Source organism: Marmota monax, unplaced genomic scaffold, assembly GCF_021218885.2.
Source record: "Marmota monax isolate L192 unplaced genomic scaffold, Marmota_monax_Labrador192_F-V1.1 WCK01_AAM20220418_F8-fsc00164, whole genome shotgun sequence".
Lineage (NCBI taxonomy): Eukaryota > Metazoa > Chordata > Mammalia > Rodentia > Sciuridae > Marmota > Marmota monax.
This window is the reverse complement of record NW_026693313.1, coordinates 137,515-355,628: the sequence shown is the minus strand read 5'-3', so window position 1 is coordinate 355,628 and position 218,114 is coordinate 137,515. Positions and strand designations below refer to the sequence as shown.

Sequence of the window (218,114 nt, the reverse complement as noted above, 5' to 3'; positions counted from 1 at the left end):
AGGAAGTCAGTTCCTAAGCTGACACCATGGGGTGTTGGGCGCACATTTTCTTTCAGTAGGTGCAGGGTGTCTGGTCTAATTCCTAGGTCTTTGATCCACTTTGAATTGAGTTTTGTGCAGGGTGAGAACAGGTGTTAAATTTCATTCAGCTACACATGGACTTCCAGTTTCCTGAGCACTATTTGTTGCAGAGGTTGTCTTTTATCCAATGTATATTTCTGGTGCCTTTGTCGCGTATGAGAAAACTGTGTTAATGTGGGGTTTCTCTGCGTCTTCTGTTCTGTTCCATTGGTCTTCATGTCTGTCTTTATGCCGATACCATGCTGTTTTTATTATTATAGCTCTGTAGTATAATTTAAGGTCTGTTATTGTGATGCCTCCTGCTTCACTTTTCTCACTAAGGATTGCTTTGTCTATTCTGGGCCTCTTATTTTTTCTAAATGAATTTCATGATTGCTATTTCTATGAAGAACATCACTGGAATTTTAATAGGAATTGCATTAAATCAGTATAACAGTTTTGGTAGTATGGCCATCTTCATATTACTCCTGCCCCTTCAAGAGCATGGGAGATCTTTCCATCTTCTAAGGTCTTCTTCAATTTCCTCCTCTACTGTTCTGTAGTTCTTATTATAGAGGACTTTCACCTCTTAGATTTATTCCCAGGTGTTTTTTTTATTTGTTTTGAGGCTTTTGTGAATGGAATAGTTTTCCTAACCTAATTTATCTTTCAACTGATTCATTGTTGGTATATAGGAATGCAATTGATTTATGGGTGTTAATTTTATGTCCTGCTACTTTGCTGAATTTGTTTATGAGTTCTAGAAGTTTTCTGGTGGACTTTTGTGGCATCTTCTAAATATAGGATCATGTCACTGGCAAACAGGGAGAGTTTGAACTCTTCTTTTCCTGTTTGTATCCTTTTAATTTCTTTCTTTTGCCTAATTTCCTCTGGCTACAGTTTCAAGAACTATGTGGAATAGAAGTGGTAACAGAGGGCATTCCTGTCCTATTCCAGTTTTTAGAGGGAATGCTTCAATTTTTCTTCATTTAGAATGATGTTGGCCTGGGGCTTAGCATAGATAGCTTTTACAATGTTGAGGTATGTTCCTATATCCCTAGTTTTTCTAGTGTTTTGAACATGAATGCAAGCTATATTTTGTCAAATGCTTTTTCTGCGTCTATTGAGATAATCATGTGATTCTTGTCAGAAAAAGTCTGTTGATGTGATGAATTATGTTTATTGATTTCCGTATATTGAACTAACATTACATCTCTGGGATGAACCTCACTTGATCATGGTGTACTATCTTTTTAATATATTTCTGTACATAATTTGCCAGTATTTTATTAAAATTTTTTTTGTATCTATGTTCATCAAGGATATTGGTCTGAAGTTTTCTTTCCTTGATGTGTCTTTGTCTGCTTTTAGTATCAGGTGATACTAGCTTCATAGAATGAATTTGGAAGGGATCCTTCCTTTTCTATCTCATGGGATAATTTGAGGACAATTGGTGCTAGTTCTTCTTTGAAGGTCTGGTAGAGCTCAGCTGAGAATCCATCTGGTCCTGGGCTTTTCTTTGTTGGTAGTCTTATGATGGCATCTTCAATTCATTGCTTGAAATTGATCTGTTCAAATTTCCTATGTCCTCCTGATTCAATTTGGGTAGGTCATAAGTCTCTAGAAATTTGTTGATGTCTTCAGGGTTTTTTTTTTATTTTTTTGATATAAATTTTTTAAATACTTTTGGATTATCCTTTTTATTTCCGTAGTTTCTGTGGTGATATTTCATTTTTCTTCATAAATTTTAGTAATTGGAGTTTTTTCCTCTTTCTCTTGGATAGTTTGGCTAAGTGTTCATCAGTTTTATTTATTTTTCTCAAAGAACTAATTTTTTCTTTCATTGATTTTTGTGTAGCAGAATGGCAATGATCAAGAACACAAACAATAATATATTCGGGCAAGAATGTGAGGGAAAAGGTACCCTTGTACATTGTTGTTGGGACCGTGGGTTAGTAAAAGAACTCTGGAAAGAGTAGGGAGATTCCTCAAAAAAGTAGGGATGGAACCACCATATCCCACAGTCTCCCATTCCTTGTTTTTTTCCCAAAAGAACTAAAAATCAGCATACTATAGTGATACAGCCATCTCAATGAAACCAGGTGCCCATCATCAGACGAATGCATTAAGAACTTGCAGTATATAAACACAATGGAGTTCTATTCAGTCATAAAGAAGAATAAAATTATGGCATTTAAATGGATGGAAATAGAGAACATCATGCTTAGTGAAATAAGCCCGACTCAGAAACTCAAAGATCAAATGTTTTCTCTCATATGTGGAAGCTAGAGTAAAATAAAGGGAAGAAGGGGGAAAGAATAGGATATCATAAAGATAAAGGGACAGTCAGTAGTGTTGAAGAAGGAGATCGAGAGGCAGAGTGGAGGGATGGAAGGGAATGAATTCTTTAAAAATCATGTTATATGCATATATAAATATACCAAGCAGACTTTTATCCTTATGTAGAAGTAAACAGAGCCAAACAAATGCAAACAAATAGACAAGTGAAGGGGTTCTAGCAAAGCAGAGGAAGGAGAATGGGTTAAGAGGGGAGGATGGAAAGGAAAGTAGAATCGTGATCTGAATTCGAATTCTGTGAATGTGCCTGTATGATTTTGTCAGGATGAACCTGACTGTTATGTGTGACTATAAACCTCTAATAAAAATAAACTCGACAGGAACATGGCAGGTATACATGCAGACCAGACAGGCCTGTGATATTGGCCACTTAATACCAGAGATGTCAGCAATGTAATTTTCTAAAATGTGGCCAATCTCTGATAAAGTCCTACACAAAACAGCATCTATGATAAAGGTCATTCAAATAGTGCTTACTGTGTGCCTGGCACTATTCCAAGTACCATCTTTCTAAGGTGAGTACCACTGTTACCCCATTTTGCACATGAGGTATTATCCAAAGGTTCTCAGCCAATAGTGGCAGAGCTGGGATGAATATGGGGGCAGGTGGCTCTGGCACCCTTGCATATCATCACTGAGGTACAGGCTTCCTTTTATTTGTAGAATACTCAAATTGCATTCCTGAAAAATCCAAACCCTATTAAAACTGACAAAATTCGGGCTGGGGCTGTAGCTCAGTGGCAGAGCGCATGCCTAGCATGTGTCAGGTACTGGGTTCGATCCTTAGCACCACATAAAAAAATAAATAAATAAAGGCATGCTGTCCATCTATAACTATAAAAACATTTAAAGAAAACTGAGCAAATTTTTTTCATGTGTTTATATATAAAATGAAATTATAGACTCAGGTATTGTAAACTACATTTCCATCTACATGAATATTTAGGGAGCAAATGAAAGTTGTGCTGATGGGGCTTGTTTTTTACTGTCAGGTGTCTAACCTGGAGGTCTTCTGCATTATCCGTTATCCCTCCTAGTAAACCCCAAGCCAGGGCTGCCCATTCCTGGTACCTCCAATGCCGCCTGTTCCCAAAACTGCCTATAGTGGGCAGAACTATACCTTTCAGAACAAGCATTTTGAAAGAAATATAGTAGTCTATATTCAATCTGTTTTCTTTCACTATTTGTCTCTGCTCATTTCTTTTCCCACCACACCTGAAGTTTTAGAATCTGTTTTATGGGGGTTCTTTGTTTTCATTCCCCATCCCCAAAGCAAAGCACTTCTTTTTGCCTCTGGTCCAAAGACCATGGACAGACTCAAGTTTCATTTTGCTGGCCTTCAGAAAACCCTAGGAGGTATTTACAGGTAACTTCATCCCCTAAGGAATTCTAGTAAATATCTTTAATATTTTAATATTACCAGTAGAGAAAAATCTCATGTTGACTTTTTCACCCTGGACGTGAATGGGATGGAGATGGCTAGTTTGGATGTTTTTGCCTATTGTATACATGATTAGTTTTCACAGACCGCTGTTTCACATTAGCTCCTACCCCGTTAACAAGTGCACTGCATCATTTCCTTTGGGATGAGTCTCCCACAGGCTACTTCCTTGGAGGTTATGTGAAAGGTGAGCATCCTAAAAGGAATTCAGCTGTTTGTGGTATAGCCACACCTTGGCTTGGTCAATGATATTTTATTTTACTTATTTTGGGAGTTATTTCTGTGTCTTAGTTGGCTCAGGTTGCTATAATAAAATTCCACAGAGTCAGTGGCCAAAATGACAGAAATTTTTTTCTCACAGTTCTGGAGGCTGAGAAGTTGGGGATCCAGGAGCTGGCAGGTACAGGTCTTAGCAGGGCTCTTGTTCTGGTTTGCAGATGCTGTCTTCTCACTGGAATCTCACTAAGCACAGAGATGAAGCAAGCTCCCTCCTGCCTCGTACAAGGGCACTAATCCCATCACGAGGGCCCCACCCTCATGACCAACCACTCTCAAACCCCCACCTCCTAACTCCCTAATATTGTGGATCAGAATTCTAGCATACAAACTTTGAGGGGGGCACAAACATTCAGTTGACCTCACTCACATATTTATTATTTCATGCTAATTATCTAGAAAAGGAATATTTTTAAAATCTTTTGCTCAAAAACTGCCTTAAAAAGTCCTCCAAAGCTGACCTTTTTAATGTTCCTTCAAACATGTGGGAGTCCTTGCATGACACACCAACCTAGTAGGACCTTGTGCATGTTTGGTGACCTACGGGGACTTAAAAATGTCTTTTGTAACTTGAAGGCTATGGAACTGTAAATTACTCTTACTGTGAAGTTTACCTTGTCATAATTTGGGAAATTCTCAATTGTTATTTCACCCTAGGGCTTCTATTTGTTTCGGGCCAGGATGACTGCTAGAAATCTGCTGAAGACAGAGGGAGCCCTCAGTGTGGAGTTCACTGTCAGTAAAGGAAAAGGGGGGTCACGGCACAGGGAGTGCCATCTGTCGCCAGCTGTGGGGAGAGAGAATGTCCCCACTACAACATCCTCCTGAAACAATGGCCTATGACCTAGTGATTTGGAGAGAGGAGAGAAATGTTGACCATAACTAACCAAGTAATGTCACATATCCAAGAGGCTGCCAGGCAGGGTCTCTCAGAACCTTGGGTCACACACTCCACTCCCTTTACCAAGAAATGCACACAGCGGGTATCACGGTGGAGTTCCTGGTTGTATCCTGGTCATCCCTGGGCACAGTCTAAGATCCTGTGGCACTGTTGAAGTTCATCTTTTAAGCCAAGCATCCGTTGTGCTGCTGATTTACAACAGACCTCAGGGATGAAGACACAAAGGGCCACATATGAAGAAGGTGGGCACTGATCCTGCCTTCTCTTCTGCCCATCACTGGCCCTTTTGGACCTGATGCTCTCTGAGGAAGACAGCTTATAGCCCAAGCTTTTAGGTCAGACTGGCAACCAGCTTGTTATGCGGTTATTCTCTATCAAGCTTCACATTTCTCTGAAAAGTTGTGCAAACTGAAGTTGGAGGGGAAAAATAAGAAATAACCCTCAAAGTTTATTTGAAACAAGAAAAGACGGTCACCACCCTTTGTGTCTAGGGATGCTGATATGCTCATCATTTTCTCTCTCTTTGCTCATATTTTTGTGAAGGAGTGATTACCATGAGAGCAAGTATCAGGAGAAAAATGATTAAAATGAAAGAAATGTCTTCCACTCAGTAGACTTGTTAAAAGGAATTTATAATTTAACTTTATTATTAGAGGGATGAAGATGGGGTTTTATTTTAAGATATCTCTCGATCATTTTGACATTCCTTGGTCAGAACATTTTGATAATTTTAAAGAGTCATGAAAGAGCTTTAAAAATGAAGTTTAATATAAAATAATATTGTCTCAGAAGTAAAAAAAAATGTTCTTTTAATTTAGTGAGCATCAGGTTCTATTTCCATACTTTTATCTACACTGTCCGTCATTCCAACTGAGTCTATACTGGGGTAAGGGAGGAGGGACTTGGGGGATTATAACTATCTCAGAAGTCTTGACTTTTGGAAAATTGGTACCAAGTAGTTAGTAGCTGAAGTCAGATAATCTGGATCTTTCCACTCATGAGCTCTGGGACTTAAAGCAAGTGACTTTGCTATCAGTTTTCTTTTTCTGTGAACTGGGGATAACAATGGAATCCACTTCCTAGGCTCAGGGTGGTTGAATGAGATGTCAGGCCCGTCCTCAGGACCATCCAGGGTGAAGTTCAGCTGCCATCTCAACCTCTGGTGAATAAAGCATTCAGAGCCAGTCTGCAGGGAATGACTCATTCTTTTGTCAATAACCAGCAAAATAATGCCACTGTCACTGTAAGAAGGCCTCTGTGGCCTGGCAACGTGCTTTTTACTGGCGAAAATCCCAATTACTCAGATGTTTTGAATCAACTCAAGAAATGACACAAGTCTGTCCCCAGTGGGACACACTCAGAATGCGTTTTATTTTGATAAATCCACAATGGCTTGATTTATCATCAGTGTGTCTTCTCTCTTTAATGCCCTCAGCTTTTCTTAACAAGAGAACATTGAAGCAAAGGAAATCTGAGCATGTTCCCCTGCTCCTGGTGGGCCAAATGGCTTTTGCCTCCCATCTCCATCTTACAGTGGTACCCCCAGACTCATCCCTGTGTTTTCTATGACTTAAAAAAAAGAATAATGTAGAAGAAATAAGGGGGGGGGCTGGAGAAATAGTTGGTAGAGTGCTTGCCTTGTATGCACAAGGCCCTGCGTTCAATCCCAGCACCACAAAAAAAAAGAAAAAAAAGAAAGAAAGAAAGAAATAAGGAAAGAGCAACTGTGCATGTCAAGAACAAAGGAACTGAAATGTGGTTGTTGGGCTGGGCTCTCGTTTGGTTCTCTGAGCTGGGCACGCCATCCAGCCATCTCAGCAATGTGCAGTGTGTCAGTCACACTGCACACGGAGCATGCAGGTCATTGGCACACAGATGCAGTGGTCCTGAGTGTCGATCTGCAAGGACTGTTGTCAACAGTGGTTGTCCACAGTTGCAGTTTATCAGTGCCACTGTGCTGGGGTGGGGCTCATGGCTACAGGTTTTATGGTGAATTTCCCAGCCCCTTCTGCTTGAGTTCCTGTGCCTGTCTCCTCCATCTGTTAGATGGAACCCTATGACTTTGTGGATATTGGGCCATATTTCACCTGTGTCATCAGCAGTTTATATGACTCAACCTAACGGACTGCAAATGACCCAGGGGCAGAAATTGTATTTTTATTCTATTTTTTTAAAAACAAAACTCAAGTCTGTTCTTGCCCAGTGTCACATGCATTTCATACTAATTATCTGCCTCCCTGGGTCCCTAGACCCAGTGAACATCTCATGATGACCTCTGAGGCTGGGCCTACTCATCTCTTTATTTCCAGACCCACCATTGATAATGACTAGGAAGAAGGAAAGACAATCATGGAAGAATGAATACATTTGCACTTTATGTTATTTGTGTTCGTGGAATGTCAAGCATAAACATGGTCAGCCTTGGGTTTTGAGATCAAATCAAAACTCCTCAGAAGTAGAGCCCTGCTTTTGGAGAAGAAAAGAATTAAGAAAAGAATTAGGAATTAAGAGCCCTGCTTTTGGAGAAGAAAAGAATTAAGCCGAGACTTTTCAAGATTTTGCTTCTGCTTTACTCTCAGAGCATTTAAATAAATGGAAGAACCTTTACAGGAACCTTGTTTGACATACTGTATTTTATGTGGAGGTGGGCCTGCCTTTTTCAGATTTTTTCTCAATGAAGGAATGCCACTGAAGCCCCCGTTAGAGGGTATCTAATAGTTTCGCTGAATTATATGCTTTAGACACATCCAATACAAAGGAGGGTGTAGACTTGCTGTGTGTGTTAGTTTTAACTAGCAACCAGTTATATGGTGCATTTTCTTAAACCCTTCACATTGCTCTCAGTTCTGGATTCTTAATCCTGACAATGATCTCATTCTTCTACACTGAGGTCACCCTGAGAAGCTTGCCCTGACTCTACTCTGGACAGAATTAATTGATCTTGCCTCTCTTTCCAGAGCATTGACTCATCTGTTGGCTAGATGTTTTGCTCTCCATCTTGGATTATGAGCCTTTCTACAGCTCACATGGTAGGCAGAATAAATATTATTGAAATAACGGCATGGTAAAAAATAGGAAAAGACTATTAAAGTATCATAAAATATAAAAATATTTTATGTTAAGGTATTTTGCAGATTGTTATGCATAGAATTTCATTACATTGGCTTTCATTTTAAGGAAAACATACTAGCTGTCAGAACTCAACCTTGGCCATCAGTGACAACTTCTTTGGGTCTGGAATTACAGTGACTGCTGAGAATGGGAGCACTTTCAGAAGTCTGCAAAGAGCTCATTTAAGGTTTTTGCAGGCAGTTTCAAATTATCCATAGAAAAATTAATGGTGGGAGTAAAGCAAAAGAATGATTGTGTAAATTTAGGAAGGTGGATCTGTGCTCATGGTCCTCTTGCCAATTCCAGTTGTGTGATGGTTGATTGAAGGACATGCACTTCAACCTGAGAAAACCCAGTGTAAAAACACTAAGGCTGCTGACCACATGGCGAAGCGTAACTAAGAGCTCTTATCTTGATGGGGTTGAGTGACAGAACCACTGAGACTACTGTTGCATCTGTCTTGGATACAACAGACTCCACTGCTGAAATCAGCTCCGATGTCAAAGCTTAGTTTTAAAATATTGTTGTCCTTTGCTCATTGCTACCATAGGATCGTCTGAGTCTGTGCCTTTGTAGTTCATGGATATAAGAAAATAAGCAGAAAGTCTGCTTCCTCTGGACCCCACACTTCAAAAAAGTGCCGAGGCACAGGAAACATTCAACTGTGATGTAGTTCAACAAAGAAAGAAGTTAAAAGGAAGAGGTACTAGGTCATTAGATGAAGAGACTCCTTTGCAAATAGTGTTTAATGATGATCATATTAGTGGGGCTCTGTATGGTTGCTTTTCCCCAAGTAATACTTAGGAGTACTTTTGTCAAAAGCACTCTTAGGATAAACTGAAAATGCAGAATACTTCTCACTAATTACATGGGAAATGGGATTGAATTCTATTCTTGGCTATGGAAAATACCTGGTGCATGCAAATTAGAAAGCTCTGCTGCCTCCACCTTCTCCCCTCGCATAGGAAATACTGGTTCTGAGCATCCCAGGGAGCCCTGCTCCTCACACTGGGTCCTTTACTCCACTTGGCCCTTTCCACCTGTTTCTCCTGACTTTAGGCCTTTAGGCTTCTTGCTCTGTTCTTTAGTGTGTGTGTGTGTGTGTGTGTGTGTGTGTGTGTGTCTATGAAGCTCAAAGCAGCCATCTGTATTTCCGGGATCTGCTCTCTAACCTCAGACCGTCTACCACCCTTTTCTTAGGTTCCTGTGATGGGAGGAAATTTATTTGGCAACTGGAGGAAGAAGCAATAAACCACCCGCCTATGCTGCTTGCTATGTGCGGGCTGTCAGTGTGCTCTTTGAACAGTGGGGAGATGAAGGCACACTTGGCAAGAGGACGATGAGCACAGCTGGGCATTACCTACGGCTTTCCTAAGGTTCAGGAAGAAACAGTCTTCCCTCTGTTGGGCCTGTTGTTTACTGGCTTTCTATTTCATTGATATCTGCTCTATACTTCCTCCTTTCTTCTTTTTCCTTTATGTTTATTAATTTTAAAAAAAAATTCTTGTATTTAGTTCTTGCCATAACGACCAACCTCAAAATCTCAGTGGCTTTGCACACCAAAATTTTACATTTCCCTTATGCCAAGTCTTCTTTGTATGCCCCGGATTACTAACACTCCATAGAGGATGACTTGACCCTATTTTATGACTTCACCAATTTGGGTTTCAAGGTTACTCTGGAATTTATCTGGTCCATTCCCCTAATCCTTGATGTACCAGGAGGATGGGTGGGATCTGGTAGGCAATGGTTAGTATTAAATATCTAAATACCCTGTGACACAGCAATTTTACTCTTAGGTATATATGCTGGAAAATAAAATGATAACAACATAAGACATGAATGCTAAAATGTAAAGGAATGATCCTTATAACTGGACTCCCCAAATAGGAACCAGACTCCTGCAGAGCTCTTTGGAAACTGACTATGATCCATTACTTAGGATAATCAAATCTGATCAAATGCAAGACTTAGACCCCATTTTGCTGCTGCTGCTGCTGCTGCCAGGGGAGGGAAGAGCTGGTTGTTCCCCAACCACAGATGCTATGGAAGCAAATCACTCAACTGCAAACTTGACCCCTGACCATGCCAGGTGCTTCCTAAATCATGCAGCTTAAAATCTCCAAGAATTTTAGAGACTTCCTGGTTTCTGTGTTTAGGCTCTGTTAGGATTCTACCTGCTGGGGCTGGGGTTGTGGCTCAGAGGTAGGGCACTCACCTAGCCTGTGTGAGGCACTGGGTTCGATCCTCAGCACCACATAAAAATAAAACAAAGATATTGTGTCTACCAATGACTAAAGAATAAATATTTTTTTAAAAAGAATTCTATCTGCTGCTGTAGATGGAATGAACAACAAGGAATTTATACTCTGTCTATTTCTTCTTTTCCAGGGATTATCTGTAACAAATGGTCTTCACAGGGCCTGTGATGTGTGCTGCATGCCATCTGCCTTATTATTATTATTTTTTTGCACATTCTATTGATAAAAGAATGTTTACATTGTGGTATATCCTGATGATGGCATATTCTGCAGCAAGTGAAAATGAAGAGATCATAGCTGTTTACATCAGAGATTATTGATATTAACATAACATTGAGTGGAAAAAATGAATGCCAGAAGATGACATATGACATCATTGTACTCTTTTTAAACATTCAAAACTGAAAAAAATATATATTATTTAGACACACCATATAAGTGAAAGGCCAAGTTCAGGATGTTGGTTACCTATGGTGAGAAACCAAATGCATGAGAAAAGAAGGAACCTGAAGATATGTAATGTGTAGCTGCATTAGCCCCAGATCTCTAAAAACAGAGGCTGTATAAAGAATGAAACTGTTGATGCTTTATTGTGAAGATAAAAATCCAGTGCAACTAGGGTGAGAAAAAAAGATGTAAAACTAAAGAAGAGATGAAGTGATACAAAATATTATGGGATGAATTTTGTGTTGAGGTCTTAAATTTAGTTCAGATGTAAGTGTTTTAAGATTAGGTCTTTTTTAAAATATATATATTTTTTAGTTGTCAATGGACCTTTGTTTTAATTTATATGCACTGCTGAGAATCGAATCCAGTGCTTCACACATGCTAGCCTGGATATTAGGTCTTAAGAAGATAACTAAGTCATTAGAAAGTCCTCAATCCAGTATAACTATCGTTCTTATAAGAAGAGGATATTTGGACATGGAGTGTATACAAAGAAAAATCATGTGAAGACAGAGGGGAAAATGGACAGCTACAAGCCAAGGAGAGTGAGGTTAGAAGAAGTTAACCCTGGAAACATTTTGACCTTGTATTTCTAGCCTCCAGAACCATAATAAAATAAATTTCTTCTGTTCAGCCACCCCATCTGTTGGTACTTTGCATGGATAGCCCTAGTAAATTCATACTGAAGGAAATGCGTAGCCTCGAGTGCTACTACTTCAAAATGAGCCTTGTAGAGCTACAGAGGATGTGTAGGTAATTATGTTCTACTTAGTGGGACTTCTCTGGAAAGGTATAAGGAATGGTCTATATGAGAGAGGAAGAAGACAGGCTTTATCCCCTGGGTGTCCCCCATTTCCTTTCTCACATTGGTGAGTTTGCTCATGGAAAGTTGATACCTTTACATTCTCATGATATATCACTTAGTCTTTGAGGTGGCTGTACAAGATGCCAGAGCTTGTGCCCTTCAGAATGACCTTTCATCCAAATTCATAAATTGCAGGTGGTGTTAGAAACTCTAGATGTACAGATTGTTGGCCAGGCTACATAGTTGACAGACAAGGGGATGGCTCACCAGGGGATGGCTCACCAGGGGCTGGGACAGAGCAAATGGCTTGAGAATCTGAGACATGGGGTATTGAGGTAACTGGAGCAGACACATGGGATTCATGACTAATCAGTAATATTCTTGTTCTTGGGTAGGCTAGGGAATACAGGGGTATTAATTTTATCATTTTCAAAATGAATTAAAATAAAAGAAATGCAAGTATAGATGAATGATGATGATGTATAATTAATTAAAGATTAAATTGTGATTGAGTAGATTCTTTTTTCATGAGTTTGCTTATTTTTCTATAGAAAGAACAGAAATGTTAAGTCTTCTGGTCCATGAATATGGGATATCTTTCTTTAATTTCTTCCGTTAGTGTTTTGTAATTTTCCATTTACACATCTTTCACCTGCTTATCTAAATTTATTCCTAAGTAATCTGTTTTTTTTTGTATTCTTTTGTGTGGAATTATTTTCCAGATTTCCCCTTTAGATAGTTAAGTTGTATACAGAAACACAATGGATTTTTGTAAGTTGATTTCGTATCCTGGAACTTTACTGAATTTACTCATTAGTTTTAACAGTTTTTTAAAATGGAATAGTAGGGTGTTCTACATATATAATCCTGCCTTTTGAAAACAGGAATAATGCAAATCTAATAATGCAATTCTTCAAAGAGTTACAAGAATACATGGTGGGGAAAAGAACATCTTCTTCAACAAGTGCTACTGGTAAAACTGGATATCTACAAGCAAAACAATGAAACTGGACCCTTATCTATATCACACACAGAAAGCAACTCAAAATAGATTAAAGGCTTAAACATAAGATTAAAACCTGTAAAACTCCCAGAAAAAAACATGGAGGAAAAGCTTCCTGACAATGGTCTTGGCAAGGATTTCATGGATTTGAAACTGAAGGTATGGGTAGGAAAAAACAAAAACAAAAACAAAAGACAAGTGCAACTACACCAAACTAAAAAGCTTCTGCACAGAAAAAAAAATCAACAGGCAATCTATTTGAATGGTAGAAAAATATTTGCCAACCATATACTTAATAAAGGGTTAATATCTAATATGAATAAGGAATTCATGCAACTCAATAGTAAAACAAAACAAAACAAGAAACAACAACAACAATGACAACAACAACAACAACAAAAACTGGTTTGAAAATGGGCTAAGAACTGGAACAGATATTTCTCCAAAGAAGACATACAAATAGCCAGTAGTTACATGAAAATGTGCTCGTGGTCACTAATCATCAGGAAAATGCAAATCAAAACCTCAGAAGACATCAGTTCTCACCTGTCATGGCTTTTTTCAAAGAAACAAAAGATGGCAAATGTTGATGAGGATGTGGAGAAACTGGGCCTCTTGCACACTTGGTGCTAGTGCAAAATGGTGCAGCCCCTGTGGAAGATAGTGTGGTGTGGAAGAGCCTCAAAAATTAAAAAATGGAACTATCATACAAATCCCACTTCTGGATATTTATCCCAAAGATTTAAAATCAGGATCCTGAAGAGATATTAGTTCTCCCACATGCATTGCCGCTGATTCACAATAAGTAAAATGTAGAAACAACATCAATGTCCATCAATGGACGACAGAATAGAGAAAAATGTGTGTACACACTATGGAATACCATTCAGCCTCAAGAAAGGAGACTGCAATAGCCAACAGCATGGACCCTGAGGGCATTAGGCTAAGGGTCCTTGAATAAGCCAAACTAGTGATGGAGATTGCCAGAGGCTGAAGGGAGGGGGAAATGGGCAGTTACTGGTAAATGAATAAATTCTAGAGATCTGCCATACAACATGGTGCCTCTGGTCAGTAACATTGCAGTTTACACCAAGACATTTCAGAAGCAGATCTCCTGTTAGGTGTCTGGCCACATCACAACAAGATAAAATAGAATGGAAGAGACTAGTGCAATTGTTACAGTGTTAAATGCATTTTAAGAATCCCTTTTCAACTAGAATGACTTATCTTATCCTCTTTGTTCCACTATTTACTACATTTATTTTGAGGCTTTTTATTGTTTTCCTTTAAAACATTAGGTTATGATGGTTCCATTTCAAAAGGGAAAAGCTCTGTAGGGGACACTCACTTCTGTACTCTGGGGAGGTCTATGGTCATTGGGTTCTAGGGAGAGATCAATGAGGCAGCGGAGGGGGCCTTGTGTGTTTCCTGTGTGGAAAGAGGGATGAAGGATGTCCAAATGCTAATGATTTCGGGCGAATCTTTGTATTTGAAGGACCCCTAAGTGTTTTTAAATTGCTTCTATGTGGAAGGTTTCAGAATTGTTAATCCATAATGTAGAAAGTTTTCTTTAGGAAACTTGAGTGTTGCTCTCTGAAGGAGTAGACTGAACGCTGTGCTTCATAAATCTTGCTGCTTATGTACTGTGTCTTGTTCTTTGTAAAGAATTCTGAGTGACTTGATGACAGGTGAGAGGAGGAGGAGTTCAGGCATCTAAACAGGGTAAAGTGACATATTGAGTCTTTAATTGAATGGGGTAGGATAAGTATTTTTCCTTCCCAAGAAAAGCAGAAAGGCCCCAGAATGGATAAAGAGGCCAAGTGGAAAAACCAAGGCTCTGTCACTTCCTTCCCTGGGAAGGTGGCTGTCTCTGGTTAGCAGGGGAGTCACACTGTCCCTGGCTCTCCAGGTCCTGTGCAGCCCTGGACATGGCCCTGCAGGGCAGATCACGGGTTGCGGGGAGGGTCTGAGATTCACTCCTTGTTGCTGTCTTTTACCCTGAAACTGGAATTGCCAGCAGGAGGAAGGTCTCAGATCTGAGAGTAATATATGGCGGGTTCATAATTCATGTTGATTGGATCTGGGGGAAACAGACAGAATGGGATTCTGAGTAGGATGATTAGAAGGGAGAAACACTCCCAGAGCAGGAGGGTAGAGGGAAAGGAGTGAGGAAGTGGCTGAATGCCTGTCTCACTGGATTTGAAGTCTCCTTGCAGGTTCACAGGGGGACGCAGGTGACAACCCACTGCTCAGCCTAAAAGGTTTTCAACGCTGAGCAGAGCTCTGCCAGCTCCCTGAGGGCAGGATCTTGGCTTTCTTGATATCTCCTAGAAGTCTAAAAACATGTCTGACATATTCTGATGGTAGATTCTCTTGTAGATTTCTCTTGAATTCCATTGTTCATGAGGGACAGAGGGCTAAGGAAATATGACTCAGGCATGTTGATGCACCTTGAGAAAAATCTGCTGATTCTTTAAGGTTTGGCAACTAAAAGAAGATTGATATAAATATCTTAAAACCACTGTTTTGTTGAGCTTTGCCAGGTTTCTGGCTTGCTACCCTCGCAGCAACAAAGGTAACATTCTTTTGTAATTAGACTTATGGCTTTCTACCTCCTTAGAAGATTGAAAGGAAATGCCAGAAATTCTGGGCGCTATCATTTCAGACATTCCAGAAAACAAAGCAAAACAGCACAAGACAAAATGTAGCCTAGCATTATTCTGTGATGATAGTTGTCAGAAGTAGAAGGGCAAGAAAATCTTTCATTGAATGGAGCTTATTGTCCTGTAGAAAATACCAAACCAAAGGACTCTCAAGAGGAATACTTGGGAAACTTTGAGTATCAATTTCTGCCACTTCCCCCTCGTTTCTGCCCACCCTGCTGCTCCTCAGCCTTCAGTCAAGAAATATGATATTATTTTTGGACTTTTAAAAAATATGTGATATGCCCCAAAGCTATGAGATTTCTTGCAAAAATGTGAAATCCATCTTCTGCAGAGGAAGTGTAAAAGTTTTACTTTTTGCTCTTTATGAAGGGCTTTGGGTTCAGTTTGAGGACTATTTGACTTCACACTCTTTCAAATGACGGTATTTGCCACAGTTGGTGATCAGCCTCTAGGAGGACTCCACCACTGCCACACATGTACCATGATGCTGATGCTGTTATCTGGTGCTCATTCCCTCCTGCAGTTTCCTTCCATCTCCCTCTTTGAGTGGAGATGGTTTGTGATAGTAATAGGATGCTGTAGAAGGACAGTGTGACTTTCAAGATGCATCAGAACTTTGCTCTCTCAGATCACTGACTATGGGAAAAACGGCTGCCATGTTGTAAGGACACCCAAGCAGACTTGTGGAGGGGACACCAAAGAGCTGTGGTGCCCTGCCTCACTCAGCATTGACTTGCCAGTCGTGACAGTGAGTCAGCCATGCCTTCTGCATCTTCTCATGGATGAGATCCTTGGCTGCTCACCTCAGTCATTCCTAGAATTCTGACCAACAGAAATTGGGTGAGAAAGGAACTGTTTAATGCTTTTACAACCCCTAAATGTTAGGGGGTTTGCTGCTCAGCAATAGACAACTAGTATACTAGGTGATGATTACTTATCTAGAAATCATAATTTGTCATTGAGAATGATCAGACAGGAGCTGATGTTGGGCACAAGTTCAGACAAGAAAATGTTTTTTCATTGTTTAGTTTTTGCTTGGATTTAGTAAATCAAGGAGATTTAAGGAGGTTGAATTTGAAGGGACTGGTTTATAAGCCGTGTGTGAGATACAGCAAGTCATGTGTTAATGAAGGAGAAAGGGATGGATCCTCAGTGGAGAGGAACGCGAGTGTTCTCCTGGGACCCGGAGACTAAGCCTTACTCCTACAACACAGGCTCCCATGAAGACTTGAAGGAAGCAAAAGTGGCCTGGTGGTCACTGAACTGTCAGCAAATGTGAGCACATGTCCTCTTTGGAAGAGGTTTAGAGGAAAGGAAGGAGATGGGATGATCATGAATGCCAGAGGCTATCATAACATTCTTGCTCTTCAGTTGCAGGGAGGACTGTGTTTGTGTTTGCATCATGACCTGGGTGTGCCATGTTTTTGTTTTAACCAAATATACAAATATAAGTAAATAAAACAACATGGTCTTCTTCCCCTACTGGTTTCCTCACACAAAGAACCTAGAAGATGGTTGAAAGATTTGGGCAGAGGAAAATAGGTGTAGGGAGTAGAGTCACCTGGGTCAAAATGCCAGGCTTTAAAATGACTTACTTGCTACGATGACTACTTCCCTTTCAGTCCCAGGTGTCCAGGGGAGGAGCTGGATGGAGTAAGTAAGACCGGACTCCCCAGTTGAAACTAAGGAATTTGAACACTTCTGTGATGAAGTCTGTAGTTGTGACTTCAATAGAAAAACGGAGCTGGGAGCTGAGGAACCTTGGGTGAGTAATAATGGGTAATGTCCTACTTACCTCCTTCCACTTCCCCTTGCTAGACAGACCGGCTTTCAGTTCCTCACAGCTGTCGGAAGCTGGGCATTAGTTTTTTTCTGTTGTATGACAGACAAAAGTTAATGACAAACTTTTTTCATTTTTCTCAGTTATCCATTTAAATTCAACCTCTACAAGCCTGACTTCCTTAGTGCTTCATATTTTTAACTGTGTTCCTTCTCATGGACACAGATCGAGTACATTTTTTTAAGTGTTATTTGCTCATTTATTTTTTATTAGTGCTTTGTGATTACACATAATAGTGGGTACATTTTGCCATATTTGTACATGCACAGAACATAATTTGACCTATCTGATTCCCCAATACCTTCTTGTTCCTTTTCTCTTTCCTCCCCTTGATCTGTTCACTCTACACCACTGATTTCCCTTCTATTATTATTTTTATTAGTGAAGTATAATTACATGTTTAATTGGGATTCTCTGCGGGATAGCCATATATGGACATGGCATAATTTGGAAGATTTCAGCAAAGTATGTTTTAAAGGTCATGCCTACCATTTTCAACTTCACCTACCTTTGGTGAGTGAATTCTGACTCATTTCTAAGATTTACTATAAACATTGGCCTTTGCAGGGGAAAACTTCTTTCCCACTTGCTAATCATTAGGCCCTCGATTTTGTGATCAAACCACATGGTCCACATGCCTCTGATACATTGTTATGTATCCACATAACAATGGCTGTGTTACTGCCATTGTGTCGTGTTTATCTGTCTGGGTGGGTGTTGGCTGGTCCACTTGCCTAATACTTTGATAATAGGACCCTTGACTTGTTCATAACACGGCCGCTGGTAAATCATGTAATGAAGGAATGAACAAACAAAGGGTGTCAACTAAAGAATAAGAACTGAGGTACTGGGGATCCAGGAGGAGATTTTTATATATTTTTTAAGGAGGGTGATGATAGTACTTGTTTGAAAGATTACAAGGTGTTGATCAGAAGAGGGAGAGGAAGGAGGAGAGAGTGCCTGGTCCGTTGGTGGAGGCAGAGAAGCCGTCTTGACAGAGGTGTGGCTGGAGAGAAGAGTTGAGGATTGATTCATTTATTCAAATTGGAATGTGCTGCCAGGTGCAGGGTGGCATGCCTGTAATCCCAGCAGCTCAGGAGGCTGAGGCAGGAGAATGGTGAGTTCAAGATCAGCCTCAGCAACTTAGTGAGGGCCTAAGCAATTCAGTGAGACCCTGTCTCTAAATAAAATATAAAAAGGGCTGGGGACATAGCTCAGAGGTTAAGTGCCCTAGGTTCAATACCTGGCACCAAAACCAAACCAACCATCCAACCCAATAATCCAGAATGTGCTGGGCACCTTGTATTTGATAGGTGCTGTGGTGGAGACTAAGGATCTAAAGATAAACAGGAAAAAGAGGTCTCCAAGTTAGGCAATCAGGTACTGGGAGCAGGGGAGCCGCTCACGGAGGGGAGATGACCAGATGCAAACACTGGCTGTGAGACAGCAAGGTGCCTGTCTCTTCAGCTTAGAGGTATAGCGGGGCCAGGTGAAGTACGCAGACCACACTGGGTGGGGAGACCCTGCATGTTCCTATTTTAAGGCTGGAAATTGGCATGAAAGACCTGTACTGTTGGTCTCTTCAGCTCGCTCTGGGGCAGGTGCTTACTCTGTAGAGCACTCACGTTTTAGGAATCAGTCTTTGAATTGCAGATAATCATTGTGGAGTGGTTACTGAGGTAATTATCTTACAAGTGAAATAATGATGACTATGAAAAAGAGGTGTTCATTTTCAGTTTAAAAGTAAGTATCTTCACTGGGTGAAGTGGGTATGATACTTATTTATTTATTTTCTTTTGGGTGAGACACATGGCAGTGGGAAGTAGATGGGAGGTGACCCTGCCGTGTGCTGTGGTTTGGATATGGTCTGAGTGTACCCCACAAGCAGGAAGGGTCCATGGGTAGGAAGCTTGGTCTCAGTGTGGCAGTGTCAGAGGTGGGGCCTAGTGGGAGGTGGTGAGACCCCTGGGGGTCTCACTTCAGAAGGAATTAGTGCTGGTCTCATAGTGTGGTAGTTCCCAAGAGAATGAGTTGTTATAAAAGAGACCCCTGAATCTCTCTGGATTCCTGTTCTGACCATGCAATCTCTTTCTCTCACTCTTGCTTCTCCCTTGGTGTCATCCACCATATTGTAACACAGCCATGAGGGCCTTTGTTGGAGTGTTTGTGCCTTGCTCCTGGACCTTCAGAACTGTGAGCTAAAAGAAACCTCTTTTCTTTACAGGTTATCCAGCCTTAGGTATTTTGTTATAGCAGCAGAAAATGAGCTAATACATCTTGTAAGTTGTAGTCAAGAGCATACATATTGGTGCCTTAGATAAAGGGAGGTCAAAACTCTGGAATTCATGCTCCTATTAAAACAGCCCAGATAGTCCTCTCTTTGCACCATCATACAGGACCATAAAAATGACTGTGTAAGCTAAAACCACACAAGTGAAGGAAAAAATTTGAATTGTTCTTTGACTTTAAAAATTTTTGTCAAAAGGTCAAAAATTCTCTTGTCAATTATAAATGTATAGGGAAAAGAAAAAATAGTAAAATTCGTATTCATTTGGAACCATATTATTTAAAATGTTGAACACCTTGAGAATTAAGATGTCTGTAAAAACCGTATCAAGAATAGTTTGTACTGGGGCTGGGGTTGTGGCTCAGTGGTAAAGCGCTCACCTAGCATGTGCGAGGTCCTGGGTTCAATCCTCAGCATCACATAAAAATAAATAAATAAAATAAAGATATTGTGTCCAACTACAACTAGAAACTAATTATTAAAAAAAGGAATAGTTTGTGCAGTGATCGCCTTCTGTATCTTTTCTATGTAGTGAAGAATGGTCAAACTTTCTAAGTTTGAATCAACTTCCAGTGTTTTAGCCTTTGTGCTTTCATGTAGAATATCTCCGAGAGTTTCTTTAATGTAATTAAATTTCCCCCCATGTCACTTCCTCTGGGACACTGTCATACTCTGCCTCTCCACCACTTTCCTCACTTATGTGGCCAGGTCCACCTTCACCAAGTATGTCTGGTGCACACCTAGGTGCTGGCACAGAGGTGGTATCCACATTCCCACGTTGGATGCTTTTCTAACTCCATGTGTGTGTGCTGGGAAGTTCACTTCTAGCTTTTCGAAGGTTTTGTTTCTCTGCTGCACTTTCATTTTCACTGACCTTTCTTCTGATGATCCATTTTTCTTTATATGTGCTGTCTGTGAATGACCTGAGTGACAGATGCATGTGACCGTCACTGGTAGCCTATGGAAGAATTGACGTGGTGGTTACTGATCATGGGGGCATCGCTTCCATAGATTTGGGACTGAAGCAGCGAGGTCTGCACTTTGTGCAATTGCTCACTCTTACTATCTTGTGGTATCTGCAATTTGCGCCAGCTTGTTGGGAGCTGATGGTATTTGACTAAAACATGGTGATTCAAACTGATACACATGGGATTTCTGCAAAACATGGACTATAAATAATATTCCACTATCTGGATGGATTATGTTTACTAATTTTGACAATGACTTTATCATGCAGTAATGCCACCCATGTATTATCATACTAATATACATTTTTCATCTATTTGTAAAACACTATCATCATTATTGATGAAGTTTTATTATCGATAAACAGTTTCTCCCCAAACTTTCTTCCTTTCCCTGGTTAATAACTATCCCAATAGCAATTTTCTTCCTGTATTCTTCATTTAAAAAATGAAGGTAAAACTTACAAACTTGATCTTAAATTCTACCGTCAACTTTATGTTAATTTTTCCAGAAATGCACTTTGCTGCCAGTCAAGGCTGTTCAGTTGCAATCTTACTTGGACTTGGCCTTTTGCACAGAACCTTTGTTTTTCTTCTGCCAGTGCTGGTGCGGGGCTCCTTGTCGGGAGCAGGATGCCCTGTGGATTCCAGACTGAGATATTGAGACCACCCTGTCTGGAGGCCATCTGCTGTTGTCTGTGGAGATCTGGGAGCTCCTACACCTTTTGGTGGAAACAGAAGTTTGGCCTCTTCCTCGGTGGTGATGCTTTGGGAGTGCTTTTTGAATTTAGCCATATGCCTGCTTCCTTCTGTATCTCTCTTGCCATCTGAAAAGGGCAGAGTAGCTGGGAGGATGAAAGCAGGAGCCTTCGGAGGAGGCTGGAATTCTTCCTCCTCCTCCACTTCCTCCTCCTCTTCTTCTTTCCTTAAAATGCAGAACTTCAGAGTAACAATTAAATCTATGGGAAAACAGGGTTAGATTGGCCCTAGCAAGGATCTTGATGACGGAAGGAGGAATTTTCCAAATGAGACTTCAGTCTAGAAATGGCTAACAATTACTTTGAGAGTCGGTGCCTTTGATTTTGAGTCCTGGGTATTTTTTGCCCGGTGTTTGGGGGGGGGGATGGGGGAGAGGGACCTGGCACTTCTTGCACTCCAGGCCCTGGGGTATGGCCATTTCCTGCGTCTCTGCTCTCCAGCTGATGCAGCCTCACCCTGAACCTGACTGATTTAGTTCTGATTCTCAAGCTTTCTTTCAGTTGTCTTTACTGTGTAAAATCCGCCCTCTTTACTCCCATCTGCAAAAATTTAAACCAAAATGTGTCCAAAGCAAGTCTAAGATACATTTTAATTCTTTCCAATTTTTATTGCTACCTGGATTTCCTGGCTTCTTGGCAACCCATTTGGACACATTTGAGCTAATAATAGCATAATCACCAAGAGGACAATCTGCAACTATCCAGGGCTAATCTATAACTATTTCCTAAAGAATAACAGTTTCTATCCTGTCTTTTCAAATGTTCAAATCATGTCTGATATGTTGATAATTAAAATATAGAAATCAGATTCATTTAGTCTTCTAAACAAGCTCCTTAAGTCTTAAGCAAGATTTTCTTAAATAAGAATTGGCCTCTCAGCTTTATGGATGGGAACATAATAGGAGCTAGCTCTTTGTATTTGGCATAGTTAATTTAACTCTGAAGACTGCTATTTATATTTAATTCTAGTGGACATAAGCAATGAAAACTAGAAAAGAAATGGCCAGAAATCCACACATCAAATGCAGACCTTATATTTTAATTCCTTATTACTGCCTTGTTAACTAATTACTGCAAATTTTATCTCATAAATTCAGAGCACAGGAATAGATTCTAGGAGACCTGGCTCCTGGTTCTGGCATTGCCGCTAATTTTGTGGATTGAATCAAGATACTTAATCTTTGTTTGTATTTTCATTTCTCACCCTCTTATTAATACACCATCTTTATTAATTCCTGTTGCACTTGGTACATTTCACAATATCACAGTGTCTCCAGTAGCTATCACAATGTTGGGTAGTGCAAGCCTAGAAGTAAATTTATATTGAGTTATAGCTGAATTTTGGAGATAGAACAAGACCTCTGGGACTTGTTTTTATCTACCTTGCAACTATTTTTTTTCTATGGCTCCATTGTTAGACCAGTGAGGTCACCATAGCTGCTCTAAATCCTATCTTTACAAGTTTAAGTTCAGTATGAAAGATATTTTCTCCCTAAGAGCACCTATATAAAATGCTGGTGTTCCTGCTGATGGGACTAACTCAGATCACATGGAATCAATCCATGGACCATACCAAGCTTAATCATGTGCTCTAGACCTGGGAACCAGGAGCATTAATAAACACGAAAGAGCCAAAAACAAAAAAATAAGAGAAAGAGAAAATACAGAGATTACAAGAAACACAAGCAGATGAAATACAAAGTCTTGAAGAACATATGCTGGAGAGGATTGAACTCTATAACACAAATCAAAAATACCTAAATCAAAATCACTTAGAGGTGTTAAAAAAAGTTGGGCAGAAAAAAAAGGTGGGCAATGATTGGGCACAGAAACAAAAAAGAAAATGAATCTGCAACATTAATTCCAGGTAAGATAAATTTCAAGGCAAACTCAATAGAGCAGAGTGGCATTTTAGATGAAAGGCACAATCTAGAATAAAGATACAACAGTCAGAGACCTTATGAGCCCAACAACATACATTTAAAACATGTAAAGCAACGTCTTTGAAAATATGAGAAATCAACAGTACTCAAATGTCACAGAATACAACATCCCTCCCTCAGTGTTTGACAGATCAAGTAGACAAAATAAGGATTTAGTTAAGAGGAATGATATCATTGGAAAGATTAAACTCATATGCATTGTTTATAACACAGAGAATGCACCTTTTTTTAGGGTATTCATTGACCATTAAAAATTCCAAAAACCCAAATACTGATATAAGAAGACTGATTCATAGTGGGGTAGGGAGAGGGAGCATGGGAAGAATAGACGAACTCTAGATAGGGCAGAGGGGTGAGGGGGAGGGAGGAGGCATGGGGTTAGAAATGATGGTGGAATGTGATGATCATTATTATCCAAAGTACATGTAAGAAGACATGAATCGTTGTGAATCTACTATGTATACAACCAGAGATACGAAAAATTGTGCTCTATATGTGTAATATGAATTGTAATGCGTTCCACTCTCATATATACATTTAAAAATTTAATAAAAAAGCAATACAATAAAAATTAGGTAAATGACCTGAAAAAAACGCATAATCACCAGATAGGTCAATCTGTAACTATCCAGGGCTAACCTATAACTATTTCTTAAAGAATAACAGTTTTATCCTGTCTTTTTAAATGGCCCATTGCTAAGCTACATGAACTGGCACACAAACAGAAATGGCATCAAAATGAATTGAGGGGCCCAGTTCTCTGCTTCTCTCTCCTTTGCCCCACCCCGCCTTCTGACACAGGGTAGAAGTGGTGATCAGGCTAATGTTGATATGTGGTATGTTTCCTATCTCTAGTAAAGAATTTGCCTTCTGGTTTGTGTGTGTTAGGATAAGTCAGTCTCCCTATGGCAGGAAACCCCAAGAAAGAGGCATACACTCCTGTCTGTGCCCATCAGGATGGACTTGACTGTGGATGGTGGTGGATCTACACTGTGAGGCACCATGAGCCTGCTTCTCAGCAGGTACAGGGCTTCCACCTGCACATACATAGCACTCATTTTGTTCAAACTACCATTGCAGGGAGGATCTACACCTGTCCACTATATACGGTTATATTAAAAATAATTTTTAGTTCTTAATCATACAATCTTGAGTTATCTTGAAAATAATCTTACATATTATCATATCCCCATTAATATCAAATAGACAGATATGATTGTGTTTTGTTAAGTAGAAAAAGGAAGGAAAAGTAGAAGGAAAAAATAACTAGTTTCTATGGTGAAGCTCACAAGTATTCTTCTTTTTCTCCTGCTTTGATATAAAAATCCTTGTAATTTTTGCTATAAACCTCAGTTCCTTGCTGGGTCAATGCAGTTCTGGGACATAGTTCATAGACTTCCTTAGACCCCTGAGGCTGAAACAGAACGAAGGAATGAAAGAAGCCACCATGTCCCTGTGCTTGCTGATTCCAAAGACATTTAGCACTTGGTGGCAGAGATGAGGCATCCATCCATAAGTCCCTCCTATGATACAGCTCTGACTCCTCAAAATTTAGTATTATATACATGACTCATGTATGTTATATGTGAATAAATTTAGCAGAATAATTGATTTTCTTATGAAACTGACACAAATCATAGAAATAGGTGAAATCCACTCTAAGGACCTCTTGTTTTCAAATAGGACCTCTTGTTTTCAAATCAACATCTATCATCACCAACTCTGTTCAATAAATGTTTCCCCAAATATTGCTCAAGAATCCTGAGTACTCTTGGGGAGTAACAGATTTGCATGTTGAAGACATCACGCAGAATTACAGAGGATGGTTGGGGAATCCACGTGGGGGTAGAAGTCCAGCTAGAAAGTGTTCCAGGTGAGGTGGCAGAGGGGAGGGGTTTGAGAAATATGCCAAGGTTAAGATGATAAAACCTGGTGATTTACTTGTGGGGGTGGTGAGGGATCCAGAAAAGTCTATGTCTCTTCTGCTTTAACTCTGTTGATACCATTAACTGAAGGAGGGATTTGGAGCACATTATCTTGTCTTACATTCTGGAGCTGGGTGAGATCCAGCCACTCATGGAATGCACAAACAGGTGTGTATTACAAACTTCTGAACTTAGGTGAGAGGAAAAGCCTACCCCAGTAGACATTTGGCAGACTGAAAAGTGGTCCCCCCAAAATGTTCAATCCTGGGAACCTGTGAATATGTTATTTGACAGAGAAATGGGAATGTGATTAAGTTAGGAACCTTGAGATGGGGAGATCATTCTGAATTATCCCAATGTACTGTCATCACCAGGTCTAGGTCAGAATGATATGGGTAATGGGACAAAGAATGTGGAATCCTCTAGAAACTGACAAAACCAGGATATGGCTTCCCCCCTGCTGCTTTCAGGAGTGCAGTTCCAGAAATTCATTTCCTACTCTGACTTCTAGAACTGTAAGATAACAGGTCCATGGTGTTTTGAGCCACCAAGTCTGTGGTAATTTGTTTCGAGAGCAATAGGAAATGAACACACACCTACTTACATTATTTATTTTTTCCATCTTTCCTTCATTTTTTCAAAATATTTATGGGGTGCCTGCACTATAAGCATCATGAGATGCTTTGGTGGACAAGACAGTGACCCTGGCTTTTGGCACTTTGCAGTGTACGTGGAGTTAGGATCATAGAAGTGCTTCAGTTTATGTCACAGTCCATTGCTGGGCCTGTAGAAGTCGAAGGTAATCGGACTAAATCCTTACTTTTAGTTGAATCTTTGGTCTACAACACTTCTGACTTCATGCCAAACTGACCCTTATTGCTAGTAACGTCTTGAAAATTCAACAAACAATCGACAGGGGAACACTCACTGCAGATCTATGATTAAAAATATTTCCAGCATCTACTTGGTTTTCTAACCCTTTGGTCACCCAGTGCGTGCCAGTCTCCTGTTGCCCTGCCTCCTCCCTGACCTGTCCTCACAGGTTCCTGGAGTGCCTCCTTGTAGTACTTCACAGTCTGGAAGCTGCAGGGAAGTCCACTTGTTCTAGGGACGGTCAATGCTAGGACTCACTTGATCATTGCCTGGGAGACGCTCAGGACTAGAAGTTGCTGGGGGAGACAATGGTTAGCTGCACACTCACATGGGGTGCTTTGGAGAGGCCTTTATGGGTGAGTGGTGAGAGCCCTGCTTTGCCAGAGACCTGCTCACTAACAAGGTTCAGCCTGACTGAGGGCTCAGGTGCCTTGCTTGGGCCCTGGTCACCCCTACAGGACCTTGGTTCAGTCTTGTTCCTAAGACTATGGGATGAAAAATGGCCCAGATGCTGCCTCCTCACCTGGGGGGTGGTTTTCTCATTAATGTATAAGGCTTGATTCAGAGATCCCTTAACAGTTTTGCAGACTCCCTGGGACTTATTAGCCAGTAGGCTGCTGTTAAGAGGCCATCCTGGCTAAAATTGCTCCAATTACAATCTCATTTGTTGGAAATGAGCCTGGCTATTTTAAACACTGGAATTGGGAGGTACAGAGGTGTCTTGAGCTAACAAAGGAACTCATTAGATGAGATAAACATGGAGATCTTTGCTTAAGAGGGAGACCTGGAAGGTATTGGAATGAAGGTGTGGGTTCTTTTAATTAAATGAGTGCCTGAGGACAGAGCATACAGGGAGAGAAAGGAAAAAAAAAACTAGACTTTGAATTCTAGTCTTTAATTCTGGAAAATATACTTAAGTTGTCCAACTTGATGTGGCCATTTGTGTCATTCATCATACCTGGAGATTTAAATAGAAATAGAAGGAAACAGAATGTCCGTGACGTTGGAGAGTCTTGCCTCTTGTAACAAGTTCTTTGCAAAGCAGAATGCTCTTCCTTCCTGCAGGCTGGTTTCCTCTACGCAGCTGGGCTCTGTCACTCAGCCTCAGCCTCAGCCTTCCATTCATTTAGCTTCTCAGTACTTGCTCCTTCTGGTTAGCCTCCTTTTTCACCTGTACCACTGCTTCTCCTTCTTATCAGATGTAGTCCTTTCCTTCTTATTTTAAAATGTGTTTTGCAACACCCGGTACTACCTTGGAATTGGATTTAAATAGCATTTTCTGCCTATATAAACTTAAAAACAGCAGTAACAACAATATAATGCAATGTGGTAATTTGGCTGAGAATGTGAGGCCAGGAGCCAACCCAGGTTTGAATCCAGGTTTTGTCATTGACTAGTCTTGGAAACAGGAGCAAGTTACTTGTGACTTACTTTCCTCATCTCTGAAAGGGGAGTCATAGCAGTCCTTGCCTTAAGGAATAATTGTCAGGATGAAGTAAACTATATGCACATCTCTTAAAATGTGTCTGCCACACAGTAAATGCTCTCTATGTATTAGTTTTTAATGCTGTAAATCAAATATAAAGGAAAACAAGAGAAAATTAGTTTATAATACAGTAATATATGTTCTAACATTTTAATGCTCCCTCACAGCCACGCTAGAAAAACAAATAAAATAGTCATACTCCAATTTATAGTGAATAAATTTTGATTTTACCTGTAAATCAAACTAAATTTGATTTAGTTTCAACCAAAGTTGAACTAAATTCAACTAAATTTGGACAATTTTCAACTAAATATTATTCATATTTCTAGAAAAGTATTTGGTGTTTGAAACTACGTTTCCAATAAATGAAGATAGCAATCGGAGGCAGGATGGTCTCTAACATTCGTATTCTTATACACATGTCAACTCACAAGGACTGTGACAGATTCTAGGGCAGGTTGGTACAATATTGATGTCAGCAGGACTGTAGTGACGATGTGATTTTCTGAAATGGTGAGCAATTTTTGTAAATTTCCAAACCAAGCAAACTTAGAAGACATATTTTAAAGTAATCACAGTAGCATTCTGAACAATGAAGAAAACCATGCAAAAATCACTTTGTCTCTGGACTCAGGCAGCAACACCTTAAACACTATTTGTATTACTTATGAATATCCTTATGTGTGGATATGTGTATATAGGAATCATTCTTTACTATGGGGGACTGCTCTCATTTTGAAGGGCATGAAACTCACTTTGCTATTATCACCTCCTTCCGTACCTCCCACAAATTCCCAAAGCAATTCTCAGTCCCTGAGTAGATAAAGTCCCCCATGGATCTCTATAACACCCTGTGGGAAGCTATGTCAGCCCAGTGAGAGCTATGGAGTTGATCAACGGCTTGCTCATCTCCTGTGCCTTCATCTACCCCAAGGACTGTCATCCCCTGCCTCACCTCCACCAATCAACTTCTCACCTGGGCTTAAGGACCGGAGTATATGGCACATCCTCTGTCCACCCTGAGGTATATCCAGCCTGATTCTTTCGTCCCATTGCTAACCTTCTGTGGTTCTTCTCCTCAGCATCTCTCACGAGTCACCTCCTGTTCTCCAGGTCTTCTGGAGTCTGTAGCCTCCTTCTTGACCCCGAGGTCCTAGCACACAATTCCATAAGTACATCAAAAAGTAAATAAAGCAGGTAAGGAGTTTTAGACCTGATCAGTGAAAAAGTGAAAAGATATTCCCCACATACATTATTAGATGTTAGATCCATGTTTTTCCAGAAAAGCTTGAGTATTGACATGTTTGCATGTCTATCACTAACATTTTTGCTTCACAAATTTGCAGTACTGAAGCTCAGAAAGCTGTTGGAGTTATTTGCATACATGCCTTACCAACTTTCTCCCAAAGCAATGACACAGTGTGTGTTATGCACCTAAGGTGTGAACTTAAAACAGCTTTTGGGATGAGGTTGGTTCTGTATGAACTGAAGGGATTTTGCAAAATTGTGTTTATTAAAGTTCAATAGCAATACTTAAAGGCTACCTACCAGAGGGATTGGCAGTTCAAGAGAAGAAAATGCCTTAAAAAGAAAGGAATAAAACCATAATTATGGCACTTCAAGCATAAGAGAGGGAGTCAGGGATGTTTTATCGATGGGGTTACAGTGGCTCCAGGCAGCCTACAAATCATAGCTTTTCTGAGAGATGGCTTATGTTCTGGGATCTTGAAGTATAAAATTATAGCCTTTACAAGTGAAATGTGTATAAATATCAGTTAGCCAAATGGCCATTTACTGGGGTCCTACAAATCTCAAAAATGATCTATCCCTGCTCTCAAAGAGCTGACAGTCCAGTTAGGGAGCTGAACTTATAAACAGCACAGCTACGTAATTTGTTGGGCCTAGTTCAAAAGGAAAGTATGGGTCCTTGCTCATAAATTCTTAAGAACTTTCAAAGGGTGACAGCAGAGCACTAAACTAAGCAGGGGGCCCTTCTTTAGAGAGACCTGGAAAACGCATGCCCCATGCCCTGCTGAGACATAACTTTAATAACATAAGACGATGCAGAGAATACTGTGCAAGGGAGGAGGGATGGCTAAGGCTGCAGGATAGGGCTGCCCAGGGGCCTCCAGGCAGGGAGAGCTGGGGAGGGAGCAGCGTTCTCTTCTGCAACCCTTTCCACTCAGCCTGGTCACAGAAGAGCTCATGCTCTCCTGCTGTCATGTGACAGTTTCAGACATTGTCTATTCAGCTCAGTTAACAAGAGGTGAGGGTTTGGCTTGCTTGGGAACTCATTCATCTCCATTCTAATTAAATCCCATTATAATGACTCTCCATGTTTAGTGTTTCTGTCAGTTATTGGTTAACTTTTAAAACGATATGCTCACACTTTTGTTTCTTATTTGTGTAGCATTTCCTGCCTCCCCACATTAGAAATGAGCACCTTGATTCTCTCTTGCTTCCTTCCAACCTGCCACCCCCTCCCAGCCCAAAAGTGCTCTTCAATGGAACTTCTGTGTTAGTGGAGTCATTCCACATCTGGGCTGTTCAATATGGTAGCCACTGGACACAAGTGGCCCCTGAACACTTGAGGTGTGGCAGGTGTGAGTGAGGAACTGAAACTTTTGTTTCATTTAATTTTAACAAATTAAAATTTAATTTTTAGGCATCAGTAGCTATATATTATACAGCCCAGCAGGCTTTAACTCTTATGTGGCCAGAGCTATTTACAATCTTTTCTAATTTCTCATGTTATCTCCATACCTAGATCCTCAAAGTTGAAAATCAGTTGAGAATCTTCTACTATTATGTTGATAACATTATAATTTACTTCAGCCAAACAGTGTAGAACAGTTGCTTTTTCTTCTATTTTTCTGCTTTTATTTTTATATTTGGGTTTATATTTTCTAGTTGTTTTCCTATTTTTCTTGCTCTGACTTTACTTCCCCTCTAGATTGCTCTATAACTCGAGGGAAGTGCCACAGTCCGTGACCCATTAATCCCCCAATACTATGCATCTAGAACCACCTTCTCTCCTCTTGCTGGTTGGCTGTCTAGGTCAGCTGGATGACCCTCACCCAAGGACTTCCCCTCACAACACTCCTGGGTTGAGTCTTCACTTCCTGGATTCCACCTCTTCCATCTTTGGGTTCACTCCCTTGTTTTGCTAGGTTCCCTCATCAAGTGACTTCCTAAGAAAGGATAGAGAGGAGGTCATCTTTCTGAGTCAGCTCTCGTGTGTCTAAAAATAGTCATGTTCTACTTCATACATAATGGATGTTCCTGTTCAGGGATCAGTAACTGCTGCCCCGGGGTCAGATCTGCCTCATTGTCTGTCTTTGTACAACTGGTAAATTATGACAGACTTTAACATTTTTAAATGATTGAAAAAAAAAATGGAAAGAAAAGGAACATTTTGTGGCACAGGAAAATAAGCAATAAAAAATTTAGTGACCATAAATACCATTTTATTGGAACGTAGCCTTGCTCATTCATTAACATCTTGTTGATGGCTGCTGTCACACCGTCAAGGCAGAGCTGAATAATTCAACAGAGACTGTCTGACCCAGGAAGCCTAAAATATTTCCTATCTGGTCTATTCCAGAAAAAGTTTGCCAGCTCCTGGTTCAGTTGTTTGCAGTGAAAACCCCCCAGGTCCCCCAGGTCCTCACTGAGACGCAGAGTGCCTAACCAGAGCCACGGGTGGCCTGGTTTCCTTTGCCTTTCTGACCCCTTCCGTTCACAGCCACGTGACCTCCTTGCTGTTCCTCTAGCACCAGGGGGCTCTGGGGCAGCAGGACTCCTGTATTTGCTGTCCCTTCTGCCAGTCATGCTCTTCTCAGATGACACCTTCGTGAATTCTTCTCTGGCCACCCATTCAATTTTAGCCTCTCCCTAGACTCATTTCCTACTCTGCTTTGTTTTCCCTCTTGGTGTTTTTCCTCCCCAGCACTTATTTCTACTTAACCCCTTATATTTACCTTTTTATTCTGCACAGAGAGGACTCCATCCCAAACCGAGCATGACAGAAGAACTTCCTGGAGGACAGGATTTTTGCTCCCAGGACCACAGAGATGTTCAGAAATATTGGCTGAATGAATGAATGTAGTATTACAGGGTGAAACTTAGACCCTTCTGACTTTTGTAGGTTTTGCTCTCCTGTCTTCTAACTCATGCTATTTATGAGAAATCTGGAACCTTCAAGTCTTTGTTTCTGTGGCAGTGACTCATTTTCTCTATTTGGGAACTTTTAAGGAGTTCTCTTTGGAACATCTTAAAAGAGTGTTTGGAAATTTTACAATGACTTGCAATTCTTCATCTTGGCACTCAGTGAGACTTTTAGTCCAAATACACATGGACTTCAATCTAGAGAAGTCCTTTAAGTTATTACTTTGATGATGTCATTGAACATTTCCTGAGAAATTCACTTAAATTTGTCCTCCAACCCCCTCATTAAAAATCTTTATTTAGCAACCCTGCTCGTGGTATCCAAAGGTTCTTTCTTGTTCTCAGATTATGTATCATTCTTACCATCCTGCTCCTTGTAATGGATACAGTATCTTCATGAATCTCTCTCAGGGTACCCATTAGAAGACCCTGTTCCCCCTTTCCTGAAACGTTTCTTGGTACCCCAATGGGGAGATGATGTCATGCCCGGCTCGTGCTGAGTGAAGCTCTCAGGCCATATGTGGGTGTCTATCTCAAGCTCCTGAGTCCACAGTCCACATTTGCTGCCTGTATTCTCTGCAGGATTTCAGTGACTCTGGAGATGGATCTTCCGGTTCTGTGTCCTGCAGTGGGGTGAGTGGCTGTATCCACAGGATTATGAATGATAGAGATACTCGATGCAGGCATAGGAGGGCACTAGGTTCCCATGGACTTTTAATTCATCCTTCTGTTTCCAGTTCCATCACTTATTGAGGATGTTTAAAGCTTCTCCTGCTTTGGAGTCCTGATCCTGCAGCGAGGATGCACCACAGATGGGCTATTTCCTCCACCAGAAGGCCCTCCTTGCTCGTGGAATTCTGGGGTCCCCTGTCTACCTTCATAGGTCATCCCTCCTCCCTCCACGTTTGATCTTCCAGAAATCTGTTGAAAGTTCTAAAGCTTGGATGTTCTTCCTCTGGTTGTTTTTGTTATTGTGGATCTACGTCTTTTTTCCCCCCTTTAATTTAAGTGGAGTTTTTTGGGAAGGAAGGGAACAGAAAGAGCCTGCAGTCAGTCTACCATCTTGAAATGCATGTCTAGCCTCTTTTTTTTTTTTTTTTTTGGTGGTGCTGAGGATTGAACCCAGGGCCTTGTGCATGTGAGGCAAGTACTCTGCCAACTGAGCTATGCCCAGCCTCTTGATGATTATTCCATTTCTATAAATCAGGGGTTCTATGCATAAGAATTTATATGGCTCCAATACTGGCTCCATAATAGTAAAAAACCTGTGTCTTTGGTGACATCTAAAAGCCTGGTGTGAAAACAGGCCCTGTTTTTGAGGTCACTGAATGTGTTTAATGTCACCTGGTACTTTTGATGGTATGTAAAGCAGGGAAGTCAAGGATGACCCAGCATAGAAGATGAGGCAGTACTTTCTAGATATAGAAATGTATACAAATAGGAAGCTGCTGAGAGAAATTTCATCTTGTTCCTGATCAAAATGACAGCATCTTCTTGTATCCTTTTACTTCGCCACAGATTTAATGTTCTTTGTCTCAGTTTATTCTAGTTGCTTTAACAAAATGCCATAACTGGGTGGGTACCTTGTAAACAACATTTATTTCTTAGAGTTCTGGAGTCTGGGAAGTCCAAGATCAAGGCAGTGGCAGGTTCTCTGTCTGGTGAGGACTTGCCTCATGATTCAGAGATTCATCTTCTCGCACTGAACTCATGTGATGGAAGGGCCAAGGCAGCTCTCTAGGGCTTCCTTATAAGAACACTAACCCCATTCATGCAGGATCTAATCATGCACACCCAATACCATCACAGTGGGGATTAGAGTTCAACATATGACATAAGCATTCTGTCTATAGTAGTCTTCTTATAAAATAAATATAAAGAAAATGAGAGAAGGTCTGAGACCAGAGACTGAAGTAGTTTTTCAAACTATTATCTATTACCCAAGGTAAATAGCTTTTGCCAAATAGTAATTTTGATACATGTTCTCTTTCTCTGTTTCATTAACAACATTATTTATTTTTAACAGTTTGCATTGATATGTGAGTTATGAGATATGGGGTACATTGGGATGTAGGCCATGTTTAATCTGTACATTTAAAAACTTTTTCAAAAGCATGCACAGGAAACATGCTGTACAGAAAATTTCTGCTTTGCTTTTGAAAGTGTTGCTTATAAATTTTGCTATCAAGTGACACTAGTTTCTCTCTGGAACGCCAGCTATTAAAAGCGCATCTTGAATGGGAATTCAATTGAAATTCAACTGCACTGTTTGTTTTTCTACCCATACTGACTCTGTTTTCCTTCCTTTCATTGTCTGTAGGCCAGAAAGCAGATCTTCTGTTTGTTCGGTCTAAGCAATTCACACTTCAAAGAGAAGATGGAAGAAGTGATCAGGTTTGCTTGAGGTACGACTGTGGAACTACAGGCAGTGAAGACCTTCCTGCTCGCCAGGAGGAAGGAGTACATTCAGTGAGTGTCCAGAGGAGGAAGGCCATATGGTGGGGAATCCTGATCCTAATGGGATCAATGCCCAGAGTGACTCTGTACACCCAATGTGAAAAGTTGAATGCTGTGCTTGTTCTGGGGCCTTCTCATGTTTCTATCTTGAATCTGGTTACCTTCCAGATTCCAGGCTGTTTTATAGTTTCATTTTGATTTTTGCTTGTGTGCTAATTTGTTTCTTGGTGATGGTATGAGGAGAGCCATTACATGATCTGAAAACCTAGGTTTTCAGTGTGGTCTTGGTAATGGCTGGGGTGGGCTGTAATCTAATATCATTCCTGAATGAAAGTCTCATATGTTCTTTCAGTAGTATATTTATGAGTTTACCTCTGGATTAGTCTTCTTATTTGTTAATATTTGCCTTGATACCAAATATTAGATCACGAAGGCAGATGCAATTTGAGTTGGGATAAATAGGCAGCCTTCCAAGACAGATTCCTTTAGTTGATTGATACCTCCCGGAATTTATACTTTGAAGTCCCCTATCCCCATAGAGTGTAGACTGGACCAAGTGACTCATTTCTAACAAATAGAAATCACCAAGAGTGACAGGATATCGCCTCTGAGATGAGGTACAGAAGTGACTCATGTCTTGCTCTTGTTCTCACTTGCTCACTGATGAATCCAGCTGCCATACTGTGGGCCACCTAAGGAGAGAGACCCACCTGATAAGGAACTTCAGGTTGTACTGAATTGAGGCCCTAGGGAACAATAGCCCATAGGAAACTAAACCCTACCAACACACGCATGCTTGTGCTTAGAGGGATCCCTTCCTTCCCCATTGAGCCTGCAGACCCATTGACTGCAGCCTGTGCAGGATCTTTAGCTGGTGAACCCAGCTAAACTGGGCCCAGAGTCCTGATCCACAGAAGCCACGAGATAACAGATGTTTGTTGGTTTGAGCCACTGAGTTTTGGGGCAACCTATTAAGCAATAAAACAAGTGCTATGGTTTGGTATGGTTCAAGTGTATCCCCCAAAGCTTCATGTGGTGGAGACTTGCCCAGTGGGAGCATGTTGAGAAGAGTTGGAACTTTATAAGGTGGAGCCTGGTGGAAGGTAATTATATCATGAGGGCACCACCTCTGTGAAGGGCTTAATGCAGATCTCCTGGCCTTGGATTAGGTCCCATGAGAATGAGTTGTTCTCATTCTCAAGAGCAAGATGGACTGCCTTGGCTTACTCTGAAGCTTCCTGTCTGATCATGTACACTCCTGCCATTGTGGTGCCATCTTCCATGAGACCCTCACCAGAGCCAAGCAGATGCTGGCACCCTGTAGCTCCAGAACTGTGAGTTAAATAAACACCTTAGCTGGGCCTGGTGGTGCACGCCTGTAAACCCAGAGACTCAGAAGGCTGGGGTAGGTGGATTGCAAGTTTGAGGCAGCCTAAGCAACTTAGCAAAACCCTGTCTCAAAACAAAATAAATAGGGCTGGAGATGTAGCTCAGTGGTAGAGTGTAATACTAGATTTGTGGGATCCCAATAGACCTCCAGGAGCCAAATCCGATGCAATCACACAAGAGTCTTTATTGCAAGCTCGAGCCTGGACTTACAACCGTTTCCGATGCAGTGGTCCCGAGGAATGAGTCCTGACCCTTAGTTCAGTGAGGATTTGTAGGTTTTTTTGGGGATACTCTATGCATCACAACATCACACAGCGAATCATTTCATACCGCGAGAAAATCAAACAACAACTCTTAACTTTGATTAGCACATTCACTGTCGGGAACAAGTTGGGTAAGGGTGATTGGTTAGTTCAAGGGGTAGAAACATTTGAACTGATTGGTTTAGGCCCAGTTGTAAGAGTGTATATGCTAAACTGAAGGGTGGCCTAATCATGTTATCAATCATGAAACTACTGGGAGGGTCACCTGGCATTTCAGATATTTTCCCTGTCAAATGCTGATTGGTGGTTGCTAGAGGGTTGCTATAGGTCCTCACCTAGTGTAACTGAGTCAGGGACACCTGGTGCTGCAGATCCCTCCTGTTAAAAAACTCAGCAGGGTTTGTATGTGCCTAGGAGCACATACTTGTGGGTTTTTCCAAGGACAAGGGTCATGCCCCCTCCCTCTACACAGGCCTTGAGGTAGAAGCTGGTTTCAAAAATGGAGTCATATCAGTTTCTCAAGAGCACTTACTTTCCTTGTGTGTATGAGTTCCTGAGACCATCCCCAGTACCATAAAATAAAATAAAATAAACATTTTGTCTTTTGAAATATCCAGTCTCAGATTTTTTTTTTACAGCAACAGAAAAGAGACTAAGACAATAACTCATATAATTCTAATATAATAGTTGCCAAACTTGGAAGCCTGCATTGGATAAAACCATTTTTAAATGATTTATTTAATTTGCTTTGAGAAAAGAGTATAAATATAGTGAGAATGATTTTTTTTTCCTCTAAGAAGATCTAGAGAAACAAGCTGCTAATGTTGAAAAAGAAAGGGAGGAAGGTGGGAATTTGTGATGAGTTCAAATATGTCTAACTTTCTGCCGGTCATTCTCCTTTTCTAGTGTGTAAAAGAAAGGTTTTACAGTTAAAGAATCTATTATGTGTGCTGCCAAAAAATGGTAGGTTAAGACTGATTTTTTTTTAGCTTAAGCTGATTTTTGCAAGCTTATCTGTATCTCCTATTTAGAAGAACTTTATAAATGATTAAGAGAATTAAAGAGGAAGATGTGAAACAAAAAGAGAATCTGAAAGATATTGATGATGAAAATGTGGCATTTGAGCCCAACATACTGAGGATTGCTCTGTAAATGTTCTCACCTCCATGCCTATAAACTCATCTTCACCTCCAAATGAGGAAGGCAAAGGCACACACTGTTTTGTACATGCACCTCGGAAATGAATACATTGGGTAGTCTTTCGTGCTAGATGAAGTCAGACAGATGAGATAATCCTGCTTTGATGTACCCTGTTCTGGATTCTGGATTCAAGGAGGGGTTTGATAAGAGTAAGTAGGAAGAAGAATAGATTTGAGGAAGTAGAGATGAAACTTCCTCTTCTTTTGAAATAGCTTTATTTTCTTGTCAGCTTCTGATGTAGTGCTGTGTAGACTGAGCCTCCCGAGTGACTGCTTCGAGTGGAATCCTCAACATTTGCCTCAGAGTATTATGAATTTTCTGAACTCAGAGATAAAGAGAAAGTTCTTGGATTTACTCTCTTTATATTGCATGTAAGTAAAGTCCCCCTTTGGCTAATATATGAGAAGTAATTGCTTGGCGTATCAAGATGGCACAACAATTGATGCCCTAGTACTATCTTTACAACCCTCAGGTTTGAAATGTGACTCTTGGAGGTGGTATTTGCTCAACTCTTTTTACACCTGCTGCTGTGAAGGCTGCTGTTCTTATTCTGCAAGAGCTTTGAAGGAGAGAGCTGTGTACTCATTCTGCTTTTCTTTTCCTAAATGGGTGTTGAACTCACAGCTGGTCTGACTGTAGGCCACCATTTGATTTAGAAAACCTCAATTCAGTATTTGTTTGGATACAGATGAGTTCATTTGGGGAAAACTCTGTGGCCACCATCTGTAGAGAAAGCATGTTCTTTGTGGAGAATCCCCCTTTGCATGCAGATAGCTAGAGGGGATTTTGCTTTTAGATAAAGGTCACAGGCTAGACAGAATATCTCATATGAATATGAGGGATGAGTGTTGGTTCACAGGCTTTTACAGAAGACATCAGAAGTGTGTGATTTCCTTTTCTTGGTGTGTGTAATAATTTAATTATAGGAGTCAGAATTATAACCCAGCAAAGCAGAAGTGAACTTTAATAGTCTTTAGGGGCCTATGAATTCCTAGTACCGTCCCAGCCATTTTGTAGTGATATGGAGTTTGGTTCCTATTTTAATTAGAAATAGAAATGGAAAGAGTGCAGGTTTCTTTCTGCTCCCATCGTTCAAGTGAGGAAGAAAGGGACTTAAGGTTGTGCTCTTGTTGATATATTCATTCTTTATCTTTTAATTTCCTTCCTTTCCTTAATATGTCAAGCATCTCTTCTGCAGAAGGTCCACGTATGAACATTTCAGGCAAATTGCATTAAGCAAAAGCACATCACCAGAGTATGGAAATAGGAAGTTCTTTCCTGTGGTAGTTTGCTGTGGCAATAAGAGATAAGAAATTACTTCACAATGATTGCCTGAGACTTTCCTTTTGACTTGTGTGTCCTTCTTGAAGCGCTCACTTCTGCTTTTCATCCAGCTTGGAGGCTCTGCAGTGTGAGCTGGTAACCAAAACACAAGTTGAGAATTAGCAAATAATTGCAAGGTGCAATATGATGTGTGTGTGTGTGTGTGTGTGTGTGTAGAAAATAAGGTTTTTAGTGTTGTAGAAAATTCTGCAAGTGAGGGAATTACTGTACTTCTGGTCCTCAGAAAAGTTAACTTCCATATACTATGTTTTCAGTAATTATTAATTGAATGGATGAATGACTGGTAAGATTCATGACATGAATGCTGTTGGGTAGCTTTGCTTTATGTTTGTTACCCAGGTACCTTAGAAAATAAAGATTGGAGGAGATCAGTACGAAGCAAGAGAGAATAAGAAAATGTGGAGTGAAGAAAAGTATAGAAAACAGGTGATAAAAAGCCCTAGGTGGGCAAAGTGAAAGGGATTGCATATGGTAGTGGAGGTGATGGTAGAGATGGTGGTGGTGGTGGTGGCGGAGGTGATGGAGAAGGTGACGGTAGAGATGATGGAAGTGGTGGCAGATGGTGGGGATGATGGTAGAAGTGGTGGTATGGTGGTGGAAGCGATGGAGAAGGTAATGGTTAAAAAGGTGGAGGTTTTGGAGGAATTAATAGAAGAGATGTGGAGGTGATGATAGAAATTATGGAGTGATTGTAAATATGGTGGTAAAGGTGATGGTAGAGATGGTGGGGGTGATATTGGAAGTGACAGAGGAGGTGATGGTAGAAATGGTGACTAATAGAGATGAGGATAGCAGAGATTGTTGAGGTGGTAATGACAGGTAGGTCAGTATCATATAGCACCCCTCCCTAACGAACAAACAAACAGTTTGCGGTCAGACACATCTGTTTAATGAATATATCTACCACTTACTAACTATAATTTATGAACCTAGAAAGTGGTGATTATAGTATTTGGGCATCATATTAGGATTAGAAATGCGATGGCATAGCGCTTGCTATTCATGGACCACTAAATGACAATTATCAGTATATATTTCTTCAGTTTTCAAATCACCATAGCCATACTTAAAAATTTGACCACAAGTTTATCTTTTCTCTTTTATGCTTTTTGCCACTTTCTAAGTTTCATAAAAGAAACACGATTCTTTAATCCTAGCTATGGTTTAATTGTGTGCCCCGCTCCCCCCCCCCCTCGCATGGAAACCTTGTTGTGGTGGTATAAAGAGGAGGAACGTTTGGGGATTCCACAAGGAAGTGGGAGGGCTCTCCTCATGACTGCTGGCAGTGCTTCCACAGAAGGGGTTGAAGGGAATGTGCCTGCCCCTTCCTCCATATGAGGACACAGAGAAGATATTATCTGTAGGATTAGCTTTGGTCTTGGGCTTCCCAGACTTTAAAATTTTTAGAAACCAAATTCTGTTGTTTATAAGCCACTGGCCCCCTATGATATTTTGTTTCAGTAGCAGGAATGAACCAAGATAATAATTTGTTAAAAAGGAATGTCATAAACATACTCATCAGCATGGTTAAGCACCTCATGATATGTCTAGATAAAGAAAAACCACCAATATAATGATATTTATGGAAACAGTTTCATAATGCACTGCTGTCAAAGAAGCTGGATGCAACTTTTTCAACTATGCAAAAATATTGCAGATAAGCAAGATTGAGGTAAAGTAGGCTAAAGTCCGTGAAGAATGGGTTTATAGCTGATGGCTATTTTTGTCTTTGTACTTTTTTTTTTTTTTTAAGTTTTGTCAGTTGAGCATACTTGGTTTCTCTTTATAATATGAAAACAAAGTAAGTGTTGAATGAAAATAAATGAACAAAAAGTTAACACTTTCTTTGTCCTCTGCCAAAGACAATGCAGAAGTAGTTTGTAGTGATACTGTGCTTAAGTTTGTGGATCATTGCTATCTAAGAAATGGCACTGATAACTTATGCTAGTTAGTCTTTTTAGGGGAATTCCCTTTGAGATTAGAACTGGCACAGACTCATGTGTCAGCTTCAAAATGGCAATAAGCAAAGAGGGCTCCATCTGGGGATGGCCGGTCTGATTAATTCCTAGAATCAAATGAAAATGAGCTATTTTCTCTGAATGACTAAATTGGATTATTTTCTAGTAGGTTCAAAAGTCAATTCAACAGTTAATATTTCCAAGTTAAACTTAGATTTCCCCACACACAAGTAATTCATTTTTAAGGGAATTTTGACTTAGCTATCATATTGGTATAAATGGGGAGTGGTCAGAAACACATTTTTGCAGAGTCAAGAAATAATTTCTGTTAAGATCATGGCTCTGCCATCTCAGAGTGCCAGCATGCCACCGTGAGTCTCTTATCAGGGACTTGACCGAAACAAAGTGTTTCAGCTTGTAGGTATGGAGAGGAATCTCCTGTTTTGTTTTAGAGATGACTGAGTAAGAGAAAATTGGCAGAGAAAGAGTGAAAGAACTGAGCAAAAACAGCCCTTGCAAACCCACCTGGGTATGCTGGTCGGAGTAGTTGAAAGGCAAAAAATTAGCCAGCGAAACTGACCTCCAAATTACTAGAATACGGACGAGAATTTCATAAATGCTGAATCAAAAATGACCAGATCTTCAGTGGAAAATAGTCAAGGTTACAAATGAAAGAATTAATCAAATCAAAATCCAGAGTGCAATATGAATTGAGACGGAAAGCAGCAGCATGATATAGTTTTTAACAGGAAGTCCCCAATAATCCCTGAATATTTCATGTGTAGGGCACTGAGTGATAGCACTGAGTACTTGTTGTGGTCTAGGCAGGTGATCAGAACTTTTATTTTTACATTCCAGTTTACATTTACATTTAGTTACACTTACATTTATAATTTCAGCCACTTTTCAAAATTGTCAAGGAAAATGGTACTATATTGTTACCTCTGTGAAACTGAAGCTTAGAGGTAAAGTGTCCTGTTTCATATCACCCCACTGGGAGGGGTAGATGCAGGATTCCAAACCAGATCTTAAACTCCCTGAGCCTGTGGCTTCACTTATATTCTGTGCAAGGTAAAATTCTGGTTTTTTTTTTCATATAAGAGAACAATTTGAGGTTAAGGATTAGAAGGCAAAGGGTAAGAATAAGCAGATTTGCTTGCTACTCTAAAATCTAAAGTGAAATTCTTTCTTACACCCTTATGGAGGAGGTGGTGAAAAGGGATTTTCTTTTGTCCAGGGATTTAATAGGAAGTCCCCAACATGTACTTGACATGACTGCACATGTGTGGTTTTCAACACAGCCTGCCGTGCAGTGGCCAGGTGGCACTGTGTAGGCAATGCTTCTCAACCAGCAGGGTCAGCAGGGTTTGGAAGGGCTCTAGAGCCACCCCTGGGGAGTCCGCAACCCCAGTCAAGATACATAACGGTTTCTTCCCCACTAGGATCCTCGGGCTGCCCTCTTATAATCTCTAAGTTTAAACCATCCAGTTTCTATTTTGAGTATTAATGCACTTATATTGGTGGGACTTTCTCTGTTTTTTTTTTTTTTTTTTTAGTGGGAACACCATGGACCCATAATCTAGGAGACGTGGGTGCTCCGACTGCTGACTGTGACATGTAATAATTGGGTTATTTTATATATATATATATATATTTTTTTTTTTCAGTACCACAAAGCCAGGCACTGAACTTCTCCACACTTTAATTTTCTCATCTATAAAAGCAAAGATAAAAAATACCTAAAATGTTTTGCTATGTGGACCAAATGAGATTAAGTAAATATGGTTTGAAGAAAGTAAAAAAAAAAAAATTTTTTTTTGACTCATGGAACCCTTTTATCTTTGCTCACGTCCCATTTCCTTTTAACCATATAGAGACTCAACTGGTACCCAAGAGCTTTACTGACAGAAAAGAATTATATGAAAGGAGCATGAAGGGAGGTGTAATCAGTGGAGTTATGCCTGCCCCTCAAAAAAGATTTTGAAGTCCTGCCCCATAGTACCTCTGAATGTGTCCTTGTTTGGAATAGGGTAGTTGTAGCTCTATAATTGGTTAAATTAAGATAAGGTCATGCTGCAGGGCTGTGGGTCCCAATCCAATAGGACTGGTACCTTTGTAAGAAGGCAGCCAAGTGGAGAGAGTCACCCAGGAAGACCGCAGGATTGATGATGGAGGGAGATGGGAGTCATTGTTCCCAGGCAAGGGTTGCCCAGGTGGCCGGCCACTAAAAGAAGCAGGAAAGACACCCCCAGAGTCCTCGGGTTTCAAAGGGAAGGTGGCCTGTGGACACCCTGACTTCAGACTTCCAGCTTCTAGAACTGTTGTTTTCAGCCACTGTGTTTGTGGTATTTTGTTACAACAACCCTAGGACATTAATTTGGGGGTGGGGCAAAGAATAAAAGTCATTTTCAGTGCTTATCATACAACCATCTACATTGCTGGCAAGTGGTTCGAGGGACCAAATCCAACATGACTCATTTCTCTGACTTTAACCTGTGGCATTGGATCTCAGACAGTAGATTTGATTCATCTTTTAATGGGAATGAATAAAGACACATTTACAAAATGAAAATCAGGCTATTGTGACATCTATAAAAGGGCATCCTTTCATAAATTGAATCTTATTAGGAATCCTGGCTTATTATACCAATGTGGTCATTTGCTAGATATGTATCATCTGTTTCTATTTGAGTAGATATTTATTTCCCCAAGTTGTATGTTGGGGGGGAAAAAGTCCAAATATTCCAAACTAGAAAATGCTGCAATATGATGGTGCATTTGTTCAAACATAAAATTTAAGGCTCCAATCTAAACATTTAACAAGAAGAAACTTCCCAATTAGTGCCCATTAGATCATGCTGGTAGTTTTATCTATAATTGTTGATCACTTTGAAGCATGCATTTACTTTGGTACCTGCATAAGTATTTTAATGACAGCATAAAGTGCCAGGGTTTCAAGCATGTTCTTGAGTTCCTTTGAAACATGAGTCCCTTTAATTCCCTTTTCAATAGAGTTTAAATTACCCCAATTCCTATGACCACGATTATCACCAGCAGAACAAAATACCTAACAGGAACACATCATTGCAGGAGGCTAATTCATTTAATCTGCACAAAACTAAAACTATGATTTTGCTCTTCCTCTTAATGACTCCTTATTTAGGTTTTCTTGGACTTGTTATTAATTTTATATAATCTTTATTGAGATATTTAATAGAAATTTGTGACTGGATTGATTCTTTCACATTTGAACAGGGTGGAAGTTATTTTTTTCCTGACTGTCATGAAGAATATTCTTTCCTGAGAGTCTTATGCACTGATCTCTAATGTTGAAGAGGAATACAACATTTAACTCCCCATAAGCACTCCTGTTCTCCTTAGTGAATATGAATGTTAGCCATATAACATGATGGGGCCCATTTAGGAATACTTAACATTTACAAAATGCTTATTGAATATCTCATATTTTCCAGGTGATTTGTCAGGTATTTCATTGTCATAGAATGGACAAGATCGCTTTTGCAATTTCCTTACAATCTCGTGAATTGACACGGCCTCTTCTTGGTTAGATTCAGTTATGGCCATTCTGTCCAGGTGAAGGATCTAAACTTGAACTCTCCTGGTAAATATGGTCAAGATTTTCCAGCTAAAGCTGGATTTTTCTCTGGAACACAGGTACCAAGACATTTTGCACTTGGATTTTCAACTTGATTAATCAACTATGGCAGCTTTTGCGTAGGTAGCAGGGACTTGAATGAAGGATTGTTGAGCTGGGCACTAGAGTACTGTTTATTTTTATTTTCTGAACACTCACAAACACTCCAAAGTTTGTGCACATCAGTCATCTTGAAAGGAACGCCAGACCCCTGGACTCTGAGCCAAGAAACCAGAGCAGGGAGAAGCAGCCAGCCACCACCGAGGCAGAGTAAGTGAGCTGAGCAAGTCAGGTTCAGGGATTCTGGTTCTCTTGAAGTGAGTTTGCTTTTACACTGGTGATTTGGCAGTGGTAGTGTCCTAGACGTGGGGCGTGGTCATTTTCACCTTGCTTACTGGGAACGAGCTTCTCTGTCAGCTTCCCACGAGCTCACATTTCTGGGCTTAGTGGAGCTGGGCCTTCTGCCCATGGACAGATGTGCCCGGCCAGTGATGCCTATTCCTGAGAATCCCTGGAGCTCAAAGGGCAGCAAGCACCACGGAGGTAAGCCCCAGAGCAAGGACAGGCAACCGTCCACATGGGCTCCTTGTTTCCAATGGCATCTCCTCTGCAGGCTGCATATATCTCAGCAACCGCAGTGGCTTCGTGGCTGATGTGTGCAGTCAGCACCTTCGTCACCACCAAGAGTTAATGTGTGATCGTCACCTGCTGTCTCCAGCAAAGGTGTTAAAAGCACTGTATTAGTTGTTCATTTTGTAATGAAATAACTCTAGGAAGTGCTCTTATTATTAACTGGCTTCCTTTTTCTGATGAGGAAACAGGTACAGAGCATTTAAGAACCTGGTTTAAGGCCACACAGAAATAACATATTGAGGACTCCAACTCCAGTGTTTTGACTTTGGAGTCAGAATTTGAACTTAGGCCTGTTGAACCTGAGAGTCCATTAACATAGAGCTGCCTTGAGGGAGTATGAGATGACGTCCGTGATGTGATATGGTGTACGGGTACCAGGCATTTCTTATTTGTTTTAGATAAGCTTGTTTCACATTTATCCACCTTTCCCCCATCCCTGGAGCTGGGAATGATGGCAAACAACCCCACTTAGGCCAGAGGAAGCTTCTCTGGGTGGATAATAATTTTAGGAGTATTTGTTGAGGAGAATCTTGTTCCTGAGACATTTCCAGATCGAAGCTGAGGTGGGTTGGGACTGAGGGTGATGAACACTTGCTTCCAAGAATTCAGATTGAAAAAGGGAAGAAAAATTTTGTTTTATTAATACTTTGTTTTTACTAAGTCATTACCAAAACATTTACTGATTTGTTCTCTTCTTAAACAGAAATTGTCTGAACACTGTAACTGGCATTGTTTAGCTAACATCAAGTTTAGCCAGAAAATTTTGGATTAGAACAACATATGCATTTGTAATATGTATTAGATATGTAGTATGTAATATAGTATATTGGTTATCTATATCCATATATCTATTATTAATTTTGAAAAATTGTCTAATATTAATTATTTGATTACTATTGGTGATGCAAAGTTTTTAGGAAAGTTTTCTTGTGTCTGTGTGTGAGGGAAAACATGAACTCATGAGAGAAAAAAAATGAAAGGAGGGTGATAGAAATAAATTTCTATTGTGAAATGAGATGTATTTCTCATGCTATTTAAATAGGAATGTAGTGTGGGGGAGGAATTGTACTTTTATGCTATCTTTATAGTTTTCTTTGTGTTATCTAAGTAGCCAAGATTATAATGGTTCATGACTACTTGTGTTTTTGTGTCTATCATATTTTTTCTACCATGTAATTGATGACTTAAAAAATCAGAACAACCATTTTGCCAAAAAAAGGAAGTCAACATTTTGAGTTTTTTGAACAATCTCCATTCATCCTTTCTGTTTATTATAAGATTGGAAAAAGGTCTTGAAAAAGGAAAAGATCAGTATATACTAAATTAGATAAAAAATGGAAAGAAAGAATCTATAGGCAAGCAATTCAAATTCAACCTTATAGTAAATTTATGTTATCAACTCACTATTTACAACTTAAATTTTAAAAATAACTATTTTTCTTTAGTGCACATATGATGTACTTTGTTACTAATGATGCAGATAAGCAAGGAGAAGATAACTATGTCTCATGACCCCATAACCTTGAAATAGTCTTAATAGCATTTTGGTGTAGTAAAATCTTCAATGCTTTTTCCTTTTTTAAAAAATATTTGTGTGTATTTACCAAAAAAATGAGTTAAAGCATACTTTGATATATTAAAGTCACATTCCTAACACATTATATATTTCAATATGTGCAAAAAAGTTGGCCACCACAACCCTATATATGTAATGGGTAATGAATGGTATGTAAAGAGATCTTTCTTTTTTATAGCTGACCAGAAAAATGTTTAAATATTTGAAATTGGTAAAATACTTCCAAGAATCCACAGGTCTAACAAGTTTTCAACCAGAAAAAAGAAGATCAGTCATGTAAATCAAAAGAAAGCCAAAGGTAGTGAAAGTTGCAGAGGGAATGTCTCCATGTGAATGTGAATGGGTAAGTTAGGGTGTCACAGCCGGTGGCAGCTGCTGGCATCATCTGGGAAGAGCCTGATCCTCAACTGACTTGCATTTTTCTTTGCCTTGGTGCTTGGAATCCCTGGAGAGGAGTAAGGCCCTGATCTTCATGTGTTTTTAAACCAACCTTCACTCATACAAAGAATGAGAAGGACTGAAAGATAATTTCTCAAACACAGAAATTCTCTTATGTCTCAACACAGAAAATAAAAAGTTGAGAATTTTCTCTGCATTAAGCATTGTGGAAAATATGAAATAAATATTTGAAAGTAACTGTCCTTAACAATATCTTACTAATTTACTGGGACAATGAAACACACACATGAAACATTCAACTGAAAGACTCGTGGTGATACCTGAGCGTGGTACTGAACAGGGTAGAGGGTAAGAACCCACAGAGCCAGAAAGCAGGACCCAGGAGAGTGTCAGGATGGAGGGATAATCAAAATAGTTCTCAGAAGGAGGGAGAGATTTTGGGTGAGTGGGGAGGAGATGACCACTCATGTGGGGAAGAAACCAGGTTTAGAGCTCTCTCCTGGAGCCAGAGTAAAATGGCTCTCTATTAGGCAGCCTTATTGTAATGGGAGGAATCCTGGGGCAAAAGAGGGGAGATCTTTGCTCTGCTGATTGCTAAGTGGGTGGAACTGAGGTTTTCAAGGTTTGGTTTCTTCAAGTGTGAAATGGGTAGCAGCATATCTTTATACACCTCTAAGTGTCATTGGGTTCCCATGAACTCATGTTTGCAAAGGTGCCTGGCAGAGTGCACAATGCTCCCATTAATGAAGTCCATTGTGATGATGGTTTATGGGATGTCCAGAGAGAAGAAAACTCAACCAAGGCATGAACTATAACACATCAGCACCAACATGAGTGATTGTAGAGAGGGGAGCACATACCTGGGTAGAGCTAGCAGGGAAAGGAAGGCTGGTTGATGGATCGAGGGCACTGATGCTTCTCTTTTGTCTGACTGACATGGGAAAATGGGGGGGGGGAGTGAGAAGGTTTAGGGAGGAAAGGGACTTGGTATCCTGTGGAGGATATTCAATGATGGGGACAGGTTTTTGTATATTTGTGTTTTCTTCGCTATAATGGCATTTTGAATCTTATGGGCAAAACATTATGTTAAATCCTCTAACATGTTCTTCCCTCTGATTGAATTTTCTCCTTATTTCATTTATTTTCCTTTTGTATCCCTGGAAGTATTGGACTCATAACTCAACAAACAAGTGAAGTAATTTTGAGAAAACATCATTAGTCCCATTGGGTCGCAGCTAGAGTTTGGACAGCCTGTGGGCTTCCAAACACTTTTATTTTTAGACCAAGGCTTACATACCATAGATGATTTTGGCTTAATATAATCAACTCTTAATGAGTGATGATAGCAGGGTTCAGATCAAGCAGGAATGAGTAACACGTCCACACCCCCTGCAAAGGGTACAGGAAGGAGAAGAGAAAGGAGAGAGTTGGAAGAATTCTCGAGCATTGTTAAGGCTACTGGCCAGACAGCCTGGCATATAGCCTGCCTGATTTTGATCTTGGCGCTCTGTTTAAACTTCGTCCACAGGCTCCATTTTGGTCCAATCTGTGCTCCACTGTTCACCCTCCTGGATTCAGCATTAATTTCACTATTGATCATGTCCACCTACTTAATTAAACTCCAAGACCTGGGATTTTCTGCCTCTTCAGCCTTGATGAGTTCTACTGCATTTCTCTCCAATTTTCCCTTGAATATCTCAACTCTGTCGTCTTATCTGACTTGACCTCCCTAATCTCAATTACTGTCCACTGTGATTCCACACTATGATGGGAGTGCCTACCCTGAAGCTCTTGCTCTCTTGCTGACTCCTCACTTAGCTTCCTCTTGCTACAGGGTTCCCCCCACTCAGATCACTAGTGTTATTATATTTCTAAAATGCATGGACAATTAGTACCCAATATTCTTGGCTATTCTCTTTCATTCTTTGGAGAATTTGTGGAGAAGTGATCAAAGCAAATGAACTTGGTTAAATTTAATTTTTTAAAAAACATTAGGTTTTCTTCCTCCTTTGCTTAGAGGTTAATATTACTTTATCCAATCACATTGTGGAGCAGTGATGTCATAGACTTGACCTTGGGTCCAGACAGCCCTGTTGCTTATTATTTTTCCTGGCCAGCCTTGTCCTTCTGATCAGAGAAGCTTTCCTCTTTTCCCTGCTCTTGACTTCAGTAATGGTTCCCAGAGAACCTTGGCTGTGGCCAGGTCTCTGTTCTCTGTCCCTACTCCAGGTGGCTGTACCTCTGCTCTGTGACTACACAGGCATGTTGGTCAATCCTGTTGCTGAGCACCCTCTTTGGCTGCCCTCTCAGCATGCATCCCGTTTTCTAGTATGAAGGAGAGTCTCTTTTTCTTACTTGAATGTCACTGCAGTGGTTTGAGGCTTTGAGTAAGAGTGACAAAGATTCAGGCTCAGTCATATGCATGGAAATGACTGCATGGGGATGTCTGTTCTCCTTTATCTTGGAGAGTTTAGAGAAATTCCATCCATATACATTCCGAATATATGTGTCTGAATCTTAAGAGTTGACAAGTAGTGACCTGTTTCTCCAAAAGTCTTTCCCTAGGCTTTTCATTCTGTTTTAAGTCTCCTCTTTGGGAAGGAGACCTCAATGTCCTAAATGCCTGTTCACATGAATCTTTGGGCCTTGGCTGCTTCACAATCTATTAAGTGTGCTTATGCACATTTTCTTATTTTGATACCAGGATTTCATGCCTTCTACAGCAGGACAGATAGCCATACACCCATGGAGGAAATGGACATTTGGAAAGCTTAAGTGCCTGAGCACTTACTAGTGAGTGGCCTAGGCGAAGCTTAGAACTTTCTAGTTCTCTCACATGAGCGTTTCTCCCTCCAGATCATGCCATTTCCTGACCTTTATGGGTAAGTTATCTCTATTGGTTTATCATCAAGGTAAAGTTCAGATTCACTTCTATCTTCTATCTCAGTGTCCCCTAGCTTGGGGCATTCCTAACCTAACATGGGGCATTCCTAACCTTACACTCACTGGATCGGGAGACCCCTACTCACTTCTCTTTGATGCTGGATATTAATGATGGCTACAACTCCAGCGGGGCCCTTGATGATAAGAAACTGAGGTCCAAAGAGCTTTTGTGATTCCCTAGGTATGTCCTGCACAGAGGTGGTAATGCTCAGTCCATAGGCTAGATTTCTTACTTATTGACTCTCTAGTATTTAATCTGAGTTAAAATGAACACATTCTACAAGGGAAAGGTCTCTGGGTTGTTAGGAGTTACTCACACACTGTGTGATTGAGCAAATCAGATCCTTCCAACTCAGAGCTTATTAGGATTGCCAGACCATCTGCCCACCTGGCCCACACCGTCGGCTGGTAACTGCCTGGTCTAGACCATTGCCCAGTGTTAACTGCCCAACAACAAAGGCATCTTCTTTTCTGAAGTTTCTTTCAGCTTTTCTCATTGAGATTTCTTTCTATTAATGAACTGCAATCTTTTGCGTATGAAGGTGGTAGACATACTTGATTTCATTCTTCCTCTCTTTTAACACTCTTTTCTGTCAAGTCCTTGCAAGTACAAGGTATTAGTTAGAGTGGGCTGTCTGTAACGGAGGAAAGATTTAAAGGAATTAGCTTGTTTGAGCATTCAACCCATGATTTTAGTTTCAGTAATGCTTCGAAGAGCATCAGGAAATGAAGCTGATCTAACTGTGGGGATCCTAGGCTTCTTTTATTTCCAGAAGGCTGGAGTTAACCCGTGATAACAATGCTAGGTTTTCCATTAGATCAAATTTCTTTCTATTCTCCCTGACTAAAATCCCCTCTAGGGTCCCCACCAGGCCTGCTTCAAGATCTGATGATCAACATGTTGTAAGCCTTTTGGGGGGTGGAGGAGAGACTCCAGGTCACACATATTTTTAATGACATGACAACTTTTCCTGACCATGTGATGTGCCTTTTGTACAAGAGAGCCCCTTGCCCAGTCTGTGTTTGTCTCTTGAGCCTCTTGTTGAGTGACAGCTTACTCTTAGGCTCCAAAGGTGTTTATGCAGACTGATGATGATCACTTCAGTGCTTTAGAAGTTTGCACAGGTGGGGCAGGGACAGCATGTAATTAGCATAGAAGATGTGGGAATTGGAGCAGAACCTCTGTAAAATGCTTGGGTCCCTGGTTTGAGTCCTTGGTTTGATTGACAAAGGAGAAAATCTCTTCCAAGTTTTTCAGGATTTTTTTTTTTTTAAATCCAAACGTTTTGAAGTACACAATCACTTAAAGTGACCAATTTTAGCATCTTGACTTCTGAAGCTTAGGAGGCCAGATAAGTAGATAAGTATTTGTCATTCACAGGTTTCAACAGAAGATGGATTTGTCTCATAAAAAGTCATCTATAGGTAGGCTGTTGTGCAGAGAAAGGTGTAAAAATGCCATGCCTCCTGATATTTCCATTGTGTTAGTCCTGTATGTGATTTAATGAAAATGGTGACAGTGTCTTCTTGGTGGGAATGGCATCCTCTAAACATGGAGACAAAGGACGTCTTTGTTAAGGCTCACCTGTGGCCAATAGGCTGCAGGAGATGCTGTTTTTAACCTTCAGAACTAAACAAGGCTTTTTTTTTTTTTAAACTTTCAAAATATTGGAAGTAAAGTGTTCTAAGAAAATTCAGAGAAAACCAGAACTTATGAAGGCCCTGCTTCACAGCTAAACAGACTTGTCAAGCTACTGTAAATAAAATTCTTGGACTGATTTAAAAGTTGCATAAAATAAAACTTTCTGTTAGTCAAAAGAAAGGCTATAATTTGCTGAGTCCTGCTGGCGCTCCGTTAAAATACAGCATTTGGGGCAGGGGAGTGGCTTGAATTGGATCTCTTTTGTCTCACTGGTTTGATTTTATTTTGATTGGATTTTGCGTCTCTTGTTGTTGGCTATGTCTGTATTCTATCAGAAAGGTTTATCCCCACCAGGAAGTCATCAGGTGGGGAAGCTTGAATTTCAGCTGTTCTCAGCCACACATATTTCGTGTGTTTCCACCCTCTTCTTGCAGGGTTCTGAGAGTGCGCTCCTTGGGACAGAGGTATGTCGGGCTGTAGTTTTACAATGGCAGCTTCAGGCTGTGAGCTAATAAGAAGTTTGGAGTCCAGAGTCGGGCCAGGAAGGGTTGTGGAGTGTGCTCAAGGAAAACAAGGGTTCAAAACTGAGACCTGTTGGCTTGAGCTCACGTCATGATGTCCTCTGAGGTCAGAAAATCTATCTTCGTCTGCTTCCTCAGTCTCTGGAGCCTTTGGAACTTTCTAACACAAAGCTGGTGCAGAACCGTTGGGCAGTCAGTAGAGTCGGGAATTCAGGAGAAAAGAGTCTCATTTTTCTTTTTTCATGACTGATCTGGGAAGTCATGATAAAGTCATTCATGAGAATAGTTTCCTAAAAATATGACTCAGTCAATTTTTAAAAAGATCATCTTTCCTGTTTCCCAGGAAAATTAGAATCGGAATCAACATTTTTTTTTTTTGTGTGTGTGTGTGTGCAGTCTGATGTCTTAGGATTATTTCATTCTGTCATGTCTTGAAAAAAGCATTTAATCTATTTTCCCACTATTCATAAGGCACCATTCAGTATCACTTTATATCACATGAAGCAATCACAGAGCATACAGTGAATGCTTTAATTGCTAAATTTTTAAAAAGCAAGACCAAGAATTGAGAATGATAAAGTAGAATGGGAACCAGAGACAGCATTTGCCTCAGTTCTTTCTGTTTTACACATGAGAATGCTAAGGCTGAAGAGTCTTCAGTGAAGTCTCAGGATGATCCTGTGGCAGAGAGAAGAGAGGAAGATGGCCTCTAATACCAACATGCATTGAAAATCTTTAAGGTGGGGAAGAGCTCTAATTTTGGAGAAATTGGATAAGCAGCATTTCCCCATTGTTAACCAAGGAACTCCTTTTTTGACAGCACTGGGCAATGCTGAGGCCATCAACCTCCTGTAGAAACATTTTTAGCTTGGCCAGCCTTTAACCATAATATGTATTTTAAATTTTTTTCATTTGTCCTTTTTGGTTATACATGACAATAGAATGTATTTTGACATATCTTACATACATGGAGTATAACTTCCCATTTTTGTGGTTGTATACATTGTAGAATTACACTGGTCATATAGTCATATATGAATATAGGAAAGTTATGTTGGATTCATTCTACTGTCTTTCTTATTCCCATCTCCCCTTGCCTTGTCTAATCCCCTTTGTCTAATCCAGTGAACTTCTATCCCTGCCATGTGCTTAATGTGAGTTTGCATCTGCATATCAGACAGAACATTTTGCCTTTGGTTTTTTGGAATTGGCTTATTTTACTTAGTATGATAACCTCCAGTTCCATCCATTTACCAGCAAATGCCGTAATTTCATTTTTCTTTATGGCTAAGTCATAATCCATTGTATATATGTACCACATTTTCTTCATCTATTCATCTGTTGAAGGGCACCTAGGTTGGTTCCATAGCTTAGCTATTGTGAATTGAGCTGCTATAAACATTGATGTGGTCGCGTCTCTATAGTATGCTGCTTTTAAGTCCTTTGGGTATATGCTGAGGAGTGGGATAACTGGGCCAAATGGTGGTTTCATTCCAAGTTTTCTGAGGAATCTCCATATTGCTTTCCATAGTGGTAGCGCTGATTTGCAGTCCCGCCAGATATTCAAAAAGATATTTAAGTGTACACAGAGATATACATATTTGTATACAGTTGGCCCTCTAAATCTGCATGTTCCACATTCAGAAATTCAATCAACTTCAGATAGAAAATATTTAAAAAACGTGTCTGTACTTACTATGTATAGACTTCATTTTTGTTTTTTTTTTCATTAAATGATAAGTGTAACAACTATTTACATTGCTTTAGATATTGTAAGTAATCTAGATTTAAAGCATATTTGAGGATGTGCCTTAGTTATAAGCAAATAGGCTATTTTATACAACAGATTTGACCATTTGTAGATTTTAGTATAAGAGGGGTCCTGGAATCGACCCTGCAGACATCAAGGGACAACTGGCCCCAGAAATACATATATGTTCACATAGAGTCTTACATATGTGAAGGTGCATTTTTTATCTGCTGTTCTGCATCTTGATTTTTTCATTTAATCACTGTTTTATGAACATATTTTGAGAATTGCCTTCTGAAAAATTAAAAATTATATCCCACTGATATTTTGCTTTCCCCTTCTTTGTGATTAAGTTGACCATCTTTTCATATGCTCATGAGCCATTTGAGTTTCTTTTCTATGAACAGCCTTCTTAAGTTCTTTGTCAAATTTTCTATTGGTTTAATGGTCTTTTATAACTGATTTCTAAGAGGTCTTTATATATTAAGGAAATGAGCTCATTGTCATATGTTTTGAAATAGTTTTCTCAGCTGATCACTTGTCTTTTGACTTTATATGGTATCATTTTTGTCTGTGCAGAAAAGAACAAAACAAAACCTTTTTTTATATAGTCCATATTCACTAATCTTTTTGGAATTTTGTTTTTGTGTATTATTTAGAAAACATGTTCTCATCTCCAAAAGGAAACAAATTCTCCAACATTTATTTTTAACAATTTTATTTCATAATATTTAATTCACCTGAAATTTATTTTTGTGAAAGGTAGCTTTATTATTTATCTTTCAGATGTCCATAGTTGAATAAGTCATATGCCCCTGCTGGTTTGAAATGGCATTTGTTTTGTATTTTAAATTTTGATGTTAAAGTATTCATTTAAAAAATCTAATATGGAAAATTACAAACTTACAAATATAAATTAAATAATAAGATGAAGTTCCAAAGTACCCATCTCTTAGCTTCACAATTATCAACATAATCAATCTTCTCTCCATTGCCCCTTTCTCTGCATGAGTTAGAAGAAATCAGCCATCATGTCAATTCATTTTAAGATATTACAGTATGCGTCTGTTTTAATTTGGGTTCCCCCAGAAGTAAACCCTGAGATAAAGATTTGAATGCAAATCATTTATTTGGAAATATTTTTTGGAAAGTGGCAAAGGAGAAAAGGGCAGGAAATCAACAGCATGTTCCCACCAGCTCTGGCCTAATCCTTTTGGGGAATTCTTGGAGACAGCAGAGAACACCTGCCCCTGTGAAGTTCCTTCCCTGTCCACACCGGGCACAGGACCAGGGCTATGTGTTCACTAACCTTTAGGGGTCATGGGTTGAGCGCTGCTGGAGTGGGAATGGAGTGGGCAACTGGTAAATTTTTGGTCCCCCTTGGCTGCCATATATGTAGGGCTCTGGGGGCCTAGGGAAGCCCCAGTCAAAGGGCTACAGATGCTGAGAGTAAGAGGTCAAGCAGGCACCCAAGGTGAAGGATGCAGAGTTGGCCAATCTGCTGGTCTCTCTCTCTCTCTCTCTCTCTCTCTCTCTCTTTCTCTCTCTCTCGTTTTACTAGTATCTCTTTTAAGAAAGTATAACCACAGTACCATTATCAAGTCTAAAAAAAAAAAACACACAAAACCTAATAATATTAAAGCATTCTAACTCCCTAGTTTGTTTCATACAATTTATTTTTGATTTTTAGAATTCAAGTATAGTTTATATATTGTAATTGTTAGTATATTTTAAATGCTTTTAATTTATAGGTTCCCTATTTCTTGTTGAGTGTTATTTTTTTGAGCACAGTTTTTGTCTTGTCAAGGGACAAAAATGTAGTGGGAAAAATAAAGGCATGCGATATTTAGAAGCCTACATAGCACCCTTCTCCAAATTTTCTATCTCTTCATGGAGAAAAATCTAGATTTGAATATGTATAAAGAAGTTTCTTAAGATTTTCCTCTCTCCCAGAACTTATTTATTATTTTTATTTTTTGTTTTGTTTTGTACTTGACTATTTTGCTTCTTTACAAAATTCTCAAGTATTATTTTGTGAGTCTTTTTCTGATTTTTTTTAAACATGGGAATAATGGTAACATTTATAGAATGTAGATAAATGTATCAATATAGACTAAACATTTGATATGATTATCTTTGATCTTCACAATACTCTATGTTATATATATATATATATATATATATATATATATATATATATATATATATATATATATATATTTGTTATATATTACATATGAGAAAACTCAGGCAGAGAGGGTGATTTATCCAAGATGAACATTCGCATGGATTCATGTCAGTATTCAAGTTCAACTCAAAATGTAACTACTGTGTGAGACTATTTTTCATCCCAAGGTTCTTTTCCTTTTAATTTTATCATTTTGAGAGAAATATATTTTATATATATGTATGTATATAAATAGATTTACATATATATATATGTAAAATGTATGTGGAGGGGCTCAATATTCTTTCATATCTACAAGAATATTGAGCCCTTCCACATAAACACAAGTAGCTGCTGGTAAAGATATGAAAGAATTAGAAGTCCCATCATAATCACAAATTGAGTGACACCATGCCATGTCCCTTAGGAGTTCATAACCTTATTGGAGAAGGTTGTGCACAGGCAACTGAGGAGGGATCTTAAGCAGCACAAAGAGTCTCCCACGGATCACAAGATGCTCCACTAGAGTAGAGAACGGAGCCCCCAACAAAACACGGCCCCTGTCAGCTGAGGCAGCCAGGGAAGGTGTATGAAGCGTGCTCAGTAGGGTTTTTCTTATCAGATCCCTTGGTTGACTTAGGTAACTGGGATCCTGGGGTGAAAACCGTTCTGCCTTCATGTTTAGAGAGCCACTTTTCTCAAGCCTTTACTTTTGTGGAGGCGTAGAACAATGATGGACTTGCTCAGGGTCACACAATTAGTAGTGAGTGGTGAGGAAGATGACTTGAAAGAAGATCTGACACTTCTGCTCTTGTCTAAGATGGAACATTTTCATCCCCTTCGGCTTACAACTTTGACAGTATAACTTGGGAATGGCAGGGATGTTTTATTTTAACATAAATCCATCACAAAGCTCCCAATAAAATTTAAAAAAAACCCAACAATCTTTACAAAGGAAAACTTTCAAGTTTCCATAATTTTGAAATGTGAAAAATTGCTGAGCACAGGGGCAAAATATCAACTAATATACTTTTATTTTCATTCTTGCCATCTTTCATTTACTCCATGCCCTGTGATCTTGATACCTAAACCACATGGAAAAATCTGACTTACTAAACAATAATGTCAATAAAACAACTTAATCAGTTTCTAAGAACCTAAATGCATTCCTGTGTTTTCTCTAGATGTAAGTGCCTACATGACATTGCAATTATCATACATAGTTATTTTGTGCTTCTGGTAATATTTTGATTTTTAATTTTTTTTTAATATACACATAAATTTGGCAAACTGAAGACATAACAAATCTCCAAAATATGCTGCATTAAAATATAATCATTGCCAGAGCATGAGAAGACAAACCACAGATTGAGAGAAAATATTTGCCAAAGATATATTTGATAAAGAACTGTTGGCCCAAATCCAAAGCACTAACAACACCAAATGCTGACAAAGATATGGAGCAATAGGAACCACAGTTCCTTGCTGGTAGGAATGTAAAAACCACCAGCTTGAAACACAGTCTAGCAGTTTCTCAACAAAACTACACACACTGTTACCTTATGACCCAGGTATTATATTCCTTGCTATGTACTCATATGATTAAAAACTTATTTCTACACAAAAACCTGGATACAAATATTTATAGTAACTTCATTCAAACTTGAAAGCAACCAAATTGTCCTTTAGCAGGTAATTACATAAACTGGGGTATATCCAGGCAGTAGAACATTATTCAGCATTGTAAAGGAATGGGCTATCAGGCTATGAAAATACATGGAGGAACCGTAAATGCATATTACTAAATAAAAAGGCTACAAACTCTATAACACTAACCATGTGACATTCTGGAAAAGGCAGAACACTGGAGTCAGTAAAAGACAAGTGGTTGTCAGGGATATTGAAGTCTATGTAGGAGGTGTTCCCAAAACTCATGTGTGAAACAATGCAGGAACGTTCTGAGGTGAAATGGATTATTATGAGAGTCGTAACTGAATCTGTGCATTAATTAGTTAATTAATAATGAGGATTGATCGGGTGGTAACTACAGGCAGGCAGGGTGTGGATGAAGGAAGTAAGTCCCTGGAGGTATGCCTTGGAGTGTATATTTTATTGCTGATGAGCAGACCTCTTTCTGTTCTGCTTCCTGGTTGCCATGTCCTGAACTGCTTTCCTCTGCCACACACTCTGCTGTGAATTCTGCCTCGCCTTGAACTCAGATCTATGGAGTTGGCCGACCATGGACTGAACCTCTGAAACCGTGAGCCAAAATAAACTTCTTCTCCAAATTGTTCTTCTTCCATCTTTTGGTCACAGGGACAGAAAAGCTGACTAAAACAAAGGGGCTACTTTGGAGAAGAGAGGCGTTTTAGGGCAGTGAAACTCATCTGTGATGGTAAATGCATGTCAGTACATGTTTGCCAAAACCTATGGAATACACAACACCAAAAAATTACCTCTGATATAAAACATGTTCTTTGGGTCCTAATGATGTGTCAAGCAGATCATGGTTTGTAACAAATGTACCACTCTCATAGGGGATTTTGATAGTGGGAGAGGCTGTATTTGTGTGGGGCCAAAAGATACATAGGAATTCTCTGTACTTTTTGCTCCATTTTCCTATGAAACAGAAACTGCTGTAACAAATAAAATCTATTGATATTTACCTTAGTCTTGATATCATGTCTATGTCATTGGCACCATTATTTTTAAGAAAATTCAGGAAATTTGGTTCATGGCAAAATTTGGTTCATGGCACATAAAAAGTTCAGTTAAAGAATGCTAGATCATATACATCATAGTAGAATGCATCAGAACTCTAACATGTTGGAGCACCCATTTTCTGAAACAAAGATCCATGAGTGAGCATGGTTCAAATGTCCAGATGTAGCCACTTGGCCAGAGGTGGACTTGACCTTGCTCAAGGAGTGTTGAATACAAGGTCATATTGCTGCCTGAACACATTCTGAGTCCACAAGTATTGTGGTGGGTCCCCACCAACATCTGGCTGGTCTTTCCCTCTCTCTCCACTCACCCCTTTCTATCTATACCTTCCTTCTTTCTGTTTCTCAGTTTTATGGAAGCTACTCTCACTAGGATGTTGATTTTTAAAAATTAAAAGTATTACTGGGGTGTAATTGATGTTTAAATAAATGGCATTTTGAAGTGTTCAGTTTGATCAGTTTTGATAGAAGTGTGCATGCATGAAACTGTTAGCACAGTCGAGAGCACACAACCCCCTTCTCCAACCCTTCCTGACTTCCACACCCTCAGGCAACCACTAATTTGCTCGCTATTGCTGTAGTGAGTTTGCACTTTCTAGGATTTTATGTATGTTTTTGTGTCTGCCTTATTTAACTTATCATAATGATGTGGAGATTCATTCATATGTTGTATGTATTTTATTACTTTTTATTTGCTTTATTTACACAGTAGAGCAGTATCCTCTTGTAGGAGAATCATTTGTCAATTCAGTTATAGATGTTTAAATGGTTTCATATTTTTGGTGATTGCAAATAAAGCATTCTGCATTTGTGTACAAGTCCTTGAATATGTTTATATTTCATTTCTCTTCGGTAAATATCTAGGAGAATGGCTGGGTTGTAACAGATCTACATTTAAGTTTTTAAAATATATTTTTTAGTTGTCAATGGATCTTTATTTATTTATATGTAGTGCTGCAAATTGAACCCAGTACCTCACACAGGCTAAGCAAGTGCTCTATCACTGAGCCACAACCCCAGCCCCATACATTTAAGTTTTTAAAAAACTCCTAAATTATACTCTAAAGTGATTAAAACCATTTATATTCCTACAGGTATTGTTTGAGAATTGCATTTGCTCTGTATCCTTGTCAATGCTATCATTTCAATTTTAACCATTATAATAGCTATGCAGTGTTAACATTGTGCCTTTAATTTTCAATGCTCTATTGACTAATATTATGTTCTATTGACAAATGCTCTTTTTTCAATGCTCTATTTACAAATAAACATGCTCATTTGACATTCGTCTTCATTCATGAAGTGTTGGTTTACATCTTTTGCAATTTTTTATTGTTGTTTTTATTATTATGGTTAAAGGGTCTTTATATATTCTGAATATCACATATCTATATATTCTCGGTATCACATATTTTAATGATTTGCAAGTATTTTCTCCGTAATGTACCTTCTCTTTTTAATTTCTTAATTGTGTCTTTAAGAAATTCTTATTTTTGATAAAATCTTTTTTTCAGAAGTTTTATGAATACAGATTTTACATATAAATATGATCCATTTTGAGTTAATTTTGCATACATACAAGATACAAATCAAAGTAAAAAAAATTGGTATCTATCTACTTTTGTATGTATCTATCTACATCTAGTTGTTCCAGCACTATTTGTTGAAAGATCATCCTTTACTGAGCTGTTTTTCCACCTTTGTCAAAATCAATTAATCGTATATGTATGAGTCTATTCCTGGACTTTCTGTTCTGTTGATCTATTTGTCTAACCTGATGTCAGGCCATGCTCTCTTGATTACTGTAGCTATGTGTTGAAGTATGAATCAGTGATATAATTATTGTTTTACAGTTATTTTTTTCCTACTCTAGGTCTTTTATATGCCATAAAAACATTAGAATCAGACTGTCAATTTGTATAAAAATCAAAGCCTTAGGGTTAGGGTTAGGGTTAGGGTTAGGGTTTGATTGGCTGTGAATTGAACTGAGAGAGCAATTTGCAGAGAATTGACATCTGAACAATATTGAATCTTCTACCTCGTGGAAAAGATATATTGGTCCATTTAGTTAAGTCTTCTTAACTCTTAGCAATATTTAGCAATATTTCATACCTTTAGGATTCAGATATTTTACATCTTTCCTCAGATTTCTATTAGATATTTTTGATGCTATTTAGATATGATCTTATCATTTCAGTTCCAGTTGTTTGTTGTTAGAATATAGGAATAAAATCAAAACCTTGAATTTCACAATTTTACTCTTAATAGTTTAAAAAATGTCCATGGGATGTTCTATTGAAATGATCATGTCATCTGCAAATAAAGTCAGTTTTCTTTGTTCTTTCCAATATGTATTATTTTTATTTCATTTTTTTCTTGCCTTATTACACTGGCTAGATCCTTGAGTACGATATTGAATTGAGGTGGTGAGAGTGAGCACCATTACCTAGTCATGATCTTAGGGGGAAATTACTTTGTACTTCACTGTTGAAATTTTATGAGGTGATTTCGGACTTTCTTTTCTAAAATAAACATTTTGTGCTATAAATTTTCTCCTTAATACTGATTAGGTACACCACAAAAATTTTGGTATGTTAGTTTCACTTTCATCCTATTCAAAATACTTTCTAATTTATCTTTGGTTTGATTCTTTGATAACCTATGGGTTATTTAGAAGTGTTTTTAGTTTTCAAATATGTAGGGATTTTATAGATACATTTGTATTGTTTATTTTTAATTTAATTCCATTATATTTTAGATAGAGTGACATTTAAAATTAACTTTTTTTTTTCCTGGAGTAGATAAGGGCTAATTTTTTTTACATGTGAATATCCAAATTTCTAGCTCTATTTGACAAACTATACTTCCAATTGAATTAATTCAGCTTCTTTATTGAATATATTAATTGAATCTTGTATGACTTTATTTCTTTATTTCATATCACTGACTCACTTGTCTTTGTACCAACAATATATTGCCTTGGCTGCCTAACTTTGCAGTAAATTTCAAAATAGAAAGTACTGTGGGTCCTTCATCTTTCTTTTTCTTTGTTATTTATTTATTTTTTTTTGTATTCTAGATCCTTTGCATTTCCTTAAAAATTTTAAAATCAGTTTGTCAGTTTCTATAAAAAATGTCTGAAAAGATTATGATTAGTAGTAAAGTAGACATAGGGGAGAGTTAACATGTGAACAATGTCTTCTGTCCCATGGATATAGTATATCTCTTCTTTTATGTAGGTCTTCTTTAGACCTTCTCTCAGCAATGTTGAGTGGCTTTCAATATATAAATTTTGTCTGTTTCTGTTAAAATTATCTCTAAATATCATTTGGCGATATTGTAAAGGGCATTGTTTTAAAAATATTATTTTCCAATTAACTCTTTTGCTGCTACATAGAAAAAATAATTGAATTTTTATAGTAATCTTTTATTCTTTTACCATGCCAAATTCAATGATTACTTCTAAGAGTTTTGTGAAGCTTTGTTGAAATTTTCTACACAATTTTTACTTTTTAAAATTATATTTAAGGTTTTCTTTTGGACCAGTTTTGTTTTTTAGCTTTTCCTTTTCTAATTTGAAGTCTTTCTTTCTTTTTCTTACTTTATCACATTGGCCAGTACTGCTAATATACTATAATAGAAATAGTGAAATAGTACAACTTTTGTCTTGCTCCCAACCAAAGGGGTGAATATATTTTCAGAAATGTTATATTAGCTGTAAACTTTTTTGTAGATGGCCTTTTACAAGATGAAGTTCTATTATTTGTATCCTGGAGTTTTTTTTTGTTTGTTTGTTTTTTAATTATAAATATGTTGTAAATTTTGGCAAATGCCAGTTTTGCTCCTATTGATTTGATTATGTAATTTCCCCTTCTTTCTGTTAATATGGTGATTTATATTGATTGATTTCCAAATGTTAAGCCTGGGATAAAGCCCACATAATCATGATATAATATCCTTTTTAGATATTGTAGAATTCAACTTGTCAATATTTTGTTTAGAATTTTTGGATTTATATTCACGAGACTTACTCATCTACAATTTTGCCTTTTTTGCAGTATTTGTATTTATGTCCAGTTTTAGTATCATGGATCTGTGACCTTCATTCAAAAACATTGGGAACTATTTCCTCCTTTACCATTGATAAGATTTTGTAAGATTCCTTGGGTCTTTTTGATGTTCATTATGTTTTGCTTCTTCAAAGATTGAGAAAAAAATTTAAATATGCATATATTCCTGAAATTTTATGTATTATGTACTAAAAATTCATGAGTAAAAAATCTTTTGCATCATCTGTAGGTTTTATTTATAATTACATCTAACACTAACATAAATGCTGGAGGCATCAGAACAGAGGTCTGAAGGCAGCATTCATTCATGTACATATATATTCTTTATTAATTTTTTATTTATATGTGACAGCAGAATGCATCACAATTCTTATTACACATATAAAGCACATTTTTTTTTATATCTCTGGTTGTATACAAAGTATATTCACACCAATTCGTGTCTTCATACATGTACTTTGGATAATAATGTCCATCCCATTCCACCATCATTTCTAACCCCATGCTCCCTCCCTTCCCTCTCACCTCTCTGCCCTATTCAGCTATCCCTCTTCTTGGTCTATTCCCAAAGGACTTAAAAACAGCATACTACAGGGACACAGCCACATCAATGTTTATAGCAGCATAATGCACAATAGCTAAACTGTGGAACCAACCTAGATGCCCTTCAATAGATGAATGGATAAAAAAATGTGGCGTATATACAAAATGGAATATTACTCAGCCATAAAAGAGAACAAAATCATGGCATTTGCAGGTAAATGGACAGAGTTAGAAAAGATAATGCTAAGTGAAGTTAGCCAATCCCAACAAACCAGATGCTGAATGTTTTCTCTGACATAAGGAAGCTGATTCATAGTGGGGTAGGGAGGGGGAGTGTGAGAGGAATAGACAAACATATATTTTTGTTGGTTGGATAAATAGGTAGTAGCCAAGAAATACTTGAAATATTACAAGAAATACTTCTCCTAGTATTCTATGCAACTTAGTAGTCCTCTGTTATGGTTTAGATGTGGTGTCCCCCAAAAGCTCACATGTGTGACAATGCAAGAAGGTTTGGAGAAGAAATGATTAGGTTATAGCCGTAACATAACCATAATCGAGTTGACCCCTGATGGGATTAACTGAGTGGTGACTGGAGGCAGGTGGGGTGTGGCTGGAGGAGGGGTTCATTGGGGGCGTGGCTATGGGGTATATGTTTTGTATCTGGGGAGTAGAGTCTCCTTCTCTCTGGTCTCTGATCATCATGTGAGCTGCTTCCCATTCCCATACTCTTCCACCACGATGTTCTGCCTCACTCCAAGTCCCAAAGAATGTAGCCAGCCTTTTATGGACTAAGACCTCTGAAACTGTGAGCCTCACATAAACTTTCTCCTCTACAGTTGCTCTGGTCAGGTCTTTTAGTCACGGTGGCGAAATAGCTGACTGAATCATCCTCATATTATTTCATAAACTAGAAAGTCCAAAGATAAAATGCCTAAAACCCAGTCACCCTTTTCAGTCAGCATCATGGAAAGTAAGACTATGAGGGATTGTGTCAATTCTCAGATGCACCAAAGTCTTTTTCAGAGCTGAGTTCTCTAAGCTTCTTGAAAACAAAGCTTTTCCTTGGGGCTGCACTCATGGGAGTCTCATCTCCTTTTATTTTCTCCAATTACTTTTTTCTTGGAGTCTAATGAGCTGTGAAGTGGCTGAAAGATAAACAGGGATGAGGAACAATCACAGCAAGGTCTTGAATTAGGCACAAGTTGGTAAAATGCATGTTGAAATAGTTGAAAACCACTGTTTCTTTGATTTTTTTTCTTCTTTGATACAGAATGAAATATGGTCAGTTTCTAGGATTTATAATTCACTCAGGAATTTTTTGTTTTTGTTTTCATTCTCTCTTACTTTGTTTTGTTATTGCTTAGAAAACCACATGAATAAACATAAGAAAACAGATGTGTAGATTGAATCTCAAAACAAAATTGAAAGTCAGACAACATCAGCTTATTATAAATTAGTGTTCTGAATGGAATATTCTCATGATTTAACTATGCTTTATATTTCTAGGAAAAAAAAAGATAAGAGTCTAAAATACCACTGGTCTCCTTTATTAGATAGTGGGAGAATTCATGTTGTAAGTTGTGATTTCACAATTGCAATTTTGTGATTTTTGTAATTTTGTGATTACAGGACTTCTTAAAAGCCAAGAATTTTCTCTTTTTTATATTTGGAAAGGCCATGCTTGAGCCGGAAGCAGACTCCAGGCATTTTGACCTCGGGATGGAGTGGACTCATTTGTACTCTTGTTAACCTTGAACCATCAAATCTGAAGTCCGTCATTGCTTTTGGAGATTTTTTTCATTTAAATAGAATGTCATTCCCCCTTTCCTGTTTCCCCCAAATTTTGTGCTTCTCACACATTGTTAAAAATAAGACATGACACATGCTTTGATTGGGCTTGGAAAGTAAAGATGGGTAGTAAGAGAGATTCCTGAAGCCAAGATTCTGAGAAGGAAAAAGGTCAAGTTCTATTTCCTGTACACAGAAAAAAATGTCTCAGAATGAGAATGGAAACAATGTTTTGGACAAATAAATTTAAAATATGTTTAGTAGGCACATTTTTCAGTCTTGTTATGATGAGAAACAGATGTAGGTGGCTATTAAATCATGTCAAATATGAACTGCCTGTGTACCCTGTGTATATATGTAAATATTTAACTAGAAAAACAGTCACATGAGAACGACTCTGGGGTAATCTTGGAAGCAGGAAGCCACAAATTATAGGTCTGAAATTTACCATGCATGGCTTCTGAGTCCAGATAAGTACAACCAAATGAAAAGATGGCTGAGAGTTTTATAAATAGCTCACGTTTTTTGGTAGGGAGAGGGAAGGGAAGAGATTAGGAAGAATTTGATACACTTCATGCAAGTGCTATTAGTGCATCTGATTATAACCAGAGGGCTAAGAATAATGTGATAGGAATTTAGTCTTGGGTTTATTGGTTATTACCTAATGAAGGCAAAATAACAGTGGAATCATAGTTTATCCTCAAGTAGATTCTAAAGTCAGCACATAAGGCTAAAAATCACACATACTCAGATATGTCCTTGAAGGTTCCTGGGAACTTTAGTCCTGTTTGAGACAGACTCTGTTGGGGCCTGTGGACGTTGGATGATGAAGTTGGCTTTGGTTTATGAGCCAAATGGGGCAAGAAACCATGATTGACACTGGGTGCGTGCTGTATGGAAAACATGGATCATTAAAACTAGAAGCACATTATGTTGTGCTTCTACCCTATTTTATTTCTTTGCTTTTTAAACGTATTTGCTCTCTGTGCTTGGAAGTACTTTACTGAGGTATGGTCTTCATATAGTGAAATGCACAGGTCACACGTGCCTCGGTTTTGAGTTTTGGCAAATGCATGTTTATGGAATCCATGCTGTCACAAGGTGGATGGCTTCCCCTCCGCCCCTGGCTGTCGGCACAACCACCCTCTCCTCTCACCAGAGGCAACTGCTGCTCTGATTTCTTCTCCACAGATGAGTCCTGCCTGTTCTAGAACCGATGTCAATGGCATCTCTTGTCAGGTACTCTTCTGGGTCTGACGTCTTTCATTCAGTGTAACGTGTGTGAGATTAACTTACATTGTTGCATAAGTGATCCGTAGTGGTTCCTATTTATTTTCTACCATATAAGTACATCACAATTTCTTAATCTGTTTCTGTTGATGGGCATTTTAGTCATTTCCAGCATGAGACTCTTTTTAAAAAAGGACGCCATTTATATTCATATACATGTGTAGATATGTGTTTTCCTTTCTTTGGGTTAGACAGTAAAGAACAGAAATGAGGTGATCAAAACCATCAAAAATTAAAAAAAAAAAAAAAAAGCTACAGCCTTTTACACTCCCATCAGAAATGTGTGAGAGTTCTGTTTGTTCAGTGTCTTACCAACATCTTGTAAAACTTTTCCACTATATTGGATTATAGTTGGTATCTCATTTTTTAAAAAATTTTCTTAATAGTTTGCTATTTAAGCACTATTTTGTTGCTTACTGTCAATTCATAGATCTTTTGTGTTGTTCAGGTCATTCACCCATTTTTAAATGGTGTATTTGTCACTTTATTACTGAATTGGTAAAATTGTTTCTATATTCTGAATAAGGTTCTTTGCCACAGTATGTGTATAAAGAATTTCATATGTTTTGTGAATCTTTTCTCCCAGTCTGTGGCTTGCTCATTTTATTAATGCCACTTTTGATGAGCTGATCTCCAGTAGCAGTATTGAAAAGACTTCTCCTCTCTTTATGATTTACTTTGGTGCTTTTGTTAAAAATCAATTGAACATGAACATATGCATCTATTCCTGAACTCTTCCTTCTATTCTATTCCCTGTTCATATCCCCTTGTTCCACTGTTACACTCTCTTGACCACTCTGGTCAACTATTGCTGTAGATCTGTTGATTTTTCTTAGCTGTCCTTTGCAGTTTTTAGATAAAGGTTTTAAATATTTTGCTAGGCTTATCCATAAATATTGTATAATTTTTGTGATATTCTAATGAGTTGTTTTTGAAGTATCATTTTCCATTTGTTTATTACTATTATTATTCATTACTATTATTATTAGGACTTCATCCTAATTTTGTAGATAAGATCCATATGGTTCTCAGTTATTAGTTAAGTAGATTGTAAGTGTCTTTGGATTTTTCTGTGTCCATAATCTGTCTATGAAGACTTGTTTTAGTATCCTACCTACCTTCTGAGGATTGAACCCAGGACCTCATGCATGTTAGGCATGAATTCTACCTCTGGGATGCACACCCAGCCCTGGTTTCTTCCTCCATAATGTTTATGTTTTATTTACTCATTTTGCTTTATTGCTCCAGCTCAGCCTATCAGAACAGTGGTGAATAGCAATGGAAAGGGTGAGTTTCCTGTGGTGTTGCTGACCTGGTACATGAGTGGTCAGTCTTTGACCATTCAGCATGGTGTTGCCTCTAACTGACAACACTTTCCAAATTGAAGATAGTCTCTTGTTCACAATTTGCTTTGATTTTTTTTTTCAATTTTATCTTGAATGAACATTGAGATTTATTTTTTTCTGAATCTACTAAGGTGATCCCACGTCATATTCTCTTTTATTTTGTCAGTGTGCAGAATTATATCTTTAGTTTTCAAAGTTAAAATAAAATTGCGTTCTGGAATATGTTGCCTTTTAATATGATACTGGATTTTACTTGTTAATATTTTAAGACTTTTTGTTAGTATGTATGAGGAGTATTTACATATAATGTTGTTTTCTTATAATTTTCTTCTCTGGTTTTGGAAAAATAGTTTGGAAGTGTTTCCTCCACCCTTTCCTGGTATATAGTTATAAACTTGTCTACCTTACAGGGTTATTTTGGGAATTAATTGATTGAATATATATGAAAATTCTATAAAATATATGCTATGTGCTATACACACAAATGTTACTATTAACTCATTTTGTTAATGTTATACTAGCATAACATTACTAATATATTAGTATAATATTACTGATACACAGAAGTATTCCATTAAATGAAATTCTATATTCTGACATTTCCAAACTGGCAGCAATATTCTTTCATCTAATTGACATACTTAATCAAAAGACAGTATATTTGGCTCCATGGTAATACAAAAATAAATCTGATATGGTCTACTCTTAATAGAAATTTATAATTATGAATAGACACATTGTGAAATTCAAAATTCATTCTGAAATAGCAAATATATCTCCAATATGGATTTTTATTAATATCTAAATATATTCTAATTCTTGAAACTGGTCGTCTGTGTGAGGAAATTTGTGACAATTATCCATTAACACATCCAGCTCCCTTATCTTTTTACCCTTTTTCATCTTGGAACATAGACTTCATCCTAATTTTGTAGATAACATCCATGTGGTTGAGTATAGACACATCTTATGAAAATATCCTGGGATCATACATATATTCTTTCAAAAACATGATGCTTAAAAGATGGCTTTATTTGAAGACCAATATACATATCCATTTGGGTATACAACCCTCTCTTGTTTCAACAAAATACACTCTTTTATCAGAGATTGTAGAGCAGTTTTCACACACGATGAGAAAGTGGGTGGGGAAATGGATTGTGTTTATACCTAAGCATCTGAAATGAAAATATATGTTTACTGGTCTGAAGTTATTTCTTCACTTAATTCACCTTTGAGTCAATTAGCAATCTTTCTCACTCCACTAAGGGCACCAGAAGGAGGAGGAAGGAATCTTCCAGAGCTCAAATGGGGTTTGAGATAGATAAAAAAGGGACTTGGGGTGCTATTTTCATCAATGGGGGATATGATCCGCTCCCATCTGTGATCCTTGCCACAGAAGATATAGACTTGGAGTTGTTTGTCCTCGTTCTTCATCTTATCTTATGCTTTATAACTATATTAAAAATAAAATCCTTTCACCCAATTCCATGCTGGGGATCAGTTTATTTACATTACAACACAGCTGTTATTGGAGAAAACTGTTGGCTTCATAATTGGAAGATCGTCTGATTTCTACCACATTGCTTCCATGTTTCGTCTTTCCCTGCAGGATGTCGTATTTGGAAGTGATTTGTTCCAGCCTCGTAGAACAGTCCTGAAGTATTGGCTGAGCATCACGGCGACTGAGTGCTCAGGGTGCAAGGGTGAGCCACAACATTCACTGCCCACGTTCTCCATGTGTCAGTCCCTTAGGGAGACAGACAGTTGTTGAAGGCGCAATTTCAAGGTAGATGGGGATCTGAAGGGAAAGGAACCCATTTCTTTTTTAAAAAAATTTTTAATTGATTTTATTTTTAAAATACATGACAGTGGAATACATTACAATTCTTATTACACATATGGAGCACAATTTTTCATATCTCTGTATATAAAGTATGTTCTTGTCAATTCATGTCTTCATACATTTCTATGAAAGCTTATTATTCCTGAGACCTTTAGGGATTAAAAAACACTCTCAAGAATTTGTTTTTCAGCATGGTACTGGTACCAAAACAGGCGTGTGGACCAATGGTACAGAATAGAGGACACAGAAACCAATCCACAAAACTACAACTATCTTATATTTGATAAAGGGGCTAAAAGCATGCAATGGAGGAAGGATAGCATCTTCAACAAATGGTGCTGGGAAAACTGGAAATCCATATGCAACAAAATGAAACTGAATCCCTTTCTCTCGCCATGCACAAAAGTGAATTCAAAATGGATCAAGGAACTTGATATCAAATCAGAGACGCGCCGTCTGATAGAAGAAAAAGTTGGCTACGATCTACAGTCGGTGGGGTCGGGCTCCAAATTCCTCAATAGGACACCCATAGCACAAAAGTTAATAACTAGAATCAACAAATGGGACTTACTGAAACTAAGAAGTTTTTTCTCAGCAAAAGAAACAATAAGAGAGGTAAATAGGGAGCCTACATCCTGGGAACAAATCTTTACTCCTCACACTTCAGATAGAGCCCTAATATCCAGAGTATACAAAGAACTCAAAAAATTAGACAATAAGAGAACAAACAACCCAATCAACAAATGGGCCAAGGACCTGAACAGACACTTCACAGAGGAGGACATACAGTCAATCAACAAGTACATGAAAAAATGCTCAACATCTCTAGCTGTCAGAGAAATGCAAATCAAAACCACCCTAAGATACCATCTCACTCCAGTAAGATTGGCAGCCATTAGGAAGTCAAACAACAACAAGTGCTGGCGAGGATGTGGGGAAAAGGGTACACTTGTACATTGCTGGTGGGACTGCAGATTGGTGCAGCCAATTTGGAAAGCAGTATGGAGATTTCTTGGAAAGCTGGGAATGGAGCCACCATTTGACCCAGCTATTCCCCTTCTTGGTCTATTCCCTAAAGACCTAAAAAGAGCATGCTACAGGGACACTGCTACATCGATGTTCATAGCAGCACAGTTCACAATAGCAAGACTGTGGAACCAACCTAGATGCCCTTCAATAGACGAATGGATAAAAAAAATGTGGCATTTATACACAATGGAGTATTACTCTGCATTAAAAAATGACAAAATCATAGAATTTACAGGGAAATGGATGGCATTAGAGCAGATTATGCTAAGTGAAGCTAGCCAATCCCTAAAAAACAAATGCCAAATGTCTTCTTTGATATAAGGAAAGTAACTAAGAACAGAGTAGGGACGAAGAACAGGAGAAGAAGATTAACATTTAACAGGGATGAGAGGTGGGAGGGAAAGGGAGAGAGAAGGTAAATTGCACGGTAATGGAAGGAGACCCTCAGGGTTATACAGTGGAGGGGGTAGAGAGAGAGGAGGGGAGGGGAGGGGAGAGGTGGGGAGGGGGGAGGGTGGATGATGGGAAAGGCAGCGGAGCACAACAGACACTAGTATGGCAATTTGTAAATCAATGGATGTGTAACTGATGTGAATCTGCAATCTGTGTATGGGGTGAAGGTGGGAGTTCATAACCCACTAGAATCAAAGTGTGGAATATGATATGTCAAGAAATTTGTAATGTTTTGAACAACCCACAATAAAAAATTAAAAAAAAAAAAGAAAAAAAAGAAGAATTTGTTTTTACATGGCTTTGATCTTATCTCATTTTGCCTTTTACAAAAATGAATGCTGTTTAGAATGTCACAATTTTCGAGTAAAGACTTGAGATCAGCTGGTGAGATGATCAAGAGATAGGGAAAATTCAAAGAGAAGCAGTAATCAGCACATTTCTGAACTTTCCTTTAATGTTAGAAGAGGCAAGGAAATCTTAGGGTACTAAGATTAGAGAAAGAAACACAAGAGGAAGGAGATGTTTTAAAGAAATTATAAGAAAACAGAAAAAGGTTTTCCAGGTAGATAGGCCTTTTCTTTGATTCATTTGTCCCTAGCGTCTTTGCTGGGAATGCACGTGCATGCGCGCACACATAAGTTTGCAGATTCCTTGTAGTTCTATTGATTGGCTCAAACTCGTAGACCTATGACCATCTCTTTAATCTTTCCAACATGCGGAAGAATTGCTGGGCACAGAGACACAGTATGGAGTTTGATTTTTCCCTAGCCATTTACTTTGAGCATTTCTCCCTAACTCTATTCTTAGTTTCTTAACTCTAAGAGGAGCCAATAATAGTCTAAGGACTTGTTTTTTTATGATGAAAATGAAATCAGATCAAATCCTTTGTAAAAAAGTGTCCAAGTGAACATGATACTGTGATTATGAGTCAAGAAGCAGTGTCAACTCCTTTTTCAATGCCAAAGGAAGCATCAGGTGAAGTGGCAAAGGACCTGGGGTGCAGATGCAGAAAGAGAATCAGGAAATAAAGTTTTGCTCCATAGTGTTTCTTGTTATATATATATATATATATATATATATATATATATATATGATCGATCTATCTATCTATCTATCTATCTATCTATATCTCCATCTCCATCTCCATCTCTATCCCTATCTCTATCTCTCTATCTTAGTTATATCTTCTCATTTCCTAGAATGGGGATTGGGTTGAAAACAAATTGGGATTAATCTAAACCATCTTTCTTCAATAGATACTGTAATATAGGCAAATAGAGAAGGAAAATGTTTCAGATATTCAATAGAATAGACCTTTCTAGCTTTTTAACACATTCTAGAGGCAAAATTTACACACATCTAAATTTAAATACTATCTAACTCTTCCTTAGATTCTCTAAGGGGTTTGCATGTTATCTATTTGTTGATACAAGGTAAATAAAAATATACACTTAAAGTAATTTAAAGAAGACATATTGGGCTGGGGCTGTGGATCAGTGGTAGAGTGATTGCCTAAGTGTGCAATGCCTTGGGTTCAGTGCCAACACCATGGGAAAAAAAACAGAAAGAAAGAAAACTTTTCCTACTTAATTGTACATTTTTTTTTAATATTTAGAAAGGAATATACAAATTAGTGATAATGTGGAAAATGGAGAAATTAAGGAAATGTCAGATTAGGTGACAGGGTAGATCAGTGGTATCAGTTGTCAACGTGAGGTCTGAGAACAAGTTCTTAAAAATTATTCTTTCTTTATTTTTAATTCCCAGATAAAATTGTGTATATTTATGGTGTACAACATGATGCTTTTAAATCTGTTTACATATGGAATAGCTAATTGAAGTTAATTAAAATATGTATTACTTCACATTCCATTTATTTGTAATGAGAACACTTAAAATCTACTCTCCGAGCAATTTTCAAGTATGCAAGTCATTGTCACTAACTATGGCCAACATGGTGTAAGTGGGTCTCTTGAGCTCATCCAGTTGATTCTTCTTGCTTAATAGAAATTTTCTATCCATTGCCACCATCTCCACAATCCTCCCTCCCCTTGTTCCCAGCCTCTGGTGACCACTGTTTACTCTCTGCTTCTCTGAGTTCGACTTTATTTGATTCCACAGATTAGTGATATCATGCAGTGTTTGCTTTTCTGTGAAAATAACCTGGCTTATTTCACTTAACATAATATCCTTCAGCTTCGTCCATGTTGTTGCAGATGACAGAATCTCCCCTTTAAAGGCTAGACAGTATTTCATTGTGTATATACATCACATTTTCTTTATCTATCCATTCATTGGAGGACACTCAGTTTGATTCCACTACTTGGGTATTGTGAACCATGCTGCAGACTTGGGAGGGCAGATATCTCTTTGACATACCGGTTTCCCATCCGTTGGCTGTATGCTCTGTAGTGGTATTGCTGGGTCATATGGCAGTTCTACAGCAGGTCATATGTAGTATTCCAGTTCTATATAGAGGTTCACCAAAAAAAAAAAAAAAAAGATGTACTAATTTACATTCCCACCAACAGTAGACAAGTGTTCCTTTTTTTCCCTACACCTTCCTCCACACTTGAAAAATTTTTTTTTTGTTTTTTGATAAGCCATTCTAACAGGTGAGAAGTGATATCTCACTGTAGTTTTAATTTGCTTTCCCTGATGATTGGTGATGTTGATCACTTTTTCATATACCTGTTGGCTATTTGTATGTCTAAACTTTTGAGAAATGTCTTCAGATCCTTTGCTCATTTTAAAATTGGGTTATTCATTTTCAGAACAAGTTTGTGAGGAAAGATGATGAGCACTTTTTTCGCCTTCTTTTTATTTGTTTAGGAAACTATGCTACATGGTGTTGAAGGATGGTCAGTGGGCAATTTGCTCTGGAGCTTGTTTTGTGATTGTGATTCAAATGTAGATTTAGACATATAGGTATTAGTGATAGTTAAATAAAATGTCGTATGAGAAGGTGAAAACATGAGTAGGAGACCAGGGAACACCAGTATTAAAAGGATTAAAAGAGATGAGGGAGCAAGGAGTCTGAGACGGAAGAATGTTTGAAAGAAGACTGAGAGAAAGTTGGATCCCGAATATTAAGGGAATATTAAGATGGGATCCTCGAGGTTAGGAGGAAAGGAATGGAATGTGCCACTGAATGGAGAAGACAATGCCTGGCAGTTTTGATATGAATATCTCAGTTCAGCTGAGCTAATGTCCACTTGCAGGTCATGAAGAACTGTGTACATGGTGAGAACTGGAGACTTCTTTCACGGAGCTTGATTGGAAAAGTTAAAAAATGAGCAATGAATAAAGGAGATCTAAGGACTTTTTAAAAAGGTGGGTGGAACTTAAGAATGATTATGGGTTGAAGGGGAAGAGCAGAGAGGGATTACATAGGGGACAGAGAAGAACAATAAACATGCCTTCTCTGAAGAACTGAGAGGAGGGTAGCTCCCAAACATGGTGGAGGGACTGGGTTTCAAAAGAAAGAGTGGCAGGTATATTTGTGAGTTGACTTTGTGTTGCTGTGACCAAAATACCTGACAAGAACTAGTTAAAGGAGGGAAAGCTTATTTTGACTCACACTTTCAGGGAATTCAGCTCATAGCCAGAGGCTCCAAGGAAACCTCATGGCAGAAGGGTGTGGTGGAGGAAAGCCACTCAGTTCATAATAACCAGAAAGTAGAGAGAAAGAGGTGAAGGGGCTGGGGCACGCCCCCTGTGACCTACTTCCTCCAAATAGGTTTCGCCTTTCAGTAGTTCTTTCAGCTATCACCATATTAATCCATTTAATGGAATAATCCACTGATGTGGTTGAGCCCTCATGATCTAATTATTGCCTAAAAAACCTCACCTGTGAACCTTGGTGCACTGGGAAACCATGCTTTCAACATGTGAGCTTTTGTGGGGCATTCCAGATTCAAACCACAACGTACATAATGAAAATCTCTAACTTCTCTGTGCAGGAAGGTAGGTGGTTGAATGAAAGATGGGTGAAAGCAGAAAGAATTGTTGGTTTGTTTTGTTAGCTAGGTGTCATTATACATCTGTTAGTGAGCTCCTTTTACATCTCAGGTACCGTGCTAAGGATTAAATGGTGGACTCAGCTACTATTGAATGGGGGAAAGACATTGATTCTACTTATGCAAACATATCCAAATTTGTGACAGTAGCAAGGCTATAATGAGAAGTTTTGGGATTTCTGCGGCCACGTAATGGGTAGTTCAAGGCAGTAAGAGAGTTCAGGGAGAGTTCCCCAGAAAGACAGAGAGGGGCTACTAAATACAAAATAGTTTGGTGTTAGTTTTCTTCTTTTTTAGAAATCATGTTGTTTAACAGAGACAACTTATTGTAGCAAACATTGACCTCTTCCTCATATCTGCCTTTACAAAAGTTTCTTCATGTAAGATGACTGGGCGTGTTTGTAGGGGAGTTCCTTTTTTTTTTTTAATCACGTGCATATTTATACTTGTAAACTGAGAGCCACAGGAGACTCTGTGGTCCATTTTTTAATGCCTACCTGCTCTGGAGTTGCAGACATCACACCCACTCATGCCTATTTTAAATTAAAACAAAACAAACAAACAAACTCATACTGTAAAACTGACAACAAATCAAGACATATGCAGATATTGATGCCTTATGAATAATCTAGAAGTTGCAAATGTGTGTTACCTCCCCATTGTGTTATCTCAGAGGCTGGTGCTTTTATGATTCTTTTACAATCCTTCAACATGCATTATTGATTAGTTATATCCCTACTTTCAGGTAAAACTCACCTCAAAGCCACACAAAGTAACAGCTAGTTTTATTAGTTAATATAACTTTTTTCCTATTAAACAGCAAAGATAGACATTGCAAGAAGGAATATTATCTTTTCTTAGGATTTCTGAAGTAAGCATGAAATATGCCTTATTTTTTGTTTGCTATGAAATCCCTATGGCTTTTCAGAAGAAGGCTGACGACTTCTGGATCAGATTTGTAAGTTGAATTAAATGGTAGAAATTTAAATTTGGAACCTTCCTTGAAGTATTTCAGAAAGGATCTGAGCAAACTGTACTGTTGGCTCTTCTTGCCCTGTTCTGGTTTCTTTCCACAATACACTACGCTTTCTTTACAGCCTTCTCTCCTGAAAGTTGCGGAGGCTGCTGGAGAACTATTTCTATTTATGAAGTGACAACTCTTGAGTAGCCCTGTGCTTTCTTCCTTGCAATGGTGAGATCCTGTGGGGACTGTTTGGTTTGTGTGTTTGTTGCCATTTATCAGTGAGGGGTGTGAGGATGCTGACTTGGGAATGTGGTGGTCTTGAAGAGGGATCCTTAGCACAGGGAAAGAGACTAATGCAGTCAGATATCACCATTCACTCACGTCGTTTCTGATGAATGTTTGAAGCAAAGAGCAGGGTGTAGCTTACCAAGAAGACAGGGAATGCAAAACTAGATTCTTCTCATGTTCAATGTAGTTCTGCAAAAAGAGCTTGCACCTTATAGTCTAGTATCTGTGATTTTAATTATAATTTGGCGAAAGATTGCTCTGCTTGGGTGGGGGTGGAGAGTTAAGGATAACAGAAGTGGAAGGTAGAGTTCTAGAACCTTGTTATGGGTCAAATTATATCCTTCTAAAATTCATATGTTGAAGTCCTAACCCCCAGTACCCAAGAAACAGAGCAGGGAGGAAGAGCATGAGAAGAAGATTAACATTAAACAGGGACGAGAGGTGGGAGGGAAAGGGAGAGAGAAGGGAAATTGCATGGAAATGGAAGGAGACCCTCAGAGTTATACAAAAGTACATACAAGAGGAAGTGAGGGGAAGGGGAAAAATAATACAAAGGAGAGAAATGAATTACAGTAGATGGGGTAGAGAGAGAAGATGGGAGGGGAGGGGAGGGGAGGGGGGATAGTAGAGGATAGGAAAGGCAACAGAATACATCAGACACTAGTATGGCAATATGTAAAACAGTGGATGTGTAACTGATGTGATTCTGCCATCTGTATACGGGGTAAAAATGGGAGTTCATAACCCACTTAAAGTAAATGTATGAAATATGATATGTCAAGAGCTTTGTAATGTTTTGAACAACCAATAATAAAAATTTTAAAAAAATCCAAAATTGCCCAGAAGTTAAAAAAAAAAAGTAATTAATTTAAATCAATGAGGTACTGTGGATCCTCATTTAATCCTGCTAGCACCTTGATGTTGGACACTGGTCTTCAGATTTGTGGGAAAATGCATTTCTGTTTTAAAGGCGACCCATTCTGTGGTCTTTGGTGGTAGCCCCAGCAAATGAAAACAACCGTCCATGTGAAATAACATACCCAGGTGGGCGTGAATACAAGCTGGAATTGGTGTCTGCAGGTGAGGGGAGCAGGGGACAGAGGGGAAAAGTTAAATGGGCCTAGGCCTCAACTTGAGGTTGGTGCCGGTTGGATCATGACTTTGAGCAGAGGAGGCGCTTGAGCTGTGTGGTTGGTTTGGGAGGTGGTCGTATGTGCGTGTTCAGGCCTCGGCCCAGGCTGTGCTGGTGACGCTGTAGTCCCCTCCTGGGCTTCCTTCCCTGGCTGTAGCCGTGCCCTCCAGAGGGCCCTTGGAGCGCTTGTGTGGACCTGAGAGGCTTCTGATAGAGGCGCCGGGAGCCATCTCTGGGCCCTAGCCTCTTGACTGTCCAGAAATGAGGGGCGTGCGCTGCCTACTGGACTGCGACCTCAGGTGATTTTGACTCTAAAATCTTATAATTTTAGGAGATTAGTGGAAATAAGTTTGGATGAGAAGATGAAGAGGTGGATTCTTGTTAGAAGGCAGAGAATAAGTTTTAGTGAATAATGAGGAAAGACAGGTACTGAGGGTGTGAGTTGGACTGATGTAGGGAGCTTCCTAGAGTTAGAGGGCAGCAGGGGTCAGAGGGTGGACAGGGAGGTTGGATCCTCTTGATGGTTGTAATGGAGTTTCAAGGACGAGGTTGAATAGAAGTGGTGAAAGAGGGCATCCCTGTCTTGTTCCAGTTTTTAGGGGGGATGCTTTCAATTTTTCTCCATTTAGAATGATGTTGGCCTTGGGTTTAGCACAGATAGCTTTTGCAATGTTGAAGTATGTTCCTACTATTCCTAGTTTTTCTAGTGTTTTGAACATGAAGAGCTGCTATAGTTTGTTGAATGCTTTTTCTGCGTCTATCGAGATAATCATATGAAACCCAATCAACAAATGGGCCAAAGACCTGAACAGACACTTCTCAGAGGAGGACATACAATCAATCAACAAGTACATGAAAAAATGCTCACCATCTCTAGCAGTCAGAGAAATGCAAATCAAAACCACCCTAAGATACCATCTCACTCCAGTAAGATTGGCAGCCATTATGAAGTCAAACAACAACAAGTGCTGGTGAGGATGTGGGGAAAAGGGTACTCTTGTACATTGCTGGTGGGACTGCAAACTGGTGTGGCCAATCTGGAAAACAGTATGGAGACTCCTGGGAAAGCTGGGAATGGAACCACCATTTGACCCAGCTATTGCCCTTCTTGGACTTTTCCCAGAAGACCTTAAAAGAGCGTACTACAGGGATACTGCTACATCGATGTTCATAGCAGCACAATTCACAATTGCTAGACTGTGGAACCAACCCAGATGCCCTTCAATAGATGAATGGATAAAAAAAATGTGGCATTTATACACCATGGAGTATTACGCAGCACTAAAAAATGACAAAATCATAGAATTTGCAGGGAAATGGATGGCACTAGAGCAGATTATGCTTAGTGAAGCTAGCCAATCCCTAAAAAACAAATACCAAATGTCTTCTTTGATATAATGAGAGCAACTAAGAACAGAGCAGGGAGGAAGAGCAGGAAGAAAAGATTAACATTAAACAGATACATGAGGTGGGATGGAAAGGGAGAGAAAAGGGAAATTGCATGGTAATGGAGGGAGACCCTCATTGTTATACAAAATTACATATAAGAGGTTGTGAGGGGAATGGGAAAATAAACAAGGAGAGATATGAATTACAGTGGATGGGGTAGAGAGAGAAGATGGGAGGGGAGGGAGGGGGGATGGTAGAGGATAGGAAAGGTAGCAGAATACAACAGTTACTAATAGGGCATTATGTAAAAATGTGGATGTGTAACCGATGTGATTCTGCAATCTGTATTTGGGGTAAAATTGGGAGTTCATAACCAACTGGAATCTAATGTATGAAATATGATATGTCAAGAGCTTTATAATGTTTTGAACAACCAATAAAAAAAATTAAAAAAAAAAAAAGAGATAATCATATGATTCTTGTCTTTAAGTCTATTGATGTGATGAATTATGTTTATTGATTTCTGGATGTTGAATCAAACTTGCATCCCTATGAACCCCACTTGATTGTGGTGCTCTATTTTCCTGATATGTTTTTGTATATGATTTGCCAGAATTTTATCGAGAATTTTTGCATCTATGTTCATCAGGGATATTGGTCTGAAGTTTTCTTTCCTTGATGTGTCTTTGTCTGGTTTTGGTATCACAGTGATACTAGCTTCATAGGATGAAGGAATACTTTGAGGAATACTTTGAGGAGTATTGGTGTTAATTCTTTTTAGAAAGTCTTATAGAACTTGGCCGAGATTCCATCTGGTCCTGTGCTTTTCTTGGTTGGTAGGCTTTTGATGGCATCTTCTGTTTTCTTGCTTAAAGTTGATCTGTTTAAATTGTGTATGTTTTTCTGAATCAGTTTGGGTAGATCATATGTCTCTAGAAATTTGTTGATGTCTTTGAAATTTTCTATTTTATTTGAGTATAAATTTGTAAAAACATTTCTGTATTTCAGGAATATCTCTAGTGATATTTCCTTTTTCATCATGAATTTTAGTAATTTGAATTTTCTCTCTTTGTTAGTGCAGCTAAACGTTTATCAATTTTATTTAATTTTTCAAGAACAAATTTTGCATTTTGTCAATTTTTTTGAATTGTTTCTTTGGATCTATGTTCATCAAGGATATTGGTCTGAAATTTCATTGATTTCAGCTCTGATTTTAATTATTTCCTATCTTCTTCTGCTTTTGGTGTTGGTTTGTTCTTTTTCTACAGTTTTGAGATGTAATGTTAGGTCACTTATTTGTTGGCTTTTTGTTTTTTTAATAAATGAGCTCAATTCAATGAACTTTCCTCTTAGCAATGCCTTCATAGTGTCCCAGAGATTTTGATAGGTTGTAATGGTGTTCTCATTTACTCCTAAGTATTTTCTTATTTCCTCCTTGATTTCTTCTGCTATCCATTTGTCATTCAATAGCATGTTATTTAATCTCCAGATGTTGGAGTAGCTTCTATTTTTTATTTTATCATTGATTTCTTGTTTCATTCCCTTATGATCTAATAGAATGCCCACTAGTATTTTTATTTTATTTTATTTGCTAAGACTTGTTTTGTGGCATAATAAATGGTCTATTTTAGAGAAGGATCCATGTGCTGCTAAGAAGAAAGTGTATACACTCATTGATGGATAAAATACTCTCTATATGTCCATTAAATATAAATTATTGATTGTATTATTTACTTCCTGTAGTTTTTTTATTTAGTTTTTGTTTGGAAGCTCTATCCAGTGGTGAGAGGGGTATATTAAAGTCATCTAGTATTACTGTGTCATGGTTTATTTGATTGTTGAAGTTGAGAGGAGTTTGTTTGATGTGTGTGGGTTCTCCATCATATGAAGCATATATATTTATGATTGCTATGTCTTGTTGATATATGATTCCGAAAAGCAGTATTAAATGTCATTTTTTATTCCTTTTGACTAATTTTGGCTTGAGGTCCACTTTATCTGATGTCAGGACAGAAACCCCTGTTTGTTTCCACAGTCCACGTGAGTGTTGTGCTTTTTCCCAACCTTTCACCCTCAGTCTGTGGGTGTCTTTGCCTATGAGGTGAGTCTCTTGAAGGCAGCATATTGTTGGGTCTTTTTAAACAATCCAATCTTCCAGTCTATGTCTTTTGATTGATGAGTTTAGGCTATTAACATTCAGGGTTATTATTGAGATATGATTTGTAATACTGGAGATTTTGGTTTATTTTTGTTTTTTAACTTGACTTAGTTTCTTTGATTAACTTTTAAGTTAGTGTAGTTCCTCTCTTGGCTGGTTTCATTGTGTGTGTGTGTGTGTGTTTTCCATTTTCTCCTCCTGGACTATTTTCCTGAGAATGTTCAGTGGGGACCCAGAACTACTGCAGATTTTATGTTTTTAGCCAGTGAGACATCTTTCACATTTTTGTGAAAGATTGTTCTGGAAAGTAAACATGTGTTAATGGATAAATATAAAAAAAAGCTTAAGGCAGAAATACAGGTAGAAGCATAAAGATGGGAGGGCTGATTGATGCTTTTGGAAATGGAGAAATGTACAGGAACAATGCTTCGAAAAGTCACCAATTTGTGGATGCAGTAGCTGACAAGAGAATGCATACAGCTTGTCAGGGAGCCAGGTAGCCTAGAATTGCAGTTGGTCCTTTCTCCTGTAAGAGATGCCTAACCATGTAGCATGAGGTAGAGGACGAGTGGGGAGGCACCAGCCTTAATACTTGTTTACTCATGATTTAAACTCAGACTGATATGGTCTAGAAATGCAGATGAGGCTTTCTTTTTCCAAACTGAAGATAGGGAACTGGGCACAGTGCATGTAATCCCAGTGACTTGGGAGGCCAAGGCAGGAGGATCACAAATTGGAGGCTAGCTTCAGCAATTTAGCGACATCCTATATCAAAATAAAAAATAAAAATGTAGCTCAGAGGTAAAATGCCCCTGGATTCAATCCCTAATTCCAGGGGGAAAAAGGCCCCCAAACTAAAACCAAAAGTACCTGGGAAATTTCCCACACAGATGTTATGAGTCAGAGTGCTGTCTGGAGGTCAACAGAGATATAGGTATGGATTAGATTATGGAATTGGATATGTCTATGTATTGGATGATTTTGGCCTCTTGCTTTTCATGATTTCTGACTTCTGAGCCAGATAATTAACTGTCCTAGATCATGAGTTTCATGAAAGCAAACTTCATTCAGGACATTTGAATATTTTTCATTTTAATTATTTGCTAATGTCTTCGGTCAGGGGCTACATGTTGGGGATGCAAAGGTGCCTGCGATGCTAACCCTTCCCTTAATGATTCATTCTAAATTTACAAGGGTTTTAAATGGCATCACACATAAAATTTAGAATGGGAGTTCAGGGAGGATTCTCAACATGCACAAAGCCTGAAAAAAAAAAATGGCACAAATACTGTCTCCTTGTTCCACGGAGTGAAGCTGCTCATTGGCATGTGTTCTAGGAGCTCATTTTGGAGTAGGGTAGTACTTTAAAAAACATTATGAGATTCCTGCTTTTTTTTTTTTTGGTTTTAGTTATTTTAAAAAGCAATTGTGAGGAAAGAAAAAGAAGGTGAACCATTCTTGCCTTCATTTATTTCCCCAATATTATATCATTTAAAATGGAGTGACTTAGCAGAAAATAAAATAGAAATTTATGGCCTAACGGCTGCCAAACACATATGCCCAGCATCAAAAAGCAGTGTGAAAAGTGTGTCCTATAGCTGTGCTCAGATTCTGGTGGGGACTTAGGAAGATTTCCTGCAGTTGGTGGGCTGATCAACCATGCCTCACTAAAGGGGATAATTATTTACATAGAAGATGATCTACGTTTTTGGGTGTGACAGAATCATAAACAGAAAAATGAAAAAAGATCGAAAGTGATAGGAAACAAATAATTATTAGGCATCTACTAAGTGCCTGATGTCAACTGTGTAAATTCACGAGATGATATCACATTATTCTTACAAACACACAGGCCCATATATTCACATTTGGATGAAAAAACCTGAGATTTGGAGAGAATGTGAGTTTCCCCAAAGTCCCTCAGTTAGCTGAAGGCAGAGAAGGATTTCAATATGCGTCGATGGTCACTCTACCATATCGTGTGGTTACGAGTAAATGAAACAAATAAAGCTCAGGTGGAAGAGGAAGTGGGGAAATGTGGTTTTCTGCCATGGTGAAAACAAGTGTGTGACTCAGAGATTTCTGATGGCAGAATCTAGTGGTTGTGGAGTCACAGTCCACAGCATTTCAGTTATGGGCTTCAAGAGATTTCAACTCAATAATGGAATTTTGAAAAGCCGGAATCTGGAATAGGCATTTCTTCGTGTTGGTATCTACACGTGAGAACAAGGAGGCCTCCCTGGGTGATTTCTGCAGAAATCCCAGGGTCATGGAGTCTCCTTTATTGGGAAGTTATTGATGTAACAAATGCACACACCTCGTATAGGGCAGAAAATCAGAACTCGGCACAGCTCTGAGAATGGAGAGAGTAAATTGCACACAGCACATTTCTTATTCCACTCAAAATGTTCTTGAGCCCTCACTTAGAATCTATTTATGAATGTTCTTCTGATTTACAAATCAACTTGTCATTAGGATTGCTAAGAACAGTAAGAAGTCAGGTCTGACAGGAAAGGATTAGAGAAAAAATAGAACAAGTAGTTTAGCAACCCCAAAATCTCCACCATCAACTTAGAATATGGTCAAAGGGGGATCCTAGGGGTCACTCTTGTACCACACCAAGCAAGAAAGTGGAGTTTTTATTGTTAAGCTAGAGTCACTGATATACAGTTAAGCTAATTCAGGCTACTTTTCCAAGTAGATAGGAGGTTTATAGCACATTTATAACATATTCAGTTATCCAAAGTAACCAGTATGGAAACCTGTCATCGCTTACAGTGATAGGAAGGCAGCCATCTGGAAAACTCATTAGTTATGCAAAATGCTGTACATATTTAGAGGATATTCTATACTCTGGTGCATTATTATTTAACCAGGAACCTTAAGGTCCAATCACCACCTTCACTGGAACGGGGTCGGTGGCCAGGGATGAGAGTCTCCTGTTGGCCTGAAGAAGAAAGACGAGAAAGTCCTTCATTTCAGGAATCACCCAGGGTTCCTACTAGTGGTGGGACTTTGGGGACGCAGGGTGCCTGTGAGGATTGAGATCCTGTCTGTGAGTTTACCCCATGAGTGTGCTCACTCTCCCTCCCACTTCTCCTGCAGTTCGGGGTGGTGGTAAGGGTGGTGGTAAGAAAACCTCTCAGTTGGTTCTTGCTTCCTCTAGTGACCTCAGAACAGCTAACCTTGGAGAACGTGGGCCTGGCCCATGGCCTTCCCGGGTGGTCTCAGCATATATACATTTTGTCTCCAACTACCCACACCAACTCATCCACATAAGCACATGAACACCTTGTCCCAGGTCCTAACGGAGACAGCTGTAACTAAAAATACTATTTCAGTGTGTTAAGCAATCATGCTGACAGGCTTTTGTTTTACTTCCTTATTTTTTCCCTACTCCAGCTATGTTAGAAGTGTCAGAAAGTCTGATAAAAATGCAAAATAAGCCTGACATACAAAAGAGAAAAAAAATTCAAGGAAGGGACTTAGATAATTCGCAAAATAGAGACTTAAAATGATGGAACCAAATTTACTGCTTTATAATTAATAGACATTTAAAATGTTCAGTCAATGTGTGTTTTTTTTCTCTCTCTGTAATGGAAATGTTGACCAAAGTTTCCCAACGCTATCAAATCTCTTTTCAGAAGTTGCAAATGCAAACTTAGGAAGTGAAAATTTCACGCTATGTGTTGCTTTTGACATTTCATTGTCAAAGGGTCCAGAAGACTCTACAGCTTGGACATTCCCTTTTATTTTGGGATCTTGCTACTCTCTGTGAAAGGGGAACCCTCATTCCTAAGCCCAGTAGAGATCTCAATAAGATCTTTGCAAGCTCTCTGTAAAGATGCTACCTAAATCATATTTGCCAGAATTTTCTTTGGTGCTGTTGGAAGTTTGAGGAAATCTCTAGATCCCTAACTAAATAGTATTTTTCAATTCATAAAGCAAAAGACAAATGATTACAAGAAAATCAACTGTGTAAAAATAGTTATTAAAATATAAAACAATTTGTAATATAGTGTTATTTGTGCTTTTTTATTAACACTAAAAAGCATAATCTAGCTGCAAGCCTAGTGACATATGAATGTCAAGGCCAAGTGTAAATTATATTTTGAGATAGTTGCAAACAACCACAGTGTGAGATGAAGACACCAGGGATTTCTGTGGGAAATAAATACATAGATACAGCTAATACCATACAAATATAAATAGTGGTTTGTTGCCACTATTTATATTTGAAAGCAATGCTAAGTTTCATGCAGAGATTAGTGAAAATAAAGATATATTTTTTCCATCTAAATGTACAGATTTCCTGGATTCTGTTTTCAGGCACCTTGAAGGTCTTCATGAATCCCAAATTAAGGACCCCTGGACTAGGATTACTTTTTAGGGGGAGTATAAGGTATTAATTTCTTCATTTATTTACTAATTTTTTAGTACCACCTCCTTGGGGGTACTTAATCTTGAAATGTAGATTAGTGATTTTTAATCTATAGGTCAGGGACTAATTTGAAATCATGATGAAAGCTATAAGAAGACATCATATTAAATTCTGCACAGAATTTCCAGGATCACAGAACTCTCCACCCTCCAGGTCTTAGTAACTAACTCTGGAATATAGAGTAATAAGCATGTCTAAACATATTTTATAAATATTATAACTTATTGTTTGACACGGGCTGAGCACCAGTTAGTTGGATTTAATGCTTCTGGCAAATTCTGCAATTCTAGGCTGCAGATTAAGCTAACCCTTAAATAACCCAGGGAACAGGAAGCCCACTTGCACATTTAGCAAAACACCAGGATAAAAAGTCAAGGTTGGAGGGGTGCTTGGATCACGTATCCTCAACTCTTGTGCCCAAGATTCTCACGACTCATGGAAGATGTCACAGATCCCTGGCTGCACCATTCCACGGCCCCAGGGACGAAAACCCAAATATGCACACTGCCTCCAAATCCCTGACTCTCCACTTCCCTACTGAGCCTGTGCTGGAACATGAGGGGTCAGGGATTACCAGGGTTCATTTAGATTTTGTGGGACCTGAAACTTACACAATTTGGGGTAAGGATCCCTTCTCTAAGAAAAATGATATAAAATGATAAATAGTGAGTTCTAAGAAATAATATTTAAGAGACATGACAGAAACGACAACACATTTCTAGTTTTAAAATGCTGAACAATACTATAAACAGCATATTATCCAGAAAAATAATGTAATTTTAAACTAACACATCCCTAAAATATTTTCACTTTTTGTTGCATGCTTTTTGGTAGCCTCTTCATATCATATTCTGTAGAGAACATGGAAGATAATCCAGTCTTTACTGTAGTTGATGAGAGTTGTTTTTCTTTTTGATCAATTTGTTTAGAAAGACTTGTCTTGGCTTCATAATTTATTACTGGTCATATAAATTCTTATGATTTGTTTCTTATTGTTTTCAACTATAAAGCTTTAAAATTTGGAAGGGTTTTCTCTAAACTTGTTTCTGGGACTGTACCAAACCTTGTTTTGATCCCATCATCCACAGGTTTCCAGGGTTGGGAAATGTGAGATCTGTTCATATTGTAATAGGACCTCTGGGTGTGGGCCACCATGTGACTATTCTGTGTGAATTGGTACCCTGGCAATGTCTACACAAGGGAGAGACTGCAGGAATAATACTAAACAAGTCTACCTCCCTCTCTAGACACACCTGCTCTCAGGACCATAGGCCCCAGTGCACTCCCCAGTGAGTCTCTCTTTTCCTGTCTCCCAGTCTACTCCAAGGGCTGCCTCCACAAGGCTGCCACCATCTGCACACCCCCTCCAAGCAACCCTTTAGTTAGGTTCCTTATGATGCAGGCTCAAGAGAGCAAGGCCCAGATAAAAGGAAGAGAGAGCATTTCATTACAAAATTTTCAAAGTTTGTATTCAATGGGAGTGGATGTTCTCTTCTGGAAAGATCTCATTAATTCCCAATTTTGGGGTATGGTATTGTCATAAGGTCCTAAGAGAAAAAATATCTCAGAACACATTCAATCAGAATGACAAAGCATCACTTGGAACAGTTGGGGATTTATGTTCACAGACAAAAGGGTGCTGAATGCCACAGTGCTGTGGTTAACTGTCCCTCCCACACTCATGTTGAGATTTAATTGCTGTTGTAACAGCACTGAGAGGTAGGACCTTTAAGAGGTGGGTAGGTCATGAGTGCTCTGCCCTCTTAAGCAGATTAATGCTATTTTATTCAGAATGGATTAGTTATCCCAAGAGTGAGTTCCTGCCAAAAAGAATGGGAGAACCTGTGTTCCCTCTGCTTGTGCATGCTCACTTGTCCCTTCTGCCATGTTTTTGATGTAGCACGAAGGCCCTCATCAATGCCAGTGCAATGCTCTTGGACTTCCCAGCCTCCAAAACCCTGAGCCAAATACACTTCTATTGTTTATAAACTACTCAACCTGTAGTATTTGGTTATAGCAACAGAGAATGGACTAAGGCACATGGACCGTGGACTGTGATTACAGTAATTTTAACCTGGAAAATTTAAACAGAACCATGTGCTAATTTCAAGTATAAAACTCTCACCACAGCAAACAGTGGATTATTTGAATTGTAATTTATGTCACTTTCTGGTGTATTCCCCAAGACGATTGACTGCAAAACATATGCTTTGGAAGTGGCTGACTTGACTCCTTTTATGGATTATTGATTATATGATACTTAAATGTGGAGCTGAGTCTAACAAAGATGATTATTTTGGGTTAAGGATAGTTGGTTTGCAGTTCCTTCTTTCAGTGGTCAAGTGTCAAGGCCACTTCTCCATTCGAGCCCCTTCTAGCTCATAATAATAAAACCTCTTCTTTTCAAATGTCAGAATTGTATTTTATTACCTACAAAAGCAGAGTATCTGTTGATGTCATCCAAGGGGCTAAGAAGCATGAAACATCTGCCTCTTCAAAGCCCATGGGAAGTGTGAAGGGTATGTGTTTCACTGAGTGTGATGTGGTGTGTGTGTGTGTGTGTGTGTGTGTGTAGGCGGCTCTATTTTTCTTGCTGAAGGGAAAACAAATCTATATCTTTTAATAGATTCATCTATCACCTATCCACTATCTTATCTGTATCTATCATCTACTAATCAATCAATCATCTATCAATCATCTATCCATCTGCTGGGGATTGAATTCAGAGCCTTCCACATGCTAGGCAAGTGCTCTGCCACTGAGCTACCTCCCCAGTCCTAATACTTATATTTAAATAAATGGAAAATAAATTCTTTCAGAGGCTCAGTTGAGGAATTTTAATAAGTAGGAAAACTCTCTTATGTTTAACCTGAGACTTCCTCTGCTTTGGATTTTACCCACAAAGAGGCCAAACCTGAATTTTATTTTGCATAAAGATAGAGAATATTTGTTCTTTTTTTTTTCTTGAAGGGAATACGAATCCCCCTACATAGGATTGGGAGAAATGCCCTCCTCCGTGCCTGTGAACTTGGAAAGTGAGCTGACTTTCGTTTTAGTTGTTGATAACAATTATACAAACGAGTTTTCATGTTTTAAGTCATAAGCCAACTGATGAATTAAAAAAAAAATTAGGCACAAAATTTAAACTTTGGAAAAATCAATCAGAAGGGTAGAAATTCACGATTTTCTAAAGGGCAGGGGATGGAATTTAAAAGGCTTTGAGCCCTTTCTTTGAATCAAAGTAAGTCCTGCCCTCCAGAATGAAACTGACCAGCGTGGAGCTACCCTGCTTCTCAGTCCTCGGCAGCCCTCTCCCTATTCATCCCCTGTCCTCCATCCTTGGTGGCTGCAGGGCAGGCAACCAACTCAGTAAAGCACCCCTGAGGGCTGATTCCCATAGGCTCTCGAGGCTCACCCTGACACCAGCATTTGAAGGCAAGGGGATTCATGGCCTTTCTGTGAAAGAAACAGCAGTATTCCCTGCGAGCTCTGGGTGGTGTCCTGTGTCAAACAGAAACACTGGCACCTTGGCTTCACTTGCTCATTTGTGTGCATGTGCACACGACACTCCTGTTGGTGACCTTAGTAAAACTGCTCACTCTCCGTGGAAAGATGAAGACCTTTATTGTTTTTCCTCCTTCTCAGGACAACTACTCTGAGTTTCCTTTGACTTCCTCCGACTGGAGTTATTTTTTTCAGTCGACTTTGCCTAGGCACAGTCTGTTTCTTCTATGGACGAATAAAAATGTCCTTTTGATTTGAGTTTATATAATTGACTAATAACTCATGAAATTTTTGTTTGGAAATTGACTAATAACTCATGAAATGTTTGGAAAGTTAAAGTTATACTGCTGGCTTACATTTAGTTTAACTTATTAAGAGGCTGTCTACAAATCAACTCTAAAAGGACATTTTGAGGACAATTTGGGAAATCGTTAAATCAAAGTGGTGTGCATATGAAAGCTCATTAAAATATATCCTGTGATGTGGCCTCAATTTTTTTTCTTAGAAAAAGTTCTTGTATTTCTCTAAAATTGAGTTTGAGGATCCTGCATCTTATAGTTTCCTACCAATGGTGAATTTTTAGTCTTAAACAGTTTTCATGGTGCCATCCACATGGCCTTTTCTTAAAAGAATGTAGAAATGTTGAACAATGAAGTGTTTGAAATAGCCCCAACCCCTGAACCTCAACAATGTTACCAGTTTTATTCCCCAAAGCACTTCTGGGTGTTATGTGCTGGTTTTCAAAGGCAGCGAATGTACATGTGGATTTTCACATTATTCTGCACCCTGGGACCATGTGCTCAGCAACTGAGATAAGAAAAGAATGCTCTCCAGGGCATTCTGCCCATGAGGGTGCTGTCCAAACCCTCACACAGGCCTGATAAAGCAAATGGAATGTCAGGATCTCTGCTTGATGAAAGGATTCAAATATGACATGTCAAACAGCTCCAATATTAGCAATAATCCCCAGCCTTACAGAGCTCTAAGATTAGACACAAAAAAACACACATACAGAACACTTCTTGCCATGTTTCTCATTTTCCAAAATGAACAGAAGAAATGGAGCAGAAAATATATAATGAGTCAAGAGTGGGAATCTGTGGCTTTGGGGATGATGGATGATTTTTGTTTCATTATTTTTTCTCTTTTGCATTTTTCATTTTATACCAATGCAAATGTGTATTTGTAAATATTGAAACAGCTTAATTTTCTCAAGTGGAAAACAGCTGTAGTTACAGATGGGGTCACCTGTAGAGCAAGGACTTGGTGACTGAACTCTGAATGCACTTTGCTCAATACTGTGCACCAACTGACAGGTGCCTGTATCAAATTTGGGTCCAAAAATGTGCCTATGGGAGAGTGGTGAATTGGGAGTCTGCTCCATGAAAGAAGGACCAAACAACTAGAAGTGTAGTGACTTTGAATCTCAGGGCAGAGTGGGGACTGTGTCCTTGTAAACCATGCATTTAGGGCCTGTATCCAATCTATCCCTCCCTTTCGTCAATACTAACACCGAAGACAGTGACATGGGGCCCTCTCAATCTCTTCTATTTCACCTTTACCCTTAGGCCACTGCTGCTGGTATTCATGTTGGCAGCATTTTTTTTTTTTTTTTGAACCTTGGATTGAACCCAGGAACCCAGGGGCATTTAACCACTGAGCTACATCCCCGGCCTGTTTTATTTTTTATTTTGAGATAGGGTCTCAGTAAGTTGCTTAGGGCCTCGCTAAGTTGCTGAGGCTGGCTTTGAACCTGGGATGCCCTGTTGACAGCACTGCATGTGCCACACACTGTATTTTGGTCATGGAGCAGTACAGAGGGGAAGCTTTTCCTGGCTGTGGGTGGTTGATACTAAGAATCTCTCCCCTTGGAGATTATACAGTGAGTGTGCTGGAGCTTTGGGGCTGGCCAAGGGGCTTCCAAGATGGGAGAGAGAAACAGAGGGAAAGGCAAAGTTGAGAAGTGAGTTTTATTTCCAGCACTCTCCCGTCTGGTTTCCATGTTCTTACGGCAGTTGCCCTCCTCTGGTCCCCTCTTCATGTCTGCCCTGCCTGCTCAAAGCTCACAATGACGGGGTTGAGCTCTCTCACTGGAGAGGGCTCCTTGCCCTTTGTCTCCCTTTTCTTCTGTTCTTTCCTTCCCCCTGTGCTTTGCTGTATCCTCATCAACTGTATCACAGCATCTTAAACTCAAAACACTGAATAGTTGGAGAGTCATCAGTTTTGGCTCCTACAGCTGATATTTGGGACCTATTACTTTGTGTCAAGAAAGAGAGTCTAGGTCAGGCTATAGCCAACCAACTTCTAAACGTCTGTGTGCATGGGCAGGGCCGCCTCTGGGCTGACACAGAGAGGTTGGTGAAATGCTAGACACCATCAGAAAGTTCAAGGGCTCTGAGGCATGACAGGTGTGTTGTCTGGGCCCAGGAGCCCTGGACAAGGGGAAAATTTTGCTGCAGTTGTGGTTTAGACATGCACAGACATGACAGATGGATTGAAGGTTCCCCAAGAGGCTGGGCTGAGGGGAGAGCCCAGGCCCCCAGTCAAAGCCAACATGAGCAAAGAAGTCTTGTCGTGTGGGAGCAGGCAGGGCTCCTGGTGCAGAGGCCAGCGACCCAGACGCTTCTCTGCTTTCTGTTCCTCAAGCTATGCTCAAAGGAAAGTGTGTGTCACTGTGGAAAGTCCTCTTCCAAGTAATAATCAGAAAGAGGTGCTTGCTGGGGGCTGTCTGGGGGAGGATGGGGCAGCACAGGCAGCCACCTGTGAGCAGTGGAGTGGCACCTGTCCAAAGGCACACAGGGTCGTCAGAGCAGCAGCGACTGCATGTGCTACACACTGTAAGATGGCAGTAATGACAGCAATTTCACATAGCTCTTGTGAAAATGAGATGAATAATACATGTCCAGGACTGAGCACAGATTAAATTTCAACCAGAGCAAATCCATTTCTGCTGTTACCTCTTATCACTGATGCTTTTGTGAGTTTCCTTCCCCATCAACTTATCTTCTACTTATTTTCGGGTGATTACACAGTTCGGGTTTATGTGGTATGATTAAATGCATTTGGATCTATTTTGTTTCTTAGCGGAGAAATTGCTCTTCAGGATGTATTTTAAAAGGGTTAGTTTAAACCTGCAGTGGGTTGAACTTGAGCAGAGTTTGAAAATTAATTGTGTCACAAAGTTTAATTTTTATTGAATAAAAAAAAGTGGGCACTTATATCACTCTTTGCCTTAGGAAGATTGTGAGACTAACTAATAACCCTTGGGGAGGTTAATAGATTATTGAAAGTGGTAATTTTAGCAGTTTTGAACTCATGTTCCAAGATATAATTGGAATAATTTCCAAGAGACATCAGTCTTTATTTCTTAGGAAATTACAGTGATTAAATTAACTGCAGGCAGCTCCTCTTATTGTTATTTGAAGATAATAGGAGTCTGTTGAGGATTAGTGGGGAGAAGAATGATGCATGTTCTGTTGAAGACTTCACAGTTGAAGTGCTTCCTACCACCCTGCCTTTCCATGGTTTATAATATTTAGGGCATCATCATCATGGATGGGGCGTCCTTTGCTGCATTTAACCTATAACCTAAATCAGATGAAAGATGAGAATAATACTTTTTCTAGGATTAAAGAATAGATCTTTCCTTTAAGGGGGTGCATAATATGCCAATTCAAAAGAAAATAATGTTATACTTGAAGAACTCTGTGAACATTGAAAAGAGAGTTCAGTTCCTTCTCTGGGTGTTTTTCAGGATCCTGTTCCTGCTTCTCTATGAAATTGGATACTGGACAGGACAGTAATGTCACATTCATTGCTCGGGGCTTTTAAATTTCTCTTTCATTCCAAAATGAGCTATTGAAATCACTGAGTGTTAAGAAAATTGTGCACGGATGGAAGAGTAAATGGATCTTGATCTGTCATCTCATTTGAGGCTTTCCGGACGTGGTAAAGTGGATTTTATCAGTGGAAAATTGCATGCTATTTTCTTTAAGATCTTTCCAAACTCAAAGTGATTTAGATAGTAAATCTGAGTCTAATCCTACCCAGATAAGCATCTGCAGTATCCTTCCCTGGACTGGGTGGTATTGCTTTTTAAATTTCAATATTACTGCAAATGTTGTCTGGCTTTTACTCTCTTAGAATCTAGTCCTATAGGACGAGGAGATCTGTTTGTGTCTTTGTAGCTGCAATGTCTACTTAGAGATTCATATTATTGGCTGTGTCTCAAGTTACAAACACAGATTCCCAAATTTTCCTTGACTTGACCTTAAACTAAACAACATTAGGATTGGAAAAGGTTGTTGGGAAGTAGGAAGAAATGATGATGTAAGATCTTTTTTTGGGGAAAAAGGGAGAGCTGGGGTATTGTTAGTTACACCAGGTACAAAGACAAACACAAAGAAAAAGCCAATTACCTGACATTTGATGCAGCTAACACTTTATTTACTTTTGCATTGTTTCTGGTTTAACTATTGTAATTTCAAATTATTATAGTTGGAAAATATTTAGATAGAGCATAATATCATCTTGTAATTTAACACAACAAAATAAGAATGGTTAAGTTCACAAAATCTGGACAATGAGGTGTACAGGTTGCCAAAGAGAAAAAAGATCTAAATTTATTTAGCATTAAAATAGAAGGCTTCTTACTATAGCATGATATTCACAGGGTTTCTATACCTAAATATTGGGCACAGAAATAAACCTGCTCGTTATATGAATTTGTATATATTTCTATTAAAAAAGGAAGGATAATTTAAAAACTACCTACTTCATTGGATGGTAGTAGAAATTAAATATATTCATTCATATTAAAAGCATTTTATAAATTGCAAACTGTGACTAAATTTATTTCATAGAATGCTATTTCTATTTAGTTATTTAGTGATTGAAATGAAATATTAATAGAATACATTATGTGTTTTTTTAAAATGTATGAAGGAAAGGGAAGCATTTCAACATGTGGGTACCTTTGCCCAAAATGTTACTCTAGTTCTAATTGTGAGGGAAAAACTGGACACACCCAGAATGAGGGACATTGTGCAAAGCAACCAGTCTTGACTCTAAAAGATGTCTATTGCCAAAGACAACAAGAAACAATAGACACATCAAAACACAGTTGACTCTCTGCAGCCATATGTTCCACAACCTGGGATCAAAAATATTCAGAAAACAGTGTTCTGTACTGGACATGTACAAACATTTTTTTCTTGTCATGTTCCCTAAACAAAGTAGTATAAGACCTATTTATATAGCATTCATGTTGTAGTGAGTATAATACCAACAGATGATTTAAAGCTATGGAGGACGTCATATGCAAACACTACACCATTTTATAATAAGGGCCTTGAGTATCATGAATTTTGGCATTCTTGGGGGTCCTAGAACCAATCCCCCATGAATACCAAAGGAAGACTCTATGTAAAATTGATGCTACTTGATTGGATCCTGGATTTAAAGTAAAATATAATAAATATTCCAGACCAAAATTTACCTTACTGAGACTATTAGGGAAATTTGCACTGTATATCTGAGGTAATTGTTTTAAAATTTTAAAATTGATTTAAAATTTTTTTTTGATTATGCAGAGCATGGTGGTACATGTCTGCAATCCCAGCAGCTTGGAAGGCTTAGGCAAGTTCAAGGTTAGCCTTGGCAACTTAGTATCCCAAATAAAACATAAAACCATCTGGGGATGTAACTCACTTGTAGAGTGCTTCTGTGCTCAACTCCTGGTACCAAAATGAATAAATAAATACATAAAAATTTCTGATTGTGATCATTATTGTATAACTATGATAGGACAATTTTTCTTAGGAAGGGAGGGATCTTTATATTCACAATCTCAAATGGTCCAGCTATACACACACACACACACATACATACACACACACATACACACAAAGAGTGATAAAGCAAATGTGGTAAAACATTAATGATTTTGAGAATCTAGGTGAGACTATCTAGGTGTTCATTGTTAACTATTTCTACAAGATTTTTCCTTTTGTAGTTTTGAACATTTTCATAATAAAAAATTGGGGAGAAATTTAAAAAGTTAAACCAAATACTCAAACCAGTTGAGTTATTAAACACAGATCTTTAAATATGTCCTTTCCCACACTTTTTAAACCATGATATACAAATGTACAGGTTTATAAAAAGAAGAATCTGTATGTCTAAAATATGTGGCTAGGTAAAACGTGGGATTATTAGTACTAATTTGAAATATTTTTCCACTGGCAAAATTCTAGGAAAACACATGGGAACTCTAAATTCATGTGTGCATCTTTTAAAGTAAAATAAAAAATGCATCTGGGGGTGTGTACAAAATTGGAACATAATTTTCACTTTATCTTTCAGAAAGCGTTCAGTTTTGTTTCCTGATAATTTAGTACTTACATCTTCTTCCCTGGGATGGAACTTTCTATCTCATCCCATGGGAGAGACACAGGGTAGTCACCACTTTGATAAATGTACTATTTTGTTGCCTGTTCTTGGGGTTGATGTGGCAAAATTATGGTTTTCAGTCTGGACTCAATCAGAGTCCAGGCTGAAATCTCATGAAAACTTTTGTTGTCTTTTTCTTACGTAGATCAGAGACAGCAGAAGTGGACCTAGGAGGTTCATAGGAACTGGACCTAGGAAGTCCATGACTTTTTGGTATGTAATTGAAAAGTCTTTGAAACTAGTCTTTCTTTTAGTGACATTTATAACCCGAAAACCTTGAGCTCCATTTTGTTCTTTTCATTTATGAACCAAATTAGAATTGCCTGAGTATGTTTATCCCTGGGCCAGGATCTATGCAGAAGGAAGTTAACAGTATTGATAAATTAACAACTGTATTTTGTTCTCTGAATTTCCCTTGAAAATGGATTCTTGATTGTGGTGATTTTTCAGTGGGAGAATTGTGTAGTAAGGCAATTTATGTATTTATGGATTGATTTTCTTATGCTCCCTTTAGGTTGAGGAGCATAATAACTGTTAGAGTACCATATGTGAGGACTCTTGTTTCATAAGCAGTAGTGTGTTTAGATGCCCAAATGTTAATCAAATGCTGTAGAAATGAGGCATTTTACTGATTTAAGTTTATTAGTAATAAAAATAAAATATTTATATTCAATGGTTACAATATAAGATTGAACAACCTTTTTAAAATAGATTTAAAAAATTTGTTCTAATTACTTATACATGACAGCTGAATGCACTTTGATGCAGCATACATAAATGAAGTATAATTTCTCATTTTTCTGGTTGTACATGATGTGGAGTTACACTGGTCATGTAATCATATATGCATAATGTCCAATTCATTTCTTCCTACTCCCATACCCCTCCCCTCCCTTCACTTTTCTCCTGTCTAAATCAAAGTACCTCTATTCTTCCCTAGCCCCCCACCCTAATTGTGTATTAGCATCCACATATCAGAGAAAGCATTTGGCCTTTGGTTCTTTGGGACAGGCTTATTTTGCTTAGCATGACATTCTCCAGCTCCATCCATTTACCAGTAAATGCATAGTTCATTCTTCTTTAAGGCTGAGTAATATTCCATTGAGTATATATAACACATTTTCTTTATCCATTCTTCTGTTGAAGGGCACTTAGGTTGGTTTCATAGTTTGACTATGGTGAATTGAGCTACTGCAATCATTGATGTGGCTGTGTCACTGCAGTATGCTGATTTTAAATCCTTTGGGCATAAACCAAGGAGTGGGATAACTGGGTCAAATGGTGGAAATTAAATAATCTTAAGATATTCCTGCCTTTCAAGTTCATATTTCACAATCTAGGCAAGACTGGAGCTCTGTGAACTCTTGTGCAATTCTTCTCATAATTCCTTTAATTGTGTATTCATAAAATGACTTTAAAATGTCTTACCCCCTGTCTGGAATGTCCATCTCTTCTTTGGTTGAATTCTTTTTGAAAGATGGAACACAATTCTAATCTTGCTGAGGAATGCAAAAGAAAGCATTGTTTTAAAACAGCTATCTATCAAGAGCACCTCCTTTAGTGACCCCATGGATATAATTAAAATTCTGGTAATTGTTCAGAAAATATTAGTCTATTAATTTAAATGCTATTATTTTTCTGTGAGCTGGACAGTAATGATCATAGTCACTATTTTCCACAGTATGCGGTTTGCACCACTTGGAGTTGTGTTAATGCAGTCTTGAAACATTGCTACTCATGACCCATCATTAGCCACCATCTTGCATTTGGGTGACTGTTGCTCTCTTTTTCCTTCTGTAGTTATTGAAACCTATTATCCTGCTTGTCTAACTCATTGACACAAAGATGAGTTTTGGTACATACCTTTGTTACTCAGTTGTCTTCAAATATATAAATCTTATTGTCTCAACATGTGTACAGAAAAGACAAATTGTTTAATGAAACAGTCAATAAGATTTCCACTTTGGTTTCTTTGGTGAAGAATACTTCATATATTGCCATGTAGTCTGATGTTTTGTTGTGTAATTTTAAGTGATGCTTTTCATACTTACGCTTTTCATTGATAGTTCACAAAACTGGTCCTCTAAAGTATTGACAAAACTGGTGACGGGCTGGGGGTGGGGTTGCCATCTTCAAAAGTTTTCAAGGACTTTTTTGAGTAAAATTCAGATCAGGGGCTTCCCCATCACAAAAGGTCTCTTGTATGAGCCTCACTTGTTAAAAAAAAAAAAGTGTTACAAGGGAACTCTGCATTGATTGCAGGACTGAGGTAGATGAACTATGTAGTCTTTTGTAAAGCAAAACGACACTCACATGAGATGATACCTGCCTCTATCACCAATGACAAAATCAGATCATTTAATTTTGTTAATTATAGAAATCTTTACCTTGGAAACAGTCAAAGACGTAGCATGACGGTGAAGAAGGCAAACTTTAAATCCAGAGGGCTTGGGTTTGAACCCGTCTTTGATACGCTTACTGGCTGTGTGTTCTGGAGCACATTATCTGACCTTTAGGTGAGTGATTTTCTTCACTTGTTCAGTGGAGATGGTCATAGTACCTTCTAAAGCAGGTGCAAGGATTTAGTGAGTTAATACAAATAAAGTTGTTAGAACCATGTACATAATTAGGTACTTAACAAATGCTACTGATGATGGCGGTGAATATCATTCTCAGCTGGGGCACTGGTGTCTTTTGCAGGCTTGTGTACACTGGACCAGGTTCCTGAAGTTTCTGGCCTGTAAGAGTGGCGTGCATCTGCAATGACTCTGGGCATTTCCTACTTACTTCTTGAGGTGTCCCTTGGTGCTGGCTGGGTTCCACCTGAAGTCAGCCTGCACAAAGCTCAGACTTTTCTGGGTTTTCCACTTAAACCAGCACAGCAGGTCTCTCTCCTTCCATCATTTTGCTGTCCTCGTTTCCAGGGCTCCTGGTCCCGTCTGCCTCCCATTGCTTCACCCAGGACATTCTGCACACATTTAAACATCTCTAGACCCCAGGTCTTGCAGCAAAGGGGCTTGTCACGAGGTGTTTGTGTGTGTGTTTAGTAAGGCCATCTGTTTACCTAAGAGAAAGTCTGGAGGGAGCTACCAGGATGGTAAAATATCCTCCAGTTTGATACAAAAGCATATCAACAGTTTTTGTCTTACCATGTCATTAAGCAACCGTGAAGGACGGTGCTGCTCTCAGTCTAAGTCTATGTAGTGAGAGCAAACGGTGCATATTTAGTTCTCATGCCTATGTGCTTAAAATTCTGGCCCCATGATTATTTTGAGTTCTTCACAGAATTCTTAAGTATGGAATGCTTGTCAAATTATTTTGACATATCCCTGCTGGCCAGTGAGTACTACGGAGTTTTATGGGAGTGCATTTTGAATACAAGGTTATGTTTTCTTGTTCGTTTTTTCCCCCTTGCTGTGTCTATAAAGTTGTGTTGTAAGACCTGCTTAGTTATGACTTGTGTTGCCAAGGGACTCAGGGTGTCAATGAGCTTTGGCTCCTGCAAAGGTCTGTGAGGCCAAGTCTCCTACCTCTAATAGGGAAATGACTTAGACTCCAAGGATTTCTTGGCTCATTTTAAAATACACTCCATGTTAAAATGCTGTGAGCTGGCAGTAAAGGAATAGATGACCACATATGTTTTCTTCTGGAAGGCACATAATTTTGTTCACAGAATGTGACAATGTGAGGAGGAATGGGGACATCTGGGTCAACAAAGCAAGACGTGTCCAGCTGAAGGCATACTTCTATAGAGAACATTGCTGGAAAACAGTCTGCAGGCTTCTCAAATTATCTGGAGGCAGGATAAACTTTGAGTTATGACTTTTTTAGTTAACAAATTCATTCTTTCTCATGCTTTGGTTCAAAAATATGGATATAGCTTTATAAGGGGTAGAACCTGATTCTAAGAATGAAGAGGTATTAGATGAGAATCTCAAAAATTTTTTGAGGTTATATCCACACATAAATAGAACAATTTCTGCACTTATTTTTGTGGACAGTGAGGAAAAGGGACAGAAGAAGGACAAGATTTTGAGAGCGCAAAATTACTTGTTGGACATTTTCATTTAATTTCTCATGCTCAGTGGAGATAGCAATGTCTTTTCTAATAAAATCACCTCCCAAATAAAGTATTAAAGCAGGGAACTAACTACCTTGGGTACATGTTGGTTTATAGAGAAAAAATTGAAACAGAACTTAAATAAGTTTAGGAAAGATTTTTGTTAATAGTTAATGAGGCACCAAGAGCTCTGTTAGGTTCAGTGAGGCTATGTTAAAATTAACTGAAAAATCTCAGGGACTTAACACAGCAAACTTTTATTTGTTATTCACACTCTTTATGTTCAGTGCTGGCTAACAAGGAGGAGGACACTGCTCCACATAGTCACTCAGGGATGTGACTTGATGCAAGTTCCACCATCTTGCTTGTTCTTTCCCACTCCATGTGGCATGAGAAAACGGATGTCATTCTTGTGTCTTTGGAGATAGTATTTTCTTCATCCTATGTTGGTCAGTTTTCATCAATGTGATCAAAATACCAACTTGGAGGCAGACATACTTATTTTTGCTCCGAGTTTCAGAGGTCTCAGTCCATCTTGGGGGACTGAGCTGAGGCAAAGTATCCTGGCAGAAAAGTGTGGTGGAGGAAACTGCTCAGCTTACGGCAGTTGAGAAAGAGAGCGGGGGTGGGAGGGAGAGGAAGATAGATAAACCCTTCCAGGGCTTGCCCCAGTGACCTCTCTACTCTAAGTCGGTCCCATCTCCCAGTAGTTGATTCAGCCATTGATGGATTAATCCACTGAGGAGGTCAGAGCCCTCATGATCCAATCACTGCCCTGCAGCATCGCTGCCCAGGGAATACATAAGACTTTAGGGAACAGTCCAGATCCAAGCTAGTCTTTTCCCCACTTCAATTTTGGGTATATACAATTATTCTAATATGTCATGATGCATTTTAAATGTTATGTAATTATACCTGGAAAAATCACGAGATAAATAATTTTCTTTGACTTCCTGAATAATTTTTTTCTAATTTCATCTAGATTTTTTTTAAACTTCCATTGATGAGCATATGAAAAAAATAAGTTGGAACTTGATAAAGAATATTTTATTTATTATTTTTTAAGAAGGCAAGTTTTTATTAGAATCCATCCTATTTATTGATTCTTGATTTTACTTCTTGCGCTTTAGGAGTCTTGTTAAGGAAGTCAGATCCAAGACCAACGTAGTGCAGATTTGGGTCTATTTTTTCTTCTATTAGGTGCAGGGTCTCCACTTTGAGTTGATTTTTGTGCAGGGTGTGAGATAGAGGTTTAATTTCATTTTGCTACATATGGATTTCCAGTTTTGTCAGCACCATTTGTTGAATAGGCTATCTTTTCTCCAGTGAATATTTTTGGCATCCTTGTCTAGTATGAGATAACTGTATTTACGTGGATTTGTCTCTGTGTCCTCTATTCTGTACCATTGGTCTACAAATCTATTTTGGTGCCAATTACCATGCTGTTTTTGTTACTGTAGCTCTCTAGTATAGTTTAAGATCTGCCTCCTGCTTCACTTTTCTTGCTAAGGATTGCTTTAGCTATTCTGTGTCTCTTATTTTTTCAAATAAATTTCATGATTGCTTTTTCTATTTCTATGAAGAATGTCATTAATAACATGAGGAGAGAGCCTACATATTGGGAGAAAATTTTCACCACATGCACCTCTGATAAAGCATTAATCTCTAGGATATATAAAGAACTAAAAAAAACTTAACACCAAAAAAAATGCCATCAATAAATGGGATAAGGAATTGAACAGACACTTCACAGAAGAAGAAATACAATTGATCAACAAATATATGAAAAAGTGTTCAACATCTAGCAATTAGAGAAATGCAAATCAAAACTACTGTAAGATTTCATGTCACTCCTGTCAGAATGGCAATCATCAAGAATACAGGCAACAATAAATGTTGGTGAGGATGTGGGGGAAAAAGGTACACTCAGACATTGCTGGTGGGACTACAAATTGTTGCAACCACTATGGAAAGCAGTATGGAGATTCCTCAGAAAACTGGGAATGGAACCACCATTTGGCTCAGCTATCTCACTCTTTGGTTTATACCCAAAGGACCTAAAATCAGCATACTATAGTGACACAGCCACATCAATGTTTATAGCAGCTGAATTCACAATAGCTAGACTATGGGACCAACTTAGGTGTCCCTCAATAGATGAATGAATAAAGAAAATGTAGTATATATATACTCAATGGAATATTGCTCAGCTTTAAAGAAGAGTGAAATTATGGCATATGCCAGAAAATGGTTGGAATTGGAGAATATATGCTAAGTGAAATAAGCCAATCCCACAAAACCAAAGGCTGAATGTTTTCTCTAATATGCAGATGCTAATTTACAATAAGGCGGGTGGGGGAGGCACTAGGGCAGAATAGCATTACCTTAGATTATGTAGAGGGAAATAATGGGAGGGGAAGGGAGGGGATGTGGGGATAGGAAAGTGCAGAATGAAACAGACATGATTACTGTTTGTATATAAATGACTACATGATCAATATGATTCTGCAACATGTACACTCAGAAAAATGAGATATTATATCCCATTTGTGTATAATATATCAAAGTGCATAAATGCATTCTACTGTCATGTATAACTAATTAAAACAAATTAAAAAAATTTTTAAAAAGAAGGCAAGTTTGCAAGACGGATTATCAGGCAACCTCTCTATATTATTATTAGATTACTTTTAACCATTTAGCTGCCACAAAATGAAGTTCTGAAGTTAACAATTACAGGTTGAATAATTGTCAGGGTAACAGCTGTAACCTGGAAAATTTTATTTGTATCTAACATTTTCCCTCTTGTCAATCTTGCTAGAATTCTATTTTATTTTTATTAAAATTTCCCAGAGAAATAGCTTTTGGCTTTATTAATCTTCTTCATAGATTTCTTCATTGATTTCTGTCTTTATTATCATTACTATTTCTTTAGATTTGGTGTTTTTTATGTTCTTATTTTGTGTGTTGAGATTTTTGCTTATTTGTTTTTATTCTTTCTTGTTTTTGATAAGTATATTAGAAGTATAAATTTCCCCCTAAAATGCTTCAGTTGTGTCCCTAAAATTTTTGAAATGTGTTTTTAATGATGAGAGATTCTAAGAATTTCCCATTTCATTTACTTTTCAATGCAAATTTTTTAATTAGTGCAAGATATGAGTTTTTTTAGTGTAAGTCCAGACAATTAGACTTTTTAAAGCCAAACTCTCATTATTAATTTATGTAATTCATGCATTGTAGTCAGAGAACATAATCTCTGTTAAATTGAGTGTGTGGATTTTTTTGACTTCCTTCATAATATAGTAAGTGTGTTTGTGTGTGTGTAACACACATATATGTATTATATATAACAAATATTTATAGTATATATATGCATATGTGTGTGTATATATACACACACACACACCATATATATTTCATGTGTGCTGGAAATGAGTGTGTATTCTGTTTTTCAAGTATGGAGTTCTATGTGTTCAATAGTCTTAATTTACTAATTTGTGTCATTTGGCTCATTTGCATCTCTCTTATAGTCTGCTCAGTTATGAATTTCTGAAGGAAATATTCTACGATTGCTGAGTTCTTTAAATCCCTCTCCAGTTCTGAGTCATGGTTACTTAATGTATTTTAAGACAACTTGTCCTATGTCTATGAAAGCTATATTTTCAGGCTTTATTTTTATAAACACTGTTTGACATTTTCTTTCTCCATTGTGAGAGTATGTGTGTGTTGTGTGTGTGTGTGTGTGTATAATATATATGTTTTTTTTAGGTATTGAAAATTGTCATCACAGCTTTCTTTGGGTGTGTGTCTGCTTGAGTATCTGTTTCCATCTTTCCATTTTTTACCTTCCATATCCTTTGGTTTTCTGTGTTTCCTCTTTTAGATGATGTTGCTAGTTCTTCCTTTTAAAAATCACGTTTATTGTGAAATACGCCACACGGAGAGGAGTGCATGAACCAATCTTGAACAGCCTGTGGTTGATCATGAGCATTGACCCTGGCCACTACTACTGAATGTGCTGGAACCCCTGACTCCCCTCCATGCTCCTTCTGATAGTCGCCCCACAGCTGACCACCCTTCTGCCACTTGTGGTCACCAAGTCATCCTTACATTCACTTGTACTTTATGACTCAAGTACACCTCCTTGAACACTGTGACCTTGTTGGCCTGTTTTATTATTTTATAAATGAAATCATGCACTTTATATTCTTTTGTTTCTGCCTTCTTTCTCTTCATGTTCTGTCACTATGGATACAAGGAACTTTTCCTTTTTTTATTTCTGTTTTCTTTTTTATTGTATGACTATATCACAGTTCATTCCTTCATTTTCCTGTTGATGGACATTGGGGTGCTTTTTAGCATTCTGGTTATTTTTAATGAAGCTACTATATACGTTCTTATACATGTTTTCAGAGTGTAAGAGTAAAGTTTATTGAGTGATAAGCTACATATGCAATAAACTTTACCAGATGAGGACACTTTCCTCAAATAGTTCCCTGCTAGCAGTGTTGGAGAGTTTTCATTGGTCTTTACCCTTGCCTGTACTTGGTGTTGTCTGTCTTTAAAATCTCACTGTTCAGTGGGTGTGTAATTGTAGTCTTGCCTTGCATTTCTCTGTTCATGAAAGCACCTTTTCATGTGTGTATTGGATAATTGATTATCCCTTTGGGAAATGTCTATCAGGGTTTCATTTCATTCCCCCAGGCCTGTTTCTTATTGATTTGCAGGAGTTCTTTATATATTCTGGGTACCTGACCTTCTGCAAGTTACAGGCATTGCACATATCTTTTCTCATTCCCTCTCTTTAACAATCCCAAATATTGTCTTTTGGTGAATGGAAATTCTTAATTTTGGTATGTTCAACTTATCAAGCATTTCCTTCAAGGTGAGGGTCAGAGGAGAAATGACAATGTATTTATTAAATGACACTGAGATAATTGGTTATTCATTTAAAAAATGAATTGATCATTATTTAAAACCATAATAAAAAATCAATTCCAAGTAGATTATAGATCTAATATGGAAGTCAAAACAAGAGAAGCTCTGGAAGAAAGGGTAGAATAATATTCGTATGACCATAGGATAATGAAATTAACAGAAAAGAAAAACCTCTATGTAATATTTTTAAAATATTGCTTTCTGATTAATGAATATGACATATCCTTCAATTTAGTTGAGCTTTCTTTAGTTTCTTTCAGTGATTTATAGATTTCTTCATGGAAGACTTACGCATCCTTTTTGAGATCCATTCATAAATTTAAAATTTATGATGTTGTTATATATGCATTCACTTAGAAATTTCATTTTTAAACTTTCTATTGCTCATCTATAGAATGTTGCTAGTTTTTAACATATTAGTCTAATATCTAGGAATCTCTTACATCCACCTGCCTAATTTTAATAAATCCGATATAGATTCCACATGTAAAACCACACTGTAATCATTTGAAAACACTGGTAGTCCTAATTTCTTCCTTTTAATCATCCTAGCTCTTATTGTTATCCTAACCACTACTTCTGATCAATGTTGTTGAATGATAATGAGCATCTTTGGCTTATTCCTAGTTTCCAAGGAAAAGGTCTCAACATATGACCATCACATATGAGATGGAGGAAATAAAGACCTCGTTGCTTAGTGAGAAAGGCAAAGGATGGACTTGTTTTGCCCATGTTGGGAATTTGGGAAGGGCTTGGCTTGGCTGTCATCTTTGATCCATGTGGCTTTGGCTGGGTGGCTGGAAATGGAACAACTAATTCCAAGATCATTTTCCCATCCACTTGTTTGGAGCACTGGGCTTCTGTTGCACAGGATGTCCCATTCTCCTGGGGCTGTCCCCAGGGATAGGCTCTTTATAGCTTGGCAGCCACAGAGTACGTGGACTTGTACATTTTAATCAGGCTTATATTAGAACACGTGTTCTTTCAGATCTAAAGTCCTCTGAGCCAAGCCAGGCATGGTGGCGCATACCTGTAGTCCCCGCTACTCCGTAGGCTGAGGCAGAAGGATCGCTGAAGCTCATGAGTTTGGGGCCAGCCTGGGTAACATAGCAAGACCCAGTCTCAAAATACATAAATAAATAACTAAAAATAAAATTGTATAGGCTTGCATGCATGAGGTCATGTCAATTGCAATTAAACATACATATTTCAATAAAAAAACCCAAACTTTGAATCTGAACTTTTGACATAACCTGATTGTAACATTATGGGGAAGAGGAAAAAAACATCAGCTGAGGCCTCTCTTGCGAGACAGGCTTTTCCTCTCGGGTTAGATGAAGTCATCCAGGGCAGAGAGCGAGAGGCGTGTGAAGCTGAAGGTGTGTCTGTGTGGGGGTGCAGTGTGACGGAGGGGCAAGTGAAAAGCAGGCGTGTGATGGGGAGTGGGTGGACACAGGAAGCTGGCGGACCACAGGAAGCTGGCTAGAAAAAGTCTTTGACTTTACCTATTTTAAAGCCAGAATTAAACAACCCAGAGACAGATGGAAAGTCTCACGTGCCAAGTCTCTGAAGAGGTGGAAACAAAAAACTAAACACCCATGATCAGGGGAAGGTGAGCTAAGTGGCTTACCTGCCAGGGACAATCTGCTCTGTGGTTTTTATATTCCTTCTCAGGACCTCATTCAGTAAGATAGTCTAATTAGAGGGAAAGAAAAACAGATAAAAGAGCAAACACTTCCTTGAGAAATAAACACAAAATGTTCTTTTGTAAAATTTAGACGTCTGGATTTATGATTCTAGTAGTTTTTAAAAAATGCTCTATTAATATCCAATGAATGGTAAATTGCAGAACCGGAATGATGTTTGAATCCTGTCTGAAGCTCACGTTGTACTCACGGGCTTTTCCACTAGGTGTCTCTTTGCATACACGTTATGATTCCAGAGAAAGCCCATCTACCCTGAAGGCATTAGATAATGTGGATTGTATTAAAAAAAAAAAATGCCTCAATTTTGGAAGTACTTACGAATGACTTCAGAACAGTTCTTCTTAAAGAATCAAAGGCCGTGTCTTGGCTACATCTGTCACTCTTGCTTTGGAAACTTAGGAGACACTAGCCCACAATTGCCAACAGATGCAAAATTGAGGTCCCCATTCCCCTCCGTGTTGATAGCAGGTGACAGTGATGGGAACCTTGTTCAGTAGCCGGTCCTATGCAGATTCCAAACAGGAGGCCATCCCCCCGTTACTTCTGAATGCAGCTTCAGCAAGGATGCACACTTCTAGAACCAGCTGCCTTTGACTTTCCAGAGCCTTTTTCTGGGAGCTCTATATCTGGCTGATCAGACGCTTCATATCAGCAGCAGGCGATCTGTGACTCCACATGTAACTCTTTGATCATCCAAATAATAACTGCAAGTCACGTGAGGTTCCTTCTGAACTGTTTGGCAAAAATCCTACCCACTTTTGTACAAAAGTTGAGACAGGGTCAGTACAAGTCAACAGGTATATATTAGATGCCTACTGTATGGGTGACCCAGATGATCTATAAGAATTATTGGATTTATACATTCTATAGATTTATTGTTGGCAGCAAAATTAAGCCTGCTGTTACGAAGAAGTAGGAAAGCAAAAATTATTTTTAGTAAGAGCACTGTTGTTGATCAAAGAACCCTGGGCTTGGAGTTTGAAGATTTGAATTCAAATTCTCACTTTATAATTTGCTTGATGTGTCATTAGTCTACCTGCTCAGTATGTTGGTTTCTTCTTCTCTAAAACTGTAGGTAGTGTTACATTCCAGAGTTGTTGGGAAGACTCAAAACGGCTTGCAGTCACTCATTTTAAGGGACTCTTGATAAAGGTAGCCTTCCTCCTGGTTGTGCACAGTAGTTTAGCTCCTCATGGTCTCTACCTGTCTGACGAGGCCTTGGATACTACCTTTGCAAAATCCTAAAGCCCATTAAAGTGAAATTTCTAGGAAAGAGCTAGCCAGACAAAAGAAATTTGGCCCCAACTTCAGAGCAGTGTGTGCAAACTGCTGGAAGCTTTTATAATAATTATTATTTTTTTTTGGCCTCATTCCAGCCAGGGAGGGTCCTGCTGCAGAGGCCCCTGCTACATGAGGGATAGCAACTCACTTTAGTGGAAAAAGTGTTGAGTCAAACATTGCTTGGCAAGGCTGAATTAAAGTGGTTGGCTGCCTGAGAGCAGTGTATACACTGTCCAACTTCACTAAGGAGAAAAACACTCTTTTCTGTGTAGATAAAATATGATTATTATTTATATGGAGAAACTGAGGCATGCAAATTGCAGAAAGGTCAGGACCATCAACTGCCACACTTGTCTGGCTATCTTGGAGCACTACATCTCGTGTTGCCCCCACAGGCTTCACCATCACATGATGTTACTTTGTGTAAACCTGGGAGAAATCTGGTAGAAGCCAGGTTATGCATATGGGGCCAAATGGAATGGGCCTAATAACTGATACCTTTCCTACAGTCTACCAACGCCTCCTGTGACTTTATACCCCATTCCTTACATGATGTAGAGTTTGAGGCATAACTATTTCAGGACATTGCCTGGGTTTTCCTCACAAATCCCTTAAAATTGGACCTAAACACTAAGTTTGGATTTTAAAATAACTGGCTCCCAGAAGTTCCTTGGGTCTGAATCTAGTGTAGGAGGTGACAGGTGTAACAACAGGTTTTATTTGCATTGGTGAACCAAGGCTTCCCCTTGTTTGCATATAGGTGTGGGTGTATGTGTATATGTGTTTGTGTGAATGTGAATAAGTTTTGTGGGACCCCTTCCTTATAAAAAATTTGAGTCACAGAAAGTCAGTTTGCCAGTCCCATTTTGGAGGGCCAACAGGAACCATTATACACCAGCCGATGCCATGGAATTTAAGACAAGCTTGGGATAAAACCAACCCCAAGAGAATGAGTCTCAGTGTTCTTTGGATTACTGGTTGACCCCCTGTGTGGTGAAGAGTGTGTCTTCCCAGGCCAGAATCTGGGACGCTTGCACCAGGGTGCTTGGAGAAGGATCTGCTGGGGTGCATGCAGCCTGTAGCAGGTCCCCTTGCTCCAACCCAAGTGTGTGCTATGGGTACAGAGCACAATCTTAGAAGCTCTGGGATCTGGAAGTCTGCAGCAGGGTAACAAACATCTGTGGCTGAGCAACTTAGAGGAGCTTCATGCCTCCCAGAGAGGCAAGGCCAATAGCCATTTGCATCTGGTTGGTTCTTCCAGGGGATAAAGAGGCAGACTGAGCTCTCTTGCAGCTTACCATCTGGTTGTTACTATGGTAAAATGTTAGCTGGGAGCAAAGATTGACACTGACTGAAAGAGGGCTTTTATTTCCTTCAGATTTGTGGATTCCGTGTGTCTGAGCCTTGGTTGTCAGGACTGACAGCTTTGGTGGGAATGCATGGAGGAGAAGGAAGGAAGGGGCCTGCCAATCTCCTCAGATGATTTATTCCAGGATTTTAATGTGTGGAAAATAAAGTAATTTTAAGAATCACAGTTTTTCTGTTTTAAAAAAAAATTATGGTTCTTAAAACCATCTGTTAATTCATTGTGGAAGAGGAGAGCAGGAAAGAAATGCAGAAAATCAAAGGAAAAGATAATAGGGAAGATAATTTTCTAAAGCAAATGGAAAAAGTGGTCTGAAACCAGAATGTCAGAGCTTGTATTAAAAAAGAAAAAAGCTTGAAATAATTTGGGTAGGATCATTTTTACCTTCAGAAATTCTCTGGAGAAAGTCACAACCCCCAAACCATCCATCATTGTGCTCCCACAAAGGAGAGGTCATCTTGCATTTGCTTCCTTCTCTCCTACTCTGCCCCGACAAGACAAATCCCCTGCTAATTGGCAAAACGAATGGATTATTTCACGTCCTTTGCTTTTAGCCAAGATGAATTTTCTCTTCTGCTTCCCATGACATTGTTGCAGTGGACTATGATTTAGCAGCAGATGCTTGCTTATGAATAGCTCCTATTGCCCAGCTAAGTGTGCCCATTAGCTGCCATACAAAATGCTTTTTTATGACCCAGACTTCTGTCCCAAGGATGACCAATGTTTCCTGTTTCCTCTTTGGCTCTAATATAATGCACATTGTTTCGGCTTTCTTGCTGCTCAGATAATACCTTGTTAACGCTATTGTAGATTTAGAGGATAAGCAAGTTAAGAATTAATCTGTGAGGTTTAAAATTTTAGTTCAGAATTAAGTTGTTTTTACTTAAGGCTCTGGACAAAAGAGAATAAACCCCCTATTTTATTTCAATTGGAAAATTGTATATAAATCACTATAGTCTTAAAAAAAAACCTTTCATAACGTTAGGCACTGTGTTTATGGTGCTACATCATTCCAGAGAATATTTCCAATAAGGAGTGACCAGAACAGTTGCTTTTAGATCAGTTGAACCTATACATTTCTTTAAAGAAATTATTTTTCTTACTTCTGAAACAATACCAGTGGTACTAGCCTTCTTTGTCAATAGAGGATTTGTTGCATGTGATGTTCTTGTTTTGTTTTCTGGTTTTAAAAGGATTAGAACCAAAGTCTATATTTCTGACTTAACTTACCAAACAATTCCTAAAATTGTACTTGGTTTAAGAAGCGTGTATTTTCTGCCTAAAACAAAGTGGAATAATTCTTCATTAGTATAGATGAAGAAAGATCTCTTTACAGTTAACTTCATCATTCATTTGATAATTAAATATGTTCTCTGCTGTTTGGTTGCAGATATGTCGGAAATTGTTTGAATTTCATTTCACAAACCTTGAAACTACAAATGACCCCGTTGATTCATCTATGCCTCATGCTGCTGTGTATTAAGGAATTGTTCTTTTAAAAAGATAATTATTGCCAGGCCGGGGGGCACATGCCTATAATCCCAGTGACTAGGGAGGCAGGAGGATCTCAAGTTCAAAGCTAGCCTCAGTAACAGCAAGGTGCTAAGCAGCTCAGTGAGACCCTGTCTCTAAATGAAATACAAAATAGGGCTGGGGATGTGGCTCAGTGGTTGAGTGCCCCTGAGTTCAATCACTGGTATCCCCCCCCCCAAAAATATATATATATTTCTCATAAATATGATTGAGAAAATAATTCCCATAAACTCTAAAACAAGACACCAAAAATGTTGCTGGAAGAGCCAGCTAGGGGGTTGAATCAGACTCGAAGAGTGAAAACTATTTTATTTGATGAAACCTGTTTTTATTCTTGCTCAAAGCCCTCAGTTGTACTAATTCCATTAGGATGAATAGTTTGTATAACAAAGCTCTTTCAAGGCAATTGCTTCCATTCGAGGTAACTGCTACCAGTTATCGAGCGCATACTGTGCCCTGAACGTTTTCTGTGGGATACTTCATTTAGTTTTCACAAAAACCCTATATGCTGATTATTATTATTTCTGTTTAACAGACAAGACATTTCAGAGAAAGCAAGTAATTCTCATAAGTTTCCACATTTAACAAGTGGCTGAGTTGGAATTCAAACTTAAATCTGTTGGTCTCTAATCTATGTGCTTTAGTCCAGTAGCTTTAAAACATATTTCTTGGTTGCATACCCATAAAATAGCCTGGAAGCTCTATGTGCCCTCTTATACTTTAACTGTCACCTAAGGTTTCAATATACGTGTAGTTGATAAAGATGTGGTTTCAGGCTTAATGTAAATCCTGAAGTTTACTTGTACCATATAAACACCACAAGAGATTTGAAAAGTTTCATCATTTTTTTTTAAGTAATCATTTTAGGACTTGTAAATTTTACATTGTTCTCTTTTGTCCTAGAACTTAAATTTTTATTCCACCATCACTAGGATTTTAATTGTATTGTATAAAATTTTTATGCATGGAAAATTTCTATTGATAATTTTACCATACACATATGTTAAATTAAATAATACATATTTAAATTGAAATATATAATTATAACAGTTTTTGGTGACATAATTTTTCAAGTAAAGTCATTTCCCTTTGAGTGAGTTGTTATAATTATTACTGTTACATAACTTAACACAAATATGCTACACATTTTGACCCAAAATAGTCAATATAAGAAATAAATATTTTTACTTAAAATGCATAGATGAGACTTTCTCCCTAATTATGGAGCACACCCATGGATGACTACTAGTTATTGCTAAAATGGGAGTTCAAAATGAATTGCAATCCTATTGCTGGTATTTATTATGTAAGGAACTAGAAATAGTTTTTATAAAAGTAAATCTGTTGGGATGGAGCCCTCTTAAAACTCCATTCGATTATATGCTAAATAACATGGTCATCCATCAAAACTATTTCCTTTAATAACCAACAATTCAAATAGTATTTTCTTTAATTGTTTGAAAGTAAAGAATTAGAAGTCTTTTGATTTGAAAAGGTGTTTTCTCACAATCCCATTAGGCTCTTATTCAGAATTTTTCAAATTTCTGGTAATCCAAAATTCTTTATCAAGCGTATCAAACAACTCTTCTTTCTTTAATTATTTAGCTCTTTATAGGCATTTATCTTACTTAGACTCATATTCTCATAAAGGTTGGGAAGACTGAAAAATAACTACTTTCAAAATACTTTTGTTAGACCTATTATCTTTTCATTAACAGCTTTTATTTTGTGCTTTACAAATATATTTTCATCAAAGCCTTGGAACTATTTATTTAACTTATCAACATATGGATACCATATGCCTTATAACTGGATTAGCTGAGACAGTTCTCCTTGTCCAAACAACAATCAAATGTTCTTCATGACCACCAGTTTACTCCCATTTCCCTCAGAGCATGTGTTCAATATGAAAGAGGAGAAGCAAGAGTTGAACTTGGGTTATTTGGTGATTCTTCTGCCCCAAAGATCTCTGAATCATTTGGTGACATTTTAGATTTCATATATGTCTACTACTTCAAGGGATAGAGTACCAAAGTCCCAAAGTCAATAAGTAGATGATGCTCAAAGATAGCATATGCAAAGGCACGACTGTTCCTAGGTGTCTCCATTCAGCTTTCCCCAGGCCAGTGATAGCTCATTTACTCTTTGACGAAAGGAAGTGTGGTATCAACATGGTTTCATTTCCACACCCTGCAGACCGGGAAGGGAATTTCTGATGGGCTCTCCATGATGATAATACTCCAGAAAACAAAAATTCAGCATTTATAGGCTCCCTTTATGGAATATTATAGCTTAGTGATTGTATTGTTTGTCCATTTACTTCACTTACCCAAAAAATATCTATTGAATCACCTTGTGTACATAGAGTGGAGATGTAGCAGGAAATGTGAACAAGATGAGACACAGGTATGCTATGTTACGTTATATTACAGTGGGGAGCCAGAGAGTAAAGAACCGAATGCACAGTTAATCATTCCTTGCAGTGACGGGAACCTCTATGAATAAAAGGAGATTGATCTCACAAGGTTCAGGGAAAGTTTTCTTGACTGACATTTAATCAGAGGATTGGAAGACTGGATGTTATATGCCATCTTGGGCAGAACTGCAGAGGAAAAGCATGCACAGCATTCTGAGAATAAGAGAAATACGTACAGAAATTGTTAAAAAGGCAGGTAGGTCAGGGAGATAGGGAGATGGACACACAAACAATCCAAGAAAGGGATGGAGGGGAATCATAGGCAGATGGCACCGAGGCTCCCTTGTCACAGATCTTCACGATTTTGGTGTTTGTCTCAATATCAGTGATCATTGCAGATGCACAGTCAGGTGGTCATTGAAACAGCATTACTCTGGGTCAGAGGGAAGGTGCCACATCAGTGAGGAGGCTCTTGCCTTATCCCCATTTCACCGATGGGTGTCCTTAGGCCTCCGATATCAGTTCCTTGCCCAACACATCATATAATTAGTAAGTTGCCAAACTGAGATTTAAGTTCAGTCTGGTTCAATCCAAAATGTCTACCCATAACTTCTACAATATATTTCCTTCTTTACCTAAAAGTGCTACGGAATTCAATCTAGCTTTTGCTTATAATACAATATATTCTCTCAATTCTTTACTATAGAGTCAATAAAATATTTGTGTAGTTCTACCTGCATATTTTGTTTTACAAATAACAGCTTATCAGCACAATTCACAATAGCTAAAATATGGAACCAACCTAGATGCCCTTCAATAGATGAATGGATAAAAATAGGTGGTATATATACATGATAGAATTTTACTCAGCAATAAAAGAGAATAAAATCATGGCATTTGGAGGTAAATGGATGGAGTTAAATAAGATAATACTAAGTGAAGTTAGCCAATCCCCCCCACCAAAAAAACCCCAAATGCCGAATGTTTTCTTTGATATAAGGAGGCTGATTCATAGTGGGATAGGGAGAGGGAGCATGGGAGGAACAGACAAACTCTAGATAGGGCAGAGGGGTGGGAGGGAATGGGAAGGGGCAGGGGGTAATTAATGATGGTTGAATGTGATGGATATCATTATCCAAAGTATATGTATGAAGACACAGAAAAAAAATGCTCCAGTGCATGTTACATTTGAGAACATACTGTATTTCATAATAAAACACATTTTTAAAAAATTGGCACCAAAACAAAAAACAAATGACAGTTTATTGTAGAAAATAAATACATAGGGGAATAAAAATACTTTACCGCTGGGCATGGTGGCGCATGCCTGTAATGCTAGCAGCTTGGGAGGCTGAGGCCGGAGAATCACGAGTTCAAAGCCAGCATCAGCAAAAATGAGGCACTAAGCAACTCAGTGAGACCCTGTCTCTAAATAAAATACAAAATAGGGCTGGGGATGTGGCTCAGTGGTCAAGTGCCCCTGAGTCCAATCTCTGGTATTCCCCCCAAAATAATAATGATAATTTTCTGGTTATTTCAATTCCCATAGATAATTACTATAGACATTTTTCTGGAAATATATTCAGACTTTCGCTTTCTCCCAGTGCATTAGTGTATGAATGTGTGTGTGTAAAGCTGTATTTTTATGACATAAAATGGATAGGATCACTCTATATGTATTTTTAAATTTCGTTTTAAATCAACCACATGTTGCAAAACTCCTTGCACGTTTGGTCTGGTTATGTTTAGCACAGTTCATGGCACCTAGTGAAGGATTAGCTCAGTGACAATTGATTACAGTTGTCATAATCAATGTTATAAACTTAAATTGCCCTCCAGAAAGGCTGAAATATATTGACATCCCAAAACATGAGAAGATTCTTTCCAACATGCCTCAATCTCCACTGAACTTGGTTCTATCACTTACATCTTTTTTGCCATCTTGAATATTAAAAATAGAATCATGTGGCTTAATTTCGTATTTGTTTTACTACTAATGGTTAAGTATTAGTTGTGGTTTTAGTTTTTGAGTTTTCTTGCTCTTATTCTTCTGTTAGTTTGCTTATTATTTTCTTACTGGTGTGTAAGAACTCTCTCTATATTGTGATTCTTACATATTAAGTGCTTATTACAGACATTTTCAGATGCTTACAGCTGATGATGTGGTTTTTAAAATTTAGGTATTAGTGGTTTTGCAAAAATAAATAAGTTGTAAATTAAGTAATTGAACTTACTAGCTTTTGTTTTCTCCTTTGCATTTTGCAAATAAATGCCTTATTCACATCTGTGGAATATAAATATGTCATTTTTTACATTATTCAAAAATAGGGGACCATTGGTATGAGAAATGGAGCATGGTATGTATTTGTGGTGTCACTGGAAAGAAGTAAAAATGGTCTCTGCTTTTGGGAGAGTTTCAGTGGCTTGTGGATCTTTGACAAGTTTCTTGCTTGTCAAAGTCTGAAAAATCTGAGGAGTTTTTTCCTTTTGTTTTCATTTGCTTTTCTTGAAACCACAGAGTGTTTTGTGTTTCAGGTAATCCACTACAAAGTGCAATACATCACAAAACGCTCATCTTGGTATCAAGGTTGGGACTTCTAAGACAGGGGGTTGGTTACATTTTTGAAATTGAATAATAGCAACGGCCAATTAATTCCATATTGTTTATTATGAAAAGAAAAATAGTTTCACTTCTGAAAAAGAAAAAAAGTAACATTAGCTGTATTAAATCATGTCTTATTTGTGGGCTTAAAAAATACTGAAAAATGTGCAGATGAAACTTTGTCTTACTTTGTGAACTCAATTTTAAGTAGTTGGTTTATTGAGTTCTGAATAAGTAGCTATTTAATGAATTGCCCTTATTATGAAATTCACAGAAATTGCAACAGAAACTTTTCCCCTCTACTTAGATATAGGTTTTTATGAACACTTTAAACCCACACTTAACTGAAAATGCTTTTTTTTTCTTTCTAGATTTTGTTTCTACCAGTCTGATATTATACATGGCTACTGACAGCAATGCTCTTGTAAGTATTATTTGCAAAAACTGGCCTTTGGATATGGTTAGTTTAATGAATAAGTAAAATAATAGAAAAGTTTGATTTTTAAGTTTGGTTCCCAATTTATTTCCTCCATTTCATTAGTCACAACACATAGTAGACTAAATGATCCTTTGTTAGGTTTCGAGGCTTTTATGATCACTAAAGCTTTTAAGTTCTCTGACTACTTAAAGATCAAGTAATATAACTGTGTTGAAATTGACCAGATTATGTCATGTACATGTGCAGACACATTACAGTGAATCTCTTTGTTATGTATAATTAGAATGTACCAAAAAAAAAAAAAAAGAAAAGAAAGAAATACAACCTTGTACTGAATAAAAATCATCTGTGTGCTCTTATACTAAGTATGATACTAGTTCAATCTCTCAGGAAAAAAAAATCTGTTAATCATTACATTGAAATCGTGAGTTTGTTTTAAAACAATTTTATGGCCTTCAGTTTGCCTAACATAGATAAGTAAATTGAGCAAGTGTGTTATCTGTATTAGATAAAGAAACTTAGGCACAGAAAATTAGCTTATGCTAGTAATAGGGCATTTCTAATGGAAAGGGATGTGGAATGGTGGGGGTCTCTATGGTTTGCATCTTTTGGCGAATGGAATGCCCTCATGGTGGATGCACAGGACCGAGTTTTTGGAGTAGAGCTAAAAGCAGAATCAGCAGTGATTTGTCAGAAGGCAGGATAGACTGTCTGCCAAATCAGGAAAGTGGACGATGGTTTCCTGATGCAGATTAGATAAGGAAGTCAAGGTGGCTTGTAGCAACAGTGACGGAGAGGCTGAGTTAACTGGACAGCTCCTCGAAGGGACCTCTTACTAAAAAGCAGGGAAGCTGATGCGTTCTCTGCTTGGCTTGCTGACAATTTCATATCCCAGAAATAGAGAAGGCAATGAACACACTGTAAATCTGGTGTGGATTCTAAATAAGGAGGAAAAGCTTGTTAGTGATGAGAAATGGTGAGAGGACCACAGAAAGCTAAAAATGAAAGAACAAATTATATATGTATTGTAGGAAATTTTCCATCCAAAACATGAAAGAAGAAAGGTATGATCCCGTGGACATTAATGGATGTGTAGTTTTTGATCACAGAAACGAGAAGCATCACAATGATAATAAATATGAGGAACAACTAGGAGAATAACTGGGGCTGTAAAGGGAGACTTCCTACAAATGTACAGGATATTAAAAGAAGGTCCTGTGGTCAAGAATCAAAGCAAATGGATCTCACCAGTATGTAAAAATAGGGAGGTTCAAGTTCAGAGTAACCAAAGTTCAAACAAAATTTAACAGGAAATAAATATATCTTGTAGTCATGTGTGTATGTGTTATATGGAACACAGAAATGAAAGAAAGCAATAGGAATTCCAGATCCCTGGGAAAAGTAATACAATGTTGCTTCACTTTTTTTCCACTGAAAGAATATAATCCTCCAGGGGTTTATAAAAAAAATGGAAATTGAGATATTAAGACAGCATTTAAGCATTTTAAACAGATTCACTCATTCGTTGAAATATTCTTAAATATCCACCCTGATTCTGTCCTGTTTCAAGGACCGTAATGGGAAGGAAATGGAGACTTAGTCAACTTTAGACAAGTTAAAATCTCCATATTAAAAAAAAATCTTATATCTTAAAAACCAGACACTGAAATAAAGATCACAGATGTGATTCCCAAAGGACGTAGCTGGGATTTGTGTGAGCCCCAGTCTAGCCATGACCACTGTAATGTGTAGCAGGCTTCTGTTGGCCTTCAGGGGGAACTGGCTGTTTGTGGGTCCTTCTCACTTCATGAGCCAGCCTCCACAGCAGTCCATCGGCCCCGCTCCCCTTGCCTGTTTGCTTTCCTGTTATTTCTCTCCCCAGCCCTCAGTGTCTGGGAGGTGCTGCTTGACTCTCTCTTAAGCATTTCTTCCAGCTGGTTTTCGGTGGTTACCCTACTTTCTCTTTCCATTCCGAAAATTAGTTCAATTTTCTGCTGTCATTTGTTCCCATAATAAAATGTAGCACTGGAGGCCTATTTTTATGCGACAGGATTTGGGTAGGTTTGACACATTTGACCTAATCACATCCCAAATTACATTTCATTTCCACTAAACTAACATGTACTGAGCTCTACGTGTAGCACTGCTTGGCTCTGGGGTGTGAACATGAGCTGAGTCCCATCGCACAGCGGAAGGAAGGTATTTTTAAGGCACTTTTGTTGCTCTTAGCCTGATAGTTGTTGAGGTTGCTGTACTCAATGGTACTTGGAATTTAAGACTAAATTCTAAGTATTTAAAATTGTACTGTGTGTAGCACGGTCCTTTTTTATGGAGCCATGTAGTTCATTACCTAATAGCATTATTTTCTCTCATCAAAAGGAAACAGTGGAATTTTCAAAGCTGAAGGAGCACAGGGGACCTACGGTGCTAACTCACCCGGTTCTACTGCTGCTGTCTCTTAAACATTTCCCTGTCTTCACAGCCACACTCGCTCCTTCCCTCTGCTCGCTGGACTTGTGCCTTCATACCTGTTCCTCTCCAGTATCCTCGTTATGCAACTACTAAATGAATTTTCTTGAGAGTAAGGCTGATGGTGTCCCTTACCCACTCATGCTGGCTCCATGGCTACCACTGACCTTCAGATGACTTCTCAGTTCAGAACATAACTTTCAGGCCCCCAGTGAGCGGCTCTACCACTCTCACAGTGGTTCTGCCCTCCACTCTGTGGCTGATCTTCCTGAATCGGACCTGTGTTGCTGTATCCGATCCTGTTTGGCCCAGGGTCTTTATCTTTCAAGTCTGCCTTGTTCCACTTACGTGATCCTTCCCTGACTGCCCTCTCCTGGCTGAATGGCCTCACTCCTTTTGCCTTTGTTTAATCCAGCTTACCAAGGGCCATCTTGTCCTCTCCACTGGAAGCTGTGAGAGCTTGCCAGCCACTGAACCTCTGGTTCTTGGCACCCAGTATTAGCACAATAGGTGACTGCTGAATAAACAAAAAACATAATTTATAGATTGTGGCCCAAAAGAAACAATAATGGATCAACCTTTAGAGTTTAGCTTCTTGGGAAAACTTCAACATAATTTTTAGATCTGGTACAATCCTTAGGCATCTCCAAGAGCCCATTTTATGTAGTTCTTGATACTGACCAGACGTGCAATTCCATGCATCCTACTATAGTGATCACAAATTAGACTAATTACTATTGCTTAGTTTTATGGTTAGTTTTTCATTAAAATAAACACATGAATGAATTAATCAATGATTACTTCCTCTAGTAGTAAATCTGATTGGAAAATTTTAAAGTCTTAGATTTTAGTAACAATGTTTTATCTAAGAACAGAAAACAGCCTGAATTTAAGGATTAAGGAGGATCAGAGGGAATGAAACAGACTGTTTCTTTTACTGTTATTCATAGTTCTTTTATCCCAAGCATTTAAATGCTCTTGCTTTCAGAGATGGTGCTAGTGGAGAAGAAATATTGGAATCATCTCCAATAAAAGCTTTATTGTAGCATTTTCTTAAGAATTCTTTTAAATAAAATTCCTCCATTAAACATTGCCAGAAGATAAGATGTTAAATGGAATTTTTTCCTGAAGCAGATATTTATACATTGAAATCATGGTCCCCTTGCTCAGTTTTCATGCTGCTGAGCAGTTCAGTGGCTGTGAGTGCACCTGTATGTCTGCCCCTGAGGTTGGTCTACTTGCTGCTGTCTGGAACGTCCTTTGTGGGAGAGAGTGGCACTCATCTCACCTGGTACTTCCTGTGTTTGAATCACAGAAAGCTTGACATGCGTTATTCACAAAACACGCATTGCCTGAGCTCTTCCTGACTACGTGCAGTGAACAGCCCAGGCATGATTTCTGCTCACATGAAACCTGCTATGCCCCCAATTGCATCTCTTGTGCTCATGGTGTGAGCCTCAAGGAGGTGGTGATATTCAGAGATGAAGTGAAAACTTTAGTTTTTCACGTGTCAAATCAACTAAAAAGAACTGAAGATTTGGCTGTTTGTTTCTTAGGTTACGTGAGCATAACCCATGTAACCTAAGAAATAACTGTGCCAAGGTGGTCAGCACAAGTCTGACACACTCAGGAGACTGTTGGGCATATTTGCTTTCATAAAGACTTCAAGTGAGAAGGGGATGAGATCCATTGTGGAGAACAGACACTGGCAGGGCTGGGAGAGGCTTGCTGGCTGTAACTGAAAAACTTCTGTTCCCATGCCGCCTCACCCAGGCATGCTGTGTTTCTTGGGTTCCAGATTCTCAGTATTTGGAGGGTACAGGGGATACAGGGTGCTGGAGAAAGGTACTGTGGTTTTATAGCCAAGAGTGTTTTAGGTAGAGCTTTTGTTCAACAAAAGTCCATTTTACCTTCACAGAAATACCAATAGCCAACTCTCCATGTGGGTTCAGGTTTAATGTCAGTCAATGTCAGGGGATCTTCCATAAGGCTGTACCAATCTGGGGTGAGAAATATATTGGAGAAACTTTTATGTTGCTCAACTTTGCTAATGTCATTTGCTAGTGGAGGCATTTTGAAGCTCTGAGTAATCAAGTAAAAGCTATCTATGAATTTCTAGATACTTGTAAAATCTCTACTCTGTTCCAGGTACATAGGGAGGCAGCATTCTTACTAAGAACACTATAGAAAGCAAAACTTAATATAAGACGCAGCCTTTTTGTCCCACTATGTGTTAGACATTGGGCTGTGTGCTAGATTTTGAGGTGTGACATATTCAAGAGCATTAATTCTGTCTTGAAATCTTGATCAGTTGCTGAAGCATTTTAAGCAGAATGGTAATGGTTCATAGGTATGTTGCTTAGGTTGTTGAAATATTTGGAGGGTACAGGGGATACAGGTGCTGCACTATAGATGGGGAGACCAGGAATGTGATAGTCATTATTTAGGAGAGAATGAGGAGGACCTGTCTAAGGCAGAAATAATGGAGATGGGGAGGGAAGAGAGATTCAATAAATATTAGGGGGAAAAATAGACAGGGGTGGTGATTGAGTACATGAGTGAGATAGGGAAAGGTTACACACAAATATGAACCACAGTGCACCACAGAGACCAATCAACAGATAAGTTATAATATCTATTCCAGCGGCAACAGCAAAGCACTGTGGGTAAATAGGAGACAGAAGGAGCAGAGTAACATATAGTTAAACAATAGACTTAGAGTCTGACTGGCCCAAATCTTTGCTTTGGCTTTGCCACGGGTTGTGTGTGATCTGTGGGTTAACCACACTGAGCTGAAGTTCCTCATCTGTAAAAAGGAGGTTAAAAATAGTTCTGAACATAAAGAGCTTTGGGAGATAACATAAAGCACCATTACACTGACCATAAGTAAATAACACTGAGTGAACATAATGTTATTATAGGAGCTTACTGCCTTCGATAGTCAGAGACAGCTTCAAGGTGGAAGTGGCATTTGACATGATCTCAAAGGATAAACATTAACTTGGTGAAGAATGGGTGAAGGAAAAAAATTCTAATTGTTAAAGTGCCTGATATTTCTACAGAATCAAGAAAAGCTTAAAGTGCTAAAAGAGCAAACAGATGTTTGGTGGTCTGTTGAGGGCAGTATGGGAAGGGATTGAATTCATATTTTGATTATGATTTTAGGATGGACTCTTAATGAAATAGTTGACTTCCATTCAGGGTTGGTCCTGTGGGCTCATACTTTGGGTGCTCCATTCTTCTTCAAATATATAGTAATGATAAACAAAGAGAAACAGAAAACCAAGAAGGTAAAGTTAGGTTCAGAAACATACTAACCATCTCTGAGGATTGGCAATGAAAGGCAGTAAGTAAGACTGAAGCCCACTGAAGGGCATCTGGTCTGGAAACAGAAAGTAGTTCACCTCCTGCTGTAGGTTAAAAACGCCCCACTGAATGTGGGGAGAGCTAGGTTCGCTCCTTGATGACAATGGTGAATGCAGTCCCCATTCATGAAAGGGTAAAACCTAAGAAGAGAGCCCAGTTCCTAAGCCACTGCTTGAGGTTACACATTCAGCCAACTGTGGACCTAGGAAGGAAGGAGATACAGACACAGGCTCAAAACCAGGAACTAAACATACTTGCCTGCTGGAATATAAAAGATTCTGTATGAATGCACCAGGGCATGATCATAGTACTAGTTCTGCATTAAGTAGAGGTAACCTTCGGATCTGTAAAGAGGGAGGAGGGAAAGAGAGAGAGAGGAAGAAAGAAATTCTACATACTTAAACTCTGCTATGGACTGAATGTTTGTGTCTACCCCGCTGCTAAATTGTGTACTAAAGCCCTCATCCAATACCAATGTAATGACATTAGGAGAGGAGGTATGTGGGAGGTAATTAGGTCTTGAAGTTGGCGACCTTATGAATGGTATTTGTGTCCTTATCAAAAAAAAAAACAAAAAACATAGATGATTTTCTTCTTGGCCATGAGAGGATATAATAAGAAAATAACTATCTGGTCCTGGATCTTGGGCTTTCCAGTCTCTAGAACTAAGAGAAGTAAATATTTGTTATTTAAGGCACCCAGTATATAATTTTGTATTTTCCAGCCCAAACTAAGACAAATTCCAAAACACATTAAAAAATAATGCTAAGAGAAACTAGGATAAAAAATTAGAAGATAACTTAATTTTAAATTAATAAGAAATTTAAATACTGACCAAAAAATTAATAATGAAATTCAGAAAATCTTTTAACTATTTTAGAGTCTTTTAAATAATTTGGACCAAATGAAAAAGTATAAATGGATTTTTGAAAAAGTTCTATAAATAGTAGAAAATCAGATGTATTCCTGGATATAGAAAGTTTAATGGATGGCATAAGCTCAACATTGGAAACTTTAAAAAATAATATTAGTGAAATATTTTTAATATATTAAAATGTTAAAATTAAAAAAATATTTTTTGGTTGATAGAATAATTTATTACTAATTTATGTTTGATAAATAATAATAATCCTAACATTTGAATGGAAAAGTAAAAATCTAGGCTACAGTAGCAAGAGCATAGACAATAAAGAAGGAGTTAAGATGTGATGATCTATGCTGTATACATGATAAATTTAGAAATATTAAAGCAGAGAAATAGAATGTGACAAAAGGGAAGAAAGAGATAAAATAAATTAAACTGAAAATACAAAATACAAATTACAATAAATGTAAATAGATTAAACTCACTTATTAAAAGACATAGATAATCTTGTATTTTTAAAGACATCTACACATATTCTTATGCTGCTTATACAAAAAATAGTAGAAACAAGCAAATGAACAAACCACACAGAGAGGCTTTAAATAAAAAGATAGAAGTACAGAGTTATATAAATTAAATAGAGATATAAAAGATTTGGGAAACATAACTAAGAACTTTGAGGTTTATAGAGAATTTAATGATATTTGACTACGTAGTAAGTCACAAATAAATGCTAATGAATTTCAAGAAATATCATAGAGATCACATTTCCTGAAAATAATGTAATGAATTTAGAAATCAAACGGAAAACATTTTTTTAAAAGTTTCCATGATTCCACAAACCTGCAAATACATTTGACTATCTACTATAGACATAAATATATGATTTAGAATTGGAAAACAGGGAGACATAAGTAAAGTAGAATTCAGAAGTAAATTTATAGCTCTAAATGTATTAAAAACAAAGAAAAAATTGAGGCAAACATGTCTAAGAATTAGAAAAAGAATAACAGCAAATTCTAAAATTTAAGGAGATATGAATAATAAGAACAGAAACTGTCAAAGAGAGAGAGAGAGAAAAAAAGAGAAACAGGATGTATAGGGAAGGAGATCTGAAATTATAAGGGACCAAAACCAAAGTTGAAAATATTATGTTTCAAGAGGGACTATAAGTAGGCTAATTTGAAAGCAATTTAGGAATATCCAAAAAGTTAAAAGATGCACGCACATATCTTATTACCATGCAGTTCCATTTCCAGATAAATATGCAATCCAGAAAAACATGTATACATGCACAATGGGAATTCTAGAGTTGTTAATTGCAACACTGCTGTGATAGGGCAAACTGTAAACAACTTAAATGTACACGAAAAGATAAATGGATCAACAGATTGTGACAATTTTATTTATGGCAGCATTGAAAGTGAGCTAGAGCCACATGTATCAACAAGGAAAAATGTCAAAACAATATCAAAAATTGATGGTCTATATTAATGCTATTGTTTTAATATTGTTAAAAAACTGTTTATCCATACGAAAATGTATGGGAATGAGGAATTCAGGTTAGTATGACCTGGGAGAATGAGAGGGAAATGGAAAAGGGAGGGAGTTCACAGAAATTATAATTGTATTTGTATTTTACTTCCTTAAAAATAATGTCAAACCCCAAGCAAAATGTAGTATAAAATAAGTCAAAAATTGCTTTCCAAATACATATTTGTATCTTATTGTGATAATGATTTTAAGCATAGAAGCTTGGTTTTGGAGGAAGCAAGTGATATTCTCCATCCTCTGGCACTGAGACTTCCTACACATTTATGTTTCTTGTTCAGTAAAGATTCTTGATGACTAGTCTGCAATGCTATTGATTTCTTTATTTCCCATTGTTCCCCAACCCATTTACCAATGAAGATGTCTTGCCAAGATATCCAATGCACCTTTTCTTTTGTATTAGCAGAATTTGATGGTCTCAACCTACTATTTTCTTCAACCTCTCCCCTGTCTCCAGGACACCCCTGCTCCTGATTTTGTCTTTGGCTGTTCTGCTTAGTGCTCCTGATGGGTGCCTCTTTTTGCTTCTCTGTAATATGTTGGTCTTGAAGCGTTTGTCATCTGTACATTCTCCAAGTGATCTCATCCAAACCATGACTTCTCTACCTGTCTCCATTATTCATTACTAGGGGTTTTCATTTCATATTGATGTATTAACAGATATTTAACATAGTTTTTTAAAATAACAAGCAAGTTTTAAAATATATTATCACAAGTAAAATTTCACTAATCAAAAACTTTACTATTCCCTTTAAAAATGTGAATTTAATTTTCAAAGAAGGAGGAGAGGAATTTGGGGAGATGTCAGGAGTTTATGGAGAACAGGAACCCTTTAGAGCTCAGGAATTCTTGTGGCTTGGTTGCTAAAGTACTGTTAGTTGAAATTGTCAATGATGTGTAGAATTGTAATACAGAAATCGGCAAATGTTATCAATCAGAGCTTCTGCAACCAGAGAGCCCATTTGCCAGTATATACTGTATAACTTTTGCTAATGACCTGAGTCACAATGACAAACCATCTTATTCTAAACTTTAATACACCATGGGATAAATAGTGCCTGCAAGATTTAACAACTAAACTAGTTTATAGATTAGAAGTCAATACTACCTGTAACTTGGGTGTTGACTCCATTATTTAATATCAAAGGAGAGTCCTTGGTTTATTTCATTCTGATTGTTTAGTATATTTCTGTGTTTTTGAATGACTAGTGGCCAAATGGAGATTTTGAATCATTTCTTCAAAAAATAGAGCAAAAATGTATTTCAATAAAAAGAAAATAAATATTTTTAAGGAGAGTTTCCCCCAAATTTTATATCCAAGTTAGGGCAGATTTATGTTTTTTTTTTTTTTTTTTTTTTAAACGAATCTGTCTTCCATTTTACCTACAAACTGGAAAATAATAGTGTGGGGAAAATATCTTATTAGGCTCTGAGTATTTATGGTGATAACAAATTATAATTCCCCTCTTGAGAAACTGTCTCAAAATTCAGAGTTTGTTGCTTACTTCTTTCACTTACTTAGTGAAGAAAACCACATTAAGATCTTGAGACTGACTAGTTAGTGGGTTCCACTTCCTGTTGTGAGGAGGAAAATTATCTTAGACTCAGTGAAGTTTTCAAAGATTGTTTTCATCCTCTCGTTTAACCAATTTAGGTTTCAAATTCACATAGATCAACTGAAACCGAAACCCCTATAATGTGTTATTTCTATAATATGCACTCTGTCTCTGGCCAAGGGAAACGTTTAAACAGTTAATAAAAATTGGCGTCAGGAGGAGTACTCTCTGAGCAGGGCTGACTCCCAGTGCTGCCTTCCTCTTTCAAAGAAGGCTGCCCAAGGTGCTTGCTTGGACTAAACACCCACTCTGTCTGAGGCTGCATTACCCTGCTCGGGACTCTCACTTCTCACCCCAGCCTGGGCAAGAGAATAGACACCAAGGTCGGTCTTGGGCAAAACTGAGACAGAGCGCACACTTTGATTTGGGACTAGGGTTTGATGGAGGGAGCTGGAGAGCCCCGGGTCTCACCAGAGCCCATGAGGGATGGGTGGAGGAGACCCACTGGGGCCCAGTGAGGAGCCATGGAATGCATGTTGCTCCTGCCGACCTTTGCAGATGCTGTGACTGATCCCTAGGGACTGCCTCACTTACCGCTGGTTCCCTTTAAGGTGTTCTTTTTGTTTGAAATAATGTAATTTCATTTTATTCACCTGGGGCCCAAGCTGTCTAGGAATGACTGTGGATGACTCTCTTTTCTCCTGGTTCCTCTGGTTCTTAGTTGTTTTAATTGCTCCCCGGGGGCCTCTGCATCCCTGATTTTCCATCTGTTACCCACTGTTTAAGTTCACATGTTCTAGTACTGGCTCTCGGGTAAGTTTTACCTTCCCATACATTTTGGGCAAAAATATTTTGTCTATAGGTACTAATTGGGTTTAGTAATAATCTCAGATAATTGGCATATTAAAAAAGGGGCTGGGGCTGGGGCTGGGGTTCAGTGGTAGAGCGCTTGCCTGGCCTGCGTGAAGAAGCACTGGGGTCGATCCTCAGTACCCCATAAAAATGAAATAATAAAACAAAGATATTGTACCCACCTATAACTAAAAGAAGGAGGATGATAGGGATTTTAGACCAAGAAGCAGACATTTGGGAGATACTTGTGAAATAGAGCTGAGACTTGGTCCTTTCCATGATAACATGCTTAGACTTTAGTAACATGTTATGAATGTCACATGTCTGTCTTCGCTTAAAAGTTATGGCAAAGAAATTAATCAATCATTCCTTTTGAAAAGGGAACATTCATAAAATAAAGAGCAGTATTTCCCAGGACATATATTTCCCAGGAAATACGACTTAATTTGAACTTCATCATTGCTGAAGGAAACAAAGTGATACTAAAAAAATTATGAGATTTTTGCTTATTAGATATGATGTATTTGTTTATATGTTAATGATAGAATATTTTATTGCACTTATTCATATAAAGTTATGTTTTTTAGTTATCCGTGCATTTACACAACTCTTCAAATCTGTGTGAGAATTATAGGATTGGAATTCTTGTAAATATCTTGTTTTTACAAATAAGGAAGTAGATTCAGAGGGATTTTTCCCTGTGTAACACAAGCTACTCATTATGACAGCCATAATTGATTCTGGGCCTCTAGATTTAAAAATACTATCACATTTCCACTGTATATCATATATGCTTCAAAAATATAGTAGAATCATATACAAGAGCTATTAGAGCAATAGTTATGTAGAATACTAGAAAGTATATAGAATAATATAAAATGCCATGATTACCAACTTTAAGAACTATTTTTCAATTGTATGCTTTAAAATTTTTTGAATTCACAATTTGCATAAAGGCAAATTCATTAAGCTTGAATAAATTCAGCTTAGATATTGTAGAAGGAAAATGAAATTTCCTTAAGCAAAAATTCTCTATATTTGCACATGCATATAGACATACACCATTGAGAATTGTTTCTTTTGAGGTGTTTCCTGGTTTTGATGGTATTCTGGTAATACATGGGTTGTTTAAAATGTGTTGTGAAAAAATATGTGTATTTCAAATATGTTGTCTTATATCTGATTTGAATATTGAAGAGTTAGCACAGAAGAGTAGTTGATAACGAATTTTTCCTCCATAAAACGTGAGAAATATTTAGAGCTAAAGACAGAATAAGAAATTTAAACTTGGCTTAAAATAAGAATTTCTTGATAAGGAGGTTTGAGAGTCACTGAGTGCACACCAAAAGATATATGAAATTTCTTTTATTATTGTCATTTTTCTGGTATGAGGTATTGAACCCAGGGATGGTTAATTGCTGAGCTACATCCCCAACCCCTCTTAAAATTTTGAGACAGGGCCTATTTCCCAGCCTGGCCTGGAACTTGCTATCCTGCTGTCTCAGTCTCCTGAGACATTGGGATTACAGGCCTGTGCTATTGTGCAGAGTTGAAATTTCTTTCTTTGGGGTATTTAATTCATATGGTTTAGGTGTAAGTAAAATTATGTGATAGTGGGACCATGAATTTAGACCAGCATGAACCTGTAATATTTTGAGTTGTCTTCCTTTTATAAATAATTTTTTCCTTTTTTTGTGGGCATTGGGGATTGAACCCAGAGGTGCTCCCACTGAATTACATCCCCAGCCCTTTTTATTTTTTAATTTTGAGTCAACATCTCTAAGAGTTGACCGGCCTGCCCTTGAACTTGTGATCCTCCTGTCTCAGCCTCCAAGTGGTTGGGATTACAGGTGTGTGCCACTGTGCCCTGCTGTCTTCCAGGTATTTAAAAATGATCATTTTTAGAAATGATGCAGAATATAGTTTTCCTTATCTCACAGAAAATTAAAAGGGGAAATATCGATGAGTCCTTAAAACTTCGGTGAGCACTGTGCTATCAGAACTGAAGTAGTAGTGAGAACTGCCTGTGGGTGGAAACAGGAAACATTAGTGATAAATGCCGGTTACATTTTTTTTTCGGGTTCAGCTCAATGTATATTGATTCTAATTAGCACATTTTGTGCCTCAGCTAGTGGCTCCCCTTTAGCTCTGCTCGGAGAGTTTTTTTTAGAATCCACCCTGCTCATAAACACTGCCACCTCCTCCCTCCTTCTCTCTTTACAAATGTTACAACACAATCAGAAATTTCCTCTTTTCTTTCCTTCCAGCAGTTCCAGCAGGTTCCCTTGCGTCAGAAGCCGAGGAAGAAAACTCAAGGTAATTAGATCTCTTTTGTTTCTTTAATCTCTTGTGTGCACGAGTGTGGATTTTTCTCCCGGATGCCTTGTTTGGGATCAGATTTTTGTCTGTCTGAACGTTAATATCAGGAGGTGGATGACAGATTAATTTTTGGTGATGTTCGGATCGATCTTAAGAAATGACGACATGCTGTTCACTTGGATTAATCCCTCGTGGTATGTCAACAGAGCTCAGAAAAACTGGCACCGGGTCGGGAAGTGGCTGTGTCGCTAGGTGAGGTTTAACCCTTCCACATCTATTGCATAACTACTGCTATCATTGTTCAAAGGAGCTGTGACGGCAACGATGTCCCTGCCAGCCTCGAGATGTTCAATTTTCAACTTATTCTTGGTGAATAGTATTCTTAGAGCACTACTTGCCTATTAGTCTCACGGTGTCTTTGCCCCATGTCTTATGCCTTCTGGGCATCAGATGAATGTTCAAAAATAAAACAAATGATTTTTCTTTGCATTTGTTTTGCATAAATCTTGGGGAAAAAAAATCCAACTTCTAGGAGGTATACCACGAAAAGTTGATTTAGGGTCTCACATAAATCGGGGGAAGACTTACCTGTCGGTGTAATTGTTGCAGGTTTTTTTACCATGAGTCGGAGGAGGATATCCTGTAAAGATCTGGGACACGCTGACTGCCAAGGGTGGCTGTATAAGAAAAAGGAAAAGGGGACTTTCCTAAGCAACAAATGGAAAAAGTTCTGGGTGGTGCTGAAGGGGTCCTCGCTGTACTGGTACAGCAATCAAATGGTGAGTCCTCTGTCCTCCGTCCCCAGCCTCTTTACCGACGGGTGGATTAAAGATTTTGATTTCTGGGATTAGGAACATAGCAAATAAGTTACAGAAACCCTTTCTGATGCAGTGAAAAATGTAGGTGATCTTGTTGTGTTTTACAGAGGAGAAAACCATTCTGCTTGACCACTCCTTGGTTGGGGAGGAAGGAAAGAGGGGATCCCAGTTTATATCCTTGCCGAAGGAGGCTTTTGGGTTCTATTAATGTTACTGTTCCATGAGAGATGCGGGCATTTTCAGGATTTACATGCCCATGTAAATCACTTTATATGGGAACTTGACATGGCTAAGGTCTCTACTGAAAAAGGGTTCAGCATTTCCCTCTATCAAGGGTATGAACTGATTGGGAGCAGAGAAGCTATTTCTATTTAGTTTCCCCTCCCATCCCTCTGACCTTTGCTATCCATTGGTTTGGAACTGCTGCCCTCCGTGCCAGTGTTGTGTTGGCGACTGGAGTCTCCTGTTCTGTGATGGCATTAAACCACTCATGTGTGGATAAGATAGTCACCTAATTTATCCTTTAATAGGCAGACACAGTTGTGGTCAGCTTCACAGGCTGGTTTTCTGCTGCTGCAAGGAGAAGGAAAGAAAGTTCTTGTTAGAGGGTGTGCTCATCTTTCATGGCTGGAAACATTTAGAGATGCTGATATTGTCACATATGGAATCAGTAGACTCTTCCAGGTAGGACTTCTCTCCACTGACCCTGGTGAAGTCCTTTGCTGATCTCCAGAGTGCTTGGTCTCTTTGTGAACATGAGAATGGATGTCATTTAACCAGTTAAGGGAAAAGCACTCAAAAGATTTTCCATATGTCAGAAAAATTCTATTTATGTGTTGCCATTCTTTTAAAATGTGCAAGTCCATCTCTCTAAACAATAGCGTCATGGAGCATGTAACTTAACAAATGGGAAACAGGTGCTGCATATTGTTTGTGGGCCAGCTTTTTAGTTGATAAATTTACCTTCATTGGCCACTAGTCAAAATACATTTGCATAATCAAGAAAGAAACAAAAATAAAATTTTAAAAAAACTAGCCCAAAATTTGAATTACTCAGATAATTGGGCACCTTCAAGGAATTGGTTAAGTTGGACTCAGATTCAACATCAGTGTCCTGCAGTAAGCACATTTTGCTGGGCTTCTCTCTGCACCCCTCTTTCCAGGATGATTTCTTTGATTTCACTCCATGCACAGCATGGTACAAAGCTCATCATCAAATTCAACAAAAATCCACTTCTTTAAGCATTTGATGAATTATCAAAGATTTAGGGGGTTACCAGAGACAGCCTCTGGTAGCGTGTACAGCCTTCTACGCTCTCCTTTCTCTTCCCTGTCTCCTTCTTCCCTTCGGGACCCATCTTGTCTAGCATGGAATAGTTTTAGCTTTTCTTCTTCAAGAAAAGCTGGGGCTGAGGTCTTGTCTCCTATCCTGAGGGGGGGTTTCCTACACAAATACAGCTTCCTTCACGGGAATTAAGGGTAACATAAATTTTTTTTTCTTGTTTCTTACTCTTTTAGGCTCTTGCTCTTGGGTGGTTGTGGCAAGTGGTGGTCATCTGCATCTTTCCTAAGATGAGAGGACTTCCTGATTAACCTTTTAACAGCTCTGGGGGAACTTCCAGAGACTGTTGGATAAATGGGGTACTGATGCTGCACAGTGCATCTATGGGAAGCAATGAAGCTTCATTGGAACTGTAAATTCATCTTCTCAGATTATTCAGCAAATACATTCTGGATCTATCCCTGTCTTCATAGACTTTAAAGAAAGTCCCTCTGAAACCCCATGTTTATAGATTTGGCTCATTTGGGCTTATGCTTTCCTTAGAGGAGCAATGAGTTACCCCCAGGCGGCAAGTCTTTCATATTTTAGGTATCAGAATGTCAGTCTTCCTCAGGGGGCAGCAGCATTGTCTGAGACTAGGCTAAAGAGAGGGGAAGGTCAGAGCTGCAGACCCATGTAGGCACCTGTCCTGATTTGTTTTTGTGCAAATGCCAAAAGCAATACTCAGGTTGCCAATCATGTCCTCAAATAGAGTTAGATTAGCAACATCACGTTGAGAACAAGCTTGACAATAGGTGGCCAGGAAGGTAGCAGATTATTATGGTCTACAACGGAAGGACCCTTCCATAGGAGAATTACCCTCCCTTTCTCTCTCTCTCTCTCTCTCTCTCTCTCACACACACACACACACACACACACTTACACACACACACACACATTCCCTGACATCTTAATTATGTATGTGTTGTGGGAAACCCTCAATGAATACTTAATTAGCAGTCATATTGTGAATATCAGCTGTGAAATAAGAGTCAAGCACTTGCCTTCAAGCTAAGACATTTATTTACTTTCTGCCACTTGAAGAACTCAGGTTCAACAGAGTTGCTCCTAAGACACCTAAATGGAGAGCGAGCTCTTCTCCTGTTTTCCATATTTTCATTCTTGGGGGAGGGCCAGCCCTGTGGTGTGTGACTTCTTGGCCTCATAGTAAGAGTCACCTCTTAACAGGATGTCTGCTACATGCCGAGGGAGAGTCTAGGAACCTTTATATTTGCTTTTATTTGGTCGTTAGAAACACCCCAACAGGCAGTAACTAGTCCACATTTTTGAAAGTTGGGAACACTGAGACTCAGAGCGGTTGTTTAAATTGCTCTAAGTCGCATAAGTAGTCAGTGGAAGAAAACAGCATCACATTCAGGCCCCTTGATTCCTAATCCGTGATCCTTGTGCCCTGCCAACCTGGCTGCATCTGGGGACCAGGACAGAGGACATGATTAGGAGCACCTGTTTCTGCCTTCAGTGGGGTTCTGGAAGAACAGGGCTAGAAGTGAAATCTAGGCCAGTTCTCCTGTGAAGTGACGGTTGATCCCACTGGATCCCTTTGCTTGTCCCTGTTGGTCCCGACACTGCCTGATGAGACCACACTACCCGCTCCCTTCCCAGGGGTTTTGGTGTTATTGTTACCCAGTGACCAAGGCAGAGCATCCCTTCTTCTCCCCACACTGTGCTGCTTCCTATTGCACTAGCCACACTTCCCTGAGAAAGGTCACCTGGCATATTTTGCCTCAAGTTCTATGTGCTTAGACTGTGATACGGCACACAGACTGCATGCCAAGTCTCGCAAAGCCATATGTACGTTTAACAGCCATGAAAACCCCATCTGCTTAAAATCCCGGAATTAAAACCCATGTTCTGGTCTCCCCTTGCCCTTAAGATAAAGTGCAACTTCACTTCCTGTGAAGCAAAGGGATTCTCTTCAGCTGGTCCCTGTCTTGCTTCCCCACACCTCCCACCGACCCCAGGCTTCCAGACAGGACTTCAGATCCCTCTCTCCTGTGCACCAGCTCCCACTGAGACTCTGCACATGCTTTCTCTGTGCTCAGAAAACTCAGGTCTCCATGTCCTGAAATCTTTCTTCAGCCTAATTCCATCAAGCTTATTCCTCCTCATTAGCTAAATTTTAGCTTAAAAAGCGCTCCTTCTACATGGACTCACCTAATCTTCTGACCTGAATTTTGTCTGCCTCTGTCTGCTTCCTGAGCATCTCTATTATTTTTGTAATCACGCTCATCCTGGTTGTTTTCCATAATTGATAATAATCTATGTAGGGCAACTATGGATCCATCCTCAGCACCTTGCTCAGTATCTTACATTTAATAGGCACTTGGCTAAAATTGGTAGATTTCATGCATGAGAATCAGGAATCATCAGCCTTTGCATTGCTCATAGGAATTGTGAGAAATGGGACCTCACAAACAAGGGCTGCTTTTGAAAGCAAATAATTTTCTAAGAAAGGGATTTCCAATTCTGTTCTTCAAAACAGATAGAGGGAAAGGTTCAATTTGGGGTTTTCTAGAAAGGCCCCAGGCTTCCCAATTGATCCCACACAGCTGTTCCTGTTTTACCCACACTTATTAGGAGTTTTGAGAGGTAGAGGGAAGGGGGATGGGCATCCCCATGTGATGTGATGGAGAACAAAGGAATGAAAATGTAAAGGACTTGTGCCAACCCACTGTGTTAGGCATCATATTGAATTCTCATAATAACTGAGCAAGGTAGGTTTTATTATTTCCATTTTTCAAGTGAGTTTATTGAAGTCCAGGGGAAAGGAGGAACTTGCTCAAAGCCTTATAAGAGGTAAACGGCGGCAGAGCTGGTATTAACACCAAGATCCTCCATCACCAAAGCCAGACTGCATGGCTTCCTCACTGAGAAGTGTCCCAGGGCCAGTAAATGAGGGCCTCTGCACACAGGGTAGGAACGTGGATATTATCCAGTAGGCAGTAGGGAGCCATTGCATATTCCAGAGCTGGAAGTGAAATTGGCACATGAAAAATACAATGTAGCAGCCAGGCTTTGGCAATGAGGGGACTTTGAGAAAGCCAGTTAGGAGAAGATGAAGATGAAGATGCAGGCATTCAGACACAAGCTTCTAGACTGGAGTGTCCATCGTGAAAATTTGGGACACGGTTTGCTAATAAGAAAGAGCAACATATGGAGAGTACTTGGACATAGGACAAAAAAATTGAGGCTAAAGTGAGACCAAATGATTGCCAAGTTTTGGAGCCCAGGGAGGCTGGGAAAATAATATGAAGATTGAGGAAGGAAGTGTTTCATTTTAATTCATTTGTATTGTTTACTTGGTTTATTTCCATTTTGTCCATTATTTATTTGTATAAAATTATTAGATACCTGCATTTTATAATAAAGTAACTATTTATTGATGCCACTTGGGCTGTTGTATCAACAATTCAAGGGAGCCCCTGGGTGCATCACCTGACCATTTCATGAATGTTTGTGGGAACCCGATGAGGTTTGTGGGTGCGTAGCTGGTTTAGTGCACAGTATGCAGGCTTTTCAGTTCTTTGGGAATCCAATCTGCCTGTGCAGATGTGATTGTTTCTTCTTGTCTGGATGGCTTCGTGTGTCTGTGGAGTCAAGTGACTGCGTCTGTGTCACCAGCTGCGCATGCAGAAGATCTTAGATTTGGAAAGTGTTTTCCTTGGAACCAAGTTTATGAGAATCTTTATAGCAAAGCTCTTATCCATTTTTAGATTGGGCAGAATTTACCCTTGTTGAAAAATGTTATTTGAAAACCAGAATCTCTCTATTCATGAGATGACTATCCTGAAAATTTCAGTATAGAGTGCCTTTCTTTGAACTGAAGCGGGTGGGTGGGGGGAAAGAATGGTTTAATTCTCCCTGAGAAAGAGGCTTTTAGTCTTCTGTGCCTTTTATCCATAATCATGTATTAGCATACATTTTGGAAACATGTCTGAGTAAATTTGCCATAGGTTAGAAAAAAATTTTTAACTTTTCTTCTTTTATCGACTACAGTGTAAACACCTGAAAACATATTTTTGTGTGATTTTCACTGTATTTGTAGACTAGAGGTTATACATATATAGTAGGCGGCAGAATTTTTAAAGGGAATTGCTTACTACTTTATTTAACTATCAATTAGTTATGTAAATTATCTAATCAAAGTATGATCGAGCCCCTGACATGTCCCTTGATATGTTTCTATCAAAAGGAGAATAATAGGCTTCTAATTCATCTGAACTCTATATTCATTGCCTTAGCCAATCACCAGTTTCTGAGTGTATCTTTAAAAATTCCAATGTTTGAAAATGTTCAGTGAAAATAATTCAAACCAATTTCATGAAATTAGCGAACTGTCCGCCAGCCTAGAATTCATGTTAGAAAGGAGGATGAGAAGCAGAAACATTGACAGGCTAGATGGGATGCACCAGTAGCTGCGAGTGACCAGTTGACCTCAAAATGATGATTCATGGATCAAGACTTATTTATTTGTCTCTCTATAGAATTTAAAATAAAATTGCCTTCCATTCTAAAATCCTTTAAAAGAGCAAACAGGAAGTGAATACATGCACAGCTCACTAACCTAAATCTGAAGTGATACGTATTAAATCTATGTATGTATAAATGTATAAATACTAATGTGTATATATAAATGTTAATGTTTACAAATATTCATATACATAATATTTTGACACAGACGTATAAATACGTGTATGTACACATTTGTATAATTTCTCTGCTCTTTTAAGTAAGAAAGCAGGAAGTTGGGTTTTGCCAGCATGTATAAGGTTGTCTGTTGTGCAGATTCTAGCTCTGCACTTTTTCTCTTGAAGTTGGGAATTGCTAGGTCATTGGTCTAACTCTATGCATCCATTTTCTTATAAGTAAACTTTGACCCAGAACTCTCTCTTTATATAATTCAGAACTGCTTTGAGAAGATCAAATGGAGACAAAGGCAATATAAAAACATCAAAGGAATACATACAAAGAGAAGCACTTTTATGTTGGCTTTAGAAGAAATAGGCTAGCATAAGTATTGTGATTTCAGGATGCAGAGTAGTGCTAAGGATTTCAGGACACTAGAAATGGTTTCCCTTTGTGGCTATGGCCTACCCTGTGCTTGGAATACTAAAAAAAGGCCTACTACCCCGTGCAAAGGATGACTGTAAGCCATAATACAGGGAGGCGACTGGAAGACATGGGGTATTCTTCAACACAGTGCTTCCCTTGCTGGGGAAGAGGGCAGATAATACATGAGTTATTTTTTGGTGGTATTTCAGGAGTTAACACATTTCCCAAGCATGGAGTGAGGAGTGACCCAGGAGATAAGCTGAACTTTTGGTTTGATTTGAGGATTTCCCTGAGAAATCTCTATCACCCACCATCACTAGCCCCCCCCCCCCCCCACCAGGGAACGCTTTCAAGGGTCAGGGCAGATGCTTCTATGGACTAGATAGCTGAGAAACTCACTGTCATCCCACTGCTGAGTTTCGTCTTCCAGAGAACATGCTTCAACAATATTTGCAAAGGAAGCTATGCAGTGGAAACTTCAAAAAACTAAATGGAATGTTTTTAAGGGTGCAGAATTTAGGGGAACATTTTAGAAATAGTGTCTTCAAAAAAGACACAAGGAAATGGCATGCTGTATCTGTTGGAAGCTACCCCTGGGCTCAACACCAGGACAGGTTTTCACCTGACCCTGCAGCCAGATGTGTCCTTATCTGCCAAAGAGAAGCGTAAGTAGGTGCTGCCACCTGGGAAAGGGTCAGTGCTCACCAAGGGCACGAGAGCCGCTGACACTCTTCCACTGTGAATCTTACAAAATGTCCTGTGCCAGATACGCTTCCATCCTTTTCTGATACACAATGACTTTAGGGCAGTAGGTGCAGTTTTTAAAAAGTTTCTTGTTTCAAAATCATGGATGAAATACACACACTATGAAGTTTATCATATCCACCATTCTTTTTTAATGTAATTTTTTAATTAATTTCTTTTCAAATTTATATATGACAGCGGAATGCATCACAATTCTTATTATACATATACAGCAAAGTTTTTCATATCTCTGGTTGTATACAAAGTATATTCATACCAATTAGTGTCTTCATACATGTACTTTGGATAATGATGACCATCATATTCTACTATCATTTCTAACTCATGGCCCCTCCTACCCCTCCCACCCCTCTGCCCTATCTAGAGTTCATGTATTCCTCCCATGCTCTCCCTTTCTACCTCACTGTGAATCAGCCCACTTATATTAGAGAAAACATTTTGCATTTGTTTTTTGGGGATTGGCTAACTTCATTTAGCATTATCTTCTCTAACTCCATTCATTTACCTGCACATGCCATGATTTTATTCTCTTTTATTGCTGAGTAATATTCCATTGTGTATATATGCCATATTTTTTAATCCATTCATCTATTGAAGGACATCTAGGTTGGTTCCATAGTTTAGCTATTATGAATTGTGCTGCTGTAAACATTGATGTGGCTGTGTCCCTGTGGTATGCTGTTTTTAAGTCCTTTGGGTAAGACTGAGGAGTGGGATAGCTGAGTCAAATGATGATTCCATTCCCAATTTTCCAAGGAATCTCCACACTGCTTTCCATATTGGCTGCACCAGTTTGCAGTCCCACCAGCAATGTGTGAGTGTACCTTTTCTCCCACATCCTTGCCAACACTTATTGTTGTTTGTCTTCATAATAGCTGCCATTCTGACTGGAGTGAGATGAAATCTTAGAGTAGTTTTGATTTGCATTTCTCTAATTGCTAGTGATGATGAACATTGTTTCATATATTTGCTGATTGCTTGAATATCCTCTTCTAAGAAGTGTCTCTTCAGGTCTTTAGCTCATTTATTGATTGGGTTGTTTTTTGGTGTTTAGCTTTTTGAGTTCTTTATATACCCTAGAGACTAGTGCTCTATCTGATGTGTGAGGGTTAAAGATTTGCTCCCAAGATGTAGACTCTCTGTTTACCTCACAGTTTGTTTCTTTTGCTGAGAAGAAACTTTTTTTTTAGTTTGAGTCCATCCCATTTATTGATTCTTGGTTTTAATTCTTACACTATAGAAGTCTTATTAAGGAAGTTGCGGCCTAATCCCCCATGATGGGGCCTAATCCCCCATGATGGAGGGCCTACTTTTTCTTCTATTAGACACAGGGTTTAGTTCCTAGGTCCTTGATCCACTTTGAGTTGAGTTTGTGCATGGTAAGAGATAGGGTTTAATTTCATTTTGTTGCATATGGATTTCCTGTTTTACCAGCACCATTTGATAAAGAGGCAATCTTTTCTCCAATGTATGTTTTTGGTGCCTTTGTCTAATATAAGAAAATTGTAATTTTGTGGGTTAGTCTCTGTGTCCTCTATCATATTCACCTTTCTTAAGGGTACGGTTGGGTGACATTGAGCATGTTTATGTTGCTGTGCAACCATCTCCAGACACCCATCTCTAGAACTCTTCATCTTGCAAAGCTGAAACTCTGTACCTATTAAACAGTGACTCCTCATTCCTTCCCCTCCCCTTTCCTGACAATTACATTTCTGCTTTCTGTCTCTAGGAATTGATTGCTCCAGTTCCCTCACGTAAATATAATCATATAGCATTTGTCATTCTGTGACTGGCTTATTTCACCTAGTGGAGTGTCCTCAAGGTTCATCCACTTTGTAGCTTGTGTCAGAATTTCCTTTTTTTGGAAGGCTGAATGCTATTCCATGGTAGCATATTGCACATTTTGTATATCCACACGTTTCAGTTGCTTTCTTTCCCCTTTGATTTTTGTCAATAATGCCTCTGTGAAGATGGACAGACAGACATTTCCCTGAGCTCTGCTTTCAATTCTTTTGGGTATAGACTCAGAAGTGAAATTGCAGGATCACATGGTGATTCTGTTTATAGTTCTTTTTAGGAACTGCCAGACGTTTTCCACAGTAGCTGCTCTATATTTCACCAACAGTGCCAGGAGCTCTGGTTTCTCCATGTCCTCACCAGCACCTACTTATCTGGTTATTTACTTTTGATAATAGCCATCCTAATGAGTGCAAAGTGATATCTCACTGCAGTTTTGGATGGCATTTCCTTCATGATGAGTGCCATGAACACCTTTCCCAAGTGCTAATTGGCCATTTGCATATCCTCTTTGGAGAAATACCTTTTCCCCATCTTTGAATCAGATTTGTTGTTGAGTAGATGATTTTTTTCCCTTTAGACTTATTTTATTAAATCATAAATATACAACAGCTTTATAGCTTTGCACATGCACTAAAAATTTTTTAAAGGAAAAATGTTATGTCTTATTACATAAGACATGATCCTTCCTGGCTAATAGCTTTTCAAAACTTTGAGAAAGACCTTGAAAAAGATTTCACATGTCACTTGAAACTTACAAATTTAGCGTTATCAAAGAAGGAGTGCTTCTACACTTTTACAAAGATCACTAGAAAGAGACAACAATTAAAAAGCTAAGACACTGTTTCAAAAGCATTTTTTTTTTACAATCTTTCATCCACAGTAAGGTAATATTCTTTAAGAATACAATCCATTCACAAAATGTCTCTTGGTATCTGCTTTGGTGTCTTCTGGCATTTCACTGCCTGTTTATGTATAACTGATAACAGTTCCCTTAACATTGTTATTTCGATGATCTGAAGCTATTCTGCTACCTCTGGGCTCTCATCCTCTCTTATTTATACAGTGAAACTAATGGCAAGTAGGATGAAGCTCAGTAGCTGCTCCTTCCACCATAACCTCCACTTCCTCCACTGCCTCCTGCACCATAATTTTCTCCACCATATGGTCCTCCATGTTCCTGCTACCACCAAAGTTTCCACTCTTCATTGGACCACAGTTAGAAGGTTTCTGGCTATAATTCCCAAATCAGCATAATTTCCACTTCCATAATGTCCTCCTCCATTGTTGTCCAGACCACCCTGGTTGCCATATCCAGGTCCCCCTCCACCACATCCTCCTCTTCCTCTTCCATAACCAGGGCCACCTGCAACATTGTCACCTCCAGGTGACTACAAAGAAGCTATTTGTTGGTGGAATTAAAGAAGATGCTGAGGAATACCACCTTAGAGATTAATTTGAAGGATATGGAAAAATTGATACCATTGAGATAATTATTGATAAGCAGTCTGGAAAGGAAAAAACTTTGGCTTTGTTACATTTAATGACCATGATCCTGTGGATAAAATTGTGTTTCAAATGATCATAATGCAGAAGTAAGAAAGACTTTGTCTAGAGAAGAAATGCAAAAAGTCCAAAGCTCTAGGAATGAAAAAGGAGGAAACTGTTATTTTGGGGATTCCCCCTGTGGTGGTGGTGGAAATTTTTTGGACCAGAACCAGAAAGTAGCTATGGAAGAGGATTTGATGGATATAGAAGTGGGCATGGATTTGGAGATGGATTTGTGAACTTTGCTAAAGCATCTTGAAGAGATCTGAAAGTTCCTGAAGAATTTGAAGATTAATATACTTTGCGTGAAGGCAAGATGTGTATATCCTCATTGTGATTTTAAAAAGAATTAACCCTAGTTTTTATTCCTCATTAATCTCTAATATTGAAAGGGAATGTACAAATTTTAAAGTTTCTTAAACGGTATTTCTTTATTCATTCTTCCTGATCTTGTTCTAATTGTGGATGGTAGATGTGATTTATTAGGTGGAATATGATTTATTCTGTAATAGTGAGATTTAAGCAAATGTCTTTGAATTCACTTGACACTTGCTCTTTTTATGTATTACCTCTACTTTTTGTTTCTTTCTTTTCTTTACTTTTTGACTCTTGAAGAGACCAGCATATGTAGGTGAAGATGTTCACATTTCTGGGGTTAACAGTTTCTAAGAGAGCAGGTGGTAGCAGAAGCTCAGAGGGGTAGTATGTGTGCTATGCTGAGCATTTCACACTATGGAGAACACTCACACACAGTTCTTTTAAATTGTGAAATGTCCACCTTAACTGATTTTGAAAATGACATTTCTAGGAGTAATGACTACCTTCGAATTTCTGACTACCTGGAAGTAACACAATTTCAGTTATGATTCTATAGGGAGAGAATTGAAGAAGCTAAGTGAGTCAGGAGAGCTGAATTGTCAATCACAGAAGAACATGCCAGCTCCCTCTTGGTCACCACTTATCGGGACCTAATGTGATAACGAGGGAGTCATGTCCTTGGGTGATTTTAGGAGGAGATATTACAGAGGGGTCATAATGGAGAGCAGGTGTGTTATTTATTCTGCTGTGGGGTTGGCATCCTGGTTTAGATTCCCCAGAAGCAGACCCTGAATAGGATTTGGGTACATGTAGTTGATTTGGGAAGACATCTTGAAAATAGAGTCATCCTGTGGGATATGCAGAAGACTTTTCCAGGATGCCCTGGAATTCTACCATCCTTGAATCTTCAAGCCCTCATATATAATAGTGTAGTATTTGCTTACACATCCTCCCCTATGTCCTGTCTAGATTACTGATAACAATATAATGTAAATGCTGTTTAAATAGTGTTTGTATTGTATTGTTGAGGGAATAATGATAAGAAAAAATTTGCACATGTTTAGTACAGATACCATTTTTTTTCTGAATGTTTTTGATCCATGGTTGGTTCATGGTTTTATATGGAACCCATGAATCTGTCAGGCTGACTGTAACTGCAGGAAAAAAGGACGGTCAAGAGAGAGGGTGGGAAGGAAGCTAGTAGGCTCTGAGGGTGACTGATGCTTACTCATGTTGGGAATTCTGACAGCTTGTGAGAGGCAAGAGCTGGGGAATTCATACCCCAGGTCCCATCAGTCATTAGTGGAGAGCTCACCCTGAGCACCTCTGCATGGGGGAAGGTGGGTCGTGGGCAGCCAGAGAAGCCTTCCCTCAAAGGGGTGCAGGTCCCAGCAGTGGGAAGTCTGGCCAGGGGACCTGGGTGGCAAGGACCAGGGGACCCGATTGGGTCCCCAGCAGCACCTGCATGCTTCAGAGCCCTTACCCTCTCTCCCTTGCTGGAGTCTGCACATGCTCAGGACTGTCATGATTGTCATCAGCAGCAATTTGGGTCCATTTTTATAATTAATACCCAGTCTTTGGGATCTATAGGAAATTGGGCCTTTCTGTTTATTAGCCAAAAACATTTATCAAATGTTTTCTATGGAGAATATCTATGTTTATGCATTTGTAAAAGGAAAGTCTCTGAGGATCAAAATTATGTTTATTGTGTCTTGTTAGATAAACTCCAATGCAGTAGTGTTGTATTAAAAATATGCCCTGAGTAATGTGTGAAGAATTTAGCAAGCTGGCAAGCATTGTTATTCTCCAAAGAATTTGAATTTTTTCCAACCATTAATCTGATGCAAAGATGACAAAGGAGAGCGGAGTTGCAGACGCAGTTCTGCACAGGAAGAGCTGTTTAGTGACAATGGACTGAGCCAGAAAGTTATTTAACGTCACCTTTCTTTTTCTGAATTGTTCCTTCTCTTTTGTTTTCTTTTTCCTCCTCTTATTTCCTATGGATTAATGATAACAGACTCTTCTTTTTTTTTATAGCTTTAACAGATTTACAGTATTAAATACATTCCATAAAAAAATCACCTACTCAGTGTGTCATTAATTTGAGAAGCTGTTTATATCTGCTTTTTCACTGTGAGGACACTGACTCAGAGAGGTGAAGTGTTCTTCCTGAGATCACACAGTAAGTGACTGGCATTGAGATATTCTGACTCCAAAGTCATGGTTCTATTTCCTGTGCCAAGCGTTGACCACAGGTTCTTTTATCCTCCTATCACAGCTCTTGGTTGAGACTTGGTTAGTCTCATGTGTAGAATTAGTTAGTTACTGGGGCCTGGTCTGAGTTCTATAATTTTATTAATATGCACTTTTCCCATCTGATTACTATGTTGGTTTGGTGCTCTAGGTTAAAAACCCATCCGTTTCATGAGTTCCCACACTCAGAATAGGATTAGTGTTTCTCCAAAGGCTGTGCATAGAACCTCTCTGGTTTATGTTGAATGCTCTTATTTGATGTTATTCACAATTATTTTACTTCTTAGAAGGATGCCAGGGGTTCTCAATGCCAGGCCTACCTCTACTATCTAGAAGAAAAAAAGTCCTTTTCCCCTTGCTTCCCATGTAGTGCAGGCAGAGTGACGCTAGGTGAAGGGAGATCCACTTGCTATTCTGATCCTTGTCCTTCCTTTTCTGAAAGGAAGAGGGAGATGACTGGCTTATGAGAACGAAGCACTGCGATGGACTTTACTGTAGGAGAGAAGGAGGAAGGCTTTGGAGGCTGTGCAGAGAAAACAGGACCCAAACTACCCTAAACGTGATGAGAGCGTTGTCCTTCCTGGAAGTTCTTAGACAATATCCCTCTAACTGTGAATGATCAAAATCCTGTGCTCTCAGGTCTCTTGGAATCAGTCTTATTCGTAGGGGGCGTGGCACCATGTTTACATTCCCTTAATTTCTTTGTTTTCAATTTCAAAAAGATTACTTCTTTTTTTCCGATTTTTTTTTTTAAATCAATCATTTACCCAATTCCAAATTCAGGGCTATCTAACAGGTTTCAGCCACATGAGTCTTGCTTTTGTATCTGTTCCTCTACCTTTTCCCTCCCTTTCTTCCTATTCGTTTTGGGTTTATGTTTTTCATTGTTTGCTTTTGTAAATACAGACACGTGTGCATGTCAAATGGCACGCTGTTCTCTTCTTCCATAAAAAATTCACCCACTTGCCTCTCCTCCTCCTGTGACCTAGAGAGCCTCTCTCTGTATATGATATTTTTCCTGGTTGTGCCTTGTGTGTGGATTCCACAGCCTATTCAACTGCCTCCAGGCAGTGTGCACTCTTCAGGTCTTTTGTAAATACAAATGAAGCTTCAGTGCGCGAGTCCTTACACATGTTCTCAAGGACACGCTGAGGACAGGTCTTGGAAGTGGATTTCTGGGCCGAGGGTGAAGTTTTGCTGTTACTGCTGGTTTCCTTCTAATGTGGCTTCCTTGTGCACTGCCACCAACACTGCACAGAGATTTCTGTCCCCCTGCGGAGCTGGGACCTCTCTTATCTCTTCTTAAGTCTTAGTTTCCTTTAGCTCATGTTTAGAAGACATGGTTCAGGTTTCTCTCGTGGTCACAAGTCTGTGTGTACCATGAGAATTTAGTGACAACCGTTCCAAGGTAGGTGGAGAATGGGCAGCTCTGCTTGGCGTTTGGACTTGTTTCCAATGAGGAGGGCGAAGCCTGGCAGAACTGAGAGAACATAGGGTTTACTGGAGAAAAGGACTTTTGCAGCTTCTCCTGATTCTGATAATCATTGGGGAACTTCAATGGATTTAAAATGATGCCAAGAATTTTGAATCACTTATAAACACAAAAGATTTTTACAAAAAAAAAAAATCTTATTTTATTTTCTTGGGCTAGTTTTTCCTCAAAATTTAGAATCCTTTTTTAGGCCTAAATTTTATATAACTACAAAATTTACAGGGGAAACACTGCAGTGAATATAGATTTCTAAGGTACCTCTTGATTTCAGAATTATCAATTGTAGGAAAATTAGGTTTCTTAGAATCAAGAAGATATGGTTCCATTGAAATTAGAAAGATGACAATACTTTTAATTTTTAGCCATGGAGCCCCTAGTAAATGTCCTATGTGACAATTCATTTTTTTGAATTCCGGTTTGATCGTCTTTGACTCATGAAGTTTCTGGGGAACGGATCACGTGTTTCTCTCTATCAGGCTGACTTCCTTTCTGACATATGTAGATGCTCAAGAAGTAATCTGCCTGTCTTGCAAGGTACTTGTGGTATGTAAAAGTCAATGTTTATCATGGCAATGGACATAAATATTAAAATCTAATGTCTTATTTTAGCTACTTTCTAAAATGCTTTATTTTTAGAGCATTTTAGGATTATAGTAAAATTCAGCAGAAGATTGAGAAATTCCCTATTTCCTCCCTGCCCCTACGTAGGCATAAGCCCCATAGTCACTATCCCCACCAGAATGCTGCGTTTGTTACAATTGACAACCTACCTTGACCTGTCATTATCACCCAGAATGTATAGTGACATTGGGGTTCACGCTTGGTGAACACTGTGGGTTTGATAAATATAAAATGACATGTATCCACCATTATAAAAATACAAATGGATTTAAAATGGTGCCAAGAATTTTGACTTTCACTGCTGTAGAAAGTCTCTGTACTCTGCTATTTAAATATTAAAATTTGATGTCCCATTTTAGTTAATTTTAAAAAATGTCTGAAGTGTGACAAATTTCGTATGAAATATTTATGTCTCAAATTCCTGTAGCCCAAACTTGAAACCTAGTTAAGCTAAAACCATTGAATATCAGGAATATTGACTCACTGGTGTGTGAAAGTTCAAACCAATCATATTCAGCAAGAAGAGGGCAAAGACATCTTATTTTGCCTTTTTCCAAGTATCACTGAGAGCTCAGAAAGAGGGATCTTATTCACATGTTTTTATACTCCCAAATTTTCTTCCATCTCATGTTTTTTAAAAATAGCTTCCTTAAGGTATGTTTTATGTGTCATAAAAATCTACTCTATTTAAATTTATAGTGTGATCATTTTGGCAATTTTACTGAATGATGAAACCATTTTAATAAATCAATTTTAGCTCATTTTCGTCATACCCGTAAGATCCCTCATGCCCATTTTAGTTAATCCCATTTTCCACCCAGGAACTTGCTCTCCTGCTTTCTGTCTTTATAGATTTCATGCAGTGGAGTCATAGGGTACCGTGTGGTCCCTCGTGTCTTCACTTAGAACAATAAGGTAGAGCATGTGATCATTGTTTGCTCCTTCCTGTCATTAAACAGTGCTTGATTGTATGAACACATCACACTGTTTATTTATCAGTTGATGACTTTAGGTCGTTTCCAGCTGTAGGCTACTATGAATAGCACCGCTATAAATATTTGCCCACAGATTTTTGCGTGGGCACGCACTTTCATTTCTCTTGGGTAGATACCTGGGAGTGGAATTGCTGGGTGTGTGGTAATTATATGTTTACATTTTTTAGAAACTGCTGAACTATTTTCCAAAGTGTCTTCTGTTGCTCATTTTAACACTTTCTTTATTGTCAAAGGAAAAAGATAATTGTCCCTAAGGCTTGATCACTCATAAAACTCCTGTATTCTACGAGTATTGAACACCTATCTTATGTGTAAAAAAGAAGTATAAATGACACAATTATTTCTTTCAAGGCACCCACACTCTATTGGAGAAGCAAATAATACTCAGATAAGTAACTTCAGCGAGAGCAGTACTGTAGGGAAAATCCATCTCTGGTGCAGGGACCCAGGAGGGCACCTATTGTAGGCTGCGGGAGCAGGACAAAGGATTTGAAGAAGGCCCCACCTATGTTGAGTCTTGGAAACTTATCAGAGTGAGGAGAGGGCCATGTGGCCCAGGCTGAAGCAGGCCCCTGTCCTGCGCACACTCTGCAACTCCTTTACACTGACCAAATTCACTTTTTTCCCCATAGGAATTACTGTCTACCAGGTGCCATGTAATTTATGTGTTTACACGTTGAGCTGATTGTCTCTTTCCCTGAGAGCATGGGTCTTTGGTTTGTCCACTAATATATTCCATATATTGGCACGGTGCCTGGTGTGAAGAGGGCACTTGATCCATATTTGTTGAATCCGTGAGTGTGTAAAGCACCGTAGGTAAATGAGAGCAGAATGTTTAGAGGAGATATAAATATTGGTGATTCATGACATGAGAGAAGTTATCAGCACCTTATTCCATGCCCCCCATCATTTTAACATGAGCAATTTTGATAATAGTGAGAATTAATGCTTCCTAAGGACAGCAACTGCTAATGTCGTTGTACCAAGGTGAACAAAATCAGAGATGCTGGGGAAAGAGGTAGGGAGGCCTCTGTGGTCATTATATCGGCAGAGAGCATCGTATCACCAAGTGAGAGGTGTGGTGTTGCTTCAGAATTTAGGACTGGATTTGGTGAGACAAGTTTGCACACGGGCCAGAGATGGTTTGGTAGTTTTGGCGAGAGAACAGTCTTCATTGTGTTATAATTCAGAGGGAAGTTTGCGGGCACCGATGCATAACTGTCAAGTACCTCTTTAGAAAGTTAGGAATCATTAAAAGGATACCATTCAAGCAAGTTATTTTAGTTAATATAACAGGCAACAAGGGATCTGAAAGGGGTAGGAGGAGGAAAAGGAGAAAACTGTCATTCCCTCAAGATTTACCCACTGTGCTTGTCATTTCTAAGGCTTTTTATTTTTTTGCAAGTCAAATAAGCAAGGACCATTTTTGACACAGTTGTCTGTGACTTTGAATACAGCTCAAATGTCTGAGAGAGAGAGAGAGAGAGAGAGAGAGAGAGAGAGAGAGAGAGAGAGAGAGAGAAGCCTCTGCTTATAAAAGGGAGGATTCACTGGGGAACACTAAAGAAGGGCTTCACTCAAATTTATTTGGGGTCCTGTTTGAAAAAATTTCAGCCATTTCAATAATGCAGAAAAGGAATCCACCCAAGTGAAGATATGCAAGTCTTTTACACTGGTTTATTTTTAAATGAATAAAAATATGGGCAAGAGCATATATACGTATGTTTCATTTTGGATCGAATTTTATATTATTGTCATTTGAGACGGGCTTTTTGTACGGAATAAAATTGTTTAGAGACTGATCATGCCACAACTTGGATGTCACTTCTAATTCAGCTCCACGGAAGTATTGTGATTTGTTTGTTTTGTTTTTTCTGTTTGCTTTTGATGAACAGAGGGTAGGAGCATTGGAGAAGATGAAATTGTAGAACAATAAGGGATTAACATAAAAGGCCTCTCTAAGACAGTTAGACTTTATCTGAGGGAAATCGGGAACCATGCAGAGTTTTAATTAGAGAAGTGACGTGAAGAATGTTCATGAGGTGAGCCGGGAACGGGTGGCACATGCCTGCAATCCCAGCGGCTCCGGAGATTGAGGCAAGAGGATCACGTGTTCAAAGCCAGCCTCAGCAGTGGCAAGACACTCAGCAACCCAGTGAGACCCTGTCTCTAAATAAAATACAAAATAGGGGGATGGGGCTCAGCCGCTGAGTGTTCCTGAGTTCAATCCCCAGTACCAAAAAAAAAAAAATGTTCATGGTATAGATTCCCTGTCACTGTGATTTGGACACCAAATTGAATAGGAGAAGAGAATTAGGAAGAAGAATAGGAGACTTTTGGAGTTATTCAAGAAAAAGTTAATGGTGATCTGAAAGAGGTAGGAGGTAGTAAATCGATTAACAATCTGTGACAGAGGAAGCAATGATTCAGATTTATGTTGTTTGAAGCAGTGGAATACTGTGTTTTTTTCATACCTGGATTCTGAGAAGTGAATTACCTTAGTCAAATTTCTATAACAAACATCCAGAGGCCGGGGAATGCATGAAGAAACGAGATTTGGTCAGAACTGGAGATGCAAGAGCATGGTGCTGGCATCTGTTCAGCTTCTGGTGAGGGCCACTTGCTACTCAACTCACGGCAGAAAAGTGGAAAGGGGATGTGTGGGTGCTAAAGGGGTCCAGCATGCAGGCTGGCTTTCCTTTTTAACAGCTCACTCTCACAGCCACCTATCTAGTTCCAAGAAAATGAGATTCACTCCCATAAAAAAATGTTAATTTCTGTTAATGACCTAGTCACCTCCGACCATTGCCATCTTGGGGATTGAGCCTTAACCTGAGTGTTGGTGGGGACCAGCGGTATTCAGACCAGAGCTGGTCTGGTTGGAAGAATCATGAATGTCTCCCAGATTTCCTTCTCTCTCTTGCGTCTGGATGGAAAGTGGTGTTGCTCACTGAGTAAGAGAGCACAGGAGAAAGAGCAGTGGGCATTTTGTGGAATAAGACGACGGCTTTGGTTTTGGATTTGTCACTCTTGGGGAACTCATGGAATATCCATATGACCAGGCTTTGGAAATCTGAGACAGGAGCGCCAAGGGCTGAAATGCAATTTGAAGACAAGATTTTGGATATGTGTGTACAATGAGGATACCTGAAGCCACGGGAGAGCACTGCTCACCCCAGGGAGCACTGGAACAAGAAGAGTACAGGTGTGTGGAGAGAACCCTGGGGAACCTTGAGCTTTAAAAATAGGCTTGGAAGAGAGGAAGGAAAGATCTGTTTCGAGCAAAACGAGGCAGTGGTAATATGTTGTCAGAAAAGCCAAGGTGGCAGGGCATTCATTGCAGAGGGAGGGGACGGGCTATAGTGTCAGGTCCCAGAGTTCAGTGGGAGCCAAAGTGGTGGATGGGACTCAGTGACTTGGAAAGCATTGAGGTCCATAGTTTCTACAGTTTTTTTTTTTTTTTTTTTTTTTTTTTACAATGAGCATGGTATTGAATGGGAGGAGGAAGTCAAAACAAATGTTGAGGATAAATAATTTTTCTCTTTCTAAATCAGTTATGGGAATTTTACCTTAGCATAACATTGATTTTTTTTTCATTGAGAAGGAAATAATATAAGATTAACTATTTTAAATTAAATGATTCAGTGCATTCACAATGGTGTGGAACCACCTCCTCTATCTAGTTCCAAACTATTTTAAATCACACAAAAAGGAGAATCCATAGCCTTTTAGCAGTTGCTCCCCATACCTCACTGCCCCAGTGCCTGGGAACTATCAAGCTGTACTCTATCTTTATGCATTTCCTAATCCAAATACACCATAAATACACCATATAGATGGAATCATGTAATCTGGTACATTCTGTATCTGATTTCTTTTACCTAACATAATATATTCAAGATTCATTTATGTGGCATTTACCAGTACTTAATAATTTTTCACAATTGAATAATATTACTTTATATGGATATATAAAGGAATATTATGATTTGTTTATCCATCATTTATTGATGAGTATTGGCTGTTGTGAATATCATTCCCATGATCACACATGTCTGTTCATTTATTTGACTGTCCTCATTTTTGCTTCCTTTGAGCATATCTCTAGAACTGGAATTGATAGAACAAACCAGTTTTTCAGGACTATATTTTCATATACTGTTAGTGGAGAATCCACAGGAGGCATTGTGAATTGTACAAAAGTGACTTAAACAGTCTAAGCTCTTTGCATACTTTATTATTCCCTTTCAGACAGGATTGGTGAAACCACCATGTGGTAATTAAGCAGCCCATCAAGAGATAAGGTGCAAATATATGCAAACATATATATATATATATATATATATATATATATATATATATATATATTTGAATATATATTCATTAAGTATAGGCACATGTATATATATTTAAAGGAAGATGTGCTCATTAAAATTGAGTTTTTATTTTTATAAGAAGAAGCCATTGTAGATGAAGAATGGAATAAACTAAGTCATGCAGGAGACAGATGATGCGAATAAGGTTGAATGTCTCATAGTTTAATGTTTCTGAAGAAAAGAGTGCAAGTTGCCCTCTAGTTGTTAGTAAGAAAAAGAGATGAACAAGGAGGTGAACTGAGAGCACCCATGGCACTAATTGAATAGCTAGCTGACTTTTAAAATTAAGGTAGTATTTTCCAAATCAACTTTTACTCATAGTCCCATAACCACTGACTCATCCATGTTTAATCTTATGGACTGAATTTCTCCACTCAGAGACATCAGTGTAGATAAAAAGAGATTTGCATTCCATTTATGACAATCTGGCTTCCTTGTGGCTCAGTTAAATAGTTCTTCACAAAATATAGATTAATGAATTCATAGAGAGGTAGCATAATTACATGTCCTGTGAAATTTTTGATGATTTCCAGCAACATTGATGCTATGTCCTCAGAACCATCATTTCCCCCCTGAAGTCTTTCCTTTATAGGAATCGATGATGGAACTGAGATTGTGCAGGATGTGGCTCTGGGCTTTATTCTCCAAACACTGCTTTCAGTCTCCAGAGAGGGAATAATGTTTGTTTTGTCTGCTAAGTGTTTTATTTATCTGGGCTCATTAAAGCCGTAACAACCACCTAGAGAAAGATCCATGGTAGGAATGTAGATGTGCTAACTCCAAAGTCAGGGTGCTAGTGGTAGGCTGAGGGTGCCTATGCCCAGCGGGAAGTAGGACTCTGGTGGTGGGCTTTGTGGCCTCCCCCAAGACTGAAACACATTGACCATCCCTGAGCATGTCACAGTTCTCACAAAAAGATTCTGGGTGACTAATGATGAGAAATTAATTTCCTTATGAACAGTGTATCTGGGATAAGCTCATAGTTAATTAATGCTGGTTTGAGGAGGTCCATTGGATTCTACCTCACTTCATTTAAATGATCTCTATTCCATGTAGATGATCTCAGTAGATTAATCCCTCGGGCTGATGTATCTATTTCTGTTTGTGGCATGTGTTTGTTTCAGGCAGAGAAAGCTGATGGATTTGTGAACCTGCCTGATTTCACCGTGGAAAGAGCATCTGAATGCAAGAAAAAGCAGTAAGTCGTCTCTTACCTTCCACAAAACCCTGAGCTGGGATAATAACTGTTTTTAATGTCCACCAGGTGATGTGGTGAATTGGAAGTGAGTGAAGGCAATGCTCAGATGTCTGAGAATTTTGAGCATCATGGGTTGGCACCCTAGACACTCATAGAAATATATAACCTCTTGCTTTCTGGCATTTCATTTTGTGGAGCAGATGGGTTTTCAAACCCCCATGAAGCCTTGGCAAAGAATGTCGTTGATAACTGAGTGTGCAATGGAGAGAAAAGTGTGCTCCCATCTGGGGCTGGCAAGGTCAAATGTCAAGGTTTTGACCTTATAAAGAGAAGAACAGAAGGTGAAGGAGTCTTACCGGATGACATTGAAGGCATCATGTTGGACCAGAATCTCCTTGCTCATGTGGAAGTGAACTCTCTGAGATGTCTTAAACTTGGGATTGCACCCTGATGTAGTTTACGTCCCAGAGATTTGATAACTGGCAGAAACAGAGCAGTCCCCTGCTCACGGTGCTTGTCTCCTAAGGAGGGAGCAGCCTGGAGAGTCTGTGTGACCCGCCCAGGGCTCTGGGCAGAGCTGGCTCTGACTGTGGTCCCCAGCCTCTTAGTCAAGTGCCTTCCCATGAGATCTCCTGATGTAGTTTGCTCTTTCCGTTTTCTTTCACCTCTCCTATTCTTCTACCTTTGGCTTCTTTTCCAGTCTTATCAGAAAGGGGCATTTCCTCGTTCATCTGTTACTAGTTGCAGTAATTTGTTGTTTTCTCATAAGAAATTAATAAACCAGTGTTGGCTCTAATTCTTTGACATTCTGGCCTAGCAGCGTGTTTCGTGATACATGCAGTGTGTTGATGCCTGTGGTTTTTGAGTGGGTCTTTAAAAAAAACTGTCCTGTTCTGCAGGACTTCCGGTCTAAATGGTAAAGGGGAAACACTTTATTGTTTGTTATCTTCAGTGTTTCATATGTCTTCTTTAAACCCAAATCCACTTCCCATGTTCCCTTTAATAATGAACGCATCATGCCTTAGATAAGGTTTCTGAGGACTTGTTGTGTGTGGAGGTTCCATATCTGATTATTTTCCTGTAAATAAAATTTTGCTGTAGATTTGATTGAATTTGAATCAATGCTTAATGTGAAGGCGTTGATATGAGTATTTGACACCTCTGTGAATCTCAATTCTAACTTACTGTATCCTTATCATAAAGCAGTTAGCAAGTGGAAACAAAAGGTTATGCCCTTATGTTTTAAATGGAAACTAACACTAAGACGCAGCCTTGACATGGAAATTGACCATTAGCACCCTAACTAAAATAAGGACTAGACAATAGGTATTTAATCGAATAATTTTTTTTGTAAACTTATAAAGAAAGCAGTTATTTAAGATGACTGTTTTATTTGTATTTTATTTACTTACAGACCCACTGATAAATGCAAGTACTAATTCTTATATGTTTGTGTTTTTCCCTCTTCAAGTGCATTTAAGATCAACCATCCACAGATCAAGACCTTCTATTTTGCAGCTGAGAATTTGCAGGAAATGAACGTGTAAGTAGAAGATCTTGCTAAATCCAGACCTTAATGGAACAGACTTGCCTTGGCCAGGCCTTGGAATTTGTAGCCTATGTTTGTATTAATTATTGTTTTATTTCTTTATGTTATTTAAGAATTAATTTCCTTAGCAGTTATAAAGTCATCTTGCTGACTTCTATGTTCAGAAGCATTTTGAAGAACCACACATATCTGAAAGGCTACTTTAGGGAAGAAGTGGTAAGATTGTTCTGAGGGCACCCTAGGTTGAGGAAAGAGTAGACGGAAGTCATGGTGAGAACATATTTAAATGAGAATCAGCATTACAAGGAGAAAAACTTAAAGGTATTTTGTGACTGATTTTGTAGCTTTCCACATGTAAAACTCTCACTCTACTGCATTTAATATGTGCTGTGTGGATACCATGGTGATTCACGATTTATCACTTCTTTATGCATCATTCTGAACATTTTGTAAAATGTCCTTGCTGAGAGCGTCTATCATTTAAAAATTTTACATCCAGAGCTTCATTTCCTGTGTGCTCTGTTTAAATAAGTGCGCTTCAGGCCCTCTGTCCCCTCCTGGTTTAGATTAAGGCACATGACGATGGCTGCTGTTTGAATGAGGCTGTATCTCAGGGGCTGACTTGGGGTGTTCCGTTTAATTTTAGCCTTCTTCCCATAATTCCCAGTGTCTCTTATTACCTTCACCTCTCCAATTAAAATATGTTTACGAAACACAACACTGTGTGCCCCACCGTAGCAGATGATGGGTGGTAGCAATAAACACACACTCAGCTCCTCCATTCATAGAGCTTATGCTGAAAACCTATTTTATTTGTACCTAATAAAATCCTTACTTATCTGTATCTTATGTACTTTTTCTTTGCCGTCTCAGAAACTTCAAGAAAATAATATCTAGCTTTTCATCTCCCCCTCCCCACCCTCAGACACACACAGTCTCTCTTTATAGCCCTGTCTAGCTAGGAGCATTGGCGCTTGCCCCCTACTGTTACCTCCCTGCCGTGTCCCTTCAGATGAGGGCACAATGACTCACAGGTAGTTGGGAAATCCTGTGTTAGGCATAATGAGGCATGGCTTTGACAACTGTCTTCCAAATATGTCCTTGGCCAACTTAGTTAAGGACAAAAGTTTCTCCCCTTTTTGATTTTAGCTTTTTTTTTCCAGGGTCTTTTTCAAGCATCTGAGAAAAATTAAGAGCAGATACACAAAACAAGAGGAAATTTAGCATTTCACAAAGTTCTATCCTTATCTTTTCATTTGTACTGTGAGCTGGTCCTTTGGCTAGCCAGCCCTTGCTCTGTAAGGTGTGGGTCAAGGCACAAGGTCCAGCCTGAGGTGCTTGGTACCCTGTGATGGTGAGTGCCAGTCTTGCTGAGCCACCAATGAACTCTCAGTGGTCTTTACTGGCAGTGAGACTGTGCTGCCTGCCACCCACTCACAGTGGCCTCCTGCTGTCCTTGACTTCTCCCCTCTATAGGTGTCTTGTAGATCCTTCCCTCTTACCATCTTTTCCACCCATCCTGGGTCTGATTCTTTCAGGGTACTTCTGTTTTCCCCAGTAAGGTGTCAGTGAGACTGAGCTTCTCAGAGAAACAATCCCTTCTAAATGTTTTATCATCTACTGAATTTTTCCTCCAACCCAGTCAAATACATTCTTCAACTAATAAGAGGCAAGACCCTTAGTGCCTTCACTCAATCCATCAGATTTCAGATTATAATTAGCTCTTTCAATCACATATCAGAGTTATTTGGCCTCCTGTCTTCCTACCCCACCAACTCTCTGATTTTCCTGTACATATCCATTTGGTCTTCTATGTTTTTGTGCTCCATTTGCAGATATTTATTGAATGGCAACTCATTTGTATGTGTAGTAGCTGTAGATGTGTACATATACTCACTGTGTTGGCTGTTAAATCAAAACTTGTCACAGTTATCAAGCCAAGGTCTTACTGCTCATCTATGTTGTGAAGAGCTGTTATTTTACTTGAAAATTTGTTAGTGTTCCTCTTTCTAACTTACAAGCAAGATATACATTGAAATTTGAAATTAGGGTGTCTTGATTCCCTGTTTTTGAATCTCTGTAGTGACATTTATGCTTGAAAATTACTCATCTGGTCACTCATGTGTACATAGCCTATTTTGTCTATGCCTGACTATATCATGATTTCTTTATATGTAATACGTATATGTAAATAAAGTATGAATAGTATTATGGAATTTTATTATTCTGAAGATGATTTTTTTAATAGCCAATAATGCAGAATCTCTCTAGGCTACCAAGTTAACTTTTTTCTACCACCTGAAGATCTTCCCTTCTGTTGACGTAGTCTGTTTACACCAGTCCATAATGTTTCTGGTGAGATGTAGAGGTGTGAGGGAAGAGGAGGTGGCATGGCAGTGATGGGCTCTGGTGCAGATGTTCGTCTCCTGGGTAACTGTATTTCTGGGTAGTGACATTTCTCTCAAGGGCCATGAAAGGAAAGGTAATTAAGTTTAATAGAAACTTCTCATGTTCTGCAGCGACCCTCAATTTACAAGTACTGGGTAAGTAATTAAGGGTAATGAAAGAGTTGGTTTCTAGGCAAAGACAGGAGATTGATGCTTTCTAGATGGTGTTTGTGGGAAGAACATTCTTGTTTTTTACATCGATTTCCTCATACTTGTGCTCCAACTCGTACATTCTCATCAAACTCATAGACAACAAACTCTCAGGAAACATCTGCCATCTTCTTTTGTGTAAATATAAGTCCCTTTGTGCATCTATTTAGCCACAGAAGTTTTTGTACTACCATAAGGTTATAGAAAATTCTCGGCAAAGGAGGTGCTCTAAGCCAATGGGTTCTAGAAAGATAACTCTCACTTGGGTTCTGAACAATCACTAATCATTGAAGCAGCTAACTAATGGTGGCAAGGAAAAGTGCATGAAGTTTTGGGTGAATGTGGAAAGGAATCTTTAGTCAATACTCTTCCACTTTGCAATATTTTCATGTTTTGGAAAGAGGTTTAGAAACACATTCTCTTATTTCAGGCACCCTCAATTCAAAACTATTTTCTTTTTACTTTTTTTTTTTTTAAATTTTGTCTATTTCACTTTTAGATCCTTTTTTTGAGGGGGGGGGCAACAAATGGTTATTATAGTATTTTAAAAAGTGAACCATGAAATTTATTGTGTTTTGCCTCATCAAGTTTTTAAGATGTTGGGCTGGGATTGTGGCTCAGCGGTAGAGTGCTCGCCTAGCATGGGCGGGACTGGGGTTTGATCCTCAGCACCACATAAAAATAAATGCATTGTGTTGTGTCCATCTACACCAAAAAAATAAATTTAAAAAAGTTTTTAAGATGTAATCTTTAATAGTAACTACTATTACTTGTACTTAAGTAATACATAAAACATTCTTGTAAAAAAAATCAAACAATGCAGAAATAGGAAAAATGAGAGACTGCCCATATTCTTCTTTTACCTTCCAATTCAACTTCTCTGCCTGGCATTAACTACTTTTAATAACATGATGTATATTCTTCCTGACACTTTTCTATCATAGCAATTTATGCACTTACACAAATATATAATTTTAAAAATATATTAGAACAACTAAACATATTTGATACTTGGTCTTTTCCATGAATCATATATTAGGATTTTCTAGGTTATTATAAGCTATCCCCTTAGTCTTTTAGTGGCTTCATTATAACATGGTGTCAGTAAAATCAACATCATAATTTATGCATCCATTTTATTTTTAGTGGACAATTATATTGTCTCAGTGTTTTTCTCTTTCTGCTATTATAAGCCTCATTGGCAGTTAACATTTTCCCATGTTTCTGTACATGAAGATATGTTTATAGGTATAAAATAGACATTTATAATTTAATTTTTGGACAAAAGGGTGGATATTTCAATTTTGAATAATAACATCAAATTGCCTACTCAAAATCGGCTGTATTGATTTTCATGTTTAATCCAACAATGAATGAGAATGTCCATTGTTCCATTTTCTCCTAAGCACTAGAAATCAATATTTTTTCTTCTTTAATTTTTTTTAGTTGTCGTTGGACACAATATCTTTATTTTATTTATTTTTATGTGGTGCTGAGGATCAAACCCAGGGTCTCACACGTGCTAGGTGAGTGCTTTACCCTGGGCCACAACACCAGCCCTAGAAATCAACATTTTTTAACTTTTCCAATCCAGTAGTGAATATATTTTCCTGTGTTTAGCTATGCATTTTCTAAAATGCTCTTGAGACTGGATAACTTTTCCATTTATGTATTAACTATTGAGGTTTTTTTTCTGTGATTTTTTTCTGTTTGTTTTTCATAGTTCTCAACTGGGATTTGATCAACATTTTGGGGTTTCTGTGGCAGGGTCTGGGCTCTGATATTGGTCCAGTCTTGGTCATTTGGGGCTCATCTTTTTTCTTGTAGATTCTCCTCTTTTATGTATTTTGAAAATTAAATTTGTTATTTTTTTCTGTTGAAAAATAATGAATAGGGAGGGGAGGGGGGATAGTAGAGGATAGGAAAGGCAGCAGAACACAACAGACACTAGTATAGCAATATGTAAAACAGTGGATGTGTAACCGATGTGATGCTGCAATCTGTATACGGGGTAAAAATGGGAGTTCATAACCCACTTGAATCAAAGTGTGAAATATGATATGTCAAGAACTATGTAATGTTTTGAACAACCAACAATAAAAATTAAAGGAAAAAAAAATAATGAATATAGTCAGGTCATTGTTGGCTGATGATCAGGTAAGGATTTCTAAATAGTTGACAGTTATGGGTCAGAGTGTGCAATCTGTGGACCACAATGAGAGTGCAGGGTGCTGAGTGAGGCATGAGGCGTTGTAGGACTAGAAGCAATGAAAGTAAACAAGAGTCCAGAGATACAGAGCACTGTTGCTGTTATTTTGTTCCTATTGATTGACTTAGGTCACTGTGAAATGATCATTTCTCAAAAAAAAAAAAATATAGAATACACAGTATGAATATTTTAAAACACACAGAAAAGTAGAAATAAATCACCTCGGTAGTCACTGCCTCCAAACCACATTTTACCTTTAAGCATAACATTACATAATTAGGAATATATGAAATAGACCCATTGCTGTCTCTTATCTTTTAAAATTCGTGTTTTAAAGTGAATTCAAAGCGAAAATCTTGAGAAGGAACTACTATGGCCTCAAGTTATAAACCATGAGTTTATATGAGTTCCTTAGGGTTTGCCTAGTAGTACTGTTTTTGTTATTGAAGTTTAATTGGACTTCATTGTCAATAAGATGAGAAATCAATAGAATAGAGAAGATGGTCAATTTTTATTTTATGTAAAATTTTTCAAGGAATAGATTTCCCCAATTTAGAAATAACTTTCAGTCTTGGGGGCAGATCTTTTACTGATTGATGTGGTAATCTTCCTGGTTTTAAATCGATGGTCTTTATATTTTCTAAAATAAATTGACATCATTAAAAGTGATAGAGATATAACTTTAATGAACAAGTTACTACATTCAGTGGTAAATTTTTTGATGGTTACTAAAATTTTCAAGTGCATAATTATAAAAGGTATATTTGTTTATGTATTTAGAATACCTAATTTAGCTGCCTGCTTTAAGCAACTGCATGATGGCCAGCTTGCTTATCTCACAGAGCATACCCTGAAAGGAAAGTATGAAACTAGAGGCCTTATTTTATTTTGTTTTTTGGTAGTGGGAATTGAACCCAGAGGTGCTTAACCACTGAGCCACATCCCCAGCCTTTTTTATATTTTATTCAGCGGCAGGACCTCGCTGTGTTGCTTAGTGTCTTGTGAAGTTACTGAGGCTAGCCTTGAACTTGTTGTCCTCTTGCCTCAGCCTCCCGAACTGCTGGACATGCACCATCATGTCCAGCCTTCTGTTTTGATGCCCTAAACTTATGCTGATTCTTGAAATGTTCAGGCTGACAGTTGAATTAGGACTGACTTTCATGATGGAGTCTGTCACAAGACCCTCCCTCAGGTGGTCCAAGGGGAAGGTGTGAGGGAAGGGGGCCAATCTCTTTGGTCTAACATTTACTTTCTACTTGAATCCTAGGTGGTTAAATAAACTTGGAATAGCTGTGATCCATCTTGAATCCACTACAAAGGATGAAGGTATATTCCATTCTAAAGTTCTGAAAAAGTAGCCAGAGAATTAGACTAAGATGAGAAAAACAATATCAAATTCTATATATAGTCTGATCCTGAGGAAACAGTTTGGCATTTGAAATGATCTGAGTGTAGAGACAGACACATTCACACAGACTTCACCAACATAGACGAGAGCTTCCCAGGCCGGCTCTGAATGATTTCACACTTCACCCACACTTGAGCAGCTGTAGGCTTCACTGATATCTCAGGCAATTGCCAATGCAAATGTTTTATTGCTCTACTTAACTGAATTCTTACTCATACCCGTGAACTTGTCATGATCTAGGCAGATAACTTTCATCCCACTGTTTCCTCTCTGATATTTTAACATTTCCGCCAGGTGTGTGCTGAGAGTGATTACCCCAAGATTGTACTGGGAACCTGAAGGTCAGATTGGGACACAGGCCATATTTTTAGCATACTCTGTAGCTCTCAGGGTTCAAAAGCTGCGGGAGTCCAATTCTTCCTGATGCAATTACTCCTTGCTGTGCAGAAGAGGGCGGCTTTGCCAGCTGCCAGGGCCACTGAACTGAGACTGTCCCTGAAATGCTCAAACCACATCCAGGGACAATTCTAGACTAAGGAATTGGAAATAGGGAGTTTTATTTTTTGATAACAAATTTGTACAATCTTAAATTTAGAAAGAAAACAGTGGCAAATGACTTAAAGCCATGGAGTCCAATGCAATCTCGTCAAATAAGATCTTTTCCCCCAAACTTCCAAAAGCTTCATTTTCAGTGTGCCTTGGGGGGGGTCTCTATATATCCGGTTCTCCCCGCTGACTTGGCCTGTTGGTCCCTTCCCTGTTGGCCCCCTCCTGATGGCTTGGGTGCCCAGCCAGCTTCAGCTCACTCAATTCATGACGTTTCCTATCATCAAACATTTCCCCATTGACCTTCTTCTTAGTGTTTGAATTCTTTCTTTGAGGAGTTCTTCTATTTTCCCTGAGCTCTGGTTGGTCCTCTTCATGCCTGTGGGATGTTCTTGGAGAGCAGAAACCCAGAGGGGCCATTTGTTTCTCCATCTTCAGTAATTCCTTTGTACCAAGTATTTCACTAGATTTGTATTTTTTCTGAATTGGATTGAAATTGCAATAGCTAGATGGAGAAAAACCTATGCTCATACATTATGGAATAAATGATGGCAGCATTTAAACATGAAGTGTTTTCCTTTTTGTTACAGAATGCTACAGTGAAAGTGAGCAGGAGGATCCTGATATAGCCACGGAGACTCCGCCCCCTCCTTACTCTGCCACTTCCTCTCCTTTGGTAGGTGCAGACGTCAGTCTGTTGGTCAGTCTTTCCTTCCAAGTAGGTAGAAACTACTTTGCCTGATACAATTTTTTGAACAGGCTAAATTAAGGTATCTGCCAAAGAGCAAGTGGGTTCTCAAGGTGCTGGACTCTGAGCCTTCTCTATAGCTACTCACTGATCTAACAAACACGGTGCATCTGTGCAGGATGCACAGAAGTATCCAGTCACAGGATTCATGAAAGTGTAAAGGGTGTCTAAGTAGTAATCCAATACTTAGAAAGACTTGCTTTGCAATGTTTTTTAATACCCTGTTTGTCCTCAGAAAGAATTTAAAGCACCTTACCTAGGTGCCTGTAGAATAAGATGCAAAATGAATTTAAAGGGGATAAAAAATAGCATTAAAAAAAGTAGAGTCAGAAAAATAGGAAGTCAAGAATGGGGTTATTGCATTAAGATTGTGTGTGGAATAATTTTGCAATCCCTAGAGAGCAATCAAAATTTGATTCTAAGCTTTGTGTGTGTTGGTATTATTTATAGGTAGTAAGACTAGAAAATTGCTTCATATTTGGATGGATGGTCCCTTAGAAAGGGTCAGAGAAGGATCACTGAGGAAGTAGATTTATGTTTTTTATTTATTTGATTAATTTGCTTTTTTTCTATGTGTATGTGTGGTTGAACCCAGGTCCTCAGGTATGCTATGCATAAGATCTACCATTGAGCTACAGCCTCAGTAGGATTTTTAAAAAAAATATCTACTATGTATTAGGACTTATGTAAATGACCTAAATATATGATAATTTAATCTTCTAACAACTTTGAGAAATAGCATTATTTAATTTGCATTTTACTGATGACTGATGGCATCATTATGTGTTTAATACTGTTCAAATGACATCTTTTATGTTTATTGGCCATTTGGATTTTCTCTTTTGCAAAGTGTCTGTTAAGCCTCTGGGTATTTTAAGTTGCTGCTTGTTCCTCTTTTTATATTTAATTTATAGCATTTCTTAATTTACTATTACATATATTAGGATTATTTATGCTAGTCATGTGCATTAATGTCAAATAAAATATATATTTGTCAGCTAAAAGTGATTAAATTTCACTTTGTTAACTCTTTAAACTCCTTCATACTTTCTTTTTATAAAAGATGTTCTTGACATTAATGTGCCAGATTTATCCATTGCTTCCATTTGGTTAATGTATTTTTTTCCTGGATTAAGAAATGCTTTCTTCTGCTGAGGCCACGAGGAAGTAGATGTCACTGTCTTATGGTTAGGAAACAGGTTCAGAGGTGTTGAGTGGCAGGGCCAGACCCCCAGCAGACAGCGCCTGTCGGGGAATCGAGGCTACTCTGGCTGGGGAGTGAGTGCCCTTTCCACTGTCTGTTGTGCTTGTCCATCCACAGAGCCAAAGCTCATGGAGGGCTTGTTTGGTAACAGATAAATGAAGGGATGCTTATGAGAGCAGTGAACCAGGCTGTTAAACTTTAAAGATTCTTTAGAATGTTCTGAGTCATCCATCAAATGTTATTTCCTAATATCTTCTAAGTTGATCAGTTTTTTTTTCTTTTTTTTATTGGTTTTTCAAAACATTACAAAGCTCTTGACATATCATATTTCATACATTTGATTCAAGTGGGTTTTGAACTCCCAATTTTACCCCAAATACAGATTGCAGAATCACGTCGGTTACACATCCACATTTTTACATAATGCCCTATTAGTAACTGTTGTATTCTGCTACCTTTCCTATCCTCTACTATCTCCCCTCCCCTCCCCTCCCATCTTCTCTCTCTACCCCATCTACTGTAATTCATTTCTCTCCTTGTTTATTTTCCCATTCCCCTCACAACCTCTTATATGTAATTTTGCATAACCATGCGGGTCTCCCTCCATTACCATGCAATTTCCCTTTTCTCTCCCTTTCCCTCCCACCTCATGTATCTGTTTAATGTTAATCTTTTCTTCCTGCTCTTCCTCCCTGCTTTGTTCTTAGTTGCTCTCATTATATCAAAGAAGACATTTGGTATTTGTTTTTTAGGGAGTGGCTAGCTTCACTAAGCATAATCTGCTCTAGTGCCATCCATTTCCCTGCAAATTCCATGATTTTGTCATTTTTTAGTGCTGTATAATATTCCATTGTGTATAAATGCCACTTTTTTTTTTATCCATTCATCTATTGAAGGGCATCTGGGTTGGTTCCACAGTCTAGCAATTGTGAATTGTGCTGCTATGAACATTGATGTAGCAGTATCCTTGTAGTACGCTCTTTTAAGGTCTTCAGGGAATAGTCCGAGAAGGGCAATAGCTGGGTCAAATGATGGTTCCATTCCCAGCTTTCCCAGGAATCTCCATACTGCTTTCCAGATTGCCTGCACCAGTTTGCAGTCCCACCAGCAATGTACAAGAGTACCCTTTTCCCCACATCCTCTCCAGCACTTGTTGTTGTTTGACTTCATAATGGCTGCCAATCTTACTGGAGTGAGATGGTATCTTAGGGTGGTTTTGATTTGCATTTCTCTGACTGCTAGTGATGGTGAGCATTTTTTCATGTACTTGTTGATTGATTGTATGTCCTCCTCTGAGAAGTGTCTGTTCAGGTCTTTGGCCCATTTGTTGATTGGGTTATTTGTTTTCTTATTGTTTAATTTTTTGAGTTCTTTGTATATTCTGGATATTAGGGCTCTATCTGAAGTGTGAGGAGTAAAAATTTGTTCCCATGATGTAGGCTCCCTATTTACCTCTCTTATTGTTTCTTTTGCTGAGAAAAAACTTTTCAGTTTAAGTAAGTCCCATTTGTTGATTCTTGTTATTAACTTTTGTGCTATGGGTGTCCTATTAAGGAATTTGGAGCCCGACCCCCACAATATGTAGATCGGAGCCAACTTTTTCTTCTATAGTTGATCAGTTTTTGACAGTCCATTAAAGCTAACATTTCCTCAAGAAATATATTGGAAAATAGTCCGATAAATGTTGAATAATCAGATTTTTCCCCCTTAGTAACAGAATGTTCCTCCTGCTCACATATTTTTCAGGCAGATTTTGTTTTTGTTTTCTCTTGTTTTGAAAAACAGACAAGCAAGGCACTTAGTTAAAATAACATTGAGCTTTTTAAAATGTAAACGGATGAAGTTTTAAGAAATCCTGGTAACTTTTATCTAGTACATGAAACTAGGTATTGTTTGGCTGAACATGATATAGGTTAGCCATGAATTGGATATACAAGCCTAGGGTGAAAAATAATTTTTTTCTAAGTTCTTGCTTTAGAAAATATTTTGGGTAATGGATTTTCATTTCATGATGATGAACTCAACTATTATTAATATTAAATAATTAATATTATTAAATATTATTATTATTGAAAATCATCTCAAAAAATTTTAAGTCTTGAAAAGAATCAATTCAATGTACATCCATTCTAATAGTTGTAAAGAAAAGCAGTGAAACTTGAACACCAAACCATTTTGGGCTTCTGCTCCTAATGGGCTGAATGACATTCCACAAGGGAATGAAGACATTTAGGGATCCTCCTGTCGTGAAGAGGAGGTTTGGTTCATGTTCCTTCATTGTGAGCAGGCTTTACAGTATTGTTTATCCTCAAAGGAATTAGAAATGGGTTATTTTTTCCACAGACTTATTAAAAGACTCAAAATAGATAGGGGCTGGATATGGTGGCGCACACTTGTAATCCCAGCAGCTTAGGATGCTGAGGTAAGAGGATCACGAGTTCAAAGCCAGCCTCAGCAATGGTGAGGCACTAAACAACTCAGTGAGACCCTGTCTCTAAATAAAGTGCAAAAAATAGAGCTGGGGATGTGGCTCAGTTGGGGAGTGCCCCTGAATTTAATCCCGGGCTCCCCACCCCCCAACAAAAACAAAAGGAAAAACAAAACAAAACAAAAAAACCGCAAAACAAAATAGATGGGGATCTGTAAGTTTCCCTTTAAAAGATTATTTGTAGAAATAATTATCCAGGATTCCTTGAAATTTATAAGAGAGCAAGAAAAGCTTCATTCACGTTGCAAGCCCGATTTTCTAAGTTACAAAGTGATTTAAGAGCTATAAGCATCACGAAAAATCTCCTCCATGTATTTTCTTAATTTTTTAAAAAGTGTTATCTGATAAACTTATCTGTCCTTTTCTGCTCATTCATTCATTTAAGAGGGGTTCCTGGAGTATTGTGGACCCCTCTTCTTGCTACTTGGGGCACATCAGTGAATAAAGCAGGTAATGGTTCACATTCTGCATGGAGCCACACTTGTAGTGGAAGGAGATGCATTGTCAACAGTCAACATATGAAGTAAACTTGTGCACTATCAGTGGCACTAGAGAGGGAGAGTGAGGAGATTGGGAATCCTGGGGGTAGAGGCTGGGTTGTGACAATGGACAGGTGTCCAGGATGTCCCCATTGAGAGCTTAGATCTGAGCAGAAATCTTGAAAGGCACTTTGGGAATTGGCTGAGGGGCTATGTGGGGAAGGAGTTTCCCAAGCAAATGTGTCAGAATCAAGGTCGCTTGGTGCAAAGTCATGCAAGGAGGCCAGTGTGGCAGGAGCAGGGTAAACCAGGATGAGAATGGCAGGAGGCCAGGTCAGGGGGTGGAGGTGGCCACACTGTAGGGGGCCTGTGGCCAGCGAAGGGCTTCCATGTTCTGTTGGACTTGTTTAGGGAGCCTTTGGAGGGTGTGAGAGTAGAGGATGTGATAATTTCCATTTTGAAAGGACGCAGGAGAGTGTGTAATAATCTACAGTGAAAGATGGCAGTGATTCCCTTGGGGGTGGGTAGTGGGGTGGTTGTGAAAGGAATGGTTGGATTTTGACTATATTTGGAAGTTTGAGCATCAATAGGTGAGTCAAATATGAGAGAAGCAAGGATGAATAATAGCCCTTGAAGATCATTTTAATGTAACAGTCCTTAAATTTTGATACTTTTTAGAAGTATAATTCCTTTATATCCAAATGTTGAAAAAAAAAAAAGTCAGCTAACGGAAACTAAAGAAGCAATAAGTAAAAATAAATCCTGCTGCCTGGCTCATTGGCCAGTGACAGAGGAGGAAGTTGAGGATTAAATACAGAAAGGGTAAAATTAATTTTAGAAATTCAGATTTAATTGTGACAAAATGGATCTTGAATAGCTGTCTGCTAAAGGTCACTTTATCATTCAATATCTGCACTAGATGAAATGGTAGGAATGCTTGCCTATGTACAGTTGTATGAAAAATTATCAGAAAAAAGGGAAATTCACTCTTTTCCTTCAAGATGCAAATAATCATAATGATCATCATCATGAGCATCATCATAATAATCATAAGCTCTGTTGTTGAACATTGAACTGACTTTAAGACTTTTCTAAAATTTTCTTGTGTATTTTTGCCTCTTGCTTGACCGGTTCATCTTTGCAGCTGGCTCCCCAATCACAGAGCACCGTGCCTGCCCCACCACCTCTTCCTGTCTCCCTGCCCTAGTCCCGGCCCTCATTAACTCCTGCGAGTTATTGAAATAGCAGGCTGTTTTCCTCTTCCTGCCTCTAGTTCCTTTCTCCTGTTAAAAACCACCTCTGAATTGTTCTTCCTGAAGTTCAGGTCTAAGAAGATGGATTCATTACACACAACCTTTCACTGAATCTCTTTGCTTATAACATTAATTCCTGACTCTTTGCCTTGGTCTTTGAGGCCCTGGGATTTCTTCCAATAACCTTTACAGTCTTCTTGCCCATTTCTCCTTTGCCATTGGTCCAGGAAACTGTCTGCTATTTTCCAAGAGCTTTTTACTCTTTCCTGCTCTTGTGCCTATAGTGAGAAGTTTCTCGACTTGCAGGAACCACTTGTCCCCGTTCCTACACCAGTCCCCCCTTCTACATGTCTTTCAAGCCTGCTTCTTCAGGTGGGCCTTCCTTCACAGAGGTGGCCTAGTCGTCTATATCAGGAGGAGTCTGCCTTTTTCTGAACTCCATTTCTGTAGCATTTTGTTTTTTTGATGCTTTTTCATGTTATCATAATCTGCCTTGTATTTTAGATTTTGCATATCTGACTTATTTTTCTAATTATTAAAATTTATTTTTATTTGTTTATGTGGTGCTGAGGATTGAATGCAGGACCTCGAACGTGCTATGCGAGCACTCTACCGCTGAGCTACAACCCCAGCATAATTATTAAATTTTTAGAATCAAAGGTGGGGAGGCTAGGGTTGTGGCTCAGTGGTAGACTGCCTGCCTAGCACGTGTAAGGCCCTGGGTTTGATCCTCAGCACCACATAAAAATAAATCAATAATAAAATAAAGGTATTTTGTATGAGTACAAAAAAAATTAAAAATAAAAAAAATCCAAGATGGTTTAAAGTATATTTTATGTTTACCTACAGCCTTTGTGACTGTGTTCAGCACATACTTAAAACCAGATAAATATTTAATGGATGAATAGGTGGATGAATAGGTGATTACTGTGACCTCATCTGTACCCTCCACAAATTTTTTGCTCTGCAAATATTTTCCTATGTGGTTTAGAAGAAATAACTTTAACTTTGTGCAGTGCTTTTGCATAGCTTTAAGAGGATTTTTTTAAACAAAAGTCCTGTATTAGTTTTACAAATAAGGAAGCCAAGGCCCTGAGAAGTAAAAACAACCATCATAAGTAACATTTGCAAGATGTATATGTTTTATTGAGAAGGTTCCTTCATAGTATTTGATTCTCTTGATAAATCTGTCAGTCAGGAAGCTGATGAAATTTTCATGAATGTTCCACATGCCAGATACTGCTGGGGATAAGGAAATACAGAACTGGACAATATTCCCTCCCTTGAGCAACTTAAGTTCTAAGTTGAAAAGAGGGACAATAAATTGATAGTTCCAAAAAAATTATTTCAAATACTAATAAGTTCTGTGAAGCAGATAAATGGGATAACGTGCTAAGGAGTGGTTGGGGCTGTTTTGTGCACTGTGACAGGGAGACCCTCCGGAAGAAGTGATATATGAGTCGAGGTCAAAGAGACAGGGAGGAGGTAGCCAATCAGGAATCCACAGGAGGGGCCTGTCAGTCACCACAGATGCACTGAAGGGACAGAAAGGAGGGAAACATGACCAGAAAGGATAGGTGGAGGGGACATGGAAGGAGGTGTAGTAGAGAGGTATTCAGGGGTCCATGTGAGCCTCCTCAGTTCTCATGACGACAGTGCGTATTTTTGTATTGGTGATGGGCAGTTATTGGAGGGCCTTCAGTGGAGGAACATCATGGTTTGGTTTGTGCTTTAGAAATGCTCTTGCTGTTATTTGGAGGACGCCCAGGGAAGGGACAATAGTGGAAGCAGAAACCAGTAGAATAGGGCTTGGAGGTAAAGTGACTTCTCCAAGGTCACTTAGACACTGAAGATTGGAGTGAGGAGTGGATCCCTGACAGCTCATGCCCAAGGTCATACAGAAGGTCGGTGAGGAGGAGGCAGTATACTGTACGTGGTCTTCTGTGTGTTAGGGCATTGCTTCTCCTAGCTTATGGGAGAGACACATACCATGCCTCCTAGGGATCGATGACAGAGGACTGCTCTGTTTCTATTAAAAGGCCAATAAGGGAAAGAACGTCTGTGTGCTTTCCTTCCCTTTTTCTTGTTTGATTTTATTATGCTTAGTATTAAATGATTCCTCCATTTCTTTTTTTTTTTTTTTAATGTAACTTGACTAATGTTACTTCAGATTTGTATACTGAATCACTTCTTCCTAATTACAGGCCTTTGGTGGTTATTTTAAACTATTTTTCACCATGTCAAACTTGTGTTTTGAAAACAATTCAGAGAAAAGGATTTTAGAGCTAACTATAATTTGAATTTAACTCCTTCAATAAATAAAAGTATCCGATGCAGAAAATAGGAAAAATCAATTTTAGTTTTTAAGCTTAATCTTACCAAAGTTTCTTAAGTAAAACCAAGATCTTTATAATGTATTTATTTTTCTCATCAAACATTAAAACGTTTCAAACCTGAATGTTTTTATTTATTTATTTTATTTTTATTTTTTAATTAATTTTTTATTTATATGTGACAGTGGAAGGCATTACAATTCTTATTACACATTTAGAGCACAATTTTTCATTCTCTGGTTGTACACAAAGTATATTCATACCAATTAACATCTTTATACATGTACTTTGGATAATAATGTCCATCACATTCCACCATCATTTCTAACCCCATGCCCCCTCCCTTCACCTCCCACCCCTCTGCCCTATCTAGAGTTCGTCTATTCCTCCCATGCTCCCTCTCCCTACTCCACTATGAATCAGCCTCCTTATATCAGAGAAAATATTTTGCATTTTTTGGGAGGATTGGCTAACCTCAATTAGCATTATCTTCTCCATCCATTTACCTGCAAATGCCATGATTTCATTCTCTTTTATTGCTGAGTAATATTTCATTGTATATGATACATTTTTTTTATCCATTCATCTATTGAAGGGCATCTTGGTTGGTTCCACAGTTTAGGTGTTGTGAATTGTGCTGCTATAAACATTGATGTGGCTGTGACCCTGTAGTATACTGTTTTTAAGTCCTTTGGGTTGAGACCGAGGAGAGGGATAGCTAGGTCAAATGTTGGTTCCACTCCCAATTTTTAAAGAAATCTTCATACTGCTTTCCATATTGGCTGCAGCAATTTACAGTCCCACCAGCAATGTATGAGTGTGCCTTTTCCTCCACATCCTCACCAACACTTATTGTTGTTTGTCTTCATAATAGCTGCCATTCTGACTGGAGTAAGATGAAATCTTAGAGTAGTTTTGATTTGCATTGTTTCTCTAATTGCTAGTGATGATGAACATTGTTTAATGTATTTGTTGATTGATTGTATATCCTCTTCTGAGAAGTGTCTGTTCAGGTCCTTGGCCCATTTATTGATTGGGTTGTTTTTTTGGTGTTTAACTTTTTGAATTCTTTATAAACCCTTAGAGATTAGTGCTCTATCTGATGTGTGAGGGGAAAGATTTGCTCCCAAGATGTAGGCTCTCTTTTCACCCCCAGATTGTTTCTTTTGCTGCAAAGAAACTTTTTAGCTTCAGTGCATCCCATTTATTGATTCTTGATTTTAATTCTTGCGCCAAAGGAGTCTTATTAAGGAAGTTAGGACCTAATCCCACATGATGGAGATTAGGGCCTACTTTTCCTTCTATTAGACACAGGGTCTCTGAACAAACCTGAATATTTTTAAATGGACGAAACCACATAGAGTTATTTATCTCTAAGTAAAATAATTTTAAGATGAGAGCATTTGTGGGATTATTTGCGTTGTAATTTATAGCAATAACCCCTTGATCCTGGAATTAGGATAAAATACCTTTAGCAACTCTAGAGAGAATTTCAGGGAATCTTCAGTAAGAGACTAAACTATGCTGGTGAGCTTTTTTTCTATATAGTTGGCTCTCTCATTCATTCCTTGCTGGCATTAATTTGTTACCAACTATGTATCAGGCACAGATGCAAAAAAAATGGAGGTTCAAAAATGACTAAAAACAGCCTGTTCTCAAGCAGCTTACCAAGAAAGGTTAGCAGTCCATCAGCAATTGCAATATAAGGTAACAAATAAAATGGCATTTACTGGCTATGCTGGAAGTAAGCCCAGAAGCACCAGGCATAGGTATCTAACAGGCCCTGAAGTTTTCAGAGAAGGCTTCCTGGAGGAGCTGGCACTTGAACTGGCTGGAGGATGGGCTCCTGTCAGTCAAACAGAGATGGGGTGGAAGAAGAGTCTGTCCCTCCTTTCTACCTTCACAGGTACTTGGGAGTTTTATGAGTATATTGCAGAGATGCTTCACCAAGGCACTGACCTAAGATTTCTGTGCTTGGTACTGGCCATTGGTAACTGCAGAATTTTAGTTCTTTCTTTAATCTTTTTCTCCATTTCATCAGCGTTACATGGTGCCTGGGGAAATTGCACTGATAATTTGCATTTTGTTTGAGCAGCACCCAACAGGAATATAGAACACTCCACAGACTTTTCTGATTCTCATCTTAAACATCTTTCTTTAGTCCTTTAAACAGTTTGTTGAGGTTTAGAAAACCTTATGGAAAGTATCTCGGCAACTGAGTACACAATCTTTTTCTCAAATAGCCCATTTTGCTCTAATCCAATTAAAGTAGTGTCGGCAGGAGCAACAGGAAAAGCTCACGCTTGGTCTCTTTTCAAAAAAAGGAAGTTGATCACGTGGAAGCCAAGTTTTACCAAAATAGCTCACAATCAGGGGAACGTGTCAGGGCTGGGCCAGCATGGGTATTTTTGTTAAATATGTATTTTGTAGATCCTGTTAATAAGTGAACTATTTGTGACATTTATTTGGAGCATTTAGGGCTTTTGTGTTCCCTCCTCCAGATAACTAAGCCTTTATTTAGTGAGTTACAGATCTTTAATATCTTAGTGATTAAATGGCCTCTGTGATTTAAGGTAGCCAGTCCCCAAGCCACTTGACACATTCTTGAATGGAACATTTTCATGTCGGTGCCAGTATTTTACTATTGAGAAGACGGGAGTGATCGGTTTGCATCTGAAATAGATATTTTAATGTCATATTTCTTTAAAAGATTCATTATGTAATAATACATGTTTACTATGCATTCAGTTTGGTACATGTTGATTAAATACTGGATTTTTCCCAATAAAATTCAGAGTTTAGCACCTGCAGAATTCAGGGAGCCATACTAATTTTGGAACAAAGTTAGCCATTCTGAAGAAGTTAGTTGCAATGATTTTGAGATTTTGGGAGAGGATCCTAGTTTGCTCTTTTGCGTATTCTCTTTAATAAATCTCGTTCCAGTTGCCTCCTTTGAGATTTGAGTTCTTGAAACCAATAGGTACATAGTATCTAATAGCAGGATATAAAGAGTGATAAAATGAAATTATAAAAATCCCTTCTTGTCTTATGCCATTGGAGATACAAGGTGGTCCAGAGAACATGAGAGTCTAATTTGGGGGTTTTATTGACCAATAAAATGAACAATGGAGGAACAGCACAGAGTTGCTACATAGAACATTAAAAAGAGCTCCCTGCAGGGCAGACCCAGAAGATTCCACGTCATCAACCCCCTTCTCCTTCTCCGTGGTGCCAGTTTTGGTTTCTTATGAAAGAATTGAGAGGTTGCTTATTCTTGTCTTCCTCCTCGAAACTTTATTAAATGTTTTTAAGAGATTGAAGGGTGAGTTAATGTCCTCCCGCCTCACCTGGGTAGTTATGACTTGACACTGTTCATGTGCTGAGGAACATGTGGGCCACGATCCTGGGAACTCATCAACATGACCAGGCTTCCTGTCTGGCTCCAGCTTTTGCTGCCCGTCCTCTTTCAGTGTTGGGGATGGAGCCCAGGGCATTGCACATGCCAGCCAAGTGTTCTCCCCCTGAGCTGCACCCCAGAGCCCTGCTGTCTTTCTCTTAATCACCTTTCTCTAGAGGTCTTGCTCCATCTGTGTGCATTGAATGACAGATTACAAATTATATTGTTTTGCTCAAGGTGTACTTCAGTATTCTAAAGAGTGCCCCCAAAAGGCATTTTAAGTTTCTGGAGAACACTGAATAATAGAGTGATGTGGAGATTTTTCAGATCCTTGAATGGCAAATTCAAAGTTCTACCGATCAGTTTTAGAGAATGGGATCTCAATGGCTGCCAGATGGAAATGAATAGCATGGGTTTGTCCTTCTATTCTCTTATTCTTGGTCACCTTTTAAAACAACAGCAGGATGCCTGTATTAAAAATAAGGATAGAGACTGATGGTTTGATCACCATTTATTTTATTCTTTCTTGGTTTTATTTGTGGAAATAGGCTGCCCAGCGGGCATCTTCGTCCTCACCCAAATTGAGTGAAACATCGTGTTCTTTCTCTTCCCTGGAAAATACAATAAAGACGGCCAGCAGCGGTTCTTCCTCGGGATCTAAAGAAAGACAGTCCTGGCTGGACATCGTGAACAGCTCACCTGCTGCTGGAGATGTGGGGCACGCACTCGCCTTTGCCGTGCAGGTCCATGCCCCTGCACCCTCAGAGGCTCCCAGTTGCAAGGCCCTGGACACCAGCTTCGTCACATCCGAAAGTGGGTTTTTGAACTCTTTGTCTAGTGATGACACTTCTTCATTGAGTAGCAATCAAGATCATCTCACTGTCCCAGACAAGGCTCCTGGATCAAGGGTGATGGAGAAAGGTAAACTAAGAAAGCATTTACAATTATTTAGAGAATGTGTGTGTGTGTGTGTGTGTGTGTAACTCTAATGTGAATTTGTAACAGATGAGTGTGAATTTGTAACTCATGAATGGTGATTTAAATTTACATGATCAAGTGGGGCCAAGCCTCATGCTGCTTGGGAAGTTTCCCTGTGACAACTTCCATTGCCAGGTCACTAATGACCTGCTCTAAGTGTCATTAAACAAATGCTTAAAAGAGAGACATGTGGTCATGATATAATATCTTTCCACTAGTTTAAGGAAAAGATTGACTCTAATTTTGGTTCCATTCTCTGGAGCTCGTGAGAGTTAAGTGGGGAGGGGAAGAGAAATGGCCCATTGAGGAATGAAGGGTGAAGATCAGATGATGGGATTGAAAGAGGAGACTGAGGCTGCCTCAGACTCAGGACCTGTCATTGTGTGGACCAAGTATTGGGCTTACTTGTGTCTCCTTGGAAGTGTAAATTAAGGTCAGTGGTACAAGTGAAAAAGAGGTACTAGGTTCAGCGTAAGAATCTTCTTTTTGATTTCATGAGCTGTCTGTATAGAGCAGGCTCCTTGGAAGGTAATGCGTCCTTGTCTTTGGAGGTATTTCTTTATTCTGAGAGAACTATTTTCATTGAATATTGATTACCGATTGCATATTGATGGCAATTTTTGTTCTTATGATATAATGAAGAGAGAATTTAGGTATCTTGATTTAAATGACCTCAAATTTGATGCTTAGAAAAATCCTTTCAGATAGAGGATTTGGATTGAAGAAAATAATAAAAAGTACTACATCTATTATAGCTATTATTTTCCTGTTAAAAATTCTTACTTTAATCTATGAGTAGAACTAAAAAAGTTTCCGACACCTCCCCTCCACTCACCCCCATATAATGAGCATAGTTTCCTAAGCACCATAGATACTAAAATTCCTTTTATAGTCTTTCCCAAGAGATAACCCTGCAGATGGAGAGTTTTCCTTTAGGATCCATAGCCTGAGAGTCATGGGAAGATGAATGCAGTTCTCGTCTCTGTCTAAACGCCATCCTGGGAATGCAAGTGCTGTGGAGCTTGGCAGGGCATCAATAGCTCTTTTAATCTAAGAATGAGGAAACCTGGTGTTCTTTAGCTTTGAATTACATGCAGAGTGACCAATAAAATCTGGGTGCTTCTTGGAACAGCTTGAGGTGAGGGTGCTTCTCTCAATAGAGAGGAAGAGAATATGGAAGTATTTTCCCCTCACTGATTTGTTAGCGGTTACTTACTATGTGTTACAGAATTTTTGCTGATGATTTTCTCCTGCTGCTGAGGATTTGATCAAATTCCCCAAAGAACTGAACCACATAAAGTCATCTCTATGGAAACGCAGCCCAGCCTTTGCTTGTATTTTTGATGACTTGCTGTTGAGTAATCAAATTGCATATTGTGTATTTTCTTAACGTGTTTGCATGTTGGAGAAGAAGGTAGCTTTTCATTCTTGTGACTTCTAAACAAATATTGGTTTTGAGTTGCCAGTGGAAAAAAAAAACCAAAAAAACAAAAAGCCCTGGAATTTCTGTGTCTGAAACACTGCTCAGGGTGTTTTTCAGGAATTGGAGTTTCTACAAGGTCCAAGATAGAAGTTAAATTTTCAGATTAATTTTTAGATTCCCAGTCTCAAGATGTGTTTGCTGGAGAAAGAGGTTTTTATCCTCAAAAAGATGTTTAAAGGTTAATAACTGAGTCCTGAAACAAGCAGACAGCATGTATTATAGCCTTTCTTTTATTTAAACAATGAAAGAAATATTTTGCAGTTGGTATGCAATTAAAATTGTGCTTGCTAGAATTTGATACTGAATTTAAAACTCCTTGTAGACATTTCTCCCTGTAGTGAAAGCTATTAAAAAAAAGAGGGTGTTAATTGCATCATATTGCTTTTCTACTCTGCAGAGTTTCAGACTTTCAAGCTCTAGGGATTCATCATGGTCTTCATCATGGTAGCGGGAAGAGAGGTGATGAGGTTAATGGAGTGCTTGTCGCATCTCAGCGTCACTCTGGGATCTGCCTTTCTTTTTCAAGTGATATTTTGGCCAGGGCCATGCCTGTGGTGGTGAATCACAGGGTGCATCACTGCATACGTATGTACAACGTGTGCTACCTGTGGACAATGTGGACAAGGTCACTCTCACTCAGTGAGGAGGAACCATACCCCCAATGCTGAAAAACTGCAGGTTAACTGATAAAACTAAAGCTCAACTGGTGTAGGCCCATTTCCAAGTGCAAGTACAGCCAGAACTGCGAGTCATGTCGGTTACAAGCTGAATAGAAAGATTGTTAATGAAGAGACGAGCATTCTAGAGCATGCATGACATCTCTGAGCCAGATTTCAGGACCTGAAGGACATTAGAAAAAATTATGCACAGTCTGAGTGTGGACAGTACAGATGCTACATTATTTTAGCTGGCTATTTGGAATGTGGCTGTAGGAATTATGTGGTATGCCTCTTCAGGAAATGAAGAAACAACAAAAATAAGCCCCTACTGAGCTCAACTCAAGTTAGCATTATTATTATTATTTAGTATCTAATATGTACTCGTGTACTTTGTGCTAAAGGGAATCCAAAGATGAGCAGGATACAGATTCTGTTCTAAAAGACTTATAAAAGTCTAATGGAGCACGTGGGAGGAATCAGTCACATCTAACGCAAGAAATCAGAATAAAATGGGTGCCACCAGGGAGCTACAAACAGAACACCCCAGCTGGTCACACCTAAGGGGAAGGATCTGTGCATTTAGAGGGGAGACACAGGCAAAGGAGACTGAAAGGAAATCCTGGTGATGCTGAATGCTGAACCAGGCCTTAGTGAATTATGATATATAATTGATAACCATTTCTAATTATGGTAATCATATAAATAAAGCTATGATTTAGAAAAGTTATCCTAGCTGTAGGATGTAGGGTACAAGAGAATAAGAGAAGGAAGAGACCAAGAGGAATTAGGAAGCTTCTGTGCCCTACCAGGGTGTAGACTGGTCATGGTCTCTGCATACTTAGAACTTAATTTAGTCCCTAGAGTATTTCCTAGTGTTCCTGAGTTTTGAAATGTAATTTGAGAATCTTAAAATGGAAATGAATATTTAACACCGTGAAAATAATCTGGTCTGAATGGCCATTGGCCTCAATAGCATGGATCTCAGGCATGGAAGGATTACCACTGATTTCACTGTTCCCATGTCAAGTGGCTGAAGATCCCCATGAGTGGTCACAAAAGAACCTGGTTAAGTCACCTATATTTTTGTGTAATCTAAACAGGTCATTTGAAGTCCGCAGACTTTTATCTTTGTATCTTTTGTTGTCGTTCTTATATTCTACAACTTTTCCTGAGACAGGGAGTTATGGGATAGTGAAAGGTTATGGGAACTCAATGGAGCAAGGGTTTTGAAGCTGCTGACTAGTGAAATCTGGACTTCGGGGGCATACAGACTCAAATGACAGGTAGGAAGAAGTAGGAGGGGTCAAAGAACGGGAGGTCATGACCAAAGGTGAAAGATAAATAAGTTCAGAAGAGAGAAAATGTGGTTAAGGTGAAAGAGGATGTTTGTACTCCGAAAGAAGTAAACTTAGAGTTGACATTTAGATGTAAACAGTTCTAGGAATGGAGAAAGGTGCATTAAAAATGATGTGCTCTGGTGCTGGGGTTGTGGTTCAGTGGTAGAATGCACGCCTTGCATGTGTGAGGCCCTGGGTTCAATCCTCAGCACCACATAAAAATAAATAAAGGTATTGTGTCCATCTATAACTTTTTTTTTATTGGTTGTTCAAAACATTACAAAGCTCTTGACATATCATATTTCATACATTAGATTCAAGTTGGTTATGAACTCCCAATTTTACCCCAAATACAGATTGCAGAATCACATCGGTTACACATCCACATTTTTACATAATGCCCTATTAGTAACTGTTGTATTCTGCTACCTTCCATCTACAACTTAAAAATATTTTTAAAAATTGATGTGCTCTGGTGTCAAGAGCTCAAGATGTACCACTGCTTGTGGCCACAGGACCACAGAGCCTGGCCACAGGTTCCACAGGACCCAGAACGGCAGGTTCATTCCAGAGAGAAACCACGCCTGCCCTTACAAAACAAGGCTTGAAGCCCACCTTTCTCTTTCAGTGCTACCAGAATTGTGTTTTACCAATATTGTGTTTCAAGCAGTCACATTTGTGTAGAGTACAGGGAAAACACTGTCTTTTGACGTACACAATTATACCTCTTTAAATGACGGCTGTGCTGTGTTTTTGTTTTTAGACATTCTCTCACTTACTTTTCTTTCTTGGGCTTTGCCTGCAGTGCAATATTGATATAAACGGTGATTATGGGCATTTTTGTGGTGTGCTTTCTCAAACAGGAAGTTTTCAGTGTTTCCCCACTACCAACAACTTAGAAATAAAGTATTTTATTTTCACCTCTACTGTATGATGAAGAAACTGGGGCTTACTGTAGTTAGGCAAATCGCTTAAGATGGTCATGCAACGATGGGAGGGTGAAGGGTGTGTTCTGTTTGACTCTAGAGCCCGAGATTTTAATCACCCAAATATTCAAAATAAATAATCAGCAGGAGCCAGGGTTAAGTTAAATAGGTGAATCAAGTCACATTTCACGGAATAATTTCCCTCTTTAGACAATCATTCTGTAACACGTGTTTCTGCAATTACTAGTGAAGCAGTGCAGGTCAGCCAGTGATAGGAACAGAAGCATTCGAGCACTACGTGACACTTCAGGGTCCGTAGACTTTGTCTATTCAAAAATATTTATCAAGTGCCTCTTCGTGTCACGTACTGGCCCATGTTTCTGTTCTAAAAGACTTCTAAAGGTCTAATGGAAAAGAATGTACACTGGGAAAAAAGTGAACAGAAGGCAAAATAAATACCCTCATGGTGCCGATGTTGAGGGGAGACTGGGAGGGAGATAATAGGATACAGCAGGTCAGTACTAATGTCTCCAGGGGTTGAAAGTGCCATGGTTAACAAGAGGATGGGTGTGGGTTTAGAGGGAGATGGAGCTGAGATCGGGGCATGGGGGAAGAGGTGCTATTTACATCAGTGGTCATGGGAAGTCTCTCTGATAAGTTGACATTTGAGCCAAAATCCATGGAGTGGAGAGGAGAGCCCAGTTGATATCTTCCAGGTACAGTGTGCACCAAGTGCAGGGGCCCTTCAGTGGCACAGCGTTGAGACCATCAAAGGTCCCTGCAGGAAGGTGAAGTGTGTAGCATAGAGGATGTAGTAAGACTCTGGAATCTGTTCTGAGTTATGGAGAAGCTGTTGGGGGAATTGAGAAGAGCAGTGAAATCATCCAACTTACTTTTTTTTTTCTTTTTGTTTTTATTTGTTGTTTTTAGATAAACATGATGGCAGACATATTTTGACATATTATACATACATGGAACACAACCCATTCCAATTGGGATTCCATTCTTGTGGCTGTACATTATGTGGAGTTACACAAGCCGTGTATTCATTTATGAACAAAGGGAAGTTGTGTCTTATTCATTCTCCTATCTTTCCTATTCCCATCCCCTCCCTTCTTTTGTCTAACTCAGTGAACTACTATTCTTCCCCTCCCTACCCTCCCTTGCACACACACACATACACACATACATATATATTTCTTTACCAACTCATCTGTTGAAGGGCACCTAGGTTGGTTCTGTAGCTTAGCTATTGTGAATTGAGTTGCTATAAACATTGATGTGGTGGCATCACTATAATATGCTGATTTTAAGTCCTGTGGGTAAATGCCAAGGAGTGGAATAAATGGGTCAAATGGTAGTTCCATTACTATCTAAAATTTTTTTTTGTTAATAGCCCACACCAAGTAACAAGTTCCTCAAGGAATCACAGTTCTTTGTGTCCTAAACTGCAAATCCAAGAACAGAAGTGAAATGCTGAGGTGGGAAAATAGACCAGGTTATTGTCTTTCAGGGTAAAAACAAAGTGAAGCTGGAGGCATAAAATTCTTAGGTGAAATGTTGGGGAGTAACTCAGCGTCATTCTTAGCTAAATGAAATTTGACTATCAAATTTTGTGGATGTACAATCTGTAAAAATATCATTTCCTGAGAACTATATCTCCTAACAAAAGAAAATTTTAGGTAGTAATGGAACTGACTTACATTTTGAAAGAATCACTTGGCTCCTTGGTGGAAAGCAGACCTACAGCATATTGGCCGGTGCCATATGGGTGCAGGTGAGAGGTACAGTATGGTATTCCTCCATCAAGGTGGACGAGGTCAGGTGCTGTGTATATTTCAAGCAGAGTTGGTGGGATTTGCTGATAGGAGAGTAGAAAGAGGAGTCAAAGATGATTTCAAGGGTTGTATCCTGAATGATGAAAAAGAATGGAGTTGCCATTTTTTGAGACAGGAAAGACCTCCTGGTTGGAGGTACAGATCCAGAATTTGAGCCAGACGTGGTGGCACATGCCTTAATCCGAGCAGCTTGGGAGGCTGAGGCAGGACCTGAGTCCAGAGTTCAGAGGAGGCCCTGTAGGTACAAAATGTCTTGTCATTGGCATTTAGATTGTATTTGAAAAATGGGGCTAATCAGATCAGCTGGAGGGAGAGGGCAGCGAGAAGAAGAATTCAGAGTGATGAGCTCTGTGATGCCCTGATGTTGTTCAGGCTGCCAAGGCACCTAGAAGTGCCTGTTACGGAAGGGAGCCAAAGGTCATGTGTTAGAGACTAAGTAAGGAAACCTGTCAATGCATTAGATGCTGTTAAAGAACAACAACAAAAACAAGTGGATAGGGTTACTTGAACATTAAGGAGTTGAAAAAAAATCATAAAATGGAACTTGACACTATATGTCCCAAATAAGCTGACATGTATGCTTTGTGTTAAAATCAAAACCAATGGATAGCAATTTCATGACCCTGCTTATTGAGATGTTCCTTCAGCCATTCAAGCTAAGCCTTAAGCCATGTGAAATAGCATTAAATAGATTTTCAGGTTGGGGATGAGTGGTGGCATCTTTGACCAGTCACAATCTGAACTTTCACTTTTTGCCATGAAATGCAAAATGCCTGCTAGAAATATTTTCTAAATATTTGAAAGGCACATGGTGCATGTTTTTCAGTTTGGAATTAAGCATCATCTGACAGGAAGCACCTTGGAACCTTAAGCACCTGAAGGCCTTGATCAGCAGCAAAACTGAACTTCTTCCCCAGGTTGTGTCTGTGTGTTTACACTTTCTGTAAGTGCACTGTTCACTCTCTTGTGTACTTCTGATTGGCTTCTTACTGGTTTTTAGGAGCCATTTATTTTTTTATGAATACTCACTATATTATGGATATTGTGAATATTTTTCCTTGCCTATTACTTGTTGTTAAAATTTTATTTTTAGTGCCTTTATGCAGAAATTTAAAATCTTTATGTCATCAATTTTGTCATTATTTTATTTCTGGCTTTGAGTTTTGAGTCTTCCTCAGAAAGAATCACTGCCTCAGTTTATGATAATATTCATTCATGTATTCATTGCAGGACTAAAAAGAGCTCTTTTGTTTATGATTGCATCTAATTTATTTTTAGGTGAATACGATAGCCCAATACCATTTCACAGATTCTTTCCCCCCTAATCTGTTATCATCTTCACAGCATCAAAATTCCTGCGCACACTGGTGTTTTGTGCAGCCTTTCTGCTCATTTACTGAACTTTCTCTTATTACTTTGTCAGTTCGGTGGTTAGGGTCCACAGTTGTAGAATGTCCTGTTATTCCACACAGAGCTGCTCTTGTTGGTACTGTCTTCCAGGTAATCTTTGAATTTAATTATCAAGCTTTACTTAGGGTACCACATTTGGACTTTGGTTACCATGTCCTTGACCGTGTAGGTTAATTTGGCAGTAAGTCTGGCTTTAAAGCATTGAACCCATGAACATGATATAGCTGCCTGTTTAGGTCACGATACACAATACACAGGTAATTATGGATCCTGCTAGATTATAATTGTGAAGATAAGGAAAAGAGAGCCCCGTCTTATGGGGGCACTGATCTGCTCCAGACCTTTGATTTCTTCCTTCCTCTTGCCTCCCTGCTGTTGGTTTGAAGGGCTCTTTACTTCTCTCTTCTCTTTCTGAATATTCCATTTCTATCTTTTCTGTTCACTTGTCCTCATTGCAATGTTTGCTGGAGCTAGCAGGTTATAGGGCCAAGGTTATAGGTATGTTGATTTGTACCCCTTGGTTTAAGTGACTTTTAGAGCCCCCATTTCTTTTCCATTCAGTTCCACCTCATAAATGTATTTTGAAAATAAAATTAAGGAAAAAAAATCTGTCCTTCTTGAGTGCTTGCTCTTTGTTTTTTTCTTCCCTTGAGATGTGAGTAGAAACCTAATGTCTCTTTAAATATTTCATTTTATCCTGGGTACTCATATAATTGACAATAAAATTTAAAAACAAGTGGAGCACATGTTTTAAGAATGTAAATGCCACTTCTCAGACGGTTGAGCAGCAGTTTCAACCTAAGATGATTTCAGAAAATCACTGCCACAAGCTACAGTGTTAACAACACAGAAGAACAACATCAAAGATCACTGAATCGACCAGGTTTGCTCTTGTCTATGAAACCAGTAATACAGGGAAGAGTACCAAGTCGTCCTAATGAACAGAGTGGTCCCAAGAGAAGACAGGTGCACAACTCTGGCAGAGAAGGTAGAATAGTAGAAAGGAACCAGGGGAATCAAAGTGAAGCCACTTAGACTCACAAGAGCACAAGTGAAAAATTTTTAACTTTGAACAGTGGCCTCTGTCTGATTTCTGATATTCGGTTTGATTTCTCTCCCGTGGAATTTCTTACTCTCTTTCCCAGCTGGTGTCCTCCTGCCTCTGCCTTCTTTTCTGAGCACTGGCTGCTGTCCTGTACTCAAGTGGTCGTCATGAGTCTTCTGCTCCTGATTCTATCTGGCTCCTTCTCTCCAGCTGCTGGTTCAAATCCGAAAGTCTGGCTCGTGTCCTGAGTTGCTGGCCAGCTTCTGGCCAGCTGATGAGTTTCCAGTCCTGGGTCTAGTGCCCTGTGTTCTTGTGGGAACTGAGTTCAGGCACAAAAGCTGGGCCCCTCAGTAGAGTCCCAGCAGAGGCTCTGAGTGGGCATTTTTCCTTTGGGGCAGAGAAGAGCAGGCAGGATCTGAGCTATGGACTGTCCAGTCCTCTGGTTCCCATCTCTGCTCTCGACAACAGCGGAGGCAGATTTCTCCCTCAGAATTACACTGGGCTCGTGTTGTTGGTCATTGGTGTCCCTTCTATTAAAATGAGTTTCCCAGATTTATTATTAGTTGTGTAATTGAAATCTGTCATTATGATTTCAAGTCTGGCTATGTTGTTGTCAAAATCTCTAAGTAGAGAAGGACTGTGAAATTCTTTCGATCTGTTGACATCAGATGCCAAATTAAATGACATCTGTAAAGTCTTCAAAGCTATACAGAGTGTTCCAGTGACTGTATGGTGGCTTCTTCTGTTTGAGACAAGTGGTAGTTTTGTTCTGAAACACTTAGAACCTTTCATGTGGACCAGGCAGTGCTGTTTTCTACCTGAGTCTTTCCAAGTCTTTCCAAGTGTTCCACAGTTGAGGACATCAAGACTTTTCTAATCGCTACACAGACTCCTTTCAAACCCGGATATGAAATCTGGCAGTGAATTCCTCTCCTGTGTCCTGAAGCCAGCTTTTATGTTCTAAGTAGAAAATAAACAGCCACATTCTAGAAAGCAAAAGAAAAGCCAAAAATAAGACAGTGGGGGAGGCAAAGTTGAAAATACAGCATTTCAGGAGATAATCTGCATACAGCGTTCAACAGCCATTAAATGCTGGGCCTGGAGCCGGCCTGTCCTGTCAACAGCCGACAAAAGGCTGGGTACGTGGGAGGAGGAGGAGAGAGCTGCACATTCATTTGGCATAATTTTGGAAAGGAATGAACTTCTAACCACTAGTTAAAAATGTTTTGTTTCATTTGCTAATATCACTAAGAAGGAGCTTGTTAAAAAATACATATATTTGGAAGGGAGGTTTTTAAAATATTCTTTTATTCGACATTCCCTTTATTGAGCTTAACTAGCGAACTGACCCAAGTTTGGAGACAGTTACTAATCTGACCTCTTGAGATAGTCTCAGCCAGTCTAACAGATACAAAGTTCACGGACATTGACCTCACTGCTCAACATAGGAGGGGCTCATGTGTTTAAGCAGGGATTCTGTTTCCCTGAGTGAAAATAAATGCTGGTTTATGGACAAGTCCCAACTTGCTAGCTGTAACTGCAGTCTCTTTCTCTTCCAATGAGTCGAGGCTGATGTTGCATGAAAATTGCTGATGTCTAGCCGTGCTATTCAAAGTATGTTTTATGGACCAGCAGTTCCAGCATCACCTAGGAGCTTCTGGAAAACTGGGAATCTAAGTGCCATCCCACGTGGACTGAAGTGGAATCTGCATTTTAACTAGTTCCCTAGGAGATTGTTTGCCTGTTATATTTGGAAGACACGGGTCTAGAAGCGTATGGTCCTGTACCTTGTGGAATGGAACTTTTGTTCTTGACTCTATCACTGATATTGAAAAAAGTCACTCACTCTTTTTCCAATATCTTCACTTTCCCACCCATAAAATCATAGCTTTTATCTTCCTTGACCAAGCACTTGTGAGGTGAGGTGCGATCAAGTGCCCTATCTGGCAGTGATAATCAAAGTCCTGCTATTTTATGTGGGGAAATTGAAAGAGGCACTTGAGAGGAAGGATAAATATTGCATGGGAACAATTCACTGTCAGACAAAATTCATTTATTTTGCTTCAGGAGATAAAGGAGGTGGAAATAATTAACTTGGCTTCCATTTCTAATGGGAGAGTTACGAGTGGTGTTTTCCGCCAATCATTTTTTTCTTGCTCTTTGTAAATATGGTACAATAAGAAAAATAAGCTAGTGCTTTCTAGTATGAAATTATAATTTAGAAAAATATTTACATAACAATGGAATGGGGATTTGTAACAAATATTATTTTACAGAGAAGACTTTTTGCAGTACAAGAACAGCCAGAGAGGATTAACCAGCCAGCCTGCTCTGGTCTTGGTATGGCAATGGGAAGGACTCTCACCTCTGCTTAAGGTCAATCTGTGTTTTTTTTTTTTTTTTTTTTTTTTTTTGTGCATTTGTACCCTTTGGATCCTTTATTATCTTGAGATTCTATTCCTCAACTTCTTGAATTATTATTGTTCGTTTTACGGCCCTATGAAGACCTTAGCATAAGCCCTGAGCAACAGTCAAAACAAATTTAAGCCTCTGGCTAGGTTGTGAATTTGATTGGATCACAGGTGTGTCCTGGGTATTAATGTTTTCCATCTCAAATTATGACAAATGTGCACAAGCACACACACACACGTACACACACGTACACATACATATGCACACACAAGGGCACACAGAACAACAAAGGTCTCTTCTTGACTCCTAATGTTACCAGTTGTAATGTTAGTTTCCTTATGTCTGTGGGTGAATCTGGAATCAGGTTATTAAAAGTCAAATATATAGTGTTTCTGCCTCAGGTTTCCTTTGAGGAGGAAGAAATCCTGGTAATTTGCCTGTCTTTTTTCCTCATTTCCCTGACAGGTTTAAGCTTATATGAACATACTTGCTCTTTATTATCTTGTTTCTGGATGAATTAAAATAGACTGTCTTTTCAACATTACATATAAATTTTAGGTGAATTCTGCATTAAATTTAGTAACTTAAGCAGGTTTATGTTAATTTGAAAATTCAATTCTATCTTGGAGGGTCGAGTTATACACACACACACACACACACACACACACACATATCCTTATGGATAATAACCTAAAGTTTAAATTGCAGAAAAGAATTGGGGAGGGGGAGAAATACAGCTTCTGATATTTTTAACATAAAAATCAAATATTTTATTTTACATATATTAAATAATATTAAAATTGTCCAGTAAAAGAATCCTATTTATTTTTCATTTAGGAAAGAAGCTTAATGCCATGTTATTCCAATATTATTATTTTCATCTTTCTTGATTTAATATCAATTGAGTCATATATATTATCTTTATATAATAATTCTTACCCTGACATAACTGCAAAGTAAATGATTATTAAAAAGTAGTTTTGTTTTCAAGCACCATCTTTAGGACAGGGTGGAGCTGCCTGGTGATCACAGAGAAGATTCTCTAGCATTATGATTTAGTATTTCATTTGTTTAAATTATATATATATATATATATATATATATATATATATATATATATATATATATATATAACCTAATTTAAAATGCTGTGGTATTGAAAGCTATGCACCCAGGCTTTATTCCAAGTAGTGTCCTACCTGGCTGGCTATATATTTTAAAATAAAGGCCATGTGAGATTATTGTGTCCTTGTTTGTCTGAAAACTCCAAACCTTCAATCCTAATGTCTCTTCTGTAAATAAGATGTCTTTCCATTTAATTTTCTGAAGACATTTTAATGTCTTCTGTTACCCAGGGACTATTTCATGCTTACAGTTTCTGCTGTGGACATATTATCAGATATCATGACAGCCTCATAAAAGCCTACAATGTTACAACTGTACAGAGATATGTTTCCCATACTATAAAATGCATGCACAGGTGTACAGTTCAGTGGTTTTTAGTACATTCACAGATATGGGCAACTGTCACCACAAATTAATTTGAGAACATTTTCAGCACCACCAAAACCACTTTACAACATTAGCTGACCTCCTTACTCCTGCTTGCCTCCTCCCAAACTCCAGGCAGCCGCTGTTCTACCTTCTGTCTCTGTGGATTTGCCTGTGCTCAACATTTCATATAAGCAGGATAATACTGGATATGGTCTTTTGTGACTGGCTACTTTTGGCTGTCATAATGATTCCAAGGTTTGTTCATGTTGCAGCATTGTGAGTCTTTAGTATTTCATTTCTTTTAATAACTAAATACTTTTCCCTTAGGCATACACTACATTTTGTGTATCCACTCGCCTGTTGATGAACATTTAGGCTCTCTCCTCTCTTTATCTGTTATGTATAATGCTGCCATGAGCATCCCTGCACAATTGTGTGAACATGTTTCTCACTGTCTCCACACATCACCAAGAGTGGAATTGTAGCATCCCATGGTAACTCTGGGTTTAGGATTTTGAGGAATGAACACTCCTTTTTCCAAAGTGGCAGTTACAGTTTACATCTGTGCTAGTGAGGCAGGAGGATTTCAATTTCTCCACCTCCTTGACCACACTTAATGTTTGTTCTTTTTTATTTTAGCCATCCTTGTAGGTGTGAAGTTGCATCTCATTGTGGTTCTGATTTGCATTTCTCTAATGACCAGTGAGGTGGAGCGTCTTATCATGTTCTTGTAGACAAAGGTCCACTTTTGATGTTTGCCTCTAGCCTGAGCCAAAAAGCCTAATTATCTTCAGCTACAGTTTTAAATATCTTCTCCCTTACTTTTGTTAGAGAACAAAGAGGTTGTGCAGTTTGGTACTTTAAGTCAGTGACAAAGTTAATACATCGTCTTTGCTCTCCATTTTACAAGACTGTTGGGAACCCTCGTGGTAACTTTCTGGGATTGGTGGGAGAAAACTAATTCTTGCTTCAGGATTCCTAATCTTAGTGGAGTGAACTGTAAAGTGAATGGAGTTTGCTTGATTCCGGGCTCCTAGAGTGCTGTTCTATGCTTCTCTCTTCTCCTCGATGAGCCTGTTTTGTTCAGGTTCTCTTGTGTAGGTCTCCCGGGTTTGTTCTCCGGACAGGATGTAAAGCATTATAAGCACTAAAGAGCACATGGTAGAAAAAGAAATATTGCTGTGGATCTTTCCCTGAATTATTTTCAGGGAAGGAAAAGAATACATGATTGAAATTCTGTGTGAGAAATTAAGGCAACATCAAGACATGATTTTCTTTGGGTGACCTGGGCATCATTGGAGGTCTGTACAGTTTTACAGGATTGAAACCCATACCCAGAGGAGCTTAACCAAGGTGAGAGATTGGCTCCCACAGGCTGAGAGGGCACCAATGGTCTCATCAAAAGCCATGTCTCAGAGTGGATTAGCTTGGTTGTTCTTGGGATGCCACCTGAAAACTTCCAGCTCACATCACCACAGCATTCTGTTTAAGAGAGATGCTTCTCTGATACCCTTGAAATGAAGTCCTGGAACTGAGTCTTCCTGGCCCCATTGGCTTGACCTGAATCACTTGCTCATCACTGAGTCATGGACTGTGACCAGCACTGTGGGCTGCATGACTTAGTCTAGTCACTTCATGTGGGCCGGGGAGGGGAAGATGTGGTGGAGAGGGGAGGAGAGTGTGTGCAGAGTGACGAATGGCCGTTCTCTGCTCACAACCACAGACCACAGGCTGGCATCGTTCTCAAAGGGCAGTTCTGAGAAGGACACCCAGCGGTCATCCAAGGCCGTGGTGTTCAAAGTTGGGAGTGTGTGTTAACTTGCAGGGCTTGCCTGTTCCACCTGGTGTTTTAGAAGCAGATGATTTATCTAGTTTCACAGGTCCAAAGCTGGAGAGGTATTCTGTACCAGGATCTTACCAATACCCAACTTCAATGACATTTGGATGAGATTTTGGTGTTAGGTTGATGTTGACGTGGATAATTGAGGAGATGTTGGACTGGAATGAAGATATTTTTCATGTGAGAAGGAAGTGAATTTTGAGGGGGCAGCAGGTAGACTCTTACACTGAATTATGTCCCACCCGAACTCATGTTGCAGTCCTCATTGCCTTCCCCCAGTATGTCAGAAGGTGACCTTATTGGGAAATGTGTCGCAGTTGCAATTCATTAAAATGAGGGCGTTCTGGTGAACCTTTATTCCACTATAGCTGGTGTCTTTGTTCAAAGGGAGGTTTGGACCCAGTGACATGCAGGCAGGGAAGATACCATGTGAACTGGAGTTAAGCTGCCACAAACCAAGGGAGGAACCAACAGAGGCAGGAAGAGGGGCCTCGAACAGTTCCTTCTCCAGGATTTTCAAAGAGAGCACGGCCTAGACAAGAAAACACAAAACAAAACAAAACAAAAACATTTTCCTATAGTTTTGGAGCTCAGTCTGAGATGCAGGTATCATCAGGTAGGACCACAGTGTCTCATGTTCTCTTCTTGTTTTAACCGGTTGTGCTGTTATTTCTTCTTCTTCTTTTTAATAGAAGAAACAAAAGCACCTGAAGATGATGAAATGGAGAAACTTTACAAATCATTAGAGCAAGCGAGTCTGTCTCCTCTTGGGGACCGCCGGCCTTCGACCAAAAAGGAGTTGAGAAAGTCATTTGTGAAACGCTGCAAGAACCCATCCATCAATGAGAAACTTCACAAAATTCGAACCTTGAATAGCACATTGAAGGTAAGACGGTTTCCGACTATGGATAAACTCTGTGGATGTGAGGCAAAGGACGGGCTCTGCAGAGGCTCATGATAACAACAGTGTGTTTGTGGGGGTGGAGGCCAGGGCAGTAAGGGTAAGTGTGATCTTTAGAGAGTAAGGTGACCTGGACATCCTTCAGTCACTAGGACCTTTCCACAGTGGCACCCATGTGTTTTTCCACAGCAGGCCTTCCTTTTACTTTCACTCTGCTATGAAGTTTCACAATGTTAAGCTCCTACATGGCAAGGACCACACACCATTTGTTTTTGTAGCCCTTCTGCCTCAGTTTGCAGACAAAGACAAATATTCAGTAAAATTACTGTACCTGGCAACCAAACCCCCAGCCTCAACAATAAGCATTTACTATCTCAGACTTTCTGTGGTTTTGGAATTTGGGAGTGGCTTGGACAAGCGTCTACATCTGTGAATAAACATGACCATGAGGCTGTGACTAAGGTGTCCCCTAGCACAGTACCTGGCTCAGTAACTGTTGACTACAGATGGAGATCATCAGTGGGTGAGAATCAGCTCTTGGGTTTTCACCTGATTCTTTTGAGGGAGCCATTCTTCTGAGCTATATCTGGGAGAAAGTCCTCATTTTCTGGTACAGCAAAGACTTTCAGCTGTAGGACTTGCAGCCAAGTAACACCGCGAGAGCCCGGCAGTGAGCAGCAGACATCTTGTGGTAACAGAGGAGCAGATGTTTTCACAATGGGAGAGAGGGACCATGCACAGGATGTACTGAAGCTATTTTCAGGGTCTCCCATAACTAAAATGCTTCTTTATAACAAAAGCATCCTGCTTTCACATTTAGATTATAACATGAGCAGGAGAAAGCCAGGAGACTTTGTAAAATAGTCCTAAATTAGCAGAACATTTGTAGATTCTGAAAAGCCTTGATAGGTCCTGCAATTTAATTCTGTTTTGCTCATGTCCCTTTGCATTAAGAATTTGAGTCCTTTTCCTGAAAGAAATGTCAGCAATCAAAAGAACAAGGCTACAAAGACATGGCTGAAGGGCTCTTGTTAGTCAGAATTCCAGTAAGTCAACAGCAAATCAATAGCACTAAAGGCTGAAAAAATGAAGTTGGAAAAAAAAGTGTATTTTTAATTATATAAAGAAACTCCAAGTGCAGAGAAATTCCCTAATATTAAATGATGGAAATATATTGCTAGCATTTATTCCACAGTGTGTACAGAATTGATTAATGTGGTGAGTCACTCAGTAATATGCCATAGTATGTTAGAATTTTACTATTTGTCTTTGTCTGCAAAAATGGAGATGAGTAAATAACTTTTCATCAAGCAGCATTTCCTGAATCATACTGTGTACCAGGCACTAGTCTAGGTCACGGTGACCATGGAGTGAAAAACCCTGGGCAAATGGAAACAGAGAGAAGAACACACAACTAGAATGCAGTGTGGTGTGAATGCAGTGGAGATGATCTTGGGGGTTTGGTTGCCCAGAGAAGGGAAGTGACTGACCATCAGGTCAGTGAATGACAACTGGTCAGTGAGAGACAGATGAAGAGTATCGGGAAGGAAAGGGAAGGGCCTTCCAGGAAGTGCAGTGTCTATCAGTAGAAGATACACTACTACCCATATTTGGGAGAAATAGGAGGTAGAGGCTAAGGAGACCAGGGGCCACGTGGACCATTTGCAGGAGAGAGACTGTGGCCTCTGACTCTCCATAGAGCAATGGACTAAAGATGTCAGACCTTCACAGGGGCATGCACCAACCAAAGAAGTCCATAGGGCCCTCTGTGACAGTTGGTTTATTTATTTATTTTTTTTGGTGCAGTTTGGCCACGTCATCAATGAACTCAGCAACTTTTTCTTTTCTCCCAGTATATTACTGGGTAATCTGTTGCTAGGTAGCAAATTACCCCCAAACTTAGCAACTTCAACAATAAGCATTTACTATTTCAGACTTTCTGTGGTTTTGGAATTTGGGAATGGCTTGGATAAGCTTCTGCATCTATGAATAAACAGGCCATGAGGCTGTGACTAAGGTGTCCCTTAGGGCTGTGTTCATTTCTCCCCTGGGAAGGATCTGCTTCTAAGTTTTCTCTGGGTTGTTGGCAGGTTTCTGTTCTTTGCAGGTTGTTGGACTGAGGGTCTCTGTTGCTCTCTGGCTGTTGGTTGGAGGCCACCCTCAGTTCCCTGCCATATGGACTCCTTCATAGGAAGCCTGCAGCCTAGAACTGGCTTCTCTCAGAGTGAGCAAGACAGCGAGATTGAACAAGCAGCATGAGTTAGAAGTCAACATCACCTTATTTCTATACTGTTCTATTTAGTAGAAAAGCATGTCATTAGGTAGGTCCATACTCAGGGAAGGGATTATACAAGGAGATGAATCTCAGGACATATGGACATTAGGCTCCATGATAGGGTTGCCTCCGATGGACGCTGGACTACCCTCTATTCATTTGAGGAGAACAGCCCTTTCCATACATCCTTTAGGTCTTGTGAAAGTGCAGTTCTAGGGCTGATGAAAGTAGTCCATGTCGTGTGGACCTGTCAAGGTCAGGAGGTTGAGGAGAGGATGGTGTGGAAATTAGCCTTGGTGAAAAACAAATAGCAAACAAAAATGAAGCATATCAGCTTATCCAATGGGGAAAGAGAAATTAGCATACGTGATTATTCATGTTGAAAAACTATAATAGTAATTACTGTTTAGCTCCTTTTTAAAATTCAAAGCAGTTAGGCTGGGGACATAGCTCAGTTGGTAGAGTGCTTGCCTTGTATGCACAAGGCCCTGGGTTCAATCCCCAGTACCAAAAAAAAGGCAGGGTATCAGTTGCCCTTGAGGGAGAAGAGGATTTGGCTGGGAGGGGCAATAAGGGGAGCTTCAGATGTGCTGGGTAAGGGTCCTTTTTTGACCCTTGTTATGGTTACTTGGATATGGTTATATGGTGATAGTTCATCAAGCACAAATTTTTCTGTCTGTGCACTTTTCTCTGTGTAATAAAAAATTGCATTGTAATAAAAGGTTGGTTTAAAAAATGCTTCAAACTGGACACAGTGGCGCATGCCTATAATCCCGGTGGCTTGGGAGGCTGAGAAAAGAAGGATCGCGAGTTCAAAGCCAGCCTCAGCAATGGCGAGGCACTAAGCAACTCAGTGAGACCCTATCTCTTAAAAAAAAAAAAAAAGAGCCCCAGTAGTTAAGTGCCCCTGAGTTTAGTCCCTAGTACCAAGAAAAAATACTTCAAAGGTGGAATGGGGTGAAGCAAGAGCAGCAGTTTCATACAGAAACAAAGAAAATGTTGTAGTAATAATGTTTATGTTAGTAATAGGTGCATTCCATAAAGAAAAACCCCTTCATTGGGATGTTATTGGAATGCATGCTCTTTGGGGAAATTCTTGGAAGTTGAGCAAACTGTTATGTCATATACTATAAATGGAAATCTTTTGGAATTTCTGCTAGCTCAACATTCATGGACTTTTGAGTAAGCCTGTCTTTAGTTTAAAATGAATGATTAATAGAATGGTTAGTGGGGCAGAAGGAAACTCCTTCAGTCACTCTGACCTATTTCACCAGGAATGAACCCTGTCTTCCCTGAAGCTGCGCTGCTGGGCACTGTGCCAACATGCTTAGGTCTTGAGTCAGACCATGAACTGAATATTTGGAGGATAAATGGAAAAATCCACATTCTCTCTTTCCTGGCATTGTGGCGACCCTGAAACCTTGCTTTCCTGACATAAAGAAAGGTAGACCTTGGCAAAGTAGCCTTTGATAGCTACTTCCATAGCTTCATGGGACAGCCAGGAGGAACAGGGCCACTGTGTGAGGCTCTGGCCCTGTGGGCACCTTGCCTGGGGAGGAGCTAAGAAGGTTTTGCCGTTTCATTAATACCCTGCTTCCGTACTTTTTTTTTTTTTTTTGTACTAGGGGTTGAACTCAGGGCACCCGACCACTGAAGCACATCCCCAGCCCTATTTTGTATTTTCTTTAGAGACAGGGTCTCACTGAGTTTCTTAGGGCCTCACCATTGCTGAGGCTGGCTTTGAACTCCTGATCCTTCTGTCTCAGCCTCCCGAGGTGCTGGGTTGCAGGCATGCACCACCATGCCCAGCTTACTTCTGTATTCTTGTTCATAGTTTTTTTCTTTTATCTATACAAGATCTAATACAGATTTCACCCAAATAGCAAGAAATTTGGATTGTTTAGAGCAGGAAACCAAGTGAGAAGTGTTAACCTCATTTCCAAAGACCTTTAGCTTTTTCCCCCAAATTTTTATCAGTTTTAAAGTGGCAGTTAATTCATTCTTGCCTTTTAAAAATCAATTTCCCAAATTTTCATCAATCTTCCAAGATTCTATTTAGTTTTCTCAATAAAATATTAAGATCTCCCTCTGAAGCAGATGTCTGAATTTCTTTAGAAAACATAAAACTCCCTGAATAACTTCATATTAATAGCACTGGGGGGCTGTCAGAGGATGAAAGCTTATTATTTATTCATATTTTATTTGAAAAAGAATTTTTTGAAGCATAAATATTGAGAACTCAGAAGAAAAGAAATAAAACTCTCTGGGCCTTGCCTGACTTCCACAAACAACCCTCTGCTTATCTACTCACCCTTTCTTTCTTCTGCTTCTGGGTCTTGGACCATGGCTTGATGTCCCTCTTTGGTTTCCTCCTGCTCCATTGTGTTTGACGTCAGCAACGTGGGGGTCACTCTTGGCCTTCACAGGAGCAGTTTTGGTGGGATGGTAGGGGGCAGAAACCTGGCAGGAGTGTCTGTGACATAATGGGCACAGGGACACGGGTGACAAGGAGAAAAATGGAGGGTGATTGGATAGGGGTTGGGGTCAGAGGGGACTTTTAAAGTGGGAGAAGTAGCCATGTGCAGGTAGCCTGGGACAATGACCCAGAAGAGGTGGGAAGTTGGCGAGCCACAGGCGAGCAGGGGCAGTGGTGCCCACGTGGAGGGACTGGCTTTGCGAGGAGGAGCACAGACATTTTATCTGTATGAACCGGAGGGAAGGCGCCTACATCTCTGGTGATGTAGGTGGTGAGTGATAGGAACTTGGGAGTACTTTTCTGATTATTTTCATTTCCTCAAAAAATACAGAGCAAGGTCATCAGCTGTGCGTGAGGTGGAGGGGCTGGTGCAAGATGAGATCACAGTGGTTTTTTTTATTTTTTAAATTTTTTATTGGTACCAGTGATTGAACCCAGGGACAATTAACCACTGAGCTGCATCCCAAGCACTTTTTTTAAATTTTTTTTTTTTTTATTTTGAGGCAAGGTATCACTAAGTTGCTTACGGCCTTGCTGAGTTGCTGAGGCTGGCTTTGAACTTGTGATCCTCCCACCTCAGCCTCCCGAGCTGCTGGGATTACAGGTGTGCGCCACCGTGCCCAGTAAGGTGACAAGTTTCAAACAGTCACTTTGGAGATGGGGAGAGAAAAGACAAGTGAAAGCATGATTACTGGATTGCATGGAAAGTCCTCTTATGAGCATCGTCCTGAATTGGGAGGGAGACCAGCAAGCATGGTTGGGAAGTTCTAGCTACACATGCTGCCCTAGGGTGGGCAGAGGCAGTGGTTCCCTCGTGGGAAGGTGCTGAGTGTGTACATGGCACATGGCATTGCGTTGGGTGCTGGATGTAAAGCAATGAGGAACATGTGTCCCTGTCACCTTCTTTAAGCTTTAGAATAGACAGCATGGCAGATCCAAGAGCATCTATATACACCACGGTAGGTTCAGAGCATCTGATGGCAGGAGAGTATAAAATGAAGAAGCTCCATAATCCAATTTGGGGGGTCTAGGGATGGTTTTCTGGGGAACATGCTGCTTGAAGCGAGTGTAGATGTTGGAGTTAAGTGGAAAAATTGGGTAAAGGAAGATTAGAAGGCGTTCCATGTGGAAGCAGCTCTGGAAATTAGAGTCCATTGGATGAAGAAAGGTAAGGAAGGTTCTTGATGCCGCTTGGCTTTATGGAGGCATAAAGCAGCCTTTGCAGGTCAATACTGTCACTGTGGAAAGACAGAGGGAGGGGGAATATCAACAAATGCAGCCGAGGTTGGAGAGGGGCCTGGGACACAGGGAAATCATCAAGAGGACTCTGCAAGTGGGCGCATCCCTGCCCTTCTGCCATGCAGAATGTGGCTTAAAATGGGGGCTGGGGCGGGGCCCTCACTTAGGAGGTCACAGTGGCAGAGCAAGGGTGACATACTGGATTGTGCCTCCAAAATTAGGACTCGGGTCCTAGGGACCAAGAAAACCACTTGAGATAAAATTGTCAAGAGCTGAGTGATCTACTTATTTTAGTGTGGAAAATGATGTATATTATTTTTTACTCCATTCCTTGACTCAGAAAACTGTAACTCAAGGCAGACAATTTAAAAAAAAAATGTGAGTCATTGCTTTCCGAGGAGGCAGATAAAATAGCACTAATGGAATTTTTACTCTATCAGCATTTTTGGAATACATACCATTTTGATATGAGGTTGGTGTTTCTTGACTAAAAAGATAACCCGCCTGTTTATTCTATAGATGCTGATTAAATACAATTTATCAAAAATCAATCAAGAATTTAATAACTAAAAAATTTTAAAAAGACATACTTTGTGCTCCTTTATGCGTTAAAGTGTTTGTCCTAGTTTTACTTAGTGAAGTTTGGGGGGGTCAATGAAATGCTTTTGCATATAATTCTCAGCTCCTGGAGGTGTACAGTTATGCTAACACCAAGGCAGGGTCATTTCTGGGGTGTAGAGTCATGGACAGAGCAGGTAAAAGCAGCATAGAGAACCTGGGCTCCTGTTACTTCTCCCCCTAACTCCTGGGAGGATACTTACCTTCCTTATGGCCAGCATATATAAACAGAGGTGGTGCCAGATTGCTTGGGCCTGGTGCAAGGATTCAAATATTGATGTGTAAAATCACTTTGATAATTTTATGAATGTACACGTGCCTTCGCAGAGGGTGGGTGAAGATAATTTATTGAAATTAAGATGCTCATGACATCCCCCTGTGCTCCCACTTTTCTTCCTGGGCAGTGCAAAGAACATGATCTGGCCATGATCAACCAGTTGCTGGATGATCCGAAACTAACAGCCAGGAAGTACAGAGAGTGGAAGGTCATGAACACCCTCCTGATCCAGGACATCTATCAGCAGCATCAGGCCCCAAGTGAATCTGAAGGCGCACCACAGGAGCTCACGAAGCCCCCTTCGCCGTCCTGTCTGGAAAATTCTATCTGAGAAAAAGCCAGAGTTCTCTCTTCTTGTATTTTACTGAAAGCAACTTTGCAAGATGTTGCAGGAGTTCTGTTTCTCCTTGATGGGAAAACTGAAGTTCCCCTCCTCAGCTCAGCTGAAGACAGTCACCAGGTGCAGCAGGACTCCTGGTTCCCCATCGAGTTTCCCCGTCATGGAGCCTGGAGTGATTTGGTTCAGCTGAGCAGACATGATTTTGTGTTCCTACTGGGAGCTTGTGGAGATGGTAGGCTGTAGGTGGGATGTGAGGAACCTATCTTCTATCCCCTGCTTTCAAGAGAATCACAATGTACCGTGCACAAAAGATCCAATTTTACTAGGGATAATGAGTCATAGAAGTATCATTTCTTCCCCCAAGAAGCATGAACATTCTCTACTTCACGGGCCACAGAGTACTCCAAAGCATTCTTTGAATGGAGGTGTGCTTTGTATAGCAACAGCTGGAACAGTCACAGTGGGATTGTGGAACAAAAAATCCTTTGCCATTGCTATAGAAAGGTGGTCCTTTTTCCACTTGTTGAGAAATACTTTACAGAGTGGAGTGTAGGAGGGCCCGCAGAGGGGATGTGTGCTGTGTTACACTCACTCAGGACTGGGTGGTATTTTCACATTTACCTGGATTGGGGGATATGGTTAATGTATCTTTTGTCACAGCAGTTAGAAAAAAACTACTCTTCACAGTTGGAGACCACTGCTCCTCCTTGGCCTCCCTACAGGACTGTAGGGAGGCCTAACAGGCCCAACAAGGAACATTCTGCTGCTTTTGTCTTTGGCTTGGTCCCCATAAACAGTATGGATTTATATCCAGTTTTCCTGGGATCAATATTGGAAAGAGGATTCTGGCATCGGAATTGTTTTAGTATCTGTACTGGAAGTGGGGGACTCAAAAACTAAAGATTTTAACATGATTGTTTTATTTTTGTAAGCTCATGTGTCACGGTGTGCTTTGTGAATAGCCATCTATGTTTTTTATTTAAATATATTTATAGAAGTTCAAATTAGTAGTGTTTTAAAAGATCATATACTATTCTATGTTTTGTTCAGCCTATATATTCTGGAAGTATACATACTTTTTGCTTGAGAAAACTAAGGATACTATTGATTTATCAGAGTTAGATTGCACTATAATGTACCAGGAATGCTCAGGAAATCTTGTGAGAAAACTATGGGGGCATGTATTAATAATTTTTCATTTGCTAAGATCTCTCTTTCTGTCTCTAATTCTCTTCATAGCTCTTAAATTGTTGTATTCATTTTAAGTCTTTTCCATAACTTTCATCTTAAGTGATCCCTTCTATTAAATAAACTTTTAAGTTTATGTCCATTAACCCTAGGCCAAATGAAACACAACTAATGTATTATTTTGACTAAATATCAATAGAAATGTCGGGTTTATTAAAGAGCTCAACAGAGAAGCAATATGATATTGTTCACTAATCACAATGAAGATTTCTCACCTTAATAATAACCACAACCCGCTGAGAACCAATTTGGACCCTACCTGCTGCTAGAAAATTGTTAGCGTAACACATTTCATTTTATTGCATCGAAGTGTGGCTTGACATTTAAATGCAGATAACCACCTGAATTGTGTCTGCAACCCTAAATGGAAATAGTTGTTGAGTATTTCCCCAAACTTTCCTAAGAGGTCTTCATACTCTATAAACAACAGAAAAACAACCTTAACATTAAGAAACAAAACACAAAACAGGAAGCAACCTGGAAACTTCTCTGAGATGAGGGACCCTATCGGTTGGTTTGGCTCAGCAAAGGTTCTCCTGCACCGAATGCAGCAGAGCGCGTAGAGATGTGCCTAATGAGGGGTCGCCTGGTCTTGGAATGGGGTGGTGTTCTGGTTTGAGAGTCTGGTGCTTTAACATCTTTATTCTGGCAATGATTCTTTCTGTGAATAGCAGGTTTTATAAGGTAGCAGGTTTTAGAAGCTTAGTGGTTTGGGATTCACAATGTAAACCAAGTGTGAAGGGAAAGCAGAAATAATGTAATGGAGGAAATCATAGAATGACACCAAGTGTTTTTCCACCTCTTTTTTGGTTTTGTTTTTCACAGTTCTTTTTCTTTCTATTTTTTTTTTATTGGTGCATTATAGTTATACATAATAGTGGGATTAATGAATACTGGTACATGCACACAATAAAACAATATAATTTGGTCAAATTTTGTTCCCTAGAACCTTTCCACTATCTGTTCCTTTCTTCTTCTACTGCAATGATTTTCCACATTTTTCTTCTTGTGATTCATAAAAATATTTATTTTATTTTTTTTTTTTTGGTACTGGGGATTGAACCAAGGGGCACCTAACCGCTGAGCTACCTCCTCAGCCTGTTTTTGTGTTTTATTTAGACACAAGGTCTCACTGAGTTGTTTAGGGCCTCATTAAGTTGCTGAGGCTGGTTTTGAACTTAAAATCCTCCTGCCTCAGCCTCCCAAGCTGCTGGAATTATAGGTATGTGCCACCATGCCCAGGTACATATTTAAAATTTTTAGTGCTTTGTAGTTGTACATAATAGTGGGATTAATTTTGACATATTCATAAATGAATACAGCATAGTTTTCTCCATTTCAATCCCCAGTATTATCCCCTCCCCACTCCCTGATCCCCTTCCTCTATTGGCCTTCCTCTTATTTATTTATTTATTTATTTTTAAATTGGTGCATATGTGTGTATATATGTGTGTATATGTGTATATGTATATACACACACATATGTGTACATATACATGGGAATGTGATATGTTCATACATACATGTACATATTTGTTCCCCAGTTCTTACCCCTTCCTGCCCCCTCTCCCTCCCTTTTGGTCCCCCATCTTTACTCTCCTGATGTCCCTTATATTTTCATGAGATCCCCTTTCGTTATTTCTTTATTGTCTCTAGCTTCCACATATTAGAGAAAACATTCCATCCCAACTTTCTGAGTCTGGCTTATCTCATTTAGCATGATGTTCTCCTGTTCCATCCATTTTCCAGTAAATAACATAATTTCATTGTTCTTCGTGACTGAGTAGAATTCCATTGTGTATATATACCACATTTTCTTTATCCTAAAAAATTAATTGCGGATTTATACCACATTTTTTTTTTTTATCCATGAATCTATTGACAGTCATGTGGGCTGGTTCTACAACTTGGCTATTGTGAATTGCACTGCTATAAACATGGTATGCATGTGTCAGTATACTATGATGATTTTAGTTCTTTTGGATAAATGCCAAGCAGTGGGATAGCTGGTTATATGGTGGGTCTATTCTTAGCATTCTGAGGAATCTCCATACTGCTTTCCAGAGTAGTTGTATTTTTTATTTGGTTTACAACATTAATTTATAAACCTCTGAGCAGTTTTTTCTAAATTGTAGATCCTTAAACACTTTTGACCAGAACTTGTGGATACATTTACATGTTTTACTTTGACTTTTCATCAATACCTCTTTGACTGAGTTTTTAATGTGAACTCCTTTAGTACATTCAAACTTAAAAGCTCAATCAGCCCATGAGATGGCTTGACTGAGGCTTAAAGTTTTTGCTCAAGTCACTTAAGAAAGTTGGCCTAGCAGTTTTTGCTTGGTATTTAAAATGTACTTTGCAGAACATTCCCAAATGAAATACTGCATTGCATGATTTCCACCCTATCTTTTTAGACCCAGATCCCCGATCATTAGTCATTTTTACTTTGTAAAGAAATGCTTTTTCTCCATACTAGGTTGAGTTAGGAAGCAGGAGACTGCTTCTTTGAGTTTCCAGCCTCAGCTATAGTCACTAAGAGGAGGATGGAGCTAGAGCAGAGTGGGAAGAAGAGTGGGTGATACTTTTCATGACACTCAGTATAAAAGGAACCTGGTAAGTTATGCCTTGACTTCAAGTCACTTTTCCTGTCCAAAAGATATTGAGAAAACTGGACTACTTCCAGTTTCTTGCTGGGGAGTAATTATCTCTCAAATGGATTTTGGGTAGGGGAGACTCCTGCACCCACTCTTCTAGCCACAGTCTATGGCTGTGAAATTACTCAGAACCATATATGGCTGCTTGGAGAGGAAGTTAGTCCAAATCTGTGGCTCTTGTAAGGATTAGGATCTGGGAGCTCTCTGCTTAAGGATTATGATGACTTCTAACCTCTGTTTTTGGCCTGTAGACCCAGACTAGAGCCTGATAGGGACTCTTACTGTTGGGTACCTTGCAAATACACACCCGAATCACACATCCATCTTGCATTTGAAGAGTTTATGTTGTTTTAAGAATTCTCAGTTTTGCTACTGTAGTTTAATTTAGGATGAATTCCACATTCGACAAAGAATCCTAAAGCATAAAATTGCTAAAACTCCAGGAAGCTTGTGAATCAGATTTCAGTGTGAATCCATGCCTTTATTTACTCAGAACTTTTTAGTTTGCAAATCAGTGTGCTACAAACCCTCCATCTGCACTCCCCCCTCCCACCCCCCCACCCCCTCCACTTCCTGTTACCCAGTAGTCTAAGTGGGATGAATGTGGATTATTGATACAATGAAATGCCTGGCCCCAAATCCCAATTGGTGGGGCCAGAATTTAAGTTTGAGCATCAGGACTCTGAGTCCCTCCCTATATGCCTATTCTCTTGCAAAACTTCTGCTGGAGCAGACCTATTAGGAAGCAGTCTCATGTGGGTCATCCACCCTAATGGTGCTGGGCTCCACACGGATCAGGCTGGTCAGGGTAGCTTTATGTGGGTCCATCTACCTGAAGCCTGAGGGGCTCCAGACCCTGAGCACCATCTCTTTCTAATGTCCTGCCTTCACCTGCTGTGGGTGCTCTATGAACTGGGGCTTGACCTTATCACTCTGTGCTTATTAATTTGCTTCTGAAAAATTTCACTATTTTACCAAGTTTAGTGCTGTGAGATCTTAGATGAAAGAAGTATATTTAAACAAATAGAGTGTATTTTGTTTTTCTTTTCAGGTGTGTCTATCAGATGTCAGAGACCCAACTCAGTGATTAGGGGTTAGTCCTCTGACTTTTCTCTCTCAAATTCTTCTGTCATTATGAGAATTTCCTCAGGGAGACTTCAAATCACAAACAAGGTCACAGCCATGAAACAGATTAAAATAAAAAAGTACTTTTGAGTTTTTTGAGGGAAGGTGCTATAGAAATTCAACCCATATTTAAATTCATGGATATATACCTCTTTGCAAGAAAGAAGGAAAATTTTTTGATGTAGCCACATAGATGATTTAGTGAATAATTTTAGGTACAAACACTGAAGATCCAAATGTCACTTTATGTAAAAAAATACTGTGTCCAACTGAAGTATTAGGATGTATCTCTTCTTCAGTCTAATAGAACATGGCAGGTGATACAGGTATTCAAATGTATTTACTCTCCTACCCTCCTCTCACAAGAGAAATTGCATGCATAAAGCTTGATCACAAGCAATTAAAAGTAAAATGTTCTTCACTAGATTTTTGCAACACATGAAATTGGTGGTGTTGGGGGAGGGGCATAATTCCAACCCCCAGAAAGCCACATCCCAGGGAATGGGAACTGAGCAGATGTGCAAAAACCTATTGTTTGTGAGACAGGAAGAAATCTCCTTGCCTCTTCTTTATTCTTTCCCACACAATCACAGCACCACATAAAAAACATTACAAGTGGATTTAACATGGAAAAAGTAGTTTTGCATTTCTCTTACTGTGAGGAAGCGAAATTTCTCTGTATTGATAATCTCTACCATTAGTTCAAAGGGAAGCATGCCCCACGGAGACACTCGATAATAAAAACCAGGATATAAAATCACCACATATTTTCATGTCTTTGCATGATGGGGATGTAACTTTTAACACTGCATGGTGTTTGGAGCAAGATGCTCATGTGGAAATGTATCTGAAATTTCATTTGTGCTTTTATTCTTTGTCATCTATCCCTTTCGACTAAACTGGAAAAAGAGGCATGGCTCATTTCCTCTGCTGTTTTTAAGGTTGACTTGTAAGATGCAAATAAAAACAAAACAAAAGAAAATATATCTAGTAAAATTACATGGAAAAAAATATACTACTGGTGTTTATTTTCTGCCTTGCTCTGTTGCTTCCTCAGATTGGGAGGAGGAACTGGGAAGTGCATAATGGCTCTGCTGTGATGTTCCACAAAGGCTAGAGTGCCCTCTGGTGGCAGTCTCCAAGATAATAGAGTCCAGGAAACTTTTTCTTTAAAAGATCTATTCTATTGCTGTTGGTCCACACAATTTGACTTGCATATTATAGTACCTTTTATCACTACTGGACATCCACATTTCGTTTCTGGTAATTTTAAAGATTGGCAGATTTCAAAAATTACCATCAATGGTACAAAAACTCCTTAAACCACATAAGATACATTTTTGGGTAAAGTGAACAAAGAAGATATTGAAATCTCTAAATAGTTTGCCTTTGTTTGTATCCACCGATCAGAGGAGGCTAACCTGCATTTGGATGTGATTCACATCTCCCTACAGCTGTCTATACAATGGGTGCATTTTTTTTTCATGTTTTTACCTTCTCTCTCGGTTCTTGCTGCGCTTGCTGAACCCTCCTTTTTCTTCATCCTGCCATCACCAGAGATTCTCGGCTCCCATATTCAAGTAGTAAAAATTATTTTATACCAAAGGGATCAAAAAAAGACCTAGGTAGAGTGGGTTCCTGATTTCTAGAACAGCCTTGTATTAGTTTCTTGTTGCTGCTGTAACAAATGGTCACTGATTTAGCAGCTTAAACAAGTTTTTACTTTGGTGCTCTGGAGGTCAGAAGGCTGAGGTGGAGTTACCTGGGTTAAAGTCAGAGTTTTGGCAGGATGGAATCTTCTGTGAAGGCTCCAGGGGAATACCCATTACTTTCTCCAGCTTCTAGAGGGTACTCACACTGCTTTCCTCCGGTCTCTTTGCCCCAATCTTCCTAACCCTCTGTGCCTTTCTTCTGTAGTTACATCTTTCTCAGACTGACTCTTTCAAGGAACGTGTGGTCACAATCAGCTCAACTGGCTATTTTCAGGCCAGGTGATTTGCAGCCTCAATTCCTCTTGGAATATATACACAGGTTCCAGTGAGCAGGACCTGGACATTATGTCACTTACCGCAAATCTCCCTTTCAGGTATCTTGCTCCATCCCCATGAACTATCACTAACTCCTAGAAACTCCAGAATTTCAAAGTTTTAACAACAAGCTTGAAAGTCCTGTATGTCATATATACTGTGACTTGAATTTGAGTGTATCAAGGGAAGATGATTTTTTTTTTTTTAAAGAGAGAGAGAGAAGAGAGAGAGCCTTCCCCAGACCAAGGGAAGATGATTTTTATCTGAAAAGGAAAACTTCCTGGCTAATGAAATCACACACACAGATGCAATGGGGCCAGTGTTTAATTATCAGATCAGGTGTTCATGGTACCTACATGTAGACAGCTGGTGCCGTCTCTGGGTGTTTGAGGGGTGCAGGGTGATGCACCAAATCCCAGTGAATGTTGGCTGCTCACAGCTCATCACTGCCCTCTTGTCCAGAGCTTGGCCTGTGACTGCATAGGAGGTTCCTCTCTGGAGAGGGTTTCCTGCTCCCCTTTCTCATCCCTCCCCTCAGCAGTTACTGACCAGTAACTCATTCTCACAGGGTGCAGGATAGGACCAGCTCCATGGTGCAGTGTCCACTCCAGGGCCTCCCTGGAGATTAGATTGAAGCTAGGTTCTATCCAGAACACTTCATTAATGAGCTTTCTTCTCCTGCCCTATCCTCCTTCCCAACACCCCTTCTGTGAACCCTCTTCAATACATCGCTTTAACACAATCCCTGTATTGGGCTGTCTTTTTAGGTAGCGTGACCTAAGGCACTTATCCACCTGTCTGCATGGCTCTTCCATGTAGGGGGCACTTTCTGTTCTATGTTGCATAGGGTCCCTGGAAGCACAACAGACTGAAGGTGCTATTGTATTTCTCCAGGCTCAACAATTGTCGACCCAGAGAATGAAATCAGAATGCAAGTGCTCTTTTTCCCCATTCCTTCATGTTAATGTATCATCTATGAGTGAAAATCAGAATCATTTGTTTACCATTACACAGCACATCACAAACACTGATTTTGTGCCTTCTTTACAAAAGCCTTTCTTACATAACTCAAAAACTGGTTGGACTTGAAGTATTTACCTGCCATTACAAATTGTTGGCCAGAGGAGGTGTATGAAATTTCCTCTCCCGTTTTCTTCAACCAGATATCCCAGTTAGGCAAATAATCTCTCTAAGAAGGCACTGCTTGGCAATGCCTGTCACTGGGTGATTTTATGAAGGAATGTGTGTGATACTTTTGTATTCAATGCCATGTTTATAAACTGTATGAATCAAGGTTCTTTTTCTTTCTTTATTTTTGCCTATGAATGTCCAACTGTTCCTGCACCTTTGTTTGAAAATGATTTTTCTTCATCAAATTTGCTTTCAAACCTTTGTCCAGAACAAGCTCGGTGTATTTATGCAGGCCTATTTCTGGTTCTCTGTTCTGTCATTTGATCTCTATTCTGTGTCAGTACCACTCAGCCCCTGATTACTGTAGCTATGTAAATAAAGATTAGACCAGGGATAATTTCTTCCTCCTAATTTCTTCTTTTTCAAAATCTCTTAGCTAGATTCTTTTCTTCTTCTTTTAGAATAATCTTGTCTATATCTATAAAAAATATTGCTGGGATTTTAATAGGAATTACATAAAAACCTGCATATCAATCCATGGGAAAATTGACATCTTGAGTATGTTGATTGAGTCTTCTAGCCTATAAACAAGGTCTGACTTCCAGTCTATTTTTGATGTCTTTAATTTCTGTCATGAGTGTTTCATAATTTTTAGCAAATGAATCCTGAATACTTTTGGTAGATCAACAGCTAAGAATTTCATTTTTTTTGAGTGATTATAAGTGAAATTGTATTTTTCATTTCAGTGTCTACATGTTCATTGCAAGTATGTAAAATACAACTGTTTTTGAGTGTGTGTATCTTAAATGCTGTGATTTTTATTAATTCTAGAAGATGGATTTTTGAAAACTTTATTTTTTTGAAAAGATTTCTTAGAATTTTATTGACAATCATATCATCTGCAAATGGGAAGTTTTAATTTTTTTCATCTGGGCTATATGGCTTATATTTTTATTTCCTCTTTTATTGTACTGGCTAGAAATCCAGCATAATGTTGAGTAACAGTAGTGAGACTGGAGGCCCTGACTTTGCTCCCATTCACTGGGGATACACATTCAGCCTTTCACCATAAGTGTAATAACAGCAATAGTTTTTTAGTAGATATTACTTACCAAGTTAAGGAATTGACTTTTCCCACTTATTCTTTTCCTCTGAGAATTTCTATGATGAATGAGTGTTGAATTCTGTCCAATGAATGGTCTGCATTAGTTGATATTATCATGATTTTCTTCTTGAACTCTTAATATGTTAGAATGCTTGATTTAGTTTTGAATATCAAACTAGCCTTGCATTCCTGGAATAAACTCCACTTGGCTGTGGTTTATAATTCTTTTCTAGTATCACTGAACTTTATTCTAATATTTGTTAGGAATATTCATGTCTATATTCTTGAGAGATATTGGTCTATAATTTTTTAGTATATCTTTATTTTGTTTTGTTATTTGCATATAATTTCAGAAAGTAAATTAGGGCGAGCACTCTACTCTTACATTTTCTGGGAGAGATTGTTTAGAATTGATATTAATTTTTCTTTAAATATGTAATATAGTTATCCAGGAAAACATTCTTAGCTTAAAGATACCTTTTTTGGAGAATTTTTAAATAACATTTTATTTTCTTATAGGATATTCATTTCCTGTTTCATATTGGGAAACTTGTGGTAGTCTATGGCTTTTGAGGGATTAGTCCATTTCACATAAATGGCCCAACTTACCTTTGTTGAGTTTTCTATAATATTCCTTATTATCCCCTTAATATCTGTAGATCTGTAACTCTTTATTCCTGTATGGGAAATGTGTGTTTTCTCTCCTGCTAAAGGTTTGCCAGTTTCTTTCCAGACCATTATCCTTTTATTGTATTGGTTTTCTTTCTTGCTTTTCTGTTTTCAGCTTTTAGTTGTATATTGTGGGAGAAATAGGGAAAAGTACATCTACTCCACCTTCTCTGGAAGTGGTGAATTTATTCTGTATTCCGCTCTTCCTGCTTTCAAGTTTAGAATCTGGCACAGGGCATAACTAGTTAAAAAGGGAAATTTCAATTCATCATGTTAAGTGTCAGGATGGGAGAAAGCATGGGGTGCTTTGGGAATATGGAGGGAGAACATAGCAGGCACATTATCGTGAAAAATGCTTTCTGGAGAAAGTGGCATCTTTATTAAAGAAAGAAAAGAATAGAAATTGGCTAAAAGGCAGTTTTCCAGTGGCAGGGGAAGGGAGCACATCTCTAGTGGAACGAATGGCCAGAATGTGGCGTGTAGAAAAATGACAGATTGTTTTGCTGATGGAGTGAGTGGATTGTGTTTGGGTAGGATTTTAAGGAAGGAGGCTGTGACCTTAACCAAGGACAGGATGGATTCATCTAGAAGGAAAACCGGGAGCCACCGAGAGGTTTGAAGTGAGGTATTGGCATGATCAGAGTTGTGTGCTAAGAGTGTCTGGCTGCTGAATGAAGACTGGTTAATACAAGGCTAGAGGAGAGGGAGGCAGCCAGAGCCCTTTGCAACTCCCTAATAGATGGTGACTGTATGGTAGGGGCAATGGGGTGCATAGAACAGGGACTTCAGAGACCTCATGGATGCCACAGAGCCTGGGAACTGTTAGGGTATGAGACGGGGTGAGGTCAAGATCCCCACCTCTATTCCATCCTATACCACAAGAGTGGAGTTGCCTTTTGTGCAAAAGTAAATAGAGAATAAAAAAAAAATTTAAGAAAGTATTTTATTTACAGCAACTTACTGTTTATTAAAGAGGCAGTGTGTATGATTATTAAGATCACAGGCTGTGGAGTCAGCCTGCTAAGCTCACATCTTTGCTCACCACTTTAATGCTCTGTGATTTTTGACAAGTCACTTATCTTCTCTGGTATTTAGGTGTATTATTTCAAATGGTCCATAGGACATCAAAGTGAAAATACCGAGTCAGTCAGACATATATGGGATTAAGTGTTAGTTGTGAAAGTTGAAACTATAAAATCTGTTCAGTCCAACTCCTTCAGTTTAGGTGCAGAGAAGTGAGTTCAGAAAAGTAGAAGGAATGTTTAAAAAAGCACAAGCAGCTTGCATCCTGTATAAAAGTGATCAAAATAATGCGAACTATCTTCTATTGTATGTGTATTGTACCTATTCGGTAGTGTGCATGAATGTATGTATATGTGAGTGACAATGCTTTTTGATATGTTGGAAATAAGACTGGATCAGTCTGGCTGGGGGTCCTCTACTCAGGACAGAGAAAGTTCGAGGAGTTCTTTCAAATCAATACCTGATTGGTATAGAAACCTAGATAAAGTGTGCAAAGGATCTGGTCCAGGCTTGGGGTTGAGATGAGACTGTGGCTATTCCTTGGGGTTGGGTGAACCTCAGCTGATGCAGGCCCAGGGAGTGAGAGAAGTGTCAGAGCATGGGCACTCTGAGGGTGGAAGTCTCTAGAGAGGGCCACAGGTTGGAGGGGACAGACTGTAGAGCCCATGTATCCCAGAGATTCCAGGTATGGAGAGTTGGGCCTTTTATATTCTTTCTGCTTTCAAGTGTCCGGAGACACTGGTAAGGACAGCTCCATCGTGCTTCTGGTGCCCACGGGGCTTCATGGGCCCCTGGTTTAAAGCTTGCTCATGAGAGTCAGAAGGCAAAGCAGCAGTAGGTTTGTGGACTGGGGAGGTCATGCAGTGCTTTGGACAAACAAAGGTAACAGAGCTGCCTGGAAGTCCACCATCCCCACCCCCACCAAGGCCTCCGGTGGTGGGGGGGTGGTTCAGGACTGAACAAATGGAGAAAACTGAACTGTTGAACACGAGGTACCTGAGGGATGTAGACCTGAGACTTAGGTGGAGACAACCCAACGGGATATTTGTACTTACCATCTTGTGAAGAGCAGGACAAGCTGGTGCCTTATACTATGAAGGGAGAAGGATTTATAAACCTCTTCTCTCCTTTATGGGAGGCAGCTTTTATCCTTTTTATAAAGGAGAAAACTAAACTAAGGTTCAGGTCCGTTAAATGTTTTGCACCAAATCACGCATCTGGTAGAGCTGGAGGGATTCCCAGTTGGAGAGTGCTGAACCTGACCGACCACTGGACTACAGGGAGGGTCAACTACAGATTGGCTTTGGCTGCGTTACTCTAAGCCTGCGACTGAACAGCTGGGCCCATGCCTGGCTCTCTTGTTCACGCTTGACTCTACAAATGTCTAGTGCTGGCTTAAAACTGGCATGTGATGAGAAATAACTCAGTTGATTTGACCATTTGAATCATCCCGAAAGCAAGGGGGCACAGTAGAGCACCCCACCTCCTGTTTCCCCAAACCTCGCCAAACAAAGGGAACAAGGAGGGCAAGTCTGGGCCCACGCGTTCAGGTACATTTTACCTTGAAGCACTCTGGCTGTCTTTTATGCACACTGGGAACTTGGACAAGTTGGTATTTTCTGTAGAAAGCTACTTTCTTGTAAGTGAACCAAGACAGTTGTTCCTTGGGATGTTGGTCAGATAAGGAAACTAAGCAAATGAATGGTAATGACATCACTGCTTCTGCAGCCTAACATATAAAGTCCCTTTCTGAGCAGGGACTGGCGTGGAACTGAGGGCGCTGTGGAAAGGATATATGTCACTTGTCCAGCTGTCACCTCTGGACACCCTGTTGTCACCCTGTTGCCCCTGAACTCTTCTTGGAGCTGCCACTGATCTCTCCCAAGCTTTCCTTCACCAATAAACCACGCCTCTCATGCTGTCTCTAGGTAGTTTCTCTGGCTTGTCTGCAACCTCGCCCACCAGCCTGGCACAACAGGGCTGTGGACTAGACACCATATGAGAAAAACATCCAGAGAGTTTGGGTGTGCTGAGGGAAGGAGGTTTGCAGAAAGGGTGCTATCTGGAGGGAGTCAAAGGGTGACGAGTGTTGCTGTGGTACCTTCTGAGGGTTGATTGGCACATCAATATTCTAGTTGCTTCTAGTGCTTTCTGGAGCTGCATTGGAGCCCTGGGAGGTGCACCTGCGAGCAGCTCCTCCAATATAAACAGTTGAACTTTATATTATTTTTAAGGTTGATGATGAAACAAATCATAGGTCTGGGAAGCGAGGGAGCCTGAAAGTTGAGGAGCTCTGAAAGTCTTACTTCCTCTGGGGAGGATAAAAGCTGCGGTTCTTTTGTGCGATAATGACAGACTGTCAGTGTCTGCCTGTTTGCCTGACTCCCAGTCACTGAATAAATGCTGGTAATTGCTAATTGCTTTCAGAAGAAAAACTGACTCATAGCCTGAGAGTGACTTGCATATCAATGTTTCAGAGCCTCTCTGCTGGTTTTATCTCAGGGCAGGGAACAGGGCACTGGAGTCTGCGCCCTTGCATCGCTTGCTTCCCCAACAGTTTTGAGTTCGACTGATTGTCCAGTGATTTTTGCCAGGAGATAACATCACTGGCAGGTTTCAAAGGTGGGCAATGGGAGTAATGCTCCTGGTTTCTGGTCACCTGGGCTGCAGATCAGATCAGATCTCCAGTTGCATACACAGCAGAGAAGATGAAAGGCATTCAATCATTTCTAGCGAGTTAGTTGCAAGTTACCACACTTGCCAGGGGCTTGTGTCTTTCACAATGATTGCTTCTCTGAAGATACATCAGCCAAGTACAGATTGATGGCTCTGAGTTTACCAGCTGCAGCCACAGCCAAGCTCTTTCTTTCTTCGTGGTAACTAAACCTCAGAGGGTATCACCAGGGACCTTGCATTAGGGGCCCCATCTGTCTGACATGCCAGGGACATCGGTGAGGGTTGGAGTATAGACAAGGCACCACTCAAAAGGCCATTGCTATTGCTTGTTCTGTCCTTGGGACACTGCAGCCATTTAGATCTGTGTATCTTCTGGATTGTAATATGCTCCAGGTTGAAAGAAATTTTAAAGGCAAGAGATTGCACGGTGGAGAAGCTCCAAAGAGTTTGAGATATTCCCTAAAGGGGAACCATTTTTTAAATCCCCAAGGAAAAATAAAGCCATGCTCCTGACCTCTTCCTTTCTTTTCTACTCCATTCTTATACCATTTTCAAGAGTGAAGAATCATCAATATCTGGAGACCCACATTGAATATCTCCCTCCCTCCAAACACATAGACCAAGCTACTCATTCTTTTCAAATGCTCAACCCAGAAAACACAGACATGGGAGTCACATGATGGACTTTTAAGAAGTCCCCATGACCAGGTAGCACCCTTAGGTTCCCAAATGATATGATTCATCTGGAGCCAGCCCAGGCATGGTTTTTATTTTTATTTTAAAGCTATCAGAAGATTCTAATGAGGGCCTGGACTAAGAGTCACCTCTATATGAAGACATTCTAAAATATTAGTATCATTAAACACCCACTTTTTTAAATGGAAAGCTTTCTGATTATTGTCTAATTTAATCTGTTAACTAATAGTGATTTGGGCTTGGTAGAAACAAGCTCAGAGAGGTTAAAACATCTAGTAGGTAGAAATGGAGATGATCTTTTTATCTCTCTGTTTCTAGTGCTCAGCAGGATGTCCAATGCTAGTTGGATATGAATGGATGCTGAATGTTCGTGAGAGCAGGGGCCTCACAAGAGAGAGGATCTTAGCCTAGAGGTGCCTGTGATCCTTTGTGAGTCCCTCTTTCTTCTGACTTTTATTGTCTCCTTCACTGACCTCGACTTCATACTGTGAATTTTTCTTTCTTGGCTTTTCTTTTTCTAATTCTCATGGCAAATAAAATATACATGATTGATTTGTGACCTTTATCTACATTTCAGTGGAAGGTCTCTATATGCTTGGGGAATGAATTTTGAAAGAATTCCTCTAATGTGGAGGTGGAGAGCATAGTCTTGATGTAGCACATTAGCTGGGTTACTGTGGATACTGTTCTCCTTCAGTACTGATTTCTTCATCTATAAAATGGGATTATAGCAGTGCTGTTTGATAAGGTTGTGAAGGTTAAAGGAGGTAATAATTTTAAAGAACTTAGTGTGCACAGTTTGCACTTGATGAATGTTCACAATATCATTATTACATCTTTGTTATTAAAAGGGTGAGTGTTCTCTGTTAGTCAGCTTTGTGTGACTGTGACCAAAATATCTGACAAGCACAATTTTTAAGGAGAAAAGCTTATTCTGGTTGACTATTTCTGAGGTTTTGTCCAGTTTAGGAGGCTCCAAGCCAGAAATATGATAGCCAAAGGGAATAACAGAGCAAAACTTGTGGCCAGGAAGCAGAGAGAAAAGAGATAGGAAGGGGCCGGGGTAAAATTATTTCCCACGGCCCTGCCCCAGTGACCTACCCCCTCCAGCCATGCCTGATGCCTACAGTTACCACCCGGTAGTCTATTCAAACTATTAATCCATCAAACGGATTAATCCATTGATGAAGTTACAGCCCTCATGATCCAATCTTTTCATCTCTGAACCTAGCTGCATTGTCTAAAACATGAGCACTTTAGGGGACAGTTTAGATCTAAATCATAACACTCTTGAAGGCACTTTTTATTTTCAAATAGGCATAGGGTCTTATTTTGACAGGCAGGTGGATCCCTCTACCTCCTACTCTGCTTACCTTGCTGTTGAGCCCTTCCTCTGCACGTGAGGCATTGGATCCCTTCCAGCCCCAGCTGATCCATGTCACATGGTGGGTCATGCAAAGCAGCTTCCGGTTTCCATTGTTCTTCATCTGTTTGAATTTAAGGAGCTATTTGTTTTTGTTGTGCTTGAACTTCAGAATGTGTCTTGGGCATGGTCCATGGGGATGCTGAGTAGGCAGGAGGGGAGTGCTCAGGCCCAAGGCTCGGTGGCTGAGGGACTAGGTGGGATGTGAGGGCCCCTCGCCTTTCTAGAGAGGAAGGAGGGAATGAGAGATCTAGAGAAGTTCTGCCTGCAGAACCACTTGGCTCTCTCTGACATCTCTTTCTAGATTGTTCAGCTAAAATATGATCACTTTGTTTTTCTAGGAGAGTTGAGGACAGTTTAATGCCATAAATTCCCAGAGGGATTTCTCTTATTTCTCCCTCTCTCTTATCTTGGGCAGAATGTTCGTCATTTTAAAAATTGGCCTTAGAATGGATTAATGGTGCATTTAGGAATGGGAGGGACAATGGGAGGAAGCATCAGCCCAGCAAAAGGGCACTTGGGAAGGCTGTGACCTAGGTAGGACTTTTCATGGCAGCCAGAACCCAACAAATTCATTCAGCTCTTTCCATGGAACCAACCAGACTTTTTCCTCTGGGATATAATAATTCAGGCTTTCCAGAGGGGCACAGATGAATTACATTTTTATAAGCCTTAAACCCTCAAAAGATAATGGTTTCTACACTCTCAACATGTACTCAAAATAGTGAGAACATTAAAACAAGGAAAATACAGCAAGTTTTTGTGTTTTCCAGTGATGCTTCTTCAGAGAATATTAAATATCAAATTCTGTCAGTTTTCTTTATCTCAAACTTTTGGTGTACTTGCTTTGATTTTACTCAGAACACCCCCATCTAGTTTTAAAGAGAAACTAGCAGCTTTAGCCCTGATGCAAACATTAGGCTGTGCTGGCAGAATATGGAACACTGCCCAAAGCTACTACTGCCTCCATTCCTTGGGAGCCTCAGCATCTGCCAAGGCTGAGAGAGAAGTCTGCAGACTGGGATATTAGGCTCAGGTAGCTCAGAGAAGTTGGGCATTGTGGCTGGCTCAAGCCTCCCATATGTTGAACATGGAGCCTGATGCTAGGGAGAACACAGAATTTAAAAGACAGCTAATGCTACCCAGGTCAGAGATTAATTGTATCAGTATTCTTTAGGATGGGAGCACAGTGTACACCAGGAAGATACCTCTTCTCATGCACTTTAGTTCGAAACTGTTTTCTTTTTTGCAAAAGGTATCTCCAGTTTTATTCTATACAGTGAATAATAAGTGAAAATAAATCTTGTCAGGACATGCTCTATAGGTTTGATTAAAATTCCAGGACTTGTTTGGCCACTAGTCTGCAGCTGGGAGTCCCAAGATCTCCTAAGAGATGGGTAGAAAATAATGAAGGTCCATGAGAACATCTCTTCCTAACATGAACTCTAATTTCAATAGTTCCTATCAATCACCTATTTTTGGTAACTGGATATTAACTACTGTTCTCATGTTGACTTCTCAAATAGTGTTGTTTTTTTTTGACTCATCCTAGAAGTGCATATTAATTTTTAAATGAGCTGCTCGGCAAATCAATTTTTTTAGGGGAAAAAAAAGTCTGTACTTTTGCCAGGTGGCCCAATTGTTCCTGCTATCTGGGTCAGAAGTCCCAGGAGGAAGAGTCTGAATCATGGTTGAACATTTTTGATGAGCTGCTGCTTTGAGTTTTGTTGTCCACAGTGCGGCTTCAGGATGTATCATGACTCCAGAACTTTCAGTGCTGGGTCTGCTTCTTGCCTCAGCCTGGGGACTTGAGGGGCTGCATGCATGTGTGTGCCCGTGTGTGTGTGTGTGTGTGTGTGTGTTGTGTAGGAGTTGTTCAGTGTGGCTCTGTACCAGAGCTCTTGTACCTGCCATCATCATCTGGCACAACCCAGAGAATTGCAGGTCTCCCTGCAGACGTAGGCTCAGAGAGGTTGGTGTTCTTGTGCCTCTCAAACCAAGACTTGGATAGAATGTTGGTGTTCCAGAAGGGAGCGTTACATTGGCTTTTATCACTTGGGAAGGTCTCTCCCCTTATTTCTGGGGGTAAACTCTTAGCTCTGTGGTTCTGGAAGGAGTGACTGACTCTTACACCTGGGTATGAACATAACTTTGCATTGTGGGTCATTATCTGAGAATGTCAGTGGTTGGAGTCTAGCATGGGGGCTGCCATAGTGGTCATTCAGAACACAAATCTAACCAGCCGACTTCCCTGCCTCAGTGTTGACCACTGCTCCCTGCTGTCTATGAAGTAAAGTAGGACATGCTAAGTTCTTTAAAATTTGGCTGTGGCCAGGCTTAAATGTTTTTACATTATTCATCTCTCAAAACCTCTGCCCCAGTCAACCAAATTGCAGGGCATTCTCAGCGGGCAGCAGTTTATCTTTATCCAAACCCCTTTGGCCATTTCTGTAGAAATTTACAAACGAATAAGATGAAATATAAAGGGACAAGAACAGTAGCTTAATCTTCATATCATAAACCTCATCAAAGCCTTCTTCCTATCGTACCAGAAGCAATTTTCAGATGGTTCATAGACTGAAAGGTAGAAGCTTCCAGATGAAAAGAATGTCTTTTTCATTTTCTAGGAGGCAAAGATGTCTTAAATAGGGAATAAAACCAATTGTCAGTGAAAAATTAGATTATGCTAAAATCTAGCACTTTCATTCATCTGATTATACCTTTAAAACAGTAAAAATTTTAAAAAACAGAGCGAGAAAAAAGATACTTGCAAAAACATATTCCAATGAAGGATTGTATCTAGAAAATCTAAAGAATTGCAAGTCAAGAGAACATAACTAACAACCTAATAAATAGTAGATAAAAAGTGTACACAGTCACTTTATAAACCCAAGTGTCTTAATGCCAATAAAGGTAAGATGGTCAGCATAATTGCTATCAAAAATGTAAATTAACCCTTAATAAAAGATCACCAAATACCACCAAGATGGTTAAGATTGTTAAAAAAGTGACTATGTCAAATGTTGACCAGGATGGACAGCACTGGGAACATCTCACATATTGCTGCAGGGAAGGTAAATGAGTTAAATTCCTTCAGAAAAAACCACTGGACATGATTTACCCAACCACTCTCTCCTAAAGATGTGTATGATCATCTAAGACTATAAAATAACCTTTGCATCTATCAATGGCAGAGTGGGTAGGTAAATCATGGCATCTCCACACAAAATATGAAAGCCCTTAAATGTCATGGGAGGGAATTGGAAATCCCAAGTTTTCAATTTTGTCCCAGGAAGTCTGTGAGTATTTTAACAAAATTAGCATGGATACATGAAAATAGATCTGCAATCATAATCTATAGTTTCTACATCCTTTAGATACATTTTCATATATATGTATATTTACACATATTAAATGCATATATTTTCTAATTCTATAATTATTCACCTATTAATTTTTTCAAAAGAATAGAACTCTAAAGGCATGGCATTCATTTCAAAAGTTACCATGAATGGCTTATTTGCTGCTCAGTTTAAGTTTTTATAGGTGTCCCACATCTGGGATGAAGGAGCCTAACCAGTTAGTGGACACTGTTTAAAAGTTGTGATTAGCAGAGCAAGAAAAACAGAAGAGGGTTTTAAGAAGTCACATCAGATAATGTTCTGCAGAAATGTGCTCCCATTTGGATATGTTTTTTTTCTTTTCAAGAGGTTCATGTTGATAACTCTTCATAATAGATTACTTGGAGTCATTAAATGTTATTTTAAAATAGTCCCCCCACCCCAGAATGTTTTCATGTTGAGATTCTGTTATTATTTTAAAATAGTTTTTCCCCCACACAATGTTTTCATGTTGAAATTCTTTACACATTGAAAAAAATCACACCTAACCACTTATTGTATACTCTAAATGTCACCTATTGAACTCCTTGTTTCTCGAAAAAAAATTCATTGCTTAATATATCAATAGTACATTTATTTTTGAAAAGTGGACAGAAGTGAATTTATCTGCCTGTATTTTATCTGCCTGTATTTATAGCAGAGAATTTTTCCCCTTTATGATTTCATTGGATATTCTAGCTTAAGAAGTGATTGATGGTTGTTAAGGTTTAGGGATGTTTTGGTTCTAAAATTAGAAATAATTCATGGAGACGGAAAGTCCATTTCTTTTATTCCCTTCGTAATATTTAGTATCAAAGACATCTGCCAGCATAATTCTAAGTTCTTTTCTACATTACAGAGTTTACCTTGAGAAACTTCTTTCTAAACAGGCGAGTTATCATATGAGAATAAGAAAGACAAGGGAAATTAGACTTGCATCACTATTAGGTTTTCTTTATTAGTCATATATATATGTATATATCATACATTACATGCAAGAATATCACAATACAACCCAAAACGTTTATGGGTTCTGGTACATCAAGAATAATGCAATGCAAACATTTATATTATTTTTACATACAACTGTCTTAAACAGTCAAATAGGAATGATGTAAAAAGAATTTAGTGATGTGCTTACTGTTTGATATTCTAGTCAACATTTTGATCTGCATATGAGACCATCATGATGAATTAGGTAATTCTTTTGAAAGCTACATCTGAACATCTTGTCCTACCTGGAAAAGTGCATAATGATAAAATGATAGCTTAGTCTTTACTGAAAGTGAAGGTACTTATGTTTTCAATAATAAAAAGACAGTATGATGGGGTTAGTACCTTAATTAAAACAGAATAAACAGAATATTGAAGGAAAATTTCCAGACATCACAATGAAAAGGATGTTGTATGTTTTTAAATATTATTCTTTGTTTATCAATACAATGAGCAATATATGTATTTGTCTCTCATTTTCCTGGTAGGGGCATATAGATGAAACAGATTCCCAGGGAAGTATTTTTGAAAGGTAGATGTGGGAAAAGGTCTGAAAGACAAGCACAAGAAACACGTTCTGCTCATTGCTAAATCTATGGATTTCACACTATGTTTTGAAAAATGTCGTTATGTTTTCATTTATTTGGATACAAAACCTGTCAAATATGAGCTCTCCTAGAACTTTCTTATGCGACTGGTTGGCATTTCCATTTGCTCTTTAGGTATTTGGACAGATGTAAATTAAAATGTTATCCTGCCATGGAGCAGGACTCCAGCTCTCATTTTACCCTGTTGTTTTCAAAAAAAGAGATCAAATTCTGCTCTTCTGTCAGACCAGGAATGCATGCGAGAGATGCATGGGTAGAGGACTGATTGGTCATAACTGATTGGTCATAACTTGAAGCTACAGAGTAAAGAAGGAACAATTCTGTTGCCCTGCCTATTGCTGGGGAGGAAGGTAGTTTGTGGGCATGAATCTGTTTAGAATATGTGAATTTAATCATGACAGATTCTAACCAAGCAGATTCTTAACAACAGTTTTATTTTATTTTATTTTTTTTGCCACTGAAATATTATTGGTATATCTTAAAATTAAATGTTATTAGTTGACTCAATTTCAAAAGTAATTAAAAACTGACAGCATACCTTCTCTTTTCTAGCAGAAATTATCATTGGATAGCAAAAATGTGTCATGAATATTAAAAAAAAAATTGATGACAAGTGACATAGCACCTAATGTTTAAATTCACACTTTAAAATAAAACTTGTTTATTTGCTACATTTGATAGATTTTGAAGTTTCTTTTTATAAAGCTCTGTTTGCAAAATGGTTTCTTTCTTCATATAACAGCAAAATAAAAACAAGATCACTTGTCATTTTGATTAGAATTATTATTTACTTAGGTGAGAAGTTCAGGATATGTTCTGCAAAAAGAGGAATGACTTAGTGGAAACTCATTTCTTCTTTAATTCCCATTAAACTAATGAGAATTTATATGCCAGTATAAAGTGTATGATAATTATTAATACATTTCCATTAATATGAAAACATAAATTCCCATTCATATCCATATACATACCTATACTTCTTTTATCTTTAATAAATTCCCATAAAACAAGGGCATATGTGGATATGTGTGTATTTTTTGGCATATAATGGGAATATATACACTAATATTTATAACTTAATTCCTATTAAATTGATGAGAACTTATATCCCAACATTCAAAGTGCTATAGTCAACACAGACATTTTATGATAGGATTATTAGATTATGAATAGTAATATTAAATTCTATGGATTAATATTTTATGATGGTTCATATTTTCAGTGAAGTTGATGGTTTGAGTAGAGATAATAGAATGATTTGAACTTCAAACTAAGATTGAAATAAAAAAGGTATGGTTGAAAGCATGTTGAAATTTCCATTTTATTTCCAGAATAAAATGTAAATTATGAGTTTACAAGTAACTTAATTGATTCTAGACTTCCAATTAAGGAGGTAAACCCTTGCTAATTTTTGTTCATTGATTACTTTTTATTTTGATCAAATTTACCACATGGTTTCTAAGGTTTTAGTTAACCATGTTGAGCATATATGTGAATGTGCATGTATTTGGCATATTGTGTGTACATGTATGTGTGTGCATGAGTGCACTCGTTCATGCACATGTATGTGTTTGCACATGCCTCTGGGCACGTGTCTGTATCTGTGTGCATGCATGTGCATGTATGTGTGTACTGCATGTGCAAGTATGAGTGGATGTGCATGTATATGTGCATGCATGTGTGTGTGTATCCGTGTCTGTGTGCTCAAACATGTGTGAGTGTTTTGGAGAATGGTGGTAGGTATTTTAAGGTATGTTTAAGATGCGTAGCACCTGATTGATAATGGAAAATTCAACCAAACCAGCCATTTGAAAAGACAACAGTGGTCCTTGGATTCTTGAGAGGCTGCAAAGCTGTTTCCACTGGTCAGAGGGGACATGGCATGGGTTTATCCGGCTTTCGACTAAATAAATATGTTTAATAAGATATATAGAGCTATTTTTCCAATGAATGTAGATGTCTTTGAGAAATCAAATTCACATTTAAAAGTGTTATCAACATTTTAATTTCCATTATGGATTTTTCTCAAACCATGGGCATTAAAATTCCAATGATATATGTATGTGAATCTCAATATTATGAGATCTATGCTTCAAAATATAAAAAGTACAGAGAGGTCAAAACCCCTATTCTATTTTAGCATTGAAGAATCAGAATGATTTATGTTATAGGTCCAACCCAACATTAAATTTTCCTATTTTTTATGAGCATAACTGTGCCTTATGCAAAAGCAGAGCCAGAAGCAACACTTCTCGTTTTTAAAGCGATGCCAGAAGTACATAACCTTTAGCTGGCATTGCCAATTCCTGGATTTGCCTTCGCTAACTCTCAGTTCTGCTTGAAGTACCAGGCGGCCTTCCTCTCACGGTGCCTGTAATTGCTCAGTTTCAAGCTGTCTCTAAGTGAGAAATTAGCTAGGCAGACAACAGCCAGTGTGAGGCTTCAACTCTCTTCAGAATCAATAAGAAAACAAGCAGCCAAACTGATCTCTCAATTTTCTGCTGGAAGCTTCAGTCTCATTATGAGAAAAAGGATACTTTAAAATAGAGATATCCATGTTTTTATATGCTCATCCATGCACATGTGCCAAGCTGTCAGCATCCTGTCCCTGCAACCTCAACAGACCACTTCACTTCTTAGATTTCACTGGGATTTATTGTAGTGAATGTTGCTGACAATGATAGACATCAGCCATTGAAGGAATTGTATTAGGTAACTTAATTTATAGATTTGGTTATGATAAGATTTGGTTGGAAGGGATGAGTTCATTCTAAAAGTGAAAAAGGAATCACAT

General features: G+C 38.9%; 1 protein-coding gene across 9 annotated transcripts; it reads left to right on the top strand.

The window, feature by feature from the left end:
* Window positions 1-37,111: 37,111 nt before the first annotated feature.
* On the top strand, window positions 37,112-200,322 carry Ipcef1 (interaction protein for cytohesin exchange factors 1). 9 transcript variants are annotated; one of them, XM_058583187.1, is made up of 13 exons: window positions 37,112-37,253; window positions 68,846-68,939; window positions 95,052-95,119; window positions 115,180-115,232; window positions 128,174-128,222; window positions 128,835-129,004; window positions 150,727-150,800; window positions 152,272-152,343; window positions 158,423-158,481; window positions 159,700-159,785; window positions 171,641-171,932; window positions 187,126-187,319; window positions 194,347-200,322. In XM_058583187.1, exons 4-13 carry the CDS (start codon window positions 115,209-115,211, stop codon window positions 194,548-194,550), a joined length of 1,224 nt encoding a protein of 407 aa, XP_058439170.1. In that variant the 5' UTR covers window positions 37,112-37,253; window positions 68,846-68,939; window positions 95,052-95,119; window positions 115,180-115,208; the 3' UTR covers window positions 194,551-200,322. The 9 variants fall into 9 exon arrangements, with proteins under 9 accessions (XP_058439170.1, XP_058439169.1, XP_046312581.1 ...); XM_058583186.1 differs by having other exon boundaries at window positions 37,114-37,253; window positions 171,560-171,932; XM_046456625.2 differs by lacking the exon at window positions 95,052-95,119 and having other exon boundaries at window positions 37,114-37,253; window positions 128,177-128,222; window positions 171,560-171,932.
* The last annotated feature ends 17,792 nt before the right edge of the window (window positions 200,323-218,114 follow it).

What these genes read in the sequence shown, in the direction of transcription:
- Ipcef1 (XM_046456622.2), top strand. Translation starts at nt 115,209, where the DNA reads ATGGCTACTGACAGCAATGCTCTT. An exon ending in GCCGAGGAAGAAAACTCAAG is followed by an intron (nt 128,223 to 128,834) that starts GTAATTAGATCT and finishes TAATTGTTGCAG; the next exon opens with GTTTTTTTACCATGAGTCGG. An exon ending in ACTGGTACAGCAATCAAATG is followed by an intron (nt 129,005 to 150,726) that starts GTGAGTCCTCTG and finishes TGTTTGTTTCAG; the next exon opens with GCAGAGAAAGCTGATGGATT.